We start from the raw sequence: 287,464 nt of genomic DNA on the forward strand, positions 1-287,464 counted from the left end.
TGTCTGATGTATGTTGGGTGCATCTATTGTTTTTCTGTTTTTATTTATTCTATTTGGAAACATGTCTTTATGTTTTTAATTCCCCATGTAAAGCACATTGAACTTATGTGTAATGAAATGTGGTTTATAAATAAAATTGCTATTGCTATTCCTATAACTCCCCGTGTTTCCTATCTCTCTTTAGCTGTCCTATCAATAAAGGCAAAAAATGCCCAAAAACATTGCAAAAAGAGAGAGTAATAATCAAAACAAGAAGATAAAAATACAATTTAGTGCTAAATGATGGCTACGCCCCTGGTTAAGTTAAGGGATACACATCCAGATGTATCTACAGTAGAAATCAAATGGGTGCGAGGATGGGTCTTGGAGGGGAGGGGTGGGGAGCCACAAAGGGGAGGGGGGGCCGGCAGCCATTGGTAAACGGAAGGATTTGCGTCGCCGGTACCAAAGCCAATCCATGCGCTCGCTGGGACTGAAAGGGGAACGAGCGCGAATGACACAAATGGACCCTGATAAAAAGGGGCGCGTGCTTGGATCGTCACAGAAGAAGGAACAGAGACAGAACTGCACTCGCGCGTGGATTGTGGAGGAACACACACCACCGGTGAGGCTGAATGTACCCGTCCTGTCAGAGATGCAGCTTATGTTTTCACCACTTCACAGCGAATAGAGGTCGGTATGCATGTTTTTGTGGAACTTTTATATAACTTATCTTATGCACACTGTGTTCTGGAGTTTAAATCCTGCCTTTCACCGCGTCACATGTCAAAGTTTCTGCTGTTTTTGCACCGTTTTCATGCAAAGTTCTTCTCCGTGCGAATGTGCTGCTGCTTTATGTCTTTACGCAGCGTAATATTTCACTCTGCAGGTGGCAGGTTTTTTGTTATTTGAGCTTACACGGAGGAGGAAACCTTATCGACGGACAAATATTCCGAGTTGCACTGCGAGGTCTTTTGATTCAGTCCTCTCACGTAGGCTTATTGTCTGTATGTAGGCTGTGAGGCTGTGCTTTTCATCTCTCTGTGGGCATCTCTCTTCCTCCTTTTACAGTCGGCTTGTTCAGTTTTGTCAGCTTGTGTCCACTTTACAACACATAATAATATGATTGTATCTGTTTTGTATTCATCATCTTTAAATTAGTGATTGTCTGTTCTGAGACCCTCCAGACTCCGATTAAAGCCACTAGAGTTTGTCAGCAGAACTAAGACAAGAAGTCATTCCTCTTACATCTGTAGCTAAATAATCTGTAAGCTGAATAGAGGCACACAGACACAGCAGGAGGTGAGGATGCCCTAATATATAGTATTTGCAAACATTTTAGCACTGTTTTCTGTTCACATGACATTGCCACCTGCTCTTGATGACTAAGGATTCTCTCTTCTTACCTTTTACATATGCATTGGATGCAAGCTGCAACCTCCAGTCTCAAAATATGAAGCCCATGCCGAAGTGTTATAAACATAGACTGTAAATAAAAATGGACAGCCAGCCACCAGGGGGCAGTCGCACTGCTGAAAGCCTCACCACCAGCCACCGGAACCTCTCCCTTGGTTATAAACTGTATTTATTCAGCAGCTGCTTCCTGCTGGCTGCAGAAACACCGGAAACCACATAGACACCAATTCAAAAAAGCCGATCTTTACAGCATAAATAAACATGTTTACAGCCTGGTTCAAAAAACGAGTGTAGTCTGGATAGCTCATTTCTCAATCGGCACAACTGTACGGGGGGTGAATTTTTTTCATTATGCATAAGATATTAAGATTACGTGTTTTCCATTATGAGAGGCACAGCTGACTTGACTGAGAGGCAGGAAAATTGTAGCTGTCAGCGAGGAGGCTCAAAGCCCGCCTCTTTACGTCACACTAGCTAGACAGCAGTTAAGTTGACTTCAACATTTCCAATATGGCTACCGCCAACGATTGGCTTCAAAACAGCACTTAAGGAACAGACGGGTGACGTCACAGATACTACGTCCATTATTTATACATTCTATGAATTCAAGTAGTCTCTTGATACCTGTCCTGTTCTGCAAATAACATAGAGAAAGAGATATATAACTGACAATGTAACAGACAGGAAGTAAAACGAGGAAATATATAAGCAATTAAAGATGATACCCACTATAAACCTTGAAAATAAACTGGATGGAAACCCCCCTGAAAAGAGAGTAAAAGAAAAAGTAGTATGAACCAAGCATTGTGAATCACATCACGATTTGGGTGTATAGACCATTTCCTTGAGTGTCCACTTGAAGCTCACTTGAAGCTGGCTCCTTAAGTACCGGAAACCACATAAGCCACACAAATTCAAAATAGCCGATCTTTACAGCAGGAATAAACATGTTTACAGCCTGGTTCAAGTGTAGTTTGGATCGCTCGTTTCTCGATCGGCACACACTCTTTACGGGGGGGTGAAATTTTTGAAACACTGCAGTTTCGAAGATATTGAGATATTAAGGAGGCTCAATGCCCGCCTCTTTACCTTACACAAGCTCGACAGCAGTTAAGTTGACTTCATCATTTCCAATATGGCTACCACCGACGATTGGCTTCAAAACAGCGCTTCAGAAACAGATGGGTGATGTCACGAATACTACGTCCATTATTTATACAGTCTATGTATAGAGCTCACTGTTAATCAAACTGCATGACATCATTTCTAAATTATCCCAATCATTGTAGTCTATATTACATGTTGTGTTTTGTAGAAAGCTTTTTGTTGTATTAGTGCATAATGGAACATATAAAGTATTGATTTAAGTGTCATAGGCGGATTTCTGCTTAATGGTACAAGCAAACAGTTGAGCTTTGATGCTTAATAATTAATCAAACAGGGAGACCTGAGGTGGAGATTTTGAGCTGATGGATGAATGAAGCGTTGCATGTTGAATGGGCGCCTGGGTCTTGTGAGTACAGTTGAACAGAGAGAGAAGACTACATCACAAATTCTCAACAGTTCCTCAAAAGTGTTTGTAAAGGCAATGAAAGCAGTCTGTTTCATTGTCAAACAAAAAACGTTGAACCTTCTGTGTGTCAACTTCTCCAGCAGCAGCATGATGCCTCGTCACACCGCTGTTCTGCATTTTGTTGCTCAAGTGCACTGACAACTGCAGCGTATCTTCCCCTCTCCTCTGCTCTAGTACTAAAACTTTGCTGGGATTTTGAGACTTTGTAGATCCAGCAGACACACTGTAGCTGCTTTTACTTTGTTGCTGGCTTGAACCTCTGCTTTAGTATTACTGAAATATACTCTGACAAACATGGCTGGAATTGGTGCATTCATGGTGATTAATTCTCTGCTTCTTATTTTTTTAGCATTTCCCCTCTTTCTCTCAAAACATTTTTATAGTCTTGCATTAACTTTTCATCGCAAGCAATCTCTTCTATTACACCATCAGCATGTAGAAATATCATCATGTCGCATTCCTACATTTCAGAAGCAGCACACTTCCCTTTGAGCCTGGATTGGAGCTTTCTGTGGTTGGCCTCCGGTCATGTGGTGTGAACTCAGCCTTCCATTGTCAGTCAGTGCTGAAACAACAGACTACATACATCCAGCTTCTTGTTTAAAGAGCTTTGGCTGCCAGACTGATGACTCACTTACTGGCTGCTTGTTGGCTTTACTGGCGATGTGGTCACTATACGGCCTTTACTGTTGCTGGACATTGACGTTTCCCCTTCTATCTGATGAATACATGCCGTGTGTGTGCTAGTTTTTCAGACTGGCGAGTGTTTGTTGTACTGGGAGCTGATTGTTACACAGAAAGCTTTGTGCGCATATGTGTGTGACAGTTGAACGTTTGTGTATGGAATGGTTGGATATTAGCCTAAGCAGGGATTGTAAAGACAGCCATGAGTTTAGAGAAAGGCAGGAAGCAGAATCAAAGTGGGTCTCCAATGTTAGAAGAGCCGGTTCAGTTTTCTGTAGAACTTTGACCCACCAAATCTTTACCTTTTTTATAAATCATTTAAATCCTCCCTCTCTGATTGTCATGTGGACATTTTTTACCTCTAAACTAGAGCTGGGCAATATTGAAAGATTTGTATTGATTTTTCGCATTTTAACAATAGAAACAAAACAATAACAATACTCTACAGTAGAACAACGACCTGATGGTGGCACAAGAGTATGAACCTTCTTGCTTTTGGTGATGATATGACCTTTCCTGTAGTGCCACCATCAGGTCAAACTTTCAGTTAGGTCACACACACACACACAGACAAGTTTTTTACACAGCTAAAACAGCTTACGCTTCATCAGTTCTCCCCATCAATTTAGGAAAAGTCATGAAATATGAAGCAAGTCAACTATTATTTTTTGAATGGGGTCAAATTGACACCAAGGATAATAGGAGGATTAAAGGCAGATTTTTTTTCTCCTGAGTGAAAGTTGAAGAAACCAAAAGGTTTGTTAGCTTGTATCTGGGATTTATTAGTCTAGTAAATGAACCAAATATCTGAACTAGTTTTGAAGTTAATGGCCTTTCTTGTCGGGCGTGTTTTCACTTTGCTACGAGCTGGTAGGTTTTGCGTTTTCTACGGTGTTGCTTCAAATGTCATTAAGCCTGCCTACTTCTTACCCTGCAACATGATTGGCTGTTCCATGCCGACTTCTTCTTCTGTTTAATGTTGGGTGGAAACTAGCGTTTAAGACCCACTAGCACCCCTCCCTTTCCTTTGTTTGGGGGGGTGGGGGGTAATTTCAGGTTTAAATACAGCAACGTTTTATCGTACATTTGTTATATTTATATAGAGAAAAAAATAAGAGTTAGCGTTTTATCGCCCAGCCCCACTCTAAACCATTACAAACATCAAGAGTTATTGATTAATATCCTGAGTTGGACAACCAGTTTTTTTTCACTGTGATGTGTGATCTGTCAAATGTTAATGTAGGCATTGTTTGTCTTTAAGGCTGACAGTCTGCTGACGTCAATTCCCACTCATCCCCCCGCTGTTGGCTCAAGGAGAAGAGCTTAATCTGTGAGTACACGTCTTTTATTATCTCTGTGGGAATATTGTGGTCAGTATCAGTTTTCTCCTGCAACTCTTACTGCTGACTAAGTAGTGAAAAAGGAATTCTTCATCGGTCTCAAGTGGAAGATAAATGTTTTCTCTGGGCTCTTGGGCAATGGGCTGAAAATATTAAACTGAGTGGGAACCTGAGCAGTTAAAGAGAGACTTGTTTCTTTAGATAGACGATACATACATATACGGTGAATTAGTCAAATGTTGATTCAGAAAGCACAATAATAACGGCACATCATCGCTGTGCCAGCATTACAGACCCAAAAGATGATGCTTTGATTATTCTCAAGCAACCACAGCTGTTCACTGTGTAGATAAGCTAATGTTATTCACTACACACTCCAACACAGTTTGCACTGACCCTGAGTCCCCCTAAATTATTCCAGTTCATATCAGAATCTGCAGAGGTTGTTGCCCGGTAAACAAAGCCAAAATAAAACCCTGAATATGTCAGTTTTCAAATAAAATTATGTTTTTTTTTTCAGGGCTGCTTGCCAGATAGACACAACTCTTGTTCATTAGCTAACCAAAATCCTCCAGGCTGAAAGTGTTGACCCATAGTCTACATGCAGAGACTTCTAATGTGCATCAATATATTGAACAAAAAACACTACCTCTCTAAGTGCTACATGATACAGAATGGATCCTCTTTCCGTTTTAGAATCAGTGAGTCAAATCATGTTGATTCAATACGTAACTTTGAGACTGTGACAGATGCAAAGCCATGGAATGCAACAAGTAAGGGATAATGTATGGTTAGCAGGTAGTTATGGGAAATGGAATCCCAAAAGGGTGAGACAAGACCCCAACGCGAAGGGGTCTTGTCTACATGACGTGTGATCAGTTTTCCTCTGGCGTTGCTCATGTTAGTGAAAGTTAATAACTGTAGTCAAAGGGTTGTCCGGGCGTTTTGTACTGCTTTGAAGCCAAAATATCCCGTTCCAGAACGCAGACATCTTGTACATTTTCTGCAGCCAGAGTCTGCGCAGTAGGGAATTTGTGTTTCCACGGTTCCGAGCTCCGCCCTACAGCATACCGTCCTGAGGTCCTATGGAGTTTCTCTCTACGGAAGCTGTCAATCAAAGTAAAACCGGAAGTAAAACCCTGTTTTTTAACCTCTAATAACTAATGAAAAATAAACTTTACAGAAAAAAGAGGCCTTGAACACAAAACAGTCAAATAATAACTACATATCACTACAGCATACAGATGTGAGAAACATTCGTATGATGTGTATTTATTCTTTAAAGTTTGACCGCAGCCCCATTCAAATGAATGGGGGAGACCGAGTTTTTGACCTACACTGTAGCCAGCCACTAGGGGGAGCAGTTTTTGTGGAAGCCTGACTTCCAGCAGAGCGATCGGACGTCCAATTTTTACAGTCTATGGTTTTTACCAATCAGAATTAAGAATCTTACACAACTGGGAGATCAGTGAGAATACTGGGTAATAAATATGGATAACCCTGAGTTACATCTCTATTTTAGGGGTGGGCATTTCAAGCTAAAATACTTGATAACCACTGGTATCTATTCAGCGATTATTCCTAATCGATTTGAGTCCAGCCCCCTGACAGCGGGTTTCAAAGGTTAAGTAGAGACAACAGCGACTAACAAACTTGTTGCGCCGCAAGTGTAAACAGCAAGTAAACACAACACAGGATACCATCCCATTAACGGTCTGTTTGTGTGGCAGTGGGGTTAACCTGCACTGGGACATGGTGCTGCTAGCAGCTGGCACTGGCAGCATTTGTCTCAACCCTCATGTTGGTATTTCTGTGACGCAACAGCGTGGCGTGTATGTTTACATTTACAGCCACGCTCCGTCTCTGTGATTATCTCTGTTTCTGAATCGCACACCACTACACACGTACAGTATTTCAAGCGCCTGTCGCAAATGTCGTCTTCTTCTTTTTCTATTTAATGAAGCTAGCATTCTTCTTCTCCTGTTACTTAATGCGAATAGCAAACAGCTATAAAACGCTCCAAAGTGTACCGTATTACAACCAGGCACCGGTCAACATGATGAAAAATTTTACATTTCAAATGAGAAAATATTCTTTTTAACTCTTCGATTTTTAATAAGTGAACGAATATTTGATCATTTGGAAATCATGTCCCACCCCTACGATGCGAAGGGCTTTGTCCACATGACGTGTGATCAGTTTTCCTCTGGCGTTGCTCATGTTAGTGAAATATTTATGAGGCTGTCTTCAGGCCAATTACCCTAGCCCTGCACCAGCCACCCCAGCTGGTCACTTGTCACTCCAGTGCACAAGGATTATTTATAGTGATGCACTGAAAATTTGGCCACCAGAAATTTTTCGTCTGAAAATGGCCCAAAAGTGCATTTTCGTTTTTTTATCACCAAAACAACACGGCCAAAACAGAATGTTGTGATGACGCAAGCAAAAAACACGGCCAGATGTTTGTTCCACATGATATAAAATCAAAACAAAAAAATGTGTTTGAGTAAGTTCCTTACAATCAATTAATCGATAGTCGATCAATTGTTGACATCCCTAGTACACAGTTATAGCCATAAATGCAATGGTACTAATAATTGGCATAATATTTTATTCAAGTTTTTCGGTTTTTGGCCTTGGTTTCCTCATTTTCGGTTTTTGGTTTCGGACGAGAATTTTCATTTCGGTGCATTCCTAAGTATTTACTTAGTTGTGTACCACCATGTTCTTTAAATGTGTGATAATGACCCAGTGAGAGAGAAAAGCTGTTGGTCTACATTGCTTGTATCCCATCATGCTTTGCACAAGCCTCATATTTTGGTAAAATACCAGAGCACAGTAAAATACCTTCCTGGTACATGGGTTGCACCAATCTATGGGACGCTGCCTACCTTTTTAGATGAAAGAAGAGCGTACACTAATATTTTGGTAGTTGCTGGATCACATTCATTTGTTCACTCAGTATGAAAGGAGCACAGGTCAATGCTGCACACTGATTCATCTCTCTCAGTTCAGTTCATCTGGAGAATTTGCAGCCAAGTTGGAGGTTGCCAACTTGGTGAGAGTCACTGTTGGCCCTCTCTGTGCTCTGAGTCCTGCAGACTCTGCCAGGCCTTCTGTCACCTTCTGACTCCGAGTCATCTGTTATGATTCCCCCCTAAAAGCTTCAATTCATCGAGCTTACATTGAGAATTTTCCGCTGGTTAGAGGATAACAGTCAAAGCGCTGACACAGACTGTACTTCCGTCACAATACGGCAATGCAAGTTAAATAGAGGGATTTGAATATGATGGGGTAATTAGTACATGGGGGTGTGGGTGTTCTGAACATGACAGAGACACTCCCTCTTAATTATTGTCCTTTTTCAGTAACTCTAATCAACAGTGAGTCATCCAGAGTCAGCTCTGTCGTGTGTCCTGGCCCACCATTTATTCCTCATTTATTTCCTTTTCTCTGGAAAGGTTTGAGATGCACAACACTCGCGAATTATGCCTTCATTCACCTTTTCCTCTAATTATTGAAGGGGAAATGGAAGCATTTGCGATAAATGCTGTGTAGCAGTATAGTTGTGTATGCTGATGACACATCCTTAGTATGTGGCAGAGATGTTGTCAATATTTATTTAAAGCAGGTACCAGCAAAAAATGGGATCTTTAATAGAATCTAGATTAATTCAAATCTCCAGGCATGCATAAGCACTGAAAAAGAGAAGACATAATTTACAATGATGTGTTTGTCTGTTTTCCTTTGATAGCATGCACATATGATGTAGAGCTGGGCGATATTATAAATGATGTTATTACAATAAAATATTTAACATCAGTCAATATAATAATAATTAACAAGATAAATATCAAATCATTATTTCATTTAAATTTAAAAGGCAGATATTTGGTCGTGAGTGAAAGTTAAATAAATCAGACAGTTTGTTAGTTTGTATCTGGATTTAGTTTACTGATAAGCTTCTTGAATCCATCATTTTTGACGGTGCTAACATAAAGCAGGTCTTCTGTGTAAGATGATATTTTTGTGAAGTTTTACTTTGTAGATTCTTATTTTTCTCAGGTTGAGATAATTGAATGAAACTGTTTCATTTTATGAGAGTATTGTTTTGAGTTGTGCACTCCACTCCCCTATTACAGTCGCAGTGGACATTAAAGGTATTGGAAATGCACAGCAGAAGTTGTCTCTGTGCTCTTCCTTTACCCACATACTGAAAGGGTATTTAATGGTGTATATTAAGTTAATAGTTAACAGAGTTAAATCAGTGTCAGAGTAACAACTCTGCTTTGAGCTGGTAGGTTTTTAGTTTTCTTCAGTGTCGCTGTCGCTCGTTTCAGCTGTGTTTATATTCTGCTCCAAACTAGAGAGTGACATGGGTTCCATCCCAATCCCGGGCCAGAGTAAAAAAAAAAAATCCTGTCCCGTCCCACTCCCGGTGAAGCGACTCCCATCCCGCTCCCATTCAGAATGACTCCCGCTCCTGTACCGCTCCCATTTTTTTTCCTTCTTTTAGTCTTTGGGCAATACATACCTCAGCAAAGAAAAGTGCATAAAGGCATTACCTTCACAATTCCCATACTGTACCTGAGTTTTGGAAAACTAAATCCCGAGCACTCAATCCTGTGACCTGTGGGATTCCCACAAAAAATGTCAGCCTCTACTCCAAACGTCTTTAAGGCCTGCCCACCCTGCAACTTGGTTGGCTTTTCAATGCCGCCTTCATGTTCGGTCAAATGTTTGCAATTAGCTTTTAAGGCTCATTAGGGCCCCCTCCCTTTCCTGTGGTGGGGATGTGTAATTACAAGTTTATTTATATAGATATTTTATCAAACATTTGTTATTTATATTGAGAAAAAATATATTTTGCACTATAATATAATAAAATACACTACAATTATTGTTATCAAATTATCCCCCAGCCCTAGTATGATGGCACATTACACTAATACCATTAAAGCATCCATAGCCACAATATAGCATACATGCTAATGTCAGATTTTAGAGTCATGTTATTCTTAATAATCATTTGTAATTTAATGTATAATCTGATCTAAAAGATTAACTGAGAAGTAAGGAGTTTTGAAATGGAATATTTTGAGGTCTCTGAGGGAAACGGAGCTAAAAAAAAGGCCTGCTTCTCCTTGATTCTGTAGTGAGAGTGAGAAGAGTTTCTCATGACTTGACCTGGGATGATATTTGCAGTGCCAAAATGCCAAACACATGGTGTGACAGCAGAACAAGACTGGTCTAGAATGGTCTCATGACATGTGGCTCAGGAGAAAGAGGCACTGCCTCTCTCTCTCTCTCTCTCTCTCTCTCTCTCTCTCTCTCTCTCTCTCTCTCTCTCTCTCTCTCTCTCTCTCTCTCTCTCTCTCTCTCTCTCTCTCTCTCTCTCTCTCTCTCTCTCTCTCTCTGCCTCTCTCTCTCTCTCTCTGTCTGTACAGTAGGGCAGTGGGTTCCCTGCATGTGGCCTCCACGCAGTGATGTCATCTTTCAGCTGCCACAAATCAGTGTGTTGTTTCTCTTCCTCCTCTACAAACTCCTCTCAGCCCTCGCTTGTCTCAAAAGTTCAATTCTGCCGGAGTCTGCTTCACTGAATGCAAATACAGCAGCCAAGTTTCTCCTTCAGCTCAGCTGAGATTTTTATAACCTGCGTTTGACAGGCATGTTTTTCAGCCTTGGAGAGAATATAGCTTCGGGTCAATAATTTATAACCACATGAAAGTGTTGCATGGTGTTAAAATGAGTTTTACTTTAATGACTTGAAAGAAGAAATGATTTCTGTTACATCATGAGAATGAAAGGAACATCATGTTTGCAACCTTAGAGAAATATACAGTCGATTTTTGGAACACTTAAGATCTCCTTCGAAAGACCTATTTATGCCTTGTCATTTACTTATGTACACACCCACCTCCAGATATAGATGAACACAAGTTTTAAGTAGTATAGTAACACATTCACATTCACGCAGAGACGCTCAGCTGAGTGACAGGTCTCCACAAGCGTTTTTTTTTCTCCACCGCCGGACTGATTCTGACCCGGTTGCACTCCCAGCTGACACCTTACCGTGTTTAAATGCTTATTTTTCTCAATAAGAATGAGAAAACTGGACACTGAGTCTGAAATATTGATTAGGATTAGGGTTAGGGTAAGGATTAGGGTTATGATTAGGGTTAGGTTTAGGGTTAGGTTTATGATCAGGGTTAGGGTTAGAGTTAGAACCAGAACCAAACTCATGCAAACAGAACCAGAACCAAACTCAAGCAAACAGAACCAGAACCAAACTCAAGCAAACAGAACCGGAACCAAACTCAAGCGAACCAAACCAGAACCAAACTCAAGCAAACAGAACCAGAACTAACTCAAGCAAACAGAACCAGAACCAAACTCAAGCAAACATTATTAATGTCCTCAGTTCAGGTTGGCATTGAAAAAATCAGATGCCTCAGCTTGGATGGGCTGATCCGATTTCTCCTCTCAGTGAGAATTTGCCCCGTCTTTGAGAAGAGCCCTAACCCTAACCCTCTCAGAAGAAGCCACGATACACAGCACCCCCTACATCACTTATATCCTATATACTCACATGTGATTGGCCAAATGGCCGCCATGCTGACCAATCAAAACAAAGTTCTGCTGTGAGAATAGCTGGGGCTGAGCACTGTGAGCTAAGCAGCGAAAGGAAAAAACTGGGAGCCGGCTCTCTCTCAATGCGAGCCGGCTCTTGTGATTCATTATAAAGCATCGGCTCTCAGAGCCGCAGCTTTGTGCTTAATCTGTGTTACAATCATGAGGGGGTCCTTGGACAATTTTCTCACCTGTAAGGGGTCCCTGGCTCCAAAAAGTTTGAGAACCCCTGCTCTAGATCATCAGCTAAAAATGATATGACCTTAGAAACATTTGATACTGTTGTTTTCCGTTAATAGAAACACAGAACAAAGCTGTGCAGTTACAGTAACATATACTGTATGACTCACATCACTAACCTCAGCATTCAGTCATTGATGAATACAGTCTGGTCTCTCTCCTCTCCTGTTACCTGTTTGCATCGGGTAAAATTAACACTTTCAGCAGATCAGTACTTCAGTAAAAGACCGATCACAGCAGCTCAAGACAAAGTAGAAGGATACAAAATGATTACTGAAGGTTTTTATGACAGATGAAATCAAATCAATGATTGAATGTAACTTCTATTCGACCAAATATTACAGCAAATTATTTTTTCAATTTAAAGATGAAGAATGAAGTTCAGCAAAAGTCATATCATTTTTTGTGCAGATGCTATTTGTGAATTGAGACAGGACATGGCTCCAATATGCTTAAAAAAACACTCAGGAGATGAATCGTTCCATAAATAGTCGCAGCACATCATATCATGATCACTTCAAGTTTCAGCTCTCCCTAAGTAGAAAGGAGATTTGGTACATCCTTACTTTACACAGAGGGATGGATGGTTTCTACATTATGTTTGTGTTAATATCATTGATGTAGATTCATGTTCTGTGTTTATTGTTTAGTCCAAGGTGGTCAGTAAATGTTAGGGCGCCTACATGTGATGCAACAACTGATTTGTGAGTAGGACAAACCCACACAAACAGAGTGGGCAGCGGAGATAAGATTAGAAATGTGCGAGACTTCAAATGTATTGCAGCCCTACAGCAAATATTTCTTTTGACAAGAAGTTCATGACATAACTTATTTATACATAATTACACAAAAAAAATGACTTTTAACAGAGTCTGGACGAATCTTGCCTGGTACCACCAGAGCATGTTTCACCCCCAAAGTCCAGTTTGTCTGACTCGTGAGTGAGTCGTACTGTGATCAGGCAGGGTAAGCTTCCTTGGCCCTGGCACAACTGGAAGAGGTGTGTTTGGTATGGTTGCTCATGCACAAGCACGAGGGCGGTGCAGTGAAGCACCTGATTTTTTTAACTTCCACCTGAACACCAAGTTGATGAAACGAAAGTCTAAAGTTTTTTTTAGAGATGCACCACAATGAAAATTCTTGACCGAAACCGAAAACTGAATATGAGGAAACCAAGGCCGAAAACCGAAACACCGAAATAAATTATTATGCAAATTATTAGTAGGGAGACTGGGGATAGTTGTAACACAGGTCAGTTGTAACACTTGCACATGCTCCAATCAGGAACAAGTTAGGAATCACCTGATTCACTCTGCACATGCTCAGTTTAGTTGCAGCTAGTTTGTATAGCAGTTTGAACACGTTGGGTTAAAAGAGCTCAAAGTTATAGACAGAAATGTCAAAAATGTTACAACTGTCCCCGGTCTCCCCTACAATTGCATTTATGTCTCTGACTTTTGTGCTAACCTCACTAAAATCAAGGATCTCAGTGAACATATCAGATAACGAGGGTGCATGCCCCTCATCTGGTTCAGATAGATGAGTCCTTTTTTCTGCGCTCTGTTCTCCTTCTCCTCAGTGTGCGCTTCTCTGTCTCCAAGCGGGTTCTCCGCATCCATCGCGGCCTGGATCATTTCTCGTGCGTGCTGCTTTATTCGCACATCCAAGTAATGATCTTTATAACGTGGATCAAGTACAGTCACAATGAAGTGCAGAGGATCCAAATAGATCTCAGTGAAAAGTGTGCTGACAGACTCTAAGAGTGTACTTTTCATTGTTTTCACTCCCGGGTCCGTCTCAACCTCTTTGCTTAGACGCTTTTTTAGTTTTATTTTTTTTAATTTAACCTTTATTTAACCAGGTGAGTTACTTGAGAACCAATTTTCATTTGCAATAACGATCTGGGCGAGAAGGCAACACAGGTGGTATGACAATAAATAAAAGACAAAACAAAAAACAGAGAGGACATACAGAGAAACCTAGAGATAGAACGATACAATACAAAAATATGACAGCAGTGAACAACTTAAAAGCAATTTAGTACTGGGATTAAAGGAATAACAGATGCAGGCATGTTGGCCCTTATCCAGACAAGCGCATTCTGGCTGCGTTTTTTGCTTGTGTCATTACAACATTCTGTTTCGGCTGTTTTTTTCGATGATAAAAGTCTTCGTCCAACGAAAATTTTCATCCAAAAATGGCCCAAAAGTATATTTTCAGTTGTCGGCCGAAAATTTTCGTTGGACAAATTTTTGGTCCATCTCTAATCACATCTACATGTGACTGCAGGAGCTGGTATCAAACCGCCAACCTTCCGATTGTTAGATGTTGGACTCTACCCACTGAGCCACAGCATAATATAACATAATATATGCATTAAAACAGTAAATCATTATATGAACAGGGCTCTTTCTCTCTCTCTCCCTCTCAGTGCAGTAGGTTGGCATTGACATGCTGTCTCTCAGTGAATGAATGTATTGCTTTAAAAAAATTGAAATTTAATTTGTGGGATCATAGTGTCATGGATCAAGGCTATGTGTGTGTCGTATTACAACAATGACATGACAGTATACCAGAGGTAACTGTTCCCCGGTCTAATCTGGTCTGAAGCAATGTGAGTGCAGGCCAGCAGGAGACTGGGAAGGGGGGACAATTGTGAGTGCACCCTAAGTAAGTGATAAAACGGAAAGGATTCAGTGACTTTTAGTAATATGATGTATATTAAAAGGTTGTAAATTGATTTACGAATGGCATACAGTAAGAACAGTGCTGTTGCTGTAATATGCTCGTGATCCAGCAACAGCCTTCCAGCTGTGATTATTTATATACTTCATCAAATGTCCTTGTCCTGAAAATTACATAAATAACAAACCTACAGGCTCTATGAATTAGTTACATATAGTTTAATGTTTAGCTTGATTCACTTGATAAGGCGTGCATTCAGTTTCTGCTTTATTTTTAGCAACAGTTACAAAATAGTCCTGTAGGGACGCAGTGCTTTTTACAGCTGTAATTTCCATCACGATCAACAATGGAGTGTGTATCCCCCAGGCCATGTTTTTATTTGACTATTGTCTGCACCTGCTACATTATAATAGCTTTGTTTACACAGGGTACATTATAAAAACAAAGAAACAAGTGCAACAAAACCTTCACACCACTGTATCATAACAATACAGCAAACACCTTTTATCACTCCCTGTTCCTGAATTACTGAGATGGTAGATAAATAAACGATACAATCTTCAAATTATTTAAAATAGAAAAGGACCCACTTCAAAATGATTTCAGTGTACAAATGACTTTATAAAACACGGAGAGAAGTCTTTTCTTTGAAGTGTTTCTGTGACTTAGGCTGAGTCATAAGTAAGTTTTAGTTCAGTTCCCAGCAGTCCTCTAGAGTCAGGGATATTGTTTTCAGGTCAGGAGGAGATACTATTACATATCGGATGTGTATCAGAAGAATAACAGAGATCTTGTTTTATTACCTAAGTTTAGATCTGTGTTCGGGAAATGACCTCAAGGCTCTAATTTGAGAAACTGACTTTGTTTGAAAGTAATCTGAAAGTCATGTTCTGCACCCCTGCTGTATAACTGCATAAAAAGATGGACGACATGCCAGCAGTGATTAATGTGATAACACTTACAGCCATGTTAATAATAATAATAATAATAATAATAATAATAATAATAATAATAATAATAATAATAATAAAGTTTATTTATATAGCACCTTTCTAGAAAAGGTGTGCTTCTAATAACAGAATAAAAAGCAACGAGCAAGACATAACAAGAATTACATCAAAGTAGAAAAAATACATAAGCACAGCAGACATAAAAATGGACAGGTCAATCAAATGCTTGTCTAAATAAATGGGTTTTCAACTGCTTTTTAAAAATGACCAGTGTCCACAGCTCTCAGTTCTGGAGTAAGACTGTTCCAAAGTTGTGGAGCAACAACCTCGAAGGCACAGTCACCCTTAGTTTTTAATCTGGTGCGAGGGACAGCCAGCAAACCCTGATTAGAGGACCTCAGAGTCCTGCTGGACTTATATGGCTTCAGCAGTTCTCCTATATATGCTGGAGCCAAATATCCTTTTTTTTTTTTTCTTAAGTTATATTTTTGTAGGCATTTTTTGACTTTTATTGGATAGGACAGCTGAAGAGAGACAGGAAATGAGGGGAGTTGAGAGAGGGGGAAGACATGAACCACCAACTGTGACAACGAGGACCAGAGGCTCTGTATATGGGGTGCATGCTTAAACTGTGCGTGGCAAACCGTGCCCCAGAAATGTAGTGTTAATAAGCAATTTGATGGTTAAAATGAATTGTATCACCATGATTGACAGCTCATTCATCACTGACACAAGAGTCATTGATCTTTCAGTAACTGTGAGTACGCCTCAAACAGACAGACGAAAATGTTACCGGTGTTGACCCGAGGGACGTCAGTCTCTCTGCTCCATCAGCAGATCCCTGAAGCTCAGACTCTGGCTCTAAATGCACAGGATATCATCTTCTTGAAGCCTCTTGGCTTCACGTTTGGATCCCAAGAGGAGGTGGAAACACATCCATCATCCCCATAGAGAAAAAAATGCCTGCACCCTATTCTTTGAATTCATAAAAATGAGTTGTGATGTCACTTCTGTGTTGAATGTGCAGACCTCGAGGTGGAAATAAAGTGGGCATGGTGTTCTTGAGGTTGAATAGATGTGGGGAAACCCAACAGACGCACAGGACCTGCTTTATTTTATTAACACCAGTTTTGTCTTGTGGTAAGTGCGGCTTATTTCTACATTTAGCATTCATAATTGATTTGAATTTGAAGCTTACGTAAAATACAGATTAATTTTCCTTCCGAATCGATCACACCATGGTTAGCACAGTCAATTTACTTGATGGATCATAATAGCTTCTTTGATTTTTGTTCTTAATGGTTCCTTCATTTCACAGTAAATTCAGCCTGTTAATGAAGGACTGCTGTAAAGTTAATTCTTCCCAGCTGTGTTGTACAGACCGCTCATTGTTGATTACAGCCCAGTTGAACGTAATACAAACGCAGCTCCACGCATGGTTTTCTTGAGCCTCCTTTTGTTTTGACGCCACAAAAGCTACCTTTGTGTGGGTGTCCAGTGGTTTTGAAACATATGATGCTCACTGACTCACCCTCCACAGCTCTCCATTGTGTGTGACATAGATGGACTGGTCAGATGGGAACATTTTCTCACTCTTACCAAAAACGCAGCCTTGTCGACTACAAAAGTGCAAACATTGGTTTTCACAGAAGCAATTTGAGTTCCACAAATACAAGAAGAACCTTCCTGTGCAGGTGTCTTTTGGTCTTTAGAGTAACCAAAGGAGACCACAGTATCACAAAACACTGAGAAACTTAAAAACCTAACCATTTGTCATTGATGAATCTGATCATTATGATTTTCAATTTGTTCATTGTGTGGTTAATAAATCGCCATAAAGAAATTTGGTATAAAAAATATCATAAAGGCTACGACAGTGTTTAAAAAGCGTGATAATCAAATTGATAATCAGTTAAACTTTGGAAGTTGATGCAATAAGAAAGCATCACGCTGATCTCTTCTCTGTAGTTTCTTTGTTTTGTTGGCTTAACAAGCAATTAATCACCTTGAGATCTGACGGCACCATTTTTATATCTGACAGCGGCTCAGGGAAATAAAGGCAAGAGGAATTTAAAAATATGTTTAATCTGTGTCACCAGCCCCATCAGAACTTCTAGTTCAAACGCACCGTCTTCTCCTGCATCATTTTTTTTTACAACCCTTCACTTTACATGTGTTCCAAGTGTAAACACTAGAAGTAAAGACTTTGTTGCCCCATCAGCGGTACATGTGTGTGCCCACAACATGTCAGTCATGTGACACACACACGTGATGTTTTCTGTGTGTTTTAAAGTGAAGGGCTGTGTTTAAGTGTTACCATACAGAATAACACAGCCCTTTTTATTTTAGATTAATCCTTGAAAGAAACTAGTGACTTGCTGTTTTTGTAACGGCCTGCTATGTACTACCTACTAATGTAGTAGGTACTGCCTACTACATATTGCGTATGAATTTAGTCTGTAGTATGACTGTTCTGTTTGATTTGTGTTGCAGTATGCTGGGTCAGACATCACTGAATTTCCGGTTTCGGAATGCGGAAGTAAACAACGACCAAGCTGATAGAGAAACTGCTTCTTTAGCATCCACTTATGATTTAAAAAGTTAGGAAGTGGTTTATATGGAATTTAATAATTTTCACAGCACCTAAAAACTGAGTTCCCCCCATCAAAAAAAGAGAAGAGAAAAGAAAAAGCAGAACGAGTGCTGGGCATTGTGGGAAACAGTACAAAAGGCAGACTGGTCCGATGCACACTGAAATTTTCCCGAATCAGTAGACATCTGGGGAGTTTTGGCATACTGCAGATTTTGCTCTTGTCACATACTGCTTACTACATACTGAATTTTGGCCAAATCAGTATAGAAGGCGGTTTCGAAAAACAGCCAGAGGCTTTTTTTAGGTCATATGACTGACTTGGCACATCCTGCGATGTGACGATTACGCGTGCACATTTCACATCGCAATTGCATTGGTCAAATGATATATGATATAATTCAGCCCCAGCTCTAACTAGGGCTGGGCGATAAATAGATAACAATTATCTCAATATAATTTTTCTCAATGTAAATATTACAAATGTTTGATTAAAAAATTGGATATAAATAAACCTGTAATTACACCCCAACCACTGGAAAGGGCACTAATGCAATTGCCACCCGACATTAGACAGAATAAGAAAACAGCATTTAACAACCAATCATGTCACAGGATGAGAGGTAGGCGGGGCTGAAAGACGTTTGGAGCGGAATGTAAACACAACTGAAACAAGCGACAGCCAAACACAACTGAAACAAGCGACAGCCAAACTGAAGAAAACTGAAAACCTACCAGCTCAAAGTAGAGTTATAAGTCTAACACTGTGTTAACTCTGCGTTAACTATTAACTTAATACACTTCATTAAATATACTTTCAGGATGTGGGTAAAGGAAGAGCACGGAGACAACTTCTGCTGTGCATTTCAAACATCTTTAATGTCCACAGCAGCCGTAGTAGGGGAGTGCACAAGTCAACACAATACTAAATATACTAGTAACTAAAACTATGCAAAGGCTGCAGTGGCATAAATGGGTTATTACAGTGGCATGTGTCACAGTCTGTGTTATTTAGAGCTGTAACCCCGGCTGAACACGAAATTGCACTGAATGGTTATTTTATGTTCTTGCTGATGAGGAGAATCACTATAGACTCTTAATCACGTAGATTTGGGAACAATGGTTTTCTTTGTTGTTTTGCCTTCAACTGATGTTTCTCTTGTTGGAGTCAGGTCCTCGGAGATACAGCAACCTTCAAATACTACACTACAAACACACAATTAACTACTGTGTGCTGTCTGAAAATCATACTAAGTGGTCTCCTTGAGGCTGAAAACTCCCCTAACTGCTTGTTATAAATCATAATACAGCTGAAACGTTGGTTTATTGAGCCCTGTGGGGTATGTTGTACAAAAGTGCTTCATATTGCCCAGAGGGCCTCGAGGCTTTTTGTGGACCTTTCCTCCAATGATTTGTGCAAACAGTCTTTTAAGCTTCAAAACTATGTTGGATCACATCTATTCTTGTTTGGCATGAGATGCAACTTCAACTCTCTATTTTCTTTGGCTACTCAGTAAAGAAGTTCTGAGTTCTGGGGCCAATTTATCAAATGACAAACTTGTCACAGTTCTGCCTTTTCAGTGAGAAAAACTAAAATCCAGTTTTTATATTTTGTGATGGAAAAAAATCTTTTGACATAACTCAAAAAAATGTGCCCCTTCAGATATGATGGCAAAAGAAGTGGTGTCTTTCCTTCATTACTTTCCTGGACAAAATGTATTTGAATCAAGCAAACTACTGGCATGCTGTTTTAGCCAAGAAGGGCCTGTTTATCTTTTTCTAGAAGGTCTCAGTTTCACTGTAAATGGTACAAAATGTAGAGGCTACACTAGGACTTAATAAAGCTGTATGAACCTTTTAAACCAGATTGTCTTTAAATTGCAAATAATGGATTGAAAACTTTGCGATAATTACAATATCAAGATACAAATTTGTTAATAAAGATAAGATGTTGGTAAAATCAGTTTGCAAAATGACAGGAAAAACTTTTAAACTGTTTTTTTTTTTTTTTTTCTTTTATGTTGAGGTCTGAATAGAGCTGGTCAATATGAACATTTTTATCATGATAACATCTTTTTTAATATCAGTCGATATCAATAAATACCATGACATATCAAATCATTATTTCATTTAATTTTGAAGGCACATTTTTGCCCCTGAGTGAAAGTTGACAGTTTGTTAGTTTGTGTCTGGATTTAGTTTTCTGATAAGCTTCTTTAATCCCTCATTTTTGAGGGTGCTAACAGGAAGCAGGTCTTTTGTGTAAGATGAGATTTTTGTGACATTTTAATTTGCTTCGCTGTCGCTCCTTTCAGCTGCGTTTACATTCCGCTCCAAACATCTTTAAGCCTGCCTACCTCTCACCCTGCGACATGATTGACTGTTCAATTCTGTCTTCTTGTTATGTCTAATTGGGGTGTAATTGCAGGTTTAAATATATCCAATTTGTATTGAACATTTGTCATATTTATATTGAGAAAAATTATATCACCATAATAATCGTTGTTGATTTGTCGCCCAGCCCTAGGTCTGAAAAAACTTTTATTTTGTTCACCAGACAGTCAGGTAAAATCTGAATGCTATTTGGCTTTCATGACACAGTGTCATGTGAAGTTATTGCTCAAGCTGAACTATGTCAAAAATATTTTCACTTCAGGATTAACAGTATACCATCTCTGAACATCAGACATTTATGTTTTTTGATTTAGAAAAAAATATTTTAAATGAGCTGCGGTCAGAATAACTTTGAAAGAAAATCTCCTGACTTTCCACACATGGTGTGACATAATCGTGGCAAAATTTATCCAAAGCCAGTATCCAAGCAAGTAGTATTGAGGGAAAGACTTGTAAAAACAGATCTGTTTGATGTCTACTTGATTTCAGTCCTTTTCTTGCTGGGAGACCTTCTGTCTCACTCCATGATCAAAGGGGACGTTTTTTTCCGTTTCCTCAAAGGGCAAAAAAAAAAATCAAAGTGAGGTACAATCACATAAAAGACTACACAGAGATCATCATATTCAATTCTCTTTTCTGGTTTACCCATGAGGACACTCCACTGGGTAGTGTAACTGAGGAGCATGTGAAATAGTGATGAGAGGGCGCCTGTAGCCAGGACTTCAAATGAGGAGGTTGTTTATGGGGTTTAGGTTATGTCACTTCTGAGGGGAGAAGTCAAAGGAGGAACTTCAGAGCTGTAACGGCCAAATTCCACCTGATCTGATAGGTTTCTGTTCTAGTCAATGTGTTAACTCTCACTGGAGGTTCAGATCCCTCCGGATCAGATACGCAAGACCTCTATTTCTGCTGGATGCCGGAGCACGAAGCATCAATCTGCACAGAGCAGATCGAGTGGGACAGGAAGTCAAGCACTAATTATCATTAAAACATCAACACAATTGTCAGAATAAAACACTGTGTTATCACCAGATCATATTTCACTTAACTAAAACAACAAACTGTCATGATGAGCAGAGCCAGGACTTGACTCGACAGGTCAGAGGTTTTCAGAGGACGATAAAGACAACATGGATGAGGAGAGGATAACCATTGATTCAGTAATTACAGCGGGAAAACTTCAGTCACATGACTCCAGCTGTCCTGCTGGCGGTCCTGCTTCGTGCTGCGATCTGCAGCCGGTTGGTTGTTGACGGACAAGTGAGCAAGCAGTCGGACCGCAGAGGATCAGAGACGGAAAGGACATGGATCTGGTGGAAGTCCCATGTAATACTTTCAGCATCAGGGATGTGCACGTTTAGTAGTTATTAGGCTTATCAGTGAGGTTGACGCCACGTTTTTTAGCCAACTTGTTGGATAAACAAATGATCAGGGATGTCCCAATCTCAACTATTGGATCAAAACTTGATCTGGGATCACCAATTTGAGTTGATCGTCCCACCAGATCACTTTGTCAGCTGTCAAAAACAAAGCACATTTGCGACAGAACGTCCATAGTGTGGAAATATTTGAACTAGAGACTGAAAACAGTCCAACTTGCAGTATTCGCAATACATTCAGGGGGCGATGGCAGTAGAGCTGCATTCAATACTACTGAAACAGACCTGGAGAGTTGCCATACGCTGCTGTTAAGCACTTGTTGCTGTTGTTGTTGTTATCTGGCTGGCTGTGCATGAATTGATTGTTCATTTATTTGGTTGATCCAAGACTAAAGTATTGACTCTTTTGCTCAAAATTTATCACTGATATTTTCTAGTTTTGGATATTTGATTATGTATATCCTGATAACCTATATCAACTTCTTACATGTTTGAGAAAGAGGTGGAACTGTAGATCTGAAACTTGTCCGTTTTTTCCTCCTGCTGTGCATCTTCAAAAGTGTTGCATACTTATTTGCAAGTGCTGACGAGTATATTTGCTAATTGAAAACAACAAACACTGAAGGGGGCCAGCTGTAATTAAATATTACTTTTTTAATATTTTGCTGATCTAACATTCCCTTTGTCTGTAGGCTTTTCTGGTAACCACCATCATACCATCTACTTGAAACTTCCTCTGTGTCATGAAGTATGTTCTTTTCCTCTTTCATGTGAAATCTATAACGGACACATCTATGCAGCCTCATACATTATTGAGACGCCCCCCTCTTGCCGAGATGAGAGCCAGCATCTGGAGAGCCTGAACAACAAGTTTCTGCATGATCTGCTGTCATTTTCTCTCTCATGTAATTTTTTCCCAGAAAATCTGAGGACAGCAGAGAGCCGTGTGGATTCATGTTTGTTTTGAAAGCAGCAACAAGATCGGGTGGTTTGTGGAGCTCAAAAACTCCCTTTTCATGCCAATTCACTTGGCAACAGCTGGAAAGCACCAACAGCAGGCTTCTTCTCCAGCAGCTCTGATCTGAACACACAGACACGATTCCTGCAGAATGTGCAGCAATGTGGGAGAAACAGGCACAGAAGTAGATCAATAGTAACATGTAAAATATTGATTCACATCTGTCACAAGGATTAGTCACTCATGTCTGCCTGTCGGTGGTTTTTCACAAGCGCTAGTGATTCTATAATTGATGATTCAGGTGCTGCATTCAAAAAAACAGGCTGACAGACGGCACAAAGACCATGGACTACATCATGTAACTGTCCTCACAAAGTCATACATAGGAAACATAGATGGGTTAAAGGGATAGTCCAGTTTTTTAAAGTGAGATTGTATGAGGTACTTGTCAATAGTAAGTGTATTACGAGCAGAGTCAGCTCAGTGCCTTTATTGAGATACCAGGCAGAGAGAGGTAACGTTTACTTCACAGTTTAGCTAATTGTAAGAATCTCTGAGTAAGTTCTTAACAATCCCTAATCCGGTGATAGTTTTAGTCAAACACTTTTTTTTGTTTCTATTTTATATCACATGAAAAAAACATCTGGTCTTATATTTCGTTCAGCTATCAAGGAGGTGCTTTAAGTTTAAAGCATGTTTCGATGTGAATCAGCAGACTGAAGGTGTTGCGCACAGCGGAGACGCTCAGTTGGGGGCTGCGGCTGAGTGACAGGTCTCCACGAGCGCTTTTTTTCTCCGCTGCCGAACTGATTATGACCTTGTTGCGCTCTTGGCTGACACCTGACCGCGTTCACATGCTTATTTTTCTCAATAAGAACGAGTAGACAGAAAACTGGACACTGAGTCTGAAATGTGTTTCTGTTCAGTTCCCTTGTTGAAGTCTGAGCCTTCTCTTTTATGACTGTGGGTCTGTGGAGATTATGAACCTGCTCAACATGTTGATATTCAGCATGTTTAACATTTTGAACACCTCAATACAATCCGTAGCTATTCAGTGCTGTCAGTTATATACATTGTGTCGTGAAGGAACATTTGATTCAGGGGAAAAAACGCATTTGGTATTGTTTTTGACATGGAAAACAGTTTTTAAAAATGAATAATCGATAATTGATTGTTAACATTTCCATGGATAGACCACGGAAAATGCTTGAAATTTACATCCCTAGACCGGATTTTTCTGGCTCAAATTGGGGCACTTCCATGTGCACACACACTAGCATACTTATCTCAACTTAACACTTGTTACAAAGAACATATTTCCAAAAGTTTGATAATTGTTATAATGGAGAAAAGGCTCCTTACATTTAAACTAGTTTTTTATACTAGATGATAATTATTAAATACAAAATAAAGCTAGTATTTTGATTTACAGTTAAAGGGGGGGCAGGTGGTGGGGTAAAGACAGAGAGGGACGGAGGGGGTGACCATGATGGACAGTTCTTGTAGAACTTAATTTGAACTTAAGTGCAGATGTGTGTATTACATTTTAATTTTCAGGTGTAATTGTTTATCTGGGGCCCTACCAATAATTGTGACACACTCCTTGAGGGAAACGTTTTGTTGTTTTTCCTTTGAGGCAGTTTTGACAGCATCTTCCCCTCCGGACTTGTTACAAAACAGTGCCGCAACTACATCTGCGAAATGCCGTAATTGCAGTTAAAAATGACAAATTCACCAAGTGTTGTCCTTGGAAACTGCTGTTCCTCATGAAAACACCGTCAAAACTGACAAGGGCCTGAGGCAGTATGCAAATGAGGCTGAGACAGCTGCCCCTGACTTTTATATGCAGGAAAAACCTTCACTAATGTTGGTATATTTTGAAATGTTTCAGCACTATTGCCTTGCCATCAGGATGTTTATTTGTTTTTACACTGTTTTATGACACAACACATATGTATCCCTCTACCTCCTGGATTTGTCGACCAATTCTCGCATTTTTTGACTAAAATAAAAAACACTTCTAAACTCTGAGACAACTTTCTACCTTTATAGAACTAGGAAAATGTAGTTAAGATAAAAGGGAAACCTTGTTTGAGGGAACCCTTTTCCAAGAAAGCCCACCATTACAAAGTTATTAAGAGAATCAAAGATTATGAACATAAAAATCTTTGGACAAGATCATAAGTTTGTGTTTTAGTACACACAAAAATGTGTAGACCATATGACAAGACCTTCAGCTATGAAAATACAGCCTGGAGTTCTTCAAAATCATGACTCAGAGACTGATACTGGGAACATGTATCATCTGCAGAAAGCTGCACTTAAACTGTAAGCGTGTACTTTCTCATGTATTTCATCAAAGCTTAATTATTTTAAGAGTGACATGGTTAAAGCTCTTGTTTTGGCACTTTCTCTTTGATGTCACTATTGAATAACGGCAGGCAGTACAGGAAAGAAAAGACGGAGGGATACATGATGCAATGGAGATAGGCTTTGTTGAAACAAGACTAAGTTTTACAGCCATGCTGAGGTCTGTCAGAAACCGGTCAATGTAGTCACTGAAGTACACCAGCATGCTAACATGCACACATTTCCAGTGCTAGTATGCAGCTGTTCAGCATTTAATTTGATGTATGTGATCAGCATGTATAAGAAATGTTTTGTTTTGTAAAAATCTTAAATTAGGTTTCAAATTGCCGAAGAGTCTTTACAAAAGCATCAGAAGAATATGAATGTTTACAATGACCAATTAACTATAAAGCTAGCTGTGGATGAGCTTAGCAGTCATTTAGTCTCACAAAGAAAAACTTTCATAGCATGTTTTTCTATCATGACAACAAGCGGGGGCTTAAACAATAGGCTGTGGACGTGGATACTCGAGAGGTCTGAGAGAAAACAAAAGGTGAATAAAACTCAGGAAATCCTTAAGAGGTCATCGAGAATGGCAGGAATTACCTGCTCGGACTATAACCTGGAAATGAGTTATTTGCACGCCTGGTGTCGGCGTGTTTAGATGAAAACTATTTTTAATCACAATGGGGAATGAGGTTTCTCATTTAAGTATGAGCCGTTTCTTAGCTGTGGTACGATGTATAGCCTAATTGAAATACCACCAGCATGAAGCAAGGAGTAAAATCTGAAGCTCTTACATTTTGGAACGTATGTTTTAAGGATGGGGTATGGGCCTTCCTTTAAAACTTCTGTTACAACAGCTTTTTAAGGGCATCTAGGAAGATTCAGCACAACCAGTTTATTTCAAGATGTGACCTTAAATATGTTTAAAACTTTCTGAGAGATTCTGCACGTTTAGGGTCATTTTTTCAGTGGAAGTGGAAATTAAAGTTGAAGATTTGAATTAAGTGATGGTCTTGCAATGCTCATTCAGTGTAAGGATAGAAACTGTCCTTTTAGTTACATTTTCGAATGGGTTTTACTGAGGGCATCTTTAACATCAGCCTTATTATAAGAGCAAGGTCTTTCAGTTTGATGCAAGCAGCAACCTCCGGTCTAAAAATATGATTCCAATGCAGTAGTGCTAAAAACTGTAGTTCATCGAGGATCCGCCTGAGGCTGGCTCTGGAAGCATGGAACATGTTTACAGCCTGGTACAAAAGAAACGAGTGTAGTGTGGATAGCTCATATCTCAATCGGCACACACTGTACGGGGGGGTGAAATTTTTCATTATTCATAAGATATTAAGATTACGTGTTTTCCATTATGAGAGGCACAGCTGACTTGATTGACAGGAACACTGTAGCTGTTGGCTAGGAGGCTCAAAGCCTGCCTCTTTACGTCACAATCGCTTGACAGCAGCAATATGGCTGCCGCCGATGATTGGCCTCAAAACAGAGCTTCAGAAACAGATTGGTGACGTCATGGATACTACGACCATATTTATTCAGTCTATGGTTTGATGTTAAGAAATCCAGGCTTACTAGGGCAGTGTTGAGTTGCCGTTGTAAAAAAAATCTAAATGTTGTGAACTTCCTGTGTAATAATCTTGGTAAAGAGTAGTCATGTCTCGATAACTTTTCCTTCAGCTTCTTGACGTACTCTCTTCTTCTCTTTCACATTCTTCTGAGTAAACTGTAAGGAGAGTCGGTCAGTCAGTTGACCTCTTTTTAACCTTTCCAGGCGCAGCAGTACTCGAATGAGATGTTATGGTATTTTTGAAAATGTCGACCATGTCATTTAAAGAGCAGTCATGCAGTCATAGTGATGTGATTCAAATGGTCTCATAGTTTCAGATTGTTGCGATCTCAAATCTCTCAAGCCAAGCACTTACTTTATTGAGATAAGGTGGTATCGAAACCGCAGTGGTGACCAGTGTTCTACCAGACTGTTAATGTAGATCGTTACACCACCAACGAGTGGCTTCATTAACATGGTGAACCAATCAAATATTTCTGGTGCATTTATAAGCTACATAGTTTAGAGGCATAAATCTACAGTTGGTCATCCAGGGTTAATCAATGATATCCATCAATTCAAAGTGAGATCAGCTCTGGAAACCCCTGCTTAAAGAGTGGAGGGTATCAGGGCTATCATGTTGAGCACTGATTAACTAGCTTTTATCACACAAGTGAGGTTTTTCAATGATTTAAGTTCACCAGGAGTGACATCGTCATACACAGTGAGAAAAAAAAGACGGCAATTTGTTTTTGCTAAATGATTCAGTAGATCTGAGATGTACTGATTCTGTGATTTCAAAGGAGTCAGGTTGTGGCTGAACACTGACAGATTTTATTTTATTTATTATAATTATTAAGTTATCATTTTGGGGCTATTGGACCTTTATTAATAGAGGATAAGACAGTGGATAATGTAGGAGACTGGGAGAGAGTGGGAGAATGACATGTGGGAAAGAGGCTGCAGGCTGGATTCGAACCCGGGCCGCCCGCTAGACTGACAGATTTTTATTAAATTATTACTTTTATTGGTGAAATAACATGAATAACCAGTGACATTGAAGACAAATAATAATACAAATATAGGACACAACAAGACAGTAATGGCAATAAATATATGAACCTAAAAACTAACCTTAAAAAATTCAAAATAAAAATAAAAATTTAATTAAAAATAAGTACTTAGTGTAGAAGTACTTTTAAGACATAAATAAATGAATTATCTTAAGCCAGGGTGCAAACACAGGCCAAACAGTAACGCACATGACAGAAATATATTTATTGTCATGTGATATGAACAGCAATAAAAATATGAATGTTTTAGGGAGATAGAGGATAAAAATAATGACATAGATAAACTATTCCTGAAATAAAATTATAATGACAATAAAGATAAAATGAATAAATAAGTATAGAAGCATTTTAAGGAAATATAATAGTAGCTACTTTGACCAATTTAACATTCATACAATTTTAAATACCGTTTGCACTTCACCAAAGTATCTCCAGAGATCTCAGTGTGCCGTTATTTCAGAAACACATCTTATTTATATTGCCAATCTGCAACAACAGCTCTACTTTCACACCTTTGTACTCTTATAAGGAACCATCAACAGCCCACGATTGGTGTCTCAGTGCCTGATTTTATGTTGTATTTACATTGGATCCAGAAACACACAACAGACGCTTGACATTCAGACACTCAGACACAAACACACTCTGAGCACTGTTCCACCCTGCCTGCTCTGGCAGTTCAAAGTGATCCTGTCTCGCCTCTGTAACACCTCTGTTACTAACTCAAATGCAGACACAGTGGCGGGACGACTCGGCCTCCATGACGTTGATATTGAAGTAGAGAAGTTACAGGGACGTGAATACCCCACCTTGAACTAACAATGTAAAAAGTGCTTGAGAAGGGTTGTCAGATCTTCCCTACACTTCATCATCGTTGTGGCTATAATTCCCATCACAATCCATAACAAAGATTAATTTGTATTATTGTAGTATTTTTCACACTGCCAGATTAATGTTAATCCTTAACTGCTTTCTTTTCTGACTCTTGGCTGTGTTTTTGCCTTCAAGCTATATTCCCATTTGTGTCATTACCGTAAGGATGCCCTCTTGTTCAAACTTGTATTTGCTGAGATTGCTAATCCATCCCAGTTTGTGTAATGTCTGCTTTTCAGTGGAAGTTACATAATGCAACACTGTGGAGACTTGTCAAATTACCAAGCATTACCAAGGAACAATTACACAAGTCTGACAACAATCGCAGACATGATGCTCACTGTGAAGGAGACAGAACAACTTTTGGAACTGACTCCTCTTCTATCAACCCCCTCCTTCTCCTCCTCCTCCTCCTCCTTCTCTTCCTCTCTGTTTCCCATGTGCAGGCGGACTGGTGAGGCTGCTCAGAGCACGAGAAGCAGGAGAAGGCTGCGATTTCAGAGAGCGGATCAGAGCTAGAGAGAGGGAGAGAGGGAGAGTGTGTCTTGCTGAACATCCCTCAGGATGAAGAAAAGCAGCAGCGCTCAGGGGGTTACACCAGGCGATGTAAGTACACTATTGATTCCTTTCAACCTTCCATCTGTGCAGCAACAAATCCATCCATGCATTCATTACACGGCCACTCTTGGTCTCTCTTGGAATCCTGCACCTCTCCTCCAAAGTTTACAGCTTCATCTTGCAGTTTTCTCAGTGTCTCTAAATTTTGTTGCGTTTGTCTTTCCTCTGTGTCCGGACAAACACATAACAAGCTCTCATGGGAGCAAGGTGCAGAACTGCACGTCTGTGTGGTGGTCAGTGACTCATGAACAGATGACTGTACTGTACACAACAGACCGCTTTCCGGCAGGACACACCGCAGAGAGCAAGATGGTGTGTGTGTGTGTGAGTGTGTTTTAGTGGTGGAGCAGAGGAGGAAGGACATTGTGTTGTGTGTGTGAGAGATAAAGAATTGAAGACTGATGCAGAGTTTGGAGGACGGAGGCAGAGCAGAGCAGGAAGAGGAGGAAAGGTGTGAAAGGCACTTCCCAGCAGGAGACATTCAGGGCACTGACTGAATGGAAACACGGATGAGAGGAAGAAGAGCACAGACCTGACAGAGAGCCCCATCTGTTTCTCCTCCACGCCACCATGTTTATGACTGGATGGGCAGGACGGATCATTTACCCTGACTTTGTCCAACAGGAGCGTAGAGGCCGAGCTACATCCTGGATGAGGGAAAGTTTTTTTCTCTGTTAACATCTCATCCCCTGAACATTCAGAATTGGCTTTAGAGTAGTGCAGAAATACTTTGAAGCTTATTGGTGTTCAGTCTTTACTTCTTACAGATGAAACACACACCATAACCCAGCTTAATGGCCTTTTTTTGTCAGGAATTATTAATGATCATTTTAACTATAATGTCAGCAGTGATTTTGGGAATATCTGACGCATTTTTCAAAAGGTCGACATCTCATTTAGGAATAAAAACACAGATTAATAGCTTCTGAAATTCTTATTTCACTCTACAGGCAGGAATGTTAGCGACGGCCTTTTTAATATTTAAAATGTTTTGTCTTTCTGCTCTACTAATGTAAGTCCATTTGAGCAAATAGACCTGTCTTCATATTTGACAGCTAAATCCAATCAGAGTATGATCCTCCTAAACTTTGTCTTTGAAAGCCTCTGTGAGGAGTTTTTCACCATTAATGAAATTTATTCGAAGGCCTCTTCATAACCTACGAGAGAGCAAACGAGACCATCAGAGAGTGAAGAGTGAGACGAGTGGATATTTTTATTAAGATATTTTATAGACCCTTCAGCCCTGCGGCAGGGAAGGTGTCAGATGAGGCAACGAACAGCACGATGCCAAAGCAGCCTTTTTATAGAGTATCCCACGACAGATGTTCAGTGTGAGCTGCAGATTAGACATTGAAAATATAGAAGGAAGAGATTATTTGTTAAAAAAAAAAAAAAAACACATTACGTACACATGCACCGGAAAAGATCACAAAGAAGATAAGCTGTACCTGTTTGTTCAGAGTGGTGGCCAAAATTGACACAGACTGAATCGCTTATGAAGGAATATGGTCAAAACAAGTGTTTAAAAATGAAAGCTGGGCTGAAGGTAATAATAATAATTATAATACTTTATAGCACTTTTCAATACAGGTAACAAAGTGCTTCACATTGGGCAATAAAAACAAGAAGAAGTGCAAAGCAAAATGGAGCGATGGAAAAAAAAAAAAAAAAAGCATGCAAGCTTATAAAACAGAGTTAGAATTAAATTAAATCACACAATGAAAGCTTTTCTGTAAAAATGTGTCTTGAGTAATGACAAGGGACAAGGTAACCCCAGCTATGTTTGCAGCACCTAAAGCTTTGACTGAAGTTTCATGTTAAAACTGAAGGCCTTCCAAAGCATTTAGTGTTTTTTGCACTCTGAATCACATTTTCTGTTCAACCTTACAGAGAGCTCATTCCCCTCTCAGAAACGGCGTGAACAATGGCCCCTGCAGAATCATCCAAGGACTTGTTTTCTTCAACGCACGGCAGAAGTGCTGCACATTTGATCCACGTCATAGATAGTGAAACTGCTGTCAGCAGCTTCTGTGGCCCTCCGTCATTCCTTTACTCTTTCACAAAGCTTGTTAATAGCTTTGCATTCCTGCGATGTGTCCTTGACTTATCTCGGAGTTGTTCGCACACTTTATTCAGCTTGCTCACAATAAATGTAGATATTCAACTTCTTCATATTGCAATAAATTGAATGCGAAGCTACTGCAGGCTGTTGCTATACTCCATAACTTAACACCCCCAGTTCACCACATCCAACCTTTCATTAAGATTCTATAGCTTCTTAATAATTTAAGCTTCTTTTTTTCTTTCTCTCTTGGATTCAATAATTCAGGCACTATACCAGCCTTATTAGAGCTTCACTCCTTAAGCCGTCTCATTTAAATCACCTTCTTCAAAAGAGGCTTCATAGAAAAAAATCCCAGAGAAAGAACACCTTTTGTCTTCACCCAGGAAACCTACTGTCTGTTTTCCTCTAGAGCTATATTACCTTCAAGTCAGACCCATTGTTTTGACTTTCATTTTCCTTCCTGTCCTTTATGACTCTGTTCAGGCGCAGATGATTAAAACAGGTTTCTGTGTGTAAAGTATAAACATCCTGATCCTGTTGTTGGATCACACACTGGAGTACATTCAGTAAAAGTAAGAGTCGTTTCCTTGTCCAATTTGGACGTCAGACATGGGATCAATGGGTAACTAGATTTATTGCCCAGATTTCAGATATTCAATCAATACACAACTGATAAACAATTTGGGGCGTGAAAAAGCAGTGAAACGATGGCATATTGACAATAGACTATTTAGATCCCTGCTTGTAACATTTGTCCTGGAGAGTGATCGTGTGAGTGGAAACAGTCACAGTCGTTGGAACAGAGTTGTGATTTCACGGATTTAATTTTCACCCCTTTTTCCCTGGGACGGGTTGAATGTGTCTTAAAGAGACAGGCACCATAAATCAGACAAATTGCATTTCCTAGAAGGAGCAGAGGAGTCAGCAGAGCTGTGTTTACAGATGAGCGAAGGGGAGGACAGATTCACAACATCACTCTGTTGTAATCTCTCCTCTGTTCCTCTTATCTTCCCCTCTTTCAATAAGAAACTCCTCTATGTGTCTAATTCCTCTGCTCTAAAACCAGCTTTCTTAGTTCAGGTCTTTGCTTTGCTGGTTAATTGTCCTCTCTCTGCTGTCACTGTTTGTCTCTTTGACTGAAGAGAGGAGATGGGATGACTTTTCCTTTCTGTCATTCTGTCTCCTTTGCTGTTAATCCGTAGATGCTTTTTCCACAACCTGTGACACCGCTCTGTATCGCTTCAATCATTCCTTTTGATTTGAGTGTGGGTAGATTTGAAGTTGTACTTTTTTTGCAGAAGTAAATAAGAAAATAGAAGCTGAGCAGATGGCAGTGTGAATGAAAATCTTGTAGACCCAGTTTTTTGTGAATTTCTACACTGGTCTTTTTGACTTTACACCAATTTTAGGTTGTAATTTTTATTTTTCAATTTTTTTATTACTTTATTGCAAAGAAAACAATTTCAACTTTCCAGATCACTGTAAGTACATCGCATTTTTTTCATATTGTTACATACATTAAATGAAAAATTACATAATAATAAAAATAATAAATAAATAAATAAATAACCCAGACTCAAAACAACCCAAAAAAAAATAAGGATGTAATTTTTTAATCAATAATTCTCATTTTTAGCATCTCTAAAGAAACATTTTGCTGCTTCTTTTTATTCCAGCATTGTATGATGATTTGTTGATCTTAATTACACAAAACAAGACATTTAGGCTCTAGAAAATAGAAATGTCACTTTAATTTTCCTAAACAATAAATTAAAGCTCCTATGAGGACTTTTTTTATTTGTGTTGATTTTGGTGTCCCCTGTGAACAAGCTGGAAAGTCTTATAGCTTTGCTGACTTGGTCCTGTACATGTGTAAGTTATGCTCTTTAACAGAAGTTCTCATCCTGCTTCCATCAAACAGCTTTGAGAATCTTTTCCATGGAGAATGTGAAAGAAAGGCTGACAGTGAATCACGTCGTTTGACACCCTGTGAAGGCAGCAGTTTCAGGCATTTTAAAATACCTCTGTAGAAATAATCTATTTACTCCTTATAGTCTTTTTTTGCTTTTACAGCTCACTCAGTGGCATCAAATAATGTTAAACCAGCTACATAACTAGTTAAAATCTCCTCACAGGAGCTTTAAGAATAAGTCAGATTATTTTTGAATGTTTTATTTATAATTCTGAATATTCCTTGGACTAGCTTTGGTAGGTGTTACATATCAGTATTGATGAATGTATCACTCAGTTAGTGCCAAGAGAGTTCAGCACAGGAATTAAATACAAAGTTTGACCTTCTTAATCCACTAGAGGGTGCTGATGAGTCGTTATTTAAACCATCAAATGTCTCTCCTCTATTAGACAAATCTTAAGGGAAACAAATCGACATCAATAGAACAAATATTTTAAACACCTCCTGATGTCCCAAAAGTCTTTTTTTTTTTTTTTTACTGCCCAAAGATGTTTTGTGTTTGTTTAAAAAGAAGGAAGCAAACAGAATAATTGTCTAGTTTAAGAGATGATTGAATTTTGAATTCTGTTTTTTTTCTTCAAATGTCTTCAAATATCACTCACACTGACAATCTGCTAACAAAATGGTTACTGGTTGTTTTTAATGATCCACAACTCTTTGATAAAACAGCAGATCATTGCATCTCTATTGCAAGTGAGCTCCTTCTTTAAGCTGAAAAACAGGACTTTTCTCAAGCACCAAGTAACTGCACTGAGTTGGAGTAGAAGTAGTATAGTCTTTGTGTCATCAGTTTGTGGTGAATTTCAGCCCTGATGACACCAAGGTCAGACTGTGGCTTCATTTTCTCCTACACACTCTCTCACTCGCTGTCAATTCACACTCATCCTCTCTGTTTGTTCTCCTGCACCTCTCTCTCACACACACACACACACACATACACACACACACACACACACACACACACACACACACACACACACACACACACACACACACACACACACACACACACACACACACACACACACACACACACACACAGAATGTTCTCCTGTTTACAAAGCCTCATTCTAGGAATTCATCGATCCTCCCTCCCTCCCTCTCTCTCCCGGGTCCATTTGGAGCCTGTCTAAATGTTTCATTTACACTTGCATGTGGCGAACATAAAGGGGACGTTGATGTATGCAGAATGAGCTCTGGCAGCCCGGCACTGTTTGCTCCACGCCTGGGCTTGTTTACAACCCTTCATCACAGTGAAGCACCCTGCTGGAGCCGTCACTCTCACCCAGACACATTAAAGACAATTTATAGTCAGCACAGGCTAATCAAAATGTCATTTGGCAGGTCAGGTGTCAGGGGAATGAAATGGACTTTAATTAAACAGTTTTTCTCTGTGTGGTGTAGCCAAGCATATTAATGCACTGTTTTTACTTTGTTAGATCAGAGATGTGTTCAGTCTGACAGATTGTTTAGTGAGGGCTTCAACATTCAAATGTCTTCTAGCAAGTATTGACGTCAAGTAAAGTTTGGATTATGAGGATAATAATGTACTTTTCTAAATGATTTTGAACATAGTTTTCCTACACTTAAAGGGATATTTCTCTCTTTTTTTTAAGTGGGGTTGTATGAGCTTTATGTCACTAGTAATTGTACTAGCCACAACGGATGACAGTCATATATCAGTTATGTACATTATAGATCGGATTAGCTGATCAGTGTGCTTCAGGCAGAAGAGCATTGTTGTGTCTGCAAGAAGTGCAACAAACAGGCTTTCTAATATACCAACTAGGAATGTACAGTTTAAGTATTTTCCGTGATCGATTTTTGGAAATGTTAACGATCAATTTTCGATTAATCAATTAAAAAAAACCATTATTATTCTTATGTGAAAAACAATGCCAAATACGTTTTCCCCCCAAAATTCTGTTTTCCACAGCAACAAAATATAACTGACAGTATTGAATATGGGTAACATGTTTAACACTGATTATCAACGATCAGGCTCATAAAAATATTCTCCGCGGACACAATCTTATAAAGTGAAGGCTCATAATACTAACAGAAAAGTACTTCAGACTCACTGTGTCCAGTTTTCTGCCTACCCGTTCTTATTGAGAAAACCGGGTCATAATCAGTCCTGCAGAAAAGCCCAGACAGCTCTGATGTTGCTGGTCTGCAAACATAGCATACTAGCAATTCCCAACAGTCTGTTGGCTTTGTATCTAAAGGTGGGAAATGTCCTGTTTAAAGTTGTTAACCTTCGTGTCCATGTTGTTGTTGGCAGCAGCTGTGTATTGATCCTCTTTAAAAGCGCACATGGAGACCTGATGCACAGCCGCAGCCGCCAGCTGAGCACCTTTAACAGCTGATTCACATCCAAACATGCTTTAAACTTAAAACACCTCCCTGATAGATGAATGTAATATGAGACCACATGATGTTTGTCCCACATGACGGAAAATTGAAAACAAAAATGCGTGTTTCGAGTAATGTCTTAACAATCAATTAATCGATAGTCGATTAATTGTGTACATCCCTAATCCCAACTAGAGCATGCACCTAAAACGAGATGAGTGTGTGGGTCAGAGTCTTTCAAAACTGGCTAAATTACGTGTCAGAACTGGCCCCATTTGCTGAAAACTTTAGCCCAGCTTGCGTGATGTTTCTCCCTGCAGTTTCTCATTAAAGGGGACGAGCTGAGCGACATCTGTTGTGGCTAGTACAATTACTAGTGACATAAAACTCATTCAACCTCACTTAAAAAAAACTGAAATATCCCTTTAAGTCAAGACAAATAAATAATATCCAAGCTTTTTATTTTATTTAGCATAGATCATTGTGCACCTAATATTTTCTCTGAAAATGTTGTTTCCATCTCCAATAGAAAACGAAAGCAGTGGCACCTTTAAATGAAGTAGACAGTCATTAATGGGTTAACATTTCACCTTCATTTTCTTCATGTTTTCCCCACAAAGCTGATCTTCAGGGATTATTTAAAGCCGTTGTCATGAAAATCTAATCCATTCTCATTTCCCTCCCCTCAGGAGCACAAGGAGCCTCCTGTAGGACAGTTCTGCTCGGGCAGCACCCTCGGGGTCGAGTTATTCAAAGTTCACCGGCGGTTCTCCGGCAACCTGCAGCTGCCTCCGTTGTCATGGCGACAGGCAGAAAAGGAGAGTTACAGGGGCAGGTCGCTAACACCTGAGGAGGACCCAGTGACCCGGACTAGACCCACCAGTCTGCCCATTGTGTCCCTGCCACGCATTGACATCACACAGGCCGACCCCAACAGGTAAGGAGACGATCATCTGAGAGACGTCCTATTTGTAGAATAGTTGAATTGTTTTGTTTGTTTTTTTAAGTTTTGTTTTTGGGCATTTTCACCTTTTATTGATAAGACAGCTGAAGAGAGACAGGACCGATGGGATGACAATGAGGACTAAAGCCTCTGTATATGGGGCGTGCACTTTAACCGCTAGACCAACAGATGCCCAATGGTTTTAATTTAGAAGAAGCTCAAACTTTGGCTATATCTCAAAAACTTGAACTGATCATTGTCATTGCTGCTACATCTGTTTAACACTCTGCAGATGATTTTCAATGGGAAGAAACAGTCTGCAACATGAAACACAATTAATATTTCAGAACATATAAAAGTCCAAAGCAGTCGGAAACATCACTCTCCCTCTCATCTACCGTCAGAAATAAAGCTTTTACTATGAAGCCCAAAATAAATGGAATGACAGGAACACAGCTTAAATGAAAGAAGTGCTACAGAAAGCCAAAACAAATGCACTTACAGCAAATGTGCTGCAAATCCTTTTATTACACAGTAAGTGTTCAGTAGAAAAGATTTGTTATTGATGGGAAAGAGAGAGAGTGAGTGAGAGAGAGTGACTTCGTACTGAATGTGTCCTCTAATGGTAATCGTTGAGGCGGTTTTAGCATGTTAGCATTGGGTGCCCTTTTTTTTTAGAACAAGCTTTCCATTACAAGCAGTGGGAGACATGTTTTCCTCCATTTGTTTCTTACAGTAAGTTTGAAAATTGCATACTAAAAGCAGTGACATTTATAATTGTATGCGTTCGGTGTGCACTTAGCATCCTTTTTTATACGTTTGTTCAGTTATTTCTCAGATATTAAATAATTTGACTAGTCATGTCCTTGAACACACTCATCTTGTTGTGTCTAAAGCCTGACTTATACTGTATCCTGTGTTGACCCTGTGGAACAGTGGCCCACGTGGATGGGAACACTACATACTTTAGCATCCATTTGTCCGTGTCACGTAGCAATACTCGACTTGAGAGCAGTGTGGTCTCTGTCAGTCGGGTCGCCTGTTTCCAGCCCTGCTGTTAACTTTTTTCACAGTAATTCTGAAGCTATTACGTTAATTTAGAGCTGTTACATGTTGCTTTTTATCATACAACAACGATTACAGGGAAAAGTAGAGAGAAGACGTCAGATGGCTGCAGTGCTGTGAATGCAGGAAATGCAATGCTGTCCAGCGTACTAGGGCTGTAAGGACACATCGCAAATTGGTAAAAAATCAATACAAATAAGGGTGGATTAAAATCGATACAACATAATCTGTATAGGGATATTATTTTTAAACAGCAGAAGGCGCTATCTGCATTATACTCCACTTGTTCGACATCATTAAGTCTCTTGCGCCGCTCTCTCGTCACTCGCTGAGATGAGCATAGCAGGCGTTTGAAGTTTAAAGCATGTTTCGATGTGAATCCGCCGACTGAAGGTGTTGCTCACAGTGGTTTTATTTGAGTTACAACACACCTTAAAAATAAAAAAAGATTACTTTGTTTACAAAGAAATTTAAGAGAAAATATATATATTGCAACTGTCCATATCTGAGAATTGAAATAAAAGTTATTTAAAGTTTGAGTTCAATCCAGTTTTCTTGAATCACAATCACAGGGCTTGCAGTTGTAAGGAACCGTGAATGATGGCTACCAGGTTGAATTATTGAATGTTTTTTCTTTAAAGCACAGTGACTCACCTCACTGAACTACAGATGATCACAGGCTCTCAGCAGAGATGTATTTTCCATCGACTCTCTTCTGAGTGTCTTTCATCTCTGTGATCTCTCGCTGCTCCTCTCTTGTTTTAAAAAGCATGAAGTGCTTTTGTCTGGTCAGGAGCTTGGAAACTTTTGTTGTGTTTAGTGTATGCTGCAACATTCAGCTTATCCATGGAGTATTTGGGTATTTTACTTGCATCGTAGATTAATACAGTAGGAGGATTGTCAAACACATATCATCTAACCAGATTAACCATAACCTCAATGTCACATGTTTCTGACTAAATATTTCTCTGTGTAGCATCAGGCCTGGTTTCAGTGCATATCTTTGGGCCTGATTACACCAGTCCTTATCTGCATTAATATAACTTCAGAGAGAGACGACTGAGACTTCACAGAGAGTGGTTTTAAATGTTTCCTGGAGACCACAGCTGTTAGTAGCTATAAACTCCAATTTCTGGTTGAAGCAGGGAGCTCAGGTCGCACCGAACAGAATCACGAAGAGCTGTCTGCTGTTGAGAGAGACACTCACACCACAGCTTTCTCCAGATTGGTTTACAGGCTGGAGTTCTTCTGTCACAAAATACCTGAGAGGACAAGAGCTGTAGTTTCACTTTGGTTGTGTTTTCTTTTTGTGTCAACTCACTTCATAACTCATGCTTGTGTTAAATGTATTCACACAAACTCAAACTGAATCTTATTTGGCATTAGTTATGTAATGTTCAATATGCCAAAAATCTCTCTACTGAAAAGTGAGTTAGAGTCAAGGATTTATCGAACACAGCCAGTGGTATGTGAAAACTCTGGAGGAAGACACGTCCAATAACACATAAGACTCTTAAATTAAGTCAAGTTAGTTTGAATATGTGTCCTAAAAAGAACCCTTTCTAACTCTGAAAGCTGAACAAGCTGTGTAATTTTCTACATGCTCTTCTTTTGTTAGGTCTTTTGTTACTGAAGTCGAATTAACTCAAAAAAGACAAAAGAACAAAAGGAAAAAATTGGAAAACCTCAGGAGAAGTGCCTACGGGATGTTTTCAAGGATGAACAGATAAAACATTAATGCTGTTTAAATTCAGAGTGCGCAACAGGAGCCGTAGCAGCGTTACAATCAGCTTAAACAATAGAAGCAGATCCGCTGTGTGCAAGATTCATAAATATTTTACAACTAGGATGTTGCTTATGATAAAATACAAATTTAAAAAAACGTGACTTGCTGTTGTGAAGCCAGGCGGTGGCGGTAGCCATATTGAAAACAACCTAAGTGTCAGCTACACTGGAAGCAGGTAGAGAGGTGGAGTTGAGGGCGTAACCTCACTGCCTGGCAAACAGCTTCAACGTGCCAACCCGTCAGTCAAAACAGCCACACTCTTTATTGTCCCTCACTGTGTGTAACTCTTCGTCCTCATGTGATCGGAACAGATGAGGCCTGTTTTAGGAAGACAGTCTGTTCTGTTTTTCCCTGCGTTTGCTCTCAGATGATAATGAGAGGCTCTGGTTCTCCTCAGATCTAGAGATGTCCCCTGGTTACAGTCAGAGTTGTTTTTAGCTTGCTAAGATACTTTACTGAGTAAACACTGTCATCCTGGAAGAGAAACACTGAGCTTTGATGATAATATACCGTCTTCTGACAGAACTGAGATGCAAGTGCTCTCAGGTAATATTTGGTCATTTTGTGAGGATACCAGTCTAACAGAGAGGTAATGTCCTCAGTCGAAGCTAAATGAAGGCCTTTTTGGCCCTTAATTAAGATGATTATAGGATCTCTTCACGGTTTTGACTGTGGGTTTGCTTGAAAATGACGTCCCACACACTGGTACCCTATTTCATTAATTGTCCCTCCTCTGAAAAAGAAAGTAAGCACATGTGAGCGTATTAGGAACTTGTTAATGGCTTCTATGGAAAAAAAAACCCTAAAGAAATCACTGTTGATATGAGTGTTCACATAAGAAAAAGTGAAAAAATCCAGTAAGAAAAAAATACATATTTCTAAAAGAAGTTAGAGATGGTATTGTTCTGAGGTTTGACCAAGCGGCAACCTCCGGCCGCGAGAACTGTAGCCAATGTGGAAGTGTTAAAAACTGCAGTTCATCGAGTGTCCACTTGAGGCTGGCTCCGGAAGTACCGGAAACCACATACACACAAATTCAAAAAAGACGATCTTTACAGCAGAAATAAACATGTTTACAATCTGTCATAAAAAACGAGTGTAGTTTGGATAGCTAATTTCTCGATCAGCACACACTGTACGGGGGATGACATTTTTCATAACGCTGCAATTTTTAAGCTATTAAGATTACAAGTTTTCCATTATCAGAGGCACAGCTGACTCAGCTGATTGACAGGCGGGAACACTTTAGCTGTTGGCGAGGAGGCTCAAAGCCCGTCTCTTTACCTCGCACAAACTCTAGTAGAGCAGGTAGGTTGAGTTCAGCATTTCCAATATGGCTCCCACCGACAATTGGCCTAATAAAGAGCTTCAGAAACAGTTGGTTGACGTCACAGATACTACATTCATTATTTATACAGTCTATGGGTTTGACCAGCAATGTCTAAATGTGGTCGTAACCGTTTCAAATGATGTTTTGGGAAGCGTATAAATTCCAGGTATTAATCTAACAAAAGACAATCACATTTAAGGAGTAGTTAAATGAACTTCAATCGGTAGGATTAACCATATTCCATTTCCTCTGTTATCTAGAGGCTTCAACTTGAGGACATATTGTACATGAAACACAAATGAAAACCTTATACGTTATTCTACCTATTTTTACCATGTTTGTTTATTAATTTTACCCTATTTTCTCTAAGCAAGGCAAGGCAACTTTATTTGTATAGCGCATTTCATCCACAAGGCCAACTCAGTGTGCTTTACATTAAAACATTAAAAGCATTGGAAACATTCAGACAAACATAAAAGAGCGCAATTAAAATGACAAATATAATAAAACAGAAGAGAAAAGGATAATTAGAAATATATTAAAAGTAAATTAAAAATTTGCATTTAAAGCAAGTTAAAATAAGCTAAGATAGGAAGGCAGTGGCAAATAAAAAACTCTTAATCTCCTAGTGAACTAAGGGTAATTTTACATTAAAAACAATGTTTGAATAACCTATTCTATATTAATCTAAATGTGGAGAACAACTATATGGTATGACCTGCTAAGCTGAGATAAAAGGGGATAAAAGTTTTCATGTTGAATTTCCCCTTTAATATATGTCTCTTATTTAACTTTAAACTTTAGTACATGTTTAAACAGGACATCACAGGTGGTGGAGTGAAGGGCAGGGAGGGGCTGGATGAAAAACGCACTGACTAATCTTCAGCGCTTTAATATCCCAGGGAGAATAGGGACAGGCAGTCAGATAAACAGAGCGGCTGCGAGTGCTGCAGCAGTCCAGAGCTGCCTGTTTGCGCCTGCCAAGCGAACGTCCCTCCAGCGCGTAGCTTGTGACTGAACAGAAAGAACATCTGTCAGTGAGTGTGAGTGAGCAGCCAAAACACCAGTGTGTTTTGTTTCCTGATGAGAAGGTGAACAGGGACAAGCATGCCTCGGAGGTCCCCTAGGTGCAGAGCTGGGCACTTTGACTTCAGCGAGGATGTGGTGAATAGAGAACATCTGTCGGCTCCCAGGTGATTCTTAGGCACTTTGCCTTCAACTTTCCTCTTCATTTTTCTTTTATTTTAATATTATTTAACTGCTGAACTTTTTTTTTTTCCTCTACATGTTTGTCATTTATTTATCATTTGTAGTTTGGGGATGAGAAATTGTAATTTGTGTCCAAAAAAAGTGCAATTTACTGTGACTTATTATATCTGACAATTTCTGCCAGCTCTTCAAAACATCAGTATCTACCAAAATGCTGCTCCGATAACATCCGGTGGTTTCCTGCCTGCGTCAGATTAAGAGATTAGATTCTAGGTAAAGCATGTCGTTAATGTTGTGAAGTTGGGATTTTGATGACGCAGAGCGCAACCCGTATGACGTTTATGGTTCTGCTTGTGTGTAATCAGAGTCTGAGCGTTTCACATTAATCTGAGCTCCTCTGGCAGAGGTGTGGAGCTATGTGTCTCAGTGAGATGTTTGTGCGTGGTTAATCCCACATGTTGCAGAAATTACAGAGGCGGGGGAAGGGGGGGGGGGAATGTTAATGTGGGGCAAGAGTGACGTGACCTTTAGGAAAGTCTGGCCATTAAGCGAATGCTTGAAGAGGAGTATTTGACAAGCAACAAATGCAAGTTTTTTTCTGTTGTGGACACTTTAACTGCAATCTGACTTAAAAGAAACGTGTCATACAAACTATGCGTAAACAAACTCAACTCATGACTCGTTATGTTTGTTTTATTAACTCATGATTTATAGCATCTGTCATCCCTGCAGGGCATTGACTTTTTCACCTTTAACCTCTAAACCCTGCTCCATCTGACCTGATCATCTGGTTACACAATAGCCTGTCCTCTCCTTCTGCACGCCCTCAGTTGTGGTAAACAGATTATATCCGGCCCCGCATCTGTGGTGGTTTTACTGTGGTATTAAAAGCCATGCTGGGTAGATGAAAAGTGGATAGTGGCATTTTGTTTGCAGAAAACATGTAGTGATGATAATAATGATTCTTTTTTTATTCAGCACTTTTTTAAAATAGTGTTTTACAGGACAAAATAAAACGGTACACTAAGGCATTGTAAAAACGACACAACAAATATTTAAAATGTAGAATTTAATACATTAAAGTAATAACAAGACAGCTAACGTAATGTATGAAAGCTAAGCAAACATCATGCCATGATCTTCTGATGTTGCACTCAGGCTTGGAAGCTCAAATGCCATTGTATTACTGTTCTGCTGTGATCCAGGCTGCCAATTGTAAAAGTGAAAAGTCTGAGAAGAACTTTGTGATTCAATGTCTCCTGATTCATCTGTCACTATGGAGACAACAGAGGAACCATCATAAGAGACATCAAGCAATATTTGATCAAATCTGTTCAATTAAAAAACTTCATCAATCTCTCAAGGGTTGATTTGTTTTAGAGCAGCTTTAATATGAAATAAGTAAAAACCATTGATTTCTTCAAAACAATAAAATATACATTAGAGCTCAAGTATGTTGTTGGATCAAAAATAAATACTGATATCAAGTTGACTGATCAATAAATAAATAAACAATAGAAGGATCTGTCTTGAAAAATATCTGCTTATAAAATGATTTAAAAAATAAACATTATTCACACCCTCTGGTTAAAAATGTGCATGTGTAAGCGTGCAACCATCTCCTACCACACTGTTAACATTACTAAAAGCTAGGAATGCACACCTTTCTGATCATATCATCAGGGCCTGTGTCCACTAGTGGCGTTTTTTGTGCTTTCAATGCCCACAAATTTAATTTCAGACGCTTACTGTTACTAGGTTGTGACTGGAGTGTCCACTAACACCTGTCTCTTTTACAAATTCCAAAAACTAATAAACCATAGAGGATTTTTTTTTTGGTGCAGGTGATGTACCTCGCTTTCATCATTCATCTCATCTAACATCATTTGTGCTGCAGCAGGTGCCACACGCTGCGGTAAAGGCTGGCTAGCTGGGTCTTCTTCTGCTGCTGCTCCTTCTTTCTTCCCTCCATTTCAATTGCTTTATATTTTCTTTTCATTCAAGACGTTTTACAAAGAAAACATGAAAACAGTTAAAAGGATGCTGAGCTGGAAGGGCCAGACTGCATTGGTTTTGTTTAGAAAATAGGAGCTGCCAAGGAAAAGAATGCTGTTAGTGGAAACAGGCCCTGTCTGTTTTCTCATTAAGATTTGAGCTATCCACGTTACGTGTGATATCTGAAGATGATGTCAGTCTTTTGAATATTGCTAACTTAAAGGCTTCTCTATAAAACAAATTTACAGGACTGATTTAAAATAAGTTAGTTTTGTAACTTGTATCAAAAATGCTGCTTTTTCATTTGAGAGTTTTCCTAGTATAATTGCATTTTGTATGTCAAGCTTTTTGTGTATTTTTCTCTGCAAAAAGCCAGAGGCAAACTTGCCCAGTCTTTAAACCATGACCTTATTTGTTTCATTAGACAGACCATACTTTTAGTTTTGTTGTTATTGCATTTGTTTGTCAGTGTTGATGTATAACAAATATAACTAATCACATAAATTAAGAGGAAATGTTGCTGCATTCTGCAATGTTGTTATCACTACACAATATTTATCATCTGCACTTCTGAAACAATCAGCTATAGAAACTACAAGATACTATAGACTCTGCACACAATTCATGAAAAACTGGGTAATGTTTGAGGGTGTCTGTCACCATAGAAATAAAGAAAGCTCTATGAATAAAGGAAAAGTCTGTCATTTTACCAGAAGGAGCTTATCTCTCTGCTGCTTTTCCTGCTCAGTGGGAATAAATGAACAGAGCTGTCATGGTCATTTTTTGTTTTTTTACAAAACACAAACCAGAGCAGCAGTTTACCATCAAACAGCCCCTCCCTTTGCTGACCAGCATAACATACTTATTTAATGAGCATAATAGCTTTTTTTAAGGCCATGGATGGATGGATGGGTGGATGGATGGATGGATGGATGGATGGATGGATGGGCGGGCGGGCGGGAGGGAGGGCGAGCAATCATTTTAGGGTTTATGCAATCTCTCTTTCATGAATGGTATTTGTGAACATGTTGCGCAAGCCAGTACTTAGTAGCAGCTTATTGGAAGTACTTGGTACATGGTGATTTGATATTTGGTAAAAATAATTATTGATCCATTGGCATGATTAAGGTAAGGAAATGCTTCCAAATTGCTGCATGTCATGGCTTTCCAAAGACTCATGTCCAGACAAGTTTTACAGTTATAAAATCAGGCTTTCATTTCTTGCCTGGTCTTCTCAAAATCACCACGAAACAACTTAAGCTTCGAGTGTTGCTGCCAGCGTTCTGTCAAGAACCAAGAGAACTAAGCACATAACTCCTGGTCTGACGTCTTTACACTGCCTTCAAATATTTCATTAAAAAGATTTAAAAGGCAGCTGCTAGTTTTAAATCAATATGTGATTGCAAACCAAGTGGAATCCACCAAATGGAATCTCAAATCTCCTAAAATATTATGCACCCTGCAGGTCTCTTGAATCCTTAGGAGGCAGTCTGAACTTAAGCTGAGCTTCTGTGCTGCAAACAGATGGAACAACCTTCTCAGTCATATCTAATGGTGCCCAAGCTTTAACTTTAAATACTTTGATTGATGGTTCTTAACTCTGCACATGTAGTTTTCTGTTGGACTTGGAGGACATCACTTTTTATTAATGCACTCATATCTGTAGAGATGGGCAGCAACAATGTCCAGACAAGACAACTTGATCACTATACATAAGCCTGAAAGCATATTCTAGCTATTTTAAACAGTATGTGACTTGTATTTGGATTCCACATATTGAGATCAATTATATTTGTTTAACATAAAAAGTATGTTTATGTATATATCCACCAATAAAAAGGTCAATAACTTTAGCTAATAATAGCTCATTAATTGTAAGTCATACAGGCAGGCCAACAAGCTTTTATGCTTGTATGAAAGTTAGTCAATCCAACTCAACTAAACACATTGCATGCACTGTTTTAGATCATTTGAGCAATGCAACTTAAACAGAAAAACTAAATTAAGTTAATTTTGAAGGAAATAAAAGAAAATAGTAAAATGTAACTTGGCACCCATTTCTTTTTAGCTTATTTTTAATTCTTCCCCCAAAGACATCCGTCTCTCTTCAACAAACTACCTTTGGTACAGAGGGATTTTTAATGCCACTAATTTTTTTAGCATTATTAGAATGACTATTATAATTTATCTATTTATTTTATTTAGTATTTTTAACTATATTTATTTTATTTTCATTTTCTCAATTTATTTATCCTTTTTCTTTTTTATTTCCTTTTTCATTATTATTATTATTATTATTGTATTTTTGTATTCATTGATTAATTGGTCAATATGCTTTTATTACATTTTTGGTATATCTGTTAATTATTTATGTATTTATTATGTATTAATTTGTTTTTGTTTCTAGTATTCTCTCCCACTCAGTTACTCTCCTACTGTCCTATTTTCTACCATTAAGCATTAACAGAGACACACGCCCGCACACACCTGTCTTCTATTGCTCTGCAGCATTTTAATAAAGAATTAAAAAATAGGATTTTTAATACATATTGAGTTAAAATCACTAAATAAAGCCTTCCTCTTTATTCTTAACAACTTTCCAGCAGTTTTCTGTTCATGATCTTTGACCTTTGCTGACCCTGCAAGAAAAACCTCAGCATCATCCTGTAGACTGAGGAAGTCCTTTTATTATAGTATCATAAGGTTAAAGTAGATGAATACTTTCAATGTATCTTATTTCATTTAAAACTTGTCATTTAATTTGGATGAATAATTCAATAATAGTTTTATTGCTGACTATTTTAAATTTAAAATACTTATAATACAATGTCAATCTGTTCCAATTGCCGCCATGTGCCTCCATGAAATGTGCTGCTGTACTTTCAGTCAGATGGTGGACTTACTTTACTGAAAACTAAACAGCATTTACTGATGACTCATTTGATGCTTTACAGTCTCTGTTAATACCAGAAGCTGCAGAGGTTCCTCATCTGTTATTTATTTCTCTCTGTCTTAGCTTTGAGGTGGAAAATGGTCCGTCGTTGTGCTGCAGTCCGTCAGACCCGCAGGCATCCCCTGGTTCAGGCCTCGTTCTTCATCCCAACCTGGCAGGTCACGGCCAGCGGAGGGAGTCGTTCCTGTACCGCTCTGACAGCGACTACGACCTGTCACCAAAGTCCTTGTCTCGAAACTCCTCCATTGTTGGAGAACTGTGAGTGGAAATGATTAAAACGAGAGAACTGAGCACCTTACTCCCGTTCTTACATTTTTTACACTGCCTTTCAGTTTCTAATACAACAGATTGTAAGTTTATAAATCACTTCATAACCTTACACTGTCTTGTCCTTAAGTCATAACAACCCTGTAGGATGCTTGAGTGTTTGCAAGATTTTCACCCAGGTCCGGTTAACTTTCTGATTAAACTTCCTTTTAATCAGCCAGAGCCTAACAAGGTACTGTTCCTTAATAGTCCTTATGACTTAAGGAGAGTACTCCTTCATCAGCTTCTCACTTCATCTGTGGGTTTGTTGTGTAGCTGTCAGTATTTGCACAATGACTTTCTCTTCCTGTTTCAGGCATGGAGAAGACCTGATTGTGACCCCGTATGCTCAGGTAAGAGCTCATTACCATTCAACTAATCTGCTCCAAAGAACAACAAAGACACCTTAATGATGTCTGCTCTTATTGGGCCTTTTTTTTTGTTTGAAGATGTTGTCCAGAAGTATTAGATGTGAAGCAGTTTAGACATCCATAAAGTAACTCTTTCACACAGTCATGAGTAAGCTTCTGCCCCTAGTGGTCTTTAGTGGGCCTGTCACAGCTCATTTGCAAAGGCTTTATCTCAAACTTCAACTATACTGCAGTATAGAGAAAGGGTAACGCAAAAAATATAAATGTTTGCTATTCATTTTCTCAATACAGTCACAAACCACACAGCAGTGGCATCAAATCTCTTTAAATTGTACATTAACTCAGAGAAAAGAAAGGAGACCCACACGCCATTTCACCCAAAACCCACAGACTTGATTGTGTTCATTTTTATGCTGTTGTTTAATAACAGATGCGCCGCAAATTGAGGCCAAATGTCTTTTACATTTCTTTTTGTTGATTTTGTAATTACAGTAAATATTAGAAGTGACTGTGTAAAAAAAAAAAAAAAGGAGAGACAAACAAGAGTGCATGAACCAGTGACGGTACTACTGTCATCATTATCATATACCCGAGCCCTAAGTTTGGGCTAGTTTGATAAAGGGCAACATTCTTTAGCAGCAAGGATTGCATTGATCATAAAACCAGCAACAGAAACTAACAGTCTTTCATATTGAGCTTCAGTTGATTGAAAATCTGTACACCAACATTTAAAAACTCAAATATTTTAGCAGGCATCATATTAACACATAACATCGCTACTATTATTATGTATGCATAATAGTAAAATATGAATTTACATGATTTAACCTCTTTTTTTCTGATATTCTTCTCACATTATTCCTTTTCCACTCCCTCTTTTATTAGGTCCTGGCAAGCCTGCGGACTGTCAGGAACAACTTCACCACCTTGACAAATGTTCAGTGTGTATCCAACAAGTAAGTCACCTCATAAAGTTCATGCTGCAGAATGTCTGCAGATTTGTCCTTTCCTAGGTTTCTTTTGTCTTTCACTAAAAGTACAGACATCATTTTTGGGAGGAATACTGTAAGCCTTAAGGAGGTTGTTTGGATGCTACAACTGAAGATGCTGACACATCTCACTAGGGTGCGCCAGTGCACTGAAAACATTTGGACGCCACAGTGTCATGAAGGAAGCACTCACATTAAACTAACTAAGTCCTTTACTGCGAAGATGGTTTGAGGCAGCTGCAGTGTTGAAATCCAAAAAGTGACGCAGTGACATTTTATTTTATGTTCATATGATCTCATTTGAATGCACGAGAGCTCGCTCTGATCGCCGAACTGGGTCACTGGATGCGGTTTAATCAGGACGCGGTCTGACCTCACAGAGGGGGTCAGAGTGAACCAAGATTGAGGTGGTCAAAGTTGAAATGTCAGATGTAGAAAGCCTGACCTTTGACCAAAATCACAGTCCAAACGTTTGTCCCACATCAGGGCTCCTGATTGTAAAGTTAACTGAATGATTTCTGTCTCTCTGCAGAAGGTCACCTGCTGCAAATCAGCCCACTGTCACCAAGGTCTGCCTGTCAGGTGAGTCCTCACATCAGAGTTTTGTTTATGAAGTCAACCATTATATAAATAAATAAATCTACATGTTTTGATCAAATGGAACATGAATGCAATCAGCATTTTGATAATGATCTGAAATGCCTCTTATACAGACAAAAGAGAAAAACAACAGTGATTTCACTTATCTGATACCAGTATGAACACGCCCCCGGAAATATTTACTTGCTTCTTCTTCACATAAACAGAAGTTTATGCAGATAAAATCTTTGTTAGGAATTAAACTACCCACTACTTTTCCAGAGCAGAAAGATGTGTGTATTTCAGGGAAATTAACAACATCAGAAAACGGCCTGGCTATGACAAGAATTACATACACCGTCGATACTATGTATACATTATCAGGAGAACCCTGCATTTCCCTATACTCAAGTCCAGATATTGGCATAATTATTGGGAAGGAAATGCATGTCATAACATGTACATGCAATGCAGCTGTCCAAAGACTAAAGATTTGCAAGATGAAAAATAATTAAACTTAATACTCTGAAACACACATTTTATTTTCTGCAGTTTAATACATGAGACAAAGATAGATATTGACTATCTTTGACATTCAAAATTGGAAGAAGGCTTGATAAACATTGAATTGCCCTAGCATATAGGAAGTTGGTGCAGTGAATAAAAAAAGAATGTGCCTTTTCTGCATTGCACACACTCGCATTAAACATTTCATGGTCAGTCCCTGCATGCAAATGCTTCATTAGTTTACTTAGACTTAGATTGGAGTTTCTGATTCTGTATAAAAATGTTCCAAAGCAACACGGTGATAAATGTTTACAATCCTGCACAAACTGTTATCTCTGAGTGTTTTCACACGTGCGCACAGAAGCTGTAATCTTGAGTCGTTACAGGAAAACCATGACTTGATAACAACAGAAAAAAATGACATGCACTGACGTTAAGCTGAGGCGAAAGGAATGAGAAAAAGGGTGAGAACCAAAGAGGGAGATTTATAGTTTCAGATTCGCATGAAGGAAGAAGTGAAGGAGGGAGAGGACGGGTGAAAGAAAAGGGAGGAGGGAAGTGTGGATATTAGTTCCTGCTGCACTGGTTCTTCAAGCCCGATTGACGTCAGCACGGCCTGCACACAGCAGCTCTCCACTTCCTATCAGCACAGATGGGCTGCTAGGAGCGTCCCGCAGCAGGAAAAAATACAAGACAACTGTTCGGCTCTTATTGTCCTTCCTCCTCCTCCTCCTCCACACTTCTCACAAACCTTGACCTTCTCAGAGCAAACTGTGACGAGTGAAACCATCCCGTTGTCATTATAGAATAAGGAAACAAACATGATTCTAAATGTTTAATTCGTTTGAACCACAGAGTACGTATCTTTCTTATTCCTGACCCACATTTAATATTAACGTCATCAAACTTTCATTACCTTATAAGGAGCGTTCGGTACACCTGCTGCTGCTGCATAATAGTAATTGTCTGACTAGTTTCAGAGGAGAGTACAACAATTAACAATACCACAAAGAAAGGTGCTCTCACATCCTCCCTGATCCTGCTCGCTGTCTCCTTTTCATCAACTCTTTGAGCGGAAAAGGAGAACAGATTTTTCCTGTTTTGAGTCTCTGTTTTCAGTGAGGCAACATCCCCTATTTGAAAAACGATAACACTACCTGTGGCTTTCTGGGCATGAGCTCAATGTAGATTGCTGATTAGAGACCTTGAATATTCTCATAAAGGGATTGAAATGGCTGCAGGAAAATAAAGTGAAACTTATGAGAACAGCAGAGAGGGTAGTGTGAATTATTGTAGGATGATGGTGAAGTTACACGGAGACACTGAGTGGGTTCAAGAACGAGTGAGAGATTGTTTCAGGGAGGGAGATAGGAAAGAACAAAAACACAGCAAAGGTCGCAGAGAGACGTCAGCATTTTTGAAGCCTTTTAATCAGATGCGATATGGGAGAAGCAGAAAGAAAGGTCGGATTTGATAAATAAACAAAAAGCAGAAACGTGACCACAGTGACTGGGTGAAAGAGTACAAGAATCAGAAAACTGGGGGGTATATTAAAGATCAGTTCAGCCTCACATGCGTCACTGCAGGCGGTTTTCTCTGTTAACCAATCTTACTCAAGTAACGTGACGGGATTGAAGTGTTTTTTTGTGTGCGGGTCTGAATTTACGCTTCACAAATTGTTTCGGCTCCATCACATGCGGTCCCATGAGCCCGGCGGCTAACAAAGGACTCACTCTTCCCTGATTCATTCAGATTATAGGCTTTGTTCTATATTACGCATGATAAATGGTACTTTTGAGGAAAATTCGAGATGCTGACGTCTGTGACCGTCAAGGACTGCTGATTAATCTGTAACGGTCATTACTGGCTTTAGTTGAACATTGTCACAGATGGAGGGGGGTCCAGGGACCTTGGTTAGTCATTTGACCAAGAGGAGGATGCAAAACATCACGTTCTAGGGGGCCATGTTCCTTTTGAGAAATTAATGTTTACTCAATGCCTTAAGGAATAAACCCAAACCCAAGTGGGGCCTGTTTTCTTAAATAGGCCACTGTCGTTGACTTCAGATGACCCACCAAGGATGACAAAATCTGTATGAACAAGTAGACTTTCTATAGTTCTGCTTGGTATGTATTGTGTCCATGCACCAAAAGGAACACCGACTTAATGAATATTTCTCTGGAGAAAACTAATGAACAGTTTGACCAATTCACTTTACATTTTCCATACTTCTCGTGCATTGAACAAGACAAAGAAATACTGTTAGAAATGCTTTCTACTTTCTCCCTGAGGCTTACATTCTGAAGAACTCTTTTATCAAATTATCTCTGAAATTTAAAGTTAGCTTGTTTGTACACGCTAAGCATGAAGGAAATTAGCTACAGCTAAGATTACACTGGCGTGGTGCACAAGAAGAAATAATTCAGGATTACCCGTGGGCGTTCACAGCAAAATCACGGATACATAAATCTTGTTTGTTTTTGTGTTTTTTTTCCTTCTTAAGTTTAATTTTTAGCTTTGATGCCTTTACTTAGAGACTTAACGGTGAATAGCGTTGCAAACAAAAAAGATAAATTGGGGAATAACGTGCTGCAAGGTGCCACAGGTTATGCAGCACCTGTACATGGGACACATGATGCGACAAATTGACACCCTGAATGTTGTTTATTTTCTAATAGGTTAAGAAAAGTGGAAAAAAAAATGTGCATTAACTGAACTTGGACACCATATATCTGAACTGGAAAGATTCAACTCTTAAAGAGATATATACATATTTTTTGGGGTGCTTTTTCGCCTTTATTGTATAGGACAGTTAAAGAGAGACAGCAAACGCGGGGAGTAGAGAGTTGGGGAAGACATACAGTGAACGGTCGACTGGCCGGGAGTCGAACCAGCGATCTTTGGGATGAGGACTATAGCTTCTATACATTGGGTGCTGAGACCGCTAGGCCACCAGCGCCCCAAGATTCAACTCTTAAGAAATATTCCAGTACAAAAACTCACATAATACCACAAGTTGTTGTTGGAAATTAAAAATGGATACAGTTATTTGGGTGGGAATCTAAGCGTAAGCCAAGGTGCGATCTGAAAACGCCACTCAATACGTGTCAACAAGATCAGCACTGTCATGATATAGTGATTCTACGATAGTTAATAGATGGAAAGAAAATCATAAAATGATACATCTTGAAATCTGGAGAATACTGAATGCCTCTAAAAGTTTAGGTTTGTCACAAGAGCCACTGGAAGGAGTCAAAAAGTTGTGATGTGGTGCGTCAAAATGGAAAAGAAATGCGTTTAGGGTGCCATATTTAAAGATATATATATATGTGAATATTTGGTACAAACTATACAATAACTGCATCGCAAGAGCTACCCATATACTCCCACATAGATATTTTGTTCCATCTCTAATATGCACATTTGTTATCCCACAGATAAAAATAGAGCCATGCCTGCTGTTCCCCAAAGTTTCCAGTCTCCATGCCACGCTAAGCTCAATTGTTTCAATACCAACATTTTAAATACCAAACATTTCAGTCTCCTGATTAAACTGTAAATCTGTCAAATTCACAGGATTCATAGGAAGCACTAAATGTGGATTATTTGTTATTCAATGATCTAAAACAGTTCTGTTGTTTTTCATTTGATTTATGTGGAACAAGTAAGAGGAACTGTTCCATCATTTTGAATCAGGGTTAACTTTAATTAATCTTTCATTCTAATATTGCACTCTGTCTTAATGTGTTTCCAGTGCAGTGCTCTTTCATCACATCTCATTAAAGGCCCTTCAGGGGAAAAGGGATTTGAGGTGCATTGTTTGAGACTTCCTTGACGTAGACTTTTTGGACAGAGGGTTAATCATCATTATGCTTTGATATTATCCTTTATTAATGTAAGTCTATGGTGTTTTTGTATTTTTGCCTACATTTTTCCATCTCTCTATGCGGGATTAATGTCAGCTGGTCAGTCGGAGTGTTTCTAGGATCTGAATGCACAGCAAACCGTGCAAGGGGATTAAGCCCGGCAGAAAACATACACATTCTTTGCCTTGAAAGTAAACACACACGTGACTTTGTGCGTAAACTGGGCAGGGCGTGGGGCCCCGCTCAGTAATCCTTGCTCATTCATCTTTTGTCTCTTTTTTATAAACATGTCCTTACAGAGAAGTAATGACTGACTAATCTCAAACAGGTCCATCTTAAGGAATACAGAGGAAAGGGACTGTTAATTGGAAGTAATCTCCAGGTTGATGAAATATACACTTACTCATTTTCAAATCAGGGTGGGAGTGTTGTAGAGTGTGGGCAGCTGTGTTTGCATGCATAGAAAGTGCACCATGAAGTATAGAGGCCTTTTGTCAGGACGGGGCAAATGTAATGAAGTGTAAAGTGTTAGTGGATGAACAGCTGAACACAAACTGACAGCCAGAACAAACTTGACCTGTCAGTTTTTGGTCTGGGCAGTCCGCTGTGCTCCTCTCCTCTGCTGCTGCAGCTGCTACTCTGCTCCACATGAGGAGTCCATGTCGGGTTTTCCAGGCCAGCAGCCAGAGGAGAGGATCCGGAGGGCTGGAAGCGTGCAGCCTGGTTAAGTATTTGAATTATGTCATTGACGTCAGCAGAGTCATAAACCTTGCTTCGGCCCATCCCTCAGGCTGGCCCGTGCCAACACAGCTCCATGGTGCATTGTGAGAGAGCTGTCAAACAGGCCCTGATTAGGTGTGTGTGTCTGTCTGTGTGTGTGTGATTGTTTTTATAAGACTTGAAGCCTTTTGTTTTGATAGGTGAGGGGATAATACTGTACTTGTAAACTATGAAGAGACATAATCAGGTTGTTTGTGAAAGAGGACAAAAGCTGATTGTCAGGTTTCGGGGTTGGACTTTTACCGTAAAAGGCCATCACACAACAAGTTCATCATTTTAAACATCACACCACTATGACATGTTACATCACAACCTGTCAGAGAGTAGTGATACCTGCGGGGAAGTAAGGTCAGGTCCTGCAACATCAAAAAATAACAGATGCAAAGAATGATGCAGCAGTTGAATATAAATGAGTTAGATATTAATAGTTTGCTTTAACATCTTATCTTTATGCTGCTGAAAGTTCTAAAGAAATATTTTACCAATGCTGAATCGGAAAGCATGCATATTGTTTTTTTTTGTAATTTTGCTGATTTTCTTTTAATTATATAAAGATAAATAAATAATTTACAAAACAAAAACATAAATTTCACCACACTGTGATAAATGCAATTCAACAGAATCAAATTTAACACACAGTTATGCCCTGTGTCCCAGCTTGCAGAAATTCTGGACTGGTATCTTTAATTTTCTTTCACAAGTTCTGGGGGTTGAGATTAAAACCTGATCCCATATTGATCATCTTCAGGGTGTCGGAGAGGCTCAGGAATCTCCAAGTCTCTAAAAAACGTCTTTTATCTCATGGGCTGCTTACTGCTGAGAAACTGATCCTCCTATTTTGGAAGAAGAAAGACGCACCTACCCTCAAATTATGGTTAACGGAGATGACGGACACACTTCATTTAGTGAGAATTAGATTTGTTCTTAAAAACAGACTTGAGAAGTTTGAAAAATTTGGCAGCCACTGATCTCCTTTTTGCAGAGCTGAAATGATCAGCTTTTTGTACATTGTCAGGTAGCACTCCATGGGAGGGTTGAGGGAGGGGGGAGGGTGGGATAGTTATTGTTCTACTGTTAACTCTATGATAAAGACAGTTTTGCCTGATAATAAGGAATGAATGACCCGAATTAATGATGATGTAGTCTGTGAGATCAGGCCTTTTGAATTACACTGTTATATGAAAATTGAATGTCAATGTGGATGCTTTGTGGAGATCTTGTTTTCCTTAATAAACATATTGAAACACAAAACAAAAACACGAAACTGGTCAGCAAAAAACAGCAAAAACTGTTCAAATGTTGGCTGTAGCTAAACAAACTTTCTAAATTTGGAGCAGTACATGGTGTGCAAATAGAATAATAAAGCAGTGTAGTTTGTTTAGTTTTATTTAAAGAGCAAATACTGAAGTTTACTCTCGCCATGTCTTGCTCATTATTCCCAGAATTAAAGGTTATTTTCCAACTAGGTGTGTGTTCACCTGTATCATCAACCTCCCTGTTCTGCTCTCTGATTGGACCGACACCCACAATAATTAAGCTGGTTCAGTTTTCTCTCCCCTCCTCTGTTTCTCTTCATGTCAACACTTTTTTTCCCCGTTTGTCATCTTTGGTTTAAATTGACGTACATCGGGGGTGATACAAGAATGATTCACCATCTGTCTCAACTCCACGTGGAGAACAAAGTGAAACAAACACCGTTGGTTTCTGCGCGTATCAGTGTCGAAGACGGCATTTCCTCCTTCCTGATATGCTGAGGTCTAGATGAGGAATGTGTGTTTACGTACATGCAGATAGCTTGCGGCTGTTTACTCTTTGACTTTGTGATGACTCAAGTCTTCTTCAATGACCCTCTGTTTAAACTGGCCCCATTACTCCCAGACAAGTTGAATTAGTCTGAATAAACAAGGAATAAGCCACATTAGTCACTGTGTACAGTCAGGCTCCCCATGAAAATGCAATACTGCATGAAAACCTCATCTGTACACACAGCTTGTGAAGCTGCTTACACAGGGAATGATTTGCCCCTGGTGTAAAGGTATTTCATATTAAAGGGAAGTCTGCTTACTGTAGTGCCAGTGTTTGAATTATGCTACTCTTAGGGCTGTCAAGTGTCAACACTTTAATCACGAAGCAATAAAAGTCCAAAGCTAACAGTCTCTTCCTGCTGCTGCCATCATCAATCAATCAATCACTCTTTATTTGTATAGCGCCAAATCACAACAAACGTTATCTCAAGACACTTTTACAAACAGAGCAGGTCTAGACCATACTCTATGTTGAATTATTAACAAAGCCCCAACATCAAGACAGGATAAGGTCCAGTCCAGACTCAGTCTGATCTCATCTTAATGCACCATGAGCAGAGCACTTTGCAGCATTTAGCAAGTTACAGCTGCAAGGACAAACTTCCTTTTAACAGGCGGAAACCTCGAGCAGAACCAGACTATCTCAAGACACTTTTTACAAACATTGCAGGTCTAGACCATACTCCTATGTTAAATTATTAACAAAGACTCAACATCAAGACAGAATAAGATCCAGTCCTATCTTACAGACAGGACTCAGTCTGATCTCATCTTAATCCACCATGAGCAGAGCACTTTGCAGCATTTAGCAAGTTACAGCTGCAACTTTATCAACAGCATTCAATTTTTTTTTTCAATGCAACATCAAATAGGGCTCTAATTCCAAATTGAGCATATTCTTTCAGGTGGTTGAAATGCTTCTTCTTTGACAGATAAATCAGTGTGCTCCTTGGGCCATCAAAGGTACTAGCTGCCTCAATCTTTAATTAATTCTGAAAATTATTGCACTACATAAGTATAGAATTTCTGTCATCTTTCATTTCAATTATGACATTGTAAAACCACATGCATATATTTAAATTATGACACTGTAAAACCACACGCATATATTTATTCGTTTTATTTTTCCACACCATTTCCTGAAAAACTTTCTCGGCCATAAAAGTACTTGGCTGAAATTATTTTTGAAAGGGGGTACACGAGCCAAAAACGTTTGAGAACCCCTGTGCTAGCTGATCACATGATAGTGTTATGGTGAAGGGTGTCCAGCTCTGCACTCTGATTTGTATCCAGTCAGCCAGGGAAACAGGTTTTTGGGGGGATGGATTGAGAGCACAGAGAGGAGCAGTGTGAGGCGGATGTGAGCGGAAGGTGTCTCAGGTGGGAATGGAGAATGGAGGTGGGAGGTGGAGGTGGGGGGACGTTGGAGTCCAGTCCCAGTCGTTGGTGCAGTTGATGGCTCTCACAGAGGCCAGTTTGTGGCCCTTTTGGGGAGAGAGTTGGAGGGAACCAGGGAAGAGGGGGGGAGCTAGACGGGGTCTGTCTGCACACTGAGGTCTGTTGTCCTCTCTGCAGCCTCCAGCATATGGCCAAAGCATTAGGACTCGAGCAGGGAAAAAAAACTTCCAGTGAAACGAGAGGCTGGAAAAGTACCTCGCTCTCTGTCTGGCTGCAGGTTTTTCAGACTGAATGTGCGTCACGCCACCTTTGACTGGTGACATTGTGAAATGTGTCGGCTCATTTAGCTCTGTATTTATTATCAACCAAAAGTGATGATGGATTCAGCTGTTTTATCTGCGTCCACCATGAGCGTTAGTTTGTGCTTAACCTTATTTAAACTAAAACTATACTGATCTGAAGTCATGTTGGAGATTTGTGGCCTCGGGTCCGGCTGTTGTCATTTTGAGGAAAAACAACAGATGAAAATGTGAAGTTCTGCTTCACTGATCTTGCTCTAGACAAGTGATTTGGAGCCAGACACCAAAACCAAAAATCTTTTGTTCTACATCTGACGGTTTTTACTGCCATCAGATCCTGGACTGTGTAATGAATCAGCCGCCAGCTTCAAACTGGCTTGATTCGCGGTCATGAAGGCGGTGTGGACGAGCCAAGTCTTTGAAGTTTCCTCAACTGCAGAATGTTTCTATAAGTCCTCATCGGAGGGAAAGGGGGCAGGATGTGGTTGCACCTACTTGGCATGGTCTCCTGCTCCTATGGCTCAAGACGGCCGCACGTTGGTGTATAACCAGTTTCAACAGCTCAACGCCTTGTGCATGAGCTGCTTTGATGCTGTACTTTCTGCTCTGTGTCACTGACTTTTACATGACTTGGATGCCGGTGGTTCTTGTGAATAGTTTGGGCCAGGAAGCTTGGCTTCCAGCAGTATATTATCGCCAAGGGTTCCTTGAATTCTCCAACCTCGAGCTGAAGTAAAGGAAAATGTGTCTGACCTGAAGAATGAGGCTAGTGCTAGCAGTCGGCTCTTGTAACCTGAGGAGCTGGTGGCCTGGTTTCTGAAAAGCAAAGTCAGTCTTAAACGGTTGAAACTTGACTCTGATAGATTAAGAGGGGCCTTGTCATCATCCTCCTCTGATATCTTTAAAGGTTTCCTTGACTGTGCATATACTGTCTGAGTTCCCTGAAGTTCTTTGTTAAGCAGCGGCGGTTCAGAGTCTGTGCGCCATCACTCTGCTTTGAAGTGCTTTGATCCACTATATTGACGTAAATTGGGGAGCAGCACGCTGGCTGTCCTGTTGTGCTAAGCATATGGGGTAAATTTCTTCCATGTGTGAAGGCCTATGAAGTAGAGAGAAAAAAGAAAGGTGGGGAGATCCAGATGCGTTCAGCGTGCACTCCCTCCGGGCAGAAATTTGTTGAATCAACCTTCTGCATGCTACATCAGAGAAAGATGCTTTTAATTTGTTTCCTCGTGTTTTATAGTTTCAGAGAAATTCTCATAAAGCACTTTTTCACTTCTAAATCGCGTGCGTCTACCCACATGTGAGTAATAACTGCTAATGACGAGGTATTTCAACAAATGACAGCTGTGATTCTCGAGCCGGCATTCAGTAATAATTCCGCTCCATGTTTTGTGTGAGTTCAGGGCCAAAGAGGAAGCACTTTAGTTTCTTTGGCACACAACAAGACCATGGCCTGGCCTCCTCCCCCCCCCCCCCCCCCCCCCCCCCCCCCCCTCAATACAGGGAGTCAAAGTTTGCCTCTTGTGTTGCTTGTGCAAACACAGAGTTTGGTGTTTCATTTAATTTTTTTTTCCTCCCTCAGAGAGGTTCAGAGAGGAGAGAGCCAGTTTGTGAATCATGGCGGTGTGAGCTGCTGCTGCAGATCAGCAGAGTGAAGCCTTGAAGTGGTCTGCACTTTTCAGAGAGGAAGTGGAGGGAGTTGTGAGGGTTGTCTTAGCAGCAGAGTGCGTCAGATGAGTTCATGCAGGTTCTTCACTTTAACTTCTCTCCCTTTAGGTTTTATGTATAAAGATAATAGCGCTGCATTTATTTGCATCAGAAATGTAAAGATAGTGCACAAAAAGACTTCTCAGGTGGTTTGTTTGTGCACTGTATCTGTATGTACACATCATTTGTATGTGTTCAAATGAGAGGGGGGTCACAGACACGTCAACAGCAGGAGGCAGTAGACCGCCTAGTTTGCATGCCACCAGCTCAGCTTAGCAGAGCAGTCCTGCAAGGGGAGCCTGAGAGGGGGCGGGGGAAGCTAGACAGAGTGGGAGGGGGTTTGAAGAGCGCACGAGAGCAAGAGGGAAGAGGGGTTACTGAGAGAGAAAGAGACTACAGAGTGAGCGTCTGCAAACAGAAACTCTAGCCTCAGTTTGTCTGAGAGTTAGACATCCCTGAACTTCTCTGAGGTGGTGGAGTGAAACGAGATGAAGGAGCTCTGTGTACACACCTCTCCCTCTTCCTCCACGACTCCCGGATGTCCTGCCGGGCAGTCCTCTGTGAGATCAAGCCACCCCGGGACCCTCGGACCTCCATGCTTGGTGTCGGGGGGCTCCGCAATGGACGTGGATCCTCTCCGGTCTGATTACGTGTCCATGTGTCTGTTGGCAGATGAGTCCTACCAGAAGCTGGCGATGGAAACCATGGAGGAGCTGGACTGGTGTCTGGACCAGTTGGAAACCATCCAGACCTACCGCTCAGTCAGTGATATGGCCTCCAACAAGGTAGAACTATTCACTACTTATAAATTTGTATATGCATGCATGCAACAAGTGTATATGTGCAAACAGTGCATATGGAACGTTTCTTGAAAATGTTTGCATCCTAAAAATGTGACTTTAAAAATAAGGATGCGTGGAGGCATCTTTGGTAAGCATCATCTTGCAAAAACTCCAAAATTCTTGGAATTCTATTAATGCAGTTTCAAAAGTTGCTGCACAAATATTTTGATGCTCTTACTATGAGTTTAGTTTGTTCACTGCTTGCTCTATCCACTGATATGATGATCCCCATGAGAGCACCTGGGAACAAAGCACCGTCTTGTCATAATAATCTCCCAGGTTTAAGCTTCTTCTGGTTAATAATGGAATAGCTGTCCAAGATAATGAAGTTGTTCTAATGGTATGTATTCTTTAGTGTGATGTCAGAGATATTCAGATTGAGTTTGTTACTTAGTGATAATCCGCCTGACTCGTAAACAGCCGTACAGTTGCTCTTTGTTGCTGCGTGGTTGTTGCACAGGGTATGCAAAATGTTAATTGCCTTTTGCCACATTGACGCACTTGCAAAATAACAGCCGCTCTGTGGTGGAGTTCGGGCTGGCATAATCATTTTATGGATATCTTGCAGAAAGTATCGGCAGCATTTAGTTTGCATACATGATTGCGTAGTTCCAGGTATCTTTAATAGCATTGATGCATGATTTTCATGGAGAGCATTATTCTGCTCATCAGTTTCCTTCAATTATTCAAAGTTAACACATGGCATGTTACACAACCGGGCCGAGCTGCAGATGAACATGCACTATGGTTTTATACCGCACACAGAGACATTTGTCATTGATCTCAGCGTGGAGAGAGTATTGGCTCTGGTGTAATGTTTACCTCTGTTAAACACTGGTCCACATTCTGCTGTGACGTGACTAAAGGCACTAAAGGTCAATCTTCACTGACAGGCATCTATTTGACAGACTTCAGTTTAAGATTAACAGAAAGTAAAGAGTCACGAGGGGAAAGGGTGTTTCAACTTTAAAGGTGCAGGTCACCATTTTTCAATCCTTTTGAAAGCACTACTTTTTTTTCACTAATTCTGGAGCAGGGTCACATGTACTGTATTTCTGTTTTTTTGACAGTGCTGCAAAGGTTTGTGGCACATTACTGACGAAGAAAACATTTCCCTTCTGCAAACTGATGTGCAAAGAGTTACAATTAGCATGATACATTGAAAATATATAATAAGCTAAATCACAATTGTCACCAGAGTGCTATCTGGTAGGTCAAATAAAACATTGCACCATTTGTATGTCACCTGCATGCATGAAACTAGACATGTCTACACAAAGGAAAGTTTTCTAAATGCTGTGGATGTAGCACTACTTCGTTGATGACAAGAGGCTATCTTGAACACACTGGCTGTTTTGGAAACTGCCTACTATGCTAGCAGTACCTACTGATTTGGCCAAAATTCAGTATGTAGTATGTGAACAAGAGCAAAATCTGCAGTATGCCAAAACTAACCTGATTTTCTCTTCTTTTTTTGATGGGGGAACTCAGTTTGTAAACCACTGGTTGTCATATAAACCACTTCCTAACTTTTAAAATCATTAGTGGATGTTAAAGAAGCAGTTTCTCTATCAGTTTGGCCGTTTGTTTACTTCCGCTTTCCAAAACCGGAAATTCAGTGACGTCTGGCCCAGCGTACTGCAACACAAATCCAACAGAACAGTCACACTACATGTTAAATTCAAACGCAGTATGTACCTATTACTACTGCCTACTACATTAGTAGGTAGTATGTAGCAGGCCGTTTCAAAAACAGCCAGCGTTTCCCAACAACTACAGATGACTGCAATGCTGTTGCTACTTTTTAAAAATTTCAAGTTTAATATTTACATTAGTGCCTCAGCAAAGGAAAATAACATATGAACTCCACAGGCATTCCAACAGCTACTTGAGGCTGCACTCAGGAAATAAGACAAACTAAATGCTAATGTTAGCTTGCTTAAGTGTGAACAGTAACAGTGGTAACATGCTCTTGTTTTGTTATTTTACCATATTGCAATATTAGCATAGCATATCAGCTTACTTCAATTCAAACTTCAAAGCAACTGGGTACAGCTGAGCTAAATGAGAGTGCCATAATAAGCCTTGTATACCTAAAGTTTGGACAAATTCAAATTCTGACCTTGTGATGGTTGTAACACCATTTTGAGACCAAATCAAGTTTTGAAAAAAGATAGTGTGTATTTAAACAACAAAATAAACAATGAACTTAAAAGAACCATTATGATGGTGTCCGGATCACAAACAAAAAACAAAGATCAACCCGTTATGTTGACTTTTGTTAAAGTTCATCAAAAAACATGCACAATAACAAATTATTCAGAGGTCACTCCCAATGTAAGATGAATTATTGCACAGTTATGAAAGGTTGGTGAATTTGTCCATATAGTTCAGCGTGGCAGAGGCAAAAAGTCCTGCAATAGTCCAAAAGTCAAAGTCAGATATGGGAAATGAGAAGATGCTGAACAGTGTGGGGGATAGCTTGTCCTACCGCCTTGGTAGGATGGATGATGAATAAGGGGTTGAGAGTTTCACACAGATCAAGGAGCTGCTCCGTCCTATTTAGCTCGCCATCAATTATCACAGCTCATTCGGATAGGGGAAAACCTGGCCTGTATATGCAAGCCAAGCCAGACATTAGTCACCAGTACTAGTTATCAGTCATATCTTTCTAAAGTTACTTACTGTAGCTTTGAAGCTCCAGGAATCAAATCAGATAGATCTACAGATAAACACTTCTCAAATGTCATCGTTATCATCTAAAAAAGTCAATGCTGAATGCTAAAAAATCCCTGTTGCACATAAAAGTAAACATCTAGATGATGCTAGAGAAGAAGCTATGAGATCAGGAAAGTAATTTCACAAAACTGGAGTGTTCAAAATACCTAGTTCAGTGGAAGAGGAATCACTTGTGTAAAAACCTGCAGAGATCTGTGAGAAGATGAAGAATGCAACCATCAGCATGAAAAATACAGTTTCTTATTTGAAGTTTAAATAAAGAACTTCAGCCTTGAGTTGTTGAAATAATAAAACATGTTTTGATACTTCAGTACTGCACAAAGTAAAGAACTTCCAGTAATTACTTCCATTTGCTTTGATGCATATAAATACATTTCTATACATGTCATACATGCAAAGGTCAACCAAATGACTCTACAGTGCACATTATTACTCAACCCTCCTGCAGACAGTGGAGACAGTATGGCGGCGTCAGATTATAAACACCCACAGTGGCGTTGTCCATTTCCGTCTGTATTCTCCTCTGCGGTCTGGGGGAGGTTCGGGATGTTGGTGTGTGTTCTTACTGTGACGGGTGACTGTGACCCTGACACCAGTTTCCTGTCTTTTTATTTCCCCTTCCCCCCCTCTCCTCTTCTCCGTGGTTACCAAACGACAATAACTACGCTTCGACCATACAGCCAGGTTGAGTCTTTACAGAGAACAGCGTCACTGGGACTGTCAAGACAATGGGCACAAGGCCCTGCAGACGCATAGCAAGCACAGCCGCTCGGTCAGGCAGGCCGGGCACATTGTTCCCTGTGAGTCAGAGTCCTGCCTGTCTGTATGACCCAACACCAGCAGCACAGAACATTGTTGACCAACACTGTTTTTTGAAAGAGTGTAGGTCAAGAGTTTATGATGTTCAACTTGAGATTCGTCACTGTGCAGGGTTGTTGCGCAACTGCCAGGAAGTTGCAAGAAATAATTTCTGGGTTAATTTTTGCAAAATTGATGTCAAATACAGTCTTATTATTGCAGCATCATTTTAATCTCTAGAGAAGATCGCTGCGGTGGTGTCAGCGGTCCTTCATTGAAAAGGTTGGCAGTTTGATCAAATGTCCTAAGGGAACACACTTAAAGCTGAGTGGCGTTTGAATGCGTACGAACGAGATGAGTTGATAGTAATTGACACTTTGCATAGAATCTTCCGCCATCATTGTTTGAATGTAACATGTGGCATAAACAGCCATTCACCAGAACCCAGCTGTGATCACAGAAGCTGGAGGACTCACTGTAATCATTCTCAAATATCAGATTCTGACACATTCAGAATTCTAGAAAGAAAATAATGTGAGCACTGTGAGGATACAGTGTGGGAGTGCACAGTGATTAATGAGTGGCTGACAGGACAAGGCAGAAAAGCTGAATGAAGTGTAATAAGGGTGATTATGTCCAGTGAGTGGGGTGTTATTCCTGCACAAACTTCATGGTGTCTGGGTTTTTTTGGACTGTAACGACCCCTTCAGTGTACATTATCCCTGACTTAACGCAGAATCTGCAGGCTATTCACTCCTACCCATCATTTACATGACGTGATGTTTGACAAAGAGCCCGTTTCTCTTCAGAGAGGATGTAATTGAGCCCACCGTCAAAACCCTAAGTGTCTCCTCTTCCAGCGTCCAAGGGCGCAGGTGTATCCGCGTCTAACGGGGACCACACACCCTGCTGACCGCCGGCCTGGTCGCTGTGACCTCAGAGCCATGAGGAGCTGCTGCCCTGCCCACCTCCCCCCCCCCCCTCCTCACTATCATTACCCCCGCCACACTAACACGCTGAAGCTGGTGGTGGCCTTGCACAAACTCTGCCATCTGAATCCAGTTAAAGGAGGGTAGGGCGCTGTGGGTTTGCGTGCGAGCGAGCGAGCAAAGCCCCCGAGCGGGTAGGAAACTTTAACTCACGTGTGGTCACTCTGACTTTGAAGCGCCGCCGTCTTCAGAGGGGGAAAAAATGACAAAATTATTGAAACAGATGTAGCGGTGGGTTTGTAGCTGCAGCAGGGGTAATGGACATTAAATTATAGTGTTTTGATTCGGTTTGACTGAAGCTGCAGCAGTGATTATGGTGCCTAATTGTAATTAAAAAGTTAAACCTCTGTAATCTGATGTGAGCATGGAAAATAAACCAGAGGGAGGAAGGTAAATGAGACCCGCTTTGGCTGTAAACCTATTCTCAGCTACTTTTGTTCCATGACTTCCAGGAAATGTCTTTCTAGTGTTTCTAAACTGTGAAACTCACTACTTGTGTTGGCACAATAAACAACCTTACACAGGACAGAGGACGCATTAGTCCACTCTGCTTTGTGTCAGATTGTAAAGCCAAGTATTTCATTAGGATTTCAAGCTGTGCAATATCATCTCTATCTCTGTCCTGCTCACGTCAACATTAAAAACAAGCTTTTAAAGACTTCTCCAGAGGAGTCTGTGATTTTCCCGTATATTACGTCAGCTTATCTTTCTATTTAACTCGCCGTCAGGGACTTTTCAGTGACAAGCTCAGCCCAGGTATGTTAATTGTTATTCGCCCGAGGCCGTCTCAGAGAGCAAGACGTCTACCAGTAAGTGATTTAAGTGAAGTTCTCCTTCAAGTGAAAAAGGGAAGTAGGAGGGGACACATGCTCGGGCCTGTGCTGGAGGGCGGAGCGTTCATCTCCAGTTAGACTGAAAGAGGCCGGTCAGAGTCAGACTCTATCGCTATATGTTTCCTGCCTGACTCCACTTCACTAAAGACTCTATAGAGAGAGGAAGCAGACGCACCGAAGAGGAGTTAACACTTGAAGAACCCTAACAGGATATCTTATTTTTTTCTAGTTGTGTTTGAGGTTTTTGTTTAGTGACAATGGGACTATGTTGTTCTGAAAAGCAGGAGAAGAACTTTGAGATTCTCACCGGTTGGAAAAAGGTGAGAAAGTTTGTGCTTACATTGTTCTGCTGGAGTGTGGAGGGTGACTTATTTAAGATAAAGTTTATCAGTGGGATGCAAAGTGATTTAAATATCTGAAGGGATGAAGAAGGTTTGATTTTGACTTCCCTTTTTAGTCATTACTTTTTGATGTTCTTGCCTCTTTTGTTCTTAGCTCTAAGTCTAAACCAGTGAGACAAAATGTAGACTTATTTGTCTTTGCACACTTTTAGTAGTTACTGAAATTAGTCCAATCTAAATAGTGTTTTGGCATAAACCCAAATAAGGCATTTGCATTAACACTGTGACTCCAGTGAGATGTGGCTCATAAAGTTTGAATATTCAAACTTTATGATCCACACTAGCTCATCTTTCTCTAGAATCAACCACAAGTTGAGTTTATGCAACATGTGGATGTTACCAAAGAGGAGAGTCTGTTCTGAGTGAGCACTAACGTAAAAGGATGTGTGAGTTATCGCCATGCATTGAGTAATCTATTCTCCCGAACACACTCACACAGACTTGTCGTCACGCTGCGAACAAAACGCTGTGTGTCTGAGCTGAACTATGTGACCCCTTGTGGCTGACATGTGGCTTCGTGCCCGATCCATTTCCTTCAGGTCACAATAATCTGCGCTGTTGTTGCTGCTTTAAAAGAATCAATTACAAAGTGTGCCGTTTGAATGGAGCGAAGGCGTCTGAATCCAGTTCACATTTTTGTCCTTACGAGCTCTCTTTGATTTTTATGGACAGCCTCTGGCTGGCCGGGGGTTTGCGAGTGCAGCCAGCGCTTTGAAAGTGTTTTTTTGAAGTTTCACAGTCAAGTGGATGTTAGCCGTCTGCTTGACAGCTATTAGACAGCTGTTGAGACCAGAGATGGTGCGGTTCTGTAGAGAGGGAGGTTTTATTGTAGCACGTAAAAAAGAAAGTCTTGGCAAAAGGCTAAAATGGCTGATTTTTTTTCTTCTTCTTTTGTTATAAAAACAGGAAATTAGAATCACATGTCAGGGAAATAAACGATGCACCATTATTCCTCTGAATTCATGATAAAGATTAGGATGTGGTTTGCATCACATTTTCATCTCTTGACGAATCTGCAGCCTGTGACTATCCTTTAACAGCATTCAGACCCCTTACGCTGTGCATTGAATGTGTGTGCATGTTCAGGCTTGTGTGTATGTATGCAATGTGATGCACTGCGTTCAGAGTGGGGACCACCGTGAGAACAACGGAGGGGTGGGGGTATGTGACTCTGTTGCCATGGCGTTCAGGTTGTCGTGCAATTGGTGGTCGAACTGGTGGGCGGCAGACCGAAAACTCTCTCTTCTGTCGTCTCTTTTTGTGTCTTTTTTTTATTTTATGCACAGAGCTGCTGCAGAGAGGCAGAACACACACATTAAAGATAATGAGGAAAAGTAAGAAGAAGAAGAAAAGAAGTGTGGGATGAGCTGTGGGGCTCATAGACTGAAAGGTGGAGAGCAAGTGATGATGAGAAAATAAGACCTGGTGAATTGAAAGCCCTGCATCTCTTCTGCCATGTGATAAACACTGTGGTGCTTTGAAGCCTCACATTGCGCAGTCTGCATTGGATCTGTTCTGCATTACTGAACAGGGGGAGTGCATGGGGAAGGAGGGTGAGAGAGACAGTGGGAGGGGGGTTTGCAGAAAGCACAGAAGAGAGAGAGAGAGGAAAAGATAAGGGGGGGTTCTCCAAACTCCCATTTTCTGCAGTGCTGTGCATGGCTCAGTGTTCTGCAAGGGGAGGGAGGCAAAGAGAGAAAGAGACTCCATCAGTCTCTTTGCCACAGGGGACTCTACAGCTAAAGCTCAACCCCTCCTCCTCCTCCTCGTCTTCTCCATCTCTCCGCATCCCTCCTCTCCTTTCTCCCTGCGTCTTGGAGTCTTCCTTCATGCTTTGTTCAATTCAGGCTCGCGAAGGCAGGATTTCCCCCTGCCGTGCCGCTGGATAACGTTCAGATTGCACTTCAGAAGACAGACAGAGACGGTTTGGATCTGAGGAAAGAGAAGGAAATATTGATTGAGTCCAAGGGGGATTCCATCACTCTCGTCAGCAGCTTTTGCAATCCAGGGAAAACAGCAGGCGACGATATGAGGAGGGCATATTTGGTCAGGGATGTAGTGTAAGGGTCCGCCGCAGCCCCTCTCTGGTGGTTCAGCGGGGGCGTATTTTTTTTTACTGCAGTCCAGCATTGGAAGGCGGGGATTTGGTGGCGTTTTGGAGCTGCGGGCTGCAGGGCTGAGCGCAGCCTTGGGTTCCACTCAGAGAGGAGCGTACAGTGCTTCTGCTGGGGAGCGCCAGGGGCTCAGCACGGCTCAGCACCATGCCTGAGGCCAACTACCTGTTCTCTGTGTCCTGGGGATACATCAAGGTGTGTCCTGGAAGGGGCTGTGTGCTTTCGTATGTGCATGTGTGTGTGCATGCATGTATACTGTCGGGGGAAACATGCCAGGTTTTTTAGGTTAGTTATTCTATGTGTGATTGGAAGGGAATACATTGTTCTTCTCTTGTGCACAGAGAAACAACAAGCACATTGTGTTACCCTGACAAAACGCAGCATACACACTCATTTTGATATGATGCGCTGTATTTGTTTCCTGAAATATGATACAGTGAAGTGTCTCAGGGGCTTACCAAAATCAGGACAGAGAAGACATAAACAAATCCTTACATGGCGCATAAAAAAAAACAACAACAGGCCGTGCTCTCATGGGACACATTTCAGTGGAAAATAACAGGAAATGCTTAATTCCTCTGCTCGGAAGCGCTGCTCAAATGATGTAAGAAAAGTGTGTTCTTTGCATCAATCATGTAACCTCATGTATTTTTTATCTTTTTGCCTGCAGTTCAAGAGGATGTTAAACCGGGAGCTGAGCCACCTGTCTGAGATGAGTCGGTCGGGCAACCAAGTGTCAGAATACATCTCCAACACCTTCCTAGGTGAGCATGTTAATAATCACACAAACACACACACAGTAATGACATTTGCTGCGTACTTAACGATAGTGGAAAGCTAAAATGAGGTGACATCCTTCAGGAATCTGACAACGTGTGTGTGGCAGAGGTTGTGGGGTCATTTAAAGCATGTGCTAAGTACCTGGTGTGCCCCAGTGCACTCAAACCAGTTTGATCTGGTCTGGAGGGGAGAGACAGAGAGTTCCCTCGCTCCAGCTGCAAGAAGATATAGAGTGGAGGAGTGGTCAGGGATGCAGAGGGAAGACTCCCCTCTGGAAAGTTGCGGGGTAAATAGAAGGAGGCAGAGCCAGTGTACAGTGCCATCAGGTCCTTGCAGAGGCTGCATAATTCATCAGGAAGACAGCAGCAGTGTTTCCCAGACTCCCAAAGCCCCCACAGCGTTTCATGACTCACTGCCAGCTCGTCTGCCCCTCAGGTTCTCCACCTTCCCATCAAACTTAACGCTGTCATCCACCCAGACAGGATGCTCAGCGTGGCCATGTGCACGCTGCTGCTATGAAACACACCTCTATCTTTTTGTTCTCAAACAAACCTAAAGGGGGAGAACAGGCTGAGGGCTGCATGACTGAAAAAATAGAAAGTATTAGAAGTGGTGCAGTGAGAGAGAGATCTCTGCACGATAAAGACACTGAGTAAAAAAGCACACAAGCACAGCGAGGAACTTGGTTTTTCTTTGAAGCTTTGTGGTTTTATTGTCGTCTGCATTGCAGCTTAACACCTGTCAGGTGGAGTGAGATCACTTTCTTCTTGTGCTCTGTTGAGGATGCAGCTCTGATACATTTTTTTTAGTCTCGCTGCGGTGTGTGTGTGTGTGTATGTGTGTGTGTGTGTACGGTGCACAAATACACACTGGGGGAGTCTTGCACACTGTCAGCTGCAGGAGTTTGTGACATGCACCAAAGCACACCCGCATCCTTGCACGTCATTCAGGCGTAATGAGCCAGGTTTCCACGTTTCTGGGGGTTGTTGTCGCAACGTGGTTCAGTTTCCCCGAATGCACGGGCTGCTGGAGATTTTTTTTTCAGATTTCATGCAGGGTGCTGAACTTTCCCACATTTCACAAGCTGGAAATCAAATCCAAGTGACGTATTTATGATGTTTACTATTTGATTAACAAACAAGAGCAGCCCAAAAACCAGACATCTGCTGGAGGTTTTGCAGCAAAAATCCCCCCTCCCCTCCCCTCCTATTTCAAATGTATTGACTAGTCTGTGTTGGTTAGAGTTGAATATATTCATGGCAGTGTAAAATCTTCCAAACTGCTCTCTCTTTAACAGTCTTTGAATATGTAGTTACATAAGCTGAGATTTTTCTGTCAGCTGACATTTATTTTCAGCAGAGTAAACAGTAAGTGAAAGACTGTTTGCTAATTAAATAAGTGTTAGTGCAGCTTCAATGTGTTGTCACATAGGTGTGAGAGGTCAACTGTCTCCACGTGTTAACTCGTGGTGTTCAAGAGACAGTCCAGCATCCCTTAACCTGGTTGGTTTTTGTCTCTGGAGCAACTGAAGACACTTTTTTAAATCCTCCTTTTTCTGTTTTTGTTTCCTTTCAGACAAGCAGAATGAGTTGGAGCTCCCGTGTCCGGTCCCTAAATCAAGGGAAAGGAAGAGGAGGCAGGGCCAGCAGCAGCAGCACCACCACCAACAGCAGCAGCAGCAGGGTGGGATGATGACTCAGATCAGCGGGGTGAGGAAGGTCAGCCACACGCCTAGCATCTCTGGAGGAACCGGCAACCGCTTTGGGGTCAAGACGGACCAGGAGGAGCTGCTGTCGAAGGTAAGAGTCGGACGGATGAAGCAGAAAAGAATCAGAAGTATGAAGTGTGATTAGAGACTCAACATTTATTCTCTCCACCAGGACCTGGAGGACATCAACAAATGGGGACTTAATATCTTCAGAGTGGCCGAGCACTCCCATAACCGACCACTCACATGCATCATGTACACCATCTTCCAGGTGAGTGCCTTCATCTTCCTCTTCATTACTCAGACAGAGCTCATAATAAAGTGTGAAAACGTTACACGGCTGCAGTAAACATGAGTCTCAGCCAGCGTCAGCGTGTACAGTACAGTATGCTCAGCTATCAGTGTTGCTTCTGGAACATCTGCTGGAGTGACATCAGCAGCTGAAGCTGTGAATCATCCTCACTTTATGCCATTCTAGTAGAAAATGAGTCACACTTTTGCAGATTATGGATTCAAAATAGACTTAAGGGTCAGAACATTTCTCCCCCCTAGACAATTACAATCACTGCACAACATGCTGTAACATCTTCACCCCCTTCTCACGATTGTTGTTTTTCCTTCTTTTCATCGTTCAGGAGCGAGACCTGATGAGGACATTCAAGATTCCAACAGACACCTTTGTGACGTTCATGCTGACCCTGGAGGGACACTATCACTCAGACGTGGCGTACCACAACAGCTTGCACGCCGCCGATGTAACACAGTCCACACACATCCTCCTGTCCACGCCTGCACTGGATGTAAGCCATTTAGATTATTTTTCCCGTTCATTGTCTAATTAGTGTTTAATTAAGTTGTTGACAATTTAAGTTTGGTATTATAACCCACACCTTTTCTCAGTCGCTGTATTGTGTTGTAATTATCTGACTGGCATTAACGTCACTACTGCTGGCATGCCCTTGAAACTGCATGCCGGAGAGGATGACACATAAAAAGACCGGCTGGCCTCATACAATTACTGGACACCTTGCTCATCCAGTTTGTTTCCTGTGAGGCTCATCTGTTTGTTTTATTTCCTCCTTTTCTGTGAATGCAGGAGGTCTTCACCGATCTGGAGATCCTGGCAGCCATTTTCGCTGCAGCCATTCATGACGTGGACCACCCAGGAGTGTCCAACCAGTTCCTCATCAACACCAGTAAGTCCTCTTAACTGGATTCGCACCACCTCCATTTATTTACTCTACATTTTACAAAACAGGAAATATGTGCAGGTTTTAAAGGGATGTGCATCCAAGCATTACACCATGGAGTTTTTTGGGATGTTGCACAGAGCTCATTTTAAAGTTTCCCCTCTCTCCTCTCCCTTCAGACTCTGAACTGGCTCTGATGTACAACGATGAGTCAGTGCTGGAGAACCACCACCTGGCTGTGGGCTTCAAGCTGCTGCAGGAAGACAACTGCGACATCTTCCAAAACCTCAGCAAGAAGCAGAGGCAGTCGCTGCGCAGGATGGTCATAGACATGGTGAGAAAACGTCTCATTTTTTAGCTTTCACTGCGATGCTTTGACTTCTTTATGGCTTTAAGTCTTACACCGCCTCTGTGTCTTTCCTCACTCTTCTAGGTTTTGGCGACAGACATGTCCAAACACATGAGCCTGCTGGCCGATCTGAAGACGATGGTAGAAACCAAAAAAGTGACGAGCTCTGGAGTACTACTGCTGGACAACTACACAGACAGGATGCAGGTAAGAGGCTCAATCAGGCACACACACGTAAAGCAGACAGTCTGAGAGATGCAATGTGTTTAATTATTCATATGTTCCTGCAGGTTTTGCGTAACATGGTTCACTGTGCGGACCTGAGCAACCCCACCAAACCTCTGGACCTGTACAGACAGTGGACAGACAGGATCATGGACGAGTTCTTCCACCAGGGAGACCGAGAGAGGGAGAGGGGAATGGAAATCAGCCCCATGTGTGACAAACACACAGCGTCAGTGGAGAGGACACAGGTACAGAACACATCCAGTTTCAGAAATAGTTTTCATGAAATAAAAAATAGTTAGCATTGTTTTTTATTTTTACTGACATCCTGTTTTTTTTCCCTCCCAGGTTGGCTTCATTGATTACATCGTCCACCCTCTGTGGGAGACGTGGGCTGACCTGGTCCACCCTGACGCCCAGGACATCCTGGACACACTGGAAGACAACAGGAACTGGTACCAGAGCATGATCCCACAGAGCCCCTCCCCTCCTTTCTACAGCAGTGACGGGGAGGGCGGCCCGCTTGGGGAGCTAGAGGGAGGACCTGCGCCAAGTAAATTTCAGTTTGAACTGACGCTGGACGATCAGGGCGGTGACAGAGACGAAGAGGTTGGGATGATGGAGACAAATCTTGCATTTCAAGACGATCCCTCAGAAGAAGGCGGGGTTGAAATAACAACACGTGACGACTCGCCTGAAGAAACATAGCTGGACAGACGGCGCTTTTAGAGTGCTGCTGGTTTTTGCTGTTTTTGGCTGAATGCATTTTATTGCAGTGGAGAAATCCTGCAATCTGGCTCTGTTGAGCTGCCTGGCAAAGAGGGCCTAACTGAATGTGGGGCACCCCTGCAAACAAGGCTAGGTAACCCTGTGGCAGTTTGTTTTAAGCCCCCTTGAAGGGAGCTTGAGGAGCAGAAGGTCTGCTCTTTAAGAAGGGACTGCTGTTGGGCTGTAAGGCTGAATCTTTGCTCTCACAAAGAAGGTGGAATGGACGGTTTGTGTCTTGAGTACTGGGACTAACAACTTCCAAACTTGCACTTCAGGATGTTTTTTATGTTCATTCTTCATATCGTGTCGGGATCGGATGCCACCTGTTAAAGCGTCCAACCAAAACTACTTGTAGAGTTATGTGTAGCCAAGTAGTTTTTTTTTATCACTTGTCTAAGGAAAAAAGTTGTGTGCCTTTTTTTTTTAACGACCGTGTCTTTTTGTAAGTGTTTTTATAATTTATTGAACACATTCATGTAGCTGTAAAATGTGTCAAATTTTCTACAAAGCAGACACACTTGTCTCACACAGTCTTCCTGATGTTCCTGCAATATAATAAGCTTGTTCTTGAACAAAAAAATGTCCGGTGGATGTATATTTTTAAAAATCAGTTGACTTCCCAGCACATTTTGCACTTTGTGGCAGCAGAGAGTGTGGAGAACTTCAATAACTCACAGTGACGTAAACGTGCGAAACCAAAATGACAATTAGATCTGATTCATTTAGCTGTTTTCTAATAATCCATCCCATAAGCATCAGATTCCTCGTAAATCGTCCAAAAATGTCCAACAACTTAATAACAAAAAAATCCAAAGATTGTTCAAAGATTTCACTGCCACCTCTGAAAAGTTTGGACCCATGCCTAAGAGCAACTCATGGTACAACCAAAACCTAAAACTGATCAGTTCTTGTAGCTAGATGAATAATTAATAACAAAACAATATTTTGTGTCACAATAAATGAACAAACCCCTCTGTTTAATTTTGTACAAAGCTATAGTACCATCATAGGTAATCTGCTTCCGTTGTGTAACTCTTCAGTAACTCTCACAAACACCCCGTCCCGTTTGAAATCATTCATTGTCGTGCAAACACCGTGACTCATTTTGACCTTTTGAATGACTGTAAGACTGTGTGCTCATTTGAAGAAGACACACCTGTTAGGGATAAAATAATCGTGTCCTGTAGTTTTTATTCCAGCACTTTGAAAAAGTCGACAGTTCAGCAGCTGGTTGCTGATCTGTCCAACACTACCTTAAAGGTACCACGTGTGAGGTGCAACCTTCAGAGTAGAAGACTATCATGTCATTACATGATATGTGTGAGTGTGTGTGTGCATGAGAGAGTGTGTGTAAGTGGTCACAGAGTTGCACAGTCTGGCTGACCCTTCAGCTGTTTGTAACAGTCTATTTATTATCTCATTCTTGTATATGATAATATTGGTATTGATTGTTAATATTTCCTGTATATTTGTCATTATTTATATGCACTACCACATGCTACAGTCTGACTGAACTTGTCCGGTGGTTCTGATTTATTGTAATCAACAAGCTACTTTGCTACAAGACCATAACGAGAAGTTATGCAGTTAAATTTTGACGATTTGAAATGTAACGTTCGAAATGTTTGTACAGTCCAATGATCCAACAACGCACCCCACGTGGGGTGCAGAAGAAGTCTGGCTTTTGTTTGTGTCTTTGGTTCCAGGCGGATTATGAAGACTGAATATGTGCTGCAGTAGATCGTGTACGGTGACGGGTCATTGTACAGCTAAAGGAATATTTGCTGAAATATATAACATGTTTCAAATATATTTTTTCAGTGTTTCTTCACAATATATTGTAAAACGGTGTATGTTGTGCTCAACAAATGTTTTCTATCAGATAATTAAAATGGGCATGTATTACAGAATTCTCTGGTCTTTGTCGTTGGTTCGTTTACATGAAAAAAATCTTCATATAAATGATATGAAGAACCTGAATTTCATATATTATGCATATTCTCACGAGTTACAAAAAGAAGATAAAATATAGAATTTTACAATCAGAGTTTAAACCTTGTGCAGTCCAAAGGCTGATTAATAAAGTCACTACTGAAGTCCCAAAAACTGCAGTTCCTCAAGTGTCCACTTGGGCCTAACTCCAAAAGTGAGTCAATCCATGTTGAGTCCTGTTTTAAAACATCAAACTCTACAGCAGAAATAAACACATTTACAGCTTGGTACATTCATAGACTGTATAAAATATGGACGTAGTATCCGTGACGTCACCCATCTGTTTCTGAAGCGCTGTTTTGAGGCCAATCAGCGGCGGCAGCCATATTGCTGCTGTCGCCGATTGTGACTTAAAGAGGCGGGCTTTGAGCCTCCCAACCAACAGCTACAGTGTTCCCGCCTGTCAATTAAGTCAGCTGTGCCTCTCATTGGAAGACTCATAATCTCAATATCTTTCGAAATTGCCGCGTTAGAAAAAAATTCATCCCCCCCTACAGTGTGTGCCGATCCAGAAATGAGTTATCCAAACTACACTCATCTTTTGTACCAGGCTGTAAACATGTTCATTTCTGCTGTAAAGATCGGCTTTTTTGAATTGGTGTGTATGTGGTTTCCGGTGTTTCTGCAGCCAGCCGGAAGCAGCCGCCGAATGAACTGCAGTTTATAACACTTCCACATTGGACTCATATTTTTAGACCGGACGTTGCCGCTTGGTTTAAACTTAGCTCAGCCCTAAAGCTGGTTAATTAAGTCACTACTGAAGTCCCAAAAACTGCAGTTCCTCAAGTGTCCACTTGGGCCTAACTCCAAAAGCGAGTCAATCCATGTTTGGCCCTGTTTTAAAACATCAAACTCTACAGGAGAAATAAACACATTTACATCTTGGTACAATACTTCTCTTTTCTTTTCAAGCCAATTTCTGAATAGTTGCCAACCATAAGGTAATGAAATGTTTATAAATTAAAAATTTTGATTAATTATAAACAAGCAGGGGCTTAGTTTGTTAATATAATTAAGATAAGATATGATAAGACAATCTTTTATTCGTCCCACAACGGGGCAATTTAAGTGTTACAGTGGCAAAGTAGATAGTGCCAAACAGTGTAAAGCAAACAAGAGCATATAAAGCAATTATTGAAAAGTTATTAGCAATTAAAGTTAAAGAAGTAGAAATAAACATATCTTAGGATGTATATACAAAACTAAATAAGTACATTTACAAATATTTACGAAACCAGTGACGCAGTGAAAAATGTACACAGACTTGTAGCATAGAATAAAACAATGTGCAGAACAGAACTGAGAAGATGAGTAGAAAAAACATTGCAAATGTAGAAAAGAGGGATAGGTAATTAATGCACGTTGAATTGATGGGGCAGCTGGCTGTCTGATGGACACCAATATTCTGATTTAAACATCAGACTAACATGTCATTTATGTGCCCTTAAATGTACTAAAAGACTGTCAAAGATTGTATCCTAGAATTATAATATTTATGTTTTCATTTATAGCAGGTAACTGTTTTCACTCATTGCCACTGCTCCTGGTTTATTACTTTTACCTACCTGGTTTATTCACATGAGATTTGGTTGAGAGAACAATAATTTTACTGGCAGTACCATGCACTCATCCTGTGGGTAAACAAAGGTTAACTAGCATTGTAGGGGCCACAAGGTCTTATTTGTTAATCATGATTATTTCCTTTATATGGTTTACTTCATTTCCGGTTTTGGGTTCATGCGTGTGGTTTACCTTTATCTACCTGTTCAGCTGGATGGCGGGAGGCATACAAAGAGGGTGAGTGGATTTGAATATTTTTTTGTTGACCGCCACTGTCATCGTCATTATTATCGTTTATTTAGATCTTTTTTAGTATTGAATTATTTTGAGTGTTCTGTTATTAAATAGAAAACTTTCCTTGGACTTTTTGATTCATGGCAAGACGCGTCACAAACACAAGCCCACTTAGTCTCTGAGGCACCTTTCAATCTTAGCAGCATCAAGCATATCATCCAGCTAATAAATCAGCAACAGGCAATCGCTGTTACCTCTGTCCTCCTCAGTACCACCCACTTCTCAATCTTTGGCAACTTTAGGTTCCCGAAAACCAACATTGCAGTAGAGAGTTTACTGATACTGACGTGTCTGAAAGGTAGCTGATGAATAAATGGGTCACATCACTGTCTCTTTGCTCATTATTTATATAGTCTGTGATTCCAGCTGATGCAGTTTTCCAACCATTCCAGTTTCGCAACTCTGAGGGGAAAACCAGTGCACCTCGTCACTTCCCTGCAGTGACACCAGTGACATTTCTTCCCTCAGAGTAGGCTTCATTTTCAACTGGACACTGAGGCCACAATGTAAACAGGAAGACTAGAGATAGTGAAGTTATGTGCAGCGCCCTCAGGGCATTCACTCTCCCATGGCTGAGAGCACCTTGACCCATGCAGATAATCATCTGAATACGTGATGAACAGGAGTCCGTGTTTGAAGACAAGAGATGATTTTTACAGATTCAAGTTTCAAAATGATTTCTTCAACAGAACAGACAAAGGATGACTTAAACAAAAACAAGTTCACTGATGTAATCTCACCTCCATTGCCTTTGCTATGCCAAAGTTTAGCGCTTTACAGATAACATTGTGTAAAGCTGTCATATACTAGCATTGCAGGGAGGTGCTGTGGTTAGCATTGTTTCCACACAGCAAGAGGTACACAATTTATCACCCTGCTGGAGTCTCTCTGTGTGGAGTTTCCAGGGTGTGTTTGGACTCGCTCCAAGTGACAGCCGGGATAGACTCCAGCTCCACCGCAACCTCTGATGAGACAAGTGTTACATATGATTGATGGATTGATGTTAAGTATCAGGTCCTTCACACCTTCGCAACGTTTTAAATGTAGCATAGAAAAAATCAACCAATTCCAAGCATCCTGTGTGACATTGCTAACTTGCCAATTCATCCAAACTTTAAACTCAATTTGATCTGTTACCGCCACTGCTAGACACTAATGACCAATCACACTTGTTCCCTAGCATAGTTTATCAAAAGTACCTCATTGACTTCATCCATACAAAAATACCCACCCGTAGTCTCAGGTCCTCCTCTTCCATCCAACTCACCCTCCCACCTGCTCGCTTGACCACCATGGGGTCGAGAGCCCTCAGCCACTCGGCCCCCCGCCTCTGGAACTCTCTCCGCCTGGACGTACAAAATCCCACCTCTCTCACCGCCTTCAAATCCTGCCTCAAAACTCACCTTTTCCACCAAGCGTACGCACCCTAATCCGTCTCTTTGGGACTGGAATGACTTCCCCTCCCCCTTTCATTTTTCTAGTATAGTATCTTTATTCTAATGTATGTATTTATTTACTGTTGAGTGTTGCTTTTATTATTGTTATGTTGTAAGGTGACCTCGGGTGTCCAGAAAGGCGTCTATAAATCCATTTAAAAAATGAATTATCATTCATGGGGTTCTTATCGTTCCTTGAACTAGTGATCTTTCAATCAATCCAATACTTGATGAATGCTTTTTTGCTTTGTTTTTTCTGTGGTACAAAAACTGTTACACCCAGTCACACTGTTACACCCAGTCACACTCAGTGCCGTGGGTTAAATCAGTTGACGATCCCGAAGCTGTGTTACTAACCAGTTTCTGACCAGATGTATGGAGCTAATACTGTTACAAAACAATTTGCAAATGTGAATATTAATCCACTAATGCGTAAGTTGATCCACAAATGCTTGGATTTGTGTACAAATACACAAATATTTGTGCATATTCCAGGGTGCTTAGATTCAATTGGATTGGCCTACTTATTAGCAGATCTGAGTGTTTGCATAAATGGAACTGTGTACAAATCAGAATTCTCATTTGTACATCTTTTTACCCGTTTGGATATTGTTTTGGGACAATATTAGCTCAATACAGAGGCTTTGTTACTGATGAATGTCAGCACTGGACCCGTAAAGTGATTGTGCTGCATGTAAATGTGATAAACAACTTAGATTTCATCTTATAAAACATGTACTGTAAGAAGCTAAGGATTATAAAAATGCTCACAACAGTGGCAACTATTATTATTGTAATATTCAAATGCTGCAATTAATTACAGACAAAATGCCTCAAAACATCACAACATGTTTCACAAGTTTTTTTAAAAGTTATATTTTTGGCAAATTTTCACCTTCATTGGATAGGATAGCTAAAGAGAGACAGGAGGTTATAAAAGCAGAGAGTGGGGAAGACATGCAGCATACGGTTGAGGTCGGGAGTCAAACCAGCAACTGCTGTGACCAGGACAACAGTCTCTCTCCAATGCTCACATTAACAGCCTAGTAAATAAAAGATGTGGTCTATGTAGCTCATTCATTTATTAGCACACACTTTATAGAGGTCAATTTTTCTATTTCATTAGGCAACTATTAAGATGGTATAAAGGCTAAGGGTTACACATAAGTTGACATAGTTAGGAGCAAGTTGGGTCAACTGACAGGTGAATTTGTTGTTCTCATTGTTGTAGCTGTTTTCCAGGAGGCTCAAAGCCTGCCTCAGCTCCACCTCTGTCCCGGTTTCTATGTGGACAGATATAAATTGAGTCAGCATTTTGAATATTGGCGACCAGCGTCGGAACCTACAGTCTTCGGACCTGGGTCTCTTCTCCTCCCCCCGGACTAAGCTGCAGACTTTTGGAGACAGAACCTTCATTGTGGCAGTCCCCACTCTGTGGAACTCTCTCCCTCCTGACATCTGCAGCGCCCCAACCCTGGACAGTTTTGAAAAAGCTGTCAAAACACACCTTTTCCTCAAGGCCTTAGTGTTAGTGTTAGTGTTATCCCCACCTACCCCCCAGACCTCCTACCTGACCCTGTGAAGCGACCTAGGGTTTCTTGAAAGGCGCTATATAAACACCAGTTATTATTATTGTTACAATTATTCAAAAAACTAACAGGTGAAGTCACTGAGACTAGTTCAACATGCCTAGTACGACATGTACAAGTGGTATCAATGGGAGGGCACACTGACACTAGTATGTACAAATGGGATCCACAGATATTCGTCATGGTTGCATAATCTGTTATTAGTCCCTCTGAATCTGCCAAGTATTTTATGGCTATAATCTGGTGGACTCATTAATCAGCTATGAAAACTGCCTGGTAATTTATGAAACACGCAGTGGTAATAGAGGTCTTTTGTTCCCAAGATAATGAAAAATGTTCTGACATGGATTCAACCTGCGTTACATAAAATGTTTTGTTTGTACTTGTTTTTGAGTTGCAAAAGTTTGTGGAGATATTTGTATAAGTTTCAGTGTCTGGATGTCTGAATGACAGCAAGAAACCTGAACCATCTTCTCCTTTCTCTGGATTCAGCAGAAACAAGGCAGCTGTTTATGCTAAACACGGGCACAGACAAAGACGAGCGTTTTCCATGGTGGTGGTCCGTACTGCCATGGCAATGGGCAGCAAGTTTGTTTAAAACTCTAACACAGGTCTTGTGGTCTGTTGGCGTCTGACGTCAGGAGACTGGCCCTGTTGTCTGTGAGCCACCCGGTTCAGGCTGGGCCGGCGGCTTTTACTGCCAGGAGATCCAGCTGACAGCCAGTCCACCTCGTTTCTCCACTCCACCAGCCAAGCCCTGAAAGCATCCATAGCCCCGAGGCCGAGGCAGGAGAGGAAGAGAACCACTTCCAGCAAAACAAACCTGCTCTCTCCATATCCACTTTATGAAAACAAATGTCTTCCTGCAGTTTCTCCCCGCCAGCTGCTGTTTGTTTTTAGTTGGGTTGACGGTGAGGACTGTAGTCACCAAGCAGGATGGCTGGGTAATATGGGGCATTCCAGGATAATTCAATAACAGTGCAGGCCTGTGTGTAAATGGCAAAGATCAACTCAGAGTGGCGGAGACAGATCGGTAAGGAAGTTTGCAGCAGAGTACAGCTCTAAAGAAAATGATGAATCTGGAAAAAGATGAGATGAGGCAGTTGTCTTCCTCTTGGGCCTCTTCTATGTGTGTGTGTGTTGTGTGTGGAGTTTAAAATAAAGGATTTAGACAATAACAGGATATGTCCTTCCCAGAAAATTGTCACAAATCATCATGTTATCAAACATGGCGGCAGTCGTCATAGATATGCCATTGTTCTTCTCTCAATGGTTTCTTTTCTTTGCATGCAAGTGTCTCAAATATCTCCATATACATAGATTTCATATGGCAGCCATTATATAATCCACAGAATGAGCAAACGCAGTGAAAGTGTCAAAAAGGGGAAGGGGATCCTCCTCTATTGCATCATGGTACTCATCCTTGTTGAAACAAATACACAGCATGTAGACTTTAAAGGTAACTATGTGGACGAATATATCCGTCTTGTGTTCTTGACTTATTTCACTGAAAGGTGTATTCTGTTCCTGATAAAACATTGAGGCCCTGCTTGGGTTTTAGCCTTTGTGTAAAGCACTTGTCAGTGTCACATCACATTTATTGTGATGCATTTAAAGACATGGCGCCAGCCTGACATTTGTGCTGATTCCTCTGGGCTCTTCATCCAGAGCACAGCTGGCTGGGAATTGTTCGGACATAGAAGGGAACACCCCTGTGGGGACACAGTCGGACTTGTTTGTCAAAGAAATACAAATGAAAAAAAAACTACGCTGGTATCGCACAACCATACTTATGGATGTGGCAATTAATGTATATGCAGGTAAACATTTAAACTAATTCAAATCAAGATTTTATATCAAATTTCCACCAATCTTCTGCTCCCACAAAGAAAAGCTCAAAATGTGTCTCCGTGGATTGAGATACACCATACAATCCAAATCACGTCTAATCCACATGCCCTTCTACTGCTTTTGCCTCAATCAATAATCGTCCTTATTTGACACAAAGCCACAGAGATAGAGAGAAAACAGGTAGAGCGTACGACTCTGTGGCTCTCTCGTGTGTCATAGTGAGCGAGTGCGTGGGAGGAGATGTGAAACATGCTTTGCAGTGGCACAGTCTGTGGTAGAGGGAAAGAGACCGAAAGAGGCAAAGAGAGAGGAGAGGCCCACACAGTATGAAAATATCAAAATACCACATGTATAAGGGTGAGATAAACAAAACCGTCTCACTGCAAAATCTATTAAAGGTCACATAAATAAACTCTCAGGATTAAGATTTTCAACAGTTTGCCACCTATTTTGATCAATTAAAATGATTAATTATAACCATGAACTATCATATAAATGGACGTGACATCACTAGTTGTCAATACTATGGACTGGAAAAGTTAAAATCATACAAAGACAGTGTTAACTCCTCATTTTTCTTGTTGAACTAGTCAGCTGCGAAGTATACAAAGTATAGAAATAGTTGGCTAAAAGTAATAGGCTAATACTGAGAAAGTTGGCTTAAAGTTATTTAACATTGTTGGAAATAGTCATCAAAATAGAGGGGTTGAAACTGTTTGATAAATGCAAGGAGTTGAGTGGCAGAAATGGCTAAAAGCGAGGGGAAAAGTTAGCTTACAGGAACTGCAAATGATTGAATGGTTGTTGTTAGCTTAAAGTTATGGATACATAGTGGGAATGGTAATCTAAAGTACTTGTTAACTAAAAGTAGTGGGTAATAAGTGGACATTTAAACTAAAAGTAAAAGGTAAAAGGTGGAGATAGCAAATAGTAATGTATAAATTATTTGAATAGTTAGCTTAAACTAAGAGATTTTAGTTGCAAGCCTGAGCTCGGAAACATTGCTCCATTGATGAATGGTCGAGGTAGTTATCTTAACATAGCAGATGAATATCACAAAACGTACAGTGGCCCTGAAGTGCACATCACAAGGGCAAATCAGAAAACACTACTGTCTCCATTGTGTTTTCTGAATTGCCGTTGTGATTTGCACTTCAGGGCCACTGCAAACGGCCTAAGATAACTAGTTGAACTAGAAAGCTGACAGTAATTGTTAATGGTCTGAAGAGTTAGCAAAACGTCATTAATGGCTGGTGGACATTTTAACTAATAGCAACTGATGAATGTTGAAAATATATGCTAATAAGGCCTAAAGACTGAATAGTTATAATTTAGCTAACAGTGTGGAAGGCTGTGGATTGTGGGGTAGAAGAAACAGATGAGTGGTGGAAATAGCTGAAAGTGGTAGTTACATAGACTGTATGAATAAAATAAAAAAATCAGTATAAATCATAGAAGTTATTAGCCTTAATGTAATGAGGAGATTTATTTAGCTGACAGTAATGAATAGCTAACAGTTTTAGCTTAATATGGTGCTGTGTTTTCCACACCTCCATTATGTACAGGAACTCCTTTAATCAACTTTTTTCACAGGTTATGAAAAATGAAGTTATCGATGTCTGCCCCCCGGTTAAATTCATAGCTTGCTTCAGCTCTTACTAATTTTTTCCCCTTTTTGATCTTACTGAAACTATATTTTTTTCTTGCCAACATTCAAGAAAAGAGATGAGTCAGAGTCGTCGTTGTTGTTGTTGCTGTGAATTCCAGTAAGGATCTGACAGCGTCACAGTCTGCGAGCACTGCCCCGGCTTCCTCTGTGCTCACTGAACTGTGCTGTATTACAGGAGCGATAAGGCTGCTGTGTTTTCCCCTCCACCCTGACCCAGGGAGACAGCTGTTCTTGCCTCCCCAGACTCTGCCCTCTATGTCGGCATCGGGCTGCTCAAACGTGGGCCTGGCTGCACGTTGCACTGTTTTTGGACCTGATGGAGGATGCAGATAAGAGAGGCTGTTGTGACTGGGCTGTCCAAAAAGCAAAATGCATTGTGGGTCGGGCAATTTCTTGTAAGTTATCTGTGTGTGCATGTGTGCGCATGTGTGGAATGTGCATTGTAAGTGGTGTAAACATCCCTTTAGTGTTTAATGTGCAGAGGAAGAAAACAACTATAACTTTACCTAAAGGTACCAGAATGATACTCAGAAATGTCTTCTTTTAAAAGCAAAATGACTTTATGTCACTGTTACACATTACCTGTGTTAAATCATCATTTTGTTTGATGTAGCTTTAACTACTTTATAAAACTAGCAGTGTTTCTCAAGCTAGGAGTCACCTCCTCTAGGGAGTCAACTGGGGAATCATTAAATGCTTAAAAACCCTTGAAATAAGATAATTCTGAATAAGTTTCAATTCTTTTTGGAGCTTCCTGTAGAGCTTACAAAACACAACAGGAGGATCTTGACGAGAAGTTAGGAGAGAATGAAGCTCAGGGTGGGCAGGACCCTGACACTCAACCTCAAAGGTTTCCTGTCTGGGTAACCACCGGCTTACTAAACATCATCCCAATTATCAGCCACCCAAAGACACAAACAAGCTGACACGAAACACTGATGTGAATATGAGTGTATTGATTTAAAAATATATTTTTTTCCATCTAAAAAAATAGTCTCTCTGATTACTCGACTAACAGATATCATCAGTCTTAAACATTAAAGTGAACATTTGCATTGATGGTAATGTTAGACAAGGTGAACAGGACTTCTCTGGGAATATTTATGCAGAGATGTCAAATAACCAAGTACAAATACTTTGTTACTTTACTTAAGTAGAAATTTAGGGTATCTATACTTTACTGGAGTTTTTGCACCATTACAACACTTATAGGCAACTAGTCATCATATCTTCCGCGGCTGAAACAGGTGCAACCCAAATATTTCAACATCAACATATTAATATAACATTATAGTCATTATGGCCTTTAGAAACATGTTTTTTTGGGGAGGTGGGGTAGTGCACTATAGGCCCCTGTGGCACAACCTAAGCTCTTGTCCTTAATTGCATTTTTCCCCTTTATATTACTTTTACTTTTACACTTTAAGTAGTTTTGAAACCAGTACTTTTATAGTTTTACTTGAGCAAAAAGCTTGAGCTTATACTTCAACTTCTACAGAAGTCTTTTTAAACCCTAGAATCTATACTTCTACCTGAGTAATGAATGTGAATACTTTTGACACCTCTGTATTTATGTCACCAGTTCTGTCCTTACTCAGCTCTCATCCTCCTCTGAACTTTGAAGTTAACACACCTTTGAACAGAAATGAGTCAAATGTCACAACCTTTCACATTTTTGTTATTGTCACGACTGCTCTTGGTTTTTATGTCACTTGATAGTGATCAGCAACTTAGAGACACACTCACCAGTTCTCCTGTTGTTGTCTTGATTGCAGGACAGGATCTTGCTCCACTTTTCTCTGTCAGAGTTATTTGGGCCCCTATAGCTCCTCAATCAAAAGTTTCATGTTCTCCAAATAAATGTGTAAAAGTATATTAAAAGTATCCTTAATTTGTTTAGCCTACCAGTTTTGAATGCTAACAAAAAACAGTATTATTGCCACAGTGTCAACAGGCAGAGGTGAAATGTGCCAGACTCCTTTATGTGGATTGGTTAATCCCCCTGTTATTTCTCAGGGACAGCAATAATCTTCCTGGGTCAAATTGACCCGGGGCATATTTAATCATCCAAAAGTGTCAGAACCCCAAAAAATCCCAATACAATTTTTTAAATCTCGTTATTAACTCCATTGCTAACCATTTAAATCAATATTTAGTGCAATGGTGTTCTTTAACTCTCACAGATCACAGTTCAATGAGGATAACTCACTCGCTTTTCATGTGTGTGTTTGTGATTGAGATGAAATATGTCACACAGTTGCAAAAAAACAATTAGTATTTGAAACTTCTAACTTCTTTTAGCCTCCACTTTGACTGCCGGGTCAAGTTGACCTACAATCAGTATCTATGTAATATAGACATGCAGGGGGGGTTGCAAATATCTTAAATTTTTATTCTATGTGTTGATTATGCTAATTAAGGCAAGCAGAAGATTCATATCAAAAAAATACTTTTAACATTTTTTTTTTTTGTACTTTGAAATGGGTCAATCTGACCCGGAACATAACAGGAGGGTGAAATACGACTTGTGTAATCAGGTTGTCCTAAGCATCACTTTTGCTGGTAAGAATCAATCACTAGTGTTATGAGGTTTTGACCAATCAGAATCAGGTATTTAACACAGCCAGATCATGTGAGCTATATAACCTCCAGGAGCGACAGAAAAGTTTTTGGCAAACCCGGTGAAATACAGGTTTTGATTAAGGTCAATAGGTCATCACTTATCTTGATGTTACATTGTTACCTAACGCCAACTGGCAACTTGAGTTGGTGTTTTGTGACGTCAAAGAACAGAATGTGAGCTTCCACTGCATGCAGACCTGTGTTTATAGAGATCAATTAAAGCAAAACCATTGTCAGGTGACAATAGGTTCCTGTAAAGCAATGCAGCCGGTGTGTTCTGCACCCTTTACTCACCCCATGCACAGACTGTTTTCCCATCCAAAGCCCATTAAATTGATTCTAGTAAAACATAAAAAAAGACAGCCGTCCATAACAAAAACGTCTTTGAAATGTAGTGGAATAGAATCATAGAGTGGCATGGATTGAAGGATTTAAGCTGAATGCATTACAAAAAAAAGTGTATTTCATTATAGTCCATTAATAATAACACAAGTTCATATTTACTTTGTCTGAACTAAAAAAAGACACCATTAAGCCAGGTAAGGAAATCAGAGGGAATCTATAAACAGCCTCTGTGTACAGTAGCTAACAGCTCTGCTGATATGTGAACGTATGCCCAGCGTCTTGCAGACAAGTGGGAACATAGCAGACGGGCGTACGTGCAGATCAGAGTAAACCCAGAGATGCCATGCCTTGTCTCCACTCTACCATGTCGGTCGATGTCATTAAAGCTTTGGCAGCAGATGGCTGATTTCCCTGTCTTTCTCATTCTTTCTGTCACTCTCTGTTGGTGGCTCAGAGCAAAATATTTCAAAGACTAAACCTTTATTTGACTCTCATTTTTGCTCTCTGGAGCTGTTAGCAGGGGACGGAAATTTGGAACCAGTGAGAGCAAATGTAAGATCTTTTTTTTTTTGAAGTCATGCTCACACAGGCCCTTAGGCATGTGCAATCAATACTCTTACTCACTGCTAGGCACACAACTATTAAAAAAAGTACAGGTGATATACAAATAAATGCAAGGAGTTAGCTTTCAGTGTTTAAGCAGCACTTACTGAAGAATCAAGGGTTCCTTTGTGAATTTGGGAACAACACACCTCTTTGGTTATCCCGGCATTAGATGTGTGACGGAAAGGGAATGACCATTTTGACTCCCTGTTGCACCACTGTAGAAACAATATGACTTATTGTTATATATTCCATTGGTTATTATGATAATACTAAAATATTAATGAAAACTATTGAATTTGGAAGACATAGAAAATAGAAAATGAACAAGAACACTGCTTTGTGGACAGGTTTATTATATTTCTTTTCTTGAAACTGGGTTTTTCATTTTCTCTTTCATTAACCCAGGCCATAAGTTCACAGTGGATGAAAGGCTCATGGCATTCAGAGGTTCCTTCCATTTTAGGCAATATATGACTTCCAAACCAGCTAAATACAGCGTAAACATCTGGGCATCATGTGACAGAAGAGGTGTCTCGTGTTTATTTATAAAGATCACTTAATAAAAAAAAAAATTAAATCAAAATTTAAAATACAATAAACAAAAATCTATGTCATGTAAAATTATTCTATTTAAATTTAGGTCTTTCCAAGGTACATTAGAAAAAAGTTTTAACATGAATTTTCATGAAAAACGAGTGAATTATCCTCAATGAGCCATGATCTGTGAGAGTTAAAGAACACCATTGCACTGAATATTGATTTAAATGGTTAGTAATGGAGTTGATAATGATAATTTAACAAAACATTTATTGGGATTTTTGGAGGTTTTGACACTTTTTTATAATTAAATATGGTCTGGGTCAAGTTGACCCAGGAACATTATTGCTGTCCCAAAGAAACGAACATAACAGGAGGGTTAATACATGTTTTTTCCTTTTGTCATACTGCTTCCACCTGTGATGTGTTTTTAGAAGCACTACATTAGTTATTTTGCAGTACCACAGTGACGCCTTGTGGCCAGAGAAGGAATTACCATACTGCGACTTTTTTGGGACATTATGATTCTTACTGTTTTTACTTAAATTTGCTTTATTATTTTTAGATTTTATCCAACTAATTAATTGTTTTACATTTATTTGATTATTTATTGTTCAATGTATTATTATTATTATTATTATTATTATTATTATTATTATTATTATTATTTATTTATTTATCTCTTTATTTCATTTAATAATTTTTTTGTTTCTAATTTATCCTGAACACTTTTTCTAATTTTCCCGATGTGATGGCGTCCTCTTACCCTGAAAACGTCTTTTATTGTCCTTTTAATGCTTTTATTTACTTATCCATTTCTATTTATTTATTATTATGTATTTACTTATCCTTGAAAAACCTCTCAAAAATGATTGTACTGGTCTATTGTCCCACCACTTTATTCTGTATAATTGACGTCTATTCCTTTTAACCTCTTGCGTTGCATTTTGTTTTGTACTGTTAAAATTCCTCCTCCCTGTCGTTCAGAATCTTTGCTATGTCATTTGAACCATGCTTTGTTTGTCAAAGCACTTTGTAATAAAGGAGATAATTTACAGTAATGGCAAGAAATAGAGCCCAAAAGAGCATCTTTGGAAAGCCATACAAGGTACAGCTCACAGTGTCAGCAGAGAAGTCATCAGAAGCCTCACTAAATCTGTTTACCAGTGACCTCTGACCCTCACTGAAAGAAATGGAGGTTATATTGGACATTTGAGAAACACTTTAGATTTGAAATGTTTCAAAGACATTTACACAATTTTGTATACAAATGTAAAGAAAACTATTGTTTTTGTTGAAGTTTAAATACAGTTGTAGTAAATATTATTATTTTCAATCAACAGAATGTTTAAAATGGTGACTAGTTTTTAAATTTCACAAGTTATATGCTCTTATCCCCAACTTGCACAATAGTTTCACTCATCGCTGCAGATTCTGCATTTATTTTAAAATACAGCTGAAAAGCTTCATTTTAACCACACAGTTGAAGAAATATATTCACTATCTGACCTCCTAACACATTTGAAAACAACTGTTAACATAGTTTTTAAAATATTCACTAAATGCAACTTGCATAATAATTTGGAACACGGTGTAAATAAATAAAGTTATTATTCTTATTCTTATCATTATCATCATTAGTATTATTATTATTATTATTAATATTATTATTATTATTATTATTATTATTATTATTATTATTATTATTATTATTATTATTATTATTATTATTATTACTCTAAATGTATTACACTCGTTTCACCAGTGGGTGTCGCTGTTCTGCAGTGTTCCCTGCTCAGACAGCAGAAGTCGACCAAAGAATTTCTGCTCCAGCTGATTCGGTCGCCATCTTTGTTCCGAACATAAACAACACCAGACAGTCGCGTTGGTATTTACATGTTCTGCTGCTGTTTGGAGGAAAACGACACCGTCACGTCGTCGCTGCTGTGACCTGTTAACAGAAGATGAGGGGGGATCTGGTGACCTGAGCCTCCGTGTCAGTGGAACGGTAGGAGAGCTTTCCTGTCGAGCTGCAGGTCGTCAGCTGATCCTCCTTTTAAATGTACGAGCTTGATGCCATGACAACGGTGCAGCTGTCATTGTCGTACTGTTGGCTTATTATGGTCTGTGATTGTATTGTAAATGTAAATTGTAAATTATTTAAAGCACTTAATAAACAACAAAGACAGACTTGGCATTAAAACCATGTAACGCTGACATTAACACCACCTGTACGCACCATGCTAACCTGGCTGATTCAACATGCCTGTCTGAAATCATACATGGAGCATGTGTGTCCTGTCCTAAATGACCCGGTTCTGTCCTGCAGAGATGGGGACCCGAGGTGGATCACCTCAACGGGAGGGAGAGGAGGTGTAAAGGGGGGGGCGGGGAGGCCAGCAGAGAGGGCCGGAGGAGATGGACCAGGAGTACGAAAGACGACTGCTGAGGCAAATAAACCACCAGAACCTGCCGACAGAGGCCCGTCTGTCAAAGGTGAGGGACGGACAAGGTCCACAATAATGCCTCATAGGTCTCACTGACATGTATGCATGTGAAATATATTTATTTTTCATATATTTTATCTTATAATGGGGATAAAATCCAACATATTATGTGTCATATAATACTTAAATAATCTAATTGAATATTATTTTATTTAGCTATCTGCCAGTTATATGTAGGGTTGCCAACTTTCTCACTACTAAATAAGGGACAGGTGCACGGTGCCGTGGTTGTGTGAGCATGATGTGTGAATTCAGCATCTATTCATATTCTGATTCAACTGGAAATACAGAAAGTGTGTATATTCCCTTTAATCCTTACTGTATCATTATGCAACCTCATATGAATAAACCTCAAAGAAACCACAATTTGACTCTTTACATCAGAAAACAGGCAAAAGAAAAATTAAATGCAAAAGAGGAGTATGACTCACTAAATGTACTTTTTCCATGGATACTTTTTGTTGCTCTTGACTGACTCAAGCAGTCTTTTTTCCGTTTGCACAGCCAGAGAGAAGTCCTTACATGACAAGTCACAGTTTACAGATATTTGAAGTTCATTTTTGATCAGCTCTGTGCTGCATCTGTTTCTTGAGTCTGACACTTTAATGGCCATCAGAGTGAATATCCTCTCCACACTTTTTTTCAGGACTTGGGGCATTTGTGCTGTATACAACTGATGGGGTTAGTGATTGGATGACAGGCGGTGTGACTGGCACATGATATCTGCCACTGCCGTTTTATCTGCTCTAGGATCTGTAGAGTGCAGTCGGCTGTATTTACAGGAGTTAATAGTCAATATACGGGACAATTGAGGTGCCGTATGAAACAAACCAATTTAGCACAATATACTTGATGTCCCGGCTAATACAGGACAGTTGGCAACCCTAGTTATATGTGTCCTTCATGTTCATGCATACAGCACAATTATTTTGATGCACCTGTTAATGATATACCGTGCAATCTTCCTCTGCAATACTTTAATTATAAGAAAATGCTACATGATCACTCTTTTCCTATGTTTTGACTCATGAGCTGCAAGTGTGTCACTTCAAATGTGAAGTGAGGCACACAGGGTTGCATTAATGATAACACAAAGTGTTTTAATATGTAATCTTACCACCTCTCAGTCTGTCCTAAGAAGCATACAATCAACACATCATCAGTTTTGATGAGCATGTGACACCTGGTGGGTCTCCTAGCAGCTACAGACTCACACAGAATAAGTGAATGGCATTGTTAATGTTGTCCTGTCTCTCTCCGGCTGTCCTCTCAGTGTGCGAGTGCGACCTGCAGTCCTGTCAGTGTAAAGTCAGGGGACCGCTTCATTCCCACTCGCGCTGGAAGCAACTGGAGCATCAACTTCCATTACGCCAATGTGAGCTCCTTTTCATTTTACCTAATGACCTGTTCAACTACCACACACTCAAGAACTCAGACTTGTGATCGGAGTCACGTCGTTGAGACTGACATACCTGTGCTTTTTTTTTTCACAGGAGAACTGCCGGTCCCCAAATCAGAACCATAAAGCAAAAGACGCCAGCTCAGACTCAAGCAAAGGTAGGACAGTTGAACCTCCTGTGAGTCATCCTAGTTGTTTGTAATTTACAATATCTCTCATTTAATTGTGTTTTTATTATCTCTTTGTTGCTCTAGACGCTGTGGCATATGCAGCCCTGTTGAGGAATGAGTTACTGGGGGCGGGAATAGAGAGTGTTCCAGACCCTCACACAGATGATCGGCGGCATGCTGTCCTCTCACAAGACTCTCACAGCCTTTTTAGGGTATGAAATATGAAAATAAAAGTCTGTTTAAGTTGTTTCCATAAAGCTCTTTATGATCACTTGCATGATTGAAAGGTAGAAAGCTGAACGTATGTGTGCGTAATCCATTGGAATTGAAATGTGTCATCCAGTAAGTCATTAAATAACCAGATTTTGTGTTGTTCAAACTGTTCTATTACCCCTAATGTCATTCTGCTTCATATGTTCATCCTGCAGTACACTGTCCACGCTAAGAGAGTGCCTTTTGATAGCGATAATGAAGTCTCACCATACTCCCTTTCTCCTCTTAGTAACAAAAGGTATGAAAAAAGCTCACATGTTGCACCTTCATCACTAAAAAACACTTCATCGAGGCTGTCAGATAACTTCTCTTCCTCCTCTGTGCATTCTGCAGTCACAAGCTGCTCCGCTCCCCTCGTAAACCAGCCCGTAAGATCTCCAAGATCCCCTTCAAAGTGCTGGATGCTCCGGAGCTGCAGGACGATTTCTACCTCAACCTGGTAGACTGGTCGGCAGGGAACTTGCTCAGCGTTGGGCTGGGAGCCTGCGTCTACCTGTGGAGCGCCTGTACCAGCCAGGTCAGAGGAGGACTTTGAAAGGAGGGAACGATATTTTTGTAATGATTGCTTTAAGTTGGTATTTATTAAGCTCTCTTTGTATATTTCATCAGGTGACCAGATTATGTGACCTCTCAGTGGATGGGGACTCTGTTACGTCAGTTTGTTGGAATGAGAGGGTGAGCTGTTCAGAAGAAAAGTATTTAGACTGTCATTAAGAGAGAAATAATGTAAAACTAACAGTGTGTTTAACTCTGGCTCTGCTCCTATCAGGGGAGTCTTGTTGCTGTTGGTACACATAAAGGTTACGTTCAGATCTGGGACGCAGCCGGAGGGAGAAAGCTGACCAGTCTGGAGGGTCACTCGGCACGTGTAGGTCAGTCACGAACCACAGAGTACAGAGTAAAGTCTGCATGCAGATAACTAAAAGATAAATACCAGTCTCTTCCGAATGATGTTCTTTTGTAGTTTATGATATCCCCAAAGTATGTTTGATCCACCAAACATGTGTTGTTATCAAACAACGAACACAGAATGAGTCACAACAACTTCAGTGAAATGTGACACCTGTCTGCTTTGTTACAAGGTGCCCTGGCGTGGAACGGCGAGCAGCTGTCGTCTGGGAGTCGGGACCGAGTGATCCTGCAGCGGGACGTCCGAACCCCCCCTTCTGCTGAGAGGAGGCTGCAAGGTCACAGGCAAGAAGTGTGTGGTCTCAAATGGTCTCCGGACCACCAGCACCTAGCATCTGGAGGCAACGACAACAAGGTGACGCAGTGTTTTTGACGGTGACTTCCATCCAGGGTGAATGTAAAAGAGTAAAAGTGATCATGCTCCTGCTCCTCTGTTTCCTGCTCAGTTACTGGTGTGGAACAGCTCCAGCCTCCTCCCCGTGCAGCAGTACAGTGACCACCTGGCAGCGGTGAAGGCCATCGCCTGGTCGCCACACCAACACGGGCTGCTGGCATCAGGGGGCGGCACCGCAGACCGCTGCCTGCGCTTCTGGAACACACTGACGGGTCAGGCTCTGCAGAGCACAGACACTGGCTCCCAGGTCTGCAATCTGGCCTGGTCCAAACACGCTAACGAACTGGTGAGGAGAGTCTCTCTCTCACACACACACACATAAACACACATACACATTTTAGGTGCAGTTGGGGACAGTAAAATAAATGTGTTTTTTTTATTCTGGGGAATTGTAATAACAAATTTAAAACACATGTTTTTTGTTTTTGTGTCTATTTGTATAACTGTTGATCTTTTGCTTGCAGGTGAGCACTCACGGCTACTCTCAGAATCAGATCCTAGTCTGGAAGTATCCGTCCCTAACACAGGTGGCCAAGCTGACAGGACACTCTTACAGAGTTCTATACCTGGTAAGAATATGTTCAGGTTCAGTGGAACTGGACAGAAAACTTGATCCTGAATTGAATATTAGGCACACCTCAATGTTAAAGTGCTCTGACCAGCTGTATCATAATGACCACTGACAGGTGAAGTAAACAACATGTATTGTCTCTTTAAGATCACAGCTGTACTGGGTGGGAAATGTAAGGCAGCATGTGATTATTCTGTCCTCAGAGTTTTGGGTTGAAGCAGGAAAAATGGGTAATGGTGATGATTTCAGCAACTTTGACAAGGGTCATACTGTGATAGCTAGATGACTGGGTCAGTGGTTCTTGCTAGTCCTGATAGAAAGGGGTCAGAACACAATGCATCACACTTTGTTTGGTGTGGAGCTGCATAGCGGCAGACTGATGAGGCTCCCCATGCTGACCCCTGTCCACTCCTCCTCCATGTGAGCATCAGAACTGGAGCACAGAGCAAAGGAAGAAGGTGATTGACGATGAGTTCAAGGTGTTGACCTGGCCTCTGAATTTCCCAAATCTCAAGCCAATGATATCTATGTGATATACAAAGTCTGATTCATGGAGACCCTACCTCACAACTTACTGGACTTAAAAGATCTGGGGCTAAAGGAACAGGGACTGATGACACACAGCACACCTCCAGAGGTCTAGTGGAGTCCATGTCTCGTCAGGTGTGGGCTGTTTTGGCCTTGACCTGACGAGAGAGGGGCTGACACAATACTAGGCAGATGGTTATTATGTTATGGTTGATCCAGCGGTGCATACAGTCAGGTTCTTAATGAAAAAATACAAATCTATGGGCACTGGTGGCCTAGCGGTCTAAGCGCCCCACATACAGAGGCTGCAGTCCCCGTTGCAGGGGTCGCCAGTTCGATTCCCGGCTGCGACCATTTCCTGTATGTCTTCCCCCGCTCTCTACTCCCCACATTTCCTGTCTCTCTTCAGTTGTCCTATCAAATAAAGGCGAAAAAGGCCCCAAAAATAAAACTATAAAAATACAAATCAAAGTTCTGCATTTAAAATAATGCTAACTTCAGAATTTGTACTTGTAATAAGGAAACAGTGCTTCAAATGACTCCTTGTGCAGACAGAACTTGTTTATAATCTATCTGCTTGTTTTCTCTCATATTGACTTACAAAACCTTTTCTGGGGCATTAGTGCATCATATAAAATGTGTTTGATGACCCAACTGTCAAGGAAGAACACCTCACCCCTGAAAAAAGCACAGTTTATGTATGTATGTATGAAGGCTCATGTCAAGCTGAATATGGACAGTGCCAGCTGGGATCAACCATACACATGTCTTAACTATTGGTTGAGGTTGTGTCCTTGTAGGTCAAATTTGATCTCCTTGGAAGGGTGAGTTAGCTTTGCCAGAAGTAAAAGTCTTATTTGCACTTTGTCTACATTAAATGGAGGTGAATGGAAGGAAATTATTAGCCAAGTTTAATGACACACATGTGACTGCTCTCTGATTGTTTGAGACGTGATGCAAAGTTTCAGGAGCAGGACCACACCTCAGAAGGGCGTTTCTTATAAATTCAAACCTATTACTCTCCTCCCTTTCATTATCACATCCCACACCCTTCCACCGTTTATCTTTCTATTTTTAACTTTCCTCCTATATATAGGGCCTTAAAGAGGGGCTCATTAGTACTGCAGATCCCCCTAATAAACTTCCCCAAACTAACAACAGCAAGTTCAACAGGAGATTCAGAATCACTGTTGAAAATCATCCCGTTTATGGTGCGCTCCTTGTTATGTTGAAGAGCCGGTGTGCAGGACATCTGATTTGCAGAGTAATGAGTGTAGTAGAAGTCAAAGGTAGCAGAACGTGAACATTCTGAAGTAAAGACCAAGTACCTGAAAAATGAACTCAGGTGTAGTACTTGGAGAAATACTGTCCCTCCTACCTCGACTTTCCACTTCCTGAATAATCCACCTGACACTTCACTTCTCTTTCATTGTCCTCCCCTCATCACAGGCCGTGTCACCTGACGGGGAGGCCATCGTTACAGGAGCTGGAGATGAGACACTACGTTTCTGGAATGTCTTCAGTAAGACACGCTGCACAAAGGTACAATATAACGTATTACATTACGTTACAGTGCTGCACATCTATTGAAAACTGCTCTCATGACTTATGGTTTAGAGTTACTGAAGGACATCTTAAAGGTGCTCAATTTCTCAAGTTCTCACTTGTTTTGAAAGTGATTTGTTGACTCAGCAAGTTCACTAAGTCATCAAAAAATCATCAAGATTTTTTCTTTTTAATCTGATGTCTTATGTAGTTTTCTTTATTTTTTATCAACAGGAATCAAAGTCTGTGCTGAACCTCTTCACCAGAATACGATAGTGAGCAGCTCGAGTCAGGACTGGTTTCAGGAGCAGCCCTCTAAGCTCTGGTTGCACAAAGCCCCCTAAAGACTCACAGACTAGATCCCTCTCATCTCAGCTCTGGCTCTCCTTGCACCAACCACCACCAACACGAGAGTCATCCACTGATCTTTTTCTAGAGAGGACACTGTCCAGACCTCCAACAAAAACTGCCCGCCCTAACAGTGGCGTCACTGACAAACACTGAAACACGTTGTCTGCTTCAAAAGCGTCTGTTTTTGTTTTCTTTTTCTGTTGTGGAAGTGATGGAATCGTTTTATTATATATCAGCAGAAGTATACAATGTACAAGAGTTCTAAGCTATAGAAAATCATGACATCTCATTTTTAAACGGCTCTCCTTTGTAGAAGAGGGAGAAGAAGAAGAAATGAGAGGAGGGGGGGTCGGGGTTTCTATATTTTCATAATGTATGATTATGATCTACAAGCAGAATACAGAAGAGGAGAAACAATAAATACATGAGCACACAGTTGCTTAAGCAGCTGTAAAGTATGAAGTGTTTATTGTTGTTTTTCAGTTTGGGACACTTCTTTCTTTTTATCCTGACAAAGTTAATTTATTACAAACATATCACACAGAGTTCAACTCATCCTACTAACAGTCCATTCCTCCTGTTTTTGCATCAGTTCAGTAGCATGGTTTACATAGTCCAGAGACACCTGCCCAGGTAAAAAGTCCTGTTCAGTATTTTTAGGATTAAAACAGATTCACATTTAGGTTGTTTTTTTCTTCTCTACATTCAGTGGATTTAGTATCCAGACCCCTGCAGACCACGACACAGCAGAGAAAACTCCTTGACGATCTCCTTCACCCGACGCTTGTTGGATTGCTCCCTGAAAGAAAGAAAGATGTCACGGTCACATGTCACGGTCACATGTCACACATTCAAGTCTTTAATTTCTGTATTTAAATGCTTAATCTTCTAGCCTTAAAGAGACAGACCCATCCATAATCTTTGTTTCTTAACTAATTACAGGCAAACTGTTCAGATTCCCTGTTATTAACACCACATGTAACATCTCTGCTTTTATTTAGATTAACCAAGAAGAGTCATTTTCAGTTTTTGATATGGATTGTCGCCAAGATTTATCAGTCAGAACTTTAAGCTCCTCAGGGGAGCTTTGTTTTTGTTTTGTTTTGGAAAGGATGGGACCATGGATAGAGCAGGAAACCGGGAGAGAGAGTGCGTGGGAATGACATACAGGAAAGGGGCTGCAGGCTGGTATCCAATCAGTCAATCAATCTTTATTCATATAGCGCCAAATAACAACAAACGTTATCTCAAGACGCTGTTACAAAGAGAGCAGGTCTAGGCCATACATGTTAAATTACTAACAAAGACCCAACATCAAACAGGATACGATCCAGTCCCATCTTACAGACAGGACTCAGTCTTATCTCATCTTGATCCAACAGAAGCAGAGCACTTTGCAGCATTTAGCTCTCACTATTATGGCCATTATGGCCCTTTTCCACTACACAGTTCCAGCCCTACTCGACTCGATTCGGCTCTACTCGACTCTTTTCGGTTTGGGTACCTTTTCCACCAGCCCGAGTACCGACTTGCGGTGGGCGGGGTTGTCACAACAGCTGTGCGAAACTGCGTTCATGTTATTTTGAACACGACACAAACACAACAATCACAAACAATGGATGACATGGAGGTAATGGTTTACTTGCTGCTCGCTCTGTTGCTTTTTGTCGCAGGCCGAGCGAGAGAGGAGAAACCACAGAGAAACTTTGCGTGCAGACATTGTACAGTACTAATGTTGTTTTTTTAAAATGGCGGGTTGGATTCCTGTGTTTGACGTCACGCTCATGACTCTTCGGTGACGACATTCTCTGACCAATCAGTGGCCGGCAGTCCGTCGACGTCACCTTTTAGTATCGGCTCAGCTCGCTTGGAACTAGAGCAGAGCAGGTACGAAAAACTGGTATCTGACACGAGGTACTGCGCCCGTGGAAACGCAACACAAACCGAGTAGAGTCGAGTCAAGTCAAGTAGAGTAGGGCTAAGACAGGCCAGTGGAAAAGGGTCATTAACGATCCTTTAACAGGCAGAAACCTCGAGCAGAACCAGACTCATGTTAGACAGCCATCTGCCTCAACTGAGTATTGGACCCAGGACACTATATTGGAGCACTACTTAACCACAAGGATGAATTCTGCACACTGGTTCAGCTGTAACTCATCCAGAAACAATGCCATTGTAAATGTACCAAAGGAAGTTTGTGCAGCCATCCGTCAATTACCTTGTCTGACACCTACCCTGCACTTACAGTTTCAGGCATAAAAATGACAGTATATAAATAGTTAATATTATCACTGGTTGTCTTGTTTGCTGTTAAAGGTTATATCGAGGCATCAGTGCTAGTTCCAGTCTATTTTATAGCGAATTAAAACTCCTCACTGGAGCTTTAAAATATTACAATTTTGTTTCAGTAACCAGGCTCAAAGATTGAAAGTAGATTTGGTTTGACTTCAGTGGTTTAGTGTTTGGCCAAGCAGGTGTTCTAATCAGGATCAGAATCAGAAATACACTATTTCCTTGGTCCTGGTGGGAAATTCAGTCATTCAAGTTGCTCCTATACACAATAAGTAAGAATAACAAATAATATTATAGAAGAAGGAATTCATAATATATAAATACACATACAATGAAAATAATGGTAAGCTTCTATCTCACTGAAATAATGTGACGAGTTCAACAAAATACAGTTTGACTGCAGGATTAAACTATGATTTGAAGAGAGTTTTCTAACTGAATTCAGCATCTTTCTTAAAGCAGCATGCTTTTGTTTTGTATGACTAAGCCTTTTTAGAGTGCAGCTTTTACAGCATGTATCTGCAATAAGAACAGTTTGGGTGTTTATGTAACTGTTCTTCAAACCATCATCTACCATCTGTGAAAAAGCTGTTACGAGATATAATTACCTCAGAAGCTGCTGACTGAAGGTGTGTTTCTGCTCTGTGGACACCTGGTTGGAGGGGAACCCTGGACTCTGCAGTGTTTCTTTGAGCCACTGAGACAGCAGAGCTGGACAGTGTCTGTTCAGACTCAGCAACACCTCAGAGAAGTGCTCTGACAGACTGCGAGGTGACCCGCCCCCAACCGCCTGAGTTATTAAGACACAGAATGACAGTTTGAAATCAGACTACATCTGATAAATAAAGGCACAAGTCTTAGTATGAGTTACAAATGATATACATAATACAGGTTGTCATATATTGTGTTTAATGTCTGACTCACGTAGAGTATAGTTTCTGTTAGAAGCTTTCCGTCTCTCTGTAAAACTTCACCCAGAGAGGGGACATCTTTGCAGCGAGGCAGCAGCTCTGTCTGTCAATATAAAATAACCAGTCAGCTGAAAAAAAAACAATACTTCACTGTTAAATCTTGCAAATTTCTGCTGTGACTTACAAAGAAGAGACTGGCAGCTTTTACTGTTGGGGTCTCTGGAAATTTCAGTGAAAGAATCCCTGGAAAACAAAGTAATCTCAGGTAAAAATGAGAGAGATTTATCAACTCTGCAGGCATGCATAAGGGTTCAGATGTTGCCACTTATGAATGTGAATATGTTTAAAGTCATTTTAGGATCTTTGAACTAAAAAGTTTGCAGATATTTTGCAAAAAAGTAGGAATTTAATTGTCAAACACAAATTGTTTGAGATTCTAAGCAGGTTCTCACCACAGTAAAACAGGGCTTTAACATCCAGCTGGTCTGACAGGTACAAATCAGGCTTCCTTTTCAGAATCTAAAATGTGAGAAAGGAAAAAAAGTGATTCGATTTTTTTTCTGTGATGCAGCTGTTCAAAAAGATGAGCAGAGAATATTTCTCTCACCTGAGCATGAAGCTGCATAAATGATTCTGCAATGTCAGGATGATCCCGAGGACCTGTGACATCAAAATATGAGATAAGGAGAGAAGCATACTTGTAGGAAATGTTCAAAGATTATGATTAACCCTCACAGGTTGTTGTTACCTTGCTGAAATATGGTTAACGTTGTTGAAGTCAACACCTCAATCAGACTCTTGATGTCAGAGATGTGCTGTTCCTCTCCTGCAAATATGTGAACCATCTAAGCACAGAAAAGAATGACATTTGATCGTGAAAGCTTTGAAGAGCCTTCATTACATTTGTAGGAGATAATGCTTTATATTCCTGATCTGTGGGGGCGTACCTGCCGGGCCAGGTCTAGAGCAGAGGCTTGTGGAAAGGCGCTGTAGATCTGCCCCAGCATCTCGCCCAGCTGAGCAACCATCGGACCGAAATCGTGTAGGAGGGTTCGAACTGACTTATCAAAGACCCCGCACACTGCCTGAAGGGAGGAAACGGAAGAGCTGTGAGTCAGTAAACGCACTGATATAAATCATACTTCCACAAATACACACACATACACACACACACATACACACGCACACACACAAACACACAGAAAACATCATAGACATACAGTTGGTATTTATGCAGGCTGTAAAGAGCCTCCTACCTCAACCACCTCTGAGTCATCCAGCCATTTGCTGAGGATGGTCTGAATCAACGTGAACACTTGCTGCAGCACAACAACAACCTGAGAGGAACAGAGTTTGTGCTCACTTGTTGAGCTGTATATAGGAAATAGCAAAATATACAATGTTCTCATATATTTCCTTTATTTCAGCCCATTCTTTGAATAAAAGCAACAAACACGCCTTTTCACTGAACAAAAGAAAATAAACTGTTGGCGTATGAATACACAGACAGTTTTTAAGGTTAACTTACTGGATTTTGAGCACTCTGTGAGGGACTGAGTCTGGGGCTGGAGGCTCCCTCTAAGCTGTCTGCTTGTCTGATGTCCAAAGTGGTGAAGAGACTGGAGAGCATCCCCAGGATGTGGATTATAGACTGTTTGTTAGGAGGATTAGGCTGCAGAGGGAGACAAAGGGGAATATGTAACCTTGGGATGACTCTGGGATGCTTTTATGACTCTTAATTTAGTTGGAGAGCACAGAACTTAACATTTTTGACACTATACATCATTCCTGACTTAACATCCCAAGATTAAAGAGTTTAGGTCAATACAGATGTACTTTTATACTTATAGTGAGCACCAAAATAATAAGTTTCAAAGGTACTTCAGTGTAGTATAATGTAATAAATGGAGCGATACCTTCGAGCTAGTTCAGGCAGACAACTCTAGCTGCACTACTATACACATCACATGTCCCACTCTCATAACCATCGTCCAATCACGCCCTCTGCCTCTCAAATTGGCGGTCTATTTAAACTGGGAAAATCTCCCATCTCTCCCTCTGCCTGTCAACGCCTCTGCTGCTGCATGCCTATTGCTGAATTTTCTTTCATCCCCACTGCCACCCCAGCATCCACCTGCAGGCTCCGGAGGTGTTCAGTATGTTTATCTCATCACTCCTCAATGTCTCCATGTAAACTTATCTGCAGGGAGTGATGAGGCCGGAGCCTGAGCGCCAAACATGAATATTAATTTGCTGCTACAACAAACAATTTAAACGTGAGTTGTCTGACTGAAAGTGTATTATTGCCCAAAACTGAAGTTTTTATTTTATTGCATGTGAAGTTTGATGAGTTAGTTTTACCTCCTGCTGGACCAGAGAGTCCAGCTGCTGGACGTGAGGTGTGATGAGAGCATGAAGTCTGACCAAGATCTCCTCTGTAGGCAGGGCAGACAACAGGAAACCCAGAGCCTGCATCAACCACATGCACTGGCTGCTCTGCACACATACACATACACACACAAGAACACACATAGCACACATCACACATAAGAGACGGCTAGTGTATTCATGTTTAAAGGAGAAGGGAATAACTGCTGAGTTTAAAAGGCTGCTCACTCACCTTATGGATTTCTTTCACCAGCACATCCTGCAGAGGAACAGAATTGTTACACAATGAAAAGAATCACACACTGATGTTTGGGATATAAGGCGTCTGGTCTGACCTGTGACACGGTGAGGATGTCCTGAGCGTAGGGGCTGAGGTCATGTCTGCACTCCCTGCAGATCCTCTTCAGAGTGGAAACACTGGACACGGACAGCTCTGCCTTCACAAGGCCCTGAAGTACCATGGGTAATATGCCGCCCAGCATCACCGGGTGGTCAGCCAGCCACTCGGCAAGAGAGCCTGCAAAAGAGAGGAAAGTCAGCAAGGGGTGCTGGATGTGAACATGTCGTAGATAGTGAAAGTACAAGGGTTTGATAGAGTAGAGTGCAGAACATGCAAGACACAAAAATGTGGATCTGTTCAGATCGGATCTAATCAGAGAGGAAAGCTGAGATGCTCTTATCAAATAATTAAAGCCAAATCTCTGTGCTCAATGGTTGTAAGTCAGTGAAACCAAGATCTGACAGATCGTTGTTTCACTGCTCTAGATTGATTACCAAGGAAAAAGGATAGATAAGGGCATGTCTGACTACATTTTGCTCATTAGGTGGTGCACAATCTGGGCTCAAAGAGGTTGGATCAACCCATGTAGACAGCAGGAGAGTACTGTGCCATAAACTGTAACTGTTGTACCAGGTCTTTGTTGATCTAAGGTTCAGTCTTTTTCTGTATTCTCAAGATAGCAACACGCCACCTTTGCACCTGACCACACCTCATTCTAAGCGCAGCCAGCTTATGGGCTGCGGGCTAACATGGGTGCGAGTTAATTTGCTATTTACACAATGTAAAGATGATGACTGCACCAGGTGGAAAATAACAATGACGGTTATTTGTGTATATTTGGTATTGTTGTTTTGTAAATATATGACCACATTTTCTTCAGGATTTTCACCATCGCTTGTCTTTTCAGTAGAATTATAAGAAAGCAGTGAATGCACCAACAAAATGCCAGAATCAGTTTCATAATGTTCATTCCACCTGCTAAGTGGATGACAGCAGTGCAACGATTATTATACCAACACGTGAGACTCCCACATTGAGCCCAGTAATATATTCTTAGGATATAAAAACAGGTGTGCATGTATAAACAGTACCTATAGTGTACATGACGGTGTCGGCCAGCATAACATTGCTGATGTTGATTCTAGGGATGAGGCCGATAAGACCGGGGATGACATCCGAGTAGTTCACATCTATGGTTTCAGCTATAGACTGGAAGCCAAATAACAGAGCCTCTGTGTCCTACAGGTGTACAAAACACAAAGTTTAGTTAGGTTCAAAACACAAGCATTGACTGCAGGGCTCCCATTTGGTAGATGAAAATGTTTTTAAACCCCTGAATATACATACACATCAACATACATCCTTATACACTAAGACAAAATACCAGACATGTCATTTTCCATTAAAGTCCTGTCACTTTACAATCATTTAGAATGTGTTCTGCTAAAAATACACAAAACAGCTTCAGTGTGTGACATCAAACTAAAACAAACAAAGCTTTAATAGAGGGAGGAATTTAGTGACACTGCAACATGCAACTTCCAAATCTTAATATTTAGGCAGTCCATCACTGGTTGATGTGAAACCAGGGTCAGTTTGACTCCTCATAATGTTTTCATGTCGTTGTTTTAGTGGTTGTGACATCAGGCATAACTCTAGATTCATCATTAGCCTTTCGTTTACCAGTCTTTCTACAAAGTGGGCCCTGCTCCGCTTGTGGTGCAGAACTGTGTACGTTGTTGTTATTAATCCTTATTACCTGGCTGTCTTACTAATTACCCAGCTGTGGGAAATACTTCATTCTGATTGGTCAAAACCCCCAGATCATTGGTGATTAAATTCTCAATATCAAAAGCAGTGCCAGCGACAACCCGATCACACCTGTCATATCAAATTAATCAACGTTTCTGAGCACAGATGCGAAAGCAGCCTGAGGAGCCATGATCCAAACCATCTCTGATAGGGAAAAGAGACGTAACATCCTGTCCTGCAATCTAGGCAATGGCAGCAGAACTGATTGCATCTCTACGCTGCTGATTTCTACAAAGTTACTTAAATCTTTGGGGGGTAGTGGGGAAAAATAGCAACAATACGTAAACTTGTGACATTTTCGTCATTTATGTTTAAAGATGTTGATAACTGCGAAGATCAGAGGAGAAGGAGAGATGAATGAAGACAGAAAAGTCAACATAAATATTCCTAGAGAAGTCCCTTTCACCTTGACTCACGCTAACTTCAACAGTAATGTTCAATTTGTTGTGATTTATCAAATAAGTAGAGTAATGTTTTAAAGCTCCTGTGAGGAACTTTCTGTTTGTGTTGACTTTGGCGCCCCCCTGTGGACTAAGTGATCTTGCTTATTTTGTCTTGTGCATGTGTAAATTATGTTATCTCCTCCCACTTTAAACAAACAGTCAACTATTTCATTCATTAAGAATATTTACTGCAGAAAAGGGTTTTTCTCTGATGCACTGTCAATCACCTCATCTGACCCTCATCTGACCCCCTTTGCACAATGAAAAGAAGAAAGGTTTCCGCTCACACTGTTAGGGTTCTAATTCACTTTTAAATCCCTTTCGCTAACATTACAGACTTGAAGTGCCCACCTATTACAATTCCGGACCCTCCCCCAGGGTTGCTTCAACCAGTTTGGGAATCCCTGACTTAAAGTAGGATGAACCTTGAACTTATGTGTATGATGATGCTCACTTGGATAGTGTTTAAATTCCCCTTCTATTTTCAAATTAAGTGTTTCAGTGGGAGCCAGCGGTAAATATTATTACCTGCCACACTGCTGACTGTTGAGGGTCCATCAGCTGTCGGCCCAGTCTGTCATAGAGGTTACTGAGCAGCTCCGCCCCCAGCATTTCATACACATACATCAGAGTGTCAGAAATATCCACTCTGAAATACAAAACAGCCACAGAAACAGTTTTATCTGTAATTGCCACTTCAACCAAGCAAGTAGAAATGTCTCTATAATTTAGCACAGTCGTGTTTCCCTCAGGACAAAACTGTTTTTCTCTGAGTGATTTTGGACAGGAAATAAATAAAGTACAGTTTTGGAGCCCCTTGGGAATCTTTTGTGTCTGTGTCTGACCTGTAAATTCTGAATTGCTCCTTGTCATCAGAGGACCAGGAGGCGTATTCCTCCTGGGAGGGGTAGTGAGATTTGTGGAGCAGCACGTCCACCAGCTGGAAGTAAACAGGCCTGTATACCTGCAGGTAAACAGCCTGTTTCTCCTCCTCAAATGACAAGATGTCATCCTGAAGAAGCCAGAAAAACACATCAAGTTGTAACTTAAGTGAATAGAATAAATTTGCAAACTGTGTAATTATTTTATATATCTCTTACCTGCAGAGTGTACCAGAAGGTGAGTGTGAGGGAGCTGGTGGTCTCACTGACTGGATAGTGCCCGGGGATGCCCGTACAGAAAAGAATCATGTTAACCAAAGCAAGGTATTCTTGCCAGTGCTCCACCTGTTCCAACAAAACCCTGTCATACACAAACACATTGATCCAAATTAAAAGATAAAAGCCATCAATTGAAGCCAGCGCACAGCATGACAGTGTGTCAGGGTCTCTATGTACTGTACCTGGAGTGCGTTTCTCCCACAGCAACAGCAATACGACAGATTCCATGTGAGGTCTCCATGTCTCCGTCCTGAGCTGCTGTCTTCAGCTGGTCATGGAGACCCAGCACAAGTGGCACCAAGTTCACCAGAGCATCAATGTACCTGAACAAGATCATATACTCTTAGTCTGTTTCAAGTTAATAGGCATGGCAAATTTATGATGATAAACTCTGTGACACAATTTCAAAGATGAGGCATCCATGAAGACTATCTATAAACAAAAGCTATTTGTGTGTTTTAATATACTATTTCAGATATATACTTTGTTCCATTTAAACATAAGCAGAGTTTCATCTTGATCTGATGGCCTGAAATCCATTGCTTCTGTCTCCATGCATGTAGGCTACCAGGTAATATCGTAGTACTTTTGAAAATAGTAAATACCCTATCATTTATGTCATCATGTCTCCCCCCTTTATCATACTGCATACTATGATAATATACTAGGGATGGTGTCACACTGAGTGTGTAGTTTGTTCAGAATTTATAATGTGCAATTTTTGGTTTGCCCAAACCTCAGATTACTGGTTAACAATTTTAAGTGGGGCCTGTGAGACGGGAGCTCACCATTCATACCCAGTACCCCAAATGCATTGTGGCTCTTTGGATAGTGGAGCTCATCAATTAGCAACAAGCAGCGGACACATTTGTAAGCTACATGTTGTATATATAAGTGTAATACGTGTCAATAGCAATGTAGCTATTTTAGTAACAAATGGTTGTATATTGTTGAATTCTATTTATGGCCCGACCAAGCTCAGACCTGAATTATGTGATGAGGAAGTCAAACAGAGAAGATGTGTACAGTGCATCACGAGCGACGTACAAACCGTCAAGTTAGTGGGCAGTGTGCAGTACATATTGTTTGAGTCTGTGGTGGGGTTTACTTCAGTATGTGGTTTAAAAGCTCATGTGTGCTTTTTGCAAGTAGAGCCCCTTCTTAGTCTGTGAGGGGACACCCAGAACTGAGTTCAGCCACAATAGTTCCAATGATAAATTCACAGTAGCAGGTTATGGTACTACATATTTTGACTAGTTATTTGTATGTTTCATGGACTCCAGACTGATTGGATACAAATTTTGAGCATGTTATTTTAAGTTACTTTGCTTTTAACTGTTATACAAGACACTTCACTTTTTGGGTGAACAGTATTATTGTCTAAAATAGGGTGTACTGGCTACTTTAGACTTTTTACCTTTTATGTGTTTGTTATTAAATTTCTGTATTTTAGCAAAAACTGGTCAGACGTGCTTCTGGGGGAATATCTGCTTATCGTGTCAAGACAATGAGTAAGTGTCATTTGAATATATTTCTTTGCACAGTTGTAGGGTGTACGTGAGACCCTGCTCTGTTTCAAAGGAAAATGCATGGCGGTATCTGGTCCAGCGTGACTTATATGATTATTTACAGACTTAAAGCCACTTTATGTTTTTTGAGAGAAAGTGAAATATGGTGTGCTTTTTTACTCCTTGTGTGCTTCTTTACTGTGATTAATTTCCACTTATTTCAGGGGTGTAACACATGTTACTGAAAAGTCAGAGTAACCTATCAGTACCTCAGAACTTTTCGAAAACTTTTAACTTGATTCCTGGACTAATGAGCACCAGAGGGACACTGTTTCCCTCTCCTTTTTTCACATCCATACAGCCCTCCTTGCAGCCTCCTTTTGAGTGACATACAGCCAAATGTTTTAAATTGTACACCTGGCAACTGACAGCTGAAACTAAAAGATGAGTCCAGCATGTTTCTTACCTCTGACAGTCTGGCTGTGAGATGGCATTAACTATCGTCTCCACAGCCGTGTCAAACAGTTCAGGATTGGACAGTGCGGTGAAACAGTCCTGAACCAGTTCATGGCTCTCCCCTAACGGCACGTCTAGCCCCACCCAGCTGGACAGGCAGCGGAGCACTTTTTCCTTCACCTGCACTGAAGAATCCTGGCTTTGGAGCAGCTGACGCAGCAGAGGACAAACCACTGCCCACTCCCCAGCTAAAGCCCCCCTCAGCTGGGCACGACGAGCCTGAGCCAGTCGGCTGCTCTGGAACTCCTCTGGAAGTACAGTGAGGAGCTCCAGTAGGGCCAGGCAGTGTGCATGAGGTTCCTGTGCAGCCTCTGCACCCTCACAGTCAGGCTTCTGCGGCTGGAAGGCCCTCACCATGTCTGCCACCGGCTGGGACCAAGACTGGGGGATTAAGTTAAGAGCCATAGCAGCCAGGGCTACACACAGTCTGGTAAGCACCATTTTGGGGCCCGAGGAAAAGTGCAGGATATGGGAGAGGAGCTGCATCCTGAGGCTCTCATGCTGCTCTGTGGGAAGGTCTGCCCAGTGACGGGAGATCTTGGTGTGGAGGGTGCTGGCGCCAAAAAACTGCACCTCTGGGAGCTGCAAAGAGACAGACAAAGTGATAGATAAAGCAGTTGTAGAAATACAGGTTCATATTTGTTGACCCATCACAGAAAAAAAAAAGGGAGTTTTGCGAATAGGTGTCCTAATCAATTTTTCTCCTATAGCTTTCCCTTTTGCCTGTAAAGGTGTAAAGATGAAAGATGTCACATGCCACAGACCTTGTCAGGACCAAGCAGTGCCCAGCAAAACTGCCATGCCTGTGTAGAAGCCTGGGCCTGGGTTAACCACTTCTGGGCCAAGTTCTTACGCTCCATATCTGGGTCGAAGTAAAGCTGGTACAGAGCCTGGAGCAGGAGAGAAGAACCACCCATTATAATAGACAGGAACACCCACCTATACTTCACTAGAGGAGGGACAACAAAGACCATCAGTCTTATCTGGTGTAACAGCTTTACTCATTTCATTGTGCACTTAACTCTCTGGATGTACAACAAATATTTATAATCATGGGAGCTGCATTGCTTAATTATTGTTAGAAAAATGTGTTGTCATAGTAACTAATCCAGAGCACATGGTGTTAGTTATTATTAGGACAGCATATGCTTATAGCTGGTATCATGTTACAAAGGTCCAGTCAGTGAAATCTGCCTATGCTCTACTGCAATTTACCAAACTGCAGCTTTCTTTACGACCAAGCTCCCATTGTTTAAGGTTACATTCATTATTATAGTCATAAATAAAACATTCACGTGAAAATGTTGCTACAGAAAACACATGAGGCAAACGAGCTGTCGTTTTTTGCATGGTATTAAAGGGCATTCGCCTTTTAGTAAAATACTGAGAAGCTGGTAATTGTCAATAACTTACCGACTCCACATTCTCCACCGTTAACTCCAACTCCACCGGGCTGTCTCCCGGAGTGGATGGAGCCTCCATCTCCCGCAGCGTGAAGGAACAGGTCTCCCTGTTGCTGTTTCCTCAATCCTTCAGAAATTACAGCCTGCTCCGATGAGAAAAAATGGATAGAAATTAAAAAAAACAACAACGGCGTCCTCTACAGTGTGTCTTTGCACGCTGACAGAGGACGCAGCGGGTCATTCAGCTGTTCATTCAGCACACATGTGGGCAGTGCGCTGAGGCGTGACGACACACTGACCTCTGTGGGGGGTTTAAAAGTTGTGCTCTTACATTACCGGCAACAAACCCTCAAACCTGTTCACATTTTCCTTCCTGGTGTCTATAGAATTTAAAAAGTGTGTAAAATAAGATACAATACACACTGTTAAAGTTGCCCACTGTGTTTTAAACGCTACAGCGCAGCACAACAGGCGCTCCTGACGCAGACGTCTGCGCCTCTGACGCATTGACGTCTGATTGGAGCAGCGGAGCAGCAGCGACTGCAAACTGATGCATGTGGGAGGAATGGATGCAGAGATGACTGACTGTGATAGGACATAAAACATAGTCGGAGAGTGCAAAAAGCCCATTTGGTGTATAAGCGAGATATAAGTGACACGTTTTGCTCTGTAAAATGAAGCGCGTGAGTGTAAGTCATAGCTCGCTGCCGCGTGTCTGCCGCGCGGCCCCACCCCTGCTCCTCTTCTGCCCGACTCCCTCCGGATATTTTTAGCGCTGATGATGTGCCCTGTCAAATCACGTAACGGAAACAACCTCGGCGCTGGAGAAGCAGAGCTAGCCGCGGAGAGAAAGGCTTTGGGTGGTTTTTTTTTCGTTGTGATCTGCAGAGAAAAGAGCCGCCAATGAAATGAAACTTGAGAATTATTTGGTGTTTTGCGTCTCGATCATTCTTACCGGTTCATCGCAGACAAGAGGTAAGGTGTCATCCCTGGTGTGTGTGAGTGTGAGAGTGTGTGTATTTGTGTTTGAACAGACTTTACATCCTGCTGACGTTGGACTCGTTATCGATTCAGCATGTGATGATTTCGTCGCTTGATCTTATAGAGCTGGTAGATTTCTGTGCAATGCTTTGACGATTTTTACTTCTTAAATTAACTTTTTGTGTCGATTCAGCAGCTATTTCAGATTTTTCATATATTTTTGATAAACAAGGTGAGCATTTTGTTGCAACATATTCTCTTATTTCATAGGATACATGCCCCTGTCTACCAGTCTTCTGTTCATTTTTTTAAAACTTTAAATATAAATATATTTTCTGCAAAGACTTTCATTGTATCTTATTTACGTACTTTATCTCATTTTACACACAAGAGCACAAAAAGAGGAAAAACAAATACATTGCATAACATTTCAATGAGATGACACCATGACAGTCATAAGATAAGACACATCATTGATATGAGCAATTTCACAACTGACTCTGGTTGCAGCTTCTCCAGTGGGAGGGTTTGCAGATTTGAATGGACTTTAATGATTAAATGAGTAGATATTTCAGTTTTAGAGTCAAGAGCTGCAACCAGTGGATTTCCCCAAGTGGCTGTTAAAGAAAATGTTAAATCAAAGGAAAATGACAAACTTTTCTTTGTTCCAACTCCACACAATGATCATTTCTGACAGATTTGGCCTCTGTTCATTAATAATGAATACGCTTTGGTTTTGAATTGTTCAGAAAAGGTTTTAAAGTCAAAGCATTTCAACCATTTAGCAGTATGCATTGAAAGACAGTATTCAGCTCATATAGGTCTCTCTTTTTAACATTTGTCACTCTCCTTCATCACTGATGGGATATAATATTTTTGCATGGACCTTTAATTCAGTATGTCCACAAAGAAAGACATATAGGGGAGGACAGTAAGGACAGTTCTAAGGGCCTAAGACTTACGAAACATTTGGGGTACTAGAAAGCACTACAAAGACAGTCTGTGAAATCAGAGGAAACATCATGTGACTAAGTAATTTGTACGTCCTTTGTAATGTAAGTAAAGATTGATCTTTTATTCCACAGGTCAGAGCAGTACTGCCTTGCCTCCTGCAATCTCAACAGTTCCTGACCTGACAGAAAATCATGATCATGAAATCCCACACTGGACACACAATCCTGCAGGCAGGGAGGAAACCTCAACTGAAACCACCATTACAGGGACTGGAGTCCATTCAGGGACTGTGAAAAGCGAAGCATTTCAAACATTTACTGCAAGCTTCACTGTGGCCACATCTCAACACACAGATATACCTGTGGTCATGACTACTAGCATGACTGCTGCTGCAACAGCTTCAGGTATTTCAGACAAAACCTGCATGCACTCATTCTGTTTCAGTGTCTCTTCCTAAGCCTTAAAAACATAGGAATTATGGTCATCATTTCATCCATAATTCTAAAATCGTGCGTCTATAATTTTCCAGTCTGGTCTGTTTACTTCGTCCAGATTCTTAAAATAAAACCTCCTACAAACTGAACACTGTTTGAAAAAAACAGACTGCCTCCGTCCTCACACACAGCTCCATTGCCAGAAGAGTTCCAGGAACACAGCCCTAGCCCCCCCTACCGACCCCCACATGACTGGACTGAGACTGAAAGTGTGTACCGTAACCTCATTAGAGAGATTCCCATTTATAGATCAGATAAATATAACCCTTCTGCTGATGTTATGTTGCCTCTGACAGGCTCATACGTCTTCCAGGTCACACTTTTGTCGCCTTTTTTCAGCTGCGGTTTTCACTTTCTGTGTCCCCTATGAATAACATATCACTTAACGTATCGTGCCTAAGCAGCTGTTGTAGTTTCTCACCTTAGGAGCTTAAATTATAACAGTAATCACCTGTATTTGTCTTGTGACCTAATAGAAGGACCTAACATGGTTTATTTTTGTGTTACGATGAGACCATTTTACCCACAGGAGCACTAATGACTGCCTGTCTCACTCTTGCTGCTTGTAAACATTAGAGAGACTTGTAATCAAGCAGTTACTGAGTTCCTTGAACACACCCCCATTCCCAACCCCCTCCTCAACTGTCAGTGTGAGCTGTCAAACACGATGTAAACAGACACATGTGCTTAACGTGGAGAGGGGGTATGCTCTTGTTGATATAGGGAAAGGCTGCACACAGTTATCTAACAGCAGTTATATCAATGCATGGTCAGTAGTGGAAGTAACTTGGGCGTTGTAGGAGTGAGCTAAGTGTGATTACCACACCACTGTTAATATTCAGTGGTTTAGATATATGAAGACTATAAATAATAGACGTAGCCTCTTTGTCTGCCGCTGAATTTTTAACTGGCTTTCTTAACCATTGAGTTTGGCATTTTGACAGTCGCCATGTGAGTTTTCTGGAGCCAGAAGTGACCACATTTGGACAGGAAGGTGGCACTGGAGAGGAGCCAGGAGTTGGCAAACACCAATCGTCATAGCTTAACAGTTCGCCTGTGGCTTATTCATTGGCTGGCCAATTGGTGCAATGGTTCTGTTCTGTGCCGTGTACAGAGAGGAGCTTTTTATTTGTAGGACAAAGAAGTAGGGCTGTCATGATATCAGATTTTCAACTCACGATCATCACAGCCAAAAATTCACACTAACAATATTATTGTTATATTTATTGAAAACTATGTAAAAAAAAACACATGTATGTTTATGAATCTTGTAGTCAAGCTAAGGAAAGAGAAGGCAATGGTGGAGTGTCATGCAACTCCATGCTATCGACTTACATCATCCATTACTGAAACTTTTATTTTAGGTGTGGGTAGAGTACCTCACTTTCATCTGTCATCTCCTCTGATATGATTTACGATGTAGTAGTAGTCACACACTGCCGCTAAGGATAGCAAGCTAGATGCTTTCTGAATTGTCTTCTTCATCTTCCCTCCATTTTACGGCAGATGGCACCCAACATACAGAACCTCTACTGTGCTCTTATTAGATAAGCAACATTACTGTCCGCTTATTCTAAGCACAATATTAATGTTTAATTTAAAAGAAAGATGGTTATGGATATATTGTGACAACCTGACTAAGAAGGCTAAGGAAGCATAAGGAAAGTGGCAGACTAGTGGCCTACTCAACCATCTCTAGTAAGAGAGTGGCATTGCTGACACAAAGCTGGTAACTTCTATCTAACAAGCTTTGTGGAATTTTCATAGTCTTATATATATGTATGTAAGAATGTTTCACACTTGTATCTTTTCAGTCTAAGTGTCAGGTGCAGAGTTACTTCCTTCCAATGTCAGCCAAGACTACTGGGTGATAGGCGAGACAGGTTCACTGTAGTAATCAAGGTCTTTCTCTCTGCTCTTAGTGTACTTATGTAACTTAATGTACATAGTAAGTAGTGTTGGGACTTATTTTTTATTTAAAAAGGAGGGATTACTCTAAAAAATCGACCCCCTTTGGTGCTCTGAGGTCCTTAACTTTGCATAGTCTTATTGTCCCGCCTGACACAGAATCACAACTGGTCTTGTCTTAACGAGATGAACCCTTTAATCATTCGATTCACCTCATATATAAGACCAGGATAATTCCACGACAACAAGCCAGCAGTGAGTGCCAACACAGAGCTAATCAGTGAGCAATATAAAATAATATTGTGTTAACTTTTCATACACACAAACACTAGAGCAAACTCCACAGACAGTTGTCTAATAATAATAATAATAATAATAATAATAATAATAATAATAATAATAATAATAATAATAATAATAATACATTTTATTTATAGAGCCCCTTCCAGAAAACAGAAAAGACACTTTAAAAATAACACACATTAATAAGTCAGGATGATGAACTGCAAAGAATGACTTATTAACAGCCTGAACTTTGCAGGAAAAGCTTTTGTGGCAAGCCTCCAGAGGACACTCAAGGAACTGCAGTTTTTTGGCATGTCCACAGAGCTCTCTGACTTACACACATGGTTGCTGCTTGATGAAAATACAAACATTGTGATGAGCAGGCTTTTGTTCTGGCTGTTTTGGTGATCTGTTTTTTATTAGTTACCTCCTTCTGCTGTGTGTACGCTTCGCTTCCTTTGAAGAATCCTCTGCACTGTTTTGAATTGATACAGATCTGCCTTTACATCACCTCTTTCAGCTCCTGCAGACAGCCTTTCATCCACACTAAGAGTACAGAGCTCCACCCCTACACAGCACATCTCCACCACTGAAGGCTTAGCCCTGATGACCACAGATCCCCCCCCCACCTTTTCATCTCCGCCAGCCGACACGGTGCAGGATACCAGCTCCACAGCCCACGCCTCCACCATCCAGCAGCAGTCTGAGTCACTGACCAAAGCGCCCACACAGCCAGCAACCACAGGACTCCCTATAACCTCAGCTCCAGTCCTGGGTCCTGCAGGGCCAACGCACAAGGAGGTCCCATCTGAACTGAATGTTGGAGATGAAGGTAATAGAAGGTCAAGTAAGAACTGATCATTTTCTTGTTCCAGATTGAAAATATGTCAAGTTTTTCCATATTTTTGTCATTTAAGACCGCAAGCAACCTCGCTCAAGCTCCCCTCTGGATCCTCTACTGGCTGGCCTGCTCTCAGTGTTCATTGTCACCACAGCAATCATCTTCATCATCCTCTTCCTCAAATTCCGACAGCGAACAAACCACCCAGAGTTCCATCGGCTGCAGGACCTACCCATGGTGAGTTACTCTTTTTGGTTCATACATGTGTTCCTCCAGGCTACAGTGATGGTATTGAAGACCACCTCCTGATTGTGTCAGAGTAATCAAAGGGAGTATTAACTTATTTTTCATGTGCTGTTACAAAACAACTTATGTTGACCAAATGTGATACAACAAAGGCAGACAGTAACATTGAAATAAAATCACAACACAAGGCTCAGGGCACTCACATATACAATAATACACAAACACAAAATCAAATGGTATATAAGAAACAAACAAATAAAATAATTCAAAGTTGCAAATAACCTGGAGGATTAAAGCTCAACTTGAAATGAACGCAATTGAGAAGAGACAGGTTTTTAGCAGCAAATGTCAAGTGACTTTGCAGGTCTTACATGAGTAGGCCGTTCCATAACGTAGAAGCAGCCTGGCAGTGGCTCAATCCCGTCTTTTTTAAGCCTAGATCTCAGGACTTCTATAAAGTCTGTTCCATGTCTGCAAAGCATGTAAACACAGGGAATCTGACTTATGTTATAGTTTTGCCACTTCTTGTTTAACCCACGACTGAAACTGGCAGCTGGAGGGACATTGAAAACAACAGATTTAATAACAAGAGATGGCATTTTTTTCTGTACCATATAAGAGAGGTTAAATAGGTCCTCCTCACCTCTGTGGACTAATAAAGTGGAGAAGGTTTTCAGGGAGTCGCCACTGACCGGTTTGGCACACTTTTTTTTTTTTGCTTCTCAGCTTGTTGTAGTCTTTTCTTTTGTTTGTTTGTCCATATATATAAATATTTGTATTTATTTTTTCTAAGTTAAGGTTTTTTTTAAGTTTCCGTGCACTTTTGCTTTTATTGGATAGGAAAGCTGAAGAGAGATAGGTAGAGAGACTTTAATGCTGCAGGTAAATATGATGCACATGAGGAGAGCTGGGATTGGACAGACAGGTGTTACTTGATGGCATGATCAGTGCATGATGTTCCACTGTCTGTGCCAGATCTGATCTAGGATCAGTAGAGTGTCATCTAGTGATTACAGACAAGTACCGTCAGTATACGGGGCAAGATTCGTCCCACTGGAGAGAAAACAATTTAGTTTGAAATAAGGGCAATCCTGTTGATAGCCTATTTTGTAGTGATAGCTAAGTCACTACTGCTAACATTGGAATTCAACTCCTATCAGGCTAAAATTACCATTAGCTTAGAATGTACTCCTTTTCTTGTCCTAATATCTTGTAAGTTAGTCAGGAACTAGTTGAAGTTTAATGTTAGCTGTTGTGTTTCTGTAGATTATGTCGTCACAGCTTGAAAAATGGCCAGATGTCTCTCCAGAAATGGGGGTTAATGTAAAGCTGTTTTTCCTGATTCGTGCATCTATTTCAATTTGCCGAATTTATATTGCTGTTTTGTTTTGTACGGGTTTGACCAAGGTTATTTTTGTTTGCAATTATTTTAATTTGTCAGACTTGGCTCTCTGGAACCCCAGATTTATTAGTCAAATCGCTACAAGTGGAACCATCTGAAAATGGTGAATCCCAACACTAAATAACATAAATAACTAACTTCCTCCCCAGCTTTCTTTTGATAGTTTGAAAACCATCTGTGCAAGAAGTTTTATTACTGAAATAATATCTCTTCATTTCCCCAGTTCTCCCCAAATATGTGTCTTTTTGTGATGTTAATTACAGGAAATAACATGTACAGTTACAGAATTACTGTTTAAATACATGCAAAACAGAGCATCCAATCATCAACCCTGTCCCATTCTTCCCTCGCTTTTGCTAAGTCACACTGTAAGCATATTATACAAGCAATTAACAATTATTCTTGATGTCATCATCTCCTCCAGGATGATTTGATGGAGGACACACCACTCTCCAGATACAGCTATTGATTGAATCATCCAGCTGTTCACGTCCACCACTCAGAGAGCAGAAACAGAAGAGACACCAGAGGAGGACCAGTGTGGGTCAGAGGAAAGCAATTGCCTGAATGTGACCATGATTTCTGGTCAGAAGTAGAAGTGCGTCTCTGTTTACAAGAGAGGATTCAGTTGTACTTTTTTCCACATTCCCTTTAAATTTCCACAGATCTTCAGTCTGCTGTCAACATGTAGTTTTCTCTTTCCTGGGGCAAGTAAATAGTACCTCTGCACCCCTAGCTGCCTCTTCTTGTATGCACAGCACTTTAATGTGGCATGGATAGTCACAGTGCCCCCTGGGGGACTTCTGAGGTAATGTGGATCAAGGTAGCATCAAGTCCTCCAAAGTATGTAAGACATGACCTCAGGTTATACAGCAAAAATTAAGAGTGGCACTGACACTGACGGAGTGAGATTCAGAATGCTTTAAGAGAAAGATGCCAACATGACCAGAACAGTTATTAAATATAAACTATGATCCCTTTAGTAACCAAAAATGTAGTGAAGTGCACTTTCAAACCAATTAGCCCGAGTTGCTATTGCATTTTGTCTTAATACTGAGGCCTTGCTGCAGAAGATCAACAAAGTAAGCATGTTTTCTATTCACAGGCCATATCTTTAGAAGGTTACACAAAAACTAGTTATCTTACAGAAGCAGCCACTCGTTATTCAATCACTCAAACATATGTCCAAAATTGTACAAGATATTGATTTCTGCAGCGTTTAATGTGTAGTAGTTACACATCTCTGAACTTTAATCACTGCTTTTTTTTAAATGCTGTAAAATGAAACTTGAATTTGGCCTTTTTTTTAATGAATGTTGATAAACCAGAGATCTTGCTTCAAGAAACAAAATCCTTTATATGATTAAATTGTAATGATTAAATACACTTCTATGGTTAAATGTGTTGTATAAATCTTATCAACAAAGAATGTATTTGTTTTGTTCAAATGCTTTATACCGAACAGAATGATAAGAGGCACAGTGGAGTTGCCAGGTTTAGACTGCTGTTTGCTTTATGTGTATTAGCTGGAGTATTATGCAAATGTACTTGAACAAAGCCGTTGTATTAGAGTTTTGGTGTGATCTGAGTTACAGTGACGTATGATCATATGTCATCGAAATGTGGACTGTAAGAATTTATGAATTGAAGGATTTTCTGTTTGATAATAAAATATAAACCACAGTACTTAACCCTCCTGTTATGTTGTGGGTCAAATTGACCTTTTTTTTTTTTAAAGTATATTTTAGGCAATATATACGTTCCAAACCAGCTAAATGCAGCATAACAATCTGGGCAGCATGTGACAGAAGAGGTGTCTCATGTTAATTTATCAACATCACTTCATAAAAAGTAAGTGGGTCAAATTGACCCAGGACAAAGCCTCATGTTGCTCATGCGCAGAGGGTGGAACCTGCTGTGATTACTTCTAAACTCTGACTTTAAAGTTTAATGCTGTGTCATTGAGTGAAGAGCGTTTTCTTTTGTTCTTAGCCTGACAGCTCTGCAGAGATATAAAAACACCTGCCTCGACAAGTAGAGTAGACTTTGAACAATTAATCTGATGTGTAAAGGAGAGCCACTCCCTTACACACACTAGATAAAACAAGATCAACAGTCATTCATTCAATGTAAAAAGAAAAAAAGAAAAAAGAAGAGGTTATTTATAACCGCTGTGTGATGTTTGAAATCATCAGTATGACAAGGCAAAACCTTTTTCAGTTCTTTAATAAAATCTAAAATTAAAAGAACAAGACATTCATTTCTGGGATTGTGAAGTTTTACACATTGCAACAGCAATTCTTCTTACAAACTGTAGTCAGGTATCCATTAATGTACAAAATCTGATGTTTCAGTTAGGCATGTGCAAACATCCTTTCAAATTCTCCAGGCTGCATTCCCCTCTGAAATATCCCTCATTATTACAGTATCTTCATTTGTTAATTTAAAAATTCAAAGTTGAAAATGCAATTAAGACAACCTGGAAGATCTTGCTATACGTGGGAGTGCCGGTCATCACATCCAGTATTCTGAATAAGGCATTTCCCTTTGAGGAGAACCAGTCAGGTTACTTTAGTGCATGATCCTTACTTTACTTTAAATATTAAATTGGTCAGAGGTTAGCACACCTTGTAAGATACATGGGCCCACGCTTAAGGGTTTTTCCTCACCATCAAGCATTAACATTAATGTGGCGGAAGGGGCCTCGCATCGGGGGTCCTGTCCAGCCGAGCAGCTGGCGTCCAAAGTTGAATGTGGACAGCATCAATCCGAGCAAGGCCAAGTTTCCAAAACCTCCCCGCATCCTCTTTTTGGGATCTGATTGGGATAATAATGGCATGTTCACGCTTTGTTTTAGGTAACAAAACAAGTAAATGTGAAGAAAACAAACTCAGCATGTTCTCACCTCCTGTAGAGTACCCATGTGCGTACACCTCTCTGCTTACAATCCACACAACTCCAAGTCCACTGGCAAAACGCTGCAATAGCCAGACACACACACAAACAAAGGAAACACAATTTAATAAGATGAAATGTCATATAAAGGGTACACTTCTCTCAGAATCCCTTTGTGCTTTTTTTGTGTAACAGCTTATTCTAGATAGTGCTCCAGAGGTATGAAGTGTACTCACAGGACAGTTCAATCCACCAATAGCGAGGCAGAACAGAAAGGCGGGGTAGATCTCCAGACTGATGGGAGGCAACAGCAGTTTGTTAACTTTCACCTCCTTGTCATTACTACGATGAGTCATAAAAGTATGGTGCATTGCCAGACAGTTTTAGGTTGCACTGTTCATGTTAAGAAGTCAAACTTACGTGTTTTGATGAGAACGCTGGATGCAGTTGAAAATATTTCCATTCTCTGGGTCGTCACTGTACATCTGAGGGTACTGCAAGGCGGGTAAAGTTTAGTCATAAGGGCCATCCAGAGATCTGTACAGTAAGCTTCTAAAAATGCAGTGCCCAGCCCAAATGTAAAACTATGTCAACAAACTGCAGGGCTGCATTGGTGGGGGTTGAATGGGTGGGTGCAGCTTTTAAACAAAGTCAATGAGGAAGTGAGGAGTTTTATTCTACTGTATAGATAATAATATGAAACACTCACAGGCACATTGTACTTCTTGCGGGCTTTGCCAACTTTTACGGCCAGATGTCCAATCATCACCATACTGGCAACACCAGTCAGCACCACATATCCATACTCCTTTGAAAGCACAACCATCCTGACTGTGACAGGGGAAAACAACACAGACATGTTAACTGTCCCAGTAGAAAGTGCACTTATATTCTCTAAGTTTAAAGAGCTTACAGACTTGCGTTCTTTTCATTTAGTAAGGGGTAATAAAAAGGGGGAGTTTATTAAGGCACAAAATTACAGCAGATGCAGCTTTTTGTGCATGAAGCGCTTTCTTTCCCTCTTTTTGACGCATAACATATTTTGCAAAAGACTAAACAGAGGCTCTAAACCTCAAGCAGAGAGGAAGGACGCTGTCAAAAACGAAAGGTCAAATAAGGACTCAAACGGCGCCATTAATGTTTGAACAACAGCATTGAGAGGAAACACAGAATAACAACTACAGAGCCAATAAATCTGAAAGGATTTACCTCAAAGATGTAGCTCCTTCACGATGCTGACAGATAGAACACCGAGAAGAGGACAGCGTCAAGCCGACCCTGTCAAGTTTCCTTAATGCGCGACGGTGTGCGTGAGGCTTGCGTAACGCGGTGAGGGCGTGGTCAGCGAGAGACGCACTGTACCACAGACTGTATAAATGGACTGTGCGTGTTTAATGATTAACTGGACAGTTTATAAGTGCGTTGTCTCATTGGAGTATTTAGGTGTCACTTGTTAGAGTAGTTCCGTTGAGTGATACAGTGCAACAAAGTTGTAATACTTCCTGAAGAGGAATTGGTTCCACATGTCGGGCATGCGCACTAGACCGCAGGTATGCTGCTTTGATACATACATTCGTTACCAGGGCAACAAGCTAAATGGAGTGGTAATACCTACCAACAACAATGTATTAACTGTGACTGCTCTTTTCTTGAGTGCACTATTTCAGAGTAACTTGTCAATTTTTTAATACATATTTACATTTGTTTTTTTCTCATCCAGTCTGACTCTTCAGCAAGTTCTCCCTATTTTATCTTGTTTTTTTATCACTGGAAAATTGGCTTATCCTAATTCAGTTACATTGGGGTTTCTTAACTCTAACAGAAAGTATCTCAAATGTAAAATTATCAGTTATTACCTGAACTGGCTCTGCAACTTATATGCTCCTGTAACAGCCTATGATTCCCAAAGTAGGGTTCTGGACCCCCTGGGGGTCCTGATTCACAAATGGGGGGTCGTCAGATGTCTTCCAAAATGTTTTTTTCTTAATTATGTAAAAAAAATAGTACATTTTACCCATTAAAGTAAAAGATATTGACAAAAATAAGGGCTAAACTTGAAATAAAACCTTGAAATTAGAAAATGTAATGAGTTTTCTGCCTTTCTTTTTGCCAGATGACTCCTAAGTTTAGAGTTAGTGAACAGTTAATTATCAAAAGCATCAGTAGCAGTAGGTGAATTCATAATGGCACAGGAAACACAGCCACATGCTCATATAGGTAGGCTGATTTTCTGCAGACCAGCTAAATGAAGCCACATTAAATCACTTTGAGGGACATTGGGAGTCGCGAGTCTTTGGCACCTATATTTTGGGGGTCACAGGCTGAAAAGTTTTGGAACCCCTGATCCAGTAGTAGGCTATCAGTGAAACAATATAATAGTATGGGGGCTAATTTTTTGGTATAAAGAGTACTTATGCTGGAGGTATATTAGTTGCACACTAAAGAAATTAACAATGGTGATATGCAAGATTTTGAATGCATTACTTCTAAGGCTTTGCTATTTTAAAGTTCGTACTGACTTTTTTTTTTTTAACTTATCCTCATTAATCCCTTTCTTAAGACCTTATACCTTATCTGGGGTATTTAGTATCAGTCAGATAAAAGGAGATAAGCATACAAGCAGGAACTTCTTAATCTTTAAAGTTTGATAACTAGAGCTGTTATACTGAGATTTTAAGAGGATGATGTGACTGCATATGAGACGTCGCCTGCTTCTTTCTAATTGAATCAATAACCTGAGTAGGATTTATTACCAGAATAGATTACTTGATTTGGTTAATTATTATCAGTTATTGCTGATATTACACAGATAGTTTTGTAGTGTAAAGTCATGTTGAGTGGGCCAGTTTATAATCTCATGGCCTTGATCCTGGAGAACTACTACTACTTCTGAGACACCAAAATGTAATGGATCACATCAAATCACTTCCTGGTACCTCTTGTTCAATAGATACCAGCTCATACCGATAGAGCTGCTGCTGATAGTTATGGAAACTATCAGCAGCAGCTCTATCACACTAGAGAGAGAGTACTTGTATATCTTTTTTTCTTTGTATCTTTTAGTATAACATCACACCATCTCACTTGATATTGCATGTTCACAACAGTTCTACAAGTGGCATATAGTAGTAAAAAGTCAACAGCTGTAGCTTTTTCTTTAACCCTTTATCATTCATAGCTCTGTAAACACAACTGGTTCCAGAGCTTGACTGGAACTGGATGGAGGTCTGGAACACAAACATTTCCCTGCACTCTAGCCGCATTTTGATGTCTGAATGCTATCACAGACCAGTAAAAACCAACCAGTGGAATGAGAGCTTCTTGGTAGCTGCTGTGATGGACTGTGTACGAAGAGGTATTAAGACAAAGACCTTGTGCGGTTGATTAACTGTATAAAGGAAGATAGAGTGATACATATAGTAAAAACTCCAAAGCTGTTATACTCTACATCAACACTCCTGGAATGCATCTTGCCCAATAAAACCACTAAGTGTTTTTCATATTTTCTATCACAAAATGTAACTGATAGCCATTCATTTGCAGTGTCCTCAAAGTGCACTAAAATGATGCTATTTGTCTTATACATGTCGGCACTTGTCGGAAGTACACCCAACCACATGTCAGCACCTTTTGTAGCCAAAACAGGTTTTATGAATGCAGATTGTCCAGAGAGATAAATAAGGGAGACAAGCCCTTGCATATACATTTACACGTGACTGACATTCTTTAAGCCAAGATATTACAATATAAACCTCAAGTCCTGTTTTACTTGACAGCCCTCTTGTTCAGTTTGTTGTTTATCTGTCAGGGCAGGCTAATTAAGGATGATGAAATGTCTATTGAAAGTCAGGGTTGCTGTTTATTTAAGTACATAAATTAGTCCTTGTCCATGGGACCCCATAACAGACTAATTTACCACTTTGCTTCCCCTTATAAAGCTTTGCATGGGTTAATATCTGCTACCAGTTCTGACAGTGTGATGTTCCAACACTTCACTGAAGCTTCCAGTGAAATATTCAAACACTCCTTGAGAGCATCTCCCCACCATTTGGGAACAATCTAATGTCATGTGCTGTGTTTAATACGCTTTCCATTTTCTTTTTTTCTGCTTTTGATTTTTACCAAACAGCTTGAGAGAGATAGGACATGTGGGGAGAGGGAGGGTGAATGACATGCACCACGTCATGCCAGGACTGGGAATCCATCCTAAAACTATTGGATTGTAGTCTCTTTACATGGGTGCCTAACCGACTGAGCTAAATCAGCGCCCCAATACACATTTTTTTTTAAATAAGCCTGATTGTTTGGATCTTCTAAAACAGATTTTTTTTTCCAGAATATAACACAAAGCTCTTTGGGGTTTGAGACATGTAAGACAGAAGAACATTAGCTCTAAGTGTGCTTAGTCATCGGTTAAAGAATACAAAACTGTGTTTTGTGATAAGCAAAATGAGTCTAATTAGCCCAAGCATGGGTCTTAAATTATTACTGTCAAGCTGCAAACCATGCATAAGAAAACAAAAAACAGTTTCCAGGCCGCTGCTCAAAATGTAAAACATTACCTAATTTTGGTCACTAGGTGTCCTCATAAAGTCACTTAATATCTATGACAGCAAACAGCTGTGTGGATTAGTTCAGTCCACAGGATGGCAAAGCACTGTTATGAATGCGTAGAGGCCTCCTGCTCTATTTTTGACACCTCAAAAAAACAAACAACAAACAGCAACAAAACATTTGTATGGACTTTAGAGAGAAGAGGAGTGAGGAGTGTGGTCAGGGTGCACCTGGTTGTTGACTGTTGTTGACTCGGGGTGGTTTCTGTCGGCCTCACATCTGTCCTCCTCCTCCTCCATCATGTCGAGTCTGATTCAGCACTTCAACACCTACACACAGAACCAGGAATAGACTCAGGAGTCATGGTGAGGCTGGAGAGAAGAGGAAAACAACTGCAGCATGCCGGAGACCACCTTGTCCCATCTCATCTCGTCTGCTTTTATACTGGTGTAATGGTTTGAACTGGGGGGGTGGGGTGGGGTGGTGTGGGGTGGGGTGGGGGGGGGTTGCTTGCCTTTAGCTGATGTGTCAGTCATTATTGTGTGTGCATCATTGCACAAAGAGGTCTAAGGGGTGTAGCTGAAATGGATCCCACATCTAAACACATTGTTATCATTGCCCCACTCTCGTTTCACATCATGTTCACATCCAGTATGCTTTCCAGGTGTCAGGTTAGCTCTACTTCCAGACACGCAAACACACACATGCAAACACACACACACACACACACACACACACACACACACACACACACACACACACACACACACACACACACACACACACACACACACACACCTGAGGGTAGCTGATGGAGTATCCAACAAACAAAAAAGTCCAAAAATAGATGTTTCGGTTGACTTTTGCACTGCGTTGGTTGGAGAGGAAAGGCTCCTTAACACTGGCATCTTTTTATATTCAGCAACAGTTTAAACACTGTAGAGACATTGAAGTTACCTTAAAGCTCCTATTATGAGTTTTTATCTGCTTACAAAATAGAGTGAATTTAATATTGATGCCCCTGTATGACCCACTAAAGCAAATGAGACCACATGCAACAAGACTGATTATTTCTATGTAGCTTCTCTGTAGTGTCTAAAACTGCTGGCAGGGGGTAGGTATCAGTCGAGTTGATTAACTGCAACAGCCTTTTTACATTTCCCATGGCAGGTATTTTAGATAGCCTATACATATACACATGGTGCAGATATACACATGTACAGTACAAAAGGACTTTTAAGCTTGTTATGAAAAAGGCTGTTTTTGAAACTGATGTTTCTCCAATAAGTTAGAAAACAGACCAGATTATCAGACAAGATTTCCATAATGTCTGTAACCACTGCTATGGGGTAGAGACGGAGTGATTAGCAGCACACTGCAGAAACCGCCTTTGTTTACGTTTAACACAAATTGATTGTTAAAAGACGGCAGAATGGGGTGTTTTCTTTTTTCAGAAAACACAATTTACACAGCTACAGGACGAAACAATACAGGGCGCAAAAATCAGAGAAAGCAAAAGTACCTCACAGGAGCTTTAACTAGCTAAGCTAACAAACAAACAAAAGACAGACAAGATTTCAGGACTGGGTTAATGAAAAAGAAAGATGTAATGACACTCAACTCTCTCACGGGGGGACTCCTAAAACAGTCAACTGTGGAAAAAGATGTGCTTTTTGCACATTATTATTTGCATAGTATCTCGAATACTGTCTGCACCTTAATATCATTTGCACTGTTATCTATTTTCATTTTCATTGTCCATTTTTAAACTGTCACTGCACTACCTGCACTGTGTACATAGGATGTTTTATAGAACTGTATTTTATTATATTGTATTTTATATTTAAATTTTAGATATTTAAAAGCTGGAAGAGAGAAACAGCATCTCGTTTTTCCTGTTTGTCTCGTATGTACAGTGAAAATTGACAATAAAAACCTTTGAATCTCTTTGAATCTTGAATCTTTGAGATGCATGGAATACGAAGGCAAAATAAGATAGAAGGTGCAGAATATTCTACCCTATGGCCCAACAATAAAATTTTACCTGAATAAAACCTTCAGCTTCATTATATTGCCAGCTTCCCCTCGAACATAAATACAAAATAAATGTCATGTGTTAGCTTAAAGCTGCTGTTGGTAGTCACAGAGTAAACATCTGTTCAGAGAGGGTCTTCGAATGTCAACACTATCCCTCCCAACCAGATTTCCTCTTAGACCCCCAACACAGATTGGCGTGTGCAGTCATGATAGTGCAGGACTCATAACCAATCGGAGGACGTAGTAGGTGCCGTCCCTTAATTAATCAGGACAGAGGATTGGAGATTAGCTATGATTGGTCCGTCACAACGGGAATGAGGGGAATAATAACATTGCTTGATACAAAGGCATTGGAAAACGCAGAGATTTCACAATAGTCTCGAATTACTCCACTTACAGATGTGTAACGATGGGTATTATGACCTTTTCTCCAAACCCAGCAGAAAAAAAGCAAAGTTTTTTAAACTACTGCTACCAACAGCAGCTTTAATTAGCTATATCTTGAAGCTAGCAGTCGTCAATCTTCAAAAATACAAGCCAATTTTGTTGTGACTGTCCTGAAATCAAAATATTTAAAGATTGGAAGGACATTGTAAAGTACGTGGGAATTAAAAATATATAAAAATAGGGAATATTTCGGGATAATAAATGAGAGAAAATAAATGACACCTGCCTCTCCCTCACAGGTAATAAAGGGGCGTGGCTACAAGGACGTACGTGGAAAGGACAGAAGAGGGAGTTAAAGCTACACCACTTGTGCATTTGTGGAGTTTGAGGATCATCCCAAATAATGGACAGGTTTATTTTGAGTTATTATAACATCACGGTAGTAAGAGATAAAGGTAAACACGTGAATCTGTTACATACACCGACACTATTAATGGACACATTTCTCACATATAGGCTACATACTCGCACAAACACCTGAGGCATTTGTTGATGCATGGATTACACTTTGCTAACCTTCCTTCCATTTAATAAGCTTCCCTCAGCTGCCCAGAGCTCTGCCCCTCTCGCTCCAGCGCACTCCTAAGCATGAGTTCACTCCACATCACACACCCCCACCCCACCCCCACCCGCTGAGCAGTTCAGCGCGCCCCGCTCCGCTTATTTGGATTCAGTTTCACAGAGCGAGACGATGGGAAGCATGTTACTGACCGTGATCATAGCGAGCAACGCAGCATGAGAGCCACAATATCAGCGTTCACAAGGCGTAAGTGGTTATTTGCAAGGATCTCAAAAAACATAGAGAATCTTAAAAAAGTATGAAGGTATCTGGTGCTGAAAAAGAGAGTGGATGCGCGCTTGATCCAGAACCAACGACAGGATGAACTGAGACATTACGCGCGAGAGGTTGCCACGGGCGAGCGCTGGGTTTGACCTCTGTGGACATTTCTGGGACAAACATTTCGGTGAGGATGTCTCAATGAAGAATGTGACTGAACATGACTCTCTGCAAACGGGGTGGATGAAGCCCTCAGCGGTGTCATGCGTCTTGCCCCGCAGCCCAGCGCGCAACCCTTGCGGCTCATAGTTCTGCTCCTCCTCGCCACGCACGTGAATACATCCCCGGTGCTGTCCACGGGTTGCCCGGACAGGTGCGTGTGTGATGACCAGCTTGTGGTTCAATGCGCTGGGCAGCACCTGACCACCTTCCCGGTCAACTTGCCGCTGGCCACGCGGCAGCTCATCATCTCCAACAACCGCATCGTGGAGCTGCCACCGCTTGCGCTCAACTACCTCTCCGATCTGGTGTACCTGGACTGCAGCAACAACTCCCTGACCGAGATATCAGAGTCCACGTTTGGGAATCTACGGAAGTTGGCCTACCTGGACCTCTCTTTCAACACTTTGACCCGGATCGAGGACCGGACGTTTGGGCCCTTGACGAGCCTGGTGATGCTGAGAATGACGGACAACCCAGGACTGTCGGAGATTCATCCGGACGCCTTTGTGGAAAACACGGCCCTGCAGGTGCTGGATGTGGGTCGGAACAACTTGACGGTCCTCAACATCACGTCCCTGATCGCGTTGCCAGCCCTGCGCTCCGTGGGGCTCAGCGGGAACCCGTGGAGCTGCGAGTGCGACAACGAGGATCTGTGCCTGTGGGTCCACCTGGAGGGCTTCAAGTTCCAAGGTTTTAATCTCTTTTAATCTAATGCCATCACAGCATGACCTTTACTGTTGCTTTCTCATTAGATTAAGGTAGGATTCAGGGAGCCAATCAAATACAAGAACTGCTGTGTTCCAGTGATTAATTATTAGATAATGCTGGCTTATGTAAACTTTTGACCTTTTGCTGGCTGCTGCCTATGTCCAAAGACGCTGGGCTCTTTCATATAAGGAAAGGAGATGTTGATCTCTCTTCCCCTCATTTATTACCAACTTTTTACTGTTTGTTCCAATTTTACCATACTCTCAAGTAGGCATGTAGATATGTATTTTTTAAATATAGTTTGTCCTTTTCTTAACACAAATTCAACTTCGATTTCTGCTGATACCAAATACCTCTGGCAGCTTATTGAAAAACAAGTAATTATAGAAAAAAAACACTGATTGATGACATTTTTAACTAACATTAGACTGCACTGTTTTTTTTGTCACAGGATACTTGAAGAGAAAAGTTGTGGATTTTTGGTGATAAAGAAAGTGTGGTACTCACCGATATATGAGACCCTATTCAGGCCGATACCGGTATTAGTAGGCTATTGGTAGTGAAACAAAACCAATGGTATGAATGTTGTGTTAACAAGTAATACACACATTAAATGAACAAACAAACAAAGTCGTAGAGCCAAACCCTTTTCACCCCCAGCACCCCTGAACACCCTGTCCATAGAATACTGGTTATTTACAGCCTGAAAATTCACCTGATTAAAGACATATTATATCGAATCCAAACACTTCTCGGGGTAAGTACTTCTTAATTTAAGGTATATAACAGAATCAGCAGCTTGTAATTGCCTCTTGTGTTTCCCTTTTAACACTGCGTGCAGATGCAAATGATTATTCCTAAGTATGAAGTAAAAGTCCAATGGTTAATAGAGTGTATAAGGACCTTTTCTGGATGCAGACAACCCTTATCTAACTGTTTCATAATTTCTGAGAAGAACCATCATTCAAATTTACGTTATTTGGAAGGAAAAGTCACTGAACCTTGATGATCTCTGTCACTGTCTCATGCATTTTGCCTCAAAACAGTTCTACTGAGGTAAACTCCAAAAACACATGTTCATATTATTCATGGCCTTTTGTGTGAGGACAGCATATAGAGCAACGTGGACCTTTTTCAGCTGACTGCATTTTGTGGTTGACAGGTTGTGGTTGTGTATTATTTCACATTTCATCAGTTAATGATTATGCTTACATGATTTATGAGTGATGTTGTTTCTTATTTTCCTCAGCTTAATAGTCTGTCTGTTTATTTTATAAATCTGCTCTCTATTTAAGGGATTGTGTATAGTGTGGTTATGCAAAATACAATCCCAACAGAGGATTCGCATCGGGACAAGACCTCACTGAGAACCAGAAGTGTCTTGTCTCACCTTGTTGGGATTCTGCTTCACATCACCACCCTCTCACTACACATTATCGTTACATTATCTCACTTATTATCCAGCCAACTAAAGTTACAAACAACCTGACTGTAAGTATTGATTTAAAAATTATTATGCAGGCAGGCAGGCAAAAAAAAAAAAACAGTTACGATGATTGGCAGCGCCTTCCAAAGCAATCCTAATTTTTTACCACACTGCACTTGCAGGCCAATCAATGTTATACTTAACATTTTCATTATTAATTAACAAACAGGGTTTTTTCATTGGCATTCTTAGCAGATACAGAAGAAAACAGCAGCATCTGTATAAGGTCTCCTTCCCCATAACTTTTAACCGCTGTTGGCAATTTCTTCTCACTTAACCAGTCCTGTAACTCTGCCAAAGCCCAAACAGTGCTGCTGTTTGTGGTCTCTTTGTGTCTGTTTTCTTCCATTTGATAAATGTCTCTTTTACACAGCACACTTTTTATTCTCTTCTGTTGATTGGTCAGCCATTAACCACCAATCTAAACTTTTGTACTCCCCAAATTAGGGATGCATGGATCTTACTTTTTAGGTCCCGATATCGATACCTGGGCTTTGGTATCTGCCGATACTGATACTAGCCGATCCGTCAAAACATTAGCGCTGCACGTTTTGCAAGTTTCTGACAGAGTTGTTAGCAAAAGAAGCGTGACATGCACCTAAACTGCAGAGCCTCGTAGTTATCTTCCATGATGCTCTGCCGGGCAAAAATGCACAGACCGGCCGGTGCTGATGACGTAGGAGACGCACATGGCTGTTAGAAACACAGAAACGCATAGAACTAAGATGAATAGATCTGCCATATGGATCGGCACTATATATCGTCCCCTTGTCACCGTTATCCGATGTAGCTTTTTGAGTCCAATCTGGCCCATATCCGATATCAGGATCGGATCGGTGCATCCCTACCCCAAATGAAGATTAATGTAAAAAACCTTTCTTCATCTTGTCAACCTATGCTATCGGAAAGTAATGTTTTAGTAGAATTATCAACAGGAAGAGGTGAAGGCATAAACGGTACACAACTCCTTTTCGCAGACTGATTTGATATGATGTGTGTGATCTGGTTGTCCCTGGTGGATGGAGAATTGGTTACCATTGTTGTGGTGTGTTGACCAATCAGAATCAAGTATTTAACACAGCTGGGGGATTATTTAAAATCCAGGTAATAAAGATTAATAAAGGGTAGATAAACATTCAAGAGGTGCACCCCTTTTAATCATGTAACTTTTACAAAGGGTTTATTAATTGTAAACGCTAGTGATTTAAATAGTTGATACATACTTTGCTTATACTTAAACATATACATGTAAGCCATGCTCCGCAGTTAACCTCTGGATAAATGTTAAACTGTACTACACTATCTGCTCAGAGACAAACAAAACTGATGAAATCATTTTTAGTGTTGCAATTCCTCTTGGGTCTGTCCAACCAGACAAAAACAGCCACAAGGCGTCTGTTTATCTTCATTACTTTGTCTTTGTAATTTGATGAAACACTTCCTGGATATTCGCACAGGGGCCATTTCAAGACAAGCTGCAATGATTACATCAAAAACCACCTCAAGGGTCTCATCATGCCACGTATTGTTAATAGTGATGTATAGTCCCCTATATATTTTAAATTAAATTAGCATGAACTAGTTAACACAGAGCCACTGGAGCCTTCAGGGCTGTTTGCCTAAGGAGGGAATGACTCCATGATTACATCTCTTCCAGCACATGCAGAGCTACTGGAGTTCTGCACATCATGTTGCTTAAAAAACGCCCTGTCATGTCTACACAGCTGACAAAATCACGCTATCGTCAGATCATACTGCTCTGTGATGTGAGCTGATAAAAACTGTGTGCTGAAGAATACATTGCTGCTGTATGTTTACCACCATGCAGCTCTGTGAAGTCAGCAAAGTTCAGGCTCTCTCTCAGCTTTCAGCATGATGAGACACAGGTGACAGTAGTGCAGCTTGACAGCACTCAGGCTATCAAATAACAAAGAGGGTGAAAGAGGATCGGAGGCAGATCTGGAGCTGTTTGATTTCTCCTCACTCAAATGTGTTCATCAATTCAGCTCTTTCTGCAGTTTGGAACAAAACAACACAATTTTTCATCTAGAATGACGGATCAGTTCCTGTTTAATCCAGCCTTTGGGATGCTGTACTGCAAAATGAGATAAATGGATCAAAGTTGCACCATCAAATATCGATCCCAGCCATGTGTTTTATCACTGTCAGTCTGATTCATGTGTCTCATATTCAACAATCTTTCTTACTTTGAGTTAATGGGCACATGCTCCAGAGTGGATGTGTCACTATGCAAAAGGGCAGCTGCTATTTATAGTGAGTCTTACTGAGCAAGAAGCCAGTCATAACTCCAACACCATAGCTATAATACACTCGCCACACTTCCTGAAAAAGGCATCCCTTGCTCCTCTCTCCCACACATACACACACATGCTATAGTAAACCATGGTCCCTGTGCAGCTTAGGCCAAATCCATAACAAGTCCTGCAAGAGCAGTCCTATTTTCCTGCTGCTTTGTCTAGTTTAATTTGGAGAGGAGCCTCTTCAAGTGACAGCTGCCAGCAAGGGAGAAGGCGGACACAAAGATATACTCACACTCTACCTCTGTTATGTGTACACACAGTCCGTCCATCTCTTTAAAGCAGACAGCACAGGAAATACCTCGCTCTATCTTGAGCTTCTGTTTTCATCTAAAGTATGATAGAAGCCCAAACAACTCTTCATGGAAACACAGCAGCCAGTTTTCTAAGGTATCCCAGAACATTATAAAGCACTGCTGTGTTCAGGTTGTAAATAACATTTCATGCATAATGAAAATCAAGAGTGACAAGTTGTATGTCATGGCTGTATGACAAACACACGTTTCTCAAAATAAAGTTTTCGATCTGTTTTTACATCAATATATTTAAACTATATATATTTAAACTATATATATTCTTGTTTGAATTCTTGTACTGTGCACCTTCTTGTTTGCTGCTGTAACTCTGTGAATTTCCCCGTTGCGGGATGAATAAAGGAGTATCTTATCTTATCTTATCTTATTTAACAATCAATAATAAAAATCAAGAGCGACAAGTTGCCTAATTTCAAGGTAAAACAACACATTTGCTAACCTTTAGCTACTAGAATTTACTCACTACTAGCCAACCACTAATCAGCTTACCGATAGTGATATAGGTAACTGTATGAAAAGCAATATTTTATTCCACGCAAATGGTGAAATCAGCTAGCTTACAGTAATGTTAGCAAGGAATTGGTTAAGTGTTAGCAAGCTGATAGTTATAGCAGCTGTTGGTAGGAATGGTGTAAAAAACGTTACTTTTTTCAGCTGGGTTTGGAGAAAAGGTCATAATAGCAATCGGTACTCATCTGTAAGTGAAGTAATTTGAGATTATGGCAAAATCTCTGCATCTTCCAATGCCTTTGTATCAAACAATGTTCTTATTCCCCTCGTTCCCGTTATCACAGACCAATCAGAGCTACTCCCCAACCCTCTGTCCTGATTGGTCGAGTGGCAGCCCCACTACGTCGCCCTGATTAGCTGGGAGGCCACTACTTCCTCATAGAACGTGCACAACAATCTTTTGTGGACGGGGTTACAACAGCAGAGAGGGGAGGGGTAGTGTTGACCTTCAAAATTTCTCTCAGAACTGATGTTTATATCACGACTACCAACAGCAGCTTTAACTCTTGGCTACTGGGAGCTAAGTTTTCAAATATGTCTTGGCATAATTTTTAAATAATTACCCCTAATTATCTAGTATTATCTTGGGTAGGAATTTAAGCCATTACTATGATGCTACAACCCTAGACTTAAAAAAAGGTAGCAATATCAAATATCAAAGTTAGCTATGAAGTGGATTAATGTTATCGTTAACTGATGTCAAACAGTTGCTAATGAGTTGTTTCATATGATCATACAACTTATTTTGCTGATATTCCTCTGGATTTTCACTATCTTTTGTTCTGTTAATGAGAACCTATGAAATTATTAAATGTTGTTTGACTTTATGGCAAAATCTCTGCATCTTCCAATGCCTTTGAGCTTACCACCCTGGGAATGACTTCAAAGGAAAATGGATGCTGTGTGAATATGTTGAACTGACACATTCATACTCACATTTTTTTTGAGTTAATTGATTAAATATGAAAAGCTAGCATGTATGTTTTTCATCATAAATGTTACAATCTGAAGTATTGTACTAAGTAGGTAGTTTAGTTAACTTCCGCTAATTCTCATCAGCAGTCTTATGGCTAGTCAATTAAAACAAACCATAACACAAGACACATAAGGCAGTGTGACACAGGAGTATATCACAGACATACACACCGTTACTCACAAAAATATGGATGTCAATTCATGTGCAGTGTTACAACATTACATTTTTAGCCTGGATATAATATTTAAGTTTTTCAGCAGATTTTTTTGATTGACTTTAAAGCTGCTGATAGAAATGGAGCTCTTATTGATTCACAAAAAGCCATCTCCTCAGGACAGTGTGACAAAATGATGAAGAACAATCTTTTAATGGAGATATTTTTGTGAACTTTTAGGCCTCATCCTGGAAAAAGATAAAAAAAAAACTGACATAATGGAGGTAATTTAAAACTGGTAAAATGAGAGTCAATTTCAAGAATAATCTCAAACTTTTCCAACACAGAACATGATGCTCAGTCCCCTGCCGTGATGATCTTGACTGTAGATTTTTAATCCTGAATTTTTAAGGTTTGTGTCACAGCTGTCCCTCTAACATCTGATACTGAAAGACATTAGAAAAGATCATAGCATACATAAATATCTTGGCTGCATCCAAACAAAGACCGTTCTCTAGTTTGTTTTCTGTTGGTCAAATTGTATGTCATGGCTGTATTTTGACACTTCTCTCAAAATTAAGTTTTTGATCCGTTATTGCATAAAGATATTTAAACTTGACACATTTAAAAATCTTTTCGTAACTAATTCCCATTTACTGATTCAACATGATTAACATACTATTAGTGCTTGAGGTGAGGGAACAGATGACAACTTTTTACAGTTGACTGTGTTTTCGGCTGCAAGCTCTGTCTCTGATGCCTTGTTATCTCGCGTCTGGGTCTCACCTGGTTCATGCAACATGGCTTCGCTTGTCTCCTCAGTTTAGGAAACGCATCAATAGCGAGCGAGTGGGCAAGGAAGAAAAATAGAGAGAGAGAGAAAGCTTCAGGAAGGAACCAACAGATTCTCCTCTGTCTCGCCTTCCTGGCTAGATTAGCACTCTCCCTCAGCTGTTATATAAGGGGAACGTCTAGAAATAGAGCAGAGTGTAGATGGGGGAAGGAGGGAGGGAAAGCCCTCCTCTTTGATGCGAGTCCCTTGGGGGGGAGGAGGAAGGGGGATGGGGGTGATGCCAGAAGGGTTTCCTCCCTGGCTGCCAGGCTCACACATACCCGCTTGTACACGAGCACACACACACATGCACAGGCTCTGCAAGGACAGAGATAGAGGATGGGAAAGTTAAGTCTCTTGGAGGGTGTTGAGCATGTCAAGAGGGAGCATGCATGTGTGTATGTATGTGTATGCATGGATGGCTTTGTTTGTTATAGCTGGAGTGTAACAGCATATTGTGTGAACAGTGCACAGCAGCAGCCTTTGAGAGGATCAGAGTACGCTTTGAATTCTCTGTGCTGGATGGAGCTGACGGTCCTCGTGTTCTTCAGCTGCACGCTCGTTTTCAGCTCTATCTGGCGCAGAGGAGCTTCTCTGAGGATAAGAACGGAGAGATTTGTTCACTGTGTGAACGAAATATGAGGAAAAACTCACATTTCTGTCATGCTATGAAATTAATTTGTCAAGTTATGTGATTGAAAGCTGCAGTATGATCCCTCTCAACCTCTATCAAATCACACCTCCCACCAGCCTGAGTCAGTTATAACACCTTTATTTGTTGCTACTGAGACTGCATGGAAAGTAGTTAGCAAGCTAGCACAGAAGTTGAAATGATGAGCAAAAACATGATGGTAGAAATGGTTAGCCAGGAGAGGATTGACGTGTGAGATTATTATCTGAAGGGAATGTAAAAAAGTTGAAATGATTAATTAGAATTATTCATATAAGGTATAGCATAGCTAAGAACAACATATCCTGGTTTAAACTGACAACATTTTGAAATAATTAGCCGAAATGAACGGACAAAATTGGTGAAATTACTCACGCCACGAGTAATGGATGTTAGGTTGGAATATCAGTAGACAGGCAGTTCTTGATTCATCTAACAGAGAGCATGTTCTTTTTGTTTGTTTGCCAAAAAATAACAAAATATTGAAAAGTTTTGCGAACACAAATGGCTAAAACCAGGTGTTAGCTTAAATAATACTTACCCACTGCCTTTTATTAAACCAGTAGGTTATAGTAACAGAAGAATGGTAGAAATAAGTTAGTTAAATCAGGGTTAGCATTTAAAATTATAAGCCAATAAACACATAGGCTACATATAGGTGAAATTAAATCTGTAGCTAAGATTACTGTATTGTCGAAATTGTCAGCCGAAAGAAGGGGATAAACAGTTGTGATCATAAACTAAAGTTAAACAGTGAGTTTCAAGTAATGCATTATAGGTAAAAAGTCTTAATTTAGTAAGAAAATAATGGATTAATAGCCAAAGTGATTAACTGACACTGATAGAGATGTTAGCTACAATGATACATGACCTCATGGGTTAGCTACAAATTACCAATAAATATTGTTGGCGAAAAGGAAAGCCTTTGTAAATAATTAGTTTAAACAAATGAATAAACAAGTGAAACCATATGAAGCCAAGAATTATAGACAGGCTTTAAATTGTTAGTGTCAGATAAACAGTTTAAATATTTGTCTGATATGGATGCTATCACTAAAACATGTCCTTAAAGGAACAGTGAACAGTGTTAACTCAAGGCTGATTTATACATCTGCGTCTCCCCTATGCAGCAGGGGCCGATGCGGACATGAGAACAGCATACTTGTGCATCGATGTGTCCGTGTCGCGCAGCAATACTCCGAAGGTGCACATCAGCTATGTGCGTAGGCCTCTGCGTAGGTACGGAAGCTACGCGGACCCCTGGCGTATAGGCTATGCCGTCGATTCGACACAGAAGTATAAATCAGCCTTTAGGGAACAAAGTTGAAATCTTTAAAACTCATGGATTAAAGTCCATGGTTATAATGATCAGGCTTAATTAAGAGAGTTAAAGTTTTAGTATTAAAAATAATTAACATAATAATTAAATGGAATTAAACAGGTGAGATGTTAAGGTAATGTAGCCAAGAAAAGGCTAAGGGTTTTGAGGTTTAACCAAGTGTCAACCTCCGGTCTAAAAATACGAGTCCAATGTGGAAGTGCTAAAAACTGCAGTTCATCGAGGATCCACTTGAGTCTGGCTCCGGAAGTACCAGAAACCACATACACATCAATTCAAAAAAGACGATCTTTACAGCAGAAATAATGTTTACAGCCTGGTACAAAAGACAAGTGTAGTCTGGATAGATCATTGCTCGATCGGCACACACTGTAGGGGGGTGAATTTTTTCTAACGCAGCTATTTCGAAGTTATTGAGATTACAAATCTTCCATTGAGAGGCACAGCTGACTTGATTGACAGGCGGGAACACTGTAGCTGTTGGCTAGGAGGCTCAAAGCCCGCTTCTTTACGTCACAATCCCTCAACAGCAGCAGTATGGCTCCCACCGACGATTGGCCACAAAACAGAGCTTCAGAAACAGATGGGTGGCGTCACAGATACTACGTCCATATTTTATACAGTCTATGGGTTTAACCTGTTAGCTAATAAGCCAAACATAAACAGTTGAAATACTAAGATGAAAACGAGATATAAACTGCTTTTCAGTGAATCAGTAATGTTAATTCATCGTAGAAATGATGATAACAGGAATAGATGAAATATTTTGCTGAAATTTATGTATAACCAGGTGTTAGCTTCAATGATACATAACAGTTACAATTGTTAGCTTAACGTAGGCTAACACATAGATAGGACAATAAGAAGCTATGGTTGTGTTTTTGCAAACTTTACAGAACATGTCAATTTTTTGCAATATTAAAAAATACTTTAGGAATTTACAATGTTTGTGATGTAACCTAATATTTATTCTAATTTAAGAAAAGTAAAACAGTTAGTATTCATAGCTCTGCAGATATAAATGAAAAACAGATTTAAAAGTTTTTGTGTATGTGAATGTGTTAATGCTGAAACTCTATCAATAACTGCAAACATTTAGACGGTGAGTTAAGATATAATATCCGATGTGCACTATTAATAACTCCATATTGATACATTATTTATGTGAGATTTTTTTATTTAATATAACAAACAATACTATACAAGTACATTTGATTACAGAGAATCAAGACTAGCACTTCACACACTGTACATTTTGTTCCCCAGATTCATTAGGAACACATTCTCACGAACAGTACTTCCACCACAAGATACACACGCAAAGTGAGAATGTGTATTATACAATCTATGATTCTGAGGCTGTGGCAGGGTTACAGAACACTGTTCCTTGTGCAGAAACTTTCAGCCTTTTGATCTCTCCCTGCAGGAATCCCCCCAGCATGAAATCTTTGAAAATACAGTCGCCAATTAAAACACTGGCAGTATGGAGACAGCAACACTGTTGTTGTGTTTCTGCACACAGCTCTAAAAGACTCAGCCAGGCTTTGGTATCATTTCGTGAAAAAGCCTCTCTTGTCAGCTGCTGCAGAGCTCAACAGCCGTCATGTGGCGTATTTAATTTTGACTGATAGGCTTTTTAAAAATGTATCCATCCACTGTATTTTTCAGAAAAGGAAGGGACTCTACATTTTCATTAGGATTTGAGGATTTCAGTCAGGTCTTAGTCGTAGTCATATCCCCTCGCCTGATGATGAGAAACCTTATTATCTGGTTCAGGCAGACACAAAGGCCCGCGTCACTCTCTAATCCTGTGGGGGAGAAAAGATTTTGAATAATTCATCCATGATTTTTCTTTTTTTTTAATGTTATTTAATGCTACATCAACTTAAAACTGTAGTACACAGGAAGCTCCTAAAGCCCTGCAGATTGCAGCCTCACAAACAGGGAACATCGTTATGCAAGAGCAGTTTTCTGTCTGTAAGCCTGTGAACCTGAATATATTAGGATATCTTCAGCTCAGTTTGAAGCAATTTAAAAATGTACAAAAGTAATGTGCTTGAAATATTAAACAGGCCGCTCCGTTTAATAGCTTATGTAAAATATTTTTCTGAAGCTAAGCCATTTTTATGGCTCTCAGACATCAAAAGGCTGCTTTAAATCATATGGTGATAATATGCCAAGGCTGGGTATCTGTTTGTAAATAAAGTAAGTTGAAGCAGATGAGCAGCAAAATTCATTCTAACAGCCCTGAAATGTATTATCTAAGCTACCTTCATCATCAGTGCGACTGTTTCCTGTGTTTAAACATTATGCTTCTACAAAGTTAAAATGCTTTTTGTCACTTCAAATGAAGGATTTTATCCTGGGTTGGATCAGCTGATGTCAGGAGCCTTAGTACCAGAGTTATTAAACATTTGAGTTATCACTTGATTTGAATGGTACCATTTATTGTTATGTTCAGTTCGTATGTGTATCTTCGTATGTGTATCTTGACCGCCATGATGTGTAGATGCAGAAGGAATCTTTGTGACACTGGCTGGCTTGCATAGTAATATCGACCAGTATCGAACAAGCACCCGGAATGCTTGGGAGAACGGCTCTGCAAATCTGCTGACTCCCAGAATGCTGTTGACCAATACCCTTTATAGGTCTGAGAGCCAGTGACATAGCCTACTACAGAGCACAAACTTATCTTAACATCTGGTCTTTTATTGTACTGTCCTTCAGCTCTGCTAACCTAAGGGTCACAAAACTTATCCCTGCAAGTCACAAAACAGGAAAGGGTCTCTATCTAAATGTCCTTGATAGTCTGAAACAACATAGTCTTCTCCTTGACTTGTTTTATGTCAGATACTTATTTTATGTCAGCTACCTCAATTATGGGGAGAAAAACAATGAATGAACACCACAGCATCACTCCTCTATTGAAGGTGACAGAGTGAGTTCTGTTATACAGTGTTTGTTTTATCTACTGCTAATTAGCTTTCATTTTTAAACCTTGTGGAAATAAATTCTTTGTTTCAAGTGTTGGCAGGCCTTTCCAGAGCCAACAAAGGTAGATGTACAAAAAGCTAAGATACCACAATTATTTATTATTATTGTAAAATTCATATTTCTCCACCTGTCACAGTGAGACACCTGGGCAGGAGTATGAAAAAAAGATTTAGTTTATTATAATCTCAGTTTGTACTGTGAGACTAGTGTCATGTCAATTGGAAAATAATAAACTCAAGGACATGTTATTTTTAAAGACACAATGTCTTTAACCTTTCTCAGTTATATTAGAAAATTACTTGGAATTGATTAAATGTTTTGTTATGGTTAAGCTAAGCTCAAAAATGATGAATGCAAGTAGATTAGGATGTTTATTTCAGTTCATTTTGTCAGCAGACTTGATGGAGCAGATCTGCTCTCTTTTGGAGCATTTAGCTCCAAATAAATAATCATAAAGGACGTGTTCTTTCTTTAACTCTCTGTTGCTCATTTGGTCATGACTATTTAATGTTAAAGCAAATTACTTCAGACTAAACCAACCTTTCAGGTGCTTTGTTGTTAATAATTCCTGCATGGTACTCCAGCCTTTCTGTTACATACAATATATTATATATTATTATATTATACAATATTTTATAAACAGAATCATATCATAGTGTTGCCACTGTCTAATAACCTTTATGTGTAAAGATAGTATTGATTTCTTGGGTCAATGTCACCAAGGATTGCAATTTATAGATGCAAATGTACTAATCTGTGATTCCAGGGTTATTCTCAAGTGGGCATGCTCTGTGGGCGTATCGATGCAGAAGCTATGTATAAAATCAGAGTAAACTTTGGCATCATGCCTGAATAGCTATAATGGACCCTGAATCAATTTCCTCTTGTACACTACACACTGTGGCATCAGATGTAGCTTTGGTGATGTCACCAATTGGTATCTGAAAACACGTCATGAAGCCGAAAGATGGAAGTCGCCATAATGAAATTGCTAACTGACTTATGGGTTATCTCTAAACAGGCATACAGGAGTAACTGAAGAAAGCAGCGACCGCGCAACCACCTGTCAGTCAACTTCCCTGTAATTTTGCCTAATTGTGTATAACTCTTAACCTTGGTAGAATCAACATGGATTAAAAACAAATCCCACAACAGTTGTAACTATTACAGAGTCTTAGTAAGCCAATGTACTAAGGTGTAAACATGTTTATATCTGCTGTAAAAATGGCCATTTTATTATGTGCTCTTGAAGGGGTTGACCCACTTACAGAACCATTCTCAAGAAGACAATCAAGGAACTACAGTTTTTGACACTTCCACATTGGCTTCATTTTTCAACACCAGAGGTTGCCTCTGGATCAGTTTTAGAACTGGAAGACATTTCAAGGTTAACAATAAAATAGCGTAAAGTACTTAAAGCTAGGATGAATTTGAATGTAGCATGTCCTCCGGACACCGTCTAACTCCTATTGAGGAATAGGAACAGAGGGGAAAGAATTGTTTTGGGTTATGTACATTTTAAGTGTCACATTTAACATGTTACATCCATAGACTGTATAAAATATGGATGTAGTATCCGTGACGTCACCCATCTGTTTCTGAAGCGCTGTTCTGAGGCCAATCGTCGGCGGCAGCCATATTGCTGCTGTTGAGCAATTGTGACGTAACAAGATGGGCTTTGAGCCTCCTAGCCAACAGCTACAGTGTTCCCGCCTGTCAATCAAGTCAGCTGTGCCTCACATTGGAAGACTCGTAATCTCACTATCTTCAAAATTTCAGCATCAGAAAAAAATTCACCCCCCTACAGTGTGTGCCGATCAAGAAATGATCTATCCAGACTACACTCGTCTTTTGTACCAGGCTGTAAACATGTTTATTTCTGCTGTGAAGATCGTCTTTTTTGAATGGGTGTGCATGTGGTTTCTGGTACTTCCAGAGCCAGCCTCAAGTGGATCCTCAATGAACTGCAGTTTTTAGCAATTCCGCATTGGACTCATATTTTTTGACCGGTGGTTGCCAATTGGTTACATCACAGTTCCTTGCAGCACATATTTGTAATGTGTTTTACTGTCATCTGTATCCTCATTATTCCTTCTCTGTGTTTCTGTGTGACAGATGAGGGCCAGACAGTGTGCGGCACACCTGCTGACATGCAAGGCCGGCGTCTGGGTGAGGTTGGCATCCAGCTACGGACGTTATGTCACCAGACTCTGGGCTCCTGGGACTATCTTTTCTTTGTTGTCATCGGCTTTGTCATCTTTGCTGCTGGCACGGTGTCGGCCTGGGTAATGGGCGTCATTATGGTGCTCTATGAGCGCTACATCAAGAAGAAAGACGAACAGCTGGACCCGGAAGACGAGGAGGAACCCATGGAGACGGGTCGCAGCTCGCGTGACAGGAGTGACCATGGAAACGGGAATTTGAAAACGTCACAAACTGTTTGAAAGATTGATTCATCCTCTGCACGCCATGGATTCCTACAGTGCCTCCTGTCAACTTCCAGGACTGTCTGTGAAGTCTAATCACACTCCTGTCACACTGAGTCTGTTTAACAGGCTCAACACTGAAGGGGGAAGGATTCAACAGAGATGAGGCATGTCATTCCTCTGATTTAAAATGTGCTTTAAGGTGAGCTAACACACTCGCGGGCTGCCATTGTCGAGGTCCTCAGCCCTTTGGTATCACTGTTCATGTGTGCAGATTTATGACTTTGCTTTATGGTTTCTATTTTATGCAAATCTCACAGAGATTAGGCCACAATGGGGAAAGGTGAAGTAAGCTTCTAGTGGAAATCTGATTTTAACAGAGCAGACGCAACCATTACACGTCATCAACCCAGCTTGCATTGCACTAGTAAAACAATTGCTCCGCTCGTAGGTAAGAATATGTGTCATAAATTTCGCTCTTTAAAGAAATAACAATTATTCATGTCTATCTAACAAAGCATTCTAGTATGAGACAAACATTAAAGTAGATTTATGCCTATTATTCCCCACAGTCAGGGTTCCTTTTAAAATACATCTATCATCACATTTGGTCATTATTTGATGATAAAACTTTCTTAACTACCACAAGCAGCTTATCCGATTCCCACGCCATTAATAGCAACTGCTCATAGCCTTGCTAAAAGGCCATTAGCAAGGTAGGTGGGGCTGTTACCTCTTGTTAACAGTGTCTGTGCTAAGCTTAGGTAATGAGCAGATAGCCTCAGCATTTTATTTAACAGTAAGAGGTAGGTGGGCTTAAAGCGGTTGAAAAATATCTAATTTTACACAAAAGACCTGCTTCCTGTAGCACAAAATTATGGATACAAGAAGCTTATTAGAAAACTAAATCCAGACACAAGTTAACAAACCGCCCAGTTTCTTAAATTTACACTCAGGAGCAAAAATCTGCCTTCAAATTTAAATGAAATAATGATTTAACATTTATCATGATAATTATCAATATCGACTGATATGAAAAATGTTATCATGATAACATATTTTTCAATATGGCCCAGCTCTAGCACAAACCATCAACCAGTTCAAACTGAGAACTTTAAAAAAAAAATATTTTTCAATTGGGGGAATTACTCAAATTTGTTCAACCTTTCAGATAAAGCTTGTTTGAAGACACATCTACCTTGAGTGTTCATCACTGTATTCAGTGCTGCACAACCAAAAGTAACTGAATATGAAACTGGTATTCGCAAGCTTTATTTTAGAAATGTAACCAGATGTTACTTAGTCATCTCTACCTTGTATGCTTTCATTTTAGCATCAAACTTAAAGCCACAGTTTTTATTTTTTTATATATTTTTTAGTTTCTAACCTGAACACAGACTCAGCAACAACTCTACAAGTACCAAAGTGACGGTGGAGTGGTACCTAGATTTTCATATTTTGAAGCTTCAGGCCACAGACCAAGCTGCAACTTAATGAGGTGGAAGTGATAAAGTGTCGCCAGTAGACATGATTGCCCATTAGGTTGTGACCAATCAGGTGTTTCACTAAAATAAGAGATGAAGATATGAGTCAAAGACCTATACCCAAGGCTGTGTTGCTATAAACTAAAACAATATGGGTCATTGGGGGGAAAAGCTTGTTAGACAATTTCGTGTTTTTCAGTATGGATACGGGTAAATGTTAGTAATTAACAGCATATTTCTATTCCCTTTCAAAAGGTATTGTTTGCACACAAAACACTGACCAGTGGACCTCCACAATGGCATCAAGCACAGATCAATTGTGATCATTGTACTGATAGGAATGAAAGGAGAGAATAAAATGCATTAAAACAATGCATTCATGTCAGTGTAGATGAGTTCATGTGTGCACATGCATGTACACTTAAGAGTGTATATGCAGCTGTATGTTAATCTTCCTCATCTATTAGCCCAGAGACAAACTGCAGTCCAGGGTTTTTGTTTTGAAGATCTATTTGTGAAGTTGAGTGCCGGCTGCTGAGGACTGTTTTGGCAGCCGGCCCTGCGGGATGACGAGTAAACAGGAGAGTGTGATAATTAATTTCTACTTCATCCTGTCGTTGTTGGGTTTGAGTGCAGTGTCCTCTCTGTTTCTGCATGCACTATTGATGCACCAAAAAAGCCTTATGTGGTGTGGACAAGCCTTGATGGACAGAATAAAAAGATAAACATACATAAGATCCTATAAAACCGTTTGAGAGTAATTATTAAAAATGCTCATGCTCCTACTTTTTCCTAGTGAGTTTCACTTTTAATTTCCCCTTTGGATTGAGTGAATTTGACTTCAAACCTCTTTTATTATAACTGTTTAAAGCAATAAAAGAGCTATGTAAAACTATTACTTTTTTAAGGTTTTTATATGTCCTGGTTTAGATATAATCATCTGGCTGCACCACTCCATTGGCAATGACTGTTATGTGCTTGAAAAGCATCAGGAGATTGAAAAGTATTCTTGTTGGATGAGGGAAATTATTAGGAAGCTGCTCAAACACACCGTCCTTTGTGTGTTTGCTGTACCTGAACTAAAAAAAAATGTCTCTCAAGAAACTTGAGGGGCAGAGTAAAATCTCAGTGTTTGGACCCGCTGTTTTTACTTATCATTTAAGTAGTGACGATTTTATTTAACAAAAGTTTTTTTTTTGAGGGCCACAGAAAAAAAGCATAATTGTGATATTTTGTGACAAAATAGAGCTTTTTCATGGAAGACATGTTGACATCACAGTAAGAAAAGCACAGATGTAAATACTTCAATGACTGATGGTTGATTTCCATTTAGCTGCTCCAGTTTCAGGTCCTTGTGTTGGCCTAAAACCACACCATCATGATGTACTAGAAAACACAAGCAAAATCAGAGCAGTGTTTATCTTTTATCTTAAAAAGTTAAAGTGATATGTTCGGATTTTGCAGCTCCTTGTTCTGTCCAACTGCAGACACATTTTAAGGGTACGAGAGGTGAGAAAAGTTGCAGTTCTACCAAATGTTACTGTGATTAAAGGGATTTCTAGCAAGTTGGAACAGCTCGTTGGTTTATCTGCACTCTGACTCTTAACAATGTGTTGTTTCGCTCTTTTATGTGCTCTGCAGTACTACTGAGAATCCTGTCTTCACACATGTACTGGCACTCGCATATGTACTGTATATTGTTGGCACCTGTCCAAAATGAACAGCAAACACAAAGTTATTCTTTAAAGTGAAGACCACATAGAATCATTATAGAATTATACCACATAGAACAAACACGCTGCCTGTGCAGGAGACTTAAAAGTCCAATACAAAGTTAGTTTTCAGCTTTGATGATTATCTACCATCTTCAGACAATATCACATTACATTACATAAGAGGCACAGGTGTAATTACTAATGGTAATGATGGCTGAATTCAAATGTCAGTGTTAGGTTTCAGGTCCTGTTTTTTTTCCTCATGCATTACTAATGTTATTAATCATACCTGTGCTTTCCCTGCAACAGAAGGTCAATATGTTTGCCATGCAAAATTTCTATTTTTAGTTTAAGTGATCAGAGGAATCGTTCAAGAAAAAGAAGATGTAACATTTATGTCTTTACACCACTGATAAAAAAGACCCTCAGGACTGAATCTTTGTGTGTTTGCTTGCGCTCCCTTGTCTGATAAGGGAGTGATCTAATAACCTGAATACTGACTGGCACGGCATACATCGCCGGATGCCAAAATGTGACCTGAGTACTGTACCTGTAAGTTGCCTACTAAAGCAGTATGCAGAGATGCCTCTGAACATTTGAACCCTTGTTTGCTTTCATTGCTTTAAGTTATAATATTTGCATGAGATTCTTCAGTGTGTTTTGCATAATCTGCATGTCTTTTGGGGTCTGTGAGAGATACACTCTCATTCACATGAAATACAAACATATAGTGTTTTACTGTGCTAAGTGAACTAATTAGACCATGTGATTCCACAGTCAAGGGTGAGGGTGCGGCTTGAAAATAGGCCAGCTTGTTGTTTCAGTTTAAGTCAGCACAGTGACACAGACCAAATGATAAGAAATACCCACATGTTGTTCTTTTTTTAATATTCATGTACTTGCTATTCTTGTGCACAGCTCACAAAGCAAACACCAGGCTCTGAAAACCCTCAGTATTGACAGTTTTTTTGCTCCATGTGGGCACTTGGAGGTACTTTACAGAAGCTGAATACACCGAGCTTCAATAACATACTAAGTGGATGAGCTGAAATTCAATATTATGCACTTTTTACACCCCCACACTGCAAACTCAGACCATATTTAGAGGCACATGTATGCATGTGCTCTGACACACAGAGAAAAAAGCATCAGTTCTCCCCCCATCATCGACTCCAACACGAATAACCTCTGAGTATAATGTGCTGTATAAAAGCTTAAAAGGAGAGCTCTTCTCTTGCTGATGCTGTGTTACTGACTCAAACTAGAACACCATCTTCCCACATCATCGAATCAACAGGATCAAATATATATACTTGTGTTATACTTGGAAATGTGTCCCCCTAAGTTTTCTTGACAAAGCAAAGCTGACCAGATTGATGATCTTCTTCATGCCAGTCTTTTATAAAAAAAGCGGCCTGTAGTTAGCTTTGCTTAGCATAATGAGCAGAAAAGGGGAATCACATTGCCTTGATCTTTTCAAGTGGAAAAATATGCTTACCAGCATCTCTGAGCTCTCTAATTAACACAATTTTATCCTGTTTTTAGTTTCTAAAAAACAAGTTGTGGTAATAAAGTGTAGTACCTAACTACTTCTCTACCAGGGGCACAGACTCTCCTAGAGTGGTGATAATGTCCTAATCTGATTCTAGTGGAGAAACAAAAAATGATTAAAAAAAATTAGCATAATTCCCTGAATGATGAAGAGTTATTTTGAGTTGAGCATTTACTCATTTTACACTACCCTAGTTTCCTGAATCCTGAGTGCTAAATAATTTAAATAGTGGAAGAAAAAAATACTGTTAGACTTAGATGGCCACCGCTAAGGGAAGCAGAACAGCCGCGACACAACTTTTGGAACCAAGAAACAGTTAGTGCCCGTTAAAAAAACTGCGTTAGTGGACACAGGCCCTGATTAATATTTATTTTTCCCAATGTGATTGTCCTTAATATGAAAATGTTTAATAAAAAATAAAAATAACAGCACCTAATACATTTTAAAAATAGAGTAGTTTCCCTGGCCAAGGTGGTAGGTAGATGAAGAAATCCACTGCTCAATCACAGTTTTTAACAAGCCAGAATACTACATAGCCTTTTTGTGTCACATGCATTTCATTGAGATATTGGGGGCGAGGCCCTGCTGCTGACCCTGTGCTTCACGCAAATTCTGCTGGCCATCCCTGTATAGGAAGAACCCCAAGTGCTCTCTCTGTTTTTGTCTGCAAATGTTGTATTGCCTGTTTGTCTGTGTGAAGCCGAAGGATATTTTCCACATTGTGGACAAATACAATTCTAATCTAATCTAGTCTAATCTAATTAAGATACCATGTTGAGTACAAACTTAAAGATGAGGCTGGAGTAAAAAACACAAAGCCACATTACTTCAACTGATCAGATATTAATCACTTAAACAACTCGTATATCTGCACCAACTCCAAAAGCAAGAGGGACACACAGGAAAGTCACACATCTTGTAAACTAATGGCCACAAAGAGGTCCTACACTAACCCTTCAATATGCAAATAATTCAATTAGAGTTTAAAATCATATATGTCACTTTTCTTTCAACACATGTATTATAAATGCCATGTTTTATTGATTTTGGGGCTGGCAAAGTAAACATTGTGAGAATACCAAATTTTTCAAATATCTGAAAGAACATGTAACTGTCATTTAAATAGGTTGTTCTCCATATATCAATATAAATCCAGATATAATATCTACATCATTTTTTTCCTCACATATAAACACCCAGGCACACACACACACGCCTACACACCCACACCAATTCTGCTCTCTTGTACACCCACCAGTCTGTCTTTCTCTTTCTCCCTCACTGTGTCTGCTCTGTTGACTCTCTCCATCACCAGAAGCCTATGTTTTAAAACATCCCAATTTTACCTTGTTTTCACCTGTAATCAGATGAGCTGTGAGTGGAAGACGCTTGATGTTATCACTAAACATTCAATACCAACAAGTGTACCGAATCACAACTAGCTGCTCTTAATAAACATCAGCATTAGTATATATATATATATATACTATTCAAAGGAGAGTTCCAAACACATTTGCAAGAGGGATGTGATATTCAGCACAGTGTGTGAGTGTGTGAGTGTGTGAGTGTATGTGTGTATGTTACATTGCACAGGAGGAGCAGAGAGTGCACTTATAAATTGAGAGCACATGCGTCATCTTGGGAGGAAATAAATAAATATCCAGACTCTCGCAGGGCCTGGGCCCGCTAGTCAAATAGCCACATTTAAGTCTTGGTCTCAAAAAAAAAAAAAACAGTGTCAGCAGGGTAGCTCATGTCCCACACAGTAAACAGTGGTGTGAGGTGGCCTCCGAGTCCGCATTAGTGTACATACATATTATGTTTGCCTGCGTCAGCCTGACACAGAAGCTGCAGCTACAGGGTAAAAGACGGTTAAAACTCAGCTTAGATTTATATGTACAAAATGACTGTGGTAAAAACATTAACCCACCACCTGGTGCATGTAGCATTCTGAGAATGACATGCCAGATAGAAAATCTACCTACATTGGGCGACTGGTAGTTGTTAATTTTGGTCCTTGTTCAAAACTATTTACCTCTAACTTTGAACGAGGAACAATTTCATGTGACATTTAAAAAATGGCTCTTTTTTATGTTAGGACAGAGCTGTTCTAACTTGCTTTTGGTTCTGCTAAGAAAAGCTAAGCTAAATGGCTATTGGCTACAACTTTAGTGTGCTAACTCTCATGTCAAGAAAACAAATAAGAGGATTTCCCAGAATGTTGAATTGTTGCTTCAAGTTGATATTTTACTTATATATACACATTCCCAGTGGCCCAATCTCGAAAAAACGTCAGAATTTGGATTAAAAAGAAAATATTTAATTTTATGTTTGGACAGAGTTGGTTTAACCCTGGGGTTCCCAAACTTTTCAGCCCGCGACCCCCAAAATATAGGTGCCGAAGACTCGCGACCCCCACTGTCCCTCAAAGTGATTAAATGTGGCTTCATTTAGCTGGTCTGCAGAAAATGACCCTACCTATATGAGCATGTGGCTGGGTTTCCTGTGCTGTTATGAATTAACCTTCTGCTATTGATGCTTTTGATAATTAACTGGCCACTACCCTTAAACTTAGGAGTCATCTGGCAAAAGAAAGTCAGTAAACTCATTACATTTTCTATTTTCAAGGTTTTATTTCAAGTTTAGCTTCTATTTTGGTCGATATTTTTTAATACAATGGGTAAAATTTAACATTTTTAGATAACTTTTGTCATTAATTTCTTTTATTTTATTATTTATGTATTTCTTTCTTCACCACAAGTTAACAAACTATACATAAGTAATACAAAACGAACTAACAGATGAAAAAAATATATATAATAATAATAAAAATAGTAATAATAAACAGTACAAACAAAAAGGAAGATAAACATAAGAAAACAAGGTAAATAAACAAAAATAAATAAATATTTTTGATAACTAATAAAAAAAACATTCTGGCAGACATCTCACGACCCCCCATTTGTGTCTCCCGACCCCCCAGGTGGTCTCGACCCACACTTTGAGAACCCCTGGTTTAACCTACCTAAACCATGCTACGAGGCTACCAGTGGTAGCTTTGAGCTTAGAGACAAGGTATTAATTGTCCTCATGTAACTCTTCACTAGAAAGCAAATAAGCTCACTTCCCACTATTCCTTCAGGTTGACTGAATTCACACAAATGGGGATTTCATTGTGCCAGAAAGGTTGTTTTCTATCAGTTATGTATCCAAACAATCATCAGTCAGGCCGAGGTGTAGTTGTCAGGATGTGCCTCAGGACAGAGATGCACTCAGCTGGCTGTGGTCACATCAATAGCACAGCTGTGACTCAAAGTCAGTTCAGTGAATAGACAAGGAAATGCATCTCACACAGCGATGTACGAAAAGGCTCCTGCAGGCTTGTTCTCAGCCTCTGGTGTTATAACTCGCGTTCTTTGCACCATTGTGTGCATCCACTGAGCTGAAGGCAAACTGGCCACTGTAAAACGCCTGCAGATGGTAGATGTGACATCAAGTAAGAACGGCTCTAACCGACCGTAATAGCCCCCTGACACATCTACTTACAAATACCCTCACTCACACACAAACACACACAAAACAGGAAGAAAATCCTTTGGTCATGGCGCCGTGGAATGACTTACACCAAAGTTAGAAATGTGGATATATTTCCAGAGTGCTGCTGCTTAGAAACCGTGGGTTTATTTTCAGTTATTTCAACAAAATTACATCACTAATCACTGCCACATATGGATGACAGCTAAGACATTACACAGCCAAATCCAGCCGCCCATACTGCTGAACCACTACTAAGCTAGAAAACAAAGGACCTGCTGCAACTTATATTAAGTCAAACATATATTCAAGCTTACGGTTGTAAACATACAAAGATTTTAATGAGTTTTGTACTTTCTTTTGCTTGAATTATTGTCTTTTTTTGACCACACTTTAGCACAAAGAAGAGGAACAGAAAAAAGCAAAATGCCTGGTTTTCATTCCAGGCTGAGAATGACTTTTTTCCTTTTCTATTTTCAGAAACTGTTTGTCCACTTGGATTTATTTAAACTTAATGAAATCATTGTGTTGAATCCTATACTACATACTGTATGTTTTCTATTGGACTAAATATTGATACTCAGCCCTCCTCTACGAATGTGGCTATCGATCGATGGTTAAGAGGAAGCCCCTGCCTCCACTTGGCAGAGAGGAGGTCGGTCCTACTGCTGTTACATGTCTGCACACAGGCTCAGGGGCCTGACAACTCTGTATCCTTCCCCAGCAATAAAAGGTCATTTGAGAGGAGCTGGTGTGTCGTTTTGTGCGTCACAGTCCTGCCTGGAGAAGAGTTTTTTTGTATTTGCTTTGTCTTGTCTGACCTCTTAGTGTTAGTGTTTCTCCTTACTTTTGCTTTCTGGGTATTTTGAGGTTAGGCTGGTGTCTAATTAGCATCCAAGTTCAAATGTATGTCAGCTTCATTGTCTACACTAAGGCCTTGTTAGCTCACAGATACACACTGCAAAAAAAAAAAACAAGTGGACTCACACAAGCATACACAATCTCAGTTGGTAATGTGCTGCATTGTGTGCTAGTGTTTTCTCAGGGCCCAGACTGGTCCACAATTATGATAATCCAGTGGAGATGGCTGCAGAAGTGAGATAACAACATGCTTACTCAGACTAAGCTCCAACTCAAAAGCAGCACAATGATATTTCCAAATGAGACAGGGGATCTGCAAATTGGTCTGGGGTATTTTTGAACTATTTCCCTTCACTGACACTGTGCTCTTATCTCCAGCATGTATCATTCCCATGCTATATTTATCCTGCCTATAGATATAATTCCTATCTTTGCATGTCTCAGTTTTACTATGGGCATCTATATTCTCTCGTTTTGCCCCTGCTAATTCTACTTTCAGTAACACATTCTTTGATATTTCCAGAAACATTGTTGTGCTATCTTACCTACCTACCCACACATACTGGGTATGAGTCTACATAGGCTCAGACCCAGTATGTGTGATGCTTCAGTCTGTATATTAAGCATGAAGACTCAACCAAAGGACCTTGATTGGCTGATAACGAGAGGAACAAAATGTGTATCACATCCCCTCTCAAAGTCAATTATTAATTAAGTATTGGGTACTTTTTTAATCCTTATAAGATAGCTATGACTACACTATTTACAAGAGGTTAAGTACCACCTTTATCTTGGATGGTAGTGATGACTTCCAAGAGCCTCAAAAAATAAAACAAATTGACCTAATGATACTTTGCATTATTATTTATTATACAAAAAGTATATAATGTGATGATCTTTTGTTAATGTCTAAGCTGATACTTGGATTTACTGGACAGGATAAGTGCTTCCAGTTATCACCTGTAAAAAAAATACTACTCTGTTTTTGTACTTTATCAAGGCCAAAGATACAAATTATAACATGTTGATTATAGACTTTCAATTTGGCTAGAAATCCCGTTCATAAAGACAGGCTAGCTGTTTGCTCCTTGTTAAAATTATTTACATTAAGCTGAAATAACCTGTTGCTGGCTCCAGCTACATACAAATAGATGAATGTTTTGACCGTACAGAAGCCTCCATACTGAATCTCTAGGCAGACATACATCCAAATATTTTCAAACTTAATTTCTGCTTATGATGAGTTAAATCCTCACCGCTTTCTTGAGATCTTGAGTGTTTATATTTGTTATCCTCAGATAACAAATTTGGTTTCCTGATCCATTATAACAGATTACTTTATCTCATTACCTCTAGATAAGCTTGTCTGTATTGTGATGATAGGATAACTTCCTGGAAATCTAGAAAATAAAGCAATAGGCTGGTCACTGTGATAGACCAGAACAAGACATTTCATGCTATCATTACCAAAACTAATGCGGTATGTTAAAGCTGCAGTTGGTAGTCACGGAGTAAACACCTGTTCAGAGAGAGGGACTTCGAATGTCAACTAAATCCCTCCAAACCAGATTTCCTCTTAGCCCGCCAACACAGATCGGCGTGTGCAGTCATGATAGTGCCGGACTCATAACCAATCGGAGGATGTAGTAGGGGCCGCCCCTTAACCAATCAGGACAGAGGATTGGAGATTAGCTATGATTGGTCCGTCATAACGGGAACGAGGGGAATAATAACATTGCTTAATACAAAGGCATTGGAAAACGCAGAGATTTCGCAATAGTCTTAAATAACTTCACTTATTGATGATTACTGATGGGTATTATGAGCTTTTCTCCAACCCAGCAGAAAAATAGCAACATTTTTTACACCATTCCTACCAACAGCAGCTTTAACTATACAAAATGTCCAGACCATTGCTGGTAACCCCACATAATCCTTACTCCTTGCCAAGACAATATCATTCAAAGGCTATTAATTCCCAAAATGTGACTTTAATGTTTGTTGTTGTTCTTTTAACAATTTAAACATGTTCATTGTTGAGCATGTAACATGCTCATAGGCAGATTTTATCACTTAACAGGGATGGGCTAGCTTCCAACACTTTGATTAGTCTTTATGTTGAGCTAAGATAATGCGCTGGTATCTCTTGCCACATATGTACAGACATGATTGATATATGTTATTTTAAATCCATAAAAAAAGCCTAAAATGTAAAACTGTTTTGGGGGTTTTATGAGGGAATTACGCTCTGGACTGTTTCTGGGCTGGAAACCTGTTTCGAACAACAAGCAGAGAGACTGTAATAGGTTCTGGCAAAGTCATTGTTTAGAACATTACTTCCAGAGCTTTAGTTTTTTAACCTCAGTTTTTGATGCATCTTTGATTAGTTGGCTGTAAAGGTGCTGATAGTTATCTTTTGTTTCAAAGGCCAGAGCCAGGCTATTACTCCATTCAGATTCTTCCAACCTTTGATTACCTTCCTCTAATTGACAGTCTACCTCTGTCTCTTGTGTCACTTGAATATTGATAGCTCTTTGAGACAGGAACAGGAACAGAAACTCAACACCTGATGAAGGAAATACACACCACTATTACCCTTTAGCTCGTGTTCTCTTTACCTTCTTGCATGCTACGTTTTTGGACACCAGTGCAAAACCACCACGCAGGCTATTGAGTGACCTACAGCCTTAGGAAAGCAGTAGCATTTTCCCACACATCTCATGACTTGAACTTCTCACGATAGCATCACCCTGCACTTACTACAGAGCACTTGACCTCTGATCTGACAGGGCTGCCACCGTGAGATGTGTTTAGGGGTTGGAACAGCTGTTAAATGCTGACCCTGGATCAGTTTACGCTGCTTTTTTTTCCCTAAGCTTTACTGTTCAACTGGCAAGGAGATGACTAACCTGGCACAAGCATGAAAAGCCATATCCTGTTAGATCCCTTTGAATTCCTCAGGGGGATATAAATATGTGAATCAAGGGGATTTGACACATAAAAGTTGAACGTGTCAGTACAACTCAAATATTCATGTGAGGTTGTTAATCCACTTTTCAAAAGGAATTATTAATAGACCAACTTAGAATAGACTGTAGATGCCTACGAGCAGCTCTGTCTTCCAGCTGTGTTACATAAAATATAATGAATTCAGCATCTAGAGTACCAGAGGGAGAAAGAGTGTGAGAGAGTGAGGGAGAGGAGATGACTTATTTTAGAGCATGACTGATTTATAATGAGGCCCTCAGCACAGACAGATAAACACAGCAGATACAGACTGCTCTGGTATCTTGCTGCTTATCATGTATGATCTTTAATCTACACATAATAATGATTGAATGTTCTGCACATCAGACCTTCAGGGTTATCCAGCCTCGGAGCTACAGTACCAAAGCACCCTCTAGTGTCAGGTTTTGATTTTATGAGTCATTTACAATGTAAGCTCCAGTTTATTAGGGACACTTTGTAAAGGTCACGCTTGTTCAAATTCAACAGAAAGTCAACCTCAGAATACAAACACTGATTTTATCAGCAACAGAAACAGATCTCTACTAGTTTCAGGATTCAAGCTAAAAAATCTTAAATAAGTTAACAGCAAAAAATGTGTTCATACTTTCTATATCAAAAATATATTTAACTGTAAGTCAATATCTGTAGCCTTAAGTCTTGCGTTTCTGAGGCAAAACGCAGAGCCCCCAATCAATCACTTTTGTTAAGAGTTTCGAGGCCCAATCTGCTTTTGTAAGGGTTCTTGGTGACTCTGGTGTGGGTCTATCATTCCCAGGATGCTGTTCGAAAACCCTTTAATGTCCCTGTGTGTGTCAGTGTGTGCAGCCAAAGCCTTCAGAAGTTCAGTCACGCCCTCCTGCTCCAGCATGCTGCTGTAATGTGAAGCTGGAGGATAAAGAGAAGAAGTGATAAGGACGGGAGGCTTACCTTGATCCACCTGCATATTATTAATACTTGAGCAAAGACTCTATGAGTGTAACTGACACTGAACAGGATGTACATCTTCTGAAGGATGTAAATTACTACAACTGGAATAACAGATATGTTTTATATTAAATTAATACAGAATAGTATGACAAAAACACTTAAAATCCTATTTTTTTAAAGTCAAAACAAACAGCAGGAAGTCTTCATATGTGAGGATAAAAACATCATTTGAAACTATTCAAATATATTAACATAACAGTTAGGCCTTATTTTTCTGTGATTCAACATATTTATGAGATGACTCACCATTGCAGATACAGTACTGGATTACACACACACACACACACACACACACACACACACACACACACAGCTTTGTTTGTCAAATTGATTTAAATATGCTGTGTCCAACACAGTCAAATCAACCCCCAGTATCTCTACTGTGATGTGTTTGTGAGTCTTACTGTTTTGACTGCAGACCAGATTTATGGCCCAGACTGCCCACAGCTGCACTCCTGAGGGCTGACAAGTCTGCAGCAGTCCCAAAAATGGACGAAAGGATCTGAAATAAAGAACACAAGGGGATAATACACAGAGATTCAAAAAATGTGTGAGTGTATATTAGCTACCAGATAGTTGATCTCATTTAGCACTAATGCTATGCTTATAATGTTACTTAGATGTCACTCAGGGAAATTATTCTTTATTTTTTGTATGTATTTTTGTGCTTTTATGCCTGTATTCAGAGATAGGACAGTGGAGGGAGTACGAAACTGGAATGAGGAAATGTGGGATGACATAAGGCGAGTTGGAATCAAACCTAGGCCGCCTGCTTCAGGGACTATAGCCTCTGTACATGGGATGTGCAATTTAACCACTAAGCCAAACCCTCACGCCAGAAATGATTTCCATTACACTTCAAAATGTGTTCTTGCCAAAGTTCAAGCTTCCTCTAGCATTCATATATACTCAGTTGTTATCCAAATAAATATTCCCACACAGATTATCTCAGTTGTAAAATTATGCATTTGGTATTCAGGACATAAATGTATTTAAATCAGCAACAGAGGGGGTTATGTAAGAGAAGACAGAATGTGGGATGTGTGTTACTGACGGGGAAGAATTTAAATAAAGTTTGATTTGGAATCGAACAGACAGGATGAATAAATGCATTACATAATATCTCCCCTACAACCAAACTTTATTTTTTCCCATGTTTCCATCCCCCTTTACCTGTAAGAGACCATCTCTCTCTCCAGATGACTCCATGTCATTATGGATGCATGCTGCAAAGAAACAAAGCCAGTTTGAAAAGAGCCAAATCTGACTTTAACTTTCTGTTTAATGCAACTCAAGTGAATCCGAAGCAGTTTCCTCTCTCTCACACACACACACACACACACACACACACACACACACACACACACTAACACAAACACACACACACACACACACACACACACACACACACACACACACACACACACACACACACACACACACACACACACACACACACACACCAGCTGCTCCAGTATAGTGCTGCGAAGCTCGTCATCCAGGGTCCAGGCCTCGCGTCTGGAAGTGAGATGTGCCAGGATCCCCCCTGCAAAGTACCGCACCCCCACCTCTACCTGGGAGTCCTGCAGGAGGCTTAGGATGTGTTCCAACAGATCCTCCCCCATCAGGTCAGACTGTAACGCCTCCACTTCTGCGATGTTATTCTGCAGCACAGCCAGACAGATGACAGCAGTGATGACAGCAATAATAATGTTGGATGTAACTTGGCAGAAAGATGATACTGCCAGTGGGGGAAACTGGGACTGTCTTACGTCAGATCGCCTGCAGATGGATTTAATTTTATCCCTGTTGGTTAAATAATTTGAAACGCTTGAGGGTATATGAAAATATTCGACAAAAACTGGGGTTAGATTTAGGTGATGATGTCACAACCTGAACGCAGGAAGGATTGCAAAAGGAAAATGAGCTTAGGTTAAAATAAACATTCTATTAAAGCAAGAACAGGATGAACCTGAATAAAACACACAAACCGAACCCACCAGGAGGCCGAGCACTTTCTGCTGAATTGAAGGTTCAGTGTAGTAGGACTGCAACACAAAAAAAAAAAAGACAGGAGAAATGTTTTTGACCCTGTGTGTGGGTTCACTTCTCTATTATTGTACCTATCAGTGTGTTTTCTCCGTCCTCTACCTCAAGAACCTCCTCGTACAGCTCTAGGCCCTGGCACTCGATGAAATTGCGAGCAGCAGTGGGCATCTCATCCGTCAGGTTCCAGAGAGCACTCAGGGCGAACTTCAGAGTGGAGTCCACCACTCCCACCATTGCTTTCTGCTGCACGATTGCCAGCAGCTGCTGTGAGACACAAACGAGAGAGTGGGGAATGATAGAGAAAATAAAACAGGGCAAAAGAAAGAAGAAAAAAAAGCAGGAAACATCCTTTGGCAGTGGTGAGTTCAACTGTTGGATGAAATTGTTTACATATTAATAAGTGAAACCAGACATACAATGAATGGAAATAACGGAGGCGCGCAGAGAAGCCTGATTACATACACAAAGAGTGAAAGAGAGACGTGATTGAGTAAACCGAGAAGGCCGAGTGCGTGAGTGAGAAATGAGGTGACAATGACAGAGAACATGAGAATACAGAGTGGGGGAGTAGAGGAAAATAGCAGGGGAGGAAGACAAAGAGAGAACTAGAAATACACTCATGCATATCTAGTGCTAATCCAGGGATGTTGTGTAAGTTTGGAATTACATTCATTAAAAATGTTCAAATACCTTCATAATAAAGATGTCCTTAGCAAGCTGAGCGGTCTCCTCTGTGGACAACTGTGAAAAAAACAAAACAAACACACACGTCTTTCTGAGAATTCTGACGGTTTTCCTAAATGTCAAACTGAATTTTATCACACTACTAAACTGGACTGCATGGCTAGCTGCTAAGACTAGTGTCACAGAAGCACAGGAGGGAAGGGGACAAGGGCACAAAGGCTCTTAGCAGGTTGGACCAACAGGTGCCATGCTATTTTCCCTGCAGTGCACTAATGCACAGTAAGTGAGCAGAGTCTTGACCTTGGACACCAGAATGGAGATGACAGCCACGGCCATCCTCTGGAGGGTGGGATCCTCGTGGCTGCTCAGCCAGATAATCACCAGCGTGGCTGCTAAATACCTGAACCATGATCACATTGGGGATGTGAGGAACAAAGTATTATAAAAATAAACCAGAGATGTACAGACTAGCCTTGGGAAAATTTGACTTCAGGAAAGCAATTTTTATAACAGGAGGAACTATTTCTTTTGGCACTCGCATTTCAAGACAAAATATATTCTGACTGGATCACAAATTGTTGGAAAAACATTAGAATGCCACTCCATGAGTGTACTGATTATCTTGGCTACTGTGTTACCGTGGGCTCATGCCTCATATTACAGCTGAAAGGAGGGTAACTTACTTGTCAAAAGGGACATCCTGAAGGATATATTCACTGCAGAGCGCCAGCAGACAGTTCTTCTGCACCTGGGGAGATGGGAATTCTTTGAATTGGAGAACCATGCTTGAAAGGAAATATATGGGGACATTATAAGCTGTTTAAAATATGGAGGAATGGGATGTAAACCAAATGCAGCAAATGTGAGGTCAGCAACAGAAGCATTTGGAGGTACATTTTGCTGATGTGTAAAATCATCAGGGATCTGTAATCAGATACATTGAGCATACTTGCTGACCTGTTGGTGGTTGGGGAAGGTCTTCATGGCATGCAGCAGCTGGGTGACAGTGCAGCTGAGCAGGCTGACAGGCATGGCCTCAGCTAGGTCCTGAGTGGTCAGGTTGAACACACACGCTGTCGCCACCAAGTGGACGTGCAGGGAGGTGGGGTGGTTCTGCATCCCGCTGAGCACTAACTACAGGAGACAACAGGTTTCTGTTAGAATAAAAGGGTTGTGTTTGTGACTGTTGATGTAAGGTAGTCAAATTGTTAATGGTCTACAAAGGGCGGGATGTAGAGAGTGGATGATGTATATTCTTCTCTTACTCAGTAGGTTCCATTAGACAGTGACGGGACAGAGGGTCTGCCAGATGTTAGGATGTTAGCTTGCATGATACCCTCCCAACATCTGAGCTGTTACGTTGCATTTACTATATATTTGTGAGTAAGATTAAATAGAAACTGCCTCTCTTTTTCCTCTTTTCAGTCACCCATAAACACAGTCATTTATTTTCTATTATGTCAGATCAGAGGTCATCTTCACTTATACGAAGCCAAAAAGTGGTTGTAATAGAGGGGCATGGTAACACAGAAGTATGGTTGAATTAAAATATGTTATTTAATCATGTAACTCATTCAAATTTTAAGATTTTAAAATGTTATACTTGAGCAAAATTTCTATGAAACTGTTATTTTTAGCCCAGGCTTTCATTTGTTTATCTATAAACTCACCTTGCCTTTTATTTGAGTTAGTTGTCAATAGGAGACAGGCTTTTCCTTTTTTCTGTATTTTTTTTCTTTTCCCAGTAAAGAAGGGGTTTCAATATTTTTCTGTCTGTATTTCTACTTTCTAAGCCAGCACAAGCAATGCGATATTCCCTGTCCTTCCTGTCACTCACTGGGATTTGTGGGACAGACTGTAATGCTGATTGATGACGTGTGCCAGCTGATCAGCAACCCTCCTCCTTCCGCCACTACAAAGACGGATTTTTTGCCCTCTTTCTCCTACAGAAGTTGAAGTTCGGCTTCCTGTACATTTCCTGTCATGCTTTTGAAAATCAATCAAGGGATTTCCTGCTGCTTTTGACATGTTGCATTTCAATGAAAGAATAAAAATCAGGCCTTTCATTGCAGAGACAACCTGTTCAACAGTTAGTGTATAAAGGCTTCTAATTGAGACCTGCCTTTATTTGTCAGAATGTGCAGCCACTCCCTGCTACTTCAAGAGACCTTGTCTTTGATTGAGACTATAGACTGTATAAAATATGGACGTAGTATCCGTGACGTCACCCATCTGTTTCTGAAGTGCTGTTTTGAGGCCAATCGTCATCTGCTGCAGGCATATTGCTGCTGTCCAACGATTGTGAGGTAAAGAGGCGGGCTTTGAGCCTCCTAGCCAACAGCTACAGTGTTCCCGCCTGTCAATCAAGTCAGACATGCCCTTATGTAGGCAAAACTCGTAAGCGTCATATCATATTATAGCATATTATAAAGAATGTACCCCCCGTACAGTGTGTGTCTATAGAGAAATTAGCTATTCAGACCCAAACTGTTTTTTGCACCAGACTGTAAACATGTTTATTTTTCCTGCAAATATCGTCTTTTTTGAATTGGTGTTTATGTGGTTTCCAATGTTTCTGCAGCCAGCCTCAAGTGAATGCTCGATGAACTGCAGTTTTTAGCACATCCGCATGGGTTTTATATTTTAAGACCGGAGGTTGCCACTTGTCGTCCACAAGCTGCCACAACTTCTATCACACAAGTTAATAATGGATGTTGCCACATGATGGACATGGTGGACGGTTACTTGGAGTGGCACAGGAAACCACATAGACACCAAATCATAAAAGTCGATCTTTGCAGCATTAATAATCATGTTTACAGCCTGGTTCAAAAATACCTTGGGTCTACGTAATTAATCTCTCTATCAGCACACACTGTACAGGGGCAAATTTTTTTCTAACACGACGGTCAGAAGATATTAATATTACGAGTTTTTGCCCAAATAAGGACATGACTGAATTTAATCCCTCTTTATGTCACACTATGCCTGGTTGAGTTCAGCATTTCCAATATGGCTGCCACCGTCGATTGCCTTCAAAACAGCATTCAGGAACAGATGGGTGGCGTCAAGGATACTACGTCCAATATTTATAGTCTATGGAAGAGACCCGTGAGAAATCAAACCAGAGAGAATAAATTCATTGAGTTTGTGGCCAAACCTTTAACAGTGCTTACACATTGGTCATGTCTTTCACTGCTTTTTGTAATTCATACTCAGTCAGAAAGTATAACTGAAGTGACATTCAATACAAACCTTATTTTTTTCCATCATTGAAGTTTTCTTAGAAATAGGGCTGAAATATTGTCTCATCTTAAGTCAAAAAATGCTGAAGGCAATGCAAATCTGAGCTACTCATTTTGTGACAGATCATAAAAATAGGACGTTCTGAAGTAACTGGAATTATTCCTGAAATATAACGTGTAAATGCATCGCTAAACATATTACCTTTAGCATATCGGGTCGCGGTTTGTCAATGTCGGTGATTAGATTGTAGAGACGAACGAGGGCCTCTCGTATGAAACACTCGCGGTCTCTGTAGCGTCTCAGGGCCTCACACAGCTGGTTCTCATTAGCCTCTCCAGCTACCTGAACACACATACAGAGTATCAGCATTCAGAGGGAAAGGAAATGCAGTGTGCATGTTAAGTACATATACAATCAGAGCCTCAAGTTAGAGACAAATGGGAAACTTATGCCAGAGTCAGGCTGTGTCTACTTAAAACATCCTCAGATGCTCTGACATGTCACAAACATCAACCCAATTCTAACAGAGAAATCTTACTTTAAGGTCTTTTCGTGTAGACAGAACATCACAGGAGCTAGTCCCGGTGGCTAACAGGCCGAGGAAGGTCAATCCACCCCTGGCCTCCACAAACGCTCTGACTGCTGCTTCCGTGACTCTCCTCCGTCCAGAGATATCGAGAGAGACAAGACAAGGCAGGACCTGAGGACTCCCTTCCAGAAGCTGCCTCACTGTTTCATCCCCGTCCCCCCCATCACTGTCATCCATAGTAAAATGATCAAATGAAAAGTCCAGATGCCTGAGAGCGTGAAGCTGGCTAAGGACAGACAGCAACCTGGCGGGCGACATGTCCAGCTGCTGCAGCTGGTGTGCGATCAAAGATTTCAAGGTGCTCTTGCAATCAAGGAGAGCGGTAAGCTTTGTTACAGAGCTGCATGAGATGTCCAGACTCTCCAGCTGAGGGAGAGAGCAGATATCCTCAAGGATGGCATCTATCAGGTCTGTGTTTGCAAGGTTGAGCGTCCTTAAACCACGCAGGGCACTAAAACCAACACAATGTCCTTCATCATCCTCCTCCAGAGACCCCCAGTCCAGACGTAGCCCTTTAAGGGACAGTCTATGCAGGCTAGATTTGCATTCCAGGTTTGAGGTCAGGCTTGAGACAATGTCAGCACCAGTAAGGCCCAAAGAGACGTGGGAGACGTCTAATTCCTGGAGCCGGTGAGGGCAGAGAGCCAGGCGAAAAGCTTTTGCGGACACTGGACAGGATCGGAGGGTGGCTCGGCGCAGGCGGAGCTCTTTGCAGTTTCGGAAAATGCCAACAGTTGTGTCATTCAGTAACCCTTGTAGAAAAAAAAAGAAGCAAACAGTGGGATGTTGTAGGAAAAAGAAGCATTAGTTTTGCCAGTTGTGTGCTTGTGGAAAAGACTTTTCCCACCATCTCATCCTGGCATAAAACACTGAACTATTATGTCATACCATGAGAAGGTTATTTAAGGATAATGGTACTTTGACATTCAGAGTTTTAGTGATTTTGAGGTCCTACAACCGGGACCAATATGAGGCCTTTGCTCATTTTGCTTCATGCACCCGCAGCTAGGGAACAAACAATATTTTCAGGCATCTCTTTTCAGTTAACAGAGCCAAAGAACTACAGGACAGACAGACCCAAATGAGAACTGCATATGTTTTACAAGAATAACATACTAACTAACATTAGCCCAATCTAACTCAACCATCTGTTGTAGCAACAACATCACCCTAATGATCGGTTGCTCCTACGTCTTCAAGGTTCTGGCTGTTTTGTAAAAGATTATTAACCATGGAAATCTTAAATCATCCATGGTCTCTCTGTGATGGCGTGAAGTACTATGTTCTAGTACAGCAAATTCAAATGAGCAGGGCTGGCAGAGGACAGTCAGGATTGATTTGTCTTTAAACACAGTGTTGAACATAATGCAAATATAGAAATTAAATTTGATAGGGTGTGCAAACAGATTTAGTTTAATCTATAAGTTATTGTATGTTATGAGTTCCATGAGTTCCCGTGGAGGATGGAAACATAAAACTAACCAAAGGTCATATTTGTCATGGTTTCAACTTATATACTCCTCTTGAGAAACTTTTGGCGCTATCACTTAGTAGCTGCAATCGGTTGTCCTTAGCTGTTGACCCCCTGGTGTCTCTCCCCCCCCACCCCCCCATACCTACCTAAAGTACCCATCTTTTGCAGTAACTGGTCAGCCATCTCCTGTGGGAAAAGTGGGGCCCAGCTGAGACACATAGAGCCGTCTGCTCGCCTGCTGCACAGAACGTCCAGGCTGCTGCACACTTGAGCTAAACACAGGTCACATAAGGCCCCGGGACCCTCTACAGTATCCTGCAAAGACATAAACAGATAATCGGAGGCAGTGGTGTACTCAAGTTGTTTGAGGGGCAGGGGCGAAAACAAAAAAAAAGGGCACCTTTCTTCAAACCCCTGGTGCTCACAGTTTAGGGTTGATTTAAAATGTATTGATTCAGTGGTAAGAAGATTGGGAAATTTAGAGCATCTAAACTTAATTTCTTGCATCATGGTGAATATTATTTGTGCAATGTTATGGTGGCTCTGAAGTGCAAATCAGATAGGCAATTCAGAAAACACAACTTTTTTCCTAATTTGCTGTAGTGTTTTCTGATTTGGCTTAGTGTTTTCTGATTTGCCGTTGTGTTTTCTGATTTGTTGTTCTGTTTTCTGATTTGCCGTTGTGTTTTCTGATTTGCCGTTGTGTTTTCTGATTTGCCGTTGTGATTTGCACTTCAGGGCCACCGTACAATTCCGTTGAAAAATGAATTATGAAAAAGGAAAACACAAAACTATTGATATATAACTACATCCAGTGGGCACTTTTTTACAATGTAAACATCTGAGGGGCATTCTGAGGCCACTTTTTATAATTTTGTACATCTGAGGGGCATCCAGAGGGCACTTTTTCATGCATTTCCAATGAAAGGCCACAGAGAAAGCAATTTGTAATGTTTCATCTAATCCAAGAAGGCTCTCAAGCGTGATTTCTTTCGAGCACGAGGGCACCTAGGGAAGCAATGCAGTCAACCCACTGCTAGAATATAGGCCAGGGCATGTCATGTGAAAAGGTAGGCTACCTATTGTTACAGAATACATTATAGGCTATGTTTAAAATCAACATGGGTGTGCAGGTCCCCATTTACAGTAGAATCATCAACCGATATTCAGAGTACTGTTTAACATTTTGATTTGAACAGGTGGTAATGGCTCTATATAATGCCCTACATTTGAATAACAGTTGTCTGATCACATTATATGAATTTCAGAAGCACATGTAAGTCCTGACAGTTGTCTTCAAGGATTCTTCAGTAGAGCCACAGAGTAACACAAGACCTGTAACACTGCAAGAGTCTAATTTTAACCTCAACAGATGAGTGACTGCACAGCAAGTAAAGCCCATTTAAATCACCTAATCCGCCCGCTCTCTGCAGGGCAAAGTGGACAAGAGCAGTAGGTCCCAAATAGAGGTTTGTAGCATTAAGTGTGTGAAAGCTGACGACAGTTTAACACCAGCTGAATCTAACAACAACCTGCAGAAAGAGTCAGAGCAAAGTGAAAAACAGAAGACGGGAACGAAAATTAAGGACAAACCACACAGCAGGGCGTCGTTCAGCAAACGTTGACATGTAAATATTTCATATTTTAACTAATATCTTCGCTTTAAAGCTGAGAAAAGAAAATGTGAAATATTATGTTGATTTCAGTCGCTCTTGTTGTTAAACTGTCTCAATGTGACCGCGTGTGATTGGTCAGTGCGTGTGACGTCACCAATAGTTAACTAGAGGTCATTAGAGGAAGTGTAAGATTTTATATATTGAAGCTGTCTTGTTCAGACCTTTTACAGTCTATGGTTCAAACTAATTAACAAAAGTCTGTGGTTGTTTCCCTTACTGATTATGTGGTGTGGTTGTTTTTATTTAAGGTGAGAACACCCAGGAGTTATTGGCTCTTTACAATTATTGAAAAGTTAGTTATTTTAGGTACAGATTTTAGGGGTTTATTTGACAAAAAAAAAGCAAATTGCTGTGTTCAGAGACCGACAATCCCTAAATTGCATAACGCAAATTATTAGTTGATCATTCCTGTACAGCCAGCAAGAGACTATTTAATTGGAAACTTGGTTAACTGAAATTAAACTACGTTTGAGATAGCATCTTCATCTTGTGTTGTGTTCTTTTGCTTTCCTGGAGAGGGTGCAGGGCCGTTACAGTGGCAAGGAGGCACTGCTGCTTCAAAGCCCGGCAAACCAAAAGGGAAGAAGACATGTTCCTCAAGACAGAAATTTGATGTAAGTACCTTCTTTAAAAATGTGCTCTTACCCATGCTTTCTTTGTACGGATTAACAGCAGCACAGCAGACATTTTTGAAAAATGGATTTCCCAAATTAAATGCAGGATGCACGTTGGTTTTATATTAATCCGAATTCAATAACACCAAGAAGTAGCTTGGAGTAAAGTCATTGCTCCTTGGCATATAAAGGAGTCAGTTAAGGTGGTTTGGGTCTTTGTTAAGGATGCCTCCTGGATGCCTCCTTTTAGAGGTGTGGCACGTCCAACTGGGAGCAGACCCAGAGCTCGCAGGGATTAGATTAGATTAGATTAGATTAGATTAGATTAGATTAGATTAGATTAGATTAGATTAGATAACTTTATTGATCCCCTGTGGGGAAAATTTAAATGCTACAAGGGTCTGTTCACAGAATCAACCATCAATAAGACAGTACAGTCTCAAAAACATGACAAATAAACAAATAACACAGTCACACCATTTGAGGCATGATTAACAGCTATGGGTCAGATCCATAACTATAAATGTTCATTAAAAAATCTGACTGCTGCAGGAACAAAGGACCTTCTAAGACATTCTGTGGAGCACTGCAGCATCACCAGTCGCTCACTGAAGGAGCTTCTCAGTCCATTAAAAACATTGTGCAGGGGATCACCTTCAAAGATCACAACAGTTTTTAATTTAGTCCTAGTTCTCTTCTCCAAGGTAACCTCAAGAGAGTCAGGGGTAATCCCAATTACAGAACTAGCCTTTCTGATCAGCTTATTGATTATTTTTCTGTCATCAAGACAAATGCTGCCCCCCCAGCACAGCATAAAAGAGGTCACTAGCCAAAATTCCCTGATAAAAAACATGAAGTAGGTTCCTGCTAGTGTTGAACGATCGTAGTTTCCTCAGGAAGAAGAGTCTTGCCTGAGCCGTTTTGAATACAACCTTGGTGTTCTTTTTCCAGTTTGATTTATTGTCAAGCACGACACCGAGATATTTATAAAACTGCACAATCTCAATCTGCTGACCCTTTATTATCACAGGATAGACTTCTTTTTACTTTCTTCTAAAATCAACAATAAGTTCTTTGGCCTTTCCAACATTCAATTTAAAAAAGTTTGAATCACACCAGTCATGTAAGCTAGTTCATTAATGTTGAAGCAGTTTTAACATCTATCTATCTATCTATCTATCTATCTATCTATCTATCTATCTATCTATCTATCTATCTATCTATCTATCTATCTATCTATCTATCTATCTATCTATCTATCTATCTATCTATCTATCTATCTATCATTAAGTAGAACTTTGATTCTTCCATGTAGAATTAAAAATGGACCTACCACTGTGAAGTTGGAGCTGGTAATAAACTAATTTAGCCACAAGGAGGGGCTCACAGAGAGAGCTAAGCAATTATCCAATATGAGGGCTTGTCTGCTCAGATGAAAACATAATTTTTGGTAGGCCAACTAAACAAAATATCTTGAGCTTGAAGATCCACTCTGAACATCAAACCAGAAAAATACTCTAAGCAGGGATGTTCACAAGACTTTCCTGGGACATGGGTAAAAATCAAAAAGGGGCACCCCATATTTTTGTAAACATGGGGGGCCCCCTGTCATGAAAAAAAAAGGAAATAAGCACTGTGCTTTGTTGAAATGTATAAATAATGTGACTTAAGGGCTCCTGTAAAAAGAGTTCATTTGGGACACTTAGAAGTCATGTTTTAATTTAAGTTTTAAAAAGTCACAATCAGTGGCCAAAACACACAATAAATCATGGAGTTCACTTTCTGATATTCATAGCCTTTATGAATTATGAGGAGTTAGGCAAAAGGATGTCTGGGCTGTCATTGAGGAAGATTTTGAAGATTTTGAATTTGAATTATCTGTTAAATCACAAAAAGATATACAGAAACTTTCCATAAAAGTAAGGGTTTCAAAACAGATTTAATCTCTCTTATCCCTTTCTTGCCCTTGGACCCCACAGACTTCTCTTGAGACCCCAGTTGGACTCAACCCACATGTTGAGAAACCCTGACTACACAAGAGTAGTGCTTGTTTAATGTGTTGCAGATATAGTGATATCCAGACGTGGTTCGAGTTAGCACATAATGTGTTTTTTAGCTTCTTTCAGTAACAGCTTCCTCCACACACATGTTCTTCCATGTATAATTTATTTAAATAGCATGACCTCTATTATACACAACCGACCACCTAGGAGGCACACACTCTTAACACACATACACAACATATGGTCTCATGCATGTATATGGCACATGCACACATGCATCCACACTCCTACATTTGGGTTGCCTTGTGTGCTTATTAACAAATCCTTCCTCCCACATGCTGAAGTATTTCTCCCCATGTAGAGAATCCCCATGCATCAAAGCCTGTGCTTCCTCCTCCATTCAAAACATTTTGCTGAGGGCCGTTCTTTTTTGTCTGCAAAGCCCCTCTGCTTATTGTCCTCATAACCAAATAAACACAGCTGCCAATAGCTTTTGGACGGCCACAAGAGACACACTGATCCCATATTTGGAGCAAAAACAGCAGAAACACTCACATCCAAAACAATTCCTTCATTATTATGCTTAAGCTACTGGATCGCCAGGATCACTCAGTCATTAGATTTGAGGCGATGGGAAACAGCTTTATGAGAAAAAGTAAGTAGACTATGAGGAATTTTTGTGACAAATGAAGCTGTTTGTGAGAGAAGAAAAAGGAGAGTTGATGTGCATGTCATCAACTTCTACAAACCTGACAGACAAATAGCCTGTGGGAGCAGCACAGCATTGTAAACAAGACCTTAGGAGAAGTAAATGATTACAGCTTGACTGATTTTGAGTGTCCTCAAAACTATTGCTGACTCCCAGCCAGTCTGACCTAAAACTCATATTAGGAGGAGCCTCGTGTTTTGTTCTCAAACTTTACACAACATCAGTCAAGGAAGGCAGGGCAAAGCCTTCCCTCTGCTGCAAAACTCACACCGTCAGCCTGCCTCTCTCTGAGTTTGGACCACCCTCTACTGTTCTCCTGGTGGACGGGGTTTTGCTTGTGCCATAGCTGTGAGCAGGCCTTCATTTTCAATGAGAGCACAGACAGAGGGGGACTGAGAGTGAAAGGAGGAGAATGGAGAGCATGAACCTGTGTAGGCAACACAACTGAGACATCAAGCTGGGCCTTATCTGCAACTCCTGGACTGATAACTGAACTCACATACTCAGGTAAAGTTTTATCTTACATTTGAGTGCTTTTTGTGTAATCAAAAGGATACAAAAAGTAGAAATGTCTGATTTTCTCAATCATCAATGAATGGGAAATTTTAAATAACTCATGAATGCAAAGAAAAATGGTGAAATAAGGAAAGATTTGAACTTTAAGTAGAGGTTAAGGTACTTAAGACTTCCATTCTATGAAAAAACTGTAAAATGCTACATTTCATAGATGTATCTGGTGCAAAAACCCATGGTCATACCCTGTACAACCCAGGTCATGAATCATGTCATCCCCTTAGCAGACAGACCTAATCAGTGGCACCATCAGAATAACTTCTGGGCTAATTGTCGCAGTCCTCACAATCTGCTGGCTTCAAGCAAAAGCCACAACAAAGTTAGACAATGAGGACTCTGATTTCTTATAGACTTGTAGTGTATGTTGAAAGAAAGTTGGAGCAGAAATAACAGGACACAAATCTATTCCCTGGAACAGGCTTTCTGGGGGATTTCAATGTCAAAGAAAAACTTTAATTGGGAGCATACTAGTAGACAGTTAGACCTCAATGGGACCACTTAGAGTCAGTGGGGCGACTGGCAGTGTCATCCTGTTCCTCACGGTTGGTAAAACCCGCTACAAAGTTTGACCTGTCTGGTAGCAAGGACTGAATTAATCTAGATGGAGTGACTGGATCTGGTCAGGTCTGGCTGTGAGCGAGGAGAAGAGGAAAATACTCTTTTTTGTAAGTCAAGAAAAAAACCATGGCTGCTGTGGTTGACTTGATGAAGACCAGCCGGGTGTGAACGACAGAGAGGAACCTGGCGGTAAGAACTGCCGATGAGATTCACAGCCCTGGCTGAGGAGAACTTTATGTAAACACTGTCACTCCTGTCAGACCAGGGCCTGTGAGATTCATATTGTGTGGTTGCAGACGTGCAGACGTGCAGACGAGCCAAATCACTGAGACGGAGGTATAGAAGGGGGATGACCTGTGATTAAGGAAAGACAGGGAAAAGTCCTTTCTTGGTAATAATAATGGACTGAGAGTGCCAAGGTGTTTTCTGAGCTCTGACACATGGCCCATTTTCCTTAAAGTGCCTTTTCCCTCTGCTCCCAGATGGTTTATAATCTGTAACAAAACAAACTGCTGAAGCTAAAAATACAGGCTTCAAGGGATTTGTGTGTGCCGCTGAACTTTCAAGCCAGTTATTAAACGCTAAAGTTGGCTCATACACTTTCTTTGTGTAATTTTCCCGGGAAAACATGAAAAACTTGATATTCTATAACTCCCTTTAGACAAGCTTCTTTTCCCTTAGACAATGATAAAGGATACCACTCAGCTTCAGCAGCAGTTTGAGCTTAGGTAATGCTCTGGGATCTGTCCCATTAAGTGTGGTCAGGACTCTTCAGAGCAACTAAACATCAAGAAGCGACCACAGGAATGACTCAAAGCCTCTGCTGTCTCTCTTGGACTCATTTATCTTTGCTTCTTTGGCATCTGTTAAAACCTTCTGCAGATTTGTTTTGATGAGCTCCTATGTGCAGTGGATCATATTGTATGCCTGTCAGAAGTGTTAGATGAAGGTTAGTCAGCCTCACTGGCCACATTCACCAGACTGCCTTCTGGTTGGATTTTTCCCTGCTGCCAAAATCAGCCTCGAGTTGGCTTCCTATTCGCTCCACTTTAGGATCCGAGCCTGGCTATTGAATGTGCAAGGAGGGACCTTCACTTAGCATGCATTTTTGAACGTCACCCCCCTCCTCCTGTTCCACTCATTGTGCTGTCAAAACCAATAAGATCAAATGGCAAGCCTCCCTTCCAAAAATAGACTCAGAAAACATTACTCATAAACCAGGGATTCCTGCTCCCCCTGCTGCTCCCTGAACACTTCACTTCTTTCATGCCTACACAAAATCAGAATGTCCTCCTTGAACCAGCCAGGTAGAAATGTCACAAGTTAATATGAGTCATGAGGACAACATTTACCCCTGGCTGACTTCTACCATTTCGCTCATTACTGGAACACACAGTTTTACGCCTCATTAATTGAACAATAAATCATCAATTAATCAATCCCTTTTTATTTGTACAGGACCAAATAGCAACAAAAGTTATCTCACGACACTCCAGAGAGCCAATCCAGACAGTACTCTTTGCTGCATTGGTAACAGAAACCCATAATGAATTGAAAATGAGTGAGCATTAGCTAACAATGGCCAGACAAACTTCACAGGCAGAAACCTTGAGCAGAACCAGACACATCTGCTGTAACCAGTCGAGAAAGATGGGCAGAGTAAACCCTAATTAAATTATATTTGTAATATCATCCATGGCTATATTAGAGTCATGTTGCGACACACACTTCTTGCTTTGTGTCAAATTTTGTCACACTCAGAGGGATATTTAGATGTTAATTCTCCACGCGTGCCAGAGCAGGTCTATTGAAACTCTATCGGGGAGGTTTGGAGAAGGTCTGAGCCATGAGATCGGCAGAAATATGAAAAACAAATCCCGGCACTTGCGCACACACCCAGACACCTGATACAGATGTGGCCTTAATGAAAGAGAAACCATGAGGGAATGTATTGAAAAATTGAGTTACGATAACAGATTTGTGGTAGGCGGGTAGCGCTGCTCTTAGTCCACCACAAGTGTACCAGAAAGTGCATCTTGCCAAGGGCAGGACTGTCTGCAGAATTTAATGTGATTTCAGCTGTGTCTCTGCCACCGTCTGCTACTTTTCACTTCAGATTTTCATGCTCACTTACTTTATAATCAAGCACAACCCTAGTGTTGAGTTTTAACTGGAAGCATGCAGTGTTGTGCCAGCAGATGCACCTTGACAATTTAGGATTTGCAGGCACAGTGCTTATGTTGGATTATATCGGGTTAGAGGGGGGGAAAGAAAAACATCTGGTAGGAAATTGTACAAAATAAGCGGTAACAAAGAGCAGCACTTCCTTGTCACCACTTGGCCCAATAAGAAAAAGTCTGTTGAGTTTAATACTTCTTACAGTCAGCGAAGCCAATAAAATGCCAAAGCCAACAATGAAATCATCCTACTAACAAGTACTGTTTGTATAGCCAAAGCTTGATTATTCATAATCCTGAGCTCAATACAGAACAGTTCATCCAAGAACTCCTACTAAAAACCAACAATAAGCCACAGCGTTGCACTACATGTCCCCATGTTATGACAAACAGACACTGTACTTTATTTTTAGTCCATTCTGTCTTTGTCAATAATCCCCACCAACAAAATATATATATACTTCTTTTACTGAATACAGTCATCTACAAACACACAATTTACTTCTCTTTGACTTCTGTTTGCTAAAACAAACAGCCTGGTTGTTTAAGGAATAGACTATGCTTTATGTAGAAACACACAGCTCTGTTATCATTTCTGTGAGGCTATTCCTGTACAAGTGTGTTGAGTTTAATGCTAACATCAGCATACAAGAAATAGACTGGATACATTGACATGTCGCTGTTAACCAGGTATAATGTCACCATTTAAGTTTAGCATACATGAATGCTAAGATATGCTAATTAAGAAATACCAAATGCAGCAGAGGCTGAGAATTGTTACCTGTGGAAGTCTTTTTTACAAACACACTTGGTTGTAAAAGAGATTGAAATAAATGCTAATGCCTTCACATGACCTACAAAAGCAGAAGAGACCACGAGCCAGCAGATTCATTATTTTGATATAATATATTTCAAAACTATGACTGTATATAACTATGATTTGCTGTTTGCTTTGTCAGAGGTGGGGTTTCTGTTAAAAATCTATAATTTGGGATGAGTTAAAAGGCTGACAGTAGATTTCTTTATTAGTGCCCTCAAATGTGACTTTGAAAGAACATCTTTTGTAAGTCCTTAAAGAATTAAGCTTAGACGATTTATGCCACTTGGTCATGTTTTTTTTCTTTAAGTCAAAAGGAATATAACAACTGTTTAATACTTTAATGAAAGTAGGTTGTGAAGACAGAAAGGGTAAATGTTATTTTTTTGTAAATGCACTGGCCACCCCTGCCTATGTGAGAGCCTCAGTTGGGCCATCCCGGTCAAAAAGTTCTGGACACGCCCCTTGGGGTAGGGGTGGTCTTCTCAAACAGAAGTCTGTTAGCTACTTGATGCACCTTTGACCAGCTACAATGTTACACACCTCAAGAGGCAGGTAGGTATGCTTCTGCTCCTGGCCCACCTGAAGACAGGGCAAGTGTGGGTACTTAAGCTGCAGGTTGTACTTCTCCCTGAAGTAGTGGGATACAGTGCGCTCTACAGTCTGACCATTTTCCAGCTGTAGAGAAGTTTAAGTGTCCTTTGGCAAGACACTTAATCAAAACTGTCCCTGGTGGCTGTGTCAGTGTGTGTGAATGGTATTGGTTGATACTGATGGCAGCTTTACATAACTACCTCTGCCATCAGTGTGTGAATGTGGTGTGAATGGGTGAATGTGACGTAATGTAAAAATGCTTTCAGTGGTCAGAAGAGTGAAAAAAAGTACTTTATGAATACAGGCCATTTACCATTGACCACTTACATAGCCATACCATACACAGAAGTGATCTGGTGGGTGGAACCACCAGATTGACATCACGCTTACCACAACATACTTTTAACTCAATGATAACACGTCAAAGATCCTTTGAGGCTGGTACGGTCCACAGCTGGACATAGTCTTATGTTGATTTGAGGTAGACACACAATTATTGAAGTTCAAAGATTCTTGTGTTGATGTTTGTTTCTCTCTTGGTTTCTTCTCCACTCTGCTAATTTATAAAAACAAAAAAAGCCCACATTTGTCAACAGAGCTGTCAACAACTTCACATTCCTTATTTTTTATTATCAAACAGCTGATAAAAATTAACATCTGTCTTTATGATGAACACGTGTACAAAGGCTTAATCAGAATGATTAGAAGTACTTATAACGTCAGCTGTGCCATTCATCTTTTTGTACAGTCTTTGCTGAAAACACTCCAGCAGGCAGGTGTCAGCTTTTTCTTTTTTTTTACATCCTCCACTGCAAAGATTCATGGTGGGTGATAAATATGCCATTTAAAAGACATCAGGATAAGATTGTCAATCAGAAAACAGAACTTTGGCGTGTTCAAAACAAAGATAAGGACCAATATGGTGATCACAACAAGTTCTGTCCATACACAAGTCCCTGAAATCCCTGAAATAGATGATTAGGCATTTTACTCAAAACCTCAGATCCAAACCTTATGGAGCAGCATGAGGTTAACAGGAAACAGGGGCCCCTTGCGTCAAATTACTATCAGCTGTGAATTAAAATATAGTGAGCCATTAAAGAGACTAATATCTTTGCCAGGAACTTGGTTGGAAACTGTGAACTTTAAGTGTCAAAACATAGGTCAGCAAGTCTGAAATTCTTAGCTAACATCTTGCTGGTTTGTTCTTGGTCTTTATTATAGGATCCTTATGAGATATATGTGTATGAGATACAGCCAACCCTAAACACTTCCACTTGCTCTTTTCTTTTGACAGATCTTGTTCACTGTAGAAGAGAGGAGGAACCATGGGACCTGGAACATGGAGTATACTTTTTCTGTTGTGTCTGTCTCTCTGGAGCAGCAGCCAAGCCCTCGCCAAGCACCCCATTCTCTCTCGGATACGAAGAGCCCCAGAGGCCGGTGGAGACAACAAGAAGTGCTCCTACACCTTCCTGGTCCCTGAACAAAAGATCACAGGACCCATCTGTGCCGCCCGCGGTTACTCAACCGACAAGGACCGAGTGACACGTCTAGACGTGGCAGGTGTGCGAGATCTCCTGTCAAAGCAGCGTCGGGAAATGGAGACCTTGAAGCTGGTGGTGGATGTAGATGGCAATTTGGTGAATGAGATGAAGCTGTTGAGGAAGGAAAGCAGGAACATGAACTCTAGAGTGACTCAGCTCTACATGCAGCTGCTGCATGAGATCATCAGGAAGAGGGACAACTCTCTAGAGCTGGCACAGCTGGAGACACGCGTCCTAAATGCTACGACTGAGTCACTACGCTTGGCCTCCAGGTACAGGGAACTGGAGGCCAAATATGCAGCCCTATCTGCAATAGTGAACAACCAGTCTGTGCTGATTGGTGCATTAGAGGAGCGATGTATGCAGGTGTACAGTCGTAGGCATGAGCAGCCACCAGTGGGTCCTCCACTTGTGCAGGTGGTACCAGAAAACATTCCTGTTAATGTGCCTCGTTTCACCAATGAGATCCAGAGGGACAATGCACGAGGGTTTGCCCGAGAGAGAGGCTCTCGCTCTGGGCCGTCACCAACAAGTGGCACCCTGGAAGTCCAGAAACCACCACAGAGGAACTTCAGTACTGAAGGTGAGTAAGTTGGTGGATGATCCATTCATCCTTCCACCTGCTTATTTATTTCCATTCATCATTTGATTAATTCAGCCACAAAATTCTGAAACATTCATGGTCAAATATTTAGTGGACATTGGTTTCAGGCTAACCGCAACCAAATAATAATCAGAGTTAGACAGATGTTAGTCAGTGGCCTTATTTTCAAAGGTTAGAGATTTGCAAACTCAGCTAGAGCTCAGTTCACTGCTCAACATAAAGAACACAAACCCAGATGGAAATAAAAATGTTGTAATGTCTGAAGTAAGGAATGGGACTTAAAGCAAAGCAAAGAAAGACCTAAACAGTGTGATTTTGCTCATCAACAGAAATACCTGACACATTAAGATTGCCCTCGCCCAAAAATAATAAAGTGTGTAGCTTTAGTTTCAGTGCAGCTAAGTATGAAAATGATCCTTTTCTAGACTTTTCCATTACATGTGAGACGCAACCAGGCTGCCATGATAGACTGCTAACCACAAAGTTAAAGCACTTCTGGCATACTTCATGAACTGAATGGGCTTCCTTTACATTATTATTATTATTAACCTGGAGGGGGTACTCCACCTTTAAACAAACACACAGCTACATGTGGTTTTAATTGAAAATCTTGTAATGAGAATGTTGAAATACTTTGAGAAAAAGCAGATGTGGTTCACCTATAGGGTGGGTTAACCATTTTGTTTTTACCACAAATGAAAGCAAGTAATTTTGTGTTAGAATGACGTAATTTTCTCCATTCTCTGCTGCTGTTCTTGGACAACATAGTAAACATCTTTGTTTAAAATGTGTTCTCTATTATTCTGTCTGCTTGTGTGATTTTTGTTCTTGTTTACTGTTTTTTCCTACTCAGCCCTCAGACTGTGACTACAAAGTCTTTCATGTAAATTCATGACAGTCATGTTGTTCTCTACTAAAAGTGGCTAAAACTACCCTATAAAGCAAAAACACAGTGACTACATGCTAAGTCAACCTTGAGCTTAAGATTTAGACTTACTGACTTAAGTTTAACTGCATACATTTTTTTGGCCATACACATTTTTAAAAAGGGGGCAAACAGGGAGAACAATAGCTAGGCTAGCATAACGGCAACCGGAGCTTCCCTGAGCTATGTTGGTTAGCTGTCTTTTTCCAAACTCTATCACTGACTTAAAAAATATGTCATATTCAAACATATTAGACATTAATAGAACTCTCTGACATACAGCAACATCATCATATAAATGAACAGCCAATCATATTGTGTCCACGTTTAAATAGCTAATTTCTCTATCTGCACTCAATGTATGATTTTTAGGTGATAGATAGATAGATAGATAGATAGATAGATAAATAGATAGATAGATAGATAGATAGATAGATAGATAGATAGATAGATAGATAGATAGATAGATAGATAGATAGATAGATAGACTGATTGATTGATTGATTGATTGATTGATTGATTGATTGATTGATTGATTGATTGATATTTGTCCTTAATAAGGAAATTTGTTGTCACCGTCTGTACCAAGAATACATGTATAAAACACAAATAAACAATAAACATCCACCCAGCCTCACAACAATGAAGCACATCATCCCACATATATACACACCGGACACATATGAACACACCGGACACATTACATGGGCATTTTGTTTAGCAGTGCTATGGCCAACGGGACAAAGCTTCTACCAAAGTGGACTCGCCTACACTAAAGGGATCTGTATCTGCAACAAGATAGACAGTAGCTATTAGCCGGGAGGATGGCAGCCCGCCTCACCTCCCCTTCTTTGCCTCATAATTTGACCGGAAGTTAGATTGAGTCAGCATTTCCAATATGGTGGCCGCCGTTGATAGGCTTCTAAATTCTGCATCAGAAACCAATGGGTAATACCATGCAGACCACATCAATGTTATTGAGTTTGTTTAATGGTAATGGTAATCATCCAAAAATAATCTCAATAATGGGATATTCTTAAAATCTAAAGAAAATGCGAATAAAGTTGGTATTTTGTTATTTTACCTTAAATGAAGGTAATGAAGGTCATATATGGTATTTAAGTACTGTCTTGCCACAGTGAGGGAATTGGCTCCTTACTCTGCTGCTGTGAGTGTTCTGAGAGGACATCTTGTCTTAGAGAAATGTGTTTTCTATTACTATGTCTGCTTGTGTGATGTTTGTCCCTGTTTATTCGTTGGTTCTACTTAGTTTGCTCTCAGACAGTGACTACATCATCTCTCATGTAATCTGTTTCCAAAATTGTCTAAAACTGCTCCACAAAGCAAAAACACTGTGACTCCATGCCCAGTCAAATTTTGGTTTCCACCACATTCAGTCTTTTAGACAAAGTTTAAATGAAAGCACCTTTAAGCATTGGAAAACAAGAATATAAGGGAATAAACAGCACAGCCTATTAATGCTAGCCTAAGAGTTACAGCTTGCTTTAGCTAAAGTATGCTGGCATGGAAAGCTGGAGAGAAACAGGAAATGTGAGGTATAGGGAATGGGGAAGACATGCAGCAAATGGTAGAGGCTTGGAATTGCGCCTGCAACCGATGCGACGAGGACTAGCCTCTGTATATGGGGTGCACGCTTAGACCACTAGGCCAATGGCACCCCAATTTAGCTATTTTGACAATGTGTAAATGAAGCTGTCACTAAAAATGTAAGTAAACAGGAGAAAAACACCCCAGAACAAGTAGTTCTACAATATTAAACTAGGAAAGTTACCCTGTTCAAAAGTTCAAACACTGACTGTCTAGTTCAACACTTTCCACAGTCTCACTTCCAGCATGTCCCCGTCTATCTTACCAACTACTGACCTCTCTTGTTTGTCTTTCCTTTAGGCCCATTCAGAGACTGTCTCGATGCACAGGAAGCTGGCCACAGCACCAGCGGTATGTATCTGATCAAACCAGACGAAGCAGAGAGACCAGTACAGGCCTGGTGTGAACAGGATATCGACAATGGGGGCTGGACTGTCATCCAGAGCAGGAGAGATGGATCTGTTAACTTCTTTAGAAACTGGGACAACTACAAGGTGATGACACAGACACTTTCTCTGCCAATTTTTCTCTCTCCTCTCCGGAGTCAACTATTTTAGTCATACAGGGTCAGTAGGGGTGCTGTTATATGACCCAACTGGGCAAACCATCTGGGGTCTATGGGACTATTTCCCTGTCTGGAATCCTTGTGTTTTCATTTACAATAAAATATAATGCCCTGTCAGCAGCGCCTTTCGTGAAGGTCATTTGGTTTGAGATTCCCATTATGAAACAGTAGATGCCCCACTAGGAAGGTATGTTCCACAGCTCAATCTGCAGATGTTTCTTTCCAAAACCGCTACTACTGTGGTGCCTTCCTGGATGAATGGCTGGTTGGCTTACTACGCCACACCATATAGGCCCTCTCATCAAAGCTCTGTGAGAATGAGACGGAGTATATATCACTGCTGGCAGCCGCTACAATCCAGGTTTCCATTCAGCCACGCCAGGCTTGTGCATGTGTAACTAGAAGCTAAATTGCTCTCTTCAACATTGATTTGCCTCTGCGCTCTCCCACAAAGCCACCACATGTACGCACACACGGCAACAGAGACAAGGCCACGACTGAAACCCTACATCGTTCATCATCTGTTGGCTCATACTACTAATCCACAATCACAAACCTCAACTTTCTCTACCAAGTGAAGTGTTCTGGATACACACGCCAGGCGTAGATTGCTCGTGGTTATTCAACACTAAGGGAGCTGGCCAGTTTCGCCATTAGCTGTGATCCAAGAGATCTGTGAGGTTTGAGTGAGAAACCAGAATCTGGAGATGGATGCTTATTTTCCTGCAGAAACTAAACAACATGTCACTGTTAGTCATTTCAAAGACAGTGAGGCATTCTTTCGCCACAGTCTCTTTTGAAGTCCTGTAGTTTATCTTATCCATAATCCAAACGCCATCAATAGGGAAATTCTCATTTGCTCTGTCACAATCCCAAAGACTCATCCACAAGATGGGTTTATGTTCCTAAACAATTCTCATCAGGCTAAACAATTGGCATTTTTTCCCAAACTCTAAACGTAACCATCCTTTTGTTCTTCCTTTGACTCAGAGCGGCTTTGGCAACATAGACGGGGAGTACTGGCTTGGTCTGGAAGGCATCTACAAGCTGGGGAGACAGGGGGACTATAAGCTGCTGGTGGAGCTGGAGGACTGGATGGACAAGAAGGTCTATGCTCAGTACAGCAGCTTCCATCTGGAGCCTGAGAGTGAAGGTTTCCGTCTGCGTTTGGGTATCTACCAGGGCAACGCTGGGGACTCCCTCAGCAGCCACAACGGAAAACAATTCACTACTCTAGATCGAGACAAGGACGGCTTTGCAGGTACATGAACAAGGGGTCCCTTCATTCTGTTATACCAAACAGTCTCATTTTAAGCGTGTCATATTTTGTTGAAATGTAAAGACTCCTTTCTCCTGCTCTCTTGCAGTTTGTAATGCCCACTGACATCAGTCTGATTAGCTGCTCTTGTTTGCTGAGCTCGTAGGTGGTAGCTCAAACTAGAGCTGAAACTCAGACTCGCTGTTATCTTGCTATTTTCAATCATGGCAGCAACAGGAAAACGTTGCAGTGGCTTAACTACAGTGTGCAAATAACATGATTTTAAGAAATGAAGGCGACAATTTTTAACCTTAAATGCATTGCGATTACTGCTTTTATGCCGGCAGCCCTAATTTTACAATAAAAAACAGACTCTCATACTGTAGTTCTAACATATTTTGAAACAAGGTTTACTCAAGCTGGTGGATGGTGCACAGACTTTTATATGAAGGGTAATTGAATGTGGCCCCAGTCCATAGACTGTATAAAATATGGACGTCACCCATCTGTTTCTGAAGCACTGTTTTGAGGCCAGTCGTTGGCGGGAGCCATATTGCTGCTGTCGAGCGATTGTGACGTAAAGAGGCAGGCTTTGGGCTTCCTAGCCAACAGCTACAGTGTTCCCACCTGTCAATCAAGTCAGCTGTGCCTCTCATTGGAAGACTCGTAATCCCAATATATTCGAAATTGGCGCATTAGAAAAAACAGTGTGTGCTGATCGAGAGATGAGCTATCCAGACTACACTCGTCCTTTGTACCAGGCTGTAAACATGTTTATTTCTGCTGTAAAGATTGGCTTTTTTGAATTTTGTGTTAATGTAGTTTCCGGTACTTCCGGAGCCAGCCTCAAGCGGATCTTCGATGAACTGCAGTTTTTAGCACTTCCGCATTGGACTCATATTGTTAGACCGGAGGTTGCCGCTTGCCCCAGTCCCTTTGTTAGGAATACAACAATGCCTCACAGAAATATTTACTCACAATCCAGAGAAGTTGGATTGAGGACATGACCTGTGTAAAATCAGCAAACCAAATAAAGATCCTTCCAGAAGAAAACATTTTATTTATCAATCATTTTTTGAAACAATGTCTGACTTTTTTCCAGACTCAATCCATGTTTATTATCATATTTAGATGGCTAAAAAAAAAGATCAACTTTTCTGATTGGGGAGAAAATTATCTCCATAGTTTTCTTGAATTACTCCTTTGATTACAGTCTCAGAAACATTCACCTCGATACAACGTGACACAAATGTAAGCAGAATGTTTTATTTTTAACAACTGAAATGTCTTTCAGCTTGTCTCCTTCTTGCTTCTTAGAGTTAGTTCCTCTGTTTAAAATATTTCTTCACAAAGCTAACCATCTTTCTTCCTGTTTCTCCACTGCAGGTAACTGTGCCCATTTCCATAAAGGAGGCTGGTGGTACAACGCTTGTGGCCAAGCCAACCTGAACGGTGTCTGGTACACCGGAGGCGTCTACCGCAGCAAATTTCAAGACGGGATCTTCTGGGCCGACTACGGCGGAGGCTTCTATTCCATGAAGTCTGTTCGCATGTTAATCAGGCCCATAGACTGAGGAGATCCTGTATGCCAGGCTGGTCCAGGAGCAGCTATCGGAGGCCGGGGCAAACATGAACCTCATTGACCTCAATAGTAACTTGAACTGCCTCTTTTAACAGACATGGACTCTGTGTGAAGATTGTTGTTTTTACATCATAATATAAGCACACATAGAGGGATTTAGGGTACATTGTTATTTATCTTTGCCTTACAACTCTTAACCACCAAATACACATGATGTTGAAGGGAAGTCAAGATTAATCGTCAAAGTATTGTAGTTAAAAAATACAAGATGTCTGCCTTATAAAGAAACCGCAGTTTTCCTTATAATAAGGTCACCTGGGGAGAGTAGGCGCCACTACTGCAGAACTTCATGGGTATTCATTTCATTCATAAGCTTTAGTCTCATGGGATCTATAAGCAGCTCTGTTAACCTCGCCAAAATAAACATGGGGACGTGGACACTCATATATAGTATTTAACGTTTTTTATTGTTGCTGGAATCTAGAAAATACACTTTATATGAATTTATTTAGACATTTAGAAAACACCAACATTTTCAGATGTTTTAGGTAAAAACATCCACTTTGTGATGATCACGCAAAAACACTAAGGATCTTTCTTTTTTTTTCTTACACTTAAAATGACCTTTGAGGTGTATGTTAAAGTACTTTGTGTGAGTACAGATGGCCTGAAATGATAATTTATGTGTATAATTAACTTATCATAACATTAAAAAGGGCCAGGTGTCCTGAGGGAGCAGTAATTGATCCTACAGAAAAATAGAGCTAATTTCCTCCACTGTATATGTGACAATCATTCTCCAAGTGTGCCTGCACGGATGGAAATTGCTGTTAAATGTTTTTCTCATTTGGCTGTTGATTAAATTTCAGTACGATTCTGAGAAAAACGAGCATTGTTGAGTTGGAAAAAAAAGATGTTTTGGTTGGTTTTTGAGCACGAGAAATATGCTGACCCAAGCGGGTTGAGAGTTATAGGCGATGGACTGACAACGAGAAACACATTGCTGGAAGTCAGACAGGATGAAGAAAGAAGAGGGGAGGGCAAGGGATGAACTGGGGTGGAACTCGTCCAAATTTCCATCTTATTTCCCCTCCTCTTCCTTTTAAATACATAGAAATTTACATTCTTTCCACACAAAAGTGCTTTGACTGTATGTTTTTATAAAAACACTTTCATTGAAAAAGTCATGGGGGCTTGCACTCTTTAATCACCAGGATGGAAAGAAAGCAGCATCTTTGTGGGGGAACCATCCCAGAGGAGAGGGGAGCAGGGGGTTGTGGTGGTGGGTCTGCTTTGAACAACAACGCTACATCCAGCAGGCTTTAGTGTCTGAGACGAAAATAGACTCTCGTACTGTTTTTACTTTCTGACCACATCGGCCCTCACACCCATCTCCTTTATAAAGCCTCACACAAACTTTTATAAGGCTACTAAACACTAAACCAGGATATCGGTCAAACCCAGCTGGACATGAAAACATGTTTATGAACATGTAAAAAAAGCTGGGTCTAATAAAAACAGCGCTGGAATGTAAAAGAAAAAACAGCAATAAAAGTTGAAACTACTGAGTCTCAATACTTGGCAGAACAATATTACACAACAGACAGTTAATAAATGAGAACATTTAAGGTCACATCAGGGGATGTTCTTGTTTATTCAAATTCAAAGGAGTCCTCTACTGTTTACCAAGTCATAGTTAGTGCATGACTTCAGTCTTTGATTACATTCCAAAATGATTCTGTGGAAGTGAGTCTTGAAAGACTTCCTTTTCTCCTGGAGTTATGAAGTAGTTCAGTAGTCGCTGGAATACAGATGAATATATTACAGAGGCATCCTGTTTCTTGTGGTGACACATTTCTGTGGTAGACTCAGTAAGAGCTAGTCATCAATTTAAGTCTCATCACAACCTCAACTACTTTTCCGCTGTCTGGTCTTTTTGTTTCACTGTCTAACAAAGCATGATTAAACATTTTTGACCTTAAAGCTCCTGTAAGGAACTTTAAGGTCAAAGTTGTTAGTGTCAACTTTGGCACCCCCTGTGGACAAAATAGTACACCTTCTCTCTTTGTTGATATTTTCCTATACAGTACATTTTGTAAGTAGTTCTGCCTCCTTTTTACAATCAAACAAATCACTCTATGAGAATCTTTGCCGTAGAAAATGTGAAAACAGGCTGTTGTGTCAGGGTGCTGTTGGTCACCTCATCTGAGACTTACTCCTACCCTCTGACAGCATTTATAGGGATGACAATACGTTGATAGAAATACTTAATCTTCTTAATGATTGTCTCTTTTGCTTAGGTCATATAGAGGCATCAATAAGAATTTAGGTCTGTTTTAAAAACAACCAAAAACTCCTCACAGAAGATTTCAACTTGTCTAGGTTTATCCATCTGTTGGCGAGGGTGGCACCTTCATTAGTTTGTGCAAACATGCTGCTGTTGGTTACTGTGTAAAATAATTAGTTTGTAATATTTTTTATCTTTAACCCTCCTGTTAAGGTTGTTTTCAGGAACAACAATAATGTTCCTGGGTCACTTTGACCCGGGGCATATTTAGTTATCCAAAAGTGTCAAAAGCCCCCAAAAATCCCAATAAACGTTTTTTCAATCTCATTATTAACTCCATTACTAACCATTTAAATCCATATTTAGAGCAATGGTGTTTTTTAATTCTCACAGATCATGATTCAATGAGGATAACTCACTCGTTTTTCATGAATATTCATGTTAAAACTTAGTAAAATGTTGGTAGGACTCCCTTGCAGAGAATCTTGATATATTTTGCCCCTCCCGAGTGTCCACTCAATGTTGATTGACTTTGCCCACAGGAACAGAAGAGGTGGAGTGAAATATGTCACACAGTTGCAAAGAAACAGTTAGTATTGGACACTTCTGACCCCTTTTAGCCTCCACTTTGACTGCCGGGTCAAATTGACCCAGTATCTGTGTTATATAAACATGCAGGGGGGGGGTTGCAAATATGTGAAATGAACCATTTTTATTTTGTATGTTGATTACGCTAATTGAGCCAAGCTGAAGAAGATTCATACCAAAAAAATGCTTTTAACATTTTTTTATTGTTCTTTAATTTTGAAACGGGTCAATCTGACCCAGAACGTAAAAGGAGGGTTAATCGTAACTATGGTTCTAATCAAGCCAGAGCCAATCAGCTTAGCTTAGCACAGCTCAGCACCATGCAGGGCTTGGCTTGACATTAACACCCGCCAACCCACATGAAGTCTATTGCCCTGGGCTTTAGCATTTTGACCGACGACACTGTTGACTCAACAGTGTTGAGAATGGTGGAGATGTAAACCAAAGGAGCTATGTGCCTGAACATAAACAAGGTTTTTCCTGACTATCTGCAGTTTTGGGGTCATAAAGCCCGCCTTTTCCATTGCAACAGTTGGAACATGGGCCACACTAGAAGATTAAAATATATCTTAAATAATTATTTATCTAAATTGCTTTCTGACATAGCAGTAAGTGGCAGTAGCTCAGTCCATGGGGACTTGACTTGGGAACCGAAGGGTCGCCGATTCGAGTCCCAGTGTGAACGAAGTTTGACAAGTGGACTGGTGGCTGTAGAGGTGCTGGTTCACTTGCCTGGGCACTGCCGAGGTGCCCTTGAGCAAGGCACCGAACCCCCAACTGCTTGGGCTGCGCTGGTTGATGGCAGCATCCTCACTCTGACAACTCTCCCTAAGTTGCATGTCCACTGCATGTGTGTGCATTGTATGTATATACCAAAAACCGGCGTGTAGCATGACCAAAAAATAACATGAGTTAAAAAATTTAATTTCCCCATGGGGATTCATAAAGTACGTTCTTCTTCTTCTTCTTCTTCTTCTTCTTCTTTCTCTATTATACTTATTTATGAATGAGTCTTCATTTGTTGGGAGATTGACAGCTCCGTTCAGAAATGCGACACCCACAGCAATCTTTACCTGATTAACACTCAAGGGGAGGTGCGATGAGAGAAAACGTGACAAACACTTATACAAAAGTCATTGCCCTTTCCACAACTGTGACTGTGTGACATGTTTATCAGGAATTTATAAGATGTTTTGATTAGCAGAAGTAGCGTAAATAGTCTCATGGCTCTACCAGCCCGGTTGCTTCTGCACATTCCTTGGCTCCAAAATATCAGCAGACCAGGTGTCTGGATTTTTCTGGGATTTATCTGTTTGTCCGGTAGAAAGTTTCTCACAAATATTTATAAAAAGGTAAAATGTCCCAACATTTAACAAGAAGTGGTCCTGGTTTCCAAGTTACTAAACTAATCACAGTATTACAGAGTTTAAGCAAATACATTAACATTTATCAAACATTAACTTTTGCGTTGAACACTGATCTTGTAGGTGTAAATCAATCAAGAACACAGGGCTGTTACTTGCTTTAAAGTCATTAGCTCAGGGAGGCTCACATTTCTTAATTAGAAATTAAACAAATTTTTGGGTTCATTGCATTAGCTGTGTTTATTGTGCCCCCCGTGGGTGTGCTAGACAGAAATGATCTTCTCCCATCATGATGATATGCCTATATTGCATGCAAAACTCCTTACATGACATCAACATGTACTAAGGCTGATTTGGGGGAATGAAAATTTGCTCATCCTATGAAAAGGTCAAGTTTCATTGAAATGATACCCCACTGAGCAAACATATTCTTTAACCAGACAGAACCACCTTCCTGTCACAAGCCTGCCTCTCAAACATGGAGCCTTAACACGCCACAGAGTGCCAGTGTGGGATGCTCCGTTCCCACAGACGCTGTGACCCAAGTCTTCCAACTACCCTGCGCACCACACACTGAACCCTTACATTTTAAACAGCCTCATGGGGCGATGGAAATGCATGTTCAACCCACAAAAACCAAACTTTTGCACAGTCAGATGTTGGAACAGAGAAGGTGACATCTTTGGCTCCAGTAAGGGGACCACACTCAGGCCTGTACAACTTCGAATACCTGTCTACCAACAGACTGGTAAGGGTTGATGGCTGTTGCAGTGTGGTCCTCAGAGAACCACTGCAGGTTGAAGAGGTGAAAGCTCTTTTTGTCACCATGTTAGACTCCTCTGTCTATGAGTTGTACCACCAAAATGGCAAGAGGCTCGGCTGATTTCCTGAAGAAGAAGCTGGCTGTACGGCTGTTTGCTGAAAGACATCTGCAGTTGGCAGAGGGTCCGTGAGAGTGACTCATTAGCCCTCAAAAGCTCTGTTAGTGTCAACCAGCAAATCAGTGGACAGGATGTGAAGCTGTTTTCTTTGAAAATAAGCACCATGACCAATTTTTGCCTCAACCGGGACAGTTAAACAACCCCATAACTAAGTCCATTCCTAAGTGCCCTTTTGATTTAAAGCTTAGCAGACACTTGTTTAAGATGGAAGATCATTTGGAGGGATCTGGGAAGGCTCACTAAGCTGCAGACAGCAGCAGTTTCCACTCTCCCTTATTAGTCTAAAACATACAGTGGAGAGATATTTCGTTTAGCTGGGAAGCACACAGGAGAGTGCTGAGATTGTGAAAATCAGATTTATTTTAATGAGTTTTTTTTTTTTATTCTGACAGAAAGAGGTCAACTTAAGCAGTGATTGTAACCCAAAAATATCAAACAAAGGAACATTTGAGGCATTCGAAGAGTGCTCCTTGACATGATATAAATACGGTTAAATACATACTGTATATTAGTGACCACATATTCAGATGGTTATCATTGTCCATATGGCTGGCAGGAAAAGTTTGTTTGTTCTAGACTCAAACCTTGAAACCTCTTTATCAAATGGATCTACTTGGAGGAGATGTATGACCTCAAAACACTGTGGAGTCAGCATTAGTCACTGAGCTGGAGGTCTCACTAATAGTCTACAGTATGATGGTTAACTGTATGTATTCTGGATATAAGGTTTCACTTATTGTGATGAATGGTTTGAGTCATGGAGGTCTGTTTAAGGCTTCACGATCGCCTGGGGAGACAAAGCCAAAGGAGTGATCGCTCTGACTACTCAACTGTTTCCTCACTGTATAAAACAGTGAATAACAAAAGAGCCTTCCAGTCTAAACCTGCTCAAGAGAGGCAGAAGCCAAGGGGCCACAAAGGGCAATAGAAGGAACCACAGACATATTTTACATTCAGTCCAGTGGAAGAATTAATTAAAATAAATATTTTATTATTACTATTTCTGCCCTGCAAGGTCCAAAACTGAAAAAAACAACACTCACTTGTTTCTCATAAAAATGACATTGGAGCCAGATAGATATTGTTTATGGTAGCAAAAAGGACGAACAAACAAGAAAGCCTTGTTTCATCCTAAGTTTATCATCCTACTAACACCTATTAAAGTCCTCTTGTTTTGTTCAATCTAATCTGTTTTTTCAGTACAGGAAACAAAATGGAAATTTGAAAAGTCATGAGCAAACAGGCAGTCAGCCTTCACACTAACAAAACTTACAAACCCATAGAACTATAACTTGTTTGGTTGATATTGCGTTTTTTTTGCCGATATCCGATATGCCGATATTTTACAACTCATTTAGCTGATTACCGATATTTTTTTCCACACACCTAATTGCAGCGATCATCAATTCTCTTCTGTATTGGAATTAGTGTACAGTATTATGGTGATACTCTTATCATATTTGTTATGTAATATTCATTTCTTGTGCATAATAAGAAAAATACTTAATACTTAAAACTGCATATTTATTTATGACAATTGCTTTAAAACAATTCATACAAAAAGGTACATCCTACTTAAAACTTGGATGATGCTCTCCCTGAGACAATCATAACAAAACCCACAACCAGGGCAAATTTGACCACTTTCACATTTGACAGTAAGTAAACCTAACCTCTGTTCACAGGGAACATGTGAAAAGTGCAACTGTACAGCAATTAAACCCAAATTAAATAAATGGTTTACTCTTTGACAGTAAATGTGCCTAAATTAGTCAGCTACATGTACCTTACAGACTGCTGATTAAATTCAAATGTAACTTAAAACATGAGCCCAACATGTGAGCAGCAGCCCATTATTATATCGGTTAATTATATCAGTGGTATCGGCATGTTGGCCGATAGTTCATTTTTAAGCCAATATCGGTCGATACGGATAACGCGCCGATAATATTGTGCATCCCTACTTGTTGGTTGTCTTGTTAGGTTTTCAAGCTTAAAGCAAAGCAAATGACCTGTTTTTAGCCTGCTAGCTCTAACTCAATTATGTATCTGTCAGTTCATCTTTTATACTAAAAGAAGATATTAAGTGTTAATTTGTAAGGTTTTCAAACTCTTGCCAATACAAAGTTATGTATTTACCTGTTTTTAGCCTTTATGCTAACATTATAAGCTATAGGCCTGCTAGCTCTAGCTTAATTTTTTAGCTGCTAACTCAGTTTTTGTATAGTAATAAGATATGAAGTGTTAATATGTGGTTGTTGGTACTTGCCTCTGGCAATGGGCAAAGCAGGGCTAGCTGTTAATTTTCAGTGTTAAGGGAAACTCAAGACAGCATCAGTTAGCTTTTTAGTGTAAAGAGATGAGAGTGGATCTTTTCATCAGCAAAAATACTGTAGCTCAATTTGCCCAAAGGAAAAAAATATATTGGAGGGGCGCTGGTGGCCAAGCGGTCTCAGCGCCCCTCATACAGAGGCTACAGTCTTCGTCGCAGGGGTCGTCGGTTCGATTCCCAGCCATTTCCTGCATGTCTTCCCCCACTCTAAGCTCCCTACATTTCCTGTCTCTCTTCAACTGTCCTATTGAATAAAGATGAAAAGCCCCCAAAAATATAACTAAAAAGAAAGATAATATAATATTGGAGACTTTAAACAGAGTACAGTAAGAAGTAATAGCAAGAAAATCATACAAACACTAGTAAGACTGAAAATCTTGACACAAGTTTAAGATTATGATGAATATGGAACAAAATGTGGGACTTGATGTCTCAAGTTAAACTGAGCAACTACATGGATAGAAAACTTAAATTAAAGTCCTGCTTAATCCAGCTTTTAATGTGCTTCAAATATGATTGGTAGATTTTTTTCCTTGTACCTCTTAATGATCGTACAGGAAATACGCTGTCTGAACTTTTCATTCAGTTAAAGTTCACATTTTAGCTGTTGTACTCCGACTCCTGTACTGCAAAGTAGCTGCAGCTGTGACCGACTTCTGAATGGAGAAGGAATTTTAGTGGTTAGTATGGGACGCGATTCAACTTTGTTCTTAATGACAGCTTTTTCCAATTTCATTAAAATGATTCTGGCACCCGCTTTTGTGTTGGAGGAGGCTGAGATTGTAAAAAGTGGGATTTCTTGAGAAATAAGTAGACATGAAAAAAAAACAAACTTCATGTGAGCTGAGCAGTAAAAAGTTTGGCAATTACTAAAGATCAACATTATGTTGCAACTTCATCCTTTTTCTCTGTTTACATTCTTGGCATTGATCAGAATTACACACATCGACTGGACAGCCAGACTTTATTAGCCCAGGCTGCTGTTAGATTATAGTAGCCTACTAGGAAAGTTTGAAATGTGTTTTCAGAGGAAATAAAACTAATTTGAAAAAAAGCAATAAGAATGAAATCTGGTGGTTTGACAGTGAAAACATGTGCTGATTTAAAGAGAAACGCGTTAATGTGTTAGATTTTATGATTGAAAATGAGTCATGACCTGACGTGTGTTGCCATTTAAATAAAGCATGGATAACTTCCAGTGGTTCAAATCCTATTTTTTCTGTGCTACTTTGCACTGAGATAGCATGTAAGTGGACTGAGCTTTGCAGAATTGTACTAAAGCTACGATAGCCTACCATCTAGTGGTGGGACAATTTTACTACAAGCTGATAGGAAATGTCAAGACAGGAGAGGTGAGAAATGTTTCTGAGTTGTTTTTCATTGCTGAAAAATACATCAATTAATGCATCAATCCAATTGTTTTTATCAGGTTTTTTTTCTACAAAAATGTGACACAATGCTCTATATGATGATGTGTAATGAGGGAACACAGGAGGTGGGATAAGATGTAAAAAAATTAAAAAAATTAAAGAGAGCATAATAAGACAATTACACAATGGAGGGGGAAAAGAGAGGCAATAGAACAGTTAGAATAATCCAAAATAGCATAAAATGGAAAGAAATTATTTATTATTCAAAAAAGAAACAAAAAATGAATTGCCTTTAAAAATGCATTTCTACATTTTTGGGGTAAAGACTGTTCTTCCCTAAATTATCTAAAACCATTTATGTAGTTGTTCAGCTGTAACAACTCTTAAGCTCTAATTTGATGTGCCCTTTGTCCATTTTGTTTTTGGTATTGATGACAATAAATAACTACGACAGCTTCAATGTTTATTAGTCTAAGTATATTATTTGGACGAGTGTGATAAGATCTCACCCTGAAAATCTTCAGAAGCTCTTTTGACTCAGCTCCCAAAGAAGAGCTGGCTCTTTCGACTCCCGAACAGCTCTTAATTTAGGATCTTTTGAAGCCGTATATTTTACCTTAACTGTTCAAAAACTATTGGTTTGAAATCCCTTTTACGTATACAGTTTTTTATGAGAAGCCTTGTAACTGCCCAATTTTGTGCATTTATTCTGTTACAAAACCATTCTTACTTTTGTTTAGTATTTTAATCAGACTTTTTTATTGTACAAATTGACAAAAAACTACAAACAATATCCACAGAACAGAACCAGAACCAAAGTCAAGCAAACAGAACCAGAACCAAACTCAACCAGAACCAACTCAAGCAACCAGAACCAACTCAATCAAACAGAACCAGAGCCAAAGTCAAGCAAACAGAACCAGAACCAAACTCAACCAGAACCAACTCAAGCAACCAGAACCAACTCAGTCAAACAGAACCAGAGCCAAACTCAAGCAAACAGAACCAGAACCAAACTCAAGCAAATATTATTAATGTCATCAATGCAGGTTGGCATTGAGAAAAATCTGATGCCTCAGCTTGGATGGTCTGATCCGATTTCTCCTCTCAGTGAGTATTTGCCCTGTCTTTGAGAAGACTCTCTTTTGGAAGGAACAGATGAAGCCACGATACATAGCCTCCCCTCCATCACCTGTATCCTATATCCTCACATGTGGTTGGCCGCATGGCCGCCATGCTGACCAATCAATCAAAACAAATTTCTGCTGTGAGAAGAGCACCGGGTCTCAGAGCCGCAGCTTTTGATCATGACACATCACTAGAGTACTGTACTTAAGTACATTTTTTGAGTATCTGTACTTTACTTGAGAATTATTTTTTGGGGATACTTATTATTTTTACTCTACTACATTCAAAAGACAATGATTGTAGATTTTACTCCACTACATTTCTATCAATGCTCAAGACAGCAAAATGTGTTTGTGTAGTTCTGGTTGTCTCAGTGGTTTAGTCATACCTGTATATTATGCTTCTCCACGGTTGAACGTGGAGCAAACACAGAGCAAATTTCACTCAGATCAGACAGTTAATTTAGAGGTGGTAATGATGGCTATAATTCTGCACCTGAGCACCCATGGCCATATCTTCAGCCCGTGTTAGAGGTTTTTGAAATGATGAATGATACGTATCGTTTGAAATGTTCACCCTGTTTCCCACTCCGCCCAAACATTCACTGACCAATCTGAGAAAGCGTGTTGAGCTACGTAACGTTTGTGTAATTCTAGATGAAATATTTAAAACTAAGCTGTGTATGCCCAAACTAAGTACATATTGTCTGTTCAAAACAATGTATCAGCCAGAGATTTATGTCACTCTTAACCTAACCAGAGCTCAGAGGTCTGTCTGTGCTCAGCTGAGATGTGGTATCCTTCCTCTGGCATTAGAGACAGGTCGCTTCAACTCTGTTCCAGAGGATGAGAGAAAGTGTTCCTTGTGTGATCTGGAGGAAGTTGAAAATGAAATGCACCTTTTATTCTACTGTCCATCATATCATGATCTCAGGTGCCTCCTTTTCAAGAAAATATCAGAAAACTGTCCTGATATGTTTTCCATGTCTGATGAAGATAGACTTCAGTACCTGTTTACTCACAAAGTGTTTCAGTTTGCTCAGTTTGTGTTAAATGCTGTTCAGCTGCATAGGAGCACACTCTGGACCCTGTGGAGGTGGTGGCTGACATGAGGATTATGGCCAAGCTGTCGTCTCTGATGAACATTTCTTTTTTAGATATACATTCTGATAGATTAGATATATATTGACATAGAGTGGTCTAGACCTCCTATGTTTGTAAAAGCGTCTTGAGATAACGTTCGTTGTGATTTGGCGCTATACAAATAAAGATTGATTGATTGATTGATTGACTCTATGTCTGATTTAGTTGTTGTCACTGTCAAATGTCTGAAGTGTACCACTGTGCTTTTGAATTACTTTAGGTCATTGTTGGACATGTACAGTATTGTAACTGCTCTTCTTTCTTCTTTTTTCTTTTTCTTCTTGTGTTGTTGCTCCTATTTTGTTTTGTTTTTGTAGTGTCTTGTGAGTCCATATGGGCTGGGCAACTTTATGGTGCACGACCATAGACTGTATGTGCACGACACGATGAATGATAAATAAACTAAAAAATAAAACACTGTATTGGAGTAATATTTGACCTGTATCTATACTTTAACTTAAGTAATGGAGCTGTGTACTTTGTCCACCACTGCATGTAACCTGGTTCTTTTATAAAGTAATGAAGTTGTCATTCTGTTAATGAAACCCATTTTGTTTTAATAAAGTTTAAAGCAGGCAAAAAAAAACTTCCTTGGTGTCGCAGAGTGATGACGTTTCTGTAGCGCTCCATGAACGCAATGGCTGCGCATGCTAGCGAGCTTGAGATTGCAAAGAAGAATTTAACTGATGCAATTGGCGATAATGTCAAACAGTGAGTAAAGTGATATTATTTCGGGTGTCCTGTTTGTGGTGATGGTTTATTTTGTCTGTTTCTTACTGCCTGCCTCTATGTAAGCTAGCTATGTGCAGATTAGCAGCTTGCTCGCACCTGCTAATGTTTGCAGCATTTCTCCTGATCAACAGTTCACTATCAATGAGACAATGTTTGTGCTTTACTGAATAAATGACGTGCTCATATAGGAGAAAGAGATGCATAGAACAACCTTGAAGAATAACGTTTTTGTTAAAACAATGCAGTGAATGAGCTCTTACTTCTGGAGTGAAGTTTCTCATCATCTCTCTGTCCTGTCTCTCTGCTCACAGCTACTGGGCAAACCTAAAGCTCTGGTTTAAACAGAAGATCAGTAAGGAGGAGTTTGACGTCGAGGCACGTCGTCTTCTAGCACAGGAGAATGGTAAGTGAGGAGGAAGATGTACTACATATAAGATGGTGCTACCTGAAGAGCATTTACTCATTATGAATTCCCTTTCTGCAGTCCATGTGCACAATGATTTTCTCCTGGCCATTCTCACGCGCTGCCAGATCATCGTCTCCACACCAGGTACACATTAAAATATCCTGAACTTTTTTTTCTATTGAAGTGTTTTATTCAAACTAATAAACAAAAGTATGTGGTTACTTAACTAGTTGTTTCCCTTACTGATTATGTGGTGTGGTTGTTTTTATTTTTATTTATTTTTATAAATATTTTTATTGAGAAATATGACAAATTTACAGTGACAGATCAAGATGGGAGTCACAAAAGTGAAGACATGTATAGTGAGTGACTATTACAACAGAATACTGTGCATCCCAAGTATTGAAGTACAAAAATAATATACAACAAGCCATAATTTCCTTTTTCAATTTTTCAGTAGAAAAAACCCCCCCAAAAACATGACATATGTGCCCAAAAATATCTATATAGTAATAATGTTAACAACAGTTATAATAGTAGGTCTGCTTATTGACCCAAGAGTTAGGACTAAACGTGGAGGGGGATCCTTCAGTTTTTATGCACCAAATATCTGGAACAAACTACCAGAGAACTGCAGGTCCGCTGCAACTCTCAGCTCCTTTAAGTCAAAGCTGAAGACTTTTCTGTTTGCTGCTGCTTTTAATTAAATCAAATAATTATTTATTTCTTAAACTGTAACTTTTTATTCTTGACAATCTAATATGATTTTATGATTTTTAATGAATCTTTTTAATTTAATTTAAATGTCTTTCAATGTTCAACTGATTTTGAACTGTATTGATCATTTTATGTAAAGCACTTTGAATTGCCTTGTTGCTGAAATGCGCTTTATAAATAAATTTGCCTTGCCTTACCTAGTAATATATTAATACAGATAAATCCAATGAAATGATCAAGAATCAAAAATAAATTTAAATTTGTTAAAATATAAATACAAATATTTAAAAAAGTAAGCGGGAGACAATCAGACAAACAGACATGGGGGGATCATTAATCAGGAGGCAAAAACTTCAGAGTGTTGAAGAAGGATAAAAAGGATTGCCACCTGTCATAACATTGTTTTTATTTAAGGTGAGAACATCCAGGAGTTATAGACTCTTTACTATTGTTGAAAAGTTAGTTATTGTAGGTAGAGATTTTAGGGGTTTATTTGATTAAAAAAAGCAATTTGCTGTGTTCAGAGACTGACAACCCCTAAATAGCATATATGCAATTATTAGTTAATCATTTCTGTACAGCCAGCAAGAGCCTATTATTTTGGAAACTTGGTTAACTGAAATAAAACTATGTTTGAGATAACATCTTCATCTTTGCTTCTTTTAAACATCTTGTGTTGTGTTCTTTTGCTTTCCTGGAGAGGGTGCAGGGCCGTTACAGTGGCAAGGAGGCACTGCTTCAAAGCCCGGCAAACCAAAAGGGAAGAAGAAATGTTCCTCCAGACAGAAATTTGATGTAAGTACCTTCTTTAAAAATGCTTTCTTTGTACGGATTAACAGCAGCTCAGCAGACATTTTTGAAAAACAAACTTTCCCAATTAAATGCAGGATGCACGTTGATTTTTAAGTTAATTCGAATTCAGTAAAACCCAGAAGTAGCTTGGAGTAAAGTCGTTGCTCCTTCGCATCGAAAGGAGTCAGTTAAGGTGGTTTGGGTCTTTGATAAGGAGGCCTCCTTTTAGAGGTGTTCGGGTCACGTCCAACTGGGAGTAGGCCCAGAGCTCGCAGGAGGGATTATATATCCCACCTGGCCTGGGAACGCCTCCGGCTCTCCCAGGAGGTGCTGGAAAAAGTTGCTAGGGGGGGAAATGTCGGGGTCAGTTTGCCTAGACTGCTCTCTCTGTGACCTAACCCTAGATAAATGTAAGAAGATGGATGGATGAATTCATTAAGTCAGTTGTGTTAACATCTTGTTTGGCCCTCAGCACCGTTTCCAGCCTCAGAACCCTCTCAGCGCCGCCCAGCCTTTCAGCCCTCGAGAAATAGGTGCAGGAGGAGTGGGAGGAGGTGAGGAGGAGGAGCTGCGTCTCAGTGCCCACACTCTCTTGCTGCCCACGCGTGGTCAGCTGGAAGCTCGCATGATGGTGACGGCCTTTGAGCTGGGTCTGGATAACATCACAGATGATTCTGTCAACACCATGATCCATGCTGTTGAGGTTTGTATCCACTGTCCAACCTCAGCAAGGTGTATTCAAGTTTATCCTGGGTTTTTCTTTACTATCTCATGTTGCTTTCTCCGACTTTCAAAATGCACCTTGCTGTTTTTTTCTCCAGATTCAAATATAAATGAGAGCTGTTTACTCAGGAGATCAAGTAGAAAATCTTAACTCGCTGCTGCTCTAATTTATTTCAGCACCACCTAAAAGACGTCCTGACGGCTGTTATCACAAGGAGGAAGGCCTATCGCTTACGGGACGGTCATTTCCCATATGCCTTTGGCAGTGATGTCACGCCGCAGCCTTATCTGAAGAACAGCCTTGCTGCTTATCACAGTGTCACTGAATGGTAGGGACAACTCTGTTACAGTGTGTTACATTACTGTGTTTGAGAAGGTTTAAAACATCAGAAAACAGTTGATGTGTATTTTCACTGATCTTAAAGGTAAGATTCTGTCAATGTTATTCAACATACCTTGTAATAATATATACACTTTCGTCTGCTGTTAGTTACATCATGGTAATGCTGATCCCATTTTCCATTTATAGTGATTTTTAAAATTATTTTCTTTCTGTTAGTCCCCCTCCCAGTGCTTCTCTCCCTGCTGGCCCACCACCTCAGGTGTCACCTGATGAGGCCGAGCAACAAGCTGTTCACTTATTGGCTTGTTCTGCAGACATGCTCCCTGCACCCCTTCCTCCAATCAGCATGTTTGATCTGCTGGAGGCTTTACAGGTAAGAAAAATAAGTACATTTATGTCCCCATAATCCTCTATAATATTAGCCTATGACAAACAGCCTATGATAAACCAAGAGGGGTCAGATTAATTTGATCAATGAGTGCATTATTCTGCTTATTTGACTAAACTTGTATCCATAACAAGTTAAGTGATATACCAAGTTGTATATCAAGCAAAAAGCAAAGCTGCTTTTCTTAGTCTTAATCTTGAAGTAAATTGATCCTCTTTGTATCGTGTACTATTAGTTGGGCATCACAAGCTATTTAAAGAGATAACCGTCAGTTGTAGGGAATTGTAACAGGAACTCAGAACAATTTTGACACAGTCTGCGGACCTGTGGACATTTGTCATGGAAATGATCATCAGTTTAGCCCTAATGCAATATTAATCAATGGAAATAAAGAAACTACATCTATATCATAATCCTAAAAACAACACTTTCTCATAAAGAAGCTCTTTCACATCCCATTAGCATGAGCATATTGCATTCATAAGCTCAGGTTTTAGTTACCAAGTGTGCAAAGGTTATCAGGCTCTAGTTGTCTCATTATAGGGGATGACATAGCTCTTAATGACTGGTCAAAAAAGAAAACTTATCATAGACAATTCTCTATATTATACATAATGGTGAGGGAACATTATTAACACCTTTTGCCTATTTATTTATATTTATTCAAATATTCAAATAAAATAAGCATACATTTTTCTGGGTGACTTTTTAAATACAACTCTAATTCCAAAAAAGTAGGAACACTAAAATGTTGAAGAAATAGATTTTAATGGTTTGCCATTCACTAAACCCTATATTTAATTGAAAACAGTGAAAAGACAACATATCAAGGTGAAGAACAAAATTGTCCGGTGGTCTGACAAACTAAAGTCTGACATTCTTTTTGGAAATCAGGGATGCTTCAATCTCAGCCGACCACTGGACTTGTTATCAGTGCAAAGTTCAAAAGCCAGCATCTGTAATGGTTGGAGGATGCATAAGTACTCCTTGCATGGGTAGCTTACACGTCTGAGGAGGGCACCTTTAATGCTGAACAATACATACAAGTTTTAGAGCAACATAAGCTGCCATCCAGACGGTGCCTTTTTCATGGAAGACCTTACATATTTCAGCAAGACAATTCCAAACCACATTCCGCGCGTATTACAACAGTTTGCCGTCGTAGTAGAAGAGTCCAGGTACTAAACTGGCTCGCCTGTCATCCGGACTTGAACTTGACTTAAATGTCATGAAACAAAAAAATATGACCAAGGAGACCCTGAACTGTTGAGCAGCTGAAATCCAAGGTCAGGCAAAAACAATTGACTGATTCACTTTCAAAACTCCAGAAACTGGCCTCCTCGGTTCCCAGTCATCTGAAGAGTGCAATTGAAAGTAGAGGTAATGCAACACAATGGTAAACATGCTCTTCTCTCATATTTTGAAATGTGTTGCTAGCATCAAATTTAAGAGCATACTTTTTCATTAAAACTGTAAAAAATGTTAAGTTTCAACATTAGGTATGTTGTCTTTGAATTATTTAAATTACATATGGAGTTTGAATGATTTGCAAACCATCAACTTCTCTTTTTTTTAAATCAACATTTGACATAACATCCGCTATGTTTGCTATTATTACAGAATTAGTCCTCATTTCTGTCCTGTTTGTCTTTCAACTGAGGCCTAAATGGTTAAAAATCTTCCTGATACATGTGTCTGGCGTAGGTTCACCACAATGTGATGCCCTCCCACACCATGTATGCTCTGAACATGGAGCGCATCCTCACACGCCTTTGGCACCCAAGCCACGAAGAACTGGAGCAGGACCATGTTCACCGACAGCGCCTGGCTGCCAAAGAGGGCGTCCTCGTCAGCTGAGAAACACTGACGCAGGACTTATGTGAACTGTGGATATCATCAGCAAACAGACGTGAAGAAATACCCATGTGGAAAATGCTGGGTTAGAGAAACTGAGGACCTTTTATAATAAAAGGTGAAGAGTGCTTCCTTGTTACATAAAAAGATAAAAACAGGAATGGAGCAAGACCAAACAAAACATTTGGGCAGGGGACACAAAGTAGGCGGTCTGCTTCAGACAAAAGCTGGCAGATTATCTTTGTGGTTTCCACAAGCAACTTTAGTGGATAACTAGTCTTCATTCAGAGCGTCATTTCAAATATTTCTAGTGTTTGAAGTGAGGATGTGTCGGCAGCTACAAGCACAAGCGTGTGAATATGTGGTTTTAAAAAGAATAAACTGTGGTTCATGCTGTTAGATCTACACCACATAAACATGAAGCGTCCCACCCTGAACTATCGAGTACATGAGCCACAACATATTTCATGAAAGGAAGCGCAAGATGTGACTCACAGGTGTGTTCACTTATCTGGACTGGTCGGGTCCTCCACGTGTCAAAATCCAATTCTTTGTCTTCAGTGCAGCTGCCCTGACTAAGATTTCTGCATTCCCTTTGCTCCAGTACTTCATCCTGACACTGTGCCTTGAGCTTTGACTGTCTCGCTCATACATCTGTTTCACTCCACAGCACAAGATGTAAACATTTTTGAAAAAAGGTATGAATTGGAGACGGTGTATTATTCACAACATGACTGCATTGCTGTTATTTTTCTTTGCATAGATCTGTTATTTTTGAATAGTTTTCTATTGTCTGTGCAGTCTCACCAGCTCGATAGGAGCATTGTCAGTCCCAGTCTGTGCAGAGGATTGTTTGTCAGAATACCCCCCCCCCCCCCCCCCCCCCAAAAAAAAAAAAGCATTCAAGCTTATATAATGAAAATTGAATTGTCATGTAGTAGGATGTCCTTGGATTTCTCACAAAGTTTATTTGGACATATTACATTTCTTTGAGATGTATTTACTATTATGGAAGTGTAGATATTTGCAGCCCTATTTTCAGCTTTTGAGCTAACATACACAATTGTTATATACTCAGCTCACTCACTATATACAAATATAGTTGACAAAACCAGAAACTATCCTGCCTTCACAGGTGAAACAGGAATTTCAATCAAACTTCTGTCTATGCAGGATCCCCAATACAAAGGTCTAATCAAGCAGTAAGTGAAGACACGTGTGGGTTTACTGTGGGTGTGTAGGCTCTTTAAAATCTGCTGGACAGCTGCCTTCTGTGTCATCCCGCCCCTCATGAGCATACCATTGCAGAGATATTCCTTAAAACTGTATAGGTGTCTGGTTTAAAGCCAGTGAGCATCCATCAGTGTTAGTGGTCCAAAATGTGTGTACAGAGAGATTTTTTTATTGCTCTGCTCTGATAATTTCTGTTTGCCATGTTGTTGGTCCACAGAATCCAGTTTAGGTTCAAATGTGTAAATGTGTTCTGTATTTTTATACACCAGGCTTGTTTGTAATTTATATTAGTTCCAAAAATAAAGTTTTTTCTACATGTTCATTGGTAAATTACAAATGCCCTCTCAATTAAAATACACTACTAAATAAAATTTAAGGAACAGGTTTATTATTTTGTTGCATTTCCTAGCTAAATAATGTAATCTGCAGCATTTGATATAATACAAGATACAATAAGCAATTTCAGGTGATATTGTAAGCTTAATTTAACTTAACTAACTAATAATAACAATAAAAAAACAATTAAGGTCAAATTTTGTTTTAATTCTTTTTTATGACTTTCAATTTTATTTTACAAAAACAAAACAGCGGTAATATATGACACACATCTGTTTGTTACAAATAATCCCACCCCCACCCACACACAAAACCTTAACCAAGAGGGTTCAGCAGGTGCTATCTTCTACAGTGGCTTAGCATATAAAGGAACATACAAATAATAAGATCCAATTGACATACAAAAAATAAAAAAAACACTATAATACCATTTCTAATTTTCACACTTGATCTTCATTCTGGCCTGTTAATCCCATCAAGATACATGCCCCACTTTGTTATTATTCTGAGAAAAAAGTCAGAATTCTGAGATTAAATTCAGAATTCTGACTTTAGTCAAAATGACTTTAGTATCAGAATTCTGACTTTTTTCTCAGAATAATAATAATGATAATAATAATGATAATAATAAAACAATTTGACCTTCATTTTTTTTTCCAGTGGCCCTAATCCTCTTCCATACATCTGGTACACAGAAATGCTTACCATTAATATTTCTCATAATGTGTTTCTATTGTTTCTTCAACAAACACAGACCTGCTTATGCCTCACATTTCTTAAGAGTCACCAGCTGTAGTGGAAGGACGGTGATTCACTCTCACCCGTCCCAGTGCGCACTTAAGACCTCTTTCCATATATGGCAGTCTGCGGCTCACTTCCGAGACCACGTCGACCAATCAGCGGCCACGCAGAGTCACCAGCTCCTCCAGGCGTCCCACGCCGCACTGGTGACTCAATATCCCGTCCGCCCCAGTTCCTTTGATAACAAACACTTTATGTACAGCACAGGGAGGTTGTATTGGGTAATTACAGAAACACACACACTTCAACGCGTGTCAAACATTTTATTTCGTCATATTTACAGTTCTGAAGTGCTCAAAATACAGCGTACAAATATTATTACAAAGTGTTATTTCGGGTCTAACATTAGTTACACCTTTATCACAAACTCGTATCAACAAAAAAGGGTTAAGAAAGTAAGGCAGGGTTTTGTCAGTAAACGCTACACACACACCTATAGGAGTCCTTGCAGAAAAAAGGTGTGAAACATGTTTTTTTTTTATTGTTAGTGTTACTCTGTACAAACTGTAAAGAAGCTGGTGGGACTCAGTGCTCCACTCAAGTATATGCAGCTTGAAATAGAGGGCTTCGTTCACACTATGTTTCTGTCTGATGCAAGGTGATCCCATGAAGTGACTGTCTGACAGGACTGCATGAGATCCAATCTGTTTACAATACGTTTGAATTGTGGGAGACTGACATACTACTGCTTCTTATTTAATACACATTGAATGAAAAGTGTCAAAAATGCCAGAAATACCAAAATTGTACACTAGAGGAAGCACATGTTTACTGTGAGCTGAGTGCGTCCCTGCACTGAGTTTGGTGGTGTCAGACCATCATACTGACCAATTACACAGTCACTCTCCATCGGTGCATTTTTTTTCCTGCAGAAACTTACTGGAAACAGCCTACGAGGATATTTTGTCTGAAATCTTGAAATGATATGGCTGAACAGTCCCACTTTAAGCTGCATTTGGTCCCAAGAAACGTCCCTTGGTTCTCCCCCCCTCCCTCCCTCCCTCCCTTTCAGTCTAGAAAGCTTGGAGCTGCTGCGTCAAAATGAGCTGGCAGCCGCTATTAACGTGGTCCATGACCTTTTGCTTGAGCAGAGCCAGCTCGTCCCGCAGCACGTTGGCTGAGGAAACCAGCTCCGTGTTTTGGCTCTTTAGGTTTTTGACCCTGTCCTCTAGCCGGGAGATCCTCTCCAGCTTCCTTTTCCGGCATTTGGACGCGGCCACCCTGTTCCTCATGCGCTTTCTCTCTGCTTTGATGCGCTCCTGGTTCTCCATATCGATGGGGGAGAGCGGCGGGGTGTCTCCGGACATCTCGGGGACAGTCTGCGGCTCCTCTTTGAGCGAATGGAGCCGCTGGTGCTGCGCAGCCGCATGCTGGTGGTCCATGTGGCTGTGAGACTGCTGTGGGGCGGCGGGGTAGCTTATAGGTGGGTGTCTCTCACTGGCAGGTGCCGATGCAGACCCCATTTGCCGGTTGAAGGTGCCCAAGTTTGTGTACTCGGGTGGGTCTGTGCGCACTGTGCAGCTGTAGGGGATCCCGCCGCTTTCGGACACAGCAGCGCCGGATGCCATGCTGCTGCTGCTCGCCCCGATCTGTGCGTCAGGGTGCACGGCAGGAGGGGTCTGCTGGTAGTGGAGCTCAGCAAGAGCTTTGGCAAACCCTTCCGCGAACCCCTCCTGCTCGTCCGTGATGTTCTTGGGACAGACGAACTGCGTCGGGGTGGGGGTCGTGAGCCCCGTGCAAGACTGGATGATGAGCCTCTCCAGCTCCGGGGAGGCTAGCTTCAGCAGTCCCACATCAGGGGACGTAAGGATGTCCAGGGCCTTAGCGCTCAGTTGTGGCTTGAAGTTCTTCGGGTCATTTAGGTTCAGAGTCATGGTCTGTTTGAGGGTTTTGGGGTTGAAGCCGTACACCGCTGCCGTCCCGTCATGCTGAGAGTTCGAGGCGTTCACGGCTTCGTCGTAGAACGTCGCTTCCATTTTCTTGTACATAAAGTTTTTACCTTATTTCATGAAACAAAAGTGTCCCCGATGGCGCGTTTACATTCGTCCTGTGACACTTTATCTCTGAAATGTCTTGTGATCGAGTCCGCCTATTGTTGAAGTTCAACTCACTTGACAACTTCGCGTCCTGAGAAAACTTTCCTCTTCTTCTTGATCCGATCATAAACAAACACCGCAGTTCCTTCTGCCGCCAAACCCTCACTGCTTCCACATCTGAAGAATCCTCTTTGATTTCCTCTCCTCCGTGAAAAACTACAAACACAGCCTGAAACGGGATAATACTTTCTATCACTTCCAACGTGGAGACGAACTTTATCCACCTCTAAGCTGCTGCTCCACTGAAAATAACAATGATGTCATTTCTACGGCCTCTGATTGGCTGGAGATGGTCTGGTGGGCGGGGGTTGTCTAATGACATGCAGGTTGCTCTGACAACTAGCCATATCCCCGCCCCCCCGCGATGGCTTATGGGATTAGGTAATGCAGACAGTGGAGCAATGTACTCTGGGATTACGTAGTGTTTTTGAATATTTAGTTACCCGCTCAATTATTAGTTACCCATCCTTAAAGACAGCCTGACCCACATTAGACTCGTTGGCTTTGACTAACACACAACCAATAATCATTATTCTTAACCGTCCTGTTATGTTGCGGGTCAAATTGACCCTTTTAAAGTCTATTTTAGGTGATATATGCCCTCAAAACCAGCTAAATGCAGTATAAAAAATCTGGGCAGCATGTGACAGAAGAGGTGTCGTGTTAATTTATCAACATTACTTCATAAAAAAAAAAAAAAAAAAAAGTAAAATAAAATTAAAAATATCAATGTCATGTAAAACTATTACTATATATTTATATTCAGAACTTTCCAATGTACATTAAAATAAGTGTAACATTAGTTTAAATGAAAAACGAGTGAGTTATCCTCATTGAATCATGATCTGAGAATTAAAGAACACCAGTGGACTAAATCTTGATTTAATTGTTAGTAATTGAGTTAAAAAATTAGATTAAAAAAATGTGTATTGGGATTTTTTGGGGGTATTATTATCCACTTTTGGATAATTGAATATGCCCCGGGTCAAATTGACCCAGGAACATTATTGTTTTTCCAGAGAAACGAACATAACAGGAGGGTTAATTCAAATATCAAAATACACATTAAATAAAAGTGTAGTGAACAAGATGCCACTGTCTGTACAGACCCATCATTTTTTTTTTTTGTATATAATTCACCAATTAGTGTGTAAACATGTAATTGATACAGACATACTAACAAGTACAAACTTTACAAAACATACAAGGACACATTTAAACACTTGTGAAGAGAGAGAAAACAGAGGAGAAGAGAGGGAGAAAAAAGGAACCCAAAACAAAACAGAAACAAGAAAAAATAAAATAGATACAGGTACAGACCCATAATAACATTATGGGATGTGCTGTTTGATGGTCAAAGGGTGAAAGGGTTCATCTAGAATAAAGATGAAGATGTGCCAAAAGTTCTTTAAAAATAGACATTATAATGAGGTCTTTCCATAACCAAGAATGTAAAAGTATACTTCTTAGTCCACAGCTAGGAATGTTCTGTTCTAAAAACATCTGTTAATGTTACAGATAGTGTTACTGTAATGTTTTCAGCGGGAAGTTTGCTTTGTGTTCAAAGAATGTTCACGAGTAACATTCTCTAAAAACTCTAATAAAATGTTTGGTAAACATTCATAAATGTTAAGTGATAACAGTGCTCGAATATTATGCCCTAATGTCCTTGAAACATTCCCAGCAGGAAGTTTTCTTTATGTTCACAATGTGTTCTCAGATAACGTACTCTAAAAACATTTAATAATCTGTGACTCAAAGAATGTTATCAAAAAATACTTTGAATTTTATAGATAAAACATTCTATCTTTGTTCAGATTAGATATCACCAGAGTATTTTTAAACAAAACATTTTATGATTTGAGGCATCAGAAACATCCTAAAAACATTTTTTACATGTTGCTTTGAGAATGTGGCTTCTTTGTTATTAAGTAACATTATGGGAACATTTTATAGAAAACATTCAATAATCTGTTACCTAAAGAATATTATCAAAACATTATCTGAATGTTAAAGACAACTGTTCTTCTAACATTAATAGTTAAAAAAGGAACATTTTTAAACCGATAAACATCATGAAGATGTTCTTTGAATATTAAACTCAAAACCTTGTCTGTTACCCAAAGAATATTATCAAAACATCATCTGAATGTTAAAGACAAAATGTTCTTCTTTCATTCAAAACCTTGTCATGAAACATTATCAGAACTTATAGGGAATGTAAGCCAATATGGTGAGAACATTCCCTTCTAGCTGAGTCCCTGCAGAAAGTTCAGAGGATATGTGTTTGATTTCATTGGGAAGTATGAGAAATTGAAAACAATATGTCTTACATATATTTACACACAGACATACAGTATACAGACCAAAATATAAGGTTTCACAGAGATAAGCAAGCCGTGTGTCTGTATACAGCTTTAATTTACAGAAGTGGGTATGAAAATAGACACACGTCTAAAACACAGGCTCAATAATAAATACAAATACACAGTTTGTGGGGGGAGGTAATGTTACATTTTTTGAATGAATCAATGATAAATATAACTGTGTTTTCTTATCTCAATTTAACATTGTAACGCAGTGTTTAATCGGCACAGAATAAAACAAATGTCCAAAGTCTTGAGTTAGTTTCATCTGTTACAAAGTAAAACACAAAAGCTCAGCCAACACATGAAAGTGAATGTCATGCTTTGTTAGATTAGCATACATGTAAATATGCTCTATAGATTCTAGTCCAAAGACTCCTAGGCCAGTCTGGCTCCTTATTTGGCCACTTGCTATGTGGTTATGATCTACTTCCTGGTTTGATAGAAGTAGAATGTATCTAGTTCATACCGTGGTCCACTCTAACAGGCCTCAAAGGTAAATATGAAGTTACACAAATGACTGAAGGCTCTGTACAGCTGCAGTCCAGCCTATCTGGCCTCCTCCATTGTATTATTCAACATGTTCTCCTGAAGCCAACTATAAATAAGTTAACAGCCCCAGACAGCCTGGGAGAACCAGAGCTGCTTGAGGTCAACACTCTTGAGATGAAATGTTGTCCTCCCAACACGCCGTACAACACCCATTTGGAAGTATTTGACACCCTGTAGTGAAAATCCATCACTGCAAATGCCTCAGAAACTATGGTGTCTAATACCACAGGAGCAATGAAGACAAACAAGGCCTCAGTTTTTATTTTCTTATTTTTTCTTCTGTTAGTATTTCAGAGCAGCTGTTAATGAAACAGTCACTTTATGAACTCTCTGTACACCTGTGTGAAACACCACTGAGGTGTATTTTCCTTTCAAACTGCTGCTGTGCCCTGGCGATGCTTCCTGTTTCTCTGTCAGCTTTTCCCCTCTGCTGGCCTGACGGGGTCGCTTTTAGATAACAGTGCTTTCCTCCTCCCTGCACGGGCCAGCTGTTTCCAGCGTGAAGTTTTCTAATCAGGAGCTCGTCCTGACTGCTTCCCAACACGCCTGCTTTTGTTGTGCAGAGGTTGGACTGCCTCACTTTTCTTAAGAGCAAGGCTATATACGCATGTGTGTATGTATCAACAGGGCAAAGTTGTGATTAGCTTCAGGGGTGGAAACACATATAGACACACCCACAGACACGGACAAAGATACACCGAGCAGTGAGAGAGACAGATGAGATTTCAAACACTGTCCGTTCAGTGTTTGTTAAAGACCATCTGTTTCTTCCTGTCCTGCTGCTTGGGTTTTCTCTGTTCTCCATCTCTGCTGATCATTCCTGATCCAAACACACTCATCACAGCCAGCAGCACTTCCTTTAGACAGCTGCTGAGCTCCTCTAAGAAAAGAACACAATAAAGAGAGTCGAGGCAGGATACAGAGCACATAGTGTGACTTTTCAAATCTGTTAGTCATTAAAATATAATGCAGTAAGTTATGTCAGTGATTTATGTTGAATTCTTCTGCATGTAGTGACATGTACCATTTTTTTCTCTCTCTGGTATGTTATAGCAAATAAAGCAAAGATGTACCTAATAACATTAAGCATGACTGCACTCTATTTAGTAGAGCCTGTTCTGTTCTGGATGACTGAATAGCATGACTTATTGTAGCTCTTCAACGGGACAGAGACTTGTATTTAGACATATTTGTGATTTCCCTTCAATGATAAGCAAAAATGTTGCTGCACATTTTTCTTTTGATCAATTAATGGACATTTATGTGCAAGTGTCCCAAATGTCCTTCTGTTAACAGCAACAACAGTCACATCTTAAACTGGACAAACCACAAACTGTCTATTCCAACTGGCTTCAGGGCATCAAAGAGCTGTAAAGCCTCAGGTAAGTATGTACAATGTGTGCAATAATTTGATCAGTTACATGCTTTTTTTAGAGTATTAACTGAATTGAAATTAGTTTTGTATTAATCATGAATCCTGACCGACCCTTGTATTGTGAATTGTTTATGTTTCTACTGCATTTACATGATACATCATCCAGAATTATTTTTGTTTTACTGCAAAAAGACAAGATATATATGGGGTATGGTTGTGTTGATTATCATAAGACAGTTCTTATAATATTCAGTCTACAAAAGTCTGTACGTAAGTATTTGAATCACCCTTTAAATCATACAAAGGATGACTTTAGAGTCCTGTCATGGCAAATTCTGTGGACATTAAGTGTGGGCTTTCAGTAATTTGGTTAAAAACAGCTTCATTTTGGAATTTGTGTCATGACAGAGTATAAGCTGAACATGATAAAGCTAGAATACAAGACAGACTACAATATGATTCAATAAAGGATGCAGAAAAGGTCTCAGCTGGTTTTATGCCTTTGTGTTTAATTTCCTTGAAAACAAAATCAAATTGTGAGATATGTACATCTTTATGTAGAGCCTTTATTTCACCAGAGGACCCTTTGATCAGGCCATGCATATTTCTTTAAACAGTCCCATGACTGAGGGAGAAAACAGTGAATACATTTTTGTGCTAGGTTTAGGATCTCGGGGATATTCACTGTAAATGCCATTATTGTCTCCCATAGTTACCAGTCATGATATGTGTAAGAGGATGTCGCCTGTAGCCTGATATTTATGTTTAAGATTCAAGTTTCAAGAAAGCTTTATTGCCAAGTGAGCTTGCACGCACAAGGAATTTGACATGGGAAATGGAACACTAGTACTTAACAACAAGACAGTAAGGACAATAAATATATAAACCTAAACACAAATCCAAAAATTCTAAATAAAAATAGAAATACTTTCTGTACAAAGAAGATATAAAAGTACTTAAATAAGCATTAAATAAGTTAAATTAGCCTAAGCGAGAGTGCACATGTAGTAGATGTATATTACAATAAGATATGTTATGGAATAAATTACAATATTGCACATGGTTATGAGGTATTGCACCAGAAATCAAAGTATTGTGTGTATTATGTGGTGCAGGAATTGTATCACTTTAAAGAAAAACATATGCACTACTGGTCAAAAGTTTGACACATCTTCTCATTCAATGGTTGCTATTTATTTTAAGATTAAAACAGAAGACATCAAAACTATGAAATAATCTGGTTTTGCCATAATCTGGATTACAACAGTAGTCATATAGGGCTATCCATTGAGTACCAACCCTACCTCTGAACAACACAACTGATGGTCTCAAACACATTAAGAAGGCAAGTCATTCTACAAATGAACTCTTGACAAAGCTCATGTTAATTAGAAACCATTCCAGGAGACCACTTCATGAAGCAGACTGAGAGAATACGAAGAGTGTGCAAAGCTGTCATGAAGGTAAAAGGGGGCTACTTTACAGAATCTAAAATCTAAAACATATTCTTGTTTGTTTAACACTTTTTTGTTAATTAAATAATTCCATATATGTTCTTTCATAGTTTTGATGTCTTTGGTATTAATCTACAGTGTTTTAAATAATTAAAATAAATACAAACCCTTAAATGAGAAGGTGTTTCCAATCTTTTGACTGGTAGTGTATATTACACAATATAAATATACATTTTTAAATAGACCAGTCATTAGTGCACAGCTCGCCTTTCTTGCCTTGGACCCTTTGGACATATACTAGTAAGTTTTTAAAAAGTCGACTTTGTCCTTTTTGTCCGCCTTCGACTTCCGTAGTTCTGACCAATCTGCAGCACAAAGTCTGCTGATCATAAACTCTAGAGATGTTTTAAGCACTGAAATAAGATTTCTACCCGCTGGTAAGTTCCAAGATTGCCCTCTAGTAGTGACAGAGATGTTTTGTATGTTTTACATATATGTTACGTGTACGTAGAAATGTTATTCGATGCGATTTATTGCCGAAAAACTCCCATCTGTATGACGTGGATTCACTTTTGTGTTATCTTCAGTTTAAGACGATTTCAGTGACTGATTAACTGAACCATCAATCAAAAGGATAAACACTATGTAAAATGTGGTTTTACTTTCACCTATTTCAGAACAGACCGCAAAATACAGACTGTTAATGTGCAACATGGTTAACAATCGACCCCTGCTCCCTCTCTGCCCCCCCCCTCCTCTTCATCAGCTCGTCTCCTCATGGCAGAGGTCTATTATGTTGGAGTGGATGTGGGCACTGCCAGTGTGAGGGCAGCTCTGGTGACCAGAACAGGCCAGCTGAGGAGCACTGCAGAGGAGCCCATCAGCATCTGGGAGCCGCAGGCTGACCACTATGTCCAGTCCTCCACTGAGATCTGGGACAAATGCTGCACTGTTGTCAAGGTAAGCTGATCTCAGACCAGTGTCAGGTAAACTAAAGGACCCCATCATAAACTCCATGCTGTTCCAAAAGTGTACCTTTCAAATGATACCTTTCCTGAAGTGGCCCTGAAGTGCAAATCACAACAGCAATTCAGAAAACACTATGGCAATTCAGAAAACACTACTACCTACTCAAAGGATAGACCAGTCCACTCAGCGAAGAGTCATGTACCCCTAGGGTACCTACTTCTTCCGGTTTGGTTAATGTTGTGGTGTTTTCTGATTTCCCGTTGTGTTTTTTGATTTGCCGTAGTGTTTTCTGATTTGCTGCTGTGTTTTCTGATTTGACGTTGTGATTTGCACTTCAGGGCCACCGTACTTTCCTGTTGGTGTCAAGTTTTTATTCCTCTTCCTTACCGCCAATAATTGAGAATAAGCTATGTACTTTAAACAGCAATCTATTATTCATCTACAGTTGTCCATTTAGAGGGATTATCCATTACTGAAATGCTTCATCAATTACCCTATAACTTTTAACTGCAAATGTGTCCTTTACCTCACTAATACAAAAAAATATTCCTTATGTTAAACTTATTGAGCCAACCATTCCATTGCTCTATTCTGTTCACAGTGTTCATACAGCCTCTTGCAACAACTCTAAAGACCCCAACCATGTTAAAATGCATTAATCTAATGTGATTTTTCTTACTGTATTTTGGATATTTGTTCCAGAGAGTAACACTTAATGTGGAGAAGACTCAGGTACGAGGGATTGGCTTTGACGCCACCTGCTCTCTTGTGGTTTTGGACCAAAGCTTCCAGCCTGTTACAGTCAATCAGGATGGTATGTAAAATGTGTCTTTACTCTGTAGCTTGAATCATCTCCCTTACGTATCTGTTTTATTATTTATTTATTTATTTATTTATTTATCTATTATTCAGGAAAGGTTTGTAAGACAACTTTTATATACACTGAAGTATAAAAAATGAAAGGCTTTTGTATGTTGTTTTTTTTTACAATAATGGCCCTCTTGGAACGTTTCAGCATGATGACTTTCAGTTGTTGTTGGGCTTTACTTGGTGATTTACTGCGGTCTAATGTAATAGGATACTTTACTGATCTCCTAGAGTAAAGTCCCCTCCTCCACTGTGAGGTCAGAGGTCAGGGTCAGCTACAGAGCAGATGTTTTTTTCAGTGAAGTGAAGTGAGCGCAGGGTCAGGAGCAAAATTCTCAGGTTAAATGACAGACAGTATGCTGCCTGGAACTCCATATATTTACATTTTATCCTTTCCAAACCCTTGCCAAGTTGAAGCTTACAAATACAACACCCAAACTCTTCACCTGCTGAACTGACCACTTGGTACATTTTTGTTTACAGTATTCAAAAACAACAGCTGATCTTTCTATTACTCTGTCATACCTCCCCCCCTGGCTTCCCCAGGTGACACACAAAGGAACGTGGTGATGTGGATGGATCATCGTGCAGAAGAGCAAGCTGCACGAATCACAAACACTGGCCACAGGGTCCTGAGCAGAGTTGGAGGGGTCATGTCACCAGAGATGCAGCCCCCTAAGCTGCTGTGGCTGAAAGAGGTGAGAGGTGAGCAAGGTCACTGCAGGACTGCTGATCTCTGTGTGTTTAATTTCACTCTCTGTATTGACTGCTCAGCATGTGTCTGCTTTGCACACCTTTTCCTCAGTGGGAAGTCTTATAGATGGAAACTCCTGAATATATTCTCTGATCTATGTGCGTCAACTCAGTTTTTTTAAGTATTCTCAGAGATCAGGGGTTCATAAAAACTCACGTGTCTTTTTCTTTCCTTCAGAATCTAAGGGAAAGTTGCTGGAACAAAGCTGCTCACTTTTTCGATCTTCCTGACTTTCTGTCATGGAAGGCGACAGGCTCTTTAACACGGTAAGACCCTGTGAATGAAGATCTCTGTGCTCGTGTGATAAGTCGTCTTAATAAAATGTCTGTTTTAAGAACATGGTTATCCCTCACCAAGGTGTAACATCAATAACTGCATTGTTTATTAATCTGTTTTTGCTCATGTGGTCTTCAACAGAGACATATTCTGAGACATGTGACTGTACCATTTTTGCTATGTTTAACAGGTCTTTATGTACTCTTGTGTGTAAATGGACATATTGTCCTCCAGAGGGATGGGATGCAAGTTTCTGGAGCAGTATTGGAGTGGAGGATCTGCTGGAAAATAACTGTTCCAGAATAGGTATGAAAATAATACTTAATAAAACTGCACTTTAATCACTTTAAATCTGATCTCATATTTGACCTATTATGCATAATTTGTTGTTTTCTGTGCATCAGTGTGTTCTTTATGTATTTATGGACAAGCTGCTTCAAACCATTATACAGTTGTTTGAATTGAATTGAAAGTAATGAGACTGAATTAAATAAGGACAGCTGTTTTCTGTTATCCAGGCAGTGTGACATGTCCTCCAGGGAGCCCGCTGGGAGACGGCCTCACCCAGGAGGCGGCAACAGATTTGGGTTTGGAACCAGGAACTGCTGTTGGTGCTTCCCTCATCGATGCTCATGCAGGAGGCCTTGGTATTAAACCCTCAACATGTGCATTTTTTTCTAAGATGCATTAGCAATCATTAGCAATCCATTTGCAAACCAAAATAAAACCCATGGGGTGTCAAAAGTAACACTGTTCATCAACTAGAATATATGAATGCACCCAAAAATGTTGAGTCAGATGAATTCTTTTAGCATATATGTGGTGCTAGAGGAGGCCAGGGTCTTACCAAACAATGGTTTTCTATCTCAGGGGAATGTCAATACCAACAGGAAGTTCAGAGTGTTCCAGCCAATGGTTTAAAGTACGCTGTGTACAAATGTGAAAATTTTGACCTGAGGAGGCAGGGAACTGATGTTTTTTTATCTTTATTCAGACAGTTAATCTAATGCAGCAGGTCATCGTCAAACATTTAACATCAGCAAACACGTGGACTGATATTGTTTCTGTTACGGACTCCTCCTTCCCCTGCGCATGTATTTTGACTTGTGAGAGTACACCAAACACAGGTCATCCCTCGATGTGAGGTACAAGTCCCTGAAAGCATCGGGGCCAGAATGTTTGGAAAGAAAATGTCAGGAGTCAATGTGTACAAGGGGCTGTCGTAGTTTGAAATCATGCCACTCTGAGATGGCCATCCTAAAAGTTGACAGTTGTTGCTGATCTGTACTGTATCTACCTTCTTCAGTGCAGCAGGACGCCATCCCTCTGGTTCAGAAATCCAAACCATCTGGTTTTGTTCTGTGAGATAAACTGCTCATGAACTCTGCCCTCTGACCCCTGGCTGTGACCTCTGCCGATCACATATTGTTGTATCAGTCAGGGGTTAAAACACTCTGCACTTTTATCCGCTGCGTGTGTCACCGTGATGTACGCCCCCTGTCCCTGAACCCTCCACCTTAAACTCAAACCAGCTTGACAAACATTATCCCAGCAGTTAGTGTCACTGCTGAATCACATGTGAAGGTTAGAGAAGCACTTCAAAAGGATTTCAAGTTTTGGATGTGCAGTTCATAGTGATTTGTCCCTGACTGGGAAATATTCATGTGATTTTTGTCCCTGAAAAATGTGGATGTGGATTATCATCTTAAGATTAAAACATGTATTTCTTTCTCTGTCCAGGGGTGATTGGTGCAGACGTAAAAGGCTTTCACTTACCTTGTGAGGACCAGCCAATCACATGCCGTATGGCAATGATCTGTGGAACATCAACCTGTCACATGGCAGTGAGTGGTTTCAAGCCATCTTTGGGCATTTTCACCTTCTGTCTGTGTGATGCTCTTTAAATGTTTCCTGTTAAACATATTGGTAGAAACTATGTTCAGTCTTTTCTGTCATTTATGTGCAGTTTTTAAAAACTCAGATTTAGCCTGAACTCCATGAAGGCTTGTATGACATTTTCATAGTTTCCCAAGAATGTCAAAGCATGACTAACACACATCCTACCACTGTGAATAACACACTCACAGCCTCTGAGGTGTTAAAAAACTCTGAGATGATGTAAAACCTATCTTACATTGATACACACACTTTTGAATACTTCTGTGGGGACTGCTCTGACTTCCTTACTCTCTAATGTTATTATTACACATCATATTTTCTTAGTTTTTTTCATTGTATATTAACTTAAGGAGTCTTTCTTCACAGGCCACTAGCAGTAACCATGTGAAGCAAACTGTTGACACTCAATCTGTTGTGTAATGCATGTGGTTTCACATATTACCACTCTCTCTCCACACAGTCTCTCTTTTTCTAAATGTGAAACCATTTTTATTCTCATGTTCAGTCTAAATTTTATATAAACTCAACGTTTCACCTTTGTCTGTATCAGATCAGTGAGAAGCCCCTGTTTGTGCCCGGTGTGTGGGGGCCCTGCCTGTCTGCCATGGTACCTGACATGTGGCTCAACGAGGGAGGACAGAGTGCTACAGGAAGGCTGGTCAGTCTATGTACAAGCTATGATCCTGATTTTACAGACCTGCTTTAATGCAAAGGAAAGTAAAGATTAGATGTTTGTAGTCCTTGTATAAATGCATTCAGATGAAATCGCCACCCAAAACAACAGCTTTACAAAGCAGTCTGTTACAGACACACAAGGAGGTGATTCATGTCTTTATAAGAAAATATTGTTGGGTTGGTTGTAACAAAATAAGATCTGATTTGTCTGCGTATAAACAAGTTATACCTTATCTGGTTTGAATATACTTAAATCAGCTGAGTCACACAGGACACACAGTGTATAACTGAATATATAAGAAGGTTCTTCAATATCAGATAAATATATTTATTGACAAAGCTCAGAAACCATTGAGTAGGTAAGCACAAAATCTGGAATTTAGATTGTTTTGACAAATATTGATGAGGCTGTTAGTTATAAGTGGGAAAAATAACACAAATATTAATCTATATTAATAAAAAATATATAATTACAAATAAAAATAGATAAATTAATGAATTAATTAACAATACTTAATTAATTAACAATAAGAATAATAAACATATGTATCTATATTAATCTTAAAATTTGTAATAACCAATAAAACAAACATTTTTTAAATAATAAATAAATTAAAAAATATTACTAATAAAAATAACTATTCCATGACATTCGTTTGGCTCTGAACTAAACAATCATCTTTATTTAATATAAAGAAAAAGAGTTGTAGGACAGGGCATCTCTGCACCACAGTACTCCATTTGAAGCTCTGTTTTTATACATTTCCTCTTTATCAAAGTATGACAATTATGAAGTAGCTAGATGATAAAAAGTTATCAAAAGAGCACATTACAAGTGCACACTAGATATATTTCCTTTCATTCTGGCTTCTCATACGTGAATATTTTGTCTTGTTATACATTAGAGTAAACCTAATAACATTTGTTTGTTTTTAGTAATATTTATATCCTCCCTTAAAGATCCAGTTACTTTCCAAAAGAGTAAATATACAATAGAGTGATATAATAAACGTAATGCATGTATCAGTTGCAGCTTCACAAGCCTTTATGTCATAAGCTGTTTCTTTTTTTTTTCTTTTGTAATCCTCTTTCCTCTCCTCTCCTCCACCAGATCGAGCACATGGTGAAGGGCCACGCCGCCTACACGCAGCTCCAGGAACAGGCACGGCAGAGGTCAGCTGATGAGTCCACGGCTGAACTTCCTAAAAAAGTTCCAGCACATCATTTTTCACCCTGATGTTTGATCATTTTCTAAAAGCTTTGTGAGGTTTAGGGACTTAGTATTGTTGTGTGTTCTTAACAATACTAGTCTGTAGTTGCTGTAAATGTAATCAGTCATTATTTAGTTGTTTGATTTTCTTCACATCAGTTTAGAAAGTTCTTGTTAACGCCTGTGCTTTTCTTGCTCTGACAGAAAAGTCTTTACGTTTTAACATATATCAAATCAAGTTCTTTGATTGTTTACTGTTGTGTTTTTTCATAGAGTTCCCTTTGCTGGTGAAAACATCTACAGTTACCTGAACAGCCACCTGAGTTTGATGGCTAACTCCGGCTCTGCTGTTGACCTGCTGGGCTCCAGTCTTCATGTGTGGCCGGACTTTCACGGGAATAGATCGCCTCTGGCTGACCCCACCCTGAAGGGCACGGTGAGGAAACATGGGTCAGAGCCTCATGTAAACAAAGATATGAAATATTATGAGTCAAAGCATGGGGTTTAAGTTTCAATAAACACAAGAGAAGGAGTGGTTGTAGGAGAGTCAAAAGTAAGCCAGACTGTTTTTACTTTTAGAAATTGATTTTATTTATTGTTTTGATTGCCTTCCTGTTTGCATTGTGAACACGGCTAAAGATTTGCCTTGGTGAGCATAGAGTCTAGAAACAGTTAGCCTAGAGAGAGATGTCAATGTCATTATCAGAATCTAAAATGAATAGTAATAGTAATAGAAATAAACTGAAAAACTGTACTTCAAAAACGTTTAAACTCTTGTTTTAAGGGTTTAACTGGTCAAAGCACCGTGATCCCGTCCAGGGTCAGTTCTGAACGAGCAACAAAATATCTAAGATGGATTTTTCTTGATTTGCAAATATTCCTTTTCATTCTTGTAAACTTCCAGTTGAAACAAATTATGTCTGCTTCTTTGAGGTTTTCACGTCTCTGTCAGTGCAAATAACTCACTGAGCCACTGAAAGGATTTTGAGCTCAGTAAACTGGTTATTGTTTCGAGGACTTATCTATAGCTCCAGGAAGCAGGAAGCCACAGAGCATAGAGCTGCTGAATGTTTTTTGACTGAATCCCTGCTGGTGTTAGAGATACCACAACCTCAGAGATATCTACTATAACAATTACATCTGTGGTGAATGCACCCCTGCTATGATGAACCTCATTATTAAAACTCTTGTGCATGAATAGGCGCTTACATACTGCCATTTCAAGGTGGGATATTTATGCCCTTGTTACGCCTCATCTGCAATGTGTAAGGCAGGTAGTAACAGAGGCGTAACAGGGGGAAGACTGTGGGTAGCATCTTAGCTGACATGGCAGAACAGTTCAGTGTGTGTGTGCATGTATGAGTGTGTGTATGTGGTGCTCTTACTTAGTTTACAAACCATGCCTCTTGTGCTTCAATGCGAAATCATACACAAATTCTTCGTCATTTCAGGGTGTAATGTGTAAGTACAAAGGCGTAGTGATGGCTGAACTTCATTCCACCCCTTCAGAACTGCAGTGTTTAATAGGCTTATGACTCACTTCTGTTTTGCAGGTGATCGGACTGTCTCTCTCCCAAACCCTTGATGACTTAGCCCTGCTCTATTTGGCGACTGTACAAGCCCTCGCTGTGAGTCACCTGTTTGATACGTCTCATAATGTAACAAACTGATAACTTAAACCAGAAAGGAATGTCATATCTTGTTGGGTTTTTTTTAAATCTGGGACATAAATCCTCTTGTGTATTCTTCTCTGGTTTCAGCTCGGTACTTTTCATATTCTGGAGGCCATGAAGGAAGCAGGACATGACATCCAAACCCTTTTCCTGTGCGGCGGGTTGAGCAAAAATGCCCTGTTTGTACAAATTAATGCCAACGCTACAGGTATGAAATACTGAGGAGGGAAGATGAAGGCTCCGATGACGTGAATTACACAATAAAGACATTGCCTTAAAATATTATCATGACTCCAAGAAAACGTACAAGTGGGTTCGCTACAATATAATTTAAACCAAAAACACTGTTATAAGTCTGTTAAAAGGAAGTTTTGCTTGTTAAATGCTGCAAAGTGCTCTGCTCATGGTAGATAAAGATGAGATCAGACTGTTTCCTGTCTATCAGATGGGACTGGATCTCATCCTGTCTTGATGTTTGTTAATCATTTAACATAGAGTACGGTCTAGACCTGCTAAGTTTGCAAAATTGTCTTGAGATAACGCTTGTTGTGATTTGGAGCTATATACAGAAAGACTGATTTATATATCTTCTGAAGCCAATTCAGTTCATCATTCTTTTCTTACAGGGTTGCCTGTTGTATTACCTGACCAGATGGAGGCCGTGTTAATAGGAGCTGCAGTCCTGGGTGCATGTGCATCACAGGACTATAGCACTATACAGGTGGAGTGACACACACACATTCACACACAACTGTATGTTGACTTCGGCCATATAGTTAATTTAACAGGGGCTTTTCAGACTTCCTTGCACAATATATAAAATGATCTTGATGGAATTGACCCTGATAGTTATCAGTGTCTGTGTCCAGCTTTCCAACTTTCAACTGTGATGGCTCCTGCTATCCAACATGGGTCACTACTTTTAATTACACAACATTAACATGCCTGGGAAACATCTAAACAAATACACACAGATCCTCAGAAATGTTTACTTGAAATTATCTCTCTGTGTACCCCTAATCAATAAACAGTTTGGTTCCCCTTATGATTGAAAAAAAAAAAATCATGTGAAGTGTTTTTATGTGTAACAGGAAATATGTGCATGGATAAGTTCAGCAGTCACAACAAATGATAATCATTTTTTAAAAATTGGGAAAATTTTGGATTTCTTTTTATAAGTGATAGATTTGTTTTGATTGTCTAATCTCATTTCTTATGACATGTCCGAGTTTGTCCACGCGGAAACAAGACTCAGTCTTTGAAATCACCCTGTACTTGTTTATATGTTTCTTAAAAATTAAAAAATTGGGAAAATTAATTAAAATAATATCAAAACAAACAGACAAAAAAAATTGACGTATTATTTTCAGCAAAGAACCAGTGTGAAGATAAATAGTCTAATGAGGGAAAAATATCATACACATACTTTTTTCACACTATTCTATTCTATAGTATAGTAAATTTTTGTTTCATTTGGTTTGTTCATTGTCTGTTTTCTATTTTACCAGTATTGTCATTACTTGTGTGTCTCTACTTAAACCTTTGTACAAACTAATACATTTCAAATCAAACAAAAATAAATTATAATAATATCAAAAAAGATAGGTTTAAATTATTTCCAAACAATCAAATTCTGTCTTTATCAACTTTTGTTACACATACATTAGGGTTTTTATAATGGACTCCCAACTAAACAGCCTATTTTATTGGACTCTGCCCTGACAACTTATTGTAGCGACTACAAGGGCCAAAAGCTGCTGAGAGGCTGAGGTTGGGCCGAGTAAAGTGTCAGTAAAGTGTTTAAACTTTTATTAACAAAAAAGGATAATTAACTCATGATAAAGTGCACAACAGAGATAAGCAACAATAAGTGATAAAAAGCGGTCACCAAAAAGTATGGAGACCCAGCTCACCCCCTCTCTCTACATGCAAACAAAAGAAAACTGGTGGCCAAAATGAACTGAATATCCCCGCCCCTAACACATGACCCGTAAATAACCTAATTAACTGACCCCACAATAAACCATACCGTAAACAAACAACAAAAATAACACCACAAAAAGTATATAAACAATAACCTACCCTGAACCTCAAAATTAAGACACAATAAACACTTGAGTCCTTCATGGCTCCTACAACTTATTGAAATCTTGTTTGAAACCACACTTTCATTTTCTAATGCAGGTGTACGATAAATATTTTATATGTCATGACATCTTAAATATAATAATATATAATAATGAAGTCCCTTAAAAGTGTAGGGGATTTTATGAAAGTTAAACTGCACTTAATTATGTAGTGTGACACATTTTTAAAAACATCCTTTGCAGTTTTTAATGCAAACTTTTGAAAATATTTGTGTCCAATTAAAATAACCTTAAAAAGTTGCATGCAAAGCCATATGCACTGATCCTCCAACCAATGACTCAATGCCTCCATCTGCTGGGTGGAACAGTGTTACAAAGTATGCACACAGTGAGCGTATGGCTCTGCTGGCCTCACTCTCTGAGCAGATTTGCCTACAATGTGTTTAAGATGCGAAGCGATGATTAATTTTTTTTTGCTAGGTCAAGCTATCATCCGTTGGTGTCTCAGTCTCAGAGCCCATAACACAAGAGAACGACAAGCCTTTAAGCCAGATATTCTAAAAATAAGAAGTTATTGTTTGGACTAGGCTGCACCTGTCAATCCATTTTCAGCCACAAGTACGACAGGCAGTTGTTGTGTCTGATCCTCTGAGCTGCACGTAGTCCACCGGCTGGATTTTGTAGATTTAGACAGCAGAGAGGCCCTGCGCTGCATTAGTCATAAACTGAGCCACACCAAAACCAGTGCAGTTGGCTTGTGTTAATACTATAACTGGGTCAGGGCTGGCCTCAGACTGAATGTGCATAACATCATTTATTGAGGGATGTTTGTCTTCGTTATTTCTGCTTTAGGAGGCCATGAAGAAAATGGCCAAAGTGGGGAAAGTTGTTCATCCTGACTGTGAACTCCAGAGGTGAGATGAAGAGATTTTTACAGTATATATGATGCTTGTTCAATTATTCAATAATAACGCACAATATCAGCACTTTGGTGTGACACTAAGGTATCTTAGTTAAATTTTTCAATTAATTCAAGGTGAAAACAGAATTTTGAATCATCAGCTTGTCTCCTTTGAGTCATTGCCAAGTATAGAACCAAAGAAAAACTGCAAATACAGTCCTCTGCTTCCTGTTTGAGTGATTGTTGTCTGCATTTAATTGTTTTTTCAGCTTTTATGAGAGAAAGTACAAGGTGTTCCTGCAACTGTTTGCCCACCAGAGGGAGTATCAGACCCTCATGAACCAGAGATGACACTGCTGGTGGGAGGCGGCTGAGCCGGTGCTGACTCCCTCTGACGTAATGGTGATGACAAATCCACACACTGGAGACAAAAGGAGGGGTCTCAGCTGTACTTTTTCTTAAATGCAATGCCTTTATAACCTCAGAAGTTAGACAGAAGCAGCTCTCTGTGGCTGAATATCTGGGCGGGGATTTGGTTTGTTTTAAGTACAGCTGCTGGCAGATTTCCCACCACCTGGCAGATAATACTTGCAGAGACGAATTTGGAGAAAGGCTGTAGCTCCTCTTCTAACCCAAATGAAGGTGACATTCAATTTTAAACATCACGTACACTCAGCTTCAAATCTTTCTAATAAATGATTGAAACGATAAAACCGTGCTCATGATGCCTTTCCCTACTGCTCCACCCTTGTGGGTTCTGATGTATAATTCAACATGTTTCAACTCAACAGTGACACTCATTCATTTTTAAACACCCCTTCCTTTGTTCTTTTGCGACTGTGTTTTATCTGATTCTTCCGCTTCCTGTCCGTACGGCTTTCCTCTGTCCTTACACACTCCTGTCCGTTCGTCTCAGTGAGGATGCCTGCTGTCAGGATCAAGGTTGATAAGCTTTTCACTGATGCTGCTGACCTGGTGAGGGGGGGACGCCAAATCCCTGCACAGCTGAGTTAACAGACACCTTATGGTAGAAAGGTGGCAGAGAGGTATGCAAAAGTCACTTCCTTGTTTGCTTGATATCAATAGTCAGTCAGAGTCGAAGGGAAAAAGAGGAACTGATTGTTTTATTATCCCTCACAAATGAAATTCTTCTGCCAAAATATGAAACATTTGATGCTGTAAATGATGATTTTACCAGACTAAATGTATCCAAAGTTGTAGCAACACATTTTTTAAAAGTCCACAAATACTGAACGATTTAAAAAAAGAGTGACTTAATAACTGTATTGTTAATGATTAATCCTGTCGATAAAATGCAAACGAAAGCACACATGGTGTTGTTTGCACTCAGTATGTCAGCCAGTGACACCTAAAACCACTTCCTCTTGCACTGGTCCAAAAATACAAAAGCTGTGATACATGAGTAAAGCTCAAACATATAATCACAGTTTTAGCTGCCATAATGTATTCAGTTGTCTTTACATTTAAATATATCAAATATCAAATATATACATTTCATAAAAGTTGCCTTTAATGAAAAAAAAATAAACAGTGCAGGTTTATTCTAGAGCTCTGTAAAATGTCTTCATTAGAGAAACCTTCATATCACTGAAGGTTATGTTTCTAACACTCATATATCACAGGGATTCTGAGGTTTAATTATCAGAAAAGGTCTTCAGGGTCCAGGATTGAGAGAAACTGGATTTAGGTTCATTCATGTGACATACTTGTCAGTGCTGCTCTTAAGTCTGCGGTGTGTAGCGCAGGTACTTCTTTCCAGAGGGCAGATCTTTGGTGTAGACGCCCTGTGGGAACAGAGAGGATGCCTCCTCCTCAGACATGCTGGAAGGAACCATCACACAGTCTCCAGGCTGGAGGGGACACAGACACAGATAAGATGAATCTACACATCAGCAGCTCTATAGACCTGATTCTATGATATCTGGTGCCAGTCCAGCTCGCTTTGACATACCTTCCAATCAGCAGGTGTGGCCACTCGTTGACCTGCCGTGAGCTGGAGTGAGTCCACCACTCGCAGAACCTCATCAAAGTTGCGTCCTGTGGTGGAGGGGTAGAGGAGCGACAGTTTGAGCTTTTTGTCAGGGCCGATGATGAACACCTAAACTCAAAGAGAGAGAGAGAGAAGGAGATTAAGACAAGATAAACTGATATTTGTTGGCATGACCGTAAATATAAGATGTGAAGTTAAACTAGAGCTCAGAATGTGACTGTGTAGACTCACACAGCGGGCAGTGAGTGGCATGCCATCTTTGTCCTTCTCATCAGGGTCCAGCATGCCGAGGGCGACTGCCAGCTCCCGTTTACTGTCTGCAATGATGGGAAAGGGCAGAGAGCTGCATGCTGACTCCTCACAGTTGTAGGCTAGAATGTCCTAGTTGTCCAAAACATGAGGTGTTAAAAAGAAAGTCAGTGCTACATTGACTGTGCTCCATTGTGATAACAATTTGTTGCAATTTCTGTGATATTTGTGATACAATGGATCAGAATCAGAATCAGCTTTATTGGCCAGGTATGCTTGAACACAGAGGGAATTTGTCTTTGGTAAACTGTGCTCCCTTTGTACAAGGCATAACATAAAGATATAAATATAATAATAATAACAAAAATAACAATAACATCAACTATAAACACAAAATAATAACAAATAGGCATGACTAATATGTACAGGCTAAAAATAATATATGATAATAGTGCAGTGGTGAGTAGTGCTTAAACGTTTTATTAAAAAATAATGGACGAAAGGGAATAAAGGAGTCTTGACTGTAAGCATGCTCTTAAAATAAGTGGCATATGTTGCAAAAGTCAATTTGATCTTGCTTAGAAACTCAGAGGTTCTTTGTGCAACTGGTTCAGTCCAGTCTAGAAACCTGCAGACCCGGCTGTGGCTCACACCTTGGTCCAACCGTGGTGATCCTCCAGGCCGTCGATGGACAGGGCGATCATTTTGACATTGCGTTTGCTGAACTCACTGCTCAGTCTGGCAGCTCGGCCCAGCTCTGTGGTGCACACCGGGGTGTAGTCTCCGGGGTGAGAGAACAGGATCCCCCATCTGGGATAAAAAAAACTGTCAGGGGTCATGTCTGGGTCAGGACTGTGGCAACATGACTTTACAATCTGAGTAAAAACTCAAAATTTAGAGTTAGATTTGAAGATAAAGGGTCTCCTAATGTGTGAGTACTGAGGTTACTTTTGTTGCTCGTTTGGTTGCACAATACAATGATGCTGAATGATGCAGCTGACCCCAAATTGACAGGATGTGACCTCCTTGTCACTCAAACGTTTTTGTTGTATTTTCATGTGGTCAGCAGTTTGATTGTATGGTGAAGCATTGACCTCTGACCTGCCCTGACCTAATGCCATTCATTCTCACTATCTTATTGTGATCAAAACAGATATATGACGAACACACAAAAAGAAAATATGATTTTATATCACAGTGTTGTTGACTCTGAGGAACATTAATGTGTCCAGTACAGTAAAGAAATTGTTTATTTTTACTCCTTGGCTTTTAATACAGCATAAGAGTTTGTGTTGATCTCTGTCTGTTTATTATTTATTTCTACTGTTTGTATTTGTTGTGCAGCACTTTGGTAACCTTGTTTTTAAAATGTGCTAAATAAATAAAATGGATTGGATTGGATTGGATGCACAATGGAACCTGTTGATTGTAGGCATCATTTCTGATACCAACACTATCGTTTAAACTTTTAGCTGTCATAATGCAAAGGTCCAAAGCTGAAGTCAAAAAGCAGGAACTAAACACAAGCTGGTAAGCTCTTGTGATTCCAGTTCTAGATTCACAAAATTATTTAAAAAAAAAAAAAAGAAGTTATTTAACTCACGAATCTCCGAGGAACTCATGGAATTTGATTTTCCCAGTGGTAGCCTCTGCCTCGAAATCAGGAAAAACATCTCCGAGCAGCAGTCCCGGCATGATTAGTGTGCGCGTGGAGGTGTTCCGGTTGTGCAGCAGCAGCAGCAGCAGCAGCATGTGATGACTGACAGCTTGAGGAAAAAGGGGGCTGGACCTTCCGCTAACTCAGGCTGCTCTATTAACCTATATTATACAGAACAGCAGACAATCATTGAGATACTGGCTCAATGCTCATAGAGTGCATTCAGATCAGTATGCTAAATTCGCACTTTAAAGGTGTCTTAATGACTCATTATCACATGTTTCTTGCCTGATTGATTTCCCACCAAGGACGATTTAAGTAAGGAACTTAACTCAACTTTATTTATATAGCACATTTCGTACATACAAGTATGCACCCCAAAGTTCTTCACAAAAGATCAGAGAGACAGAAAACAACAGAAATGGTTAAATAATAAAAGATATAATCCTAGATTAAAATACTTTAAAATTAAAATAAAATAAAGTAAAATTAATAAAACAAGTAAGATTGGAAAGCAAAAATAAACATCCGTTAAAGTTAAAAATATCAGATAAGTACAAGAATTAAATAGATTAATAAATAAATAAATGTTAAAACAATGATTATAATATGATTAAAAAATCATGATTATAAAACTGTTTGTGCTTCCTGTAGATTGCCATTAAAAATGAAACATTTCATCATTTCATTCATGCTGCACTTAAGAATGAATCTCCAAAGAATACTTATTCCAGGGTTAAGTTTAGATCTCATCTCAGGGTTAATTACATGTTAATGGAACGGATGTTGTAGCCACGTGACCAAAGCAGTCCTGTCTAGGTCTAAATTGGTGACATTTGAACCCCTTGTATCTGGACCTGATCTGGACTCTCCAGTTTGGAGGATGTTTTTCATGTGAGTGCTGCAGGATTTAAGTGTTTGCACGACACAGGTGGTCGACAAAGAAGTGCGTAAAGTCGACTCGACACAGTTTATAAAACGAAAAATGTCCTCACCCACGTCCAGACGGAATAGTTCCCGTGGATCTGTGTGTGGATACCGGGCATCATCAGAGTGCCATGCACGCCGCCGGGGCTCCAGCTGCTCTTACTTCTCCCCTGAAGACTTCTCTGTTAGTCTTAACCAGCCAATATTCACTATCACGCTCAAGTTTCTGCTGGCGATAGATCTGTGGCTGTCCAAGCGGCTCGGAGTGTGCGCCTGTGAGGAGGCACCCTGGGGCGGCATACGGCCCCTGGTGCGTTTGGTGGAGTTCTCCGGGCATGTCATCCCCTGGCTCATCGGCACCGTTTACACCTTGCTCCGGGGAGAGAGTGTGGAGGAGCAGGAGATCATGCTGAATTTAACCCTGGGTGAGACAATGTGCTTTATTGATTTTATTTTGGATGGAAACAATGACTTCAGAATAGAGAGCACTGGTTTAGATTCCTCCAATTAAATTCTTAATTAATTTCATGCTTTTTTTTCAGTCAAGTGCAAGCCTTTTACAACTACCTCTCATCACAGCAGATACAATTGGATTTATTTAGCATGCACAATTACTGTAACTACTCCTGCATTCCCTCTTCACCCATTGGCACATACTGTATGTGAAGAAATCTTTATTTCCTTATTTGCAAAAAATGTACTTTCCCGAATCCAACATTCTAATATTGAATGCATAAGACACATTGCAGGGTATCATATTAACTTGCTTTATTTGCCAGTGTCCGTTATTTACATGTATCATCATCCTAACAATAGCTGTGCATAAATCCGATGCGTAATTACGCACATTTGTGCCAACAGTCAGTAAGTGATTCTGTTCATCTGACAATAAACAGTAACTTATGAAAACGCACAACATAACAGGCCAAAGCCAAATCTGTCCCCTCGAGTGGCAAATAATACAATATAGAGATGCAGGCTGTTTGTGGGTCCACGTGAGCGAGAAACATCAACAGAGCAGTCATGGAAAGTTTTCTACTTTGAGCCGTGGCTGACAACAGCTGTGGCCACTAAGAGACATGCACGCGATATGGCGGATGTTTCATTTGCAAACAGTAGCTATCTGACAGTTTCAATATCAAATCCTCCTGTGAACTATTTCTGGTATACAATCGCCTATAGGATGCCACCGTGATATGGAAAAACTGAGTATAGTATAACTCTTCTTTTAGCTATAGACTGATGAGAGGTTAAGGTCAAGGGCAGCGTTTCACTACAGACATTTAAATTGGAGTTTTTTAATCTCTGTCATTTTATAAAACAATTAACTGTACTAAATTACTATGTTGTTTGTGTCATTTACATATGAAATGAAATGTAGTTTCTGGATTTTAGATTGTTGATTGGATAAGATAAGCATTTCAAAGATGTCAGTTCTGGCTCAGGGAAAGTGTGATGACTTTTTAACCATAGACTAAATGCTAAATCTCTTTATTTCAATCAGAAAATTAATCACTATTGAAAAGGACTGATTGTTGCCTCATTTGTTCTTACTTTGTTCATAGTCTCATGATAAGAGATCTAAAACAACCTGAAGATTCTTTGAATGAATGACTCAATATATTGTGACGCTTTACAGATACACTATAATACATTTATAAAAACTCTAAGTTGCCATGTTGTTCAAAAACCCTTTTTGCTGTGGCTAGAGACTAATCTTGTGTTTTGACTTGCTTACTACTAACTTTATATTTTTTATAATAAATAAGCAGCATCCAAAGTTGGTCTTTTGCTTTTAGCTGATCTATATTTATAGACTTATTCATAAGTAAGTGTTTTAAAACAACATTTAATACTTGTAGATGAAGGGTGTTTAATTAGATAATACCAAGCGGCAACCTCCGGTCTACAAATATGAGTCCAATGCGGAAGTGCTAAAAACTGCACTTCATGGAGGATCCGCTTGAGGCTGGCTCCGGAAGTACCGGAAACCACATATGCACAAATTCAAAAAAGACGATCTTTACAGCAGAAATAAACATGTTTACAGCCTGGTACAAAAAACGAGTGTAGTCTGGATAGCTCATTTCTTGATTGGCACACACTGTAGGGGGGGGGTGAATTTTTTTCTAACGCGGCAATTTCGAAGATATTGAGATTAAGAGTCTTTCAATGAGAGGCACAGCTGACTGCGGGAACACTGTAGCTGTTGGCTAGGAGGTTCAAAGCCCGCCTCTCTAATCACAATCGTCGACAGCAGTAATATGTCTGCCGTCGACAATTGGCCTCAAAACAGCGCTTCAGAAACAGACAGGTGACGTCACGGTCCTACGTCCATATTTTATATCTATGGATAATACAAACGGTTTGTTTTGACCAAGTGATCTGATTTGACAAAAGGATTTTCACGAGTGCTTATAAAGAGAACAACATCAGTGGGACTTTTTATGATGTTCTGATAGCTTTGATTAACATCACATACTCAGTGTAACAGCAAACCTGTGTATGTTTGAGTTGCTTGGCAAAGAACAGTTCCTGTCAAATCATGCAGTTGTGTTTGTGAAGCCAGTTGGATGGCTGCATTAAATACTCCATCTGACAGTCTGCTATTCCTTATTCCTTGATAGCCGCATGCTTTGAAGGACGCTGCTCTAGAAACATCTAGTCACATCAATCTGCAGAAAGAAGTCTGGTCAATTTCACATAGGTCATTTTATATACCATAACCTTGGGGTTGAACAGGTGAGTTTTTCGCCTGATGTTGCAAACTGAAACTGACATTGTTATTCCTCTTTCCTCCTCATAGCTTTGTTGTTGGACCTGCTATTAGTCAGACTTCTGAAGACTCTGGTCAGACGTCGCAGGCCAGCCCAGAACCGCTCTGAAATCCTTTCTACCTTCTTTGTAGAGCGTTATTCCTTTCCCTCGGGCCATGCCACACGAGCCGCCATCTGTGCCCGCTTCCTCCTTGCTCAGCTGGTGGACACAGCCTCCATGCGGGTCCTGGTGCTGGGTTGGGCCACTCTGGTGAGCCTGTCTCAACTGCTGCTTGCCAGACAGTATGTAACAGATGTGGGCTTTGGCCTGGTTATGGGATATTGCCAGTACAGTATGATGGAAAGGTTGTGGGTTACCTGGGACTGCCTGCAGGACCTGCTGCTCATAGGACTGAGAGAAAGACTAAACAGGGCTTACAGTGGACTCCGAATGGCAGACTGGAAACACTAGGATTACTGGAAACGTGTGCAAGTGTCTATGTGTGGGGAAAATGTGTAGCATGAGTGTGTAATGAAGAAATTCCCTTCTGTTATGAAATGTGATATTTGTCTAGGACTATAAAATAGTTTCACCAGTTTGCTTTAACTTTGTTTATATGTTTAAAAAAGTTTTTTTTTTTTCCATTTTTTCTGTGTTTTTTTTGTTTTTTTAGGAAATGTAGGTGGGTATATGAAATACAATATGAGGCGTGTATGTAAACAAAGGTAGGCTGCATATCCCTCAATGATGCACATGCATCTCCAGACTGTATAAAACATGGATGTAGTATCAGTGACGTAACCTAATAGTTTCTGAAGCAGGTTTTTGAAGCCCATTGATGGCAGTGGGTAAACTGGAAATGCTGACTTAACCAAACTTTCACTTGACTTAGCAAGAGGCAAAGAGGTGGAGTTGCAGAGGGCCTTTAGTCCCCCTTTCTAACAGCCACAGGGTGCTCTTATGTATGTCAAATCAGCTGTACCCTTTATCATTTAAAACTTCTTAACTTAAGATCTTCAAAACTATTGAGTTATAAAATCATCCGCCACATAGTAGATAGTGTGCAGATAGAGAAAAAAAAACGTTTTATTTGTATCACGGTGTGGATATGTTCAATGTTGCTGTAAAGATAGGCTTTAAAAACAAGTGTGTTGTGGTTGTTGGGACTTTTACAGACAGTCTCAAGTGCCTTCTCCAGGAACTGCAGTTTTTAGCACTTTTTGTGGGCTGCCACTTGGTGTAAAGTGAGAATTTCAGAAGTGTCAAAATGTGATCATAACATGTATGTGGTTAACTGTTTTGTTTTTTATTGATTTGATACAATACACAATGGGTTCACTGTAACAGTGTGAAATCTAGTGGGCAGAAGTCATCTCACACTCACCAAAGTTTTCATCAGCTGCTGCTTACTCACTAGACTGTATTTATAATACTGTCTCAGTCAGTGTTAACAGTCAGCCACCAACTTTAAAATAAAAACGCAATTCTCAAGCTAAACTATACAAGTACTGTATGGTGTTTTTGTGACATTGAACCTTGGAAGTCAAGGAGCAGAAAGCCTGTTTTGCTTGCTAATGAAGTTACATAGGTGTAATGCAAATGCTAACAGCTGTCCACAGAGGGCAGTGCATTACAAGAATACTGTTGCCAGTTGCAACAAGGGGGCTTACACACAAGGATGTTGCAGGTCCAGGCCTTCTTTTAGCTGTATGGAGTGATGGGTACACATGCTTTACCAAGGCACAGATGACCACAAGTACTCTAAGTTGACAGTGTAGTTTATTATTATGGAGACTAGCATGATAAAGTTATGGAGTGATAGTTTGTTTTATGACCCCCATGTCCTGTTGGTGGATAATATAATCAATGCTAACTTTAAACTGAAGCCACATCCTTTTTGAGCCATGTTAACAAGAAGTTAAAATCTGTAGACATTAACTACACAGACACAAAGCTCAACTGCACTGTGGCTGACATTCAGTTAATGAGAGAATGTAAGGAGTGTATGCAAAGTCTTTGGTGCATACTTGCAACCTTACAAACACAGGCCCATGTCTCAGCTTAGGGCTAAGTACTGTAATAAAGTCTCATGTTCCACTACCTTCTGTCACGTGACAGGAGATTTCTCCCGCCACTCAGACAGTTGCTATGGTGATTAATTAGCTCCCCACCTTTCAGGGTTTGTCGACCGATTGTGCTTCATTTGTAGCTTTGATACAGGCGAGCATCAAAACTCCGGTCCATATTAATGCTTTTACATTATGTGACGTTCAGGAGCAAAAACGGAGAGGATTTGACTGTCAGCAACTACACTGCTGGTTAGTCAATGAGTTGTTAACACAAAATGAGTCTGAAATTAATTCATATAAGCTAACTGGTATAATAGTATTTCCCAAAAATACTCTTTAGTACATATTTAATAGACATGCAAGCATGCAGTACAATGTACACTAAAAAAATAGAATGCTCACTAAATAGCTGAATCTCTAATAGGCTATGTGCAGTCGGCTGTATATCAGTGCAGAGTGCAAACATTTTCCTTTTGCTTCATATAGCGAAAGCAACTAAATTCAGAGTTTTGTAAAGTAAAAGTGATGAGCAGCAGAACATTTGATTTTATTTGTAATTTTTTTTGGAACAAATAAACCTAAATAAATACCAAATTACATTCCTGTCCCATACACTGGCCTTAGTACACACTTATGGTACCGGCCTCATTACACACATACACACACACACACACACACACACACATCATGATCATACGATCATTACTGACAGGATGTGATTTTTTAAATTGAGTTGCAAAAGTTTATTATATCACAAATGTGTTTATTGAAATCTTAAATAACATGATTATTTATTAACTCATCAAAAATATTTCAACTTCAAAACAAGATTACTGGTTGTAATACTCACTGAGATTTGTAGGGGCTACATCATAGCTACATAAATCTGCTCTATGAATATATTTCTGCTGTTATAGAGATTTTATTTACAATAGTGTTACAAAAATAGAATTTAATGATGCAAAAACAGAGAATACCAAACTTTGCAACAGCCTCAGTACAATGCAATTGACTATATGTGCTATGACTATAAGGAGCTGTGTCTCTGTCTGTGTCCTCATCAGCCGCTCCCCTGATTGGCCCGTCCCAGTCTGATGTCATAGGTGACCATATGGAAGTTATCCCAGGCGTGCAGCTTCTTCTGAGCATGGTTGTAGTCAACCATACTGTTGTAACGATACTTGTTCTTGAAGGGTACAGCAACAGCCCGCTCCTCATTGGTGGCTGTGTCGAACACGTAGTTGATGGTTGTGTTTGGCGCTGTGTAGCTGGCCACTGTGTACAGACGTCCACATACCATGAAAGAGTTGGCCACTGTGTTCTTCCTGATGTTTGTCTCCCAGCTCTTCTTCACCGCTAGACTCTCAGGGTCCAGTTGGGAAATCACGATGTTACCCTTTACCTTGTTGGTGCTGTAAATTGCCCACAAACCCTGCTCATCTGCTGCCAGGTCAATGTCCGTGTACCCGCCCCAGGAGTATGGAAACTGACCATGGAAGCCTGCATGGGGCAAGTCAAGACGTGATGCTAGCTTCTCAGAGGCCAAGTCGTAACGGATCAGGGAACGGCTGCGTTTGCGCTGGTAGTAGAGGGAGCTGCGGTACATAGTGGCCCCTGTGCTCTCCACAGGCTCAGGCAGGACCAGGACCTTCATGGGGAACCCTCGAGAGAATTGATCCATGTCTTCATATGCAAAGAGCTGACGAACGTCTTTACCCACAGCATCGATACGCCACACAGTCTTGTTGGTGTAGAGCTCACCCTGTGGCTCGGGATCCTGCAGCCACACTCCATACTTCCCTGTGATGCTGTCAGCCTTCCTGTGCATCACAGGGTCTCCAACTGACTGCACCTCTCCACAGCCTGGGGGGAAAAAAGTATGGTAGGTGTTGAATATTTGAAGGAGGGTAGTTATACACACATCACATAGCAGTGAAATAAAAACTACAGAATCAAGAACAAAAGGTAAGCTCATTAACTTACACCATGCCATAAAAAATGATTTAGTTTGGAGCCACCACCATTAAAAACCAACATGTACCTGTGAAGGTGTGGTTTCCTTCAGGAATGAGATGGGATGCAGGAACCTCTGTGACCTCAGCCTTCATCTCCTGGTATGCACCATTCCCATATGCAGGGTCTAAGACACGCAAAGTAAAGAAGAACTATGTTTATGAAATCAAAAGAAAAAGTATAAACTGGAACTGGAACTTTGAGAAGTAGAACATCACAAGAAAATAGCAGTTTTCATTTCAGTAAGTATTAAACTACAGTCCCAACGTAGTTAAAGTGTTTCATGTTTTTGCCCTGAGATTACTGGGAGGTCCCTGCCTTTGCTTTATGTTAGTATCGATCGCTCACACATGAACAAGCATGCATGAGTGAAAGCCGTAAAAGAAGGGGTCCGTGTTGTAAATTCCAAACCCCTTACTCATCCTGGGACCGCTCACTGCAACCTGACCTGTTGCCCCTGGACTCTTTTCATAGCTTCTGTCAACCATGAAAACATTCATAAAAAAATCAAAACAGAGGTGCAGCTATAGCTAGCAAAATCATAAAAAAACAGCTTTATTTTCCCCAACAGCGTCCTTAAGGTGAACTTGTTGAGTACTAGAAACAGATAGCGTTGCCTCTTGGGTGCTCAAGTAACTCAAGTTTATTTTTTGATTTCTGTGTTTACCCTTCACACACTTCTGTACATACCGCTTGCAGGTCTGTTTTCATGCCCTAGGATGTGTGTCTGCTGGCAGGGTTTCTGCCTGAGGTTCTCTGCCTCCTGGCTCAGCTCCTCCAGCCTTCTCTGCAGCTCCTGAACCTGCCTGTTCAGACGACTCTTGTCCTCCTGCAGCTGATTTCTCTCCCCCGTAACCTGGGAGAAAGCTTCCTGCAGACCCTCTTCATCATTAGCTGTGACCCCTGTCTCCACATCTCCATCCTGTCCTGCTATCAGGCGGCTGACCAAAGCCTCCAGAAGAGTGAGACGAGACAACACTCCATCCATCTCTGGTTTCACGTTGCTTCCAGGGCAGCTGGACTCTTGTGGGCTGGCCACAGAAAAGGTGTATTGGCAGCGGCCAGCATGGTCATTGGAGCGATGGAGGGAGGCTCGGTCTTGGGTCTGGCTTACGGTGGACAGAGTTAAACAGGAGAGACACAAGTAAAACCCCTGAAGCCACATAGTGGAGGGTCAAAGTGAGTTGGCAGTCTTCTGGATTGAGAAAATATGCTAGGATGTAACTTTTTTATCTTCTGGTTAGTCGAGATGATCCCCACTTGGTTAAAATTTTCTGCCTGTCTTGAGCTCGTCTCTCTCCTCCTGAGTCTCCCCGGTCAGTGCAGGCCAGTCTCTGAATTCCAGAAATACTAAGAGTGGGATATTTATACAGTTAGCTGTCAAAGAGAGGGAGGGGACAAGGAGTGTGTCAGGGAGGGGAAATATAGCCAGGAGGTATGAAGTGTTTGTCCACGTGTGTCTGCTGTTTGGTGTAATTGGCATTAGCCGTGTTGAAGGGTACAAACAAGGGAAAATCACCCAGATCAGTGGAAAAGTACATAATTTGATGCTTGTTTTTTCCTGTAGAGTTCTTTAATTGTGTCTCAGCAGTTGGTATGTCTCTGCAGGTTGTTTTGACGGGACAGCACCTCTTTATGTGTCTACTGGCTGTCACCTGCAGGGCTGTTTACTTCCTCCATAACTGATAGTTTTCTATTAAACCACCATGTGATTAGCATTAAACTCAATTAATGGTCTGGGCACAGAGTGATATTTGGGCTGGAGGGAGCGTGTGTTGGAATTTGGGTAACAAGGCTCAACATTATGCAACCTGCTCCTTCAGAAGACCTGAAACCACTCCACAGCTGGGCAGGATGTCTGGCACAGGAGGATAGGCTGGAAATCTGGCTAGGAATGGAGATGTGGTGTGGTTGTCTTTTGTTCTTCCTACCAAACCTACATAAAAAACATGTGCAGCCAATCAGGCATGGAGATATTTTCTGTTTAGTACAACATGTTCATTGTTTGCAATTAAATACGTTTGAGAGTTTACATTTTCAGGATTTGAAACACTCCAAGATAAAGCTAAAAAAACAAAACAGAATCGCTTGACGAGGTTGTGTATATGGCATGTACTCAACTTTATGTTAGTCTCGCAATGCAATGCAGCATTGTTCAGATGCAACATTTAGCTGTGTGACTCTTCAGTAAGTAATGATGCAAAAGTGTTCAATTGAGAAGAGTCCAAAACACTTTTCAAGAAAGTGAACAATGGAGTTTTTTAAGGGAGTTTGGAATTAAGGTGTGATTTCAGGCACAGCCAACAGTCTACAGTCATGCTATGATCCAGGACTGACTCTTTGTTTGGCCCTTTTACTGGTGTACTCAACAGAACTGTGGAGGAGGGATAGGAGAACCCGAGGGTTGAAATGAGGACTGTGGCTTCTGCACATGGGGCCAGTCTATCAACTAGGCTAAATCATCATTCCAGAGCAGCCCTTTATCCTCTAGGGTGACATTCATTTGATTGTGGCGGAAGAAGAGAACATTCTGACAGAGCCATTTGAATAAAAAAATATGATCTGTAAGCAGGACAACCATTTAAAATTGGTTACACTTAGCTTCACTGTGACTTATCGGCACAACGATCAAACGTGGCAATGTCAGCTTCGTCTGGTTCTCTTTAACTTTGCACACACAGTTTTGGAGATGCCTTGCTAAAAGATTGTACCATCATAAAAAAGTTATCATTTGGTTGCAATAATAATGTGAAGTTGATCAATATAATGGATAAATCTCATGAAAATGCAGTTGTCCACATCAGCATATGGATAACCAGGTTTTGACTGTCTCCATCTTAGCTCAGTGAGTAATCCGGTAAATGTTTAAAAAGTACAGCTGATGGAGTTTCTTTTGGATGTATTGGACAGTAGTACAGTGTTGGACAACTTAAAAAAAAGAAATCACAATGTGTCCTGGGAGAAACATAAAATTCGGTTCCACATTTGCTGGCAATTCATCCGTTTCTTTCAAAAACACAAAGTCCTTGTCTTGTTTGATTTTTCAACATCTGCAAACCATAACTATTTGGAAGAATCAAGCAATGACTCATTTTGTAGGTATGGGTGGATATCTTTTCAAATTGTATGACAGGCAACCTAGACAAAGTCATTATATTACTTAAGTTTTTCAGCTTGTCCTCTGTTGACCATCAGCACCTTAACAAGATGTCGCTCAACAAGTTTTGAGTTTGTTTGGATCAAAGTGGAGGAAAGATTTCCTGCCCAACCAAGAGAAAGACAAACATGGCCACTTAAGACAGGTGCTCTACTATCACAGCTTGAAATATGACTCAAAAGGTAAGCACAACAGTCATATATACCATTTGTGACTGGTCACATAATATTGAAAACCAACCCTGCCTTTAAATCAAAACCATGCTGTCTGTCTTCCTTTTCTTTCTGTACAGGAGGCATGAGGCCCACCTGAGTTCCAACTGTCTCCATGTGATACGTCTGCGACTTTGTCTGCTTCTCTGTTGAGAGAAGCAAATATATCACCAACATAAGTGTACCAATTGTAAGTTTACAAAAAACACCCTGGTCCCTGAAGGGCTTACAGCCATTTGTGTCACTTTTTAACTGGTACCATATCTTTAGGTTGACTGTACTGTCATATCCGTTCATCTTTTTCTCCAAATCAACATGCCTATCTTATTACAAAATATATTATGTAAACCAGCAACAATGAACCATTTTACTCTGAAAACTACCTCACAGTGCTCACTTGTGTTTGGTCCCATGAGAGTAATCTGCTGCCTAGTTAACCTGCCCGCTTTACAACCTGTGGAAAGTATTCCAGATTGTTTTTACCGCTGAGGTGTGTCTTCTTACGTAACATAACGACTCAGACAGCCTGTAAAAAAGCAAGCAGAGGATCCCCACGCAGGAAGTGTCTAACACAGACACTCTTACATGCTGAAGCAGCTCCACTGGTGATGTTTGTCAGGTGGTGATGGTTCTAGCAGTGTGTCACTCATGGGATCAGTAAACAATACAGTCCTACCTTGTGCTACAGCTAAATTAATCCCAGAAGCTTTATCCTGCAACCCTAATTCCAAAATGTTGGAACGTTGTGTAAAATGTTAATAAAAACAAAATGTGATGGTTTACAAATCATTTAAACCCACAGTTAATTTTAAATAGTGTGAAGACAGCACATCAGAAAACCAATGCTCCTTTTAGATTTGATGCCTGCATCACCTTTTCTTTTAACAATGCTATGAAAACGTTTGGAAACCGAAGAGCCCAGTTCCTGAAGTTGTGAGAGTGAAACGTCCAATTAAAGCATAGGATTTCAGCTGCAATATGTGTGTGGCATTCAATTTAAAAAGGGCATATATTTGTTACAGAACAATAACATTTTTCAGTTTCACCTAAACCTCTAGGCTATTGGCTAATGACAATATGACTTGGAGCAACAGTCAACTTCTTAAGGCTCCTGCTGTAGAGATAAATAACATCTGACTTCCTTTTTTGTTCATGTCATTTCTTACATCCAATTGGCAACTTGGGAAGCAAGTGGGGAGTTTTACTTTAATGATTGACATCTAAGAGAAGATTATTAGCTGCATTTCCCTGTCGGTGTCTCTTTAAAGACATTAAAGAAAGCTAAATCATTGTCTAATCACTGCTGATGGCTTTACAGCAGACTGTGTTCTCTGCCTCTGCTCTTGATAAGGATGATTTTCCTTTATCCACTTTTGATAAGAGGGATGTTTCAAAGCATCTAATCTCCTAGTCATCATCTCCTAGGAAATCAAACTTGTTGATTTGTCTGAAGGTATGAAAAGACTCTGAAAACAGTCCAAATTGAACACAATTTATTCAAAATGGTTAAACATTGGATGCAGGTAAGAAATTGGTATGGTTAAATTTGGTTAGCAGAGCTAGTACTACCAGATCAGTGGTCACTATCTTATGTAGGGGTGGAATGAAGAATGTAAACGCCTACATCTAAATAAATGGTTTAATCTACCCTTCTGTCTTCATTTATCAAATCTAATTTAACTAATCATATACATGCATCAGACAGATGTTATATCACTGCATTTTTGCAACTTTAATAAGTAAATACAAATATAAATCACCTTAGCTTAATTATCTGAGGACTTAGATTTTTCCATAAGTCCTACCTCTTTCAAGACAAGTGTGCCATCATAGTTTTGGATTCTTGGGTGGTACCAGTGGTACATTTGCGACCCTGGCCACCCCTCATGACACACCCCTTCATGTAGGTCTTGAAAAAAACAAAATTGTTTCAGCTGTTGTCTGATAAAAATGATAAATAGCAAATGAGTAATGTAACCAGATGGAAAAAGGATAAAAAAAAATAGCAGAGGGCTGTTATTTCAAAGTACAAACCCAGAATTCTTTGCAGTATTTGGATTTCCCTACTTCAGTCAGAAGAGACATTTTACTGCTGCATTAGTTTGAATATAAATTTCATTTCATTACGCAAGAGGAAACAGGAGGAGGGCTGTTTGGGACATTGGCAAAGCAGAAGAAAAACAACACATGAGAGAAACAGTGTGACTGCTGAAGGAGGACAGTATTTGAACATGTAATGCTTACTGTCAGAGTTGTTTACTCCTAGCCACTTCACTCTAATTGGTAGATTTAGATGGAGAGGCGTTTTATAAAATTTATAGAGCAGGGAAGTGGGCTTTGAGTCACTGAGATACTGTCAACATAATTTTCCAGTTGCCCTCAGCATTATTGACACACTAGAATCGCATTTACAGGTGTGAAGTGTTGCATAACGTGCATTTACATGGGCACCAGTCTGCCTTGCTGATGCAGACCTGAAGAATTCCTTTGCCAGAAAAGCATTGAGGGCTTAACACTTTCAAACACAAACTTTCCACCTGAATGCATCAGTGACATTTAAACAATATGTCATAGTGCTGGGACTAGGACTTGAACTTGAGCTTGAACTGTGTTCCTCTGAACAGAGTGTTGAAGTTCGCACATGAGTCATGGTGTTTGATGCTTAGGGAGTAATTGATAGTGTTGAATGATAAGTAGTGTTTCATTTCATTATATTGAATGGACACACAAGAGTTCAGTGAGAGGTATTTGAGGTGAGGCATTAAAATGGTCTTCTGCTGTCTGTGATGACTGTGAGGGTATAATCACATAATCACAGACGATCGCACGCCTACACGTATGAAACCTCGGCCTCACAGCAGTGCAGTAGGTGTTGTTTGGTTTCTTACAGCTCAGTGCAGGTGTTTCACCAGAGGCTCTCATTACTGACATAGACATGGCACCCAAGGGTCCTTTGTGAATCACAGACAGTCAAACGTGCAAACATACCAGACCAAACACAAGGAAATTACTAAGCCTTTTTTAAAACCTGATGCGTTCTGAATCGTTAGGAGTCCTCTGTCTCACAGCAAGTGGTGTGGTGCTTAAAGGTTTATGGCAATAGTATTGTTACTTTCTTAATATTGTGTACCTGTGTAATGTAGGGTCAGAGACAGCACATTATTGGCATGGGTTGCATCAGTTGAAGTTAGTTTGGATGTGCTGAGAGACAGAATACTAAAAGGAATTCTCAATGGCAGGAATTTTCCTTGGACATCGCTCACAGGTTTGGAATCTCAAATGCTGTCATACCATCCTTCCGGGTTACAGGTTTGCAAACTGTAAAAATAAAAAAAACCTTGTTTAGCAAATGAATACATTCAGTAGTGGAAATCTGTAGTTACATGAGTCCAGATTTTACATTAAAAGCTTTTTGAAATCACAGAAACTAGGAGGCAATAACGAAGGCAGTCTCTTTTCTTCTCTTTGGGTGGCTGTGGCAAAATCAGAAGGTCGGGGGTTTGATTACAGGTCCCGCTGTACACATGCTGAAGTGTCCTTGGGCAACACACTTAACCCGGAACTGCCCCCAGTGCTGTGCATGTGAATGGGATATTTTTAAAAACTGATGGGCTCTACATAGCCTCTGCCATCAATGTATGAATGTGGTGCAAACGGGTGAATGTGACATGTTATGTAAAAGCTCTTTGAATGGTTAGAGGAAATTGGAAATTGTTCCCTTAAAATCAGAAACCCTGATCCCTTCTTTATTTTGATCAGTCCATGATGGAGAAGTGACGCTGATGAGCGCGATGGATTTCCAATTCCAAACTTGAAACTACTTTCAATTGTGAGAACTGTGACCGTAGGAACAAGGAACAGCTGATGCTGTGTGCATTTCTGCAGGACTCTGAGCCCTAACAGCTCTGTTCTGTCCTAGTTTTGTATAGAAAATAGGCACTGTTAGTGAAAACTGCTGTTAGTGGGCACAGGCCCTTAATCAATCATTTGAGTGTCTGTCTTTTTTGACATTGCATCATCTAAATACACAGTGTAAAAGTATGAGAAATCCTGGTCATTATAATTCCAGTAGTATTTCTTCTCGCGTCACCCTTTTGGCATGTTGTTTTTCATAAGTATGGGTTTACGGGATTCCACTGGTTCTAATATGCACATCCAACAGTTTCAGTAAATTCCTCTTTTCATACCTAAAACACAGACTGCCATTCTGTCTGTGTGAATCGTGCAGTTTGTGACTGGGCTGTTTAAAGGTGTGCATTACGTAATGGGGCCACTGTTTTCCCCCATTGATGACAGTTTAACAACAGAGCCCTTCTGCTCTGGTGCAAGTCAGGCAAAGATTTAGCAGCTCCATGCCAAACTAAGATAAGGAGCAAAATAAATGTTACTTGCTTGATTTTCCTTACCATAAATAGTTTGCACTAGCAGGCTGTTTTTATTTTGAAATTACAGGAGCTCACGTCCCTCTCTGGTAATGTCATTGAAGGAAGAAAGGGCAGGTCAACTTCCCAGAAAACAGATTTGAAGACTGTATCTAATCCACTATCTGCAGAACAGTTTGTGACTTTTTGTTGGGCTCCATAGACAGAAAACAGTACAATTTCAAGTACAGCTCAAACCGGACACAATAAGGTTATACCTTGGTCTTGGACATGGTGAACAGACAGAGCCATCCTGTCAAAAAAAAAAGTGCTGCAATGAAGCATGGGTAATGGATGATTCAGGCCCATGATGGAGTGGCGCGCTGAGACCAACATGTTGCTAACTACTCTCCCTGGACTCTCTTTGACCCTGAGCCAATAATTTGTTTTCCACCAGCGCTCCACCATCTGTCTCTTATTCAAAGCAACATACGCACATACAATAAAAAGCCTAGCTTGAAAGAATAATACAAACACTGATGGAAAGGACTCTACCCTCCTTTTTCATTTGGGACTAAAAATACATGTTGGTCGCAAAGCTATCAGGACATTTTCATTTGAATTCTACTTTTACTCCCCTTCTTTTATTAACACATCTTACAAACTAATTCTTAAGTTATAAGATATCAATTAAATATGATTAAACCAGCAAAAAACAAAATTAAGAGACCCATTTTGTTGCATTAGAAGTCCTAAAATGTTTATACCATGCATGTCTTTGATGAAACCTCTTTCTATTTAGAGTAAGGCTTATTGTATTTCTACTTTTACTTAGAGGATCTTAGTATCTCATAAACCACTACATCATTGTGGTGCTTTAAATGGACCGTGTATTGTAAATACACTTTGTTTATATAGCGCTTTCTCTAATCTTCTGACCACTTAAAGTGCTTTTACAGTACATGTCACATTCACCCATTCCCACCACACTTATACACCGATGGCAGAGGCTACTTTGTACAGCGCTCATCAGTATTTACTAATCCTATTCACACAGGCACAGCCCGGGGCAGTTTGGGGTTAAGTGTCTTGCCTTTGGCATGTGGACAGAAGTATCTGGGATCAAACGACCAATCATCTGATAGAGGGATGACCAACCACCACTGAACCACAGTCTCCCCCTTTAATTGTTTTTAATGGCATTCACAGGATTTGTATTCTGCCCTTACAGTATTTAATCATATATGCTAAATCTTTTTTTTTTTTGTGATACCAGAATTCTTCAATTGGCAGCTTATTGGTCATCTATGTCCCTCAAACAAGCCCCTTTATCATTTAAAGAAATTTAAATATGGCAAAAAAATGTATCTATAAAAAAAGTTTAACATTTCTTTGAACAAGAAATGATACCTCTCATATTGTTGCTGCAACCACACAGAGCTAACATCTGAGAATTTGTCAGTACGTAAAAAAATAATTATAATGTCAGTGTTTTATTTATAGGCTTTTCAGCCATGGTATTCTCTATCTTGGTTAAACTGTAAATATTTATATTAAAAAAATGCTGTTCCAGGCAACTGGTTTAGGGAAAATAAAACTGATCTAAAAGAGACTTTGAATGCAATATGATGTCCATGGAAACAACAATGTCCTTCACTTCTAAGACTGAAGGGTGCATTGTTAACAAATTGAAATTCCTATCTTTAGTGAAGGCCCCTTGGCAATCCCTTTTTTAACCTTTCCCCTCTAGTAACATATTTGAACAAGCCGTGCTATAATGAATAGCATTGCACCATATGATATGTTGAGCACTGACTTCCATAATCCTACATAATATTAAGTCAAGTCAAGTCAAGCTTTATTTATAAAGCACATTTAAAAACCACCTCAGTTGACCAAAGTGCTGTACAGTTATTAAAATAGAATATAATCATACACAAATATAAAAGAAATACTAAAAAATAAAAGAATACTAAGAGCTCAATTTAAGAAATAAAAAGAGTAAAAAGTAAAAAGCCAAGGATTCTTGCTTAGCTGGGACTGAATGCAAAGGAGAAGCGATGGGTTTTCAGTAGTGTTTTAAAGTGCTCAACAGACTGTGCAGCTCTAACCTGGAAAGGTAGGCTGTTCCTCAGCTTTTGGGCCGCCACTGAGAAGGCTCTGTCCCCATGAGTAGAGAGTCTGGACCAAGGTACTGCAGGAGCAGCTAGCTTGATGACCTAAGTGCTCTTGAAGTACTGTGAGGCTGTACAAGATCTGATAAATAAGAAGGTGCCAGACCATTTAAACACTTAAAAACAATTAATAAAACCTTGAACTTGATCCTAAAGTTAAGAGGCAACCAGTGCAAAGATGCAAGGACAGGACTGATGTGATCATGCCGTTTCTTTCCAGTCAGCACTCCAATAACATTGTGTTTTGTCTGCTACCACATCTGTCCCATCATGAAAGATCTTACAATCTTAAAACTGTACGCTTTATTAAATTAAGCTCTTTCAGGGCATCTTTAGGGCCCCCTCACATCCACCTCACAAGTCTGACAGCATTAGTATCGTTCCTGTACAATCCTGTGGACAAAGGACCCGAGGCCTCTGAATCATACATGGACCTCTTCTTAATGGTGTCCGTGCTAAAAGGGAGCAGGTCGTCACTGAAGCAGCCACCAGGTCTTTAGTCTAAAAACAGAGCACCTGTATTTTAAGCCTTAAATACTGAACTTGAGACAAACTCCTCTGTCACTCCAGATACCTCAGGAAACTGGATCTTTGGCAGGACATGAAAGGGAGGCTTCAGAAACAGAGAGGAGTTAAAGTCACTGGATACCCTTGCAAACACATCCTCTCTCTGTCAGGTTAGGTCACTGGGTTGGCAGTCCAGTTTGAGAGATATTTTTCATCTGTGTGATTCTGTTATTAACACCCCTGATATCTTAAAGCGGCAGAAATATATGTGAGAGGTTTTTGGTCATGTTTCACTTCAGTATATTTTAGTGCGAAAATGTATTTTTCCTCAAATGATGGCGGATATCAACAGGGCCCAAATGAAGAGTGGTTAGGTCTTTACTGCCCCCTAGTGAAATTCCAGCTCACTACAGCACTATGTGACTATCTCAAGAGGCCTGGCCATAATGAAAAGGTCCAAGCCTGACCAAATCGATATATCAGATTTAAACGTCACAGGCAAACAAACATGGAGGGGGGATGCACTCTATCTGCTATATCTTCGATGCATCAGTTTTTCATTTCAAATTGGTTTGTAGATCACATTAGCAAATGAAATTATCTCATGATAGGCATCCAGTGGACGACAGACACATTTTGATGTGACACAGAGGTTGTACAGAGAGAGGTGAAGGCGCAATGGCCGTGTCCTTTTACGCATGACCGCTTCCACCAGTCTCGGCCTGCAGTGACAATCTGTGAGTGAGCATAACATGTCTGTGTCCGGCTCAAGCGAACCCTTCAAGGCTCTGTCCTTTAAAACGTGTCACTGTCATGAAACGGCAGTATCTTCATGCACATAACATGACGACATAAAAAAAAATGACTGTCACGGCTTGTACCATGTATACAATTTACGACAGCTGCTCGTTCCTGCTCCCACTGCAGGGATCTGAAGCAACGCGTCCACCTCTTCTGTTGCAGCGATGCGCAGCCGTGCCGCATGAGTCACAACGGCAGAGATGGCACGGATGTAAACAGGGGGCGGGCTCAGGTTGGCCTAACCTGTACCTCCTCAGCCAATGGGGTCTCCGCGTTCCGCTGCCTCCGCTGAAATCTTGCTCTGTCATTGGTCCTCCGCCCTGTCAGTAATACAGTGCAGGAGCGAGACGCAGCCTCGCAATCACACCGTGGAGCGCAGGAGAGGGCGAAAAATGATTAATCTGTCAAAGCGGAATTTGTTTTCGGGATGATACAGCTCTGACATCCAGCCGACCTGAACCGAGCCCACAGGCAAACACGATTAATGCACAGGAATTTAAGATCCAGCAGGTGGTGCTTGTGTAATCGTGCAGGGTCTGGTCACTCGATTTTGCTGCCTGATCTGCGCGTCGGTTCAGCACCGGACAGCGACTGGGACTGTCGGACACTGAAAACACCGAGAGAATCCTGAGGCGGGGTAGGTCCAAAACAACACAGTATTACAATATATGCTTATGTTAATCATTAATCTCCTGCATTTGCTATTTGTACATCAGCACGTAGCAAAATATGCTTTGTTTGGCCGTTATTACGTGTGATTTGTGTGGGATTTATGGAGCCTTGAACGCACCATTTTTTCTCCAATGTGGCTTAATGGAGCTCCAATCAACAAATGCCCTTGAAACTATATGCTTCGCTGTGTTTGTGCGTGTGTTTGTGTGTGCAACAGAGGTTAAAGTGGTTGTTATAAGCAACTGCGCAATTGTCTGTCCCTGTCCGTTCATATCTCTCTCCTCTGTCCCCTCCTCCCCCTCCCCTCTTCTGCTTCCACAGTCGCTCCGACCCTCGCTTGGCTCGGGGCAACGCGCGGCTAGATGACTTCACTACATCAACAAGCACCGCGGTATCCTGGACTAATATAGCAGCGCCACACATCCTCCCTCCACCCCCCCTCTTCCTCCTCCTCCTCCTCCTCCTTCCTCCTCCTGTCTTTCTCTCCATTCGCTGATCCCGAGTCCCTCCGTCAAAAGGCACCATGGGAAACCGTGGCATGGAGGACCTGATCCCGCTGGTCAACAAGCTGCAGGATGCCTTCAGCTCAATTGGGCAGGCCTGCAACTTGGACCTGCCTCAGATCGCGGTGGTCGGGGGGCAGAGCGCAGGGAAGAGCTCCGTGTTGGAGAACTTTGTGGGCAGGTAAAAGTGACCTCCAGGAATAGTATAATCCCTTCTCCTGCTAACCTTGAGGATGACATAAGAGGCCTATGGGGCAAATCTCTCTGTGCAGAGTTCAAACCATCTCCATGTGAAGCTTAAAGTCAATGCAGCTGCACCTAATGAGAGTTCACACCTTCCACTTTCCTCTGTACAGTCACCTAAATATGTTTGCAACACACATCGCTGCCTTGTGGCTACTTACAGAGGAGGGCGGCCGTATTTGGGTTACAGCAGCACCTGGGGATTTCAGCCCAATCAGCACCAACTGCAGTCACACAGTCCTAGAAATAGCCATTGCCTTTTTTTAGTTTCCAAGCATCCTTTCACAGGCCTTAATATGCCACCGGCCCTGTAAAAATGACATTGTCATGTTCTGCTACATAATAAGGAGATTGCAGAAAACCCTCGCTGCATGAGTCCGCTTTAAAACATAATCCATCTGTACTGTACATGCAGCAGTGTTTGAAAACACATTAATATTCATCATCTTGTCTTGGGTTTTGGTCACTCACGACAAATAAATTACCAACAGCTGTACATGAATTTTTCAAGATAAGGATAGAGCACATCCTTGACTGGAAATGTTGGACTAGTCCCAGAAAGACTGTCTAATAGCTCATTCATGATGTGCTTTAGTCTGAAACAACAGCCTTTTATCCAATCAATAATATAGTGCACTTGTGATTTATTGGCCAATATGACAGAGATAGAGAATTGAGTTGTGGGCTATAATAAAGAAAAGAGCTTCTCACTTAATCTTATTGTCTGCCGAAAACCTGACTTTCTATATATATCAATTGCATGATTTACTTTCCTGTGAATTCAGTCTCTGTGCTGTGATAAAACAGAAAAAACGAAAGAGCCCCCTCATAGATTTTATTCATATGAAACCAGATCTATAGTGTCTTCTGTACTCTGGAAAACAAAGGCTGAAACCAATTTATTACAAAGATAGGTTCAACATTTTTAAGACTGAATTCAGAAAGTCCTCTGTTGCTTTAATTTTGACACTTCTTTGTACAATCTGTCTCCGCAAGTCCTCAAACTGTGAAAATGCAACACTAAATTGGGCACGTCCAGACACCACTTTTTCTTCACTGATTACAATACTGATGCATGAAGTTGCACAAAGGCTGATTCAGAGTGCTGATTTGATACCAGCATGTAAGAAAAAGAAAATATACATTTAAATACAGTAAAGGTGCATTAAAGCTGAATTTGAATGTTTTCCAAAAGCACAGAACATGGACAGACATTTAAACATTTCTGACTGAGTACTTTCCTGCACATCTCTGTCACTTTTATATGTTGGTTGTTTTAAACTGTATTTAAGCAAGAGGCAAAGAGAATTGACTCCTAGAGGACATACGGTGACATGTTTAGGGGTATAACATTCTTACATAATATCAATTTAATAGCCAAAACCAAGCAACCTCCGGTCTTGAAAAATGCTAATGCAGAAGTGCTAAAAACTGCAGCTCCTCCAGCATCCACTTGATGCTGTCTCAAAAAGCCCCAGAAGCCACACATACACACCCCCTCAAAAAAGCCCACTCACTCTATCATGGCGAACGTTTATAAATCAGTAGTCTTGAAGATACTAAGGTTAAGAGTTTCTATATATAAGGGTACGGCTGGTTTGACAGTTGGCAGGCACACTGAAGCTGTCAACCAAATTGATAAGCTTCAGAACTCAACTTCATAAATCAGTGGCTTCTGTACAGAGAATATGTCCATGTTTTATAGAGTCTATGTACCGAACAAGGAGATAGTTTTAGAGACATCACCCTTTGTGATAATAATGCAAATCAATGCTTAACTCTTAGTCTTAGTTTCTTCATAGTGTTTGAGTTATACAAAAAGTGTTTGCTCCTTGTACAATGTTTAAGAAGAAAAATTATGTATTCCAAACCTTAATTTTTAACTTAGCAGTAAACATGTAGACTTTTGCTGTAAAAATTGCAATTTGGATTATGGTTTTGGGTGAAGCCATTGGCTTTCGGAGGCAGCCACAAGTGGACACTCAAAGAAGTGCATTTTTTTTTTTAAATTTTCGAATTTGCTTCATATTTCAACACAAGCTGCTCTGTCAATCCATCATCCTGTTTAAGGCTATATCAGAGGTTTTATCTACTCCATCTTTAACCTAAATAATTGGAGTACCTATTAAACATCATCACCCACAACTAGAATGTTTTAGTGTGTAACTGAATAGTTCTCGCTTTTCAGTTTTAACAATCACAGATCAAGATGGATGCATTGGTTTTTCCCTGTTTGAGCCCTCATTTAGAGTTGCTGAGTAATGATCCATCTGTCCTGAAATGTCTCTGCACTGTGCTCAATGAACAAGAAGGGCTTCTCTTTTTTTTTTCTCCAGCCTGTCCCCCAGGAGGGAGTTCTTGGGTCGATATATGTTAATATAGTGTATTGGGAAAGACCTTTGGCATGAGAGGTAGCTGTTTGTAGCATCCACTACTGGGCAAGCATTTACACACATGCAGAATGAGTCAGTGTGGATCCCCAGAGAAGATGATGAAGTCATCGTTTTTAAGAGGGCAAGCTCTTTGTCATCAATGCAGCTCTTTATTTCACCTTTAATATACACCTTACATATCAGTACAGACTGTCCTGTACTGTTGGAGCATGTAAAGGTATAATGCAGCTACAGCAGCTAATGAAAGCTGCAGGATTGACTGTGTTTAAAGATGGCCTATATTCCATCCATACTGCATGAAAAACATCAAAGTAAAATGTATTAAGATATCTTAATGCAGCATGCTGTACTCTGTGATAAATGTTTACTTCAGCTGTGGTTTGATAGAATGAGTTTTGTTTTTCCTCAGGGACTTTCTGCCCCGTGGATCTGGCATTGTCACCCGTAGGCCCCTGGTTCTGCAGCTTATCAGCGCCACTGCAGGTGGGCAGGCACACATTTACACACCCACACATGCAATCATTTGCACATGCACACAGAGATGCATATACACACACAAACACACACACGCACAGATGCAGCCTCCTTTTCTCTTTCTTTATAAATGGTACTGCTTTTTTCCTCCCGGCTTTTTTCCCTCTTTGACATTTTCCTTTCATACACATGAAGCACAGACGCTAATCTAGGTTGTATGGTCTTCATTTTCATCCTGTCAGAATGGGCTGAATTCCTGCATTGCAAAGGGAAGAAGTTCACAGACTTCGATGAGGTTCGCCAAGAGATCGAGGCAGAGACGGATCGGGCCACAGGGGCCAACAAGGGCATATCTCCTATCCCCATCAACCTGCGGGTTTACTCCCCTCATGGTGAGAATTCATAACCCCGTTTTTTGGTACCTCATTATGGTGCACAATAACACTTTAAAATTAAAGTAGACTATGCAGGCTGTGAGTCATCTTTCTCACACCCCATTTATTTATTTTTTGCCAGCAGAAAGTTATTTATTTTAACACTGGGTCATTTAAAGCCCAAAATATTGATTTTCTGGCGATGTAATGGAATATTAATGATTTTCTGGGCTGCTGAGGAGGTAAAAAGAGGAAGCTATGTTGAAGGTTCTCTGTTTAATACAGTCTATTAAAAATGCTACTCTCATGCTTCAGGGATGCAGTATGCCTTCTGATCACGATGTCTCCATTAACACTGAATGTGTGAACATTGTCTTTTTTCACAACATCTTTGAAATTAATTTACTTTGAAATGATCAACTAATTAGCAGTGACTTTCAACATCTGTGATCCTCTGCCATTTATAGTCTACATCTAGAAAAAAAAGAGTGTTTGGCATCAGTTTATAAAGCTATTAGATTCTATTCTTTGATTTAAAACAGTGAACGTTCAAGGACATCAGAAGTATTCACTCAGTTTGCTGATGGATGCTAAGTTCAAAGACAAGGAAATCTCTAGTTTCACCCTTTGCCAAAAAAGTTTGGTGAGACAAACCATGTTATTTTTATATGCATGTTAGTTTTTAGACCATATTTACACCAACAGACGAAGCCAACTGTTTAGCCTAGCTAAACCAAATGACATAGCTTGCTTATTAACACAAAGCATGTTTAGGATGACGTGAAGAAAGAGTATAGCCAGGGGTGTTTCTCAATTTTTTTGACTGGGGTGGACCAATTGGGCCCTGACATATGCAGGGGTGGCCAGGGGATGCGTGTGCATACATACTAATTGTTAGGATTTAGTCTCTCTGTGTTCAATATCTACTTTTATAACAATGTTTTCAGTATCATAAAGATGCAATACTCCTGTATTAACATTTTTTTACTTTAAAAAGAAACAGTTACAATTGAAGACACTAACAAAACAAACATGTGCTATATTTAAATACAAAGAAATACTTCCCAAATAATTGATTTCAATATAAGCCCCGCCTCTAACAAGGCAAATAGCCAATCATAGCTTAGGATTTCAGGGTGGCCAATCAGATTCCAAGGAGGGACAGATTTTAAAAGTTTAAAAATCTCTCTAACTATAAGATATTGTTTCAGTAATGCTAGCCAAAATGCTGTTTGCATGGTTTGTGTAGTCAAGTGTTTCCTAGTACTTCTATCTGCGTTAATACTACTAACCCTGAATCAGGCATCGGGTATCCTGTTGTCTATATTTATGAAGAATTTAGTTTGTCTGTGTTTTGACTGATGCAATTGAAAGTTAAGTCAGAGCTCTAAAGTCTACACAACCTAGTTAATCATTTATTTTCAAGGTGCAAACAGAAAGTAATGTTAAGTTTGAAATTATTCAGAAAACACAAAATAAGCAAGGAATTAAAAAATGTTAGACAAGTTAGATATCAAATTAACGATTAACAGTTTTTTAGATACATGAAGGTTTGTGGACTCATTTGTGAAATACAAAATTATGATTGTTTTCTCAGGCAAATTGATTGAATTTTCCAAAACAATTAACTTTATTGCAATGTTTGCCATTGTGAAGGGAGATTTTGAAGCTACAGGGATTACTCTACCTGAAATGTGAAGTAAATAATGGATTTCCAGCCACAGAGATATCACACATTTATAGCCAATTCTTCTCATACTTTATTCCTTTGACTTTGCAGTGCTTAACTTGACTCTCATCGATCTGCCGGGGATCACGAAGGTGCCGGTTGGAGACCAGCCCGCAGACATCGAGCAGCAGATCAGAGATATGATCATGCAGTTCATTACCAGAGAGAGCTGCTTGATCCTGGCTGTCACTCCGGCGAACAGTGACCTGGCCAACTCGGATGCCTTGAAATTGTCCAAAGACGTGGATCCACAGGGTAGGAAAATGCATGAAATTGACAGAGACATATTTAGAGTAAAAGGAGGCTATAGGACAGATGCAGATCGAGGAATAGGAATCAATGAAGCTTGGAAAAGTTGGCCATGTTGTCAGTGAGTGTAACCTGAACCAGCTGCAGGGATGAGGCCGAGTGTCTCCCCTTGGCTTCTCTGAATGTGGGAAAAGAACTCCCCGACATGGATGGATCAATTATCTTCATTATTATTAGAAACACAGGGATGAGAGAAAGGAAAGTGGAGGATAAGGAGGGCATTTAAAGATAAACATGGAAAAGTACTAGTATAGAGGGAAAGGAAAAGAAAATATAAAATAGATTAATTAAAGAAACGTGGATAAGATGGAGGTTAGGAAAAGCAACATTTGAATTTGTATACTGCTTCACTATAATGGTTAAGGAAAGACAAAGAATCAAATAGATTGAAATCCCCACCTGTATAGCGTGACCTTCAGACAGACCAGGCGGAGAGGGAGAGAGAGAGGGGAAGAAGAAGAGTACTTGTATAAAGTGACCTTGTAGAGGAGCTGAATGATATTAGAAAAAGAAAGAGAGGCTGTAGAAATTAAAAAGGAGCAAATGCAGAGGGGTTGCTAACAGCTAAAGATGCACATAGAGGATCATGTCAAGTCAAAGTTTACTTACAATGCACATTAAAAAAAACCTGCGGTCCACCGAAGTGTTCCACAAGTTTAAAACACCACATCGATCATAAAGAGAGAATAGGTCAACAAATAACAAGACAACACAGTAAATATAATTGCATAATAAACTGCCAGTGGGTTTTGAACAAAGATTTAAAGCCCTTAGGTCTAATATTCAAAACTGATATTAAAATTAATATTCTATAATATTAATATTCCACTATTAAAAGGTAGTAGATTGTTCCACAGGGCAAGAACAGCTACTGCAAAAGCTCTGTAACCTCTTGTCAGCCTGGATCCGGGTCTATCCAAATGCAGCTAGTGTGTTGATCACTGTGCTCTGGCTGGAGCATGTTGGTGCAACAACTCAGACCGTAGGGATGCAGATGTGGGATTAAATAAACCAGGTTTGACCAATAGAGATCTCATGTATTACCAAGGACAGCTGCAACACATAATTTAAAGAGTAAACAAACTAACCCACACAGTTTGTTAATGTAATAGTAAGGATCCTGTAAAGAAGGGTTATCATTTCTAGAGGAGATGATAAAGAGGGAACATAAGTATGGGGAAATTTGCCCAGAATGTCTGGGTCAGTTTGTGAGTGCTGACTCAGGATAAACTTAAAAAAACCTTAATTATTCAGAGGAGGGAAATTCAGGTCATACAGTTGCTATTATAACAGCAGCAGATGAATATGCTCCCACTAGGCTCCCTGTATGTTTTAGAATAGATTTTAAGATTTTACTGATTACTTTCAAAGCTCTCCATGGACTTTCTCCCACCTACATAGTGGACATGTTAATACCATACGAACCACGGCGTATGTTGAGATCCTCGGGCAGACGTTTACTGTGCGTTCTGAATGCAAAAATAAAAACATACGGGGGTTCAGAATTTACAGTGAGGGGTCTGACACCATGGAAGGAGATCAGGTCTGCTGAGTCAGTGATCTCTTTTAAATCCCTTCTTAAAACAAACTATCTATCGCAGAGCCTTTCCTGATTTTACCTGAACTTTCATTTATTGTACTTGATTTTAACTGTTAAAAAAAAATAAAAATATATATATATATATATTAAAAAAACTGTATTCCTTTAGAGTTCTTTTAAGGGAATTTTATGTCTTTAAAATATGTTTTATTTCTTCACCTTGCCTTGAGTGATTTTATAGTAATAGCAATTTTATTTATAAAGCACATTTCATTACACGTAAGTTCAATGTGCTTTACATGGAGAATAAAAAAAAAAAATAATAATTCCAAATAGAATAAATAAAAACAGAAAAACAATATATACACCCAACATACATCAGACACAGCAATCGAACAAACAGCAATTGTTGCTGCACATGCATGCAGTCACAACAGTCATTATATCATTCATACGCTGGAGAAAATAAATATGTTTTGGGTCTTTTTTTAAAAGTGGAGACAGTTGTTATAACCTGCTTGTTTTATTTTGCTGCCCATGTAAATCATTTGTATTTTAAAAAAGTGCTCTATAAATAAAATGATAATAATCTAATAATAATAATAATAATGATGATAATAATAATAATAATAATAATAATAATAATAATAATAATAATAATAAAATAATAATAATAATAATAATATCATCATCATTCTACTTCTTCTTCTTCTTTTTATTATTATTATTATTATTATTATTATTATTATTATTATTATTATTATTATTATGCAATATAAATAGGGTTAAAATAGGAATCTAACTATAAAAGCAGGCAGTTTCATTTTTATTAAGTAGCATCAATGGTGAGTAAGAAAACTATAGTTTGTAATTAGACTTAGTGCTCGTATATAAGTAAGCAGAGGCTTTACTGTAAAATATATCATCATATTCGTTAGCAGGTAAAAAAGAAGACTTGAGCTGGAGTAGAAGCATTGAAAGAAAGTGTATTTAAAAAGTGACTCAAACAATGTACTGTCTGAATAGTGCCTAAGGCTACATACTTTCACAAACTTTTTGATGTCCTTTTAGGTCTGAGAACTATCGGAGTGATCACCAAACTGGATTTGATGGATGAGGGCACAGATGCTCGAGAGATATTGGAGAACAAGCTGCTACCGCTGCGAAGAGGTGTGTATGTGTGTGTTACACAAGCGTGCTGCTATTCTCATTCACTATTTAATCTCTCCCTTTTGTTGGTAATCACAGTTTGTAATAACTCTGCCCTTCTACCTCCTTTCAATTCCACTTTCTGTTTATCTCGCCTGTACTAGTGCTGCCTCTGTCTCCTGAGCTTATCAGTCATTCTCTCAATTTGTGTCCATGTTTATTCATTCTCAGGCTATATTGGAGTGGTGAATCGCAGTCAGAAGGACATTGATGGGAAGAAAGATATCAAGGCTGCTCTGGAGGCTGAGAGGAAGTTCTTCTTCACCCACCCGGCATACAGGCACATGGCTGACAAAATGGGCACCCCGCGCCTGCAGAAAGTGCTCAACGAGGTGATCATAGATTTTCTCCCGGTGCTTTCCCACAGAGCACTTTACATGATTAACGAGAGGGCGGCCTTGTTTTTTTTTCACCTCTATTGTACAGTACATCAGTGTGGGTGATACATGATTGTCAGTAGGTGGGAAAAGTGCTCACTCTTTCTAGATCAGCAGCTAATAATTTATGATTTCATTCAGGCAGGCCCTCTCTGTTTGAGTTTGATCGTTGAGTTTTCTCTGAAATCTAAAGTTGCAAATGCTTAATCTCTGTGCATAACATAATCTTCTTATTGATGCTCCTATGTGATTGTATTGTGTTTCATTTTGCCGGCTTTGTTTTCTCCACAGCAACTAACCAACCACATCCGGGACACCCTGCCAGCTTTCCGCAGTAAGCTGCAGTCCCAGCTGTTGGCTCTGGACAAGGAGGCTGAGGAATACCGGGGATACCGACCTGATGACCCGTCACGCAAAACCAAGCAGCTGCTGCAGTCAGTGGCCTGTTATTCTCACAACAAGGGCTTTTACATGGGATTTAATAAAAAAAAATAAAAAAAACATAGCCCAAATGCTAGTTTGCTTATTTTGAAGTCATCAGAGGTCATTCATTTCTTTTGATTGTTATTGTTTATTTTCCAGGATGGTGCAGCAGTTCTCTGTGGACTTTGAGAAAAGGATTGAGGGTTCAGGGGATCAGGTGGACACAGTGGAGCTGTCTGGTGGAGCAAAAATCAACCGCATCTTCCATGAGCGTTTCCCCTTTGAGCTGGTTAAGGTGATGTATTGTACATAAAAAGAGTCACGACTTAAAGAAACGAGTATAGGAATAGATGACGCAGTGAAGTTATTCAACCTTTTAAAACCACACGTCACATTATTCATGAAAATGATCTGGTCCTTCAACACCCTCTGGAAATTGTGACTGTATATGACTTTAAAATATCTTAAAGAAAACTCTACAAGGTTTCAAAAGTACCAAATCTCTCTCTTCCCTGTTATATTCTGTCGTTTCAGTCAAAGAAATGTGCAAAGACACAAAAGGCGTTTTTCCGCCGCAGGAACTTTACACTTGAACTAGGGACTTTACCGCTGAACTACGTGCATTTCGACCGGAGGAACCAGGGTCTTAATTTTGTTCAGGGGTAGATAATCTCCCCCCTGAAAAGCCCCTGCTTGGGGGGTAGTACTTTTCAAAGGTCCTGGGACTTTCGGTTGAAAGTAACGGAGTTTACACAATTGTTGAAACACAGAGGGAGTTCCTGGGAATGCATACTAGTTTAGTTTTTATGAAGATTTCAAAATAATATTGAATAAAAAATGTTCTTCATACGTCACTGGCCTGATTTGCACAATCTACTCAGGACTTCAGCCCGTGGTTGAAACGCAGACAACAATGGGGGCACAGGAACCTTTTAGTTCAGGGTAAAGTAGTTCTGGGGGCTAAGAGACCCTGGAACTCTTAGTCGAAATGCACCTAAAGGAACTGCTCTGGGATCATTTGGAGTAATGACTCCCCCAGTGGACCTTTTTATTCCAGTTTAAGACAATTCTTTTTGCAGTCTATTTCCTCCTTTTTCCATTTTCCTTTTTCTTGTTTCCTCCAAATTCCCTATATACACTCCATTATCTCTTTAACGTTCTCTTTCTTTTCTCCTGAATGATCTCTACATATCCTCAGTGTTATCTATGCCTTTGCAAATTCGCAGTACAAATATCTTTCAGGACTTCTTTCTCTCTCTTATTCTTGTTATCAGTCTTTTTTAAACCTCTGTCAGGCTATCTCTATTCAGTCTGTCGCTCATCTTTTATAATTTTAAAGCTCTGTTCTATGTCTCCGCTGTCTGAACTCCTTCTCTGTTCCCCTTCAGATGGAGTGTGATGAGAAGGAGATGCGCCGCGAGATCAGTTATGCCATCAAGAACATCCACGGTATCAGGTGGGGATTTGTCCATCAAACTCAAATTGATGAAAAAAATGGCAAAGACAGTTTCTCTTTTTTTTAAGCCTTGTCACTTTTTCCTTCAAATGCACACAACTTCAGCAAATATACTGTTCAGTGGTACTTCCAATTGTGTATATCTTTCTGTTATCAGTACACAATACAAAAGCATTGATCCACATGCTATGGTAGACATCATAAAAAGGTTGTTTAAATGTGATTGGCTGACAGACTTGGAAACATTGGTGTAAATGGGGATTCATGTCCAGAATAGCAGTGATTTAGCAGTGATTAGCTGCATCAACCCAAAAAATACACACCATTTAAATAAAAGACAATTAAAATTTAAAGAAGGAGACGTTTTGTCCTCCAGCCAATTCCAATTGGTGAAATTTTTACATGAACTTTTTTATCACAACAATTTTTGGCAGAGCCTGATTTTTTTTTGCAACTACAGACTACTTACAGTCTAACATCAACTAATCATCATCCATCCATCCATCCATTATCTCAACCGCTTATCCCGTTAGGGGTCACGGGGGGCTGGAGCCTATCCCATCTGGCTTTGGGCGGAAGGCAGGGTACACCCTGGACAGGTCGCCAACCTATCACAGGGCATTCAATCATCAATCAATCTTTATTTATAAAGTGCCAAATCACAAGAAATGTTATCTCAAGATTGTTTTTTACAAACATAGCAGGTCTAGATCATACTCTATGTTAAATTATTAATAAAGACCCAACATCAAGACAGGATAAAATCCAGTCCTATTTTACAGACAGGACTCAGTCTGATCTCATTTTAATCCACCATGAGCAGAGCGCTTTGCAGCATATAGCAAGTTACAGCAGCGAGGAAAAACTTCCTTTTAACAAGCAGAAACCTTGAGCAGAACCAGACTCATGTTAGACAGCCATCTGCCATCCTTAACCTCCATGTTTGTTCCTGGTAGATCCAACCTACAGATGAAAGTGTATTTTATTGAAAAGGGAAAACAATTGTTACCATTTTTTTTCTCCAACCTTTTTTGAACTTCCTCTTGGTGTGTTTCAGGACTGGACTCTTTACCCCTGACATGGCGTTTGAGGCCATTGTGAAGAAGCAGGTCATAAAGCTGAAGGGGCCCTGTGTTAAGTGTGTGGACATGGTCATCCAGGAGCTGATTAATGTTGTACGCCAGTGCTCAGACAAGGTAACTCATGTAGATGATTGGGTTTAAAACAAGGAATGCTGATAAAGAATGGACTAAAATAAGAAAACAAGGATTATTAATGTACTTATTGGATTAGTTTTTCACAGTATGAGCAAATGCTTTCAGGACAATAAATGATTGAAACTGGGACAAACCCCATTTTGGGCTCTTGGATTCAGCATCTTCATGTTTCAACAAACTAACACTGTGTGAATGCTGAATGTAGCTGCTATGAAAAGCTTCCTTAAAGTCATGGAGTAATACAGTCAACCCATCTAAAGATGACTTTTATCATAATATATATGAAAATAATAACACAGTTGTAAGAATTACCTTTTTTACTCATATGTTATATTATTGTTTTATATTAAGCTGAAGTGATTGATCACTTAATAATCGTGTCTTACTAAAACAGACCATGTGAACTGCTGTTATTGTATAATTTCAAATAAAGGGGAAAAAAATATGGACAGGTAGAAAAATGAAAGTGAGTCCACAGTATAAATAACTTGTTTCTTAGTTTAGTTCTTATTATTCTACATTTATAATCATGTGAAATTAAGCTATGTGATGTGTTTTCAGCTGGAGTGCTACCCCATGCTGCGCGAGGAAACTGAGAGGATTGTGACCTCTCATATCAGAGACAGAGAGAGTCGAGCCAAAGACCAGGTAACACTCATTAGTTTGCAACAGTTTAATTCAAAACTGTCATTCATTCAAAGCCAATGTCTCAGGGCTGTCAGTGTTAACACGTTCATCTCGCATCAATGCAATTAAAGTCAGATATTACCACATTATTTGTTTTAATCATGGGCTATTTTGTCCCTTTTGGCACTCCGTAGTTAAGTCTCTGCAGTGTCTTCCTGCTTCCTGCTAAAGCTGTGATGGAAAACAACGACACCCCTGTGCTTTTGAGTGGCACATTGCTCTTTAAAGAATTCCCAAGACGGCTCAGTTGACAAATCAAAAGTAATATGCACTTGTGTTAAACTAATTAAAATACAACTGAGTTACTTTGAGTTTAAACTGCCACCTACGAGCTAAGCATACAGGTGCAGCTAATATGACTGATGTCTGCAGGCAACTGCATAACAAAAGCTGGCAAGGCACTAATTCTAAGAGTGAGAATCACCACAGGCCTGTGGAGGAAACCAAATTATTGTAAAATCACTCCTGCATTTTTCTTGTAACATGTGTAACAGTTTTATCTTTTAAAGAAAACAAAAAGAAGACTGCATTTCATAATAATAATAATAAACACTCTGAAGCAGTCTCCTATGCCCTAGGTCATGGTTTCAGACCACACAGGTGTAGCATTTATTTGATAAATAAATATAAGTCAAGATCATGACAATGAAAGAAGTATTAAATATAACAAATAACAAACATAAAAAAAGAATGAAACAAATAAGATCTAGTATTAATTCCCTTAATTGTCAAACTACTGTTTCTCTCACATTCATTTCATATGTTTTATATTGTCACAGGTTCTGCTGTTGATTGACATCCAGCTGTCTTACATCAACACCAACCATGAAGACTTCATCGGCTTTGCTAAGTATGGACTCCATTTATTCGCTCAGCTTTACCATGATGAATTATTCATGATGGACTGTGTCGGGCTGGTGAAAACAAATATTTTGACAATATGTTTTCACCCCTGTTCACCTCTTTCTTTTCCCACCCTCCCGTCTCTCTCCTGTCATCTCTTTTGTGTTGTTTGCCGCAGTGCTCAACAGAGAAGCAGTCAGACCAATAAGAGCCAGAGTTCAGCAGGGAATCAGGTGAGCATTTGTCAGGTCTTATCGGTCATATACAAACAGAGCACAAGGGATGACTGTACACATACACAGCAGCAGCAGGAGGGCTGCTGCAGGGGGAATACAGAAAGATGATGAAATGAGAGAGATGTGATCTTTACTTTAAATTGAACACATTTTGTCCTCTATTTTTTTAGTAGTTGTTGTTATTATTTTATGTTTAAGTCATGCACGCTGTCTTATATTTAGTTGGGCACCAGTTGTGTACTGTGGTTTGATTGCTTTGTTGTTTTATGATTTAATCCTATGAAAAGAATCACATTGGGTTTATTACATTTTGCCACCATCATCACTGGTGTTGTTGAGACGTTTCCCTTTGTTTGAACCCCTCCTGTGTCATCAAGGTGCCACTTTGCATTTCATCCCCATCCCTTAGTGAGAATCTCAGCTGCCCTCTTAAGGGTGTGTGTGGGTGAGTATCGCTCATTGTGGGTTATAGTTTGCTATGTCATTTGTGCCTGCAGTAACACTTCTGCCCATTGTGTGGTGCTCTGCAGCACTGCTGCTTAACAACCTGTCAGTGTCTCATTTTCCACTCTGACAGGTCATGAATGGCAAATTGGTTGTGTGAGCTAATGTTGGGCAGAGGCTTTTTCTTTGAGACGAGTTGCACTGGAAAAAGCTGCCATTTTTTTCTGCCACAAGGTTTTCTAAACCCCCCACATTCCTTCCTGTTGCAGGCCTCCTCTCCTCCCGCATCAGGCCTGATTGTAAGATATTACTGTCTAACCGTTTGCTCTCTAACACCCCCTCCACCTACCAAAGTCTGCAGACTACAGGGGATTGCCGAAAAGATAAAAAATAGAGATTTTTTTTATTTGATCTGTTAGAAAAACACCTTTAACACTAAATCTTGCAGAAATGAGGCATATCTGTCTCCAAAGACCTCCAGTATATGAGCCTCTGATAGAAAAGCTATGTGACTGTGTGGGTAACCTCCTTAGTGAGTCTTAGGCAGTCCAAGACTGACAGTAATCTAACCTAATGATCACTTGGCACTGTGCCCACAGGCTTGTTTGTGTAGGGCCTTTGGGGTTAAAACACTTGAACACAGTAGACACACATGCTCTATTGTGTGCTTGAGGCACTTAACACAATGGTTACTTAACTTCTAACAAGAGCGTCTGCTTTGTGAACACAGCTCCCCGCATGAGACTGCACTGACACTCAGTCACATGCTCGGCTCTGAGTGAGTCACAGAGACACACCTAACCTGACCTTCACACACATTTCATCACAACTCATGCATCAGCCATGATGTGTCGTTTTATCAAATGATGATGGTTAAAGGGCTCCTGTTATCTTCTTTGTGACTTGTTTTTTGGGGTATACTTTTTTTTCTCTTTCTTTTTCTTTTTCTTTTTCTTTTTTCTCCTTTTTAAATTCTATAGCTGATTCTGACTCTTTGTCCCCGCCCTCCCTTCAGGTCATTCGTAAAGGCTGGCTGACTATCAACAACATCAGCATCATGAAGGGAGGAGCCAAAGAGTACTGGTTTGTGCTAACTGCTGAAAGCCTGTCCTGGTTTAAGGATGATGAGGTGAGTTTAAAGCAGATATCAAATATCATTCTTACAATAACAATGGATAAAGTGTGTTGTAGTGCCTTTCATCTTATTGTTTTGTTTTGATACTGTTGTTCAGCCAAACATATCTAGTAGCACTGTTTTGAATTTGTATCTTGCCTCTTGAGATTTAGCATCTCAATTCCAGGGTCCAGGGCTCCCTTGGACACACAAATAAGATAGAAATAATACAAACAAATACAGTACTACATAACAAACACACAAATACAGAGCCTGCTAACCCTCAACCACCATCACCTCTATCCCTCAATTGTACAGAAAAGGAGAAAAATGGAACACGTGTTTTCTTAGACAACAAACCCTTCAAAAATACTAGATGCTTCATGTTCAGCATCAAACTGCAGACAAATTAAGTTTGCAAAGCATCAGACATACTTAGAGGCAGATGATGCTGATATTTCATTACAGAGTGAGGTCATTTGTGGTCTTTGTCTTCTTTTTAGTTCACAGAGAGGAAGTTGATTTTTAGATCAAGTTGAAGATTAAATTAGTGTGTTAGAAATAAGGCACCTCAATGTCTTAGCTGGCCTGTTATTCATTAATTTCCACCTTTTTATTAAACATGTAAATATTCTCAGCTAGTCTGATGTGCACATTGGAACTGGATTTTGACTTCATGCATACTATTAGGGAATAAATGACTCAGATCTCCAAGATGTTTTTTAAAAGATAATTTTATTATTTAGTCATCAGTAATGCATAATAAGATCAGCAATGGCTTCTTCCAGATGAAGGCTCACCCACTTTGTTGGAGTTTCTGGTCCATGATTCTGGATTGCTTGTTGGGCTGATGTCTATCTGCCTGTCTGTGCCTGCTGTACAGGTTGGAGGATATTCTGCACAGCAAGTGTAGATAGGCAGACACACTGCAACTCCTTCAGCCAGTCGGTGCTGTCGCTGCTCTGTTGTTTGTTTGTAGGACAGTGTTTAGTCTCCTTGTCAGGGTTCGGTTTCAAGAGAGAGACTCAGACCTCTCTCTGGCTTTGACTGTAAAATAGATTTCTATATGTGGCTCCATTTAATTTAGGTCAACTTAACTTGTTTATAAAAAAAAAAACAGAGTTGATAATCATCGTTAGGAGGCAGTTTACTTTGACAACGATTGAAGAGATTGTCTTCACTCTCTCTGTCATCCATCTGTCCTTTTGTCTTTGAGCTTTCCTTCTTCTCTTCCCTCTCTTGTCACGCGAAGTTCAGGCATTTGTCTCTTCTTATTTGAAAAATTTGGAGCTATCCCAATTCCCTCCAAATGTTCACTAACAGACACCCAAAATCTATGAAAGGCCTCAGACAGCACATGGGCCGCACAGCACCATGTCTACGGATTGTCATTTGATACGTCAGTGTGGTAATATGGGAAATTATAGACTCCGCTGGATCGCCTTGTGTATTTCTGTTTTTACACTCCCTGAACTTTCTATAGTCACAGACATGCACGCGCACGGACATACGCACACACATGCACACACCCTCCTCGCTCTGATGGTGTGGTTGGCAAGTTACTTTGAAACGACTTGCATACTTGGCAGGAAAAACACAAGTTTTTAATCCAAACATCAGCGTCTAATGTTTCAGTAGTTAGAAACCCCTCTATAGAGTATCAAAATCCCACAAAACCCTGTTTACAACATACAATACTCTGCATGCAACAGTTGCATTTCCTCCCTTTGACTTTTGAAATTTGAAGAACAAACCAGCTACACAAAGGCTGTCAATGTTTTTCTTTGTGCATTATATAAGAAACACTACAAGCATCTTTTTGCAATTATTCAAAACAGCAATCTAAAATACACCAGTGTCTTTTGCTGTGACTTCTTCCAAGTCCATTTTGGCCACCCACTGAAATAACTTCACTGGAGGTGTCTGCCTGTATTTTCAAACTGCACTTGATTGATTGGCCCTCGTTCCTCTGGCCTGTGCTAGATGCTTTGCAGCCACTCTCGCTCCTCCCCCCCTTCCAGTGGACCACATCTTCATCAGAGCACCAGGCGAGCAGCCTGCACACTTACTCATTCATGCTATAAATTATGTGAGCTCGCCTTCCTTGGAGGATTGACTTTTAAACTTGTATCACTCCCGCTGAAAGTTTGGGTGTCTTCACACCTCTCTTTTTCACAGCAAAGTTGTCAAATGTGCAGTTAGTGTTGAAAATTGGTGATGTTTGTTTATTCCAAAAAGAGGTGAAAAGGAAGTGGTGAGTGTTAGAATGCACATAGGACACATACAGATGATTATAGATCACATACAGATGATAATTAGATTAAAAACAAAGCAAAGGGTGAGAAGGGAGATGCAAAAGAAAAAAAAACATCTTGGAGACTTGAAATGGCAACAGAGAGACAGACAGAGCGACACAGAAAGACAGACTGACAGAAGAAGGTCCATGCCCAGTCTAACCAATGTGCAGACTACTGTACACCAGTATGACAATGAACAGGTAGTCTGAACACTGGGTGGACGGAGCCGGAGTTAAGAGCCAGGCCTTGAGTGCTGTTTTCTGCCCCTCCAGATGCTTGCGGCTGTGTCGTCTGTGCCCTCCCTTCGCCCCTCTCCATTTTGGCAGCAAGGATCCCCTCTAACGAAAAACCCCCTTTCGAAACTGCGTTTTTGGCGTCCTTCGCTCTTCATCGCCTTCCTCGCCTCTTGTTGTGCATGTCTCTCGCCGTGTTTATTTGTTTTGGTGAAGACGTCTGAGCTCTGGGTCCCCTCGCGGTCCATTTCGGTCACGCCGGCCATGAAGAGTATCCAGCCTTGACGTGGCATATTCGCTCAGACGACTGGGACAGACTGGCTGCACGTTCAGGGAGGGGATATCACAAAAAAGAGGGAAAGAGGGAGACGGAGGGGGGGAGAGAGGGAGTGAGAAAGGGAGAGGAAGAGAGAGGAAGAGGGAGGGGACCCGTGTGACCATATATGGGCCGCAGTGACCCCTTGGGGAATACGCCGCCGAAAATCTGCAGTTTTCTTGTCTTCTCTTTTTTTCCTCCCTCCTCATCCTCTTTCATTCTTACCTGCGATCATCTACCAACGCTTTCCGCACCTTCACACCAGATGTGGGCTTTCTTCTGCAAATCTTTTGCAAATCCACTTTTGTGCTGCTTCTTCTCTGTCTCTCCTCCTCCTCCTCCCTTCACCCGGCACCTCTCTTTAACTTCTCCCTCCTTCCCCTGCTTCTCTGTGTGCTGCTAAGCACTACCAGATGTTGAGTTTTAACGCCAGGCTGTCATTTAATCTCTCTCCCTCTCGCTCTCTCTCCCTCCTTCTTCAAAAAAATCAGGCAGGAAGTGGGCCCCTCTGGAATGGAAAGAAAAAATATTGAAAAAATATCGAGGGGGAGGGATAAAAGAAAAAAGACAGAAAGTTGAGAAAGATGGAGTCGAGGATGGAGATTAAAATTGAGGATCTGAATTTCCTCAGCCTAAATATCTAATGCAGTTCTTTGAATGTGCCACAGCTGTAGTGAAGCGTCCACATCAGGAGGTGAACGCTATGTTTGCTTATGAACTCTCTTTTCCGCTCACATATCTGCGTTTCTCACCGCAGCCAAAGTTTCCTCAGCCTTTAGCTACCAGCTCACCCCGACAAAAACGCACCGTGAAGAACGACTGTGTCTTGACCCACACTGTAATGACTTCCACATGTGTTCTCCTTCTCCCTTCTCTTTCTCCGACTCTGCCTCCCCCTTCTCCACCCACCCTTTACACCCCCCCACTCTACCTCCCACTCTCATTTCTCCCCCATTCCTTCTCCCTCCTGTCACCCCTTTTCTCTTAACTCACCCCTTTGCTCTCCTTCTTTAAAAATCCTGATTTCACCTTTCTGCTATGGACGTAATCTTGAACAAACGTCTGCGCCAAATTAATATAACAAAAGGAGCAAATTGCATTAGTCATAACAGAGCTCTTGATCCTTCTGTTTTCCTCGTTCATAGGAGAAGGAGAAGAAGTACATGCTCCCCCTGGACAACCTGAAGGTCCGCGATGTGGAGAAGAGTTTCATGTCCAGCAAGCACATATTCTGTATTTTCAACACAGAGTCCAGGTCAGCAGGGACACCCTAAAATTTATATTTCTACTGCTTTTACTGACATCTGCAAAAAAAACAAGACCTTATAAAGCAACCACATGCTGGAGATTTAGTTAGAGAGTTCAAGGCCCCATGTGTGCTGCTGCAGCGGCTGAAATATGTTTTGGATTATGTGTTTAGTACAGTATGTATGCATGCATGTATGCATGATGGGGAAGTGGAACAAATGGAACTATTTCCAACAGATATACAGCTCTGTTCAGAAAGCTGATCACTTATATGATGTGGGGCAAGACAGAGAAATGAAATAATACCCGAAACAAAGTTATTTGAATGCCTGGATAGCAACCTGAAAATATTATAATGACAACAAATTGCCATGCAGCACTGTAGCCTGAGTATAAAGAAGTCATTCTTTTTTAAATGTTGGCTGAAGGCCTGGATTTTTAAAGTGTAATCAATCATTTTAGCGATGTCTCTAGCAAAAACTTGAAATAGGTGAAAAGACACATAACCTAATAGTATCAATACTTCCAGATGCCAGGTCGTATCTTTGTTGAATACTTTCTTGCAGCACAAGGGAGCATTTTCTCCCTTTTGTCCAATAATTGATCATTTATAAATGACTTAAATCAAATTCTAGTGTTCATTTCATCTATTACAGCTCTAAGCTTCTCTACTCTAATACATAGCGGTGTAGAATATCTGCTCAGTGGTGACTTTCATGAATCCTGATCCCCCTGTGTCTTACTCTTCAGGAATGTGTACAAAGATAATCGCACCCTGGAGTTGGCCTGTGACACTCAGGACGACGTGGACAGCTGGAAATCGTCTCTCCTGCGTGCGGGGGTCTATCCTGAGAAGATCATGGCGGTCAGCAAGCCCATTCAGTCTTGGTTCCTTTTATTGCCCCTATGTTATCAAATCTTTAAAATTTTAATCTCATACATGGAGCAATTATTTCTTAATTTTGATCTTAGGTTTTAAACATTTTGAAAACTTAACACATTTTCTAGGCAGTGAAGGAAAACAAGTTTGGCAATTTGCTAACATTTTGTCTTAGTTTCAAACATGTTTAACTACATACATGCTGATATTTGTATTTTTTGGAAATGATAAGATAACATAAGATAAGATATTACTTTATTGATCCCCGGGGGGGGGGAATTCAGTTGTTACAGCAACTCAGACATAAGTACAATCAAGAAAAAGTTTCAATAAGTAAAATAAAATAAGTAAAAATAAAAATAGATAAATAAAGATAGAATACAATTTACATATATACAATGTCACAAATGGAATTTAGATTAAATAGCAGTAATTACAGAAAGTATTAAAAATGATTCAGTAGTGACAGGTTGACATGGTGTGATTATGGTGTGGTTATGACAGATTAAGCAATAAATGAAATAAATTTGGGTCTGTAATAGGACCGTGAGTTGTAGTAAACAATAATAATGTAATATAACATAATATAATATGAAAGATAATTACATAATACAATGTAATATGCATTATAATGTCACCAGCAGTCAGAGAGTCAGTACAGGATGTAGCCATCTCTTACGTATTGTGTCTTTAACTGTAGTGGTTAAAAACATGTCTCTGCTTTCCCTCTGTAGGTTGAGAGTGAGACCACGACCACCTCAGATAACTTCTCTATGGACCCTCAGCTGGAGCGTAAAGTGGAAACTATCCGTAATTTGGTGGACTCCTACATGGCTATAGTCAACAAGTGCATCCGGGACCTCATGCCTAAGACCATCATGCACCTCATGATCATCAATGTAAAGAAATAATACGTATATATTCAATATATTGTTGTGAGATCAGCTGTCACTGTAAAATAATGAAAAGGTTGTGCTGTTAGTGGTGTAATAATAGAAATATGTCACACTTTTCTACACATTTGTAATTATTAATCTTCTTCCTGCACTTCCTCCTGTAACCACTAGGTGAAGGACTTCATCAACGCAGAGCTGCTAGCTCAGCTGTACTCTTCAGGCGACCAGAACACTCTGATGGATGAGTCCCAGGAACAGGCCCAGAGGAGGGACGAGGTGCTGAGGACTCACCAGGCCTTGAAGGAGGCCTTGATGATCATCGGGGACATCTCCACCTCCACCTACACCACCCCCATGCCTCCACCTGTTGACACCTCCTGGGTGCGAGGACCCGATGGGAACCGCAGGTAAAATTGCTGGAATAACACTGATAATGTACGTTAACTGTAGCCACCCCCCTTTTTTTAATCTTAAATTATATTTTTGGGGCATTTTCGCCTTTATTGATAGGACAGCTGAAGAGAAACAGGGAATGTGGGGAGTAGAGAGTGGGGGAAGACATGCAGCAAATGGTCAGGGCTTGGAGTCGAAGCAGTGGCTGCTGCGACGAGGGATATAGCCTCTGTATATGGGGCACGGGCTTCGATCGCTAGGCCACCGGCGCCCCATCTTCCCATCTTCAATAAAACTACAGCTTAGTATCCTGTATCTTATCCCTTCTCCAGGTCTCCTCCACCTAGCCCCACTGCCCCAAGGAGGATGTCTTCAGGACAGCGCCCTGCTCCCAGAGGGGCCCCACCACCTCCAAACCGACCAGGACCCCTGGGGCCCTTCAATAATAGTGCTGACAGCCCTCAGGCCCCCAGCCGCCCTAACAGGGCTCCTCCCAGCATCCCCAGGTAAATACAACCTTCCAATAATGCACCTGTTGGTACTATTAGTCATGCACCTTATTGTATGTATTTGACAACAATATAACACTGAATTATTGAATCAGGCATGATTACACCAAATGTCATAAGTGATTCCTTTCTAAGTTGTGTTTCAGTATAGACAACATTTAGTTTAAAATGAAACAAAGGGTGTGTGTTTTTTTGTAAGACTGACAGAAAATTGAATCAAACATTAACTGTTAGCGAATAATGATTTTCCCATGAGGAGACACAGTTTGCTCTTAAAGTGGTTCATGGTGGTGTGTGTTACACTTCGTTTTCTTTGAGAAAAAATTTACATGTTGGGAAAAACTGAATGTTTTTACTCGATCACACTCATTTAAAAGAGTAATCATAAAGTGACAGCTGGAAGACAGTCTGCTTAGCACATCAATCAGACTTGATTTGTGAAGAACTTTTCATGCAACATAACACAAAGAGCAAAATGAATAATAGTGATAAATAAATACAATAAAATATATAATAATATAATAAATAAGACCCAAAGCTCAGAATTTGATACTTCACACATCAGGCTTTTTAGTCAAAACAAAAGCAGAAGTGAATATTGAAACTTTATGGATTTACAGTTTGTTATGTGACACACTTGGACAGACATTTGGATGGAGCTAGTCAAAATGTTTTCTTTTTTTTTCTGTCTTTATGCTAGTTTAAGCTAACCAGTTGCTCATGATCACTAAATATTCAGCATACAGGAGTGAGAGTGGTATTAATGTCCCAAACTAACTGTCACGCTGAAGTATTTCATGAAAGGATGTCCTATTTCAAGTAATATTTTATGATTTTTGCAAGTATAATATGCTCATGTTGTTCAGTCTGGAGCATAAAACAACTCTACAACCTTTGTGAAAACTTAGGAATAATCTCTCTTTTTTCTCATCCTCTCTTTTCTTTTTTTCTATCCTCTTCCTATTTCCCCCCTCTCTTTTTCCAATCTCTTATCCATCCTTTCTACCGAAGCCGACGACCTCCTCCATCTCCCACAAGACAAGCTCCGCCATAAACATCCAAAGGGAGTTCCTCTATACTCTGATCTCACTCTCTCTCCCTCACCCGCTCCTCCCCTCCTCTCTTTAGCCATGGCTCTGCTGTCCTGGTCTCTCCTTTAGTGCAGACGCTGAAGTCTTTGACCTTTGACCCTTGATTTCCTGCCAGGTGACGATGTCCATATATCTATGTACAGTATGGTACTTGTCTTGTGGTGTATGTGTACGTGCGCTTGTTGCTCGCCTGTGGTCCAGGTTTGCTTAGCAGATCCACTTCCCCAGTATCCGTCCTTGGAACCTCTTAAAAACCTGCAACCCACACACACACACACACGCACACACACACACAGACACACACATATAAAAAGAGAGAGACAGACACACATGCAGTCACACACACACACACACACACATACAAACCCCTCACAAAGTCATCCACCATCCCCTCTTGCTGCTTCTACATGAAAAAACACTGCAGTTGTACTGCCCTACTCATTCCAAAACGCAGCATGGCACATAAGCTGCTTTTATTGCATGGGAGTGTGTGTATGTAGAGTGTGTGTGCGTGTGTTTAGTGCGTGTGTAAGCGGGGGCGGGACTAATTTGCCTATATGTAGGCTGAGTTTATTTAGTATTGTATTTATTTATTGTATATTGGCCCCCCTTAAGTGTTAATTATCAGCTTAATGTTCTCTTAGGAACAGAAGTTGTATCTTAGTATGTGTGTTTACGTGCGTGGGAGTAATTCAGTGTATGTGTGCCAGTGTGTAAGAGCGTGTGAGGAAATGTGTGCATGTGCTGTCCGTCTGCACGTTTGTTGGCGTTTCAGTTGTGTTTGTTTTCATGGTCAAAGCTGTTAAAGACGAACCCTAAAGCCCTCTGGGGTACATTTAATGTTGGACTTTTGTGCGTTGTTATTGTGTCGTTGTAGCAGCCGTACACACACATAGCAAGGCTGAGGAGCACCTTCAGTATTATCTCTATGGAAACAGCATCAATAATACATTTAACCTTGTCATAGGTGTTCACCTGTGCTGTATCATTGGTCAAGTTGTGACCGTTGCAGCCTTAAGCTCCGATTCAGACGCTGACTGCTGAAATTGAACACACCATGTGAAAAAAAATCCATTACAATAATGCATTTACATGTTTCCATTTAGCCTTCCTCACATGTTGGACATTCCTTATACATCCAACCTGGCTCTCTTACTCTTCTCACCACCACGCTGTCCTCTTTTAGTCCCTCTTCTCTCACAGGTAAAACTAGTTAAACAGTCAGCATCTGCACCGAGCTTTAGGTGCTGTTGTCAACGTTAAAGTGCTTCTCTGTCTGTTCGTTATTGTGTATGTGGGCCTATAATGTGTTCTGATGTATATAGGTAACGATAAGGAGATACTGTACCTGTGGACTATAACGACCTCATCAAGGATCCTAGCGCTTTAATCGTTCTGTGTCTCTAAATGCTCTCTTCTATCTGATTTAGACTGCCTTACCGGCATGAATTACAACTCTGTATTGCCAAAGCTAAATGTAGAAAGAGAATCAGAAAGCTTAAACGAAGAGAAAAATCGACAGAAGACCAACGACTAAAGTGTTCCAGTTGTAGTGAGATGGTATTGTTTAGCAGAGGGCATAATGTTAAACTGGGGATTTGCATCAGTTGTTATTTTCTGTGTCTCTGTATCGCTCCTCAATAAAATTCTTCCCCATAATGTCTCACTTTGTCTTCAGAGTCTTCACTGTTTGAGTCTCTGGGTTTCTGGCAAAGCATGGACAGTATACTAATCACTTGCACACTTATTCACAAAAATAATTGCATGGCTATCACTGATATGCACCAAAACCATATTCCCTAAGGGTAAATGTCTGCAGAACTAATAAAAGAAGTACGTTTTCTTAAAGGTACAGTGTGTAGAAGTGGGAATATTTAGCGCTATCTAGTGGTCAGATTCAACATTGAAATGCTCCCCTGCTCACCCCTCCTGTTGGTGCAGTAATGGTGGCCTTTGAGGACAAGAAGCTTCTGTGATGCATGATATATATTTGAATATATATTTTTTTATATTAATATTTTCAACACATAAGACACACGATAGTAAACATACTGACTACAATACATAATGGCCTTACACACTTGCATGCACCTGAGTAGCTTGAAATACTGATAGGGGGAAAGAGAAAGAATAGAAGTTATAATAATGGAGATGGGAAATATTTGGATTAAATTAAAATCATACACATATTTGAAATAAATAAGTGGAAGTCAATTGGCAGGGGTTATTTCTATATAGTGGAGAAATGGCTGCCATTGTAAACTTATTGAGTGAGTCCTGGGTATCTCATTTGCTCCACCCTGAGGTGGCTCAAAATGTCTTCTACTGTGATGCATGATAAGTATGATCCTCTACTTGTCAAGTTTTTACCATCAAGAACTTCTATCAGTGTGCATTATATTGGACACAACAAAAAAAAACACTCTTCTTCTTCCTTTCAATGCATTTTTTGGAAACTGCTCACTAAATACAAAAATGCATCGGGCTGTTACGAATTTGTCCATTCTGTGCTGCTGTAGTGGTGCAAGATGGCAGCCTCTATGAAAGGCTCATTCTAGTTGAAGAAAAACTAAATGATTTTTATATTTAGCTGATTATATAGCCTATCAATTTCAACACTTATGAATATCATATTCCATTTCTACCAAGTCTGTTCTGCTAAATTTTGCTGATCACTATACTCACTGCACCTCAAAGTTTTGTGAAAGTCTAGCAGGAGTATTGCATTGAATGCAATACTGCAGCCATAAGCGTTTTGTCATGTTCAATAGATTTTTAATCATCACTAACTTGAATCTAAAGACGATGAGCAGGTCGCATTAAACTGAATCATCATCCAGTATGGTATGGAATTTTTGAGCCAACAGATGGCAGTAATGGCTCATTTTCATCTCTTTGAGACAGCCTTTCACAGACAGATTGCATACTAACTAACATGCACAATCAAAACCTAACTGACTTAAAGAAGACTCTTTAGTCCCAGTGTCCAAATAATATGAGAAGAGGTTGAGGTTGTCCCCATCTTCTCCTCAATGGGGCTTCAACATTCCAAACATGTTGCAAGGCTCTTGCTTGAATTTTCCCTAATGGGTTTGAAAGCAAAACTACTGACTGCATGAGCAAAGCATATGATTCATGGGACCATATTGGACATCCTGGTAGGGACTTTTGTTGAGCAAGACTACATGAACGCGCAACATTTGTTAAAACTGAATACATCATAAGGGCCTCATACAAAAAAAACACAACAGTTAAACAGTCTATCAGTGAATGAGTTTGAGTCCTTCTCTCTATTGTCTGAGTTAGAACACAGTCAATGCTTGTGACTATGTCCAAGTGTCATGGGTCCTGAAAACCAGGACTCGAGTCAGACTAGATTACTTAAAAAGTGTTACAAGGTTATTCATTCTTAATAATTATTGATACAATTAGTACCCAAATGCTTCCTATACCATCTTTCTTTTAAGTGGGGTCAAACTCTTGACGCTGGCACATGCTGAATCAACATCTTACACTAGGAATCAATACGAATTCAACAAGTGAATGTGACTGTCATTTTTAGTGGTATTTAGTAAGTATTGTGTTTATAATGATGATTATTCATTGCTTTTGTAAACATTTAAGCATATAAATCAAAGCACCTTCTCATAATCAGCCACAAGATGGCAGCAGAGGTAGTAATTTGCATAACTTCCAAACTCTGGCACACTGTCAATTTGCTACCAAGGCTACTTTTGCACAGATATATTACTGTGACCATTTCAATCAGACTTTAAAAACAGGTGGAATTTGAAATTGAGATATGGAAGGCTTACATCTTCATTCTTTATGCTTTCGAAACAACTTTGCAACACTGAAAATTGATTTGAAAGAACATACATTTGATCAGTTATGACCACTTTTTAAAAAAAATTGGTTTCTTGCTTCTTTCTTTTTCTTTTTCTTCAGTTTTATCAAAATTCTGCACTTTAAAAATGTTGATGTAACCAGTTGACTTCTGCGTTGTGTTGCTGGTGATTATGATGCTTCTGCACCTCTGTTTTAATCTGGCACTGCCACAAAGACACAGAACCTCCATGTAAAGGCACAGCCTGCTCCAGCTCCTACACAAATACAATTACAGCATCACATCCCTTGCACGTAAATGAGCACATACAAAAATAATAGTCTTTACATGACATGTGAATAACATCAGAATACCTATAGATAGTAAAACACATACTTGTGCATGCTTTCATACAAGCCAACCACAGTTTCTACCTTTCTCACAAATGTGCCATTAAGATTTTTGTTTGCTCTCTATTTTCAGTTTTCTTGTGCAGAACAACTTACCTTAATTGATCTTAACTGAACTGAACTCATCTCAACTACTGTACATGACTGATCACAAACCCTGTGATTACAACATATAAAGTGCTTTAGATTGATGATGCATGGTCATGCAGGAGTTGCTTCATTTGTTTTGGCCTGCAGAGTTGTCAGGCACTGTTTCATGTTGTATTGCCTCGTACTGTGTTAAAGGGCTCCATCTAGTGGCCACATTATACACACGAGTTTAGGATGTTACCTGAATGTTTCCTGCCAGTCAGGAAGTTTGTGATCCATTCAGATTCCTGGCAAAGTGAGTTGAGTTCAGGATGGAGGATTGCATTTGTTTGTTCACAAGTATCAATGCATCTGTCCCTCAGGCAGTGACAGACCTCCGACTGTATACAGACACAGAATGGATGCACTTTGACGAAAGTACTTGATGTTCCGACACATTTGTGTAATGGAGAGTGAATTCAGACGGACGAAATGACCTCTTTCAATGTACCTCTCTGGCTCTAACGTCAAAACATTGCACAACGTAGACCACGTAACGCTGAACACGTAAAAGTCGCATTCTTCTACTACCTCATTTTACCGACTATAAATGTAGGGTACTGTTTATTACAAAAACATTTTTCGTTATTAATGTGTGTTATAAACTTGCAGGAAAATAAAAATGTTTTGGGAAGAGGTTAAAAATATCATTGAGCAGGTCATTTCCAAACATATCATACTAGACCCCAAATTGTTTCTGTTAGCAATATATCCAGTAAAACATTGTTACACTAAAAATGAATGCAATTTATTGACCATACCCTCCCATTAGAAAAAAATACATACACCCAGAAAGCCAAAAAACCTGATTTTTAAAAAAAATTGGAAATCCAAACAATCCAACATTGCAGTCCCAAAATCCATGTAGAAATGCAGATTCTTTCATTTTGTCTTAATATATGCCAACTAACCTTGATTTTATTACTTTCAAATTGAATTGCCTTGTTTGATTTAGAGAAGCTCTGTTCTTTCTAATTTATTATTATTATTAGTGTTATTTTTATTTCATAGTTGTTATTGTGTTGTTTGTCCATTTGTTAAACCTTGAGATAGCCATGCAGCTGTGAAAGTGGAAAATGACTAATGATAAAGCTGTATTTGTTGTGATTATAAACTTCAATACAAACACTATGGCAAAAAATATGTGTTATAAACAAATAGTTCAACTTAACTTCAAAAAGTGAATAACTTTGTGCTCTTTGTAGTTTTTAATGGATTACACAATGCCTACATTTATCGCAGTTTCAACAGCTTCCGTGTCGGGCAGTTTATTCACACCCACTGCGCACCACATTGTGGAGACTTCTTTATATCATAAGTATGAAATTATGGCATAATTTTTCTCATCATACTTTTTAATAACTGCATTATTAGTGATGTTTAAATGCGGAATTAGTCTCCCTTACCCGGTTTAAATATCTCACTACGAGAAACTCCGCCCACCCAGGCGTTGGTAGTAAACGAAACAAGTGCTCCAAACGCACGCTCAGTTTGAACTGCGCAACAGCCATGCTGCCTTCTGATTGGACGGTTGAGCAGTGACTCGCGCTGACAGTCTGTAGCAGGTTGTGTGGGTGACAGCAGCTAGCATCACATTCACCCGTGAGACAACAACGGTTTTCTAATTTAAGAAGAAACAGAGGGAGTATTTATGTTCTTCACAGCTCAACTGAACGCTTACTAAACGGATACGACGCTTTTTCTGACCGCGGAGAGGATGTGTGTCCCGGTAGGAGAGGGATGAAGATGACACCACTGTTATGGCGAGTTGTGACAGTGTGGCTGTGTGTGGCGGTAGTCTGTAGGTAAGTTGATTATATGTTAAACATTTAACCTAAGTGTTAATATTACCTTATATCAAAGATAAGACTTTAAAAACTGTGACGAACGTTACCCGGGTTGAATAAAGTTAGTGTGTTGTACATTAGCTAGCAGCCTAGCTTCGACAGTGCTGTGATGTGGCACCTGGCTGACTCCTGTTAGTGTTTGGACGGAGTTAGCGTGACACTCTGGCCTATAAGTGAACTTTAACCCATAGATTAACTTGTATTAAATCACTATCTTACAAACCTGACACATATAGCTGCTCTTTCACCTCATGGCACATTTTCGTAGCCAGTGTTTTAGCAGAATTGGATCTACTGACGAAAGTTTGCGTCATGTACTAAGTATAAGCATCATCTGAAAACCATGAAATGTATCCTCTATGACAGATTCTCATCTATATATAGGCTAAAAAGGAACTTTATTGGTTCCCTGCTGTATGCAATTTACATGTTACAACCACATGATACAACAGTTTAGGACAGGGGCGTCAAACTCATGTCTCCGGTGGCCCTGAAGGACAAAACAAAATTACAAATTTACATTTTGGAAAACATTTTTACATTTTATAAAACAAAACTACAAAAAAAAAACAAAAAAAAAAAACACTTTTACCAAGGACAAAACAAATTTACATTTAAGGAAACAAATTTACAAAAGATGAAACACTTTCACAAAGTTGGAGACAATTTTACAAATGACTGAACACCTTTAACATTTCTGAAACAAATTAACATTTATTTTTTACGGAAAGGGAATGTACCAAATACCTGAAGTGATCTGGAAGTGATCGAGTGAGGGGTCATTTAGTTTTTTTTGTTGGAGAGAAACCAAACGGAGTGACATGGTGTACATATTAGGAGATCCTCGGGTCTCAGAGAGAGGTGTCAGACCTCAGATGAAAAAGCATCATGTCTCCGCAAAACCTTCATCATGTGTCAGAATTCAGATGAACCGGTCTCAGACCACATAGCCTCAGGCTAAAAGGAGTCAGACTTAATGGTAAAAGTGTTCCATCGTTTAAAAATTGTCTCCAGCTTTGTAAAAGTGTTTCATCTTTTGTAAATTTTGTTTCCTTAAATGTAAATTTGCTTTGGCCTTGGTAAAAGTGTTTTGCTGATGTAATTTTGTTTTTATAAAATGTAAAACTGTTTTCCAAAATGTACATTTGTCTCCAACTTTGTAAAAGTGTTTCATCTTTTGTAAATCTGTTTTGTCCTTCAGGGCCACCTTACATTTCAGTTCAGGGGCCACATACAGAACCAAGTTGATCTGAAGTGGGCCGGACCAGTAAAATCACAACACAATAACCTATAAATAACGACACACGTTTCCCTTTGTTTTAGTGCAAACAAGTACAAGCACATTCTGAAAATGTTCACATTTAAGGAACTGTCTTTAAACAAAAAACGCTGGGGCCACATGTTTGACAATTTATAAATGTTTATGAAAGCAAACTCAATAGCATCTGTTAGGTCTGGCCTTCAATTGAATAAGGCTTTATTGACTTTTTATGGTCTGTTAAATTGGGTTATATATTTTATTATTGCTATAAGTGATCCTCAAGTTTAACATTTTTATCATACCTCCTCCGTTTCCTCATTTTTAAGTAATGAGAGCATGTCTTTAGTTCCTCATTCACAGTTTCATCAAGTCCTTTATTAATAACTTATACTTTACACTTCACATGGTGATGGGGATCATAAAGTTTATATTGAGTTTCTTCTGTACACACTACACAGCACTTTATTTTAATATTTACTGTATATAAAGTTATAAGATAATTCTACATTCAATTTAACATATTGATACCCTTAACTTATTTAGACATGACTTTGATGGGAAATTGCAGATACTTAAGAAGTCACTCCAAAAATGGAACAATATAGATGGGGAAGGGAATGGTGAGGTAGCTCTCTGTAAGATACAATACAATACAATATATTGCCCCTAATTAAGAGAATATCATGATACAAAGAAGTGCTGATGAAGCGAGTCACATAAAAGGGAAATCTGTTCAGAGCACCATATCATTTTGATATTATTTTTGTGTCATTCAACTTTTTTATTGCATTTTTTCAGTATTTCTTTGTTCATCACATCAACAAATTATATATAAGTTATTCAAAACCAACAATAATAAAATAAATAATAATTATAATATAGACATAATAATAAATAGTAATAGTAATAATAATAATAATAATAATAATGATAATAATAATAATACAGAAATAATTATATTAAAGAAATAATAATAATAATAATAATAATAATAATAATAATAATAATAATAAACCATACAAACAAAAAGGAAGCTAAATATAAGAAAACAAATTAAATAAAGAGTGTAAAACATAAAAATAAAAATAAATACGCCATTATGTTTTCTAACATTTTTATATACATCTTGATGATGTCACCTGCCATATGATAATAGTATTACCCGAGTCAGGATGGCGATGGATTGCTGTATTGACATTTTTCCCATCCCAATTAATACATTCATGATATGTGTCCTGAGGGAGAAGCGGACATGTAAGAGGTGCTGAAGAGTGAATATTTGGATTATCATGTTGAGATAAAGCATATGGATGCTGTGAGAATGCAGGACCTGCAGCCCCTCTTGCACTGCAGAAGTATGGCTCTGTAAAAGAAAGAGATGCTTAAGGATCTCACAGTCTCATGCAGGGGGTAAGAGATGTTAAAACAACCACATGTCGAACACAAACACCTTGCACAAAATAGTGTTCTGTTCTGTGTCTCTTCATGGATCTTTTTTCCATACATCCTACCATTACAAAGCTAACGTTGGCAAATGTTACACAGATCTGATCCATCAGCTGCTGACAGGATTATAGACCTTTCATGTCAGGAGGGTCAGTCTTTCTCAAAGCTGGTTGTTGGGTCAATGCACGTGTGTCAGAAGACAGTAAAGCCGGCAGAGAGGGAGATTATGTGGGATGATTATGGGCTTTAACCGCGATGTTAGAGCATAGTAACAAAACACAACAAGCAATGCCCACCTTACTGTTAGACACAGAGGGAGGGATATGATGTAATGTGGTGTTAAGATCTATATTGGTGATGTTGACCTGGCCTACTTTCACAAGCTTTCTCTCTCTCTTTTCAGAGTATTTTTTAACCCTTTAGTGTCCGTTATCTTGGCACAGTGTGCTTCAGTTAAATTAAAATACTTTGTCATGGAGTTCAGACTGGAATAAAAACTTTTGGATGTTAATTAACTTTTTCATTTCTGCAGACTTGTTCTATCTGGAATTAAGAGCTCTATTACATTGAAGTTTATCAGCTCCCAGACTCTGCTGAATCTCACACTGCAACACTTAATGGAGCCACTGAGTTATTGATTTTATTATCACACCTTTGCTCTTCTTGCTTTGAAATGTTTGCCATGAGGAGATCTGTGAGAATCTGGAAACCCTGCTGTTGTGGTGAACATGGTTGGTGAATGTTTACTCGGAGACTTATTTGTCCACCATCCAGTTTATTTTGATTATATTGTGGCATTATAGAGACATCTGGCTCTCAATATGCATTGGATGTGTTCTAAAAATCTTAAGTCTTTCCAAAAAGGTGAACAATGCTATTTTTCCTTTGTGATATGGATACTGAAACCTAAATTTGTCTGAAAAACAAATCTAAAAAAAAAAGAAAAGAGTTTGGATCAGATACTTTTGCCATAGTATAAAAGTGTGTGAGGTGTGATGTCATACTCAACTCAACTCAATCTATTTATATAGCACCTTTCATACATAAAAACATGCAGCCAAAAGTGCTTCACAGAGTAACAGACAGTAAGAAAACAACAGCAATGGTAAAATTATAGAAGGCATGGTTTAAAAAAAAAAAAAGAAATACTTAAAAAAGAAAAGAAAATCAACACAGTAAAATTAATAAAATAAGTAAGAGTGGAAATAAAAGTTAAAAATAAGGTAGAGTTAACGATATCAGATGAACACAATAAATAAATAAGATAAATAAATACATGTTAAAACAATGCTTTAGATAATAAATAAAATAAAAATAATGATACGAAATAAAATAATAAAATAAAATAATAATAATAATAATAATAATGATAATGATAATGATAATGATAATGCAGTCCAGGGCTAAAATAAATTACTCCAAATTAAAAGCTAGATTAAAAAGGTAAGTCTTAAGTTTACTTTTAAAAACACACAGAGAGCTTGCTGTTCTGATGTCCAGAGGCAAAGAGTTCCACAGCCTAGGGGCATAAAAACAGAAAGCTCTCTGGCCGCTGCCTGTGCGAGACACACGAGGAACATTTAAAAGGGAAGCATTCGAGGACCTCAGTGATCGGGCTGGAACATAAAATGACAGGAGATCAGTGATGTATGGAGGAGCAAGGCTGTTAAGAGCTTTAAAAACAAGTAAAAGGAATTTTAAAATCAATTCTAAAAGAAACAGGGAGCCAGTGCAGAGTTTTTAAAAGAGGAGTTATGTGGTCAGTTTTCTTTCTCCTCGTTAAAACTCTAGCTGCAGCGTTCTGAACAAGCTGCAGCTTTCTGAGAGATTTTTCATAGCTCTGGTTAATGTGGTATGGTTTCTGGTACTTCCAGAGCTAGCCTCAAGTGGACACTTGAGGAACTGCAGTTTTTAACACTTCCGCATTGGCTTCAGTTCTCCCGGCCGGAGCTTGCTGCTTGGTTGTGACTAGAAAAGGAACTTTTTGGGGGGAGGGGACATTTTCACCTTTAATGGAGATGGCAGCTGAAGAGAGAAAGGAAATATGGGGAGCAGAGAGTAGGGGAGGACATGCTGTGAATAGTCCAGGTTGGAGTCAAACCTGCGACCTCTGAGACGAGGGCTACAGCCTCTGTATATGTGGCGCTCGCTTAGACCGCTAAGCCCCCTTGTTGTTGTTGTTGTTTTGATACCAATTTTAATTACTTAGTGTGGTGCCTGGTATAATCTTATGGAAAGATGAAAACTGAAGAAATGTTAAACTGAAAACATGCAGAGCACCTGAAACAAGCTAAGCTAACTATAGTGGCACTTCAGCAGCTAGCTGAATCACTGGAGATACTCAGAGGTTTGAATTGAAACTGCTGAATTCAGTTGACTCTGACTGACTTTACTTTACCTGTTAGCACGTTGCTGCTTTTGTTTGTTATCATCACAGGATAAATCAATTTAAGTTGGGTTTCTTTGATTTCCTCATCTTATAGTTACTGGTTGCAGCTGTAATCCATCCATGCTGGGGCAGCACAGTCCGACTCGCAAAGACGGCTGCTGTGCAGCGAAGGCAAATTAACTTCTGCACATACTTCTTATTTTTTTTACTTAACAGCGAATGCATTGTACATGAGTCCCAGTCTGTGTGATGATCTAGTGCTTTAATTTTAGTTTCAGAGTGTTATATTTGAGTTTTTATTCAAGGCATTTCTGTCACCAGTAATACTTTAAGAACAGCTTTAGATTTAAGTTTGAGCTGAGCTGCTAAATTGATGCTGTCACAGCACACAGCATTATGAAAAGTTGATCCTAATATCAGACTCTGCTCCTTCGCTAATAAGAGTCTCAATGTCACCTGCAATCATTATAATCACAATATGAGTGAGGCGGCGTCCGAATCCTCCTCTTATCAGATCATTACTGTGGATCATATTTGTAGTTATCAATGTTGCATCCTGTCATGTGAAGACACATAGGCCACTTGTGAGTCAGAGGTGTGACTCAAGGACAGTCTTGATGGAAGCAAACACGTGCACATGACCTTTGTACTTGCAGGAGTTGTGTTTATCTATCTCAATCATTGCATATCCGGCAGCTCAGTTTGTCATCGTGCATAACGTGTTTGTTGAAGCGTTGTTTTCATTGCATTTCATCTCTCATCCCTTTAAGCGCTGCATCTCATTCTTGCCTGTTTTTCCAGTTACCCTTGAATATTGAAAACCGTCTCCCTGTTCTTCAGACTCCCCCTGAAGGGAAATCCATTTCATCAAAAAGGAAACGCTTTAGAGGGCTCCTGTACTCTCTAGCATATCTCTAGAGTATTGTGTCTTAACTTTGTCTCCAACCAGTTAGGGAATTATTGAGCAGGTCATACCTTAATACCTCTCCTGCTCCTGTGGGAATATGACAGCTGGCTTTGAATCAGAAAACAAATCCTTCGTTGTTCACTTGGTCTCATAAACAAAGAAGTTGCACCAGACCTGTAGCCAAGGAAAAAAGCACCTGACCTGGAAACCTGTGTAAGACCCAGATAAGGGTGTTAATGGTGTTGTTGTGGGTTGGGCCTTTGAGACTGAACGTGCCCTTATTATTGCAATTATTTAAAGCCTTGTTACCACTAATCATCATTGTTTTCCTGCCAGGAGCGTGGACTGTAACTGTGACCCTGAATGTTTCTGTGTCAACCAATAGAACTGTTTCAAGATCACTATTTATCACAGTGAAATACAATGACTGCACAAGCATGAGTGTCATTCACTTGTCTTTTTGTCATTAAAGGGATAACAAATACCTTGAACTTTAAACACAGATGAAAATATAACATCAATAGTGTGTGTTAGTAACAATTAAGAAATATTTTTGTTGTTGTTTTTAAGGCCAGTGTGGTTGAGCAGTGTTTGACTTTGAAAGCATTCTGCAACGCTGCACATAGATTAGATAAATTGTCTACGTTGGAGCCACCAGAGGTCCCTGAATGCGTCACACCGGGACATTTGGCCACCTCCTCCCCTTCCAATGACTCACTGCGGTCCAATAAAATGTTTAGCATGCTTTGTTAAGACTTTATAATAACCTCAAGCTCAACTTCCGTCAAAGATATGACATTTTTTTCCTGTAAGCATTACAATGTGACCTATTTTCAGAGTAACATGACTGATTGTCTTTCCCTTTATCTCTCAGGTACCCTAGTTTCTATGTGGGTTGTACAGAGCCACAGCAAGAGCCTCAGAGGCCTGTGTCCTCACAGGACGTGGGTACGGAGGAAGACTCGGGGGAAGAGAGCCATCACCAAAAGGTAACATCAGCTGCTTACTGCCATACTATACAGTTAATAAGGTTGCCAAATGAAGTCAGTAGACCAAACTGTACACTTTATTTTTGATTTTAAGATTATTATTCTTTAGAGGCTACTTTTAAAAAATTGAGTCTCTAGTATAGGAAGCTGTATCATTTCAAAAACAGTATTATTACCCCCCAAATAAGTACATCAACATTTCAGACACACAAAAAATCATTTACTGAATAACAATTTTGCTTTAGAAAACGTTTTATTTTATTTTATTTTATATTACAAGCTCAGACAATGATGAACACCTGACACATACACATAGCAGGTGTGTTTGTGTGTGTGTCTGTCTGCACTAGCTGGTCCTGCAGTGCAGGTTGTATCAGACAAAACAACAAACAGGATGCATGCATTTAGGGGCCGATCATCTGTGATCTGTTGCACCACCACCACCACAAAGTATATCTCCTGTCACTGTTGATATGTATCAGTTGCTCAACAGTATCTGAAAATGAAGCAAAGCAGATTACATTTAAAGATTCATCTCAACTAATTAAGATATCATGAAAAAGTTCAATATCTTCCATCGGTTATTTTAGAAAGTGAAAATGTAATACACTTTAGACATATTACATACCCACAACTAAAAAAAACGTGTGTGTGTGTGTGTGTGTGTGTGTGTGTGTGTGTGCGTGTGTGCGTGTGTGTGTGTGTGTGTGTATGTATATACATTTTTCCCCTGAGTTTGTGTTAATGGCTGCTCAAACAGTATAAATACAGTGTATTCCTCAGTCTAGTTCAGCACACGCAACCACAGTCATGGTGAGCACTGCCGACTTGACAGTTGTCCAGAAGTCGTTCATGGACACCCTCCACGAGGACGGTTAGCCGCAGAAGGTCATTGGTGAAAAGGCTGGCTGTTCACTAAGTGCTGTATCGAAGCATATTTATGGAAAGTTGACTGGAAGTGAAAAATTTGGTAGTCAAAGGTGCACAATCAACAGGGATCACCCAGCCTCGAGAGGATCGTCAGGAACTGTAATTCAAGAACTTAGGAGAGCTTCACGAGGAACGGACTGAGGCTGCTGTCATCACGCACAGATGCTGTCGCACTCCTGAACCAGAGACAACACTAGAAGCATCTTTCCTCTGCTACGGAGAAACAGACTGTGGCCCAGTAGTCCAAAGTCCTCTTTTCAAATGAAAATACATTTTGCATTTCATTTGGAAATCAAGGTCCTAGAGGTCCAGAATCCAAGGTGTTTTAAGTCCAGTGTGAAGTTGATGATGATTTGTGTTGCCATGTCATCCGCTGGTGTTGGCCTACTTTGTTTTATCAAGTCCTAAGTCAACAGAGCCGTCTACCAGGTGGTTTTACAGCACTTTATGCTTCCATCTTCTGATAAGCTCTATTGAGATACTACCTGCCCACAGCCCCAAAACCACTACCATATGGTTTGCTGACCATGATATTACTTCACATGACCATAATCCCAGAGGGAATCAGTGGGGTACTGTCAAAAGGAAGATTAGAAACACCCAACCTAAAAAATAAAGAGGAGCTGAAGGTCTCTATCAAAGCAACCTGGGCTTCAAAAACACCTCAGCAGTGCCACAGGCTGATCGCCTCCATGCCACCCTGATTGATGCAGTAAATCAGGAAGAAGCCCAAAACATTGGGACTGTATTAAGAACATACTTTCAGAAGCTGGACATTTCTGTATTTAAAAAACTTTATTTGAGTGATATTAGGATTTTAGATTTTCATGAGACAAAAGCTGTAATCATAGAAACTGAAACATTAAAAAGTAAAAATATTTCACTTAACATGCAATGAAGACAGAGTAAATGAAAGTTTCCCTTTTTGAGTTAAACTAAGAGAAAGAAATAAAATTTCTCAAGACATTTGTTGAAGTAAACCTGAATGGTTGTTCAATTGTTTTGCCTCTGTGTCTGGCAATTCTTGCATTCATGTGTGTTTTTATTTCCAGGTTGAAGAAAGCCCTCCGGCCCAGCCTCTGCCTGAAAGTGTGGAGTTGGTAGAGGATGATCACCAAAAAGAGGAGCCGACAACTCAAGAGGTCGACAATGAATACAATCTAGAGGTATATTTTGGGAATTATGTGAATTAGATTTTATATTTATTACAAAAACACAGACAAAACCTTTTTTCTTTTAAAGGTTGAATCATTTTGTTTCCTGCAAAGAAGCCCGCTAGTTTCAGACCTGGATTATACGTTTACAGAATGGTACAGGCTACATGTTTTTATTGATCGTTCCTGGAACATTTCAAGCTTTAAGTGTGTGGCTGATCAATCCAACCCTGGCTAATGGTGCAACTGTTCTTACATTTCCCCCGGCAGCTCAGATATCTCTTCTTGTTTCCATCAGGCCTTCGATGCAGAGATAATCACTATAAAGGAAGAGTCGGAGGAAGACAAAGGAATTTCACAAACTGAGTCAGAACATGAGCTAGACTCAGAAAATCAACCTCCTGGATCCTCCATCGCTGAAGAACAGCAGCCTGCCTTCCTGCTGCCGTCATCTGATCTTGTCTCTGCTGTTTCTACTGAGCTTATAGATGATCTTAGCACCCTTAACCCAGATGACAACATCCCAAACAGGCAAGATGCTATTACCTCCAGGCCAAGTTGTTTTCATTAGAATTAACAGCTCAAAAAACCCCAACCCGCTGTATCTGATTTTTCTGGTTGGAAGAAAATGTGATGTACTTTTTTTACTCTTTGACAGCACATGTGAGAGCAAATTGCTGTAAAAACTTTATTTTCTTAGATTCCCTGCAATGAATATATTTGCAAAATAGTAATATGTTTTTTTTTCTTCTGTTTCAGTGTTCCAGATGTTTCATCTGATGAAACTGCACCTGAGGTCACTGATTCTGATCTGCCTCCAGCCGACTGTGAAGAAGAGAACAACCCGTACGACAATGACAGGTGGGTACAGTTCATCCGTGTGCCCTATTCAGTAAGCTAAAAATATCAAGATACATTTATCTTCCATTGTTGTTCATTAGGCTTGACCACATCAGAATGTATTCAGAGTGTACTCCAAAAAAGCCACAATGCTTGTTATTGTTCCACAGCAGCAACAGCTGTGCCCTGAGTCTTTTTACTCAAGGGTCAAGGGTCACTTGCACAGGGCTTCCACCAGATCCGTGTCCGGTCCGTCAACACCCACCGGCTGTGTTTTCGGACCACTGGAGTCATGTGACTGAGGTTTTCCCTTGGCAATCACTGAATCAAGGATTCTCCTCCTCCTCTCCTCGTCCATGTTGTCTTTTTCAGCCTCTGAAAACCTCTGACCTGTGGACTCCAGACCTGCCTCTGCTCTAAATGACATTTCTTTTTGTCATAGTTCAGTTAAAAACGATCTAACGATATCGCAGAGTGTTTTATTCTGAAAATTAACCAGGTTTTTATTTTGTTTTGGTGCCTGACTTCCTGTCCCGCTCCATCAGCTGAAGGGATGCGTTGTGCTCCGGCATCCGGCAAAAATAGAAGTCCTGTGTATCTGATCCGTTGCGTCCTTTATAAATTCAATTTGTTTTTCTTTCCCCTCAGCAGTCCTCCAATTGTTCTGGAGAACTCCTCCAACGCTCACACAACGGGTACCCACACTGCCCCTCCTTTGAGTCCTCCAGCCAGTCAGAGCTCACCGCACCTGGACACCAACACATCACACGGGCTGAAAGAGCAGGCAAGGAACTCAGATATGTGAACTATTTTCCTCTCTACCAAAGGAGGTGGAGGTCCCAGCTCTCATTTTCTCATTATCTTCACCAGGACCCGAGCTCCTCTGCTGCCCCAGACACAGATTCCAGTGTGAGCGCTAAAGACCCCGAGGACATCCCCACTTTTGATGAGTGGAAGCGGAAGGAGATGGAGGTGGAGAAAGAAAAAAGTAAGAGTGCAAGTTTATCCTGCCGAAGAGATGTGATGATCTAGAAAAAAATCACAAATCCTGTATCACTCTGTAACAAAAGACTGACCTTTTACAACTCTCCAATAAGTCTTCATCATCCCTCCTTGTTCTTCTGCCTCTTTACAGCTCAGTCTACTCACACTTCCAACAACGGGGCTGCTACTGTGGTGAAGAAGGTCCAGAAGAACTTCAACAACTACGCCTCAGTGGAGTGTGGGGCAAAGATCCTTGGTTCTAACCCAGAGGCAAAGGTACGATATGTGTAAAAACAACACATTAATGTTAGTTTATGATTCTCAGAAGAGATGATGTGCAGGAAATTCACCCAGATTGTTTTCATTCTGATTTTATACTTGAGTAAGTAAATTTTATTTAGTATAGCACCTTTCATAGAATAAAATCCCAAAGTGTTTCACAGGAAGAGTACTGGACTTTTTTGTTATGTGAGAATCAAATAGTACTCCAACATTTCTAACAGCTGGCTTTACATTGGCAGATAACACTGGTAAATGTGTTATTCTTTATTCTGCTCAGCAACCTGCTTGTTTTGTAGCTTGTAAACATAACCATGAATTCAAACTGCTTATTGATTTGTGAGTTTCTTTGATGCAGAGCACCTCGGCGATACTAATGGAGAACATGGACCTGTACATGCTTAACCCCTGCAGTAATAAAATCTGGTATGTAGTTTACAGACACCCCCTCTCCTGCCTCTTTTCACATGTACATATTAAGATATAAATGTCTATAGTGTCCAACTAAAGCCACATTTTTTTGTCTCTTTTTCTCGTACAGGTTCATCATTGAGCTCTGTGAGCCCATCCAGGTGAAACAGCTCGACATCGCCAACTTTGAACTCTTCTCCTCCACTCCAAAAGACTTTCTGGTGTCCATCAGTGATAGGTGTGCACCTCAGCTGCCATACATGTTTCTTAAACAAACCATGTCTTCTGTTAAGTTGTGATTTAAGACATAACAGCATTTATAAGTGATTTCCAATTTGAACTCTTCAAGAATGTGTTTTGCAGACACATACATTTTTTTGTGTTTCCTCATAGGACACAAATCAAAACACTGACATCACTTTTTTTTTTTAGAAACAAACCCTGTATTGTTTTACTATTATCATTTTATTCCACTGACTCCAAAACTTCAATCCTCATCCAGCATTTCCACATCACTGAACTTACACTGTGTGTAAATCTTCTCTTGTAGGTATCCAACAAATAAATGGTTAAAGCTTGGAACATTTCACGGCCGTGATGAACGCACAGTCCAGAGTTTCCCTTTAGATGAGCATCTTTATGCAAAATATGTGAAGGTGAGAACACTTCTCTACACTTATCTTCTCACACCACCTCGGATCTGTCTATATTCTTTGCTCAAGTAGTTCATAGGAATCCTTTGTTATTGCCTTTCATGCATGTAAACACTGAACTTTTGAGCTGTTTCTGTACACCATCTCTGTGAATGTCTTTAATTGGACAGTTTGGCTCCATGACATTTATCTGTTCTTTTCCTTACAGTCATATTGTATATGATGTAAAAATGGTATGACTACTATTTTAGAATATTCTGGATGAAGGGGATTCAGTGATCCCTGAAATGTAAACTGTGACTATGCCTCTTTCGGATGGCGTCCAGCAGTCTGGCTTCTGACAGCAACAGGGTCATTCAACCTCTGGACTTAAATCATAATCGTCACTCTCCTGGTCTCATGTGTATGTGCATGTGTACTCCTCTTTAATTTGTATCTGTTCTTTCTGTCTCTCTTGCCTCAGATGTTCACCAAGTACATAAAGGTTAGCTGCTTTTCTTGTAGTGATCTGTGGCTGACTGGAGGGGAAGGGGAACTTGTGTTATTTGTGCTGTGCTGTGCTTTGATCCACTCCAAACAATAACTTGCTATGCTTGCTGCTAACCCATGATATCCTCAAGACTTACTTCTCAAATACAATCACACATAATGAACATTTGATCGTTTATTAAATGAAACCCACCATGAAGGCTTAAAAATAAAGCACAGTAAGTTAAACAATCCAGCAGATTACCATCATTCACAAAATGTGTTAATTTCACAACAAAACAAAATCACTGTTTTGCTTTTTTGTTAAAAACACAAGGGCTGCTCACCGTGGTGATTAGTGTCGGGGATAACTCAGCACACATGATAATATCTGAATCGTTTCATGCATTTTTCAGGTCGAACTGCTGTCTCACTTTGGTTCTGAGCACTTTTGCCCCCTCAGCCTCATAAGGTAAGTAAAACACATCGTCCTAACATACCATATGTTGTGTTTCAGGTGGTTTCACATCCTTCTCTTCAATGAATACTGACTAAAACAGCTAAAGTGTGTCAAACAAGTGATTGCTTGCTAAACCCAGTATGAGCTCTGGATGGTGTCAAGTGGTATTATGTAATATTTGGAATGCGGTTGTGGTCAGCTCACTCTAATACACTATCAAGACTCTGTGGGAACATTTAGAGCTAATGCATATGATAGCAGCTGTTCTTTCTGTCTCTACAGAAGATAAAGATAGATCTCACTTAAGCCAAATAAGTAGCAGACAGTGTTGAACACGTACAGATTCAATAATACAGCTTATAAATAGTTGTTCAGTTTTATGTCAGGCTGGTTATTTACAGCACCTTGTCCCAGTGAATGAAAGCCTGAGAGTTAGAGTGTTAAAACTTTCCTATAGAGAGGAATAAAACTCTTGAGTCTGTGTGTGATTGTGTACATTTTGGAGCATTTATTGTGTCATCCTGCCCTCTACTGGCTGTTAATAGAACCACATTTAATCAGTTTGATAACACCGATTAGATTTCACAGTTACATAAGCCTGATGGGGGTTTCTTTTTTTGTTTCTCAGAGTGTTTGGCACGAGCATGGTGGAAGAGTACGATGACTTAGCTGATCCCCCAGAAAGACCAGAGGACCTGGATGATGACTCGGGTAAGAGTTCTAAATCCCCAAAGTAAAAGATACACTCTAAGTTTGGTGCAGTTTTATCTCCTGTGTAACAACGTAGCTGCACATTCATTTGAGTTTTAAATGAAAATAATCATATTGCCTCTTTTAATATAATGTAATGACACATATGTGATATCAAACCCCCTCTTTTTACAGATTATCCTCCTGGATACTCATCGAGTGAGGTCAAGTTATCAAAGAATCTGATTGGTTCAGCTAAAGGTTAGTATGGAACACATTGTAACATAGTATGGATCCATAAACCGGGTTTATTTATTTATATGTGACTTTGGTGTTACCTCCTCAGATGTCATTTTGAACATGGTGAATAACATTGCTGTGAATGTTCTCGGTGGAACTCAAGAGATGCAAGGTATGACAAACACAATTCCTTTACATTTTCACAGCTGTACTAGCCATTAACAATATTTCAGCAATGGCTTTAAGATTGTGATAATTTGCGTGTTGGGTCTTTATCTGAGAGGAGCTGACAGAGATATTGAGACTTTTAAACGTAAAAAAAAAACATATTTATTCAGTCTGGCTTTTATGTAGGGTTTAACAAATGTATTACTCACTTTTTGCTGTTATATTGATTTAAATGTTGCTTTATTATTTAAGTAATTTTAACTGTTTTCTTATTCTATTTTTATTTATCCATTTATTTTATTTATCTACTCAGTTTTATTGATATTTTTAGCCTTAGTTTTATTTTCAACTCTTATCCTTACCCTTTTTAAATCTATTTATTTTAACTATTTGTATTCTTAATTTTGATGCTTT

The 287,464-nt window shown here is 40.0% G+C and overlaps 16 protein-coding genes and 1 long non-coding RNA gene across 31 annotated transcripts in view; 10 read left to right on the forward strand and 7 right to left on the reverse strand.

Moving 5' to 3' along the window:
• The first annotated feature begins 424 nt into the window (after positions 1-424).
• On the forward strand, positions 425-75,221 carry LOC117826614 (cAMP-specific 3',5'-cyclic phosphodiesterase 4B-like). 4 transcript variants are annotated; one of them, XM_034702797.1, is made up of 18 exons: positions 425-604; positions 4,914-4,982; positions 29,121-29,280; positions 36,374-36,621; positions 47,029-47,223; positions 47,588-47,624; positions 48,528-48,598; positions 49,164-49,213; positions 60,248-60,360; positions 68,962-69,055; positions 70,647-70,870; positions 70,952-71,050; positions 71,415-71,579; positions 71,876-71,975; positions 72,149-72,303; positions 72,403-72,525; positions 72,609-72,791; positions 72,892-75,219. In XM_034702797.1, exons 3-18 carry the CDS (start codon positions 29,239-29,241, stop codon positions 73,249-73,251), a joined length of 2,259 nt encoding a protein of 752 aa, XP_034558688.1. In that variant the 5' UTR covers positions 425-604; positions 4,914-4,982; positions 29,121-29,238; the 3' UTR covers positions 73,252-75,219. The 4 variants fall into 4 exon arrangements, with proteins under 4 accessions (XP_034558688.1, XP_034558687.1, XP_034558689.1 ...); XM_034702796.1 differs by having other exon boundaries at positions 532-672; XM_034702798.1 differs by lacking the exon at positions 4,914-4,982 and having other exon boundaries at positions 532-672.
• On the reverse strand, positions 47,042-89,911 carry LOC117826623. 4 transcript variants are annotated; one of them, XR_004634074.1, is made up of 3 exons: positions 89,709-89,911; positions 87,380-87,490; positions 47,042-47,221 (listed from the first exon to the last, which is right to left on the reverse strand). It is a non-coding gene; the product is annotated as an uncharacterized LOC117826623 (long non-coding RNA). The 4 variants fall into 4 exon arrangements; XR_004634071.1 differs by lacking the exon at positions 47,042-47,221 and adding an exon at positions 67,464-68,109; XR_004634072.1 differs by lacking the exon at positions 47,042-47,221 and adding an exon at positions 69,781-70,861.
• fzr1b (fizzy/cell division cycle 20 related 1b) lies at positions 89,594-96,917 on the forward strand. Of its 2 annotated transcripts, none has more exons than XM_034702801.1 (14): positions 89,594-89,820; positions 90,142-90,308; positions 91,593-91,694; positions 91,813-91,876; positions 91,973-92,100; positions 92,317-92,399; positions 92,495-92,678; positions 92,771-92,836; positions 92,931-93,033; positions 93,244-93,425; positions 93,517-93,750; positions 93,929-94,033; positions 96,013-96,105; positions 96,343-96,917. In XM_034702801.1, exons 2-14 carry the CDS (start codon positions 90,231-90,233, stop codon positions 96,382-96,384), a joined length of 1,464 nt encoding a protein of 487 aa, XP_034558692.1. In that variant the 5' UTR covers positions 89,594-89,820; positions 90,142-90,230; the 3' UTR covers positions 96,385-96,917. The 2 variants fall into 2 exon arrangements, with proteins under 2 accessions (XP_034558692.1, XP_034558693.1); XM_034702802.1 differs by having other exon boundaries at positions 89,605-89,874.
• On the reverse strand, positions 96,900-109,817 carry LOC117826613 (importin-13-like). 2 transcript variants are annotated; one of them, XM_034702795.1, is made up of 22 exons: positions 109,472-109,817; positions 109,183-109,315; positions 108,534-108,659; positions 107,720-108,351; positions 105,928-106,068; positions 105,686-105,827; positions 105,431-105,597; positions 105,114-105,234; positions 103,422-103,569; positions 102,386-102,567; positions 102,283-102,309; positions 102,024-102,158; positions 101,191-101,334; positions 100,919-100,999; positions 100,610-100,747; positions 100,411-100,507; positions 100,270-100,322; positions 100,115-100,181; positions 99,847-99,905; positions 99,676-99,765; positions 99,360-99,541; positions 96,909-97,258 (listed from the first exon to the last, which is right to left on the reverse strand). In XM_034702795.1, exons 2-22 carry the CDS (start codon positions 109,249-109,251, stop codon positions 97,174-97,176), a joined length of 2,886 nt encoding a protein of 961 aa, XP_034558686.1. In that variant the 5' UTR covers positions 109,252-109,315; positions 109,472-109,817; the 3' UTR covers positions 96,909-97,173. The 2 variants fall into 2 exon arrangements, with proteins under 2 accessions (XP_034558685.1, XP_034558686.1); XM_034702794.1 differs by lacking the exons at positions 109,183-109,315; positions 109,472-109,817 and having other exon boundaries at positions 96,900-97,258; positions 108,534-108,795.
• LOC117826620 (mucin-12-like) lies at positions 109,626-117,974 on the forward strand. The gene is made up of 5 exons (XM_034702807.1): positions 109,626-110,147; positions 111,239-111,511; positions 114,315-114,626; positions 114,712-114,872; positions 116,708-117,974. The coding sequence occupies exons 1-5, from the start codon at positions 110,081-110,083 to the stop codon at positions 116,750-116,752; spliced, it is 858 nt and encodes a 285-aa protein (XP_034558698.1). The 5' UTR covers positions 109,626-110,080; the 3' UTR covers positions 116,753-117,974.
• A 518-nt stretch (positions 117,975-118,492) lies between these two features.
• On the reverse strand, positions 118,493-123,984 carry mgst3a (microsomal glutathione S-transferase 3a). Of its 2 annotated transcripts, none has more exons than XM_034702809.1 (6): positions 123,963-123,984; positions 119,888-120,009; positions 119,599-119,672; positions 119,415-119,472; positions 119,189-119,261; positions 118,493-119,100 (listed from the first exon to the last, which is right to left on the reverse strand). In XM_034702809.1, exons 2-6 carry the CDS (start codon positions 120,002-120,004, stop codon positions 118,955-118,957), a joined length of 468 nt encoding a protein of 155 aa, XP_034558700.1. In that variant the 5' UTR covers positions 120,005-120,009; positions 123,963-123,984; the 3' UTR covers positions 118,493-118,954. The 2 variants fall into 2 exon arrangements, with proteins under 2 accessions (XP_034558700.1, XP_034558699.1); XM_034702808.1 differs by lacking the exon at positions 123,963-123,984 and adding an exon at positions 120,388-120,625.
• A 2,900-nt stretch (positions 123,985-126,884) lies between these two features.
• On the forward strand, positions 126,885-145,992 carry LOC117826619 (leucine-rich repeat-containing protein 52-like). The gene is made up of 2 exons (XM_034702806.1): positions 126,885-127,906; positions 141,633-145,992. The coding sequence occupies exons 1-2, from the start codon at positions 127,258-127,260 to the stop codon at positions 141,959-141,961; spliced, it is 978 nt and encodes a 325-aa protein (XP_034558697.1). The 5' UTR covers positions 126,885-127,257; the 3' UTR covers positions 141,962-145,992.
• Positions 145,993-154,518: 8,526 nt separating this feature from the next.
• On the reverse strand, positions 154,519-163,438 carry LOC117826615 (protein zyg-11 homolog). The gene is made up of 13 exons (XM_034702800.1): positions 163,274-163,438; positions 161,603-162,405; positions 161,266-161,406; positions 158,776-158,952; positions 158,502-158,566; positions 158,119-158,218; positions 157,825-157,875; positions 157,237-157,398; positions 157,086-157,133; positions 156,549-156,749; positions 156,259-156,311; positions 155,490-155,587; positions 154,519-154,983 (listed from the first exon to the last, which is right to left on the reverse strand). Exons 1-13 carry the CDS (start codon positions 163,344-163,346, stop codon positions 154,802-154,804), a joined length of 2,154 nt encoding a protein of 717 aa, XP_034558691.1. The 5' UTR covers positions 163,347-163,438; the 3' UTR covers positions 154,519-154,801.
• A 1,235-nt stretch (positions 163,439-164,673) lies between these two features.
• Positions 164,674-181,381, forward strand: LOC117826618 (angiopoietin-related protein 1-like). Of its 3 annotated transcripts, XM_034702803.1 has the most exons (7): positions 164,674-164,755; positions 165,320-165,417; positions 168,476-168,636; positions 174,146-174,978; positions 177,833-178,026; positions 179,088-179,358; positions 180,742-181,381. In XM_034702803.1, the coding sequence occupies exons 4-7, from the start codon at positions 174,177-174,179 to the stop codon at positions 180,927-180,929; spliced, it is 1,455 nt and encodes a 484-aa protein (XP_034558694.1). In that variant the 5' UTR covers positions 164,674-164,755; positions 165,320-165,417; positions 168,476-168,636; positions 174,146-174,176; the 3' UTR covers positions 180,930-181,381. The 3 variants fall into 3 exon arrangements, with proteins under 3 accessions (XP_034558694.1, XP_034558695.1, XP_034558696.1); XM_034702804.1 differs by lacking the exon at positions 168,476-168,636; XM_034702805.1 differs by lacking the exons at positions 164,674-164,755; positions 165,320-165,417; positions 168,476-168,636 and adding an exon at positions 172,724-172,809.
• Positions 181,382-192,666: 11,285 nt separating this feature from the next.
• On the forward strand, positions 192,667-199,599 carry tada1 (transcriptional adaptor 1). The gene is made up of 8 exons (XM_034703575.1): positions 192,667-192,800; positions 193,133-193,224; positions 193,306-193,371; positions 194,645-194,739; positions 195,209-195,439; positions 195,637-195,788; positions 196,019-196,175; positions 197,895-199,599. The coding sequence occupies exons 1-8, from the start codon at positions 192,718-192,720 to the stop codon at positions 198,045-198,047; spliced, it is 1,029 nt and encodes a 342-aa protein (XP_034559466.1). The 5' UTR covers positions 192,667-192,717; the 3' UTR covers positions 198,048-199,599.
• A 1,063-nt stretch (positions 199,600-200,662) lies between these two features.
• On the reverse strand, positions 200,663-202,826 carry LOC117827223 (transcription factor AP-1-like). Its single transcript, XM_034703749.1, has one exon. The coding sequence runs from the start codon at positions 202,400-202,402 to the stop codon at positions 201,428-201,430; it is 975 nt and encodes a 324-aa protein (XP_034559640.1). The 5' UTR covers positions 202,403-202,826; the 3' UTR covers positions 200,663-201,427.
• Positions 202,827-208,598: 5,772 nt separating this feature from the next.
• On the forward strand, positions 208,599-220,281 carry fggy (FGGY carbohydrate kinase domain containing). The gene is made up of 16 exons (XM_034703686.1): positions 208,599-208,694; positions 209,024-209,217; positions 209,929-210,040; positions 210,640-210,791; positions 211,025-211,113; positions 211,314-211,429; positions 211,642-211,770; positions 212,864-212,967; positions 213,573-213,680; positions 214,809-214,870; positions 215,181-215,343; positions 216,461-216,535; positions 216,668-216,788; positions 217,207-217,301; positions 219,520-219,581; positions 219,838-220,281. The coding sequence occupies exons 2-16, from the start codon at positions 209,035-209,037 to the stop codon at positions 219,917-219,919; spliced, it is 1,653 nt and encodes a 550-aa protein (XP_034559577.1). The 5' UTR covers positions 208,599-208,694; positions 209,024-209,034; the 3' UTR covers positions 219,920-220,281.
• On the reverse strand, positions 219,899-223,627 carry LOC117827177 (peroxiredoxin-6-like). Its single transcript, XM_034703688.1, has 5 exons — positions 223,432-223,627; positions 222,482-222,638; positions 221,811-221,960; positions 221,541-221,687; positions 219,899-221,439 (listed from the first exon to the last, which is right to left on the reverse strand). Exons 1-5 carry the CDS (start codon positions 223,578-223,580, stop codon positions 221,311-221,313), a joined length of 732 nt encoding a protein of 243 aa, XP_034559579.1. The 5' UTR covers positions 223,581-223,627; the 3' UTR covers positions 219,899-221,310.
• A 676-nt stretch (positions 223,628-224,303) lies between these two features.
• On the forward strand, positions 224,304-228,666 carry LOC117827176 (phospholipid phosphatase 6-like). Its single transcript, XM_034703687.1, has 2 exons — positions 224,304-224,837; positions 227,219-228,666. The coding sequence occupies exons 1-2, from the start codon at positions 224,471-224,473 to the stop codon at positions 227,638-227,640; spliced, it is 789 nt and encodes a 262-aa protein (XP_034559578.1). The 5' UTR covers positions 224,304-224,470; the 3' UTR covers positions 227,641-228,666.
• Positions 228,667-230,075: 1,409 nt separating this feature from the next.
• Positions 230,076-232,624, reverse strand: LOC117826439 (myocilin-like). Its single transcript, XM_034702490.1, has 3 exons — positions 231,942-232,624; positions 231,280-231,378; positions 230,076-231,101 (listed from the first exon to the last, which is right to left on the reverse strand). The coding sequence occupies exons 1-3, from the start codon at positions 232,414-232,416 to the stop codon at positions 230,299-230,301; spliced, it is 1,377 nt and encodes a 458-aa protein (XP_034558381.1). The 5' UTR covers positions 232,417-232,624; the 3' UTR covers positions 230,076-230,298.
• A 9,640-nt stretch (positions 232,625-242,264) lies between these two features.
• Positions 242,265-268,235, forward strand: dnm3b (dynamin 3b). Of its 2 annotated transcripts, XM_034702489.1 has the most exons (21): positions 242,265-243,100; positions 243,457-243,819; positions 246,684-246,757; positions 246,991-247,140; positions 248,903-249,106; positions 251,772-251,870; positions 252,081-252,241; positions 252,578-252,720; positions 252,869-253,004; positions 254,098-254,165; positions 255,223-255,361; positions 255,944-256,030; positions 256,849-256,919; positions 257,091-257,145; positions 258,608-258,721; positions 262,698-262,807; positions 263,551-263,665; positions 264,415-264,579; positions 264,748-264,983; positions 265,302-265,475; positions 266,490-268,235. In XM_034702489.1, exons 2-21 carry the CDS (start codon positions 243,659-243,661, stop codon positions 266,530-266,532), a joined length of 2,505 nt encoding a protein of 834 aa, XP_034558380.1. In that variant the 5' UTR covers positions 242,265-243,100; positions 243,457-243,658; the 3' UTR covers positions 266,533-268,235. The 2 variants fall into 2 exon arrangements, with proteins under 2 accessions (XP_034558380.1, XP_034558378.1); XM_034702487.1 differs by having other exon boundaries at positions 242,825-243,100; positions 256,849-257,145.
• Positions 268,236-272,453: 4,218 nt separating this feature from the next.
• The window catches only part of LOC117826436 (SUN domain-containing ossification factor-like), a 20,430-nt gene continuing 5,419 nt past the window's right edge, over positions 272,454-287,464 (forward strand). The window contains exons 1-16 of one of the 3 annotated variants that reach the window (XM_034702484.1): positions 272,454-272,739; positions 279,659-279,773; positions 281,756-281,869; positions 282,156-282,388; positions 282,617-282,718; positions 283,346-283,481; positions 283,568-283,685; positions 283,833-283,957; positions 284,319-284,386; positions 284,502-284,609; positions 284,922-285,027; positions 285,488-285,508; positions 285,909-285,964; positions 286,581-286,663; positions 286,838-286,903; positions 286,989-287,054. In XM_034702484.1, coding sequence (XP_034558375.1) covers positions 272,675-272,739; positions 279,659-279,773; positions 281,756-281,869; positions 282,156-282,388; positions 282,617-282,718; positions 283,346-283,481; positions 283,568-283,685; positions 283,833-283,957; positions 284,319-284,386; positions 284,502-284,609; positions 284,922-285,027; positions 285,488-285,508; positions 285,909-285,964; positions 286,581-286,663; positions 286,838-286,903; positions 286,989-287,054 — 1,582 coding nt within the window. In that variant the 5' untranslated portion in view covers positions 272,454-272,674. The remainder of the gene's footprint in view (positions 272,740-279,658; positions 279,774-281,755; positions 281,870-282,155; positions 282,389-282,616; positions 282,719-283,345; positions 283,482-283,567; positions 283,686-283,832; positions 283,958-284,318; positions 284,387-284,501; positions 284,610-284,921; positions 285,028-285,487; positions 285,509-285,908; positions 285,965-286,580; positions 286,664-286,837; positions 286,904-286,988; positions 287,055-287,464) is intronic. The other 2 variants (XM_034702485.1, XM_034702486.1) reach the window with 2 other exon arrangements.

This window comes from Notolabrus celidotus, chromosome 15, assembly GCF_009762535.1.
Source record: "Notolabrus celidotus isolate fNotCel1 chromosome 15, fNotCel1.pri, whole genome shotgun sequence".
Lineage (NCBI taxonomy): Eukaryota > Metazoa > Chordata > Actinopteri > Labriformes > Labridae > Notolabrus > Notolabrus celidotus.

Bases quoted from the DNA above. Each gene is read 5' to 3' on its own strand.
- LOC117826614 (XM_034702797.1), top strand. From the start codon at position 29,239: ATGAAGAAAAGCAGCAGCGCTCAGGGGGTTACACCAGGCGAT. The intron at 36,622-47,028 runs GTAAGGAGACGA...TCTCTGTCTTAG, and splicing joins ACACAGGCCGACCCCAACAG to CTTTGAGGTGGAAAATGGTC. The intron at 71,051-71,414 runs GTGAGTGCCTTC...TTCATCGTTCAG, and splicing joins TCATGTACACCATCTTCCAG to GAGCGAGACCTGATGAGGAC.
- fzr1b (XM_034702801.1), top strand. From the start codon at position 90,231: ATGGACCAGGAGTACGAAAGACGACTGCTGAGGCAAATAAACCACCAG. The intron at 90,309-91,592 runs GTGAGGGACGGA...CTGTCCTCTCAG, and splicing joins CAGAGGCCCGTCTGTCAAAG to TGTGCGAGTGCGACCTGCAG. The intron at 91,695-91,812 runs GTGAGCTCCTTT...TTTTTTTCACAG, and splicing joins TCAACTTCCATTACGCCAAT to GAGAACTGCCGGTCCCCAAA.
- LOC117826613 (XM_034702794.1), bottom strand. From the start codon at position 108,743: ATGGTCTTTGTTGTCCCTCCTCTAGTGAAGTATAGGTGGGTGTTCCTG. The intron at 100,323-100,410 runs GTAACAACAACC...TTGATGTCACAG, and splicing joins GTTAACCATATTTCAGCAAG to GTCCTCGGGATCATCCTGAC. The intron at 99,906-100,114 runs GTGAGAACCTGC...TTTGTTTTCCAG, and splicing joins TAAAGCCCTGTTTTACTGTG to GGATTCTTTCACTGAAATTT.
- LOC117826620 (XM_034702807.1), top strand. From the start codon at position 110,081: ATGAAACTTGAGAATTATTTGGTGTTTTGCGTCTCGATCATTCTTACC. The intron at 110,148-111,238 runs GTAAGGTGTCAT...TTTATTCCACAG, and splicing joins CGGTTCATCGCAGACAAGAG to GTCAGAGCAGTACTGCCTTG. The intron at 114,627-114,711 runs GTAATAGAAGGT...TTGTCATTTAAG, and splicing joins ACTGAATGTTGGAGATGAAG to ACCGCAAGCAACCTCGCTCA.
- mgst3a (XM_034702809.1), bottom strand. From the start codon at position 120,004: ATGGTTGTGCTTTCAAAGGAGTATGGATATGTGGTGCTGACTGGTGTT. The intron at 119,673-119,887 runs GTGAGTGTTTCA...CCCGCCTTGCAG, and splicing joins GCAAGAAGTACAATGTGCCT to TACCCTCAGATGTACAGTGA. The intron at 119,101-119,188 runs GTGAGAACATGC...TATCCCAATCAG, and splicing joins ACATGGGTACTCTACAGGAG to ATCCCAAAAAGAGGATGCGG.
- LOC117826619 (XM_034702806.1), top strand. From the start codon at position 127,258: ATGCGTCTTGCCCCGCAGCCCAGCGCGCAACCCTTGCGGCTCATAGTT. The intron at 127,907-141,632 runs GTTTTAATCTCT...TCTGTGTGACAG, and splicing joins GGAGGGCTTCAAGTTCCAAG to ATGAGGGCCAGACAGTGTGC.
- LOC117826615 (XM_034702800.1), bottom strand. From the start codon at position 163,346: ATGTGTCTCAGCTGGGCCCCACTTTTCCCACAGGAGATGGCTGACCAG. The intron at 158,567-158,775 runs GTCAGCAAGTAT...CCATCTCCCCAG, and splicing joins CCTTCCCCAACCACCAACAG to GTGCAGAAGAACTGTCTGCT. The intron at 157,876-158,118 runs GTCAAGACTCTG...TTTTTTTCACAG, and splicing joins TCTCCATTCTGGTGTCCAAG to TTGTCCACAGAGGAGACCGC.
- LOC117826618 (XM_034702803.1), top strand. From the start codon at position 174,177: ATGGGACCTGGAACATGGAGTATACTTTTTCTGTTGTGTCTGTCTCTC. The intron at 174,979-177,832 runs GTGAGTAAGTTG...TCTTTCCTTTAG, and splicing joins GAGGAACTTCAGTACTGAAG to GCCCATTCAGAGACTGTCTC. The intron at 179,359-180,741 runs GTACATGAACAA...TCTCCACTGCAG, and splicing joins AGACAAGGACGGCTTTGCAG to GTAACTGTGCCCATTTCCAT.
- tada1 (XM_034703575.1), top strand. From the start codon at position 192,718: ATGAACGCAATGGCTGCGCATGCTAGCGAGCTTGAGATTGCAAAGAAG. The intron at 193,372-194,644 runs GTACACATTAAA...GCTTTCCTGGAG, and splicing joins GATCATCGTCTCCACACCAG to AGGGTGCAGGGCCGTTACAG. The intron at 195,789-196,018 runs GTAGGGACAACT...TCTTTCTGTTAG, and splicing joins TATCACAGTGTCACTGAATG to TCCCCCTCCCAGTGCTTCTC.
- LOC117827223 (XM_034703749.1), bottom strand. From the start codon at position 202,402: ATGTACAAGAAAATGGAAGCGACGTTCTACGACGAAGCCGTGAACGCC.
- fggy (XM_034703686.1), top strand. From the start codon at position 209,035: ATGGCAGAGGTCTATTATGTTGGAGTGGATGTGGGCACTGCCAGTGTG. The intron at 211,771-212,863 runs GTATTAAACCCT...TTCTCTGTCCAG, and splicing joins TGCTCATGCAGGAGGCCTTG to GGGTGATTGGTGCAGACGTA. The intron at 216,789-217,206 runs GTATGAAATACT...CTTTTCTTACAG, and splicing joins AATTAATGCCAACGCTACAG to GGTTGCCTGTTGTATTACCT.
- LOC117827177 (XM_034703688.1), bottom strand. From the start codon at position 223,580: ATGCTGCTGCTGCTGCTGCTGCTGCACAACCGGAACACCTCCACGCGC. The intron at 222,639-223,431 runs GTGAGTTAAATA...TTTTTATCCCAG, and splicing joins CATGAGTTCCTCGGAGATTC to ATGGGGGATCCTGTTCTCTC. The intron at 221,440-221,540 runs GTATGTCAAAGC...TGTCCCCTCCAG, and splicing joins CCACACCTGCTGATTGGAAG to CCTGGAGACTGTGTGATGGT.
- LOC117827176 (XM_034703687.1), top strand. From the start codon at position 224,471: ATGTCCTCACCCACGTCCAGACGGAATAGTTCCCGTGGATCTGTGTGT. The intron at 224,838-227,218 runs GTGAGACAATGT...TCCTCCTCATAG, and splicing joins CATGCTGAATTTAACCCTGG to CTTTGTTGTTGGACCTGCTA.
- LOC117826439 (XM_034702490.1), bottom strand. From the start codon at position 232,416: ATGTGGCTTCAGGGGTTTTACTTGTGTCTCTCCTGTTTAACTCTGTCC. The intron at 231,379-231,941 runs GTATGTACAGAA...TGCGTGTCTTAG, and splicing joins TGAAAACAGACCTGCAAGCG to ACCCTGCATATGGGAATGGT. The intron at 231,102-231,279 runs GTACATGTTGGT...TTTTCCCCCCAG, and splicing joins AGGAAACCACACCTTCACAG to GCTGTGGAGAGGTGCAGTCA.
- dnm3b (XM_034702487.1), top strand. From the start codon at position 243,659: ATGGGAAACCGTGGCATGGAGGACCTGATCCCGCTGGTCAACAAGCTG. The intron at 258,722-262,697 runs GTGAGTTTAAAG...CCTCGTTCATAG, and splicing joins CCTGGTTTAAGGATGATGAG to GAGAAGGAGAAGAAGTACAT. The intron at 264,580-264,747 runs GTAAAGAAATAA...TGTAACCACTAG, and splicing joins TGCACCTCATGATCATCAAT to GTGAAGGACTTCATCAACGC.